This window comes from Melozone crissalis, unplaced genomic scaffold (assembly GCF_028551555.1).
Source record: "Melozone crissalis strain CALT ecotype California unplaced genomic scaffold, PUWL_Pcris_2 ptg000019l_1, whole genome shotgun sequence".
Classification (NCBI taxonomy): Eukaryota; Metazoa; Chordata; class Aves; order Passeriformes; family Passerellidae; genus Melozone; species Melozone crissalis.
Window position 1 is genome coordinate 5709825 of NW_026535797.1, and position 287766 is coordinate 5997590.

Here is a 287766-nt window from a genome sequence, read left to right on the forward strand (position 1 = left end):
TCCACATCTTGGACACCGTTCCTCCTCAAGGAAGTATGAAATTACCGGGGTTTTCTTTAAAGCAGATCTTTTATCCTGGAGCCAGGAGGGTACGAGCCGTGTGTTTCATCCTTTCATTCCTTCCCCCCACCCACTTCCTTTCCTACTGCAGAGCAATGAGTGAACTCTTTGTGATCTCTGCTTTCAGGGGGTTCCATTGCCCAGGCTGCTCCCTGCATTATCAGAGACTTCCCAGCTGACAGATGGCTGGAAGTGACAGCAGCGCTGCAAGGAATTAAGGAAATTATTTCCATCTCGGGGCTGGTCTCACTCCCTACCTTCTGCAGCTTTCAAATGTTTTCCATCCACTCAGATGAAAATTTGTGTATCATTTACGGAGCACGAACAAAATCCCTCTGAAGCAGAATTTCCAGCCTCGGGGTGAGTTGTTGTTTTTGGAGTCATCACTGGGCAAAGGCTTGAGGGAAATCCTATCCTCTGTAGCTGGGCCAACAGCACTGCAAACTTAAAGATGATCTGTCTTTTTCTGAGCTCAAGATTAGGCAAGGAACCAGTAGCAGCAGTCACAAAAACTACTGAGTGTGGCAATTTTTCTGGGTAATTGTTTGTGTTTTTTTATTTTGGTTCTTTCTTCTGGTTGGCCAAAAATTCCCTTTCGTGTGCAGGCGTGGAATATTCTTCTGTGAGAGGTGGAGAGCTGCCAAAACCTGAATCAGTCTTTTTTCCTTCTTCTTTCATTTTTGAAAAAGAGAGGCTGCAAGTTAGGGAAACAGAACTGGGAAGTGCTGAGCCTTTTTCCAGGGCTCAGCATTTTCAAAGAGGGATGCCCAAGGATGCAGCTGACCCCCAGAGGGGTGGGAGTGGATGGGGAGGGAAAGCTGCAGGGCTGGGAACTGCCAAAGGTGGATTCTGTTCAAGGTTTCAGTGCTAAGGGCCAGCTGTCCTTGTGTATGTAACTGGTGTCCCAACAGGGCTCTCAAACTGCACAGAAAAAGGAGGGGAAAAATCGGTTTATGTTTTTATATTTATCGGTTTTAAAAGGTCTTCATGGTGTGCTAAATAAAATTGAGAAAGGCATAGTAGTAACTAAAGTGACATAGATAAAGTAAAATCTGCATTCAGCCAAGTTCCACTTTTGGTCCCAGGGGAGCTGTAGCTATAACCTGAAAACCATTATTTACCTCACTGTTGATTCCTAATTTGCCTCTGGGTGCGTTCAGCTGGGAACTAAAACCTCCAGAATCATGATATGGGGATGTCCTGACGACTTTAATTTTATTTATGTGGCAGCAATCTTCTGCTGAGCAGCATTTTCCTTCAAGGCACGTCCTGCCTCACCAGGGTGGGAGATTTATGAGCATCTGGAGCACAGCAGAATGAGCACCCACTTCCCAGAGGATGTGCAGACATCCCTCCCACCCCTCTTTGGTCTCTGTGGCCTCCATCCTGCTCCTTCACCCTTCCATTTAGGAGTAACCTACACCAGGGTTATAACTTTGTCCCCCCTCTTCATATTCTCCTTTAAAGTTTATAAATACAGTGGGCAGGATTGGTTGTACCTCTGTACCACAAACTTTCCTAAATATCTTATAAAAACCATTAATTTTCAACATGGGTAAAAAGACAGTGATAGGAAAGAGAAGTAATTGTTACTGAGCTAAGGAAAATCACAGCTCCCAGTGTGGTGAGCATCACAATTTTCCATGTAACCTGTTCCATGATTTTTCCCCCTGACACTGGGCTGTACTACACAGTTCTGGTTTCAAAACAAATAGAAGGGTTTTGCCTGGGGGTATTTTTTTGGTTTTATTTTTTGCCAGTGAGATCAACAGCTGAGGTTTCAGTTTGCTGTGCTGGTGTGGATGGAGCTGTGGCAGGAGCAACTCTGGCTGTGCCTTGCAGTGAATCCTTCCTGGGAGCCTGCAGGTGCCTCAGCTTGGCTCTGCCCTGGCTCCCTTGGCTTGGGAGGATTTGCAAACACGTGTTCCACCAGGGCTGCAGCCCCATCTTTTATTTCCACACATAACAGCACCAATTTAAACGTGATTTAATCAGGTGGCAGCTTTTGCATCTGCTGCAGGTTCATTGCATTAACACCATTTAATAGATTTGCTTTTTGGGGACCTGTCTCACATGCCTGGCTGGACTGACAGAAGCCAGAGATTCAACCACCACCACGACATCAATGCTGGGATTTTCAGGGGCTCAAACAGCACCTGAAACTGCAGCTGGGGCCAGAGGGGACATTTTGCTAAATGTTCTCCTTGCTGCAGGGTGGGGCCCTGGTGGCCTCAGCACAGGGAGGACAGAGGGGGCTTGAGGATGGTCAGGGCTGGCAGCGAGGAAAGGATGGGAGGGTTGGGGTGTCAGACCAGAAGAGGAGACTCCAGAGGGATCTCAGAGCCTCTTTCAGCCCCTAAAGGGGCTCCAGGAGAGCTGGAGAGGGATTTTGGGCAAGGCATGGAGGGACAGGACACAGGGAATGGCTCCCACTGCCAGAGGGCAGGGATGGATGGGATGTTGGGGAGGATTCTTCCCTGTGAGGGGGGCAAAGCTCCATTCCCAGTGAGCTCTCTGTGAGGGGGACACGGCAGAGCTGGCACCCCAAAATCTCCATGGCAGCTCCAGGACCCCAAATCCCCATTGTGGCAGCAGGGCCCTCAAACCCCATTGTGGCCCCAGGACCCCCAAATCCCCATTGGGGTCTCTGGACTCTCAAACCCACATTTATGGCCATGAGAACCCAAAAGCCCATTGTGGCCCTAGGACCCCAAAACTCCCATGGCAGGCCTGGACCCCAAATCCCCACGGCAGCCCCAGGACCCCCAAATCCCCATCGTGGCACAGGACCCTCAAACCCACATTGTGGTCCTGGACCCTCAAGCACTCATTGTGGCCGTGAGACCCCAAAACCCTCATGGCAACCCTTGGACCCTCAAATTCCCATGGCAGCCTCGAAATCCCAAGCCCCCATGGCAGCCCCGGGACCCCCAAATCCCCATGGTGGCCCCGGGACCCCTAAATCTTCACGGCAGCCCTGGGACCCCAAATCCCACTGAAGCTGTAGAACCCAAAACCCCATTGCAGCTGTGGGACCCCCAAACCCCTATGGCAGCCCCGGGACCCCCAAATCTCCATCACGGCCCCGGGACCCCCAAATCCTCACGGCAGCCCCGGGACCCCCGGCCCGTGCAGGGCCCCGAACCACCGGCAGAGGGCGCGCTGGGGCGGATTTTGGGGTGGTTTTGCGGATTTTGGGGTCCCTGTGTGTTATTTGGGGATTAAGGGATCTCTGTGTTTTATCTGGGGTTTGGGGGTCCCTGAGTGTTATTTGGGGCTTAGGGGATTTCAGTGTTTTATTTGGGGTTTAGGGGTTTCTGTGTGTAATTTGGGGATTTTGGGGATATTTAATTTGACTTTTGCTGTATTTTCCTGCACCCTGGGTGCTGGGCTGTGCATTTGCTTATGGCTCCCTGTGCTTTGACAGCTGCCATGGGATGAAGGTGGGTGGGGGAGGCATTTTGGAATAACCACACTGGCTCAATGTGTCCAAAACACGTGGCAGTGCCAGCACTGTGGTTGTGTGTAGCCATGGTATTTTCTGAAAAATCCTTTCCTTGGGATTTTTCCTCCTCAGAAGCTGAGAGGCCTCAGGAACAAAATGTAAACAATGATTATCTGCTGCTGTGGAATGCAACAGGTGCATCTGTGATTGGTCTCTTGTGGTTGTTTCTAATAAATGACCAATCACAGTCAGCTGGCTCAGGCTCTCTGTCCGAGCCACAAGCTTTTGTTATCATTCTTTCTTTTTCTATTCTTAGCTGGCCTTCTGATGACATCCTTTCTTCTATTCTTTTAGAATAGTTTTAATATAATATATATCATAAATAATAAATCAGCCTTCTGAAACATGGAGTCAGATCCTCATGTCTTCCCTCATCCTCAGACCTCTGTGAACACCGTCACAATTGTGTTCCCCTTTAGTTTCCAGAATTAAGAGGGAGGAGAATGTTTAGTGCCTTACAGAGCACTTTCCTCGGAGAATTGCAATGTTGTCAAAGTGCCACAAAGCTGCCCCAGGGCTGAGCAGGTCCAGGTGGGCTCATTCCTGACCCAGAGCAGCTGTGAGCAGACACAAGGAACCCCCACTGCCCTCCCAGAGGGAACAGCACATTCCCTGAGCTTCCAGCCACCCTCCAGGAAGCTCAGGGACCTGGGCTCAAAAACAGGAAAAGAAACAAAGAAACAGAAGCCCCGAGAGCCATGCTCTGAGGGATGCAACAGGGAACTTCTCAGCTTCCCAGCTGCTTTGCTCTGTGCCAAGGAGGGTCACACCTGCCTGCTCCACTGCTCACCTGGGGCAGTTTGCATGGAAGGAGAGCCAAGTGTGAATCAGAGTGTAAATCAGAATATTCACCACAAACACCCGTGGCATTGCTCCCAAATCAGCTTCACATGTACTGAGAAATGTGGGTCCTGTCCTGCAGCTCTGCCCTTTCCCTCCCACGAGTGCAGCAGTGACATTTTTTTATTCTTTTTCCATCTCTCCTTTGGCACCCACTTCCAATATTCTTCCTCCTGCACTCCAGGCATTCAATCCCTCTGCTGTACTCCAACCTCCAAATGAGTTTTAAAATAATCAGAAGCAGTGAGTGATGCAATTGTGGCCAGACCTGGTCATGGAGTGCTTGTTTCACGTTTCATGCTGGTGATTATGACTGAAATCTCACAGCCTGGGCCACGAGCCCCTGCTGAAATCCAATAGTGAACGTGCCACGTGAGGCAAGCGTTTGACATCTGCAAATGGGTGCCATCTGTCACTCCCTGTAAGAGCATTAAGTGTCTAAAAAAGGAAAAGAGATGCATGAAACTTGGTCTGAGGTCAAAAGAGTGCGAGTGAGATCAGGGGTTTCTGACTGCAAAGTAAAATGGGGCATAGATTCACCCCCCTGTTATAGAAGCCTCCTCGAGCCTGGTCTCATAACATCTTAAAAGTTCATAACACACCCAAGATAACTCAGCTACCTTTGGAGGCATCAAATCAGCAAGATAGCTTCTGTTGCAGTGTTGGAAACAAAAAGGTTTGACAAAAAGGCAAAATAACAAACAGAGAAAAACCAATGCAAGTGCAAGAAGTTCTTGCTCCTATTAAAACACCTCCCAAAAGCCATTAGTTTCTTTGTTCACTTCTTTGCCTAGTGAATTGTCCAAGCAGGACTTTTTGGCTTCTGTCCAATTAGCTATCCTTAAGTTTAAGGTGAAGTCCCTTGGGCCTATGAGATGGCTTTTTCACTTAATCAAGGAGAAAAACTTCTGTGCTTCTTTCCTTTTTGAGGGAACAAAGTTTTGTCACTCTGTCAACAAAAAGCACATTGCTATAGCCCCCAGCTCTTCTTGGGAACTGAGGGGAGATAATTGCAGGTGACACAAAGTCACACCTGCAGATTTGGGGGAACTTGGGATGCGCAGGCAAATAGCCTGCCTAAAGAAGCAGGCCCTATCTGGCCCTAAAAAGAAGCCCTGCCTTCTTTTTAGGGCCAGACCAAGGCCTTTTCTAAATGAGAAACTGAGTAACATCAGAACAGAAAATTTTGACTCAGCTTTCTGCAATTCTCCTTCTGCTCCCAATCTCTGTAGCAGGGACCAGGGCCCTGCTCTGTGCCAGAAACAGCTCCTTGCTTCTCTTTTCAGGACACACGTTGCTCCCGTGGGCAGCAGCAATGGGGTTGGTGTGTCCATGCTCATTTTTCCCACTTTTGGGCTGTTTGAGAGCCCTGGGCTGCCAGAGGAACCTCAGCTCTGCCCGGCTCTGCCTTGTCAGGGATTTGGGACTGGCTTCTCTGCCTCTGTCCTTAGGCGTCACAAGCCAGCACTTAGCCCAGTTTCACAAGAACTCCTCACAGTTTAAAGGCTTTACATCACACACAAAGGCTTTACATCACACATAAGGTTTAAAGGCTTCGCACCACACAGGATTTGCTGGCCGGAGGGGAGCCTGCTCTGTGGGCACTGAGGCAGCTCAGAGAGGATTTGTGAGCTCTGGGTGCTGCAGCAGGACTGCTGCTGTGTCCTGGCACACTCTGGGCTGTTTCTAGCACAGGACAGTGTGCTGGGGCAGCGGCACCCCTTGAGCAGCACAGAGGAAGGGATTTGCTGTGCAATTCACTCTGTTCTTGCTGTGAGTGTTTGTTCCTGTCTGCTCATGCACTCAGTCTTGCAGGAGAGCATCCTTCTGGGTTTGATGCAGGCTGTGCACATCCTGAGCACCTCATCTGACATCAGGGGTCTGACTGTCCCCCAAACCATCCAGAAATTCTTTTAAAAAGAATCTAAAGGTTGGTAGATAAGGGGGGTAACGAGTGAAGCCTTCACATTACTGAAAATCATGTTTCCTCTCCCTGGAGGATCTCAGGATAATGCAAAGTTGTGTATTAAACAGGATGGAGGGTTTTGCTGAAGCGAGAACTCCTTGGCCCCACTGCAGGCAGTAATGACATGGTGTTGGGACCCAGGACATCCTCTCTGGCAAGGGGATCAGAGACTTTGACAAGGAGTTAAAGACACCTGGGCCTTTGATTTTAGCCCCTGGAAACAATTCCCAGCTTTGTGTGAGGAGTTACAAGCCACAGGAGTTTGAGTAGAATGATAGTTAATTTGTCATAGGGTGAAAAAGTAGAATTTTGGGGATTTAGAATGGGGGTTCAAGAGGCAAGATGGAGGAATCTGGGCATGTCCTGTCCTTCTTCGTGTTCTTGTCCTCCATCTTCTGCTGTGATGGTGGCACTTCTGGATTGGTTTAGAGGAGAGACAGACTGTCTAACATAGGTGATGGGTATTGGAAAATTATTGTAAATAAAGTACACATAGTTCTTAGTATAAAAAGCTAACACCACCCCAAGGGCAGGCAGTGTGCCTCAAACCAACCTGCCAGACAGATCTCAGCAGGTCAGAGAAAGAATGTAATAGATAAGAGAAAATAAACAACCCTTGTGAAACACGTCAATCACTTGTTTTTAAAATTTTCAAAGTTTAATAGTAATAAAATTGTTATAAAAATAGTAATACAATTAGGGTAATAAAAATTTGGACAAATTGAATTAGGACAATATGAGACAATAAGAACAAAAGAGTTACGGATGTCCAGGTATCTTTCTGGACAGCACAAGCCCGAAAAAGGACCCATGTTAACAGAGGATTAACCCTTAAAAACAACAGCCTGTTGTACATTCATACACCTCATACATGATGCATAAATTCCATTCAAACACAGGATTCTGTCTGGTCATTGTCAGCTTCTTCCTCTGAATCCTGACGGCATCATCCTGACTGTGAGAGGTAGGAAGAAGTTTGTTTCTCCTGATAATGGAGCAATAAATTCCCTTTCTCTGAAAGATTTGGGTGTCCTGTGGCTGCTATCTCACTGCGAGTCCTTTCTTTAGGAAAAAAAGTATCCTACAGAGCATAGTTTATACTTTAACATTTTGTTATAACCTAAAAGTATATTTACCACACTGGTTAGGAGAATTAATACAGCATTGCTTCCTAACACAACATATACAATAGTCATTTTAATATTTGTGACATACAATATTCATTTTAATATTTGCTAAAAGTCAATCATAAAATACACGTTTTTCACACCTTGAAAACCAGAGCTGAGGAATCTCGACTTCTTCCTTGGTCACAGGGCTGGGAAAAAAGACGTTTAATACCTCGGGAGCCATTCCAACAACACAAAACCCGAGACCATGGCATAGGAAGGAGCGTGGAAAAGAGCAAGACTCCAGTTCCAGGCTGCGGGAGTAGAACCAGACCCTCCCATTAAAGCAGGAATGTGGGGCTGGTTTTTCCCGGCTCCAGGAATTACCCACCCTGTGTAGCGCTCGCACATCCAATGGAGCACAATCCGCAATTACAGGCGAAAAGCAGCGGGTGTCTCACTTGAACCGGGAAACGCTTTGGGGGCCGGCAGGGTTTGACAGCGAGAGGTTTTACACGGCAGCTTTGAATGGGAAGAGGGAAATCTTTACCTGTGGTTTCACACAGCTCTCATTCGGGCCAGGACAAGGTGTGTGTGGGCAGCATCGCGGGTTCCTGACCTGTGGAACAGGGGAACCCTCAGTGAAACCAGCTGGGCTCCTGCTGCTGTTTTGTGTGCCCCTGGGCAGGGCAAGGCAGCTCTGCAGCGCACACTGCTCTGTCTCTGCCCTTCTTGCTCCTGTCCTCCATCTTCTGCTGTAATGCTGGCACTTCTGGCTTGGGTTAGAGGAGAGACAGACTGCCAGAAATAGGTGATAGGTATTGGAAAATTATTGTAAATAAAGCACATGTAGTTCTTAGTATAAAAAGATAACACCACCCCAAGGGTGGTCAGTGTGCCACGAACTGACCTCAGTGGGTCAGAGAAAGAATGCAATAGATAAAATAAACAACCTTTGTGGAAAACACCAATCACTTGTTTTTAAAATTTTCAAAGTTTAATAGTAATAAAATGGTTATTATTAAAATAGTATTAAAATTAGAGTAATAATAATTTGGACAATTTGAATTAGGACAATACGACACAATAGAAACAAAGAGTTATGGACGTCCGGGTACCTTTTCTGGGCAGCACATTTGTGCCTGGAGGCAGTGACCTGCTCTGAACACTCACAGACCAAACCCAGCCCCTGCTCGTCTGCAGGGACTTACTGATCCTGGTTTGCCTGGAACACATCCCCAAAACTGTCACCAGGATATTCTCTGAAAAATCCTCTTTGCCCAGGATTTTCTCCTGGGAAGCTGAGAACCCTCAGAGAGGAATGAAAACAATAATTATCTGATTGCTGTTCCTGTGTTTTGCTGCTTTGGGATGTGGCTTGGACATTGTCTACCAACAGGTGAATGTTTGATTGGCTGCATGTGAATTGTTTTGAATTAATGACCAATCACCATCAGCTGTATCAGACTCTGAGTCAGTCCCGAGCTTTTATTATAATTTCTTGCTAAGCCTTCTGATGTATCCTTTCTTTCTTTAGTATAGTTTTAGTATAGCATTCTAGAACAGAACAGAATAGAATAGAATAGAATAGAATAGAATAGAATAGAAGCCTTCAGAGAACATGTAGTCAAATTCTCATCTCTTACCTCCTCCTGGGGACCTCACAAACACTACACAAAACAACTGTGGCCCAGGGTGTATCTGAAAAATGTTGGAAGGATGACTAGTAAAAAAATTAATTTTTTTCCCCTGCCAAATGGGACAAGGAAAGCCTTTTTGGGGAAAATCCCTTTCCAGGAAATCTTTTTGATTAAAAAAAAAATATTTTTGCTTTTAAATTTTTTTCTCAGGTACTCCTAGCAAGGCCACATTGTATTTCTATCTGGAGGTGCCATTATGTACACAACAGCTCTGCAAACCATCAGGGCTGCAGCAGCAGGGATGACTCACAGCTCCATTCCTTTGTGAGCATTGTGGCATCTCTGCATGCAGATTGTTACTGCCAGCCTCACATTTGAAGCTGTGTGTGGCTCATACAGAGCTGTGGGCACGGACCCTGACCTGCAATGGCCACTCACACAGAGAGATTTGTTCTCTGCCTGAGAATTGTTTTTGTCACAAATGAAAAAATGACAGAGCAGGTAAGAAAAGGAGTGTTGCAGCTTTGCAGCTGGACAGTGAAGGGCTGGGTGGAAATGTTTCCATGGGTCCTGTCCCAGTCCTGATGTGCTGCTCCAGCAGCCAGGGGGGTGCTGAGGGTCCTGCCCTGCTGCCAGAGAGCCCAAGGCACTAACCTGCATCCAGCTGATGGCCTCATGGATCACATCCAAAGCTCTTCAGCTCACAGTCAGGGCTCTGAAAACGTGCATGCAAGTGTTGGTGGATGCCCTGGATTGATAAGGAGCTCTAGCTCATCCAGGGCACCTGCAAATATTTGCATGAATGTATTCAGAGTGGGCAAACATTTATGAATACCTTGAATAAATGAGAAGCCTTGGAGGGTGAGGGGATTGCAAATCCCCTCTGTATTCCTTCCACAAGCAGCAGTGAGCACAGTAATTACCCCACAGTGTGTGATGGAGAAGAGGCAATTCCTCCCCAGTGCCAAAGCTCTGCATGCAGTGGGGCAGTGACTGGAGGTGTCCCCTGTCACTGGGGACAAAAAGGGGGAGCCCTGTGCTGCCAGAGCTCGTGCTGTGCCAACTGTGGCAGCTACATACATTCCAGCAGATGATTGCACCAAGATATCTCCAGACCCAAGCTGTGGATCTGCTCCCTGGCTGTCCCTCCCCTGCCATGTGTGGGCTGTGAGCTGCTCAGGGCAGCCACGGCTTCTGGCTGGGAACATTTGCTCAGCTCTGGCTGAAAGGAATCCTGCTGTTTCCACGATCCCTTGCCAGACCTGCCCTGGTGCTGGGCTGTCTGGAGGCAGAGCATCCCTCTGCTGACACACACAGTGAGGCAGCTCGGGTCTCTTTGGATCTGCAGGGCTGGAGCCCATCTCCAACCACACTGGGGAAGCCAAAAGGCACAGGATTTCTTGGGAGGAATTTTTTACTGCAGCTTCCTACACTGTTTGTTCTTGTGTTAACTTAACTCACCTTTCACCTCGCTGGGCTAAAGCCCTGAGGGTTTTGGTGTCAGGGATCCCTGTCAGTCGCAAGGGCAGTGATCTGCCTGCTCCAAATCCACTGAGTGACGCCTCCTGCTGCGGCTGCTGATCCTCCCTAATTGCTGCCACCACGTCAGAGCCACATCAGGCTGGCTGAGATGACATGGGACACTAATCCCTGCAAATTCCCTCTCACCCGAGCCCTCTGCGGTCTTCCTTCTGATTTGCCAACCTTCTGTGGGGAGATTTCAGGGGATAAAAGCAGCATTAATGGTTTGAGGGTCCCAGACCTCAGCACAGGCATCTCCTGCTGGGATCTGTTTGTGCTGCTGGCACTCAGCACCACAGGCTGTACCCGGGAACAGGGAATGCAGTAAAGGAGAGCTGGGAGAGAGAGTTATTCTGGAATACACACAGCTTCCAAACTCCTGAGAGAGAGTTACTCTGGAATACACACAGCTTCCAAACTCCTGAGAGAATTACTCTGGAATACACACAGCTTCCAAACTCCTGGGAGAGATATTCTGGAATACACACTGCTCCCAAACTCCTCTGCATCCTGCTGAGATGGAGGGCCCTGCCTCGACGCTGTGCCTGAGAACTTGCTACATAAAACACTGCAGAGTGCTTGGCATTGCTGAAAATCCACCTGAGCTGGGGCAAAGCCCCCTCTCCAGGAGCTGCAGGTGCTCTCGTAGGATTGTGAAACAGCAGTGGTCAAACAGAGCCAGCAAGTGTGCCCTGCCCATCATCCCAGAATACCCAGGCTTCCAGGATGTCAAGGTTTGCATGCCAAAACTCTCTTTGCAATATGTGGTGACTGCTACCTATTCTTCTGCTGGATGAATAGCTCCCTTATGTTCTGGGAAGCTGATGTTTGATATGATAATAAAGTCTGAGCTGTGGTTGGGTGTAGAAAAACTTAACTTGAAAGGCTTTTATTCTGCTACATTTTAAAAGCTGATTATTATTTTTAGGTTGATTTTGTTTTTTAAACCGTTTTTAAAAGTTTGAGTTAGGAAGACTGCTTTGGCCAGGTTGAAGTGTCCAATTACCTAACTTATTCCAAAAGTACAACCACTGCAGGCAGGGACATCAGATTTGCTGGGTCCCCTCCAGAATGAAGTGTGATGGAAGAGTGGGAGATCAAAACCTCGATTGCTTTTCAGTTTACATGGCATGTCCAACCCAGTATTTCTCATTTGAGCTCAATGTTGCTCATTCATTAGGAGCAGGCAGCGCGCCAGGGGCTGATGATGGAGAGCCCCACTGAGACATTGCTGGGCTCCCCAACCAGATTTGTGGCTGGACCCTTAGTGAGGATCTAGACTTAATTAGAGATTGTCAGAAACTGCATGAGTGATGGCTTTTTTTTTTTTTTTTAATACCAAAGGCATTGTCAGACATAATAAATGATTGCAAAATGTTCCACGACCCCGCTGTGGCTGTCATCTACATACAGTATAGTCTTTCTTTTTATTGATTAGAAACAGTAATATAATATAAAACAGTTCTTCTCTCAAGCCAAACTGCTGAGGTTTTCAGAGAAAAAGGCCAAGGTTTGTACAGAAACCAGCTGCTGCTCCTGGTAGCTTGAGACAGGCCAGGGTGTCTTGGAGTACCTGAGAGAAAGGTGGGAATGGCAGAGCAGGGACTTTGGAAACCCAGAGGACATTAAACTGTGGGGAGGCAACCTTTTACATGGTGAATTTCTGCCAAAAATTTATCTCCCAGTCAATAAAAGGATTTATCACATGGATGTTCCCCTGAAATCAACCTAGAGATGCCCAAGTGTATCAATGGGGGCAGGGCCAGGTTTTTCTTTACTATTTAAATAATTAATTTGAGTATTTATTTGGCTGGTTGGAAAGGAGAGAAGCATTCTGCAAAGGGAAAAGAGGAGAAAAAATATGCATATTGATGATGATGATGACGATGATGATGATGAAAATAATAATAATAATAATAAACTTCATAGTTTCAAGATGTAGAAATGAATGTATATTGAATAGTTCACACTTGTAGGATGTAGAAATGGATGTATATTGAATGTGAAAATTGCAATTTTTGTAAAAATACACTGAGTTCAGCAGTTACCTGGGATTAAAGAAGGGATGGGGAGGGGGAAATGAATCTCTTAGAAGTAGGATCAAGTTTTGCCTTGGGAAACAGCAGCTACAAGCTAATGGGATTTGGAAAAGATAAACCTAAAGTTCTGTTAATACAGACAAGTGAGAAATTAAAAAAGTTAGAATTTCACAGAGACAACACAAATTTTGTCACAGTCAGCTGGAGGTAAAAATGCTCAGCATTAACCTCAGCCCCCTGGACTTCTGTTTCAGAGAGGGATTGGTACCAAACTGCTTGGTCTTCAGGAAATTTGCATTAAGAATCTCAAACATCTCAACAGCTGTTTATTGTATGGAACCTTATACCTGAGATCTATTTCTACTTAAGCCAACATATCTTAATTCATATTTCCTTCTTCTTTTTGCCCCCAACCCTGCCTTTTCCTCCCCCCCCCCCCCTCTTTAAAACAGCTATCAAAAAGTTCTTTGGCAAATCCTGCCTTCAGCCAAGTGCTCCAGGACCTGGAGAGAGGGAAGAAGCTCAGTGCCCTCCCAAGGAGGGGCTCCTTACCCCATGGCCTGGGGGGCTCCTCTGGAGGCTGCTCGAGAGCCCACCAGCCCCCCAGCCCCGGCTTCCAGGACAAGCCCCTGCAGCAGTATTTCACCGAGAGGCTGCTGGAGCTGGGGAGCTGCGAGGGCCAGAGGAGCAGCAGGAGATGCAGGGGGTTTGCAGAGAGGAACCAGAGCCGGTGCCGGAGCGGCTGCGGCCGGGAGGGAGAGCAGCCCTGCAGCCCAGCACAGCAGCCCAGCAGCACGGGAATGGACACCAGGGCTCAGCAGGAGATCCACAGCATCCTAAAGGTCTACTCTGGCGACTTCTTGGAGCTTTTGACAGTGCCCATCGCCGCTCCTCTGGAAGCGTTGGTGCAGGAGAAGTGATGCTGGAGATGGTCGTGGGTTTTCGTGCAGTCCTGGAGGAGTTGTTCCTGCACTACTCTCATTTATAGCTCAGTCCCCTCTGATGCAGAAAGGGGCTTGTTTTGGGATTGCTCTTGATTAACATTGCATATATTTGTTTTCAGTTATTTCCTGGAAAGAATCAGCATGATTGAGCCATGGGTGCAGTGTCGCAGACATTTTTTCATAGGAATCCTTTCTTTGGGATTTGTTCATCTTCTGGGAAGCTGAGGCCCCAGAAGAAGAGTGTAAACAATTGTTATTGGTTGGTGTGGAATGTAACAGGTGCAGCGGTGATTGGGCTTCTGTGAGTGTTTGGATTTGCTGACCACTCACAGGAGAGTTTGTCCTTGCTTTCTGCTGGACACAGAACTTTGTTATTCATTCTTTTCTATGCTATTCTTAGCTTAGCAGCCTCTGCAACTTCTCTCCTTATTCTTTTTAGTATAGTTATAATGTATTATATATCATATATCAATAAATCCAGCCTTCTGATCATCAAACAAGATTCTCGTCCACTTCTCTCACCCCTGAAGACCTTCATCAGGTCGCTGTAATAGGTGCAGTACATACATGCATGTATTACTAGAATACTTTAGTTGCCTTCGAAAAAGCTGATTAGTGTCAGAGGAGTAGCTTGTTTCCTGCTGTGCACTTTGTGTTAATCTGAGGAAAGGCTGTTGTATTCTGCTTCTTTATTTCGCTGTTTTAAGCCCCTTGCTTTTATGATGTCACTGTGGCCTGACTAATTTATCTTCTTACTGTGACTTATTTCTGACACAGATGCAAATAGTTGATGAGAAATTACTGATTTTCAGTCATTGCCATGTAATCATGAGGGGGATCACTGCAAGAGTCTGATGCATGAAGAAGCAAACACAGACATAAGATCTACATTTAAATATGATCTGCCATTATGGTTTTATTTGCAGACTCAAAACCCCTTGACTCAAAAACCACCGCAGGGGCTGAGAGGAAAAAATGCTGGATTTAAGTTAGAGTGATGGAATTAAGTATGAAAGAAGGCTCCTTCCCTCTTTCCTTCTGTAAATACAAGAACCACATAGGGAATTCCTAATGTAATCTGAACTTCAAATTGTTTATTGTATTTTAATGTTTATCGTGGTCATGTAAGTATAAAATGTCAGCTGCAGCTGAATCCTTTTACTATGGGAAATGTCAATATTTAATTCCACAGTGAATATCAGACCCAAATGAAGCAATGACTTTAAGCTTCCAGAAGGATCTATTACTGCCTGTGGTATCATCAGCAATAAATTCCTCATTATGGTTGTGGTTGGAATGGATGTTTCTCTCTTTGCTTTCAGACTTGTTTTAATGTGATTTAGCAAGTAAACCATGGCCCTGGCTATACCCAGCCCCATCCTGTCTGACTCCTCTCCATCACTTTTCCCTCCTTGTTCCTCTGTTTCTTCAGCCCTGGTGAAACTTGCCCCAAGTTGTCTTGTCCCTTCTGCAGGTCACATTTCCTTTCTTCCCAACACCTGCTTGCAGAAATATTTCTTCTGCATTGCCTCCTCAGCTCTTGGCCTCATGTTTGTGTTTTTCAGACTTTAGAGATACCAGGAAAGGGGAGGGCAGATTAAGGAACTTCTCACACCCCTCTGCCACTTCCCTCAGGAAACAACCAAGAGTTTTCCCCTCTAAAAAAAGGGGAAGGGAAAGATGTAAGACTCATTCCACATCCTTTCCCCCATTTTGGGACCAAGATAATCAAAGAGAAGCCAGATAGGATACTGAGAGCTCTCAGTCCTTTGTGTGTGGGAGAAAACTCTAAATATTTAGGACAAATAAACTTTTCTGAATTCCCAATTGTCTTCCTGCTGCAAATGGAGGGAGCAGCCAATTAGGTGAGATTTTCCCTGCAGGAAAATATTTTTATTTTGAAAGATTTAAATGGAAGTCTGAAACTCATAATGTATTAGCAGATGCCATTGAAGGGATGCATCTGGTTTTCATTGTGAGCTTGCCAGAGGTTAGTTTCTCCTCCAGGAGTGGATGCACAATAATAACATGGTATTATGTGAGGGCATAATAATAACAGTGCATGAGGAACAGTATTAATGGGACACAGGCAACCTTAATTCTTTCATTTCTTAAACATGTGGCTTTGCACACTTGGATGTGTCCTTTTGAAGTTTGGTTTTGCAAGTCATTTCCCACCTACAAGCTTTTCAGAAAAGGGAAGCTGCCTGCCTTTTTTGCTCCTGATGTTTTAACGGCTGTCACAGTGCAATAACTCAGATTAGCAGGTCTGGAGCATCCTGAGCCTCTGTGCAGATTTAAATGAACAGAGGAATGTGGAGACTTGCACTGTTAGGGTGAGACTGACATTTGCTGACAGCAAAGGAAAACAAAGCTCCCTTAAGAAAAAAAATTAGCAGCAAAAAGCTGCAATTAAAAAGAAACCAGAAAGCCAGGAATTTTCTTCTCTGAAAGAGTGGTGAGGCTTTGGAATGGGTTGCCCAGGGAGGGTGGTGGAGTCCCTGGAAGTGTTCCAGAAATGACTTAATGCCATGGTTTAGTGGACATGGTGGTGTTTGGTCAAACGTTTGACCTGATGATCTTGGAAGTATTTTCCAACCTTAGTGATTCTATGGCTCTGTGCATCTGTAAATGGGTTATTCAAGCTGCTCAGCCTCTGGGCAGTTCCTCTTCTCCACTCAAGACCATTCAGAGCATCAGTTTTTAACAGGCCATGTTTAAATTTTAGTTTTTACTTTTACCGAATACCAAACATGAAACAGAATTTCAAAACTCAAAAAAATAGACTGACTTGGCAGAAACTTGTAATGTTTCCTCCCCCAGAAGGACCCCATAGACCTGAAATTTCACAGTCAGGCCCATTTATGGTATTTTTCATCCATAAAGCACCCTGAGGAATTATAAAAAGTTGACGTGCCTTTTAAATTGGATTTCCTTCAAAATAGTGTCATGACTTTCCTCTGAGAAGCTGCACATCCCATGTCAGAGATAGTGGAAAAGTCTAGGAAGACTAAATCTCCCTGGAGGGAATATTTCTAGATGTTTCTGCATAGAAAAGACATGAAGTTACAGAGAAAAAAAAAAAAAAAAAAAAAACAAAAAAACCAAAACACCAAGAGCTGTTAAGAGAAGAAATAAAATTTCATCTCACAGCCTCTCAGATTGTTAAAACCTTGTGAAAAAATGGCTTGGGTTTGTTTGGAAAGTGATAATATGCATGACCTGAATTTGTATAGTCTATTACCTTGGGTTTTACTGAGCTTAGCTGTTGGATGTAGCTGCTTCTTTCATGCAGATAATCTGTTTTCTCAATGTTCTTCCATGCAACTTGATGCAGACACTGCCTGCCATTAGCAGTCTCATAAAAATATTCTTTATGCCTCTTTGAAAAGTCCTTCTTTCTCCTCTTAAAGGAAAAGCAGTGCACCATCACCGTCCTGCTGGTGATTTTGCAGCCACCCTTTATCTCTGTTTCAGGTGTTCCTGTGTGGAACTCTGCACAGCAGCCGTGGCTGGTTGTTGTTTTCCTCCTGTAAATTTATTCTGTCTGTCTGCCTGGAGCTTAGGCAAAGCAGGGCCTCATAAATCAGGCAGTGCTCACTTCACTTAAAGCAGAGTTCAAACGTTCTGCAGCTCGTGTTCCTGCTGGGATTTTGTCCCCTTCTCCCTGAATTTACCCCAAAAGCTGCAAAAGTTGTGTTGGCTGCTGGTGCAGGGGAAGGGGAAGGGGAAGGGAAGGGAAGGGAAGGGAAATCAGGGGAAACACAACCTGGAGAGAACAGAACGTGCCCAAAATGAAATCCAACCTCAGGCTGGGTCCCTCAATCTCTGTGGTGGGACAGAAAACACAAACCACACAAAGCCATCCAGGAAGAGATGAGATACCCCACCCTCATTGCAACCATCTTCAGGATCCAAAGCACCTGAGGAATCTCTGCTTGATTAGGTGCCTCATTAAAGCAAAACATATGGTTTCCATGTATTTAAATTAAGGAATTTATTAAAAAAAAAGCCAAAAACCCCAATCAAAACAGTGGTTTGATCTAAATACAGCAGCACTGTGACATTACTAGGACATTATGTACGAAGAATCCAAGCAGCCATAGAACACAGAAGCCTTTATCTTCAGTAACAATCTCAAAATGAAACTAGCTTCATCAAACAATGTTAAAGATCTCCCTGGAAAGAGAAACAAAACCAAACAGACCCTCCCCACCCCTAACCCCTTGGATATTAGAATGACTTTTTTTTGTACAATATCAACAGCCACTAGCTCTTCTAATTGAGAACACTTGCTTTAATTTATTACAAAAATGATCTGTTGACTCAGTTATGAAAGACAACTTTTAACATTGCTTTAGAAGTGTCTGCTCCTCTTATAGACTACAGTATTAGAAGTGCTTAAAAACATTTACTCCTGGATATGCTCTTGAAATTCAATCAGAAGGATTTTCTGTGTGTGTTTATATACCAAATATGATTTTTAATTTTTAAAGCAGGTGAAAAGACTAACCCTAATATGAAACTGCAATTTTACAATTTAATTATTAGTCAGATATGGGCAACCACATGATAGTTCATGAAATCTTTAGGTCTATCTACATTGCTCAGAAACACAAAATAAAGTTTTTACAGCTTTCAGCTTCAAAAGGCTAAAATGTTCAGTCTTTTAGAAGAGTGTCCAGTGTTTAAAAGAAATGCAATTAAGGGAGACCGCATTCAATACACATGAAACAACTCATTTGAGCTTGCTAATTAACATATCCAACAGCTGCATGTGGGGTGATGAGAAAGGAAAACACATTTGCCATCCAGCCACTACCTGAGATGTTTCTTGTCTGGGAGTGAATCTTCTCTGCAGGACCACTCCAGAAATCCTGGAGCTCCCCTCTGCAGCCCACGGACCCCAGGCACTTTTCCTCTTTTTGCCTCTTTTGCTTCCAGACCCAGATCCACGTTTGGGACTTCACACAGCACCTCTCTCAGTGGGTGGATTCCCAGGGAATCCTTTGCAGGCATGGCCAAAAAAGCTGAACCAATGAATGTTGTTTTGCTCCCCTCCTCATAACTATTTATCTCCATTCTAGGAACAGAGGAAGTGTCTCCATGTGAATGCCACACTCACTGGCCAGCTCTTCAGCAAGAAATGAATGCTTTAAACATTTGCACTGCCACCTCTTTGTCTGCTGGAGATGTCTTACAGAAGTGCAGTTTGTTCTGTTTCAGTATCTCTAAGGAGCTAAGACAAACCAATAATAAAAGAGTCCTAATTTAGGAGAGTGTCTCACTAGTCATGTAAATAAAGAGTAGCTACACTAAGCCTACTTCATTTAAATAATAATACGAAGACTTGATACTGATCTGGTTTATGCACAGACTCCAAAGTGCTTTCCATTGACAGACCGAGAGCATCCTTCCGTGTTTGGGAATGGGAAAACAAAATTGCACCGAGGTTTGCCCAGGGCAGTGAAGAAAAACACAGCCAGAAGAGGAATACAAACCATCACTCCTGGCTCCAGTACATACAGCAAGGAGAATACATATGTGCCAGCAGTAATATTCATGTTAATGAATAGGCAGCAATCTGTTTAAAATTGCTTCTTTCATAAAGCCCATTTGTCGGTACAGCAGCTTAGCTGATCCAACTGCAGCAGATTGTATTTGTATTATCACAGAGACATTTGGGGGAGGTCAGCCCATAATACTGTAGCATATTGTTGGCTTTCACCTTCTTTGATGAAATTTTTTCTTTTCCCCAAAGGAAATAATTTAAAAATCCTCTGAACCAATTCCTTTATCTTTTCAGTTTTTGCATTTAAGGAAAGACAATTATTACCAGCCAGCACTTTAATATTATTTAGTATAAAAGGAAGTGTGTCCTGCCCAGCACACAGGAGGGATGTTTTTAAATGATGCAGACTTTCTCTCAACTCTAACATGAGGGTGTTAGTAATTATTGTCCTTACTCTAAATCTTTAGGATTATTTTAAGTTAAACGTCATATTTGTGAAAGGCTTGAGAAAGACAACTCTGGAACTTCCTGATTTCCATGGAGCCACTGAACATTTGATTCTTCCAGAATTCACTGCCAAAGGAACCTCCCTGCAGCCTGAGACAGACTGGGACCATCCCGGGGCAGGAGAGCCTTGGAGTGAGGACTTGAGCTCCTGCAGGCTTCCACATGATGGAAGATGGTCCACATGCCAAGAGACAGAAAGGATGTTCTTCCAAAGAAAAATCCAGTCTTTCCAAGGTTGTATGGGAGATGCCTGATGAATTAACTCCTCTGCAGTGATTAACTTCAGTGAATATGACAAATATTAACTGAACAAATCAATGATCACAACTAATTGTGGAGCAGGGGTGCAAACACCAACATCTTGCTCACAACGGAGCCCGTTCCTGTCCCGTGGACGTTGGTGAGGAGCAGCAGCTGTGCTCTGGGGCTGTGCATTTATTGCTCTTCCAGGACAGCCTGTGCAGGGAGCTCCAGGCTGAGGCTGGGTGCACAGGCCTGGCTGATGCTGGGGGATTCCTGCTTGCCCCATCCAGCTGTCCCCTCTGACCTCAGAGGGACAACATTGTCCTTGAGCCATGGGCCAGCCCTTGTGTGTGCCACCCCCAGGTCGCTGCAGGAACTCTGGCCAGCACATGGTGGCCCCAAGGAAGAAGGTGCAGCAGTGAGGTGTCACTGCACCCCTGCTGGAGATCTACACCCCGTGGGACTTCACAGCCTGTCCTCCAGAGCTCACGGCTTCCGTGTCCTCCTCACCCTGCCTGTGCTTTTACCACTGATGCAAGTTCATTTCCTGCTGGTTCCTTCAGCTGAGGCATGGCCACTGAATAAGATCAACTGGATTGGAAATGTGAGCAGAGAATTCAAGCTGGATCCTGAGGTTTGGGTGAATGACCGTAAGAATCTGTGTCTTCAAATCTGGTGCTTTACTGGGTCAGCCAAGTTTGATTCCTACTGCTGATGGCACTCCCAGCTGATGGCTGCAAATTGAGGAGGTACCAAGCTGTGTTTATGGAGAGCTGCTTTGTCTCTGAGCTGGCAGGAACCAGCAGGGCCAGGTGAACACTGAGATATTGAATTCTGCAGCTCCCTAACACTCACTTTGATCTGCACTACCTGCTTGGTTTGATTATCTTCACACCTTTCCCAGCTTCACAAGCAGGTTTTTGCTCAGAAACAACATCTGAGTCATGGCCTTTCTTGTGAAAAACCTCTTTTTAGATAATCCAGGTCAAGAGTGCACATCTAAGAGTTTGTTATTTTTTTCCCCTTCATTATTCATTTGTTTAAAAAAAAGCCTCACATCCAACAGTGGGAAAAAATGCTACAAGACTCAAATGAACCTTGAGACACTGTAGGAAATGAATAGCAAACACCTGACTCATGAAAGTCTGTCAACTAATTAGTGTTCATCAGACTCCTCAACAAAGATTTAAAAATAAAAGGCGTGCTTGCATAATTCAGGATCAGATTGCAAATGATTTCTGATTCTTAAAAAGAGCTAAGTTTGCTCATCTGTCTATTTAAAACAAGCAACCAGATCTGAGCATATGCATTTTTTGGAAAGAATTTGGATGCTAACTGAAGAGGACATAAAGAAAATGAATCAGTCTGGAAAGCTATTACAAAACTACTCCTTTCTACTCCTTTGTTACCTGCAGACCCACCTCAAAATTCACCTGGAGTCAAAATACTAAAAATCTTATTGCAAATGCTCTCCGAGGTTGTATGACAAAACTGTAAGTTTTTTTTCAGAGTTCCCAGTGGTTTTTAAATTTGACTCCATGGAGCCAATGGCCAAATGCCTGTGGAAGCCTGGCTGAGCAGGGCACTGCCTGGACAGGGCTTCAGCCCTGAGTTCTGGGCCCAAACTGCACCTGGTCACACTATGGAAGTGCAAGGACTGTGCTCCTACTCCAGCTCTGAGTGCAAGGTAAGCTGAAAAAAAAATAAAAAAAAAGCCCAACAAAATTAAGAAGGAATAAACAAGAAATCCTGCAGGTTTTGTTGTTGTAGGCAAACCACGACAAGGAGATCCCTAGGACTGGTCATTAGCACTTCTGATGGATTTTAAGCCTTCCAGGGCTGGGGGCTGAAAAGTTCTGCTGCCCCAGCATGGTAATACTGTTTGTAGTTTGTAGAGACACTGCAGGGATGAAATCTCTGTCTGCTGGTGGTGTTTTGTGTCTCTCCCCTTCCTCTCTCACTGCTCCAAGGAGGTGGGATTCAGAGGGGCTCCATCCCAGGCTTGGTGCCTCCAGGTGCACAGCAGCATCCTTCTTCCATGCCATGAGAATTCAGGATACCCAGCCCTAGCATCACACCCTGCAGGCACCCAGGGAGAATGAATGCTCTCACCCTTCCAGGACTCTGCCAGAGCCCCAGAGCTGCTCAGTGAGTGCTGGCCTGCCTGAAAGAACAGCAGGACAAGGCACAAATGCTGTCATTCACTGCTGTCCCTAAAATGTCATCCACCACAGGGTAAGGCTGGGAGCATCTAAAAGGTATAACCAACATTTGCAGTTTGTTCACCAGCTTTCAGTAAGGGATTGGCTGGTATTTCTCAATACTGGGAGATGGTGAAGAATGAAGATTTTAGTCTTCACATGCCAAACTAGCAACATCTCTAAAATCCTGCATCTTCTATAAGATCTGCAATGCCACCATCTGACATGGGAGAATGGCTGAAGCCTCATCTCCCTGTCTTGACTCTTCTCTGTCAGCTGCTCTATGGAAGTCCCTGTTTTGTCCCTCTGTCTCACAGCTTCAAGCTGCTTTGCTATGTCATTCCTGTGTGTCTCTCACTCAGGGATTTGCCACCACCAACCTTCATCCTTTTCCCCCTCAGCACTGGCCACACAGAACATGCATGTGGCAGTCTAATGAATTTTGGTCATTAACACTCCCACTGGAATATCACTTCCTTGGACCCTGGGGTAGCTCCACTGCTGGCTAACAGGATTTTAAACACACCAGGGTGGCTTTCAGATGCTCCTGATGACCCAAAGGTTTAAAAAATTCAGTATAGTCTAGCCAACATTGTAAGGAGTATGGGGAACCCACACACCCTACAGAACACTTTGGGCTGCAGTTGTGGGCACAAAGGATTTCCAGCTCCTGTGGAAGGGAAGGTACCCTATTTTTTGGCCTGGTGTTCTTAACAATAAGAGTGAAATACTTGAGAAGAGCCTGATTCTGATGCCTGAGGTACTGCTACTGATCCTGCCTGATCTGCTCATCCTAGTGAGGCAGAATTTTTGTCAATGGTTAAAGGATCCTGGACAAAGAACGATGGAGCTGGGAGTGGGAGTTATTATTTCATGCTGGCATTTCATTCAGTCGAGGGTCTAATTGAGGGGATGTGTCAGGGGGTGTTTGCATGACACATGGCAGTATTTTAAGTGCAGGCACAGCCTGTGGGTTCTGCTACTGCCCAAAAGCAGCTCAGATCCCACCCCGAGCCTCCACAGCTCAGCCCCACAAAGCTGTCACAAATCTCACGGTTGGCACAAGCCAGACTGCTGAACATCCCTCCTGCTGCCTCTTTGATGTGGGCAGCTGTGGAAAGACCTTGGGCTTTTGACTGCAGCATGGAGAACACTTTGAGTTTTGCTCTCCTTTCAGCAGGTGCAGGTTTGAAGTCCTAGAAAAAGAAATGGACGTTTGCTATCCTGGTCACCTCTCCCTCAGCTTTGTTCTGCCTGCTGCTACAAACAGCACAAACACTGGTGAAGGAAAAGAGCTTAAAACAGGGCTCCCTGTCTAACGAAAAAGCCTTTGATGGAGCAACAACATAAGTGCAAATCTCAGCTGGGCTGGTCCCAAGACATCACAAACCATCAGCATAGCAAGTAGCATTTTTGAATGCATCAAAATCCTGTCTTTTAGCATTTAATGCGAGACATTACAAACTAATGAAGAGGAGAAATGTATGCAGTGTTGCTGTAAACCAAATATACAGATGTAAAATAATTAAGAATAAACTGTTCCATAAAAATGCATGTCAATAAACCCCCGTGTGATAAAGTGATTTATGAAGAATTTTCTAGAATTGCTAAAAAGAATGATTTCTCGTTTGAGGCTCTGGAAGTCTTGAGTCACATTTTGTTTCTTTTAAAAAAATGTCTTAAAACACATGGCTTTACAGCTGCTGCTTGGAAAATATACACCTCCAAAGTCTGACTTTCATTTAAATACAAATGTACAAAATGTAAACTGAGACAATAGAGAAATTTACAAAACTTTTCTTTAAAAATAATAAAGACAAAATTCAGTTCTAGTATGATGCTATTTAAATACGTGCAAGTAGTCATGTTCATTGAATTTCTATTGCAATGTTCTAAAGAGACAAATTTGATTCACACAGTCTTGAGTGCCACCTCCAAAAACAGACCTGAGTGGAAATTTCTTCTTAAAATGTGAGGCTCCACTGGAAGGAATGGATAGAAAATCTCCATTTTGGGAGATCCAGATTTTCTTTCTCTTCACTCAACGGTGGAGGCTCTCTCATCCACAGAAGCTCCAGAGATTATAGTGGAAGGATGCAACATGTTGTTTCATGGGACTGAGCTGGAACTAGCTGCTTCCAGTGGAGTTTGAACTTACGTGATTTGAATTTATGTGATGATTTAAACTGGCCTTTGAATTTGGAGAACTCTTTGAATTGTTCTGATGCTGTAGGAAGAGGAAGAAAATGACAATTAGATTTCCATAATACACTATGGTTTTATTTTTGATCGAGTATTTTTCATTTTATGATACTGGCTGGGCTGCAAGATTCTTGTTTGAAGATCTTCAGATGGAAAATATTCTTCATTTTCCTACCTGTAGTCTCTCTAGGTCAGCAGAACCACGGCAGTTCTTGAGCAATGCAGCAAAGACGATTTGCTCCAGCTCCAGGAGCCAAATCAATTCACTGCAAAATGTCAATATCTGCTAAATCTGACTAATACAGAGGGTACCTGCCAATGCTCAGGCATGGCTTTAACCCTACAGAAATAGCCCAGTCTAAGAATGTTATTGACATTTGCAAGTGGTGCCTTGGTGTCTCATGAAAGCTGCACATCATTTTTTATCCAGGCTGCTCTCTTCTTTATTATCTTGCTTTCCTCCCTCAAAATGTGCATTTGCCTTTTTATTTTTTAAACACATAAATCAAGGATTTATGTGTTCCTTTTCACAAGGAACTTCTTGAAACCATAGAACAGTTTCAAAAGGCTATTTCAGCATACCCCTGAAAAACAGGTGGGTGAGAAGTTTTCAACTGCTGGAAACAAAACTCATGGGCAACAATGGAACTGCTGGTGGCAAAAATCACACAGGGTAGATGAAAAACTTGAGATATGGAGGAAAATGTGAGAGCCAGCCCTCTCAAAGATGAACTGCCCTTCTCCTAGCACAAATATCACCAGAACAGGGCTGAAAAAAGGTATCTACAGGAGCTTCCTGGTCTCAGTCATAAAAGATCTCACCTGTCGCTTAAATATTCTCTGTAGCAATCCTTTCTTGGGTGGCTCTGGGGGGTAGCTTTTGTTTAGGTCTGGTGAAATAGTACCATTTGGTCCAAATACATTCAGCTCCTTGAAGCACTCTGTTTCTATCATCTAATGGAATATATATAGAGAGAGAGAAAAAAAGGGAATTATTCATCTGCACTAAATAAATTCCAGTAGTGCTAGGTTCTTCAAAGTCAGCAGTGTGTGAGGAGAGTTAACAGTTGGATTCCTGCTGGTGTATTTGAGAGCATGAAAAGCAGAGGCTGAGTCTGCTCTGTGTGTTTGTACATCAGGCTTGTCAGAAGCTGCCCCACAAGACTTTCTGTTCTTTCCTTCAGCATTGCAGAGAATACCAGGCAGAGACAGGCACACTTACACAATCCCAGTTATTAGCAGCCCTCTGCCCAAGTGGATCTGCTGTTTGATGCAGAGCTGGATTCTGAAATCCACTGCTGGCTGTGTTTTGATGCCAAGCAGAAACAAAGATCCAGGCATGGGAATGCTGGAGGAGCTCAGGTTGCAGGGTGAACTGCTGCAGACAGTGGGTGACAGCAGGGTCACCAGAGGAGGATCCTTAAGGATTTCCAGCTGAGCCACAGAAGGGGCTGAGAGCTGCCCAAACACCTCTGCAGAAACCCAGGAGGAGGAAGTACAGTAGGATCCTTGCCAATTCACACAAACACACAGAGCCAACAGATACAGTCACCTGAACCTGACATCTGTGCTACATTACAGATCTTGAAAGAGGCCATTTGTAACTCATGAAAGCATTAGAGTCTGGCAAGTTGTCCAGTAGCTATATATTACTGGAACATAGAGCTCCTCTTAAATCGTCTGTGTTACGGGCTTTATTGCAGTAATTTTGCTATGATACATCCTTACCTCATTTTGCCATGGAATAGACACCGATCCTGTGGAAAACTTGGAATAGAAATCGTCATCTGTTTGGTCCAGGTTAACTCCTTTCACTGTGGAGAACTGCTCAATGTCTAACACATCCTTGCAGTACACTGCTCTGGGCTATATCAGCAGAAAAAAAAAGGAGAAATGACAAGAGGAAAAATATTTCTGAGTCGGACCATGTGCTTTCATTCACAGATTCAGTCAAGTGAGAATGTCTAACAAGTGTGTGTCTGCATCCTCCTTCTCCAGGCTTGCTCTGCCTGCATGTTTATCATCAAAGGCTGACTTCACTTTAAGCACATTAAGCTTCCTATTCCAAAGTCCTCAAAGCATCAGTCAAAGGGGGTTTTAGTCATCCATGTACCATCTGGTTAAGAGGTGAGGGGAAAAGGACAGAAAGAGCCAGAAAAGAAAAATGGAACCCTTCAGCAGTCTTTTCATTTAGAGAGGGAACAACAGAAAACCAGAATGTTCACCAGTGGCACTCTGAGAGAGCCCTGGAAAGAGGCCTCAGATAGAAAGTGCCCTCCTGCCCAGATAGCTGTGGAGTTTGCAGCTTGGAAGTTTAAAGGAATGCATCCTAATTGCTAAAGAAAACAGAGGAGGTTTGGCACTTTTCCATTGTTTTTATTAATAGCTCAGCTGCTGGAAGCTGCCCAGAATTACCTCTATTAACTCTTTTAACTTGGCTGCATTTCCTCAAAGGAACAGTCAAATGGCTTTGCCTTTTGGAACCACTCAGTTTTCGGGGATGACAGAGACAAAGCTCTCTGCAGTGATGAAACTTTCAGCTCTATATTTCAGCAGTCAGCCCCAGGGAGCAGAAAGATCCATCAGTGGCTGCCTGTCACAGGCAGTGTGTGTGCCCAGGGATCTCCCACCCTTTGGTGTGCAGGGATCACTGAGGGGTGGCTTGTGGGACCAGCCTGGACCCCAGCCCATGTGGAATCCTGCTGTCTGTCCCTGCTACCAGGACTGCACAGCCAGGGTGTGCAGCACTTTATTGATCTGGTTCTCAGCACTGTGACCAAACAAATTGACCTAATTCCTGACAGAAGTCCTGTTTGCTGGAGGCTGTATCCCTCTGCATTCCTGACAGCTGCAATCCAATTTTTGTAGAGGAGGATGGAGAGACATGGTTTGGATAACAACTTCTGCCATTGGCTATATAGCTTTGGGTGATTCAGCTGACTTCAGTAAAGACTGGGAGATCTATGGATGAAGTGCCAAATAAATTAAATTAGGGGCAGCTCTCGAGCTCCCAATAAAGAGCCATAAAAATTTATGTGCCTTTGCTTTTGCAAATATGCCTCTAAGAGGTGCCTTCTAGGCCTTACGTGCCACGGTTTTTATGCACTCTGGCGGATCCCAAATTTGAGCCCAGAATTTTATAATTTTCTACATCAGAAAGAAATAGTAGCTTGTCTCTTATTTCTTCCCACTAAAGCAGGTCGTAACACCATGGGCTAATTGGCAGGAATACCTAGGCTGCATAGTAAAATGTAAAGCAAAACCAGAGCAACTAAAGTAAACTTTTGTAGCGTTCAAACCACTTTGGTTTGGTTGAGCCTGCAGCAAAGGGAATGGGAGCTGCCAAGATGTTACTTTCTTTAATATGTTAAAATGGCAGTGTTTACTTAGAACCATATGGGGACTTTAAGGATAGAAGCTCCAGCCAGAAAGAGAGCCCTGCAGGAGGGAAATAATCAGATAACTCTGCGCTCTGGGCTAGAAACCGATACCACAAAAGGATGGAAAAAGTTTTGTTGTTGCCAGTGCAACAAAGCCTTTCAGTATGTGTGAGCCTGGTGTGTAAATCTGGGCAAGGACTCAGTGTTGGGTTCTGTGCCCCAAAATAAGAGAGAAAGAGAGCTCCAAATGCTCTCTAAGGTCCAAGTCACCTTTCTGCTTGAGGTGACACTTGATGCTGAGCCTGGCTCAGATCTCTGCAGCAAATGACTGTTCTCATGATGATCCAGCTCCACAGAGCCCTGGACTTTGCATTTCTGGTTTCACCTCTATAAACCTGCATGCACACATTTGGCTTTCGCTGCTGATTGTCCCAAGCACCACCTGGTTCTGAGCACACTTATTTTCACAGTAATGCCATGGACAAGGGCTCCCAGGGCCTCCAGTGCCGTACAGGAATGCTGTGGTAAAAGGAGTGGGAATGGATCAAGCCCCAGATTAAATCCCCATGCCCACAGAACCTTCTCTCCTCTTCCTCCCAGCCTCCCCACTCCAGCCCTACCACTCATCACACCTTCCTGGGGTAGCTCCCCGTGCAGAGAGCGATGACAGCCCTGAGAGAGAGAAGCTATTTTAGAAACAAACCTCTTAAAGGAGGCCACTGGGGGTCCTTGCTGTTGTACTTACATCAGGCACGAAGGGAGGATCCAGCATTCCTGCTTCTAACCGCTTGAAATTCATGCTCTTGAAAAAGGGGTGCCTCTTCACCTCTGCTGCCCCTTCCCCCTGACATCCCAGCCGCTGCTTCACGTCTTTGGTGAGGAGCTGAAACGTGCCAACAGGAATGGGGAGGCTGTCAGAAAAGCAAGAGCTCCACAAAGATATTTTTATCACCACTTGTTGTTGAATGTGCCCATAGGGATGTACAGAGGGGAGTTGCAACTGCTGTTGCTTAAAAGCTGGAGTTAAATGGATTAGGACTGCACTGTTCTACATGCTGGTGAAATCCTCAGAAAATCACCTGCTGTAAAGTGTTTACAGTCAAAATAGAGACCATTTCTTTTGCCTGGTTTCAGCAAACACTTTCAAGAGGAGATCTGACATACCCTAGTAACACACAAAGATGCTATATCTTTCTTCTATATTACTTACATATAAAGATGCACATTCATAAGTTCCGCGTGCTTTGTCTCAGTTCTTTTGGTTTTGTTTTTTTACGTTTTTAAGAATAATTTTCCCTCAGAAGAACAGGTGCTTAGGAAAAACCAAAAATACCAAACTGCATTTCCCTCACCCATTCCACTACATACCAGAGCATCACATGGCACACTGAACCACCCCTTTACAGTTATGGGGAGTTCCATCCATGCGGCCAGTGCCCAGTAATTATCCTCAGTTCTGCCTTGTTTGTTTTCAGAGAAGGGCAGTGCACAACCTCTACCTGCTACAGCGAGTCCTGCCTGTTTCCTGGGTACCCATAATGGAGCAATGCCCACCAAAGTGAACTCAGCATCAGATAAGCAAGTCCATGAACAGAAACACTGTGATCAATATACAGGAGAGATTCAACAGGGGAGGCTCAACAGCACCTTCCAGTGCAAGAGAGCTGGAGAGGGACCTTGGATAAGGGCAACTCACAAACAGACAAAGGGGAATGGCTTTAAATGAGGGATGGCAGGTTCAGACAGGATATTAGGAAGAGATTCTTCCCTGAGGGTGATGAGGTCCTAGCACAGGTTCCCAGAGAAGCTGTGGCTGCCCTGGATCCCTGGCAGTGCCCAACTCCAGGACGGACAGGGATTGGAGCACCCTGCTCCAGAGGAAGGCGTCCCTGCCATGGCAGAGGGTTAGACTGGACAGTATCAAGCATCCCTCCGAGACAAACCTTCCTGCGTTCCCCGGGTGATGCTGAGCCGCTCGGGAGGTGCCGCCGGGAGGCAGCAGAGGAAAGGGCACGGCAGGGAGCGCTGCCCGGGGAACGGGACACGGGGCACGGCAGGGAGCGCTGCCCGGGACGGGGCTGCTCCGGGCGATGGCAGCGCTGCCGCCGCTCCTCCGCCGCTGGCCCCGGCGTTATTGGCCCGCAGCCCTGCCCGGGTGGGCTGTGCTCGGTGATGGCACCGAGAGCATCAGCAAAGCATCAGCAAAGCCCAGCGGGGCTCGGCGGCAGGAGGGACAGGGGCAAGGGCTGGGTTGGGCTCTCTGAGCCCGGGCAGGCACCGGGAGCACCCCTGGGAGATCCCCGGGACGGTCCCAGCTGCGGGTGAAGGGATGCCAACACCTTTGGGAAGGCTGGGGAGGATCCCGTGCTCTCGGGTGCATCCCTGCAGGAGCAGGAGAGGGAGCCAGGCGGGTTCTCCAGCCTGGAGATGCTGATCGTGTGCCCAGCTCGGGGTTTGTGTGCCCAGCTCAGGGTTGTGTGCCCATCTCGGGGTTTGTGCGCCCAGATCAGGATTTGTGTGCCCCATCACCTTCTGCCTCAGCCACCGAGGCAGCAGCCCAGCTCAGCTGCCTCATCTCACCAACAGGGAACGTGGAAATTGTTTGTTGCTAATGTCATGTTCTGCTCTTTCCCCTGGTGCCTGGCTGGAGCTGGGGTTTCTTGTCCCTGTCAGGGGTTTGCAGTGTCACGGCTCTTCAGGCTTTGCTGCCACTGGGCATTTTCACCACCTGGGCATTGGTGGTTTTCTGATCTGACTTCCAACAGCCACCCCAGTTCTGTTTCTGTGCTGCTGGGGGCCTCAATTCCAGCCTGAGATGGCAAATGGCTTTGGCAATCCGTGTGCCCCATGGTGCAGAGGCAGCAGCCAGGCCAGAAATGGTGTTGAAGGGACTTGTAAACATAAGTCCCTTCACATTTTCTGCTCAGGTCTTTCTGCCCAGCAGCAGCAGCAATAACAGGAGACTGAATGGCCAGAGGAATGGGTTTAAAGCCACTGGTGCTGGCCACAGCAGCGATGTTCAGCTTCCAAACAGCAACAGCCCTTTCTTCCCCACACTTTGCCTCTGATGCTGCCAAGCTGGTGACATCTGGGCTGACAGATCACAACTGGCTGATCCATAAATGCAAAAAGACTTGAGGAAACATCTGTATGCCCTGTCATTCTCTGAGCAGAGAGATTCACATGATACTGTACCACATCCATCTGACTCACTGCAAAGGATCTGTCTCAGAGCACTTCTCTGGACTTTGCTTTCTCTGCTAGAAGGAAAGAGGGATGCTTTGCTTTCATGAGTTCTCATGATCCTGAGACTAGGATTTTTGCTGTGAGGAGTTTTTTGGGGTTGTTTCTGGGTTGTTTTAGGTTTTTTTGTTTTTTAAAATCTCAACAGTTTTATGCTCTAGCCTATTGAAGATGATTGCTTTGGAATTTCCAATCAGAATCAGGTTTATTCTATTCTGGTTGGGCAAAGAAATCAAAAATTCTTTTAGTCTTTTATTCTTGTGTCAATCGGACTTTCCTGACAGTTGTAAGGAAGAATCTGAAAGCAGAAAGATCATTTTTAAGTACCCATGGCTCTGGAATACTTTTAGAAATGATACCTTGGACATTTGAGGAACAGCTGAGGAGCAAGTGGTGGTAGGAAGGGATAGATTTGGACCTTCCTGGAGATGATACAGGAGAGCTCTGCAGTCTCTGCCCTCAGGTCAGCTCTGAAGGGATGAAAAGGGGTTATTTCCCATCTCTGCAGTCTGGATTCTAGGCTCAGCGGGGAGACCAGGCTGATGTGTGAATTTGCCCTTGTCAGGCTGTAGGATGTTTGGAGTGTGCGGTCAGAGAAAAGGGTAGCTGAGGACAGAAAAAGCTGCCTGGGGATTCCTGGGTTCCTCCATGACAAACAAGGGAGTATTGAGGAACTTCAGATGCAAGAAGGAAGTTTCTGGAGCATGAATGCAGTTGGTTGTGGGTGGCTTGGCCACTGCTGGCTGGAAGACACAAAAGGGAACAGGCCACTGGGAATAGGCTGGGGCTGAAAGAACAGGGAGAGGAGAGGATTCTCCTGCAAAACCCTGCTGCAGGGGAGCTGCAGTCTCCTAAGAGTGCCAGGAGAGTCACCATGGAGAAAAAGGCTAGAAATAAATGGAACTTGAAAAGTTGTAGATGCAGCCAGCTCTAGAGATGGCAACAGGTGAAACCAGACATTCTTCCTGGCTTCTGTTGTGGATATCAAGACACAGTATGGATTAGAATATTTTCCAGAAGGGAGAATCCTTCCTTTCACCAAGGAATTATTAGTCTTTCACCATTTCCTGCAGCCCCAGAAGCTTTCTGCAATAATGAATCCGTGCAAGAGCCTGAAATATGCATCCCATTTGGGAATCTGACACGGAAAAGAAAATGGAGATAACAACAGTATGTTATAAGTCATCTCTACACTTTTGTTTAATTCAGCTTCAAAGGGTTTGTTTAATATGAATAGGGAGCAGAACAAAAGCAACTCCATCAGGCTGATGACAAGCCCTCCTGGGACAGCAGTGCAAGGGACCCCATCAAATGTAATTTAAATGTAATTCTACAGTGGAGCCTGCAGATAATTCACAGTTTCAAACCTGGAGATGGCCTGGGCCAGCCAACCATACATGAAGCTAATGCCAGAGAGCAGAGCTGTGAGCTCTGGTAAAAAAGGCTCCAGCTGACACTGGACATTTAGGGTTTAGTCTGCAGAGTTCATGGGCAGAGCATGACTAGAACAGGACTTTCAAAGAGAGTCTTGAGTAGCAGCAGTAAAGTTCCATCAAGATCTTGGTACAAAGAGCTCTCTGATACTTTCATGTCACTCATTTGATCCCCACTGGGGATTCAAACTCTGCCATGTCTGAGACTTTTTTCCACGACTTTGTTTTGCTTCCTTTACAAAAAGAAACAACTGTTGTGACGATTGCTAAAAAAAGCCAAAAGTCCCCAAAGCGCTGTTTTATCTTCATGTGATCAGTCAGTTCATCTCCAGACCATACTATGTAATAAATAATTCCAAGTTCTAAGATGTTAGTCCTAAAATTATAGGAGCAAGGAAAACAAAAAAATTGCCACTCATGAAAGGAGACAAGGGGAATGCTAAAACCATTTCCATTGACTCAGCTGATCAAGCAGTTTAAGGAATCACCTAGGTAAAGTTCAGCCCTGACACTGAAGTAAACATTTTATTTTAAGCAATTTTTAGAGAACAGAAAAGCAATACTATGGTCAATTACTAAATGAGAGCAGAGAGATGAAAGAGAAGTTATTCTTGGGCACTGCTAAACTTTAAGGTGTCATAATGCTGATTTCCTTGGGATGAAAGCAGAAAGGAGGGATGGCAGCAGGCAGGAGCAGCTGTATGATGATAGAGCTCCTGATGGTAAGTGAGGAACAGGAAAAAATTGCTTTTAAGGAAAACAGAACCTGTTATCTTTTAGTTGGTTGGGGTGACACTTTGAAAAGGGAATGGAGATCAGAAACATGGAAGCCACATCTGGACATGGTCTAGTCCAATCCCTGCAGTCCCTGTCCTAGTTCAAAGCAGAGGTTCCTAGAGCAGGTTGTTCCAGACCATGTTTTGTTGGGCTTTGGATATTTCCAAGTGTGGAGACTTCACAGCCTCTCTGGGCAACCTGTTCCCCTATTTGGCTACCCTCACCATGGAAAATTGTGTCCTAACGTTCAGAGGGAACAGAACAGCTCCTGTGCCCCAGTTTGTTTCCCTTGCTTCCTGTTCTGTTACAGGACACCCAACCAAGAGTTTGGCCCTGTCTCCTTAGCACCATCCCACCAGAGACCCCTTGTGCAGGGTAAAATGGGAGCTGCAGGGATAAAAGGCACCAGGGAAGGCAATTCTGTGGGAAATGCAGACAAGCAGGGCCCTGACAGAGTGACAGAGCAGCGCAGCAATGAGGGCCCATCCAACACTGCTGGCTTGAATGCACTTCAAGTCACATCTCTGGATGCATGACTGCACTTGTCAGGGAAAACAGGCATGTACATCATGGAGTACGAGGCATAACCACAACAAACACGGAGCATTTCCTAGAAAGACTGGATTTTTTCACAGAAAAAACACACCAGGAGCAGCTATGTTATATGGGAACTATGGGTTGGGGAGCTTCCCAGAAAGCCAGCTGCCCCTGTTCCTAATTATTTGTTATTCATCTCTGTTTCAGTCCAAAATGAGGTCTGATTTATGGGAAATTACTTACAAAATGAAACATGGAAATATGGGATGGATGATGATTAATGGGAGCTATGATATGTGCCTGCAAAAATGCAAAAGGGCACAAACATCCAGGAGGGGAAGGCTGACGTGGGGTGACACCAGAGGGTTTTCCTATGAGTAAATGAACAAAGACAATGCATTTCCTGGTGGTGATGCTATTAGCTCATGGAGAAAGCTCTGAAGAGAAGGCTGGGCAACATGGTGGGAAACATTTCCTCACTCCTGCCCTGAAGAGTCCATCATGGGAAAGCCTTTTGTGCTGGATCTTCAAGAAGGCTCAAGTTTCATTTATATATTACAACTTTTTGCTTCATTTTGCATTTATGGTGGGTACTTTATGACTCTTTTGTTTCCTTGTTAAGACGCTGATGGAAAGCAACAAAGTTCTGGCCTTCATTATAAAAAGCAAAAAGAAATGGAGAAAATATGAATTTGAATAATGGATTTAAAAATAAAAAACATCACTTGATAAAATAAATTACTTTTGGGTGGGAAACCACAAAGGCCATCACACTCAGTACCAGGACTCAGACTCTTCCTGCCTCAAGATGCTAATGCTCAGAAAAGGAAAGCTTATCTTTGGATCTATTAATAGTTTGCACAAACCACCTCAATAAACATGCCACATGATTGGACAAGGAAGCTGCAGTGATCAAGTTTTCAGCAATAATTTATATATAGTCCAAGCTTCCCTGAGGCAAGAGGAAGAGCTAGATGATCTCCTGAGGTCCCGACTCCCTGAAACCAGAGTCTCCATGGCAGGAAGATGAAAATGACCACCACAGTGTCATGCCTGTCTGCTGCCCTGGGAGTGTGGGAGGTCATCCACAGCACTATCCCATCAATGCTACATTTAATTCTTCCCAGCTTTAAGTTCTCATGGTTATTTTCAAAGTGTATGTTCATTCTGTTATGCAAGGGAAATAAAGAGTAGCAAGAAGGGTTCTACAGGTATGCCAGCCAGAAGAGGGGGGTTGGACTATGTGATCTTTAAAGGTCCCTTTCCACCCAAACTATCTGATTCTGTGCCTCAAGCAGCAAAGCAAAATTTTGGCCTCACATCTCCATTTCAGATTAACAGCAGGACAGACACACAAATTCCCTGCCACTCCAGCAGACTCTGCTGCTCACCTGGTGAGGAGAGAGGGCAGCCAGCTGGGGCACATGGGATGGTCAGTGAGAGCCCATGGGATGCCCTGTGAGAGCCCATGGGATGGTGTGTGAGAGCCCATGGGATGGTGTGTGAGAGCCCATGGGATGGTGTGTGAGAGCCCATGGGATGGTGTGTGAGAGTCCATGTGATGGTGTGTGAGAGCCCATGGGATGGTCTGTGAGAGGCCATGGGATGGTGTGTGAGAGCCCATGGGATGGTCTGTGAGAGCCCATGGGATGGTGTGTGAGAGCCCATGGGATGGTCTGTGAGAGCCCATGGGATGGTGTGTGAGAGCCCATGGGATGGTCTGTGAGAGCCCATGGGATGCCCTGTGAGAGCCCATGGGATGGTGTGTGAGAGCCCATGGGATGGTGTGTGAGAGCCCATGGGATGGTGTGTGAGAGCCCATGGGATGCCCTGTGAGAGCCCATGGGATGGTGTGTGAGAGCCCATGGGATGGTGTGTGAGAGCCCATGGGATGGTCTGTGAGAGCCCATAGGATGGTGTGTGAGAGCCCATGGGATGGTCTGTGAGAGCCCATGGGATGCCCTGTGAGAGCCCATGGGATGGTGTGTGAGAGCCCATGGGATGCCCTGTGAGAGCCCATGGGATGGTGTGTGAGAGTCCATGGGATGGTGTGTGAGAGCCCATGGGATGGTGTGTGAGAGCCCATGGGATGGTGTGTGAGAGCCCATGGGATGCCCTGTGAGAGCCCATGGGATGGTGTGTGAGAGCCCATGGGATGGTGTGTGAGAGCCCATGGGATGCCCTGTGAGAGCCCATGGGATGGTGTGTGAGAGCCCATGGGATGGTGTGTGAGAGTCCATGCAATGGTCTGTGAGAGCCCATGGGATGGTCTGTGAGAGTCCATGGGATGGTGTGTGAGAGCCCATGGGATGGTGTGTGAGAGTCCATGGGATGGTGTGTGAGAGCCCATGGGATGGTGTGTGAGAGTCCATGGGATGGTGTGTGAGAGCCCATGGGATGGTGTGTGAGAGCCCATGGGATGCCCTGTGAGAGCCCATGGGATGCCCTGTGAGAGCCCATGGGATGGTGTGTGAGAGCCCATGGCTGCCCCAGGTCCTCCATGCCAGCTTCACTGGGGGCTCTGCATCACCATTTAAGGGCAGTGAAGGGCCCAGAGCATCTCTCAAGAGTGATGTCAGTTAAACACCACCCCGAGGATTCAGGAATGACTCGGTGCACTGCGAGTTAATGACTTCCAGGCATGACTCTTGGCAGTGCTACCATTATTATTCTGCAAGGAGACTTCAGTGTCTCTTCATGCAGCCAGCCAGCCAGAGTGTTGTGGATCTGCTCTTTGCCTGCCTGTTGCACAAGGCATTGGTGAAACCCTCCCTACCTATTTGTTGACCTTTCCTCCCCTTCGTTCTCCCTCCACCAGCAAACACAGATAGATCATTGTCTCCAAAGGAGACTTCACTCCTTAGCAAACAACACCCAGAAAAAGGCCACATCCTTTTCCAAATTACAATTCAGCCTTCTAAAGATGGATGTCAACAAGGCATTGATGAATTCAGACGCAGCTTTGAGATTTCTCAGAGGGATTGAGGATTTCCATTGTCAGACATGGCTATTGTGCTACGAAAATGACTCCCAGCTGAAGGAGTGAGAAAACATTTTGAAGAACAGCTCAACAGTATTAAGAAAAGCTGGATACCCTGACACCCCCGGGGAAAAGCTGCTAACAAAGTTAGTGAGATGGGCTGGGACAACATTTGAGTGTCACAATAATTTCATTGCATAATCTTTGTCCTGCTTACCCCCAGCTCTCACCAAAGACAATGGAAGCGTGGGGTTTGCAGTTCCTTGCAGGAGACAATCAGATTCTTGCATCATCGAGTCCTTTTTCTTTTTTTCTACAAGTTTATAAAAGACAGAGATGCATTCTTGACTGCAAACTAACATTCAAAGTCTCATGAGAATAGACATCGCTCCCTCGGCCATAAAACTTTGGAGAGGGCTTGGGATGACCGAGATGAATCTCACAGAGAAACAAGCCCAAATAAACAGAGTTTGAATGAATAGAGAGTGCAGTCATCCCATCCACAGATGAGCTTGGTTAGTCCTTGTTTCTGCAGCCCGTCCATGGCCCCCTGTCACTGCTCAGACCGTGTCAGACACAGCTGGTTAGTGAAGCTGCCCCACTGAGCCTTCCAGCCCCTTACCATTTTACAGATGGACTTGGCCTCCTCAGAGAACTTATGGGAGTACACCTCCTCTGTCTCCAGCACTCTTCTGTCCACTTCTTCCCTCTTCACCTTCTCTTTCCTCCCACGGAACGGCGATTGCCCAGCAATCATTTCATAAATGAGGCAGCCTAACCCCCAGTAGTCAGGGCTGAGTGTGTATCTCTGGTTGTTCAGCACCTCTGGAGCTGTGGAGGAGAGTGAGATGCCTTGTGGAAATGCTTGGTGTTTACACAGGCACAGCATTTAAACGCCTCAAAGTTTCATTTTGGTGACTGAGTACACATGCACAGAGAATGGTGGGTAAAATACAGAAACACCTTCTGAAATGCAGCATGCTGCCTGCCATGGTTCTCTCTACATGCTACATGCCTTGTGCATGCTGTCTTCTGACTTCTCTACCAACTCAGTCCAATTAAAATAAAAAAAAATCATGAAAGAAGTTGGGTCTAAATATTAAGCAGAGACCTAATTTCAAGAGTTCCTCCAGATTTCTCCACTTAGGAAAGAAAGGAAATGCAAACACACATCCTGTAAACAGCCGTGACATTTCTTCAAAAGCAAATTCTGTCTCTTTGGTCAATTCATAGCTTTTATTTTTCCCCTTTAAAGAAACTCCAATCCATTAATTTTGTGTTGCAACCACAGACAATGCTTTTGGGCAGAGAGTCACTGTCTTGCAGGCACCCTCACCTCCATGCAGGGGTACAAACACACATCCCCGCGTGCTCACAAGCACAGAGCCTTGGTGTGCACGCAAACTTACACTGGGATAACAAAATTTAGACATGACAACTGATTTGCTTGCTTTCATTAAAGTCTCCATATGGTGTAACAGTGGCTCACATCAGCTAGTTTCTATTCAGTCAAATAAGCATAAGCAATTTTTACTCCAAGAAAATATGCCCACCCAGAGAATGCATGAAAATAATTACATTGAGTTTAGAAAACAGATCTAGTTAAATAAGGGAGTGTAGTTCTTGAGGTTTTTTTTTTACCAATGTAGAAATCTCTACTTGTCTTTTGTGCAGATCCTCCCCTGCACACAGAGGAAAGCTCAAGCTGACCCTGGTCAAGATGACCATACGTCTGACTTACCCATTTTATCATAACCATGCAAATACATTCTAACTCCTATACAAAGCAACAACTAGAAAGAAACCTTTATTTTGGCACATAACCCTCCTAAGATAAATCTACAATAAAATCACTAGAATCCCAGTTGCTGTCTCCCCTTTCAATTTTCTTTGCTGATTTAAGGTTATAGACCAGCCTCACTGAGAGCTGTAGAGGTCCAGCCTTTCACCCTCTTCTGATTTTCACTATCAGGATTTCTGTAGGAGTTGCTGCATGAAACTGGACCCAGCTGAATGTGAATATTTTTTATTCTTTTTCTTAAGCTTTCTTGGCAGAAATATCTCTAAAACTCAAGTAACCTTGGTAAATTTTTAAAAAGATGAGCTGTGGAAGACTTACCCATATACCCTACTGTTCCTACTCTTCCACGGATTGATTCACCCTCGGGGATTTTGACAGCTAGACCCAAATCAGATATTCTAATATGGCCTGGAAGGAAAAAAGAAACAAAACAACACAAAGCAGATATAATAACCTGACCCAAATTAGTCCAAAACACACAACTGTGGTCATTGCTGAACTACTCCTGCAATTTACTGCTCAGACATTTTAGGAAAAGAGTGTTCTGAATCACTGAATTGGAGCAGTTCCATTGATTGGGAAAAGAGGAATTATTAAGGGCACTACAACACAGTGAAATAAATGCTAACAGTAAGGCTGTGGACTGCAGCGGATTGCATCAGGTATTTTAAAACCAATGAAAAAAGGCAGAGAGAAGCATGCTGTGGGGAAGTATCTTGAACTGATCACAGAGGATGGATGGGTTGACACAATTCTGTAACTCTGTGATGGCTGAGGAGGCCACATCTGGTCTGCAAGTCAGCAGGAGATTCGATTATCGCTGCCTCCAGCAACGAACGTGTACCTGGGTTTGCATAAAACCAGACTTGGCTCAGCAGAGGGGGAAAGTACTTTCAAAAATGGAGAGGGAAGCACAGATTTAGAAATTAGAGCTCCCTTTGTGTTGCACCAGCCTTGCAACAAGGATGGAAAAGCAGCGAGGGAAGGCAGAGAGCCCCAGCAATGCGGAGCTCTCGAGAACAGCCCCTGCTGAGGGCACGGCTGCCTCCCTCCATCTGTGCAGAGCTCCAGCAGCTCAGCCACCCCTAGACAGGAATATCAGTGTATGCTGAGCCTCTTAATCACTTCAGAGCATTATTTGTCTTTGTGCAATGTATATCCTGAAACTAACTTAATCTACTTTACTGTGAAAGCATCTCTGTAAAGCTCCGAGACTTACCATAATCATCCAGCAGGATATTTTCTGGCTTCAGATCTCTGGAAATGAAAGATAGCAGTTATGGGCATGAAGCTGGTTTTGATAACATAACCATACAACTGTGTGGGGGCATTTATTACTTGTAATAAACCAATTGAGTGTCAACTCACACAGCAAGGAACTCCTGAAACCAATACAACCTTTTACAACTCACTTCACAGATAGACTGAAACCATATGTCTTTTCCTAAACTGGAGTTGTAATTTTTCACCAAACCAAGCTTTTAGTTCCTAATCTACCCTATAATGGACTCATCCATCTAGTCCTGTAAGCCCTGTAAACGAACCCCTATAGCCCTGTGTGCTGTAAAATCTCTCTAACATTTTCTGTTATAAAATCTTACGTTAAAAAAATAGGTTTTAAAATCCCTTATTTACATGTGAAAATGGAAATAGCAATCTGCTGGGCTCAAATTTTCTATGTCTGGCATCTGAGTCAGACCAAATATGTGAATGTGTGTCCATGCACTTGCACACATGTGCAATAATTTTGTTGAGTTTGGAAAACACGGGGCAGAGGGGGGAATGCTGTGTCCAAATTAAGATTATTCTTACAAGCATTTGTGAAACTCTAGTGCCTGTGTGGTTTGGGGCAATGCCATGAAAATGGGCAAGGTGGTCAATCTGATGTCAAAGATGTGCCTTTTACTGTTCCTGAGAAAAAGAAAACAACCCCCCCCCCCCCAGATCTGGGCAAGGTATAAACTTCTGAAGTAAATAATCTCAGTTTTCATATATTTAGCAGGGCCTGGGCAGTCTGAAAAGTTTGAGGGGGGAGCCAGGCAGGGTCCTTCCCATCCTGTTCATGCAGAGGGGAATGAAGCCAGCTCAAGAGGTGGGAGCAGAGGTGTCAGAGGGGGACACGGACATGCTGGGCAGGGAGTGTCCCAGCAGTGCCCCAGGACTGGGCTGTGCTGGCCTCAGCCTGAATGAGGCACCAGCAGCTGGGTGAGGCAGGAAAAACAGCATTGCTTCAATTCACCACACCATGCCCTGGCTTTTATCTGGAGACAGTGCTCAGCCTGGTGCAAATCCAAACCCTGCTTGGCCTCTTCTTTTTTGTCAGTGTGTCAGTGTAAGGCTGCCTTGCATCTGTGAGCCAGCTTGGTTCTGGTAACTTCTCAGAAAAGAGTAATTTCTGTGCAAAGAGCAAAGAGAAAGCCTCACACCAGGGCACAGGGCAGAGCACAGAGCCCACCCCACCTCTCCAGTTGCACCACTCCAGTATCATGAATTTTCCTGTGTATGAAGAGAGGGTATTTTATAGTTTGACAATGCCAAAGTTGGAATTTTGAAACTTGCCGTGTTTTTATTTATGATTTCAAGCAAGAACACAGAGCTCTGTGAGTAATCTCCTCTCCTTGCTTGCTTCAGACCTTCCTGACCTTCCAGATAAACCTCACCCAGTGCCCAGTGGTACCAAGCCTGCTTTTCAAACAAATAATGCTGAAATATGTGAAGGGCATATTTATGAATATTGAGGAGAAGCTGTGATTTTGTTTAACATACCACTGGGGGCTTTCCCTGCCACTCAGCAGAAGGTTTCCAATGCTGGAGCAGCACAGTCAAGGTCATTGTCCATTTATTTTTGAAAATAGGTTCTGAATCCTGTAAGAATCATTCCCTTGAAGAACTCAGCCTTCATCAGTTATTTCATCTTCTGCTCAGCAGTTATTAGTCCCACACAAAACTGCAACTGGGGGCAGTGATAAGAATCTTATGTGCAACTTGGGAAATTGTTGTCTTTGAATGAGAAAATGGGAGACTCCAGAAGGACTCTGAGAACATCAGTTCAGTTCTTAGGGTCCTCTGTGATTCAGGGCAATTTGAGGAAGCTTTCCTCCCCTCCCAGGCATCAGCTGTCATTCCTGTTTTCAGGATTCTGGTTCCTCAGGATCAAGGCTGGCTTCCTTTGCATGGCCAGCACTTCCAAGGGTTCATGACTGAAATGTCCAAGAGGAATAAAACTCCCTGGTGGACACACTGACACATAAAGCTGCTTCCCAAAGGCTCAGCTTCCCATTTGTAAATTAGCCTTGCCCAAACACACTGAAACATAAACTGCTGGCACTGTGCCCACGCTCAAAAGGCAATTGTTTGGCTGTGCAGGACGGCCTAAACAACTCAATTAATCACTTTGGACAAGGCTTTACCATGTACTTGTGCAATGCCTGGGACAATGTGAGCTCGGAGCTTCCAGGCATCGCTACAGCATAAATGAAAAAAAATTACATACATAAAAATATTTCTAGAAACAAAAAAAAGTTATATACATATACATATACATATATATAAAAATTATAAAATAAAAATCTAAATACATAATATAAATTATGAACTTTAAATTAATAAAAATGAATTACATATATACATACACAAATAATTTGAGTAGAACCAGCAGCTTTTTACATTTGCTTTCCATGAACAACCAACCCATTGACCTTTACTAACATGCTGCAGTTGAGAGATGTAGCACAAGTGCCATGTTTGACAAGGGAATTCTGAATGAGATGAATCTGACTCTGAGCCTGGTTGTTCTCCCAGGTCACGTCTGCAGCGTGCGTCAGCAGCGGCCCAGGAGATGGGGATGCATTTTCCAAAGCTGTGATTTACTCAGGAGCATTTTGTTTAAAGAAAATGAAATTAAGTCTGAAGAAGAAGTGTTTTGTGATGAATTATTCGCCTTGAGAAGGCAGTGGCATTTAGCTGCTATTTTTTATTGACCTATATAGCACTTCTCACGGGTCCCACAACACGCTGCGCTGTTACAAATGAGGGGTCTCTGCAGATGCTCCTGACATACTGCTAGAAAATGTCACCTACAAGGATGTAGTATCATTCATCACCAAAATGAATGTGCCATCTGAGGTGTAAAGTAGCAGTTCTTTTAAGAGTAGCATGAAAACTCCTGCTTAAGGAAGTAGGTGCCATTTCTCTCAGAGCCACGCACTATTTTATGTGGCCAGATCTGATTTGTTCTGTTAGAAAATGGAATTAGTATGGCATTTTACCAGCCATGTTATGAATGCACCAGTCATTTTTTTTCAATAAAATATGATTGTGAAACACTACACTACCTCCTAAAATGTTTGAAAATGTGGTAGGAGGTTTTCTAAGGGAAAAGGAAGCCAGACGCTTCACTTATGATTTGATTTTTCAATTGACGTTAGACATTTAGTACCATTTTGTTCCCTGGGGAAAGAAGAAACTTCCTTCTTGGGTGAGCACCAACTAAATCAGCATGTTATCTGTCTGCCCTCTGTGTGCCAGCTAGCAAGATGCAAGGCAACCAAGTGTCAGTTTCTTAGAGATTTCCAAGGAACAACAATATTGCATTTTCCATGCATACAAGTGCATGCATCATATGTATTACACCCAGGCATATAAAATGATTTAAAGTGTGGCTTGGCTTTTAAAAATAGCATCTTATTGTCTATTAATCATTGTCCTTGGAAGTTCTTTCATCAATTTACAGGCCCTCTTCTGCTGTGAATGCCAGCAATGATGATTTCACAAGCGGGGATGATGAAGACAAACAAGAACCGTTGTTTACAACTACAGTGGCTGTTGATTAAAAAAAATAAATCCTCATGGAGTCACAAGAACTCCGTCTGCAATCTGCTTGCTTTTCCAGCCTGCCCTGGAAAAGTGCTTGTGTAGAGCTGGGAGCCAAAGTGGAAGCTGAGAACTTGGGATGTGCCCTCCTGGAAGCGGCAGCGCCGGGCAGCGCTGTGCCCGCTGGCTGCTCCCGGGGAGGGTGGGATGCTGCCAGCAGGATGCCTCTGTGGTGTGCCTGGGAATGGGCCCCCTTCCATGGCTGGCATGCCAGGATCACCAGGATCCCATCCAGCTAATCACACTCACACCAGGGGAAATCCATGCCCTCTGTCTCAGACACCCTCTTGCGTGCCCTCTGCAAAAGAAGTTTTCCCACACCTGACGTGCTGCAAAATAATCTAACTAATTAAAATAGAGGCTTGGATGGAATGATCTCCATTTCACCCCAACTAGGAACGCAATTCCTAAATGAAATCCCTTTAAAGGAACTTCCATCATTTTCTTATGTTGCCCAGTGCAGACCGAGGTAGGGTTTGGGGAGCTTTGTGCTAGTTCTGGATGATTTAGACAGGATGTATTTAGGGAAGCAACTGCTTCCTTCCATGATTATTGTATCATGGTGTATTTATACAGGGCTCTGCAAAATTTCAGCCAAAGCACTCGGGCATCTCAGCTGTGCAGCACCACAATAAGAAGGGAGGAAGCAGACAATCCTTTCCTACCCAGAAAAGACATCCTGAGACTCTAGAGAGTGCTTACCTGTACACAGTGTTTTCTCTGTGAAGGTCTTCCAAGCCACAAAGAATCTCTGCTGCATAAAACAAAGCTCTTTCCTCCTCGAAGCCTGGGTTTCCCATGTTGTAGATATGAAACTTCAGGTCACCTCCATTCATTATGGTCAGAACTAAACACAGTGCGTCCTTTGTTTCATAGGCATAGGCTAAATTGACCTAGAAAAACATTTTCAGCACAGTTGTGACAGTTCAGATGGCTGCTAAGAAGGAAGTGCTAGCTCTTCATTAAAGATTTTCATTAAAGTTTTTCTCCATAAAATGAAAAAAAATACATTGATTGAATTTGTTATGGGCTTTCTTACAACAGCAAACAGATTTTAAAAGTATGGAAAAATCAGATTTTAGGATTCTACAGAATAATTTGTGGACCAGAAACCCTCAAGGCTTAGATGGCTTCAGAGGCTGGACAAACATACTAATTCCAGGCATATTTTCCCATGTATGAGAAATCTTAGTAATCAAGGGAATCTACACCTCCTGCTGCATCACTTTGCATCCCAGTGAGTTCCTTGGAAGTCCCAGATACTCCAGTCCTGGGGTGATCAAATGGACCATCACGGAGATGGGAAGGCCAGCATCATCCCTGGGGGCTCTGGTGGGTGCCCAAGGAAAAATCAGACCAGCCAAAATCTACCCATCACTTTTAAATACGTGCCATCCTCTGGCAGAGGCAAATAAACATGTAAGCAAACACCTTGCATCTGCTGTATACACAGTGTTTCCTGAAATAAGTATAAAGAACGTGACAGATGCTGAGATAACACCTTTTTTATTTTTCTAAATCTAAGGGAAGCTTTAAAGGAGGCACAAGAGATGGTGCGACTCAGGAGAGCCCTGCATCAGGCCAAGCAGCTCCATCTCACTGCTCAGATGCTTCTGCAAGCCAGTCTCATCTCTGTTTGGGTTGAATCTCCAAGCACCTCTCTCCCAGAGCCTGGGAATTCAGGTGCTCACAAGCCAAGGCTGTGAAACAGATCCTGCTCCCATGGCAGGCACAGGCCCCTTGGCTGCTGCACTTCTCATGGACCAGAGACTGAAATGCGACTCAGCAAAGGTGCCCAGAGCAGGACTAAGGTGCAAAGCAAAGGGATTCAGCTCCTGGCACCTCTCCAGGAGCAGGAGATGGAGGAGGCACTGGGTTCAACCAGAGCAGGGAACCATGGAGCTCAAACAATACTCACTACAAACTGACTATTGACTTTCTCTAAAATCTGCTTCTCGTTGAGCGCCATGGATTCGCCTTTCCTCTTCTTGATCCTCTTCTTCTCCAGCCTCTTGCAGGCGTACATCTTCCCCGTGGCTCGCACTTGGCAGGCGCAGACCTGCAAACAAACGGAGCACAACGATTGTGGGTGATGCAAAGCAAACCCAGCTGTGCCTGGGCTGCTCTTCCCTCCTCACATCTCCTCTGGATCAGTCCTTTTAAGGCCAGAGATGGAGGCTCAGTGAGCCAGGCCTAGGCGGGGGCAGCTGGGGGATCAACTGCTGTTTCCAAACCTGCTGCGGAATATTGGTTCAATTATTTCACTTTCCTCCGCCTGCTTCCTCTCCCACCTCCTTTTGTCTGTGCAGAGTTTAATCTCTCAAGTCTGCACCTCCCCTGCCTCTGCTGCCACCTCCAGACACCAGGAAAATACAAACAAGGGTGTGACCCCAATTCCGCCGTGAACGCAACAGCTGAACACAAAATAACTCTCCAAAGTGTCCCTTTGAGATTATGGTGTCATGAGGGGTTAAGTAGAACTGTCAGCAATTACTGTAAATCAGCCCCTGTCACATCAGGCTCCTGTACCTGCACTGTCTGAAAAGTAAGAAACAAAAAGTAAGAAACACTCGTAACAGAAAATTTCAGAGTTACTCACCTCCCCAAAGCCGCCTTTCCCCAGCACCCTGTACTGCCTAAACGTGTTTTTTGTTACTGGTTGCCTGGAAGAAAAGGAAATAAATAAATAAACCCCCCCACCACACTATGTTTAATGCACTCTCTGTGATTTATTTATTTCAGAGCATACTTTTGAAAAGCAAAATAGATAAATATTATATAATCCCATTATTTCAAGGTAATAGTATTATATAATATAATATATAATTACATAATTACATTACTTCAATACTATGTATGGCTTGAACTTTTCAATTCCAACATATTAAGCTGTAATAAAATACAACACATTAGTGAGTCATCAGTATAATTTCTGCTAGCATCTTAGGACCAAGGAGGGTTCTGAATCTCCATTATACAGCTTTGGCCTTTGTTAAGCAAAGAGGAAGCCTGAGATCTTCCAGTGAGATATTAATTCCCATGACACATAGGGTGGGCTAACACATTGCTTTGCTTGGCCTGCAAGATGCGAAAAACAGATCCAAAATTCAAACCACCAGAAAATATTTCTGTTGTGTTAAACAAAACATGAAACTCATATGAATGAAAGGCAGAAACAATTCTGGGAGCAGGAGGATTTGTGTGACATTTACAGACTGGGAGAGCAGGAAGACGAGATCCAAGCCAGTCCATTCCCTCTGGGCTACCTGCTTCCTGGGGGAGCATCAAGGGCAAAAAGGGATCAAGAACTAAATTAAGGTTAAATAAATCTGTCTTTGAGGGCAGAGTGCTCCCTTGACATCACTTGATAGGATCCCTACACAATCTACCAGGCTTCCCACAAAATCTGCTCCACCAGAACAGCTCCAACCCTATACCAAACCTTTACTTTGCTACTGTAGAAGTTTTACAACACGACAGAAGAAGAATTCCAGGTTCAGCGAGATCCCGTTTTGTTTCCAGCACCAAGGCTTTACAGGGATCCCAGCAGTGGATATGAACACTCCTGCTCCCCTTGCTCCCCTCTGGCAGGCAGCCAGCCGGCAGAGGGAGCACAGGGACGTGGCTGTTCCCACCACAGGGATGATGAGGTCGATGACAATGAAGAATAAATGCTGAACTGAATCCTTTAATTAATGCCCTTTATTGTTTTCCAAACTAGGGGAAGAATAGTATGCAGACAGTAAAAAACTAGAAGAGGAAAAAATGGGTTTTTTCAGTATTCCATGAGGCTGCTGCAAATGCTTTTGGGGTTGAAAGCATCAATTAGTATTGATAGCTACATGTTCAGCAATGTCCCTGGAATAAATGGACTCTGTGACTGCTCCTTTGGAGCTGTTGATCTCTCCATGCTACTAACACCTCTTTGCTAATCCCAAAAACAATTCTCCCAGCTTCTTAAGCCAGGCATATCCAACAGCTTGTCACACTTGTTGGGGGAATGGAAAAAAAAAATCCTCAAAGCATTGCAGAAAATTCCTTATCCCTAATGTGAAAACAGATAGGAAATAGCCTGGCTAGAGATGAATCACCCGATGTTTTTTTAATTGAAATAGAAGAGTAAATGCTGGGCTCAGTGAAGATGGCATGTGGAGCATGTCTTGGCATGAAATGGCTCTTCCCTGTGCCCACCCCTCCTGAGCAGCAGCTCTGCAGCTTTCCAGGGAGAGGAACTGGCACAGCTCCTTTGATCTGGAGGCGCCCTGCTGCCACACAGCGCTCTCGGATCCGGCCCTGGCTCAGCCGCCGTAATTAATGCCATTTGTGCAAAATGGGGCTTCTCCCTGCCCAAGGTCACGGTCACCCAGCAGCGACCGTCTGTGCAGCACCCCCTGACAGGGGAAAGGCACTCTCCTTGCAAATTAATACCCACCAAGGCTGCCTGGTTATTAAATGTGCTCAGGAATGTCCAGCCAATAAATACAGCGAGAGGACCTATAGGCCGCATTTTCCCTCTCTTTGGAGTGATTTAATAACAGTGACAACTGGTCCAGACAAAAAGTCACCACATTCAGAGGGCAGCTAAACAGAAAGACAGCTGAAGTTGCTGAATGTACATTAATCATACCTAATATGTTTAATGTACCTAAGCCCATTAAATGGTCCAGCACTTGAGCTGTAGAAGCAAACATTATCTCAAGTGTCTGATTTTGAGCATATTCGACAGACTTTGCATGGAAAGTAAAAATAAACATTTTAATTTATTTTTTATTTAAAAAAAAGAAGTCTTGTGACACTTACCTTTCCAACCACTTCCACTGGAGGAACCTGTCGAAGTACATGCTGTTTAGGTACTCTTGGAATGGTTCCCCACTGAGGTGGTCAAGGACAGATCTATCTCAGATGAAAAGGATATATAAGCATTTTATAATCCTGAACTTTGAGCAAAAGAGAAATAAAACAAGAGGAGAAAAGTCCAGAGTTCTTTTACAGTAGGATTATGTTACTTCTACTTTATTTTGTACTTTATTTTGCTCACTGTTTCAACATAGAGACAAAGTGATGTGCTTGATGTATCTCATAACAGGAGGCCTCACACAAGCTGAATACTGGTGATGCTTGCTGAAAATTATCAGGGCAACTCCCACTGGCTTTAAAGGACTTTTACAGAGGTTGTTAGCCACCACAGAGTGAATGTCTTTGCTTCTGTTAGTAAACTGAAACAACATCCTCAGGAACTGAGCTCCTAAAATTTGAGGGATGTTTACATCTGGATAAAAAACTTTTGGCTGAAGCCCATTTCTATCAAAAAGAGACCATCTGAGGCATCATTTTGAGCAAAAAGATCAGTTTCAATTCCTGCTATATGGAAGAATAGTACATGTGACTACGGTCAAAGGGGATTTCCTAACAGCTATGTGCTTTAGTAGAGTAAAACAGAGGAAAGAAAAGTCTGAACAGGGATGTGGATTTGCTTCTGGATCAGGAAAAGAATTTTGGGGCTCATGCAGTAGATGGAGCCTTTTGCATAATGGAAGGAATAAAGGAATGAAAAGGTCAGTCTGCAAATGTGAGAATAAAGTCTCTTGCTTGTGGCAGGCAGCAAAGAGCCAGAGAGCATCAGGCATCCCATCAGAAAGGCCAAGGGCTTGGAACTAAGAAAACATGGGCTGAGCTGGGAGCTGTCTAAAATGAAGGTGATCAGGCTGTTCAACAACTGCTGGTGCTGGTTCTTGCTGTGCTTACTGGGGCTCCTGCAGCCACCTCTGCTGGCAGCACTGGCAGGGACCAAGTTGGGTTTGGGTGAAAAGCGCCCAAAGAAATGAGCATTTCTGTCTGGGTGTACACAGACACATTTGTGTCTGTGTCTGAGGGCATAGAGACACATTTACAGATCTTGCTGGAAGGAGGAAATCTTCTCTGAATGACTGCTCTAGTCGGGGGATGGATAGTCCATGTCTTACCCTGAGGCAGTTCTCAGAGCAAACAAGTCACCATGAGTAATGTGTCTCCTCAGTTCAGTTCCTCCCCGTTCATGAGCTAGTATTTTTGGAATTTCTCAGTTACAATATTATTTTTTTTTGTAATTCTTGCACCATCAATTTGGAGAAGGCAGGTAATTGCACATGTTCAGAATGCACAAGTCAAATTGCTGCTGTCTTCATTAGCTTTGACTGGACACAGATCATAACTGTTTCCCTTAATGGATTAAAGATTACAAAATGAAATTAAAAGTAAGTCTTAATTTGCTTTAACAAATATCCAAATTCAACATCGGATTTCTAGGTGATGTTGGAGGAGGGCAGGAGCAGACAGTCAAAATATTAAAGCTAAAAGCAGAAGCTACATACATGCACTTTTCTTGCAGACTGATTTTTATCTATGAAGAAGTGAATGGAACTCATCCCATCCCTGCTCCTCCAGGACAGCAGGCTTTATATTTGTATGTATGCCTCCCTTTCCTGGTCTGACTGTGAACCCTTCCAAAATTAACATCATTCAGCACCAGTAAATACCAACAGCAATTTTTTAAAACTTCCTTTTGACCTCATTTTAGTCCGTGTGAGATGATCAGCATATTTATTAACAAGGTCCCAAACCTGGCTCATTTCTCAGTTTCAGGATGGGATAAAGGAAGGAGCCTGCATTAAGTGGTGCCCAATGCTCGCCCTTTCCATTCAGTTAATTAAAAGCTGCACGTATATTAAAAGAACAATAGCTGCCTTTCAGCAGTTGTTTGCTTTTTAGTTCCCCTCTTTGGCAACAACAAAGTGCATTTTAGAGGGAACTGTCAGCTTTCAAACCCATTTGGGAGCTGGAAACAGGCACCAGGGGGGTTTGTGTGGAGCACAGCTCTGCCTTTGTCACCGGGGCTGGCACCCACAACTGGTGCGAGGCACAGAGCATCTCTACGGGACACCATGCAGGGAAACTGCCTGTGCTACAAGGGAAGGCCAGAAATAACCCACAGCTCCTACCAGCTCAAAGAATAACTGGAACCAGAAAAGGTCAATGAAATGAGTCAAAACAATGAATGACAGCGGAGCAAATTTTACAAATCCCCATTACATCACCCAGGGAAAACAAACCGCGCTCAGCCAGGAACCGCACGGGCCCGCGTGCCACCAGCCCTCCTTTTCATATTTTTATTGGTTTATGATCTGCTGGTGTGCATGCACTCAGGGCAGGGTTTGCAAAGGCAGATTGCATACCTGGAGCTTTAGCACATAATGGCACAAATGGCTGCAGAAACTGATAAGCCTTTTCCCAGACAAAGGGGGAAATAATGCATGTTGGTTTGAACGCCACGGGCAGACAGAAAGAATTAAAAAAGCCCCGTTCTCCTGGTGAAGATTTTCTGGAAAAGCCATGCAGAGCAAGTTTGCACATTCCTCTGTCTAAATGGACTGTATAGCCACTTAATTTTTATTCACTTTGAAACAGAGATGTTTTCTTTGGATACATTATCATTGTAGCTCTTTTCACACAGCATGAAATCCACGGCTGGCTTACTTGGCTGGAACACTCTGTCAAATACCTGAAACAGTAAGTGCCTGTGTGCATGCTATATAATGGCATGGAAATATTTATTACATTTTGTTCAGATGAAATGACTTCACCGCTTGTCAGCTCTGCCTCAAGGAGTGTGAGCAGAGATGTGAGCCTCAGGTCCAGGCTGGAATGTCACATTCCCTACCTGCCACATTCATTCCCCACGAGCTGCTGGCTGCAGCCCTGGCATCTTCGGGTGTGTGTGATACTTACTTTGTACAGGGAGAGAACAGCTCCTTGCAGGGGCTGTTTTCCAGTTTCTCCTCTGTCTGCTGGATAAGTTCTTGACTGACTTCGGGAACATAGGCTGGAGACTGGGGAGAGAAGAGAGGGGCACATTAAATCCCCGGCGAGGTGCAGGTTCTGCTCTCCCAACGTGTGAGAGGCACATTATTTATGCCCCCGAGCTGCTTCCATTCAATTCCAGCGGTTGTGTAAAAGCAAAGGAGCTTTACGTCAAAGAGCAGTAAAATAGGATACCGTGGCAACTCGCTCCACATTCCACTCTATCCTCACATTGCTTTTCTGCCTTCTCCGGTGCTTTCACCTCCTTGCCCAGCCTCATGAATATGCAGGACCCGCTCCTTGCCAATTCTTTGAACTGCTCCCTTGCATCCCATGAAAAATGTGCTGGCCTGAGCTGTGTACAGCCCATTCTATTAAACAAAAGAGAATTTGCCCAGTATTTTCACTTCATGGGTGATTCATTGTGCTGTCCGAAAAATCCATCTTTTTTTTCCCCTTTTTTTACCAGCAAAGCAAAACAAGAGCAGAGTATTGGTACTTATTGATATAGATTGACATCTATCTATATATTAAAAAGATGTTCACAAAAGTATCTGGACACTTTAGTTCATCCTTAGACAAAAATAATTCAGCAACTTTAAAATAATAATTTCAGAAAGGAACTTTGCCAACCAACCACATACACTCTTTTCATCTTCTCCTCCCTTTGGAGAGAATGTATATTCAACCCTGCAAACCTCACCAAAGTGAGGTCTCTTGCAAAATGCCTTGATGGTTAACCAGTTTAGGACTTTTGGGACTAATTATCGAAAAGGACAGATTTTTAGGCACTCCACATCCTTACACATTGACTGTATACTGTAATTATATTACAAAGTGTATATTGGGGGGGTGTGTGTGTGTATGCACCTACTCATAGGCATTTCTCCCATCTACATGAAAGTCCCTTTATGTAACCAATTGGATTTGGGTATTTTCAATAAACTCAGCCATAGAGGGTGAAATCCTCTTTCCTTGCAGAAGCCTTAATGCTCAGTAAGGTCCCCATCCATGCCCACAGCCACCAGATGTGCTGAGTGGGTGGGGCACAGAGCATCATCCCTCATTCCTGGCCAGATGTTCTCATTAACTCACCCCTAGTCAGAGATATCTCGGCAAGCCCTGAAATGCATTGCAGGCAGAGTTCAAAAACACTGGGAATGAGGACAGAGGAAGGGGCAGAGGTGGAGCCACAGAAAATCTCCAGCATGTTGAGAGCTGAATTAAGTCTTTTATCTTTCCCTTCCCACTACTGAAATGTGAATATGATCCCAGTTGTGACATGAAAAAGTAAGTTTGTTCCACTTGAATGTTTTTAAATGGGAACATGGTTTACAGAACTGTCTGTGCACTCTGTGCAATGCACTCTCACTGCCCAGCCTTGACAGACAATCTGCAGAACGTGCTGGGGACACCTCTGACCTCACTGAAATGTTTCCTCATTCCCTCAATATATTCCTCCATTTCCTCAGCAAAAGATATCTAGGGAACACTCACTTTTAATCACAGACAGAGTAGATTACTAATAATTACGAAGTCTCATGGTTTTTTGAGAGGTAGATCAGCCCCTCATGTCAACATCTAAAAGGTAGAGACTGAGACAAAGCCAGATTTTGTCAGCTTGACTGACCACTAAGGTAACTACATGTGCTCACAACAAAATCTAAGTCTCCCAGTTTTGGTTCAAGAGAGTGAGTAGAGGCAAGAGGGAAGCAATGAAACAAAAAAAACCTCCTGTTTTCCAGTCCTACAGCACTGAAACTACTGGGGGAAGACAGGGAAGCAGATTAAAGCAAAGGCTGTCAAAGCAATATTCAGATATGAACAAAAGCCTAATGACTAGCAGTATTTCAGCTGATTTTGGCCAGAAACCAGATGAATGAATACCTTTAATTTACAATTTATGCACTCAGTGGATACACATTTGCAGATACATCCTCACAGGTAGTCCAAGGTTGGTAGGTGGCTGTGTGAATCCAGTGGTTCAAACCCTGTTTCAAGATGATCATCCCTCTGATTTACAGGGAACAGAAACACCCCTGAACTCCACAGTTTTGGGGCTGCTGTGGACCAGGGGTGTTTTTGATGTGAATGGAGCAGCACTTCAGTAAAATCCATACCGGGGCCTCTAACTGAAGTTACTACTGACTACATCTGGAACTCGTTCTGCCTTTGGAGGTCAAAACAGGAATCCAAAAGCTAAGTACTAAACTGCATAATTAGTCATTTAGACCAAGTGACCTGATTCTTACTCATGCCAGGCAACTTCATCTCCCATTGGGAGTTCATTTCCCAGTGGAAGGTAAACTGCCTTGAGGTTAGTGTTGAAGATCATGCCCATGACACATTACTAGAGTACTAATCCCATCAGACTTTGTCTGAGATCAAAGTACACTTAAAAATAAATTATAAGCATCAGCTAACTCTTATTCATAAAGAGGAAATTAAATTCTTGTAGTGAAAGGGGGGGAAGAATGAGCAAAAGAAATAGTAAGTAAGACAATGTGGGAAGTATTTACAAATGACACAAACTGTGATTCCTCTCTCCAAGTTTGTGGGAGATACAGTCACCACTTGGTTTTTCAAAACCACTCATTGCTGACCTCTGAGTCTTTACTTTCTCTGCACAAACTTGAGCAAGGTAAAAATATCAAGGTGGGCAAAGACATGAACTCACTGAAATCCTGTGCATGGACTAAAGCCTTCGAGTGCAGTGCAAACACCTCCCTAGACCCCTCCATTTTCTGTAACAAGGAATAGAGGTTGTGTTGGTTTGTTTTTTTCTTTTTTTTCCAAAGGCTGATAATTTCCAAAGCTTCTGTAGACCCACCAAAACATTTTGTGCTGTTCTGCAGCCCTCCACAGAGTTCAGGGCACCACATGCCTGGGAAGAACATACCCAACCCTTCCCAACTGTGCCTGCAGCTCCAGGGAGCCCTTGTAGGACCCTTCCTGAGACTCTCCTTGAGACTTGCCAGTCCCCACTGCTCCCATTAAACAGCCATGGCTGCCACTTTCCCTGTGTGAATGCTGTGCATACCCACAGCCTTCAGAAGTTCAAACAAAGCCAGAAACAATTACAGCCCAAAACCCAACCCACCAACCTACTTCTGCTCCCCTGGAGAACCATTAGGTAGCACAGGTTATGAGTGCAAGGAAGCCTTTGGATCCCAAGAGTGAAAGCTTCCAAAGGTAACACTTGGGCCTTTTTACAGATGAAAAAGTTGCTCCTTCCCTGGAGAGGTGCAGAAGATTTCTGCAGCCACAATGAAATGGTTATTAACACCATTCTCCTGCTGCATTATGGGCAAGGGCTATAAAAGCAAATTTGGCTTTTACAAGGGAACAGAGACACCTTTTCCAACATATTAAATGTCCTGTGGCAGCTAGGAGAGCCATACACCGTGATTAAGGCCATTACATCTGAGCTTGTGACAAAGAATATTCTGCTAACTCTTGAGAAACACCTGCAGAAACCAGTTACACCTTCTTGCATTCAAAACAAAACACCGGGGAGTTACAAGCATAGTTAGTTCCACATTTCCCCTAATGGCTATTCTGTTTCCTGAAGGCAAAGAAGGAGACTCTTGATCTCACTTACAATAATGTAATCAGAAATTATGCCAGTCAAACCAACTGATTAACACTAGGGTAAAGCTGATGGAACTGAAACCAGATTCATGGCAGTACAAGATGTGCTGAAGTTGATCCTACAACAAAAATTTCTCTCATCATATTATCCTTATTGATCAGACCTTTTAATAATAGTCCAAAAGTCCACAGTACTTTTACCAGGTTTTAACCAAAATCTCCTACCTCCTGTACCTTCTCTTTAATGGCCAGAAACTGAAAACCGCTCTACAAATACTTTGCTGGCATAGCAATAGCTCTGTTTTATGATACTCTCCCATTTAATTTTTAAGAAAAGAAAAGAATGCAACTAGGAATCGTGTTAGTGGTTATTTGAGAAACAAGAAATGGATATTTCTTTCAGTTACTTCTGAGTGCCATTAGCCCACCCTGAGAAAAGTCTTCTTCTCTAAATTTTTTCTTTTTTTCTGTTTTTATAAAAGAGTTCCTCTCAGATGCTCTTCCCTTTCCATTAATGGCATGACATGTCACATACTTGCTCAGGGTTAGTTGTGTTCATGCCCACAAAGACTCTGGAAGCCAGCAGGGCCCTGTCCAGCAGCAGTATCTGGTGCTGCCCATGGCCTGGCACTCCACTGGAGTACTGAAGAGTAGCAAAGTCTGGTTCAGATCAGATGAAAACTTCCAGGCTCTGTGGCTCCCCATCATCTGTTATTGTGAATGTCATGTTGCGTCGCTACTCTTTAAAATGTGGCCTCTCCTTTTCTGACAGCTCTGTAAGTTTTGCTACAGGCCATTTCACCCAGATCTCCAAGACCCAGTCTTTGCTGAGTTCACTGAACAGCACAGCCGTCAAAAAACCTTCTCCTAAAGTCATCACTATGTGTTTGCCATGCCACTCACAGCACCTCTCAGTGCTTCCCTTGCGACTGTGTGGGGGAGATCCGACCTTGTGTGGATCTATCAGCAAATCAAACTCTTTATCAAACAAGCTGAAGTGCTGGCAGTACCAAGGGAGGCATTCAGAAGACCTTCTCTTTTACTTTTTCATGAAGATGTGTCATTTTTTCTGGCTTTTCTTATGAGATAAGATACATTTCCAAACATTTACTGTGCATGACCTCGGTCAAGACGTGGCGTGCTACAGGCGTCGCCTCCACGCCTGTGGGAGTGAAAGCAGGCAGCAAGCAAAGATTGGCACTTTCAAGGAACAGAAGCATTTTTCTGGCAGCCCAGCAGCTGGGGTTCACACTTGTGAAGCTGGGGTGAGGTGGGAAGCAGGTGTCCCCAGTTATTCCCAGAGCAGATGCACACACAACACAAACCTGCGTGGGCAGAGCTGGCTCATTGTGGGTAACACTGGTGTTCCTGTGGGAAAAGTGCCCAAATGACAAAGTGGACTGAGAGGGATGTGTTGAGGATCCAGCTAAAGACATGTCCAGCTGGGGTCACCACCATTTGAGAAACCTACAGAGAGCTGACAAGAGCACCAAGTGCCTGGAGTGTTGGGAAACAAGCTTAGGAAAAAAAGCCCAGAGGAAAGCATTGAGGAATCTTAGAATCTGTTTAGGCTGGAAAAACAGGGGTGAAACTTGATAAAGGTCTTTTAATATAGAAATGTTTTTAATAAAAAGGGCAGGGATCAATTATTCTGCATATTCTGGTCTGCTCTGGGGGAATGATGTGAAGAAATCCATTTAATTGGATATGAAGGCTTTTTATTCTAATTTTTCACACAGGGAAGCAGAAGAACAGGCCTATGAATATTGTGGAATCTGTTCTCAAAGGTCTGAAAGACCTCCAAGGGCACTCAGACATCTGTTGATCATCTAAGTGTATTTGATCTCTGTTCAATGCAAGAAGCTCTTGAGCCCTTTCCCAGTCCTTTGTACCAATGATTTTGCAAAACACTGGGCTTCATAAAGCACAGGCACATGGCATGGCCATGAGAACAGATGAGGAAGGGAGTTTGTTTGCTGAGTGCTCACCAAAGGAAACCTGTAGCTCTGAGTAAAGGAATAAGAATCTTCTCTGCAAATTAGCAATCCTGCTTCAAAGACTTGTCTCAATCATCACTGTCTCCTAAAAAAATAAATGATGTGGCTTGCAGATCCCTGAAGTTCAGAGCAGAAAAAGGGAAAGCATTGAGTCTGTCCAGACTGACTTGGTAAGAAACAGAGCAGGTCCATAGTTTGGAGGTAATTCTTCATCCTTACACAATGATTTTCATCTAAGAACCTCAGAATATTAAATCTTCAGTGCAGGATTAAGTCTTCATGAGCTAGGTGGCAATCTCACAATATTTTACAGAAGGGTGCACAGGAGGTTGAGAGATGTGTTTTGCAGAGGATTTGATCATCACCTGTGACTGAAATCAAAGAAGTCGCACTGGGATAAATGAAAGCTAGAGATGCTCAGATTCCTCAAATCAGTCCAATTGTCCCTTGCAATTAGTGAATAAAGAATAGAAACCTAGAAGCACAGGCTTTCATTTCACACCAGCTCCTGCCAGTGGATGTGAGTCATCAGGGTGCCTTACAGCACAACTGCTCATCACTACAGAAGCCATATGAACCAGAAAGATTCCACACTCTTTAGATTGAATAGACCTGATGCAAACTTCTGTCACAAACACAACTGCTTTCCTGGCAACTTTCAGGCATGCAGCTGATACTGAAACACGATGAGTTATTTTAAAAGTCACTTGCGTAAAATAAATAACGTGCAGCATATGTTATGTTTCAGGTTATGAAAACATTCCACAACGAACTGGCTTAAAACAATTAAAAACCTTTCAGTCAATGGACAAAAGTTCAGGCTGTAACTTTTCTTGAGCTGCATCTCAAATTGCCTTCCAAGCATTTGTCTTCATGATATGTGTGTTTTCAGATGTTGACAGCAATGTTCCACATATAATCTGTTTGAAAATCTCCACACAGATTTGCTACTAGTAGAGACCTCAAAACTATGACAGAAACAGGCTAAAATGAACTTTTTTTTGTTTGAGATGATGCATGATCAGACAAGAACAGTTCATACACAAAAACCTGGAAATTCTGGCTTTATCCAGCACTCTAAACTCCAGCCAGGGAAGTTTCAGCCACGCAGCCAGAGACTGACTGAGGGAAAGTGTGAAGGGACTGACAGGGGGAATCCAAAATTCTTTTAGGTTGGGAAAGACCTTTAAGATGACTGAGTCCCATCAAGAAATTCAGAGGAGAGCAGCAGATGAGGAGATGGAATGTCTTGGTTGTATTTAGATTTTGGGAAACCAAGGCTGGGCATTCCTGGTGAGGGAAAGGATCCCAGCACTGCCACAGCACACGCAGTCTCCTGATGCCTTTTGGCGTTACACAAAGAAATCTTGGAACATTCTTTTGCCTTTCCCTGTGTCTGATCTTATCTATTCAGTCTGAGCTGTATGTGTGGTAAACAGCCAATTCTACATCAGGAGCAGCTGCAACACTTTAACTAATCAACTTCTGCATTTTCTCTTTACTTTTATTTTTTTCCCTTGCCACAGTCATTTGGGTCTGTATGAGCAGAACCAGTAAAGCAAAAGGCTTCATAATTCCAGGATATTTGCTTTGAGAGGACAGATATAGGAATTTACAGTGGGGTGGATGGGGAGCATGGAAGGCAGCTGTTATTAGCAGCAATTTATCTATTACAAGTGTGTAGACATGACACCTAAGAATGGGGACCCACAGTGCCAGGCATTACAGACATGTCATGGGAGCCAGAGCTTCCAAAGCAAACCAATCCCACCAGCCCTGAGAGTGGGAATAGGGGCCAAAGACATGAAATATCTCATGAGGATTACAGAGAGGGTCAATGGCAGAGAAAATATTGAGCCCAATCCCCATACCCAGGGCAGGATCACTTGCTGTAATCTGAATGAAGCAAATCATCAGTGCCTGTCAGCTGTGGGGTTTGTTTTGTAGCTGCAAGCTGATCTGGAGTCATGACAAATCTGTTTTCCCTCATATGCCGCTAAACTATCAAAACACATGTTGACACACAGAGAAACACAATGAGTGGAGGCAGCAGAGCCCTCAGCCAGCAGCTGAGCATGTCCTGGCCTGGAGGGTTGTACTGATACTGCACAAGGGGCCACCTCAGCTCTGGGGCTAGATCTGGAGTAGCTTCAGGCTCCCCCACTTGCCCTGGACTCCTCAGGTTGCCTCTGGTGCCTCAGCAAGCCCAGCAGCAGAAAAAGGAGAAGTTTCCTCCCTGGGTTCCCAGCATCCTTCCTCTTTGGAGCTGGGATACAAGCTGCAGTCTAGAACTGCGCCTTTCCTTGGGGAAACAGCAGCCTCTGAGGTTTCCCTTCTGACAAGTGCATAGGAAGTATATGAATTATTTTTTGGCCCTCCTGTTAGTCAGCAACAGGGCCTGCTATCTGGTGTACCTTGTTTTTCCTCTTCTCAGCAGACATTTTTTGTAGCTGCTCCTTTCTAGAAACCGCATTTGTGCTCCTGATAGTGGCAAACAAGCAACTGCCTTGCAAGTGGTGTGAGTCAACATGTTTCCTACACACAGCTCTTCTGTCCAAAGTGTGGTTTCCTTGGAATGTTGACTTGTTTGATTCACAGAAATATGGGGGCATAACCACAACAGGAGTTTCGGAGCAACAAAGGAAAAGGCTGCCTAGACTCAAGAAGGAGAAAATTCTTCCTGGCTCCTATTGGTGACCAGAGTTTAAACACCCAAAGCCCCATAGAAAGTAATTTTGAAATAACAAATTGTCCCATGAGACAACATTTAGTTGCTTCATCATCTCCTTTTGCAAGTCCAGTGAATCAGCTGCAGACTTTATACTCTTCAATTAAACAGAAACACTCACCACAATCCCAACCAGTTACAGGGTTTTTGGTACAGCTTATTTTATGGCTCTAAACTGGTCAGCATAGAAGATATGCTTTTGACTTCAATTAGTGAGAAATTGGGCCTCACAAGAAGTGCTTGCAGAATATTTTCCTGATCTTCAAACCCTAGTTCTTCCCTAGCCATACTTTAAAAATTATTCTTTAGAAACATGCTCATAGAGGTTTCTTCAACAAAGAAACACATTTTTTCCTCCTTTTTGTAGACATGCTCACAGAGGTTTCTTCACCAAAGAAACATATTTTTCCTCCTTTCTGTAGACAATAGGTTTATTGGTGGAGGGGTGCTCATAAACCAGCTAGCTGAAATAGTTTTAAATAAATTTGCTTTTAAAGCAGGGGAAGGGAAAGTTTTGTTTTGCTTGTTGTTGCCCTTTTTTTTGCCTTAAAAGCATTTTGCACCCAGATTAAAGGATGGAAACAGATGAAATAACCTGTCAGCAGGATGAGGAGGGCAGCTTAAGGGACAGAGAAGAGCAGGTTTATATCAAGCAGGATTTTCTGTCCACCCCACAGTGAGGCTACTCACAAACCTTTGGAGTGTCACAGAATCACTTTTGCTAACAACCCAACAGAGCCATGGCCACAAGCAGCCAGATATTTGATAAAGCTTTTTGGGAGAACAATGTATTCCCACTATTACTAACAGCAAACATGACAGGACAATTCTGAAAGCTTCTCTCCTCAGGAAGATTTTTTTCTCTTGTCACATGTGTTTAATAGGTTTGGACAACATCCAGTGTCCAGCCTCTTATCAGGACCTTCCTACCTTTTAACATCCTCCTGCACTGATAGATGGCCTAAACATTAGCAAGCAACCTTATGTTGCAATAGTCATAGCTTGGCTTCCTCTGGTAAACCAAATGTCATTTTTTCCATTAAAAAACCAGAAAAAAACCCCAAAAAACAACAACCCCTAAACAGATAAACACTCACTTACAACCTAAACGTTACAGAGTGGCTTTCTTGCAGGAAAACAAACAGATCCCTGCTTGAATTCACTCCTGAGACACAAGGCTGTAAACAGGAGTAACCCTTCCCTTGCAGGCTGAAGCCTGAGCCACACTGAGCTGATGTTTTGCCATGACTTGCAGAGGAAATTCTATAGAATTTGCCCTAATCTTTTTCCATTGGCAGATCAAAATCCTGAGGAAAATTTTGAATGAAAAAAATGAAAATCCAAAAGAGAGTCCGGGAAGGTCTTGAAAAGAATTAGGAAACAAATGAAACAAACATCAGGCAAGAGCCAGTGGCCCACTCACAGACAGATTGGAAACACCCAGGAAGGCAAACAAAATCACAGCTGGAAACAGGGCATTCCCACATCACCTGGATCACACAACCCATTAGCAGTCAGATGGTAACAGCCATCTGCAAGGAGCTGGGAGGGAGGACATTTATTGTAGGGAATGACATGCTGTTTGCAGTGGCATATTCCACTCTTCCTCACTTTTGCTTGTTGGACAAACAACATCAGTGTAAGGATAATAAACTTGCTATGTGCTTGATTTTTGACTCAGGTCAGAGTCTGACTTGGTTAAAAAAAATAAATTAGCATACAAGCTAAAGCTTGGCAAGCAGGTTAAATGACTTTTCAGTGTTGTTGGATTACTGGGGAAAAAAATAAACATTAATAGCTTGAAGTGTCACATATCCACAATTTAAATATGCTGGTTATTTCTAAATCAATTTATAAAAACACTTTTTTAAAAATTTCACTTTTTACACTTATCAAGCAATATTTTAAGGAAATGAAATATATTTTTTGGGTGAAAATTAAAATCCTGTGATTCCTGGTTCCAAGTTAAATTAGCACAGTCTACCAGCTTACTGATTCTTCTAGTTACATCCTCCCAGCCAAAGGTGTCAGCCTCAGGCATCTCACTGGAATCTGCCTGACCTGTTCTTCTGAGGCTACTCAGATGCTGAAGTCTCCAGATGTTTTTCCAGAATCCTAATTTCCTATTACAAGGGAACCAGGTGAGAAATAAGGTTTGATTAAGTTCCATTCTCACCATGAGCTTCTTGATTCTCTGCTTTGTTGGGGTTCTCTGTTACTGCTTCTGAGTTTAGCACATGGAATCCTGAGCTCAGAGAGACATTTGTTGATCCATTACAGTTTTAGTTGCAGAAATCTGAAACTGAACCAGCAAAGCTGCAGCAAGTGGGGGAATGGATGGGGTGGGTAGGTCAGCTCTTCAAAGGACTCCTGAACTACTGAGAAATGGTGCCCAGAAACCTGGGTGGATATGCCATGCCAGGTAATTTAATGTATTCTGCATGACATCTAGCATGGAATTCACCTCATCACACTTTAATCACCTAAAAGCTGAGACACTCAGAGCCTGCCCAGGTTCCCTGCAGCCAGTGGGCAGAAAGAGTCATCCCATCTCTCCCATCCATCTCCCTCCAAGGCTGAGTGCTGGGAATGCAAGGGGCTGGGCTCACCAGAGGTCTATTTTAATGTCATCCTGTGCAAACACACAAAAGCCGTCTCCTGCAGATTCCTGGATGGTTTGCAAGTCAGTGTTCCAGACAGCTGGAAAAGGCTGATTCCTTTTTTCCCATGTGAGCAAGGTTTTCAGGCAGAAAAGGCTGTTTCTGGGAAAGCTGAATGGACCTGAAAGTCTTTCAGAATTAACTTCCCTGGCCACTGGATAATCCATACAAACCAAATAGAAGTCATGAGGGGCATGCAGAGGGGATAGGGAAAAGATGACCCCCAAAACAGGGAGGAGGAAATTATAATTAGCATATTCATTAGCCAAGGGGAGGCAAATAGAGCCTTCCTGCTGTCAGATAACCCTGAGCAGATCTGCTCTTTGTTTGCAGAGTCCCTTTGGATGGGCTGGCTGCTCTGGGAGGAGCTGGAGCAGGCTGGGGCCTGCCCTGCCTCACAGGCAGATGGAAGCCAGGTTCACATGTGTGGTTGACATCCATTAGTGGAATTGAGTTTCCACTGTCCAAAGGGTCAAGTCAGAGCAATTCCAGCAAACACAGGGAAGCCAGAAGGCTTCTTCTCAATGAGCAAAGCATCCCAGTGCTTTTCCTGACCAAGAATGACAAACAGTGAGGAGGCATGAGCACTGGGGAGTGTAACCTCTCCAGAAAACAGGGAAAGAGAAGCAGAGCTTCAATACCTCTGATGAGCACAAAACCAGAGGAGTTGATGACTCCAGCCCAGACCTTCTACCAGTCTGAGCAAAGGCATTGCAAGGACAGAACACAGGGACCACCCAAGGACCTATTCTGGGGCAGCATCATCAGGGCAGGGCAGGCTCCAAGTTGTTTCCACAGGCTCTCCTGCAAGTTTGGCACCACTGCAGGAGACAGAAGCCCTCAGTAAGTGTTTAGTTAACTAACATTTGTATTATAAACAGTGGGTAAAGGATGAGGAAATAGGACTCGAGCAAAGCGTGAGAAAAAAGCCTTTTTGCCTGAGACCACAGCAAAGGGACTCCTAATCAAGGCAACACTGTGATTCTTCAGATTCCCTACCACACTACATTACAGCCTGGCCTCAGTGGCAGACAAACGTTTATTAAAATAAATCCTGACTAGAAAGCATTAATTTGAGTAACACAGTTGCCATTCTGCCACCCAGACATTTTCCCAGAACTGAACCTGGGAAAGATGAGCTTTTCCAGAGAGCCCACAGAGAAGGTACTTTCCTGGGCTCAGACACAGTGATCAGCAGAGATATTGATCGTGCTGTCTCTGCAGCAACAACAGGAATTATCCATTGATTTCTCTGGAGACTGGATTATGTATTGATTATGTGAGCTGCAAAGCCGAGGCCTAAGTAATGCTATCATGTCTGGCTAAAATGGTGCTCGTAGAGTAGTGAAGTCAATAGAAAGAGGAGATGAGAAATCCATCGAGGCAAAGGGCAGAGTCCCAGGGTAATTAATTAAATGGCAAAATTCTCCTGACTCAAGTGATGCCAGGATTTCTACTTAAGCATTTTGCATCCTGAAAAGTCCCCTAATAGGAGCCCAAAGGATGCAGTGAATAAGGCTTTGAGCAAGTAAATAATTCTGGCCCATCCCGAGCCCATGTAACACTCTGTGGACAGACAGGCACCTCATTCATTGCTTACTTCAATTGGGTCATTAATGAAATGCATAGGGTTTAGAAAAATTTGAAAACTAGCTGTGGAGATAACTCCTGGACCAAGCCTGAAGGGGCCATCCACTGCAGACAGTGAAAAGAGATACTGTGCTGGCCTTTTATCTGCAAGATAATGAGCTTACAGGGGGACAGAGATGACTTGCTGGATATAAGTGACATAAGCTGAATTTGCAGGAGAAAGATAACAATGTAGAAAACAGCCCCTGAAGGCTCACCTTTCAAAACACAGAGCCTCTGTCTTGCATTAAACTCTGCAGATTGCTTTACAGAAGCTTAATGTTTCTATCTTCCACTGCTTCCCTTAGAGTGGCATTCAGTTTTGTTCTGGCCATCCCAAAAACTAATTATAATATGTTCCCCAGGAGGCATTTAGTAAAACTAAACAGGTAGAGGAAGAGGTCTCAGGACTTGAATCCAATTCTTGGTATGGTGTGACCTGAGGACTCAGCCAGAATTGTTAAGAAGTGATAGATGGAACTTCACTGATCAGCAAAGATGACTCACCCAGAAGCACAAGTGCTGAACTTTGCATTTATTTTGGAGCTGGAAATGGGAAGGAGGGGAAGAAATCCCAAGGAGAGAGGCAAAGGTCCTTGTTGTCAAGATCAAAGCAATGGCCAAAAGGAAACTATCAGAGGATGGTGCACAGAGATGGGAGAGGTGTCTGTGAGCAGCAGCCTGGCTCAGCCACGTGGCTTGGCCCAGCAGAAAGCCTCATGTGCAATTTTAATTTCATCTCACCCATCTTATGGAGATGTTTTCTTCTCCATAAACAACTAGTTTGAGAGAAAGGCACATTTTTGCCAGTAGACAAGTGGAAGGCTGATCACTGCTGACCAGCCAGAGGCCCTTTCAAGGGACTTTTCCCTCCCTTCCTTATCCTATAATTGTTCATAAAAACAAAGACATAGTTTTGTTTACCAAAATCCCCACTGATAGCCTCAGACTGGTGTAAGGAGGTTATTGCTGTGCCCAGCCAACCTCTTGCAGCAAAGAAAGTGCAAACATGGCCTTTATTCTGTGCATTTCCTGGAGGAAAGGGTACTGGACAGGAATTCAGATAAGAAAATTCATGTTGTTGCTGTTCTTCATATTCTGTGAAGTATTTTAATGGGGATAACAATACACATTAGACATCCTGTTCAGTAACATTTTTAGTACCCAGCTGAGTCCAAATATAAACTATAATGGCATATGGAGACTGTCTTAAGAGCCATTTCAAATCAATTTAGTTTTATATAGCGTCTCTTCAAGTCTCTCAAGGTGATTTACAGTGAAAAAGCAAATAGTGGGATAGTGATTTAGTGGAGTAAGGCATGGCAGCTGTCAGGCAGGAAGGAAAAAATGCTGCGTGGAGACGTAAAACTCTAATTTAAAAGCAGTACAAAGGTAAATATATCTCTTTGCTCTTCCAGTACAAGAAGCAGTCAGGTAATGAAGCCAGGTTGGGTTCAGTTTAATTCAACAGTTCAATGGAGCCATTTACAGATGGAACTGGACCTAAAACTGAACCTTTTCCACTCAACTGCTGAGATTAGGAAAAAAAACAGGGAAGAAATATTTGTGACCAATTCATTTTACCATCATATTTCACAACCTCAGAAATTTCAGACTTCCTGTGGCTTGGACTTCTGCCCTAGGGGCTTATGAAGTCAAGAAGGCAGCTTTAAGTGTCTTTTTCATGGAAATTGTTAAAGCCTTTTTTAAAGAAGCAAGACTCTAGTCAGGAAACCTTGGCCTGGCTGGTGTGACAACCATTGTGCTGCTCCTGTGCACGGAGGAGGAATAATTCTTCAGAAAATGTTTCCCTCAGCTACAGGACACCCTTCCTGTGGGTTTTTTGCCCTCCTGCTGACCCCTCAAGCAAAGCTGCTGCAGAAGCCATGAAAACACTTGTATTTTGGTGTTTCTAGTGTGGAGATCTTACATTTCCCTTCCATCAAAGAGCTCAGAACAGGCTGTTGGATGTGGCTGTTTCAGTGAACTTCAGGCAAGAGAGAGGGAATGCTGCTGACTTCCTAGGGCCTGGGTACACAGGATCCTGGGACAGCTCAGCATGGAAGGGACCTTTGAAGATTTCATGGGAAAGGGAGTCTAGATGAGACGATGCAGTGCCCAACAGCATCCTGAAAACCTCCAGTGATAAGGACTCCACTACACCCTTAGGGAGGTTGTTCTATGTACTTCTTCTTTGAGAGGCCTAAACCACCCACATTTCCTTCCACCTAAACCACCCACATTTCCTTCCACCTAAACCACCCATGTTTCCTTCCACCTAAACCACCCACATTTCCTTCCACCTAAACCACCCATGTTTCCTTCCACCTAAACCAGTCATATTTCCTTCCACCTAAACCAGTCATATTTCCTTCCACCTAAACCACCCATGTTTCCTTCCACCTAAACCAGTCATATTTCCTTCCACCTAAACCACCCATGTTTCCTTCCACCTAAACCAGTCATATTTCCTTCCACCTAAACCACCCATGTTTCCTTCCACCTAAACCAGTCATATTTCCTTCCACCTAAACCACCCACATTTCCTCCACCTAAACCACCCACATTTCCTTCCACCTAGGCACCCATATGTCCTTCCACCTAAACTACCCACATTTCCTTCCACCTAAACCTTCCGCATTTCCTTCCACCTAAACCACCCCTGTTTCCTTCCACCCAAACCACCCATGTTTCCTTCCAGGTGCCAGCATTTGTCAGGCTTTGTCACTGCTGCTGCCTGTAGGTCAGGGACATGGTGGAAGCCTGACCTGTTTGTCCACCAGGACTAAGATTTCAATTTCCCCACAAGCATGTAGGGGCTGTTCAGGATGCCAAAGCTGTGGAGAGCCTGAGCTGTGATCACTTGAGAAAGCACCTCCTTGCTCCAGCATGCTGGCAAGGGCAGGGTTTGCTGGGTGGCCTCAGGGCAGACGTCTCACAGGCTGTGACTCTGTGACTCACACGGGGCTGGGAGTCCTGCTGGGATGTCTGCTCATCTGGGAAAGTGCCTTCTCCTCCTTTCTGCTGTGCAAGAAGTGTATGTTTTATTAAATAAAGTGCATGTTCCCCATGCAAATGAGCGCCCTTTGGAAGGGTGATACACTGACACGTTTTATGTTAAATATGTATGCCCTTTAAAAACCGAAGCAAGAGCTAAAAATCATTTATAAATATTAAAGAGCGAGAAGTCTACTTTTTGTTTTCACTGTGTTTCTGATCCTGCACTCTGGGAAAAACACTCCTCACATTATAAGACTGAATTATCTGTCCAAGAACTAAACCTGTAATTTTATTCTATCAGTCAAGCTGCATGTCACGCTTTTTTTGTATCAAGACAATCAGGTTCTTTGAAGCACAGACACACACCTACTTAAAAGAAGCTTTCAGCTGAAAGCAGAAGACTCCAGAAAGAGCAGCAATTTGTACCTTTCAAGGGACTGATTATTAAATAGAAAATGCTGATTCCAATGAAAAGAAGGTTTCTTTGCTGGCCAGGATGATGTTCCATTAGGACATTTGGGTCCAGATTCATCTGCTTGGACTGAGACACCAGTCCTTTCAATCATTGACTTCTAATGTGTCCTTTGGAGATACTTATTTCTCTTTCTTGACAAGAAAGGACAGTAGGCCATCTGCACTCCTAACCTGACTACCTTAGTTAGGTATCTAAAATGAAATTAAATCAATCCAGGCCTTTCTCTGGTTTTTTAAGTATTCATTGCATGGGACACCTATCAGAAAGTCCAGTATCCAACCCATTGTTACAGCACAGTCACCCTTGCCTCCAGGAAGCATTTTCTGCTATGCAGGGTTTCCACATCCCTCTGGGAACAAGCAGAAGTTTCTCATTAAGGAACAAAAGTGCAGCAAGACCAATGCAGACATTAAAGCACCACCAGCAGGGAGGCAGTTTTAGATTACAAGTGAAGGAGGGTAGCTCTGTGTTTCACAGGATCACAAAATGGGTGATGTTGGAAGGGACCACTGGAGGTCATCCAGTTTCCTTCTGCTCAGAGTTGTTAAGGTAACTTGCAAATACCAGAAAAGTCTCAGGGCAGACTGTAAATATGCTGTGCCAATTTTACATACTGAGAAACCAGGTACACAGGTCAAATAAGAAGTCCAGGGCATGGCAGAGAATGGAAACTCCAGCTCTGGAGTCCCAGTATTTTTCCTTCCTGCAACACCACTGTTCTTTGTTGATGAAGAAGCAGCAGTTTTCAGCTTGGTCTTCACCGCACATTCACTAAATTATTCCATGTGCTTCTGGCTGCACCATGGATGGCAGGAGAGCCACTGGACAGCAGTGAAGGGCTTTTGGAAACCTGCAGCAGGACTGGCTGAAGTGAAGCAATGCTATCCTCCCCTCACTTCACTAGCTCTGCTATCAGCAAAATGCCTTTCTCCCTTTCCAGATGGGAGCTGGAGCAGTGGGAAATGGTTTCCCTCAGAGTTTGTTGCTCTGTTGACAGGAATTTTAAGACAAAAGGTCATTTTGGTGGATTTAAAAAGCAGTGGAACTTCGTGCCCCTAATGAATGGGCAGCAGGAACTCATACTGGCAGTGCTCAATGGCTGCACATGAAACTAGCCAGGCCCAGTAAATGAAACCAGATCCCAAAATGCAGCCTGAGATAACTGAAAATATGCATCAAAGTTTATTGTAGGAAAATGACTGAGTGGAAAAAGAGTGGTCTGCTCTGCCCCTGCACCTCCAAAACATATTGTACCACTTAAGCCCTCTAGAAAGACATCTGCCAAAAATGTGATTAATTCTCCTGAAGGTCAAATGTATTACTTTTGTAAAATAGTTGAAGCAGCAGTTGTACATCTTTGATTACTCTTACGAAAGCAACTTAGGAAAAATCCCAGGATGGCTCTTGTGTTTGAAGCTGCTCTTGTGTTTGAAGCTGGATGTTTACTGCTTACTGGCAGTGACTTGTGCAGCAAAGGTGAAATGTGGTCAGGAAATGATTGTAACCCCCCGAGAAGGGCTGGTCCCAGAGCAGCCTGTCCCAAATTCCAGCAGCACATCATGTGTCCCTGTTTGGAGTGCCACCCTGTGGATGCTGCTCCCAGGAGCTCCTCTCCTTCCCACAGACACAGAGGAACACTCAGGACCCACCCTGGGCACGAGGATGGGTGACAGAGCCTCTGAGCTCCCAACCCCTCTGTCCCCTGCATGTCCCCAGCCTGGGGGAAATGGGGCTGGGGGAGAAATGGGAATTTCTGTACCAAAATACAGTCTCTGCTATGAAAAACCATTTTTGCCTGTGCTTCCTACACAACAGAATATGAAATGCCACCACCACTTCTGAGCTGGATAGGAAATAATTGGGGCATCTGTTGGCAACAGGTCTTTTGTATTACACTCCCAATGCAAAGCTTTGTACACTGAGGAGAGACCAGAGAAGCTCTCTGCTCACCTACAGATGAATTAAGCCCCTGCTAAGTCCAGTTCATCCTTAGAAGTAAATTTCTGGACTGCATTATAATTTTTTTTTCTCTCTGACTGTTTGTGTAAGACTTGCAGGTTTATTCACTGGAGATTGCCACCATAAATTTTAGGAGTCTGGCTTACAAAGCCTGTAACAACCTTGTTTAGTAAAGGTGTGCCGTGCAGAATTCCTTCAGTAATGCCACTTTGGCTGCCCCTTACCTCTGGGGTGAGGTATTTCATCATGATTTCCTTCCCTTTCTCTCCCAGCTTTTCATCTGGAGCAATTTCATATTCTGCCTGGAACAAGACATATAAAAAATAAAAGTCAATATTTGCACTCATATTTCACCATTATAACTTCATTTTGGATGTGGCCTTAACAGAACACTCTGTATGAAAAATCTGAAGGACAAATATCATTTTCTGGTGGAAGTAAAACCTGAACACACAATCTTATTAAAAACCTTCCACTGTATTTTGACCAAACCCTAGCAGTGCATCTTCTGAGGCTTTGTCTCTTAATTAACACCAATACCATTTAATTAATTTATATTTTATAACCTTGCAAAGCCAGCTTTCAGAAAGCATTCACTGACAAGAGACATCAGCTTTATTTGGTTTTGCTCATAAGGAAGGTGGACACAGAAGGTAAAATTATTTCTCTGAGTAGTAGAGAAAGTGAATGATTGTTAACCCTTGCCATAGTGGTGTTTCAGGTGAAAAAACCCCCATATATAATATATATATATATATATAAAAAATATGGCTTTTTCACTTGGCACATGAAACATATATTCTCCATATATTCTCTTCCATATTTTGTCTTTTTTGTTTAATGTGTCTTTTCTATATATTTATGCCTTGACCTTGATCTAACAATATCTGTGCAAAGCAGAGAGACCTGCCCATCACTATTAGTGACCCTTGGCTCAGCCCTTGCTGATTTCTTAGGCAGATTTCTTAGGTCCAAGAGGAAACAAGAGAGACCACTTAGAGGAATAGGCATCATAAGGAAAATTCTCTTTGGCTTCCCTAGTGTATTAAAGAAGGGAGCATCCCATCCTCACACCCTACCTGTATTTTAAAATTCTGACTGCTCTAGGTATTGAAGCATTACTGGCTTTTGATGAGTTTTGTTTACATTAGAAGCAAAAGAAGCACAATGTGTGTACCATGCAGATATTAATCACTTCACCTAAAGTTTTAGATCCATGGCAGGCATTTGAAGGAAACACATGCTGCAGGGGACTCCAGTGGCTAAATGACAACAAGTTCTCTTAGGGACATTCTTGGCACTGCTTGGGATATGAAGCTTTAGCCTTCAGGTCAAAATATTTTCCAGAATTTAATAAAATAAAAATTAAAAAAAAAAAAAGAAGACAACAGCCTAGCAGTTTTCATGACTGTATTAAAAAAAAGGATCCCAGAAAATCCTGCCAAGCCAATTAAATAACCTGGTCCAATACAAGCTGTCTGTGATGATAAATGAGGAGGAAGCTTAACAAAAAAAAAAAAAAAAAGGTAAATCAGACTGGACTGGCAAACACTTGGAAGAAGAAATTTCAGAACTATTGCCCATTGGAAGATGTATGTGCTGCTCCAGGCTGGATGCAATAAATCTGCAGGCTGGCTGTAATGGATACCCCAGCTAAGCAAACCCAGGAATGACATGGAAACCACAATGTAGTAATAATGCTATTCCCCTTCTCTCTGGCCAGGGCTCATTTAGCTATTGCAGCTCAGGTCTGGAGCTGCATATTTACACACAGGCATGGCAGGTTGCTTGAACAATCTGGAATTATGATCTGATTTGATTTGGGAAATGATAATGGCCACAAATAAGAATGATGAAAAAACAACCAAAATCTAAAACCTACAAGTACAGTACTGCTTTTTAAGTGACAGTTTTGGGGATGATTAGGTTCTTATAAAACTTAATTCAAGGGTTTAAAAAAATATTTTATCTAATTTTCTGTCCTTTTAGATGGTATCTGAGTATGGGTCATTTCAGCTCTTAAAGTGCAGGAACTCTGAAATGCTTAGAGCATCTTAGCAACATTTTTCTCCATGATTTCTCTCTCCTTCATTTGCTTTCAAACTCTGATAATATATTGTCTCCCAAGCAAATAAAACCTGATTATAAGTCATCATCTCCTATTTGAAGTGAACCAGAGAGCTGTTGAAAAATTTGTTGTCCTTTTTGCCACACATAACCTATAACAGTTACATCCCATCAGAACTGTACAACAGAAAACAAATCAGGACAGACCAGGGGGCAGAAACTCAGCAAGAACTGACGTCTTGAAATGCAATTCCAACATGGGAAACGGGATCCAACATATGCAGAGCTAAATGCACACCTATACATGCACAGAGGATCTTGTTCTGCCTCAAGACAGACAGCATAGAATAAAAGGAAAGTTAAATTACACTTGCATTTGACATTCCCAGAGAATGTGACACGGTGGCGGCGAAGGTGGGAAGTGACAGACAAGTGAGGATGTGAAAAGGAACCATAAGCTCCAACTGTGCACAGTGTTGATTTCACTGCAGGTCTGCACTAGAAGCCTGTTCCATTTTGTCCCTAATCTCATTATTATTTCTCCCTTCAGTGCCATTTTTGAGCTATTCAGACCCTGGTGCATCTCCAGCCACGACCTGTTATTACAGCAGATAGACAGGGATGTCCCCATGCTCTCTCTGCCACCTGCCTGGGAAGCCACCAAGGTCCTCAACCCCTGGTGTTGTGCTTAAATCACAAGATACCTCCCCTTCTTTCCCAATATTCAAAAGCACAGTTTGCAAATCCCTAATTGCTAGAAATAACATAATTTCTTATAATCCGTGGAACAAACTATTTTCCATTATTCCTTTGATGAATCCGGGCATGTGTTTCAAGGCTCCTGCTCTGAAGTCTAATAGCTTCCCCATGCCCTGGTTGGGTCAGACAGGGCCCTATTCATAGCCCATAAATGAGGGGAGGATTTACGATCACCCTGACTCCGTGGGACAAGCTGCAGGGAAGGCTCTTTCTGTGGGCAGGCACAGATCCTCCAGCCCAAATGGAGAGAGGATGTGGGCTGGCCACTGTCTGCTGCTAGCTTTCCTTCTGGCTGCTCTTTTAGAGGCAGCAGTCATGCTGGTGGCTCCTTCTTCCATGGAAGCAGCCGTGGCTGGGTGGGGGAATGGGAGTGCAAAGTGTCCTTCCCTTTGGAGCAGCTGCCCTCAGGATGGGCTGAGATCAGATGGAAAAATGCTCCTTAGCTGGGAAAGGAGCAGCATCCAGCCTGGTTGTGGGATGGGACAGCCACAGGCTCAGGGACAGCTCAGGTCTGGGGCCTGTGATGGATGGAGAGCTACCAGGGCAGTGACACAAGGACCCCACAGGGGCTCACATTGATTCTGACACATCAATTTATGGAGTATCTGATTTTCACCTCAATATTATTTGGGCTCCTGAAACTGCACAGATAAAAATATGTGAAAATGGAAAAACACATCCAAAGAGATCTCTCTGCAGATCTGGAGGATGCTCTCCCACAGCAGCATGGCATGGCTGAGGGAATCATCACCCTTTGTACCCACCAGGAGATGGAGATGGGAACAGACGCTCCCCCAGAGCAGTTTTGGCTTCTTGGTAAAAGTCAGGAACAGTGGAATCACCTTTTGAGCATCTGCAGGAGGTTGCTGGCATTTCAATCCCAATTTTTCACCTCCACTTTCTCAGCTCCCTCCTCTGTTATCTGAGAACATCTCTCTGCTCAGTCCCTTCTCAGACTCCAGGCTCTGCCCTGCTATTGCTCTGTCCTCAGTGCCTGTCCTTGCACTTGCCTCTGCTGAAGATTTAAAATCTGTGACTGAAAACTGGAAGACAAACCCCAAACAGCTGGGATTCATAATAACTCACATTTCTAAATGAAAAGTGAACTTGAAACCGTATTTTTTATATTTAAAGGCAGGGCAAAGAGGGCCCTTTCAACTGTTTGAAAACACGTTTTGAGTTAATGAGTTTGTTGATACCAACAAACTGGCATTTCTGATGGGAAAAGACTTGAACAGCTTTAAGACACACACACACAGATGGTTTATATACCACAAAAGGGACTTAACCAAATGAAATCTCCCTAACAGCAAGGCAGGGTTTTCACAAATGGCATTAAATGGATGCTCACTCATCCTTTCACCCCAGGTAAGTTCCATGTCCAGTGAAGCATTCAGCTGAAAAGTCCACCCGAGGAGATTGTGCCTCTCACCCTGAGCCCAAATACCACAAGCAGATACAACCTGGAGAGGCAGCAGGGCTATTTTTTCTCCAGAGGATGTATTTTTGTGTGACTCCAGCGCAAAAATGTAACCTTGTTCACATTAGAGAGAAAATAATGACCAAAATTGTCCACATTCTCCACCAGTCAACCTAAATCTGGTCCACATTAAATTGTTAAAAGCCCTCCCTTGGCAAAAAACCATTATGAATGTGAGTAGATGAAGCAGGAAAGGGAGTCCAGAAGTGAAAGCCTTCATTTTAATGACAAATGAAAATCACAGGAGAGGAGAAGGAAGTGTCAGGGAAAGTGCTGATGAGAAGGGGACAGGAGCAGGAGGTCCCTGCTGAACTGGACAAGAAGGTCCCCACCTTCCTGTGCTGGAGGCACTGGCTGTGGAGAAGCAAACACATCTTGCTAGCCCCTTGCCTGCTCACTGATCTGCCTTTTAGCACAGGAAACATTTCCCCTCACACTTTATTTCCATGGCTCTCTTTCAACAGCTCCAATGTTGCTAGAATATTTGTAAGCAGAGCACAGTGCGCTTCAGGGCTGTGCGTGACTCCTTGGCTGAGGGCTTCTAGAGGAGCCCATGTAATCACAAACCATCTCCACCTAATGACAACAGCTTGTGCTCACACAGTTCCTCCATGTGAATGGCTCCATCGGGCTTTGCTGAGCCTTTCAAGGAGATCTCTGTGGTTCCAAGCACCCAGACCAGCACGTGAGGCCTCCAGAGCCCCACGGGAGCTCGGTGCATATTTCATCTCAGCAATCAGGACCTCTGCCATGAGCTTGTTTGCCCAATATCTGCAGCAAGAGATGGCTGTCTGTCCTTACAGCCCTCCTGCCAGCTGGGAGAAGGGGCTGCTGTTGCTCCATCTCCCAGACAGACAGACAGACAGACACACTGACAGGTCCCACAGCAGCAGTGGGAACCAAACACCCACAGCTCCAGCAGTGCTGTGCTGCAGAGCTCTGCATCTCTTTGTTCTTATCACTGTTATCATCTAGAGTTGGGGCCTGCTGCTTACAAACCACATGTCGTGTTAGTCTGGGCTACAATCGATTGTGACTAATTACCCAAACACTGCTCTCACAAAACATGGGGAGACTTTATGCCTCTGAGCACTTTCCTCTCAATTACTGGTTGAAATTGGCCAAGGTATTCACAGGTCTCAGAGGGAGCTGACAGCTACACGCCTACATGCATGCAGAATTCAGTGATATAAATCCTTTCTCTTCAGAAGGCAGCTTAACAACTGTTTAACAGGAAAAAAAACCCCAAATCCTGCCATAATTACATTTGCAGGAGACTACTTCAAACCAGGTTAGGTATTTCACACAACAGCTGACAGAAATGTCCAGTCAAGAGAGGATTTTTTTTGTCTCTTTACATATTCTGGTCTGCAAGGTCTGGATGATTCCACCAGCCTTTGGAAGCAGAGGTGTGAGAGAGCTCAGTCTCTCACAAGGATGGTGAGAGGTTGTTAAATGTCTGACTCAGCTTCTGGTTTTCTCCCAGAAGCCTCAGTCACTTCTTTCCTTGCAGACAGTCTAGTGCATGAGCACAAAAACTGTATAAAATATTGGGAGGCATCAAGTACTGGCTCCTGCCAGTGTCTTACTGTGCCACCTGGTAAAGTCACTTAGATGGGCACTGAAAAAGAGAGGTGGACCTCCCTTTCAATGTGCAAAAAGCTCCATGAGTCCCTCAAGAACAGCTAAATATTATCCCCTTTTATCTTTTCCCTTTATTTGACATTACACAAAAGGTAATTTTTGCATCTTGTGTTAGAAAAATAACTGAGACAAAAGAAAAGGAAGGCTCTTGGCTTTTCCTGCTTGTTACAGCAGGTGGTCTAGAAAAGGTTTTCCATTCCTGGTGGTCTCAGATTAGGCTGTAAAGTCAGACTCCTGGTCTCATTATAGGGCCTTTTTTGCCTAACATAGGGCTTGGCTTGAATCCCACCACTCACTAAACACAGTGTGACCCCGCTGGGCAAATTTCAGTAGCAATCATCCAATGTAATGGCCAAGGGCTGTGTTGCTTGACCTTAATATTGCCTAATGCAGGGATTTTCATGGGCTAGGAGCAAGCTTATACAGAATAATTAAATTTGAATTCAATAATATTTGAAAATTTAAAAATTAACAGCAGTCTCCTTTGTTTATTGATTTCAAATATTTAAAAACTGATTCAGACTTTATTGAACACTTTTTGTGATGCTGCAGATTTGCTGTTGTAATGCAGGAGTAATGTAAACCTTAAGATACCATATGTCCTCTCCAGACTATTATTTTTACAGCTTCAGGGCAATCCTCACATTTCCCTATACTTCAGAGTAGCTTCACCATGGTGCAAACAAAACAATTTTATTCCTGTTGGTGTGCATTGTTTTGCTTCTGAGTTCAGTGTTAGCCAGGGAGCGAGACTCTGTGGGCACTCACAAGTGCCAAGTTCCTCTTGTTCTTTGGTACCATTTCACCTTTTGGCTGATCAACACCTTCCCCTTACACAGCAAAGGAAGTGACTGAGAGCCTTTTCCACTGTGAACAGCTGGCAGGACACATGGCCAAGTGCTGCCAGACTGGGAAAGAGCCTCAGGTCCCCCGGGGCTTGGGAGTGATGCTCAGTGCCTGGGTTAACTGATGGCTCACTGGGGTGGAAAATGGAGCAGATTTGTTTCTCAGTGACCTCAGTCAAGTTATTTCTGTACTTTGTGCCTCTGTTCTCCTATTTGAAAAAAAACAGGGTGATTATCAGGGTGTCCTTTGTGAACCATCCTGAACTCTGTGGATGAAAAGCCTTGGTAAGGGGTATTAGGATTATTACATTCCCCATCCTCTCTTGTCAGCCCATTCTCAACTTGCCTTTCCTCCCAGTGCCTCCCAGCAGGGCAGGCTTCACCCCCATCAGCAGACAGTGCTCACAGCAGCTCAGCTGCTCAGGTGTTCACATGAAAGGAGGCCACAGCAGCACTGTGGGGGTGACTGTCCTTACCCTCTCTGGTGGCTCATGTCCCTGAGTGTCCCAGTGCCACCAGTGGTGCCGGGCTGATGCTGGGGCCAGCCCTGTCCCGCTCCAGCACTTCAGACACAAAATCCCACAAAACAGCGATTTCTTGAGGTCAGAGAAGTCTCCTCTGTCAGGGGAACATTGCAAAGCACCCCAGAATACCACAAGAAGTGACTTACCACCGAGTCAAGGAACCTGATGCAGCACTCGAGCTCGGGCCGGGTCTCACAGAACTGCCGGAAGAGGAGCCTTCCAATGGGCTGCTTCTCACATATGCTGCAGTAATCTCTCTCTGCAGGCAAGAAAGAGAAGAACAGAAGCACAAAAATGAGAACAGCTCTGCCTTTTGGGTTGTTCATGAGCTTAAAGCATTGCAAGTGAGTGCAGGACTACAACCCCAAAATCACCACAACCTCCTTCTCACTGCCACCATGTTTCAGGTATCCAAATACAAATACAATTAATGGCTTTAGGACTCAATTAAGAGAGGATGAATTTTGTTGGTAAAGGTCAAGCAAAAGCCATTCAGCTATTATGAAGAAATCATTTCATATTTTTCTGTGGTGGAAATGTATGCAAAGGTACAGCACAGACTGGTGGTGCTGGTGGGAATGTGGGGAGCAAATTACAAGTCCTTGAAATATGAGTCATACATTAAAGGGCAGAAAAAGCTGGAATTTGTGGAGATCTTCCTGGATGCTTCCTAGATATGCACTAAAGTGCTCCACATCTCTGGAAATGCTTAGCCTACTTTCAATTAAACAATTATAGTAAACACTGCATTTTCAAAGGTTTCAAAATTTCTGCTATTTAATTGCTGAGCATTAAGGAATGGATAGAGCATATGGCATCTGGCTCATTTCAGTTTAACACAGCACTCCTCACAGAACTGCATTTCCCCTCAAAAGCCATGTTTAAATGCCATTCCTCTGTGCTGGTGCATCCACAGCCATCACTCACAGTACAGCAAAAGGTCCTTTGCCCATCACAAGGACTATCAGCAGGAGAATATCAGCATCATTAACTGGCATGGCACCAGCACAAATGCCAAGGGCTCTGGATATTTTTCTGGTGAGAGCAGAAAATCCCCCAGCCTGCTTGGAGCAGCAATACTTGCTTGAGACACGTTATTCCTCTACAAGTACACACATGTCAAACAACATACTGTGTTTCCTTAGGCATTCTTCTCACCACCCTCCTCGCTGCCATATGGCACTTGCTGTTATTATGGAAACAACCAGCTTCTAAACACATAACACAGCACTGCAAACAGACATACCAAACCCACACAAGTTGTCAGTGCCTTGGCTATTTCTCTCTTGGGCCTGCAGTCACTCCTGCCATGTCTTTGATTCCCCCTCTGCTTTGGCCCCCATGCCCTTCAGCTCCTCCCATTCCATGGATGAAGGCATCCAAAGCTGCCCTTTGCCATTGAGGCACCCAGCTGAAAGACCTGCTCAACTCAGCTTGTGCCCTGGGGACCATGTTCTGCAAAACCAGAATTGTCATAGAATCATGGAATGGTTTGGGTTGGAAATGTTGGAAATGGGTTGTCCCAGAATAACAAAATGGTTTGTGTTGGAAGGGATCCTAAAGATCACCTAATTACACATCCCCTGCCATGGGCAGAGCCACCTTCCACTATCCCAGGCTGCTCCAACCAACCTGGCCTTGGACACTTCCAGTGATGAGGCACCCACATCTTCCTTCTCTGGGCAGTCCATGCCAGGGCCTCCCCGCGCTCTGGGGACATTTATCCTGAACAGAAAATGCTGTTTGAGGTGTTGGACCTCTGCCCTGTAGCTGGGTGACAGCGGGCAGGAGCAGCCAAGGCTGCCTCTCCTAATGGGCAGGAGGGAGCCTGTCCAGTGCTGCACCTGGCTGTGCTTCAGGAACTGATTTCTGAAGCACTTGGTCAGGAACTTGGTCCAGTGGTCACTAGAGACATGGACTGGGGATAGCTGAAATGGGCTTTAATTCAGTCTGGTCCTGCTCTGGTCTGGTCTTCTGAAGCAGTTGGGAACAACATGCCAGCAGCATTTTTTCGCTGGCACTGCCATTCCATTTTGGATCAGGATATCACTCAATCTACTGAGAAAACTGCAATGTTTTGATGCCCTCTCACAAGCAAAACTGGATCAAAACCACTGTGTAAATCCTAACTTGACCTTCAGTCAATTATCAGCAGCCACCCCCTGGCACTGGTTTGTTTGCCTGAGCTGGAGCCTTCAGCATGGAACACCATGGCACTGATAGGTGTGGTGGGAAAAGCAGCGGGATCCCTGGGACATGGAGCAGCCTTGGGGTGTCCTTGTGGGTGCTACCAGCTTGTGCTGCTTGACCAAGTGGCATTTTTAGTGAGTAACTGCTGGAGAGACGTGCAGACATGTACAGCACTAAGGGAAGTGAAGGAGTGAGGAGAGTGGATCAGGACAACAGCCCTCACAACATCCCAGAGGCCAGCACAAAGCCAGAGGCTCAGCAGCCCAGGTGAGCTCTCCTGGGAGGTTTGGAGGTTTAACTACATCTGCCTGATGCTGGTTCCTGCTGCCTTGACTAACCAGCTCTTGTGAGGGTATGAATACAACATACACTCTGAATACCAATAGCACACGGCCTGCCTGGTGACAGGACTCAATCCCTCCAGAAGCCCAGACCCACAGCAAGTTCCCCCATGCCAAAAAAGAATGAGACCGTCTGGATTCATAACAGAGTAAACCAGAAAGGGACAAACACAATAATCAGCTGGTTTGCCCCATATTTTTTCTTGTACAACATCATTTGATGGACAGTGATAACTGTTGTACAAAATGCAGTTAGTTTATCAAAGTTGTGACACCCAATGTAACAGAGGATGATCTTCTACCAAAAGGGCCAGTGAGACCAGGTAAATTAGTGTGCTAATTGCACATCCATAACTTCATAGAACAGCAGGGAAAGAAAACAACCAGCTAAACACTACGACGTACAAATAAACAGATAGATATACACAGATAAACACAACATAAATATGTCATGAGCACAGACTTCCTCCTACTCTACAGAACTTGGCCAGCACGTGAGAAGGGTGACCCACTGGTAATGAGGAAAAAGGAAATACCAGAAATAATCTCTGAAAATGCAACAGCCAGAGCAGCTCCCTGGAGCCATCCACGCCTCCATCATGGATGTACCAACACAGACAATAAACACATGACAAAAATGCTTTCATTCCTTGTAGGTGACACAAATTATTTTCTTAGGCCCTGATCTTGCTGTTGGCCTCACCAAGTCAGCTAAAGGAATCTGCACTCAACTAATTCTTGGGATGCATGGGCCCGGAGCGGACTAAGAAAGAAAAACACGTCTGAGCTCAAGCTGGAAAAGGAGTGGAAGGTTTTATTAGAGCAAGAAGTGTTTCAGCAGCGTGCTGCACCCCAGAGATGGGGCTGGGGCACCCCGAGCCGTGCTCAGGAGCTGCTGCAGGATGGGGAGGGACGGGGAAGCGGGCGGGCACCGCAGCCAGGGCTCTCCTGGGCCGGGGCTGGGCCTTGTGTCGCTCTCGTTCCGCCTGCCAGTAAAAACATCCATCCCGTTTCAAAAGTTTAAAAAATAGAAGGAATGATTTCCTGAGGAAATGGAAATGTTAAACACTTGGAAGTGAAACCATATGCTTGTGATGATGAAGTGTAACTAAAACAGCTCTGAGAGTGATATCTTTGGTAGTCAGACCCTCCTGCCTCAGCGCCATCCTGTTTAACACCTGCAAAGTCACCCAAAATGGGGGTGAAAGGCTGGGTGGATCAAACTCTTAGGAAAGCAGACACTTCTCAGTGACGCCAAACTCTTTATTTAGAAAATATCGCTGACAAACAACGCACACATGCAAGTGAATTCTCCATCTTCCTAACAGAGCAACAACACAGATTAATATAGAAAAGGTATTATATAAAATGCCATAATTAACATTCATAAGATAAATAAAGATAAATAATGTTTATTCATAATTCTACTGACTCATTTTTCCCTTTACTTCATAGCTTATGTATTGAAATACTAATTTCAGGAGCAGCCAGCACAAAGAACACACTGAAATAGTTGCACCTGCACACGTCATGCTGTCACCATTCAAAGCCTATGGCCAAATTTGTTCCCAAACAGATATTTTGGTAAGGTTCTGAAAAATATCTGAGCCCACGCCTAAGAAAAATAGTCCTATTAACAAAATTTCATACCTGTCAAAACCTACCATTGACGAAGTGAAAAGCTCAACACAAGGTAATAGAGTTGCTGATATCAAAATCCCCAACTTTCAATTAAAAGAGGAGAAAATCTAATATTTTAATTATATAAAAACCTTCCTGTGCACGGTGAAGATTTTTTTGTCCTAATTTCTCACATGAATACCTTTCTTTTTTTTTGGCTGTCTCAAAATATCATCTTTTGGAGAGAAACTGGTCTGCCGAGAGACCACATCCCCCCTTCTCTTTCATATTTGCAATCTACCTGTGGGTTTTGATGGGCTAGTGATGAACTAAAAAACTGTGTGATAACTCTTGGCTGAAAATCAGTTTTTATGATATTCAGTGTAAACTGCAGGTGTCTAAGACTGCTATTAAGGCTGCACTTCTGCAACTCATTCTGAAGAGCTGCAAAGCCAAGCCCTGCAATCAGCTGGTGAGGCTTCCTCCTGTAGATGTCTGTGGGGAGGGATGAGTTCAGTTTAAACATAACTTTTAAAGTCTACAAAAGCCAGAAACATCTTTTCAGCTCTTTGGTCATTTATTGGTGTGACCAAGGATTGTATTTATGTACTATCTGTTAAGTAACATTTTATTTTCCAACATACTGGAATCCCAAGAGCAGATTTTCCAAAGGAATGCGTGGAGAATTGCCAAGAAGAGAAGCACCATGCTGCTGCATGGGAACATTTGGGCTTGACCTCTGGATCCCTGCTATCCTTGGCATTAAATCAGATGAAAAATGAGTAAGATCCAAATGCAAAGTAATTACGCCACCTAAAAAAGCCCCCACAAAAAAAAACAACCAACAAGCAAACACCTGGAACCCCCAAAGAGGGTGTAGGAAGACTTAATTGTTGATTTCCTGCTCTTGCTCAGTGATCCAAGATCAGAATTCATCTTCCCATCCTGATTTTTCTTCTTTAAGGTGAACCAAAACCACTCAGATGCTGTTGCAAGTCTGTAATTTGTCTGCTGCTCTCTTCCTCTCACCTGCTTTGTCCCAGAATAACAAAAATCACCCCAAATTAATGGCAGAAAGCATTTGAATGCCTCAGTCCCTACACTCAAGCTGAACAATGGGAGCAGCATCTCCTGAGGGAGCAGCAGTCAGGTCCTAAGATGCTGGCACATCAAAAGTAAAACTTTCTTTTCCAAGGGGCTGGGGCCTGCCAAAGTGATCCCCAAAATCTGTGAGATGGATGGAAATTTCTGCTAAAATTGTCCCAAAATCACATGTCTCCCTCCTCAATCAAACTCAGGGAGATGTTGCTAAAAGAGATCCTACCCTGCCCAGCCCAAATATAAAACTACTTCTGGTTTTTTTCACCCATCTTTGCTTTCTTTATGTAAGTTTCCTTACATGGACACACAATGAAAAGGAGGACAAAGGCAGGAACTAAGAGCAAGATTAAAGAATATGCAGCACAATTGAACCAAACAGACTTTCACAGCCCATCATACACTGTGCACTTGTAGCAATTTCCTTCTTTTTGTCAAAAAAAGGACTAAATCCTTTAAGGTTCACAGAATTATTTTGTGTCCATTCAGAGTACTAATAGAAAACAAATTGCATCTTTAAGCACTGAATAACCCCATTTAGAGCTATATTAATATAAATACATTTTTCATTTTAAACCAGCAAGTCTAACACTGGTGCTTATAAAGATGTCTTATAATTTACTGCTGCTCTTCTCCAGCCAAAAGTGGAATTACCACTGTCTATGTATAAACTTAATAAACAGCACACACTAAACTGCCCAGTCTTTCAGGCTGATGAAAGTTGCTTCTTATCAAAGGATCCTTTGTGGATGTTTTAAAAGGATTTAAATTGCTTTGATTGCATTATTAACAGTGTCTGTATTGCTCTTGTATTTCAGAATGATCTGGAAAGCTGGAACATTAGCTCTTGCATTCTACAAAAGGCGCTTTTCCATCTCTAATAAAAATGCTTCAATACAAAAGATAATCCTTGTGTTCAAGAGCAAAACCCCAAGTTGGGCCATGTTAGCACATCTGAAGACCCTATTACTACCTTTTTACTCTTACTCTTAATTTTCTATGGTCTTCAGTCCTAAAGATGTCACGGCCAATAAGGCTTCATAAACTTTGCTGGGAACCAAGGTACTTGGAGTGGAAAACGTATCAGATTTTTCTTTTTGAGAAACGGAAAATAGGGGACCATTTCTGATTAAGAAACTGGGATATTGCTGTTTAAACGACAGAGCCTGATCAAAAACCTGTACAGTAACATAGAGAGGGATCTCTTTTTCATGCTGCCTGTTTGGGAATATTGCAGGAATGGGAGGAAGCAACAGGAGGGAAGTTCCTTGTTATTTGTTCCCTAACAAATATTTTGGTAAGGTTCTGAAAAATATCTGAGCCCATGCCTAAGAAAAATAGTCCTATTAACAAAATTTCATACCTGTCAAAACCTGCCATTGATGAAGTGAAAAGCTCAACACAAGGCAATAGAGTTGCTGATGTCAAAATCCCAAACTTTCAATTAAAAGGGAAGAAAATCTAATATTTTGATTTGTTGTCTTTGTTGTCTGTTATTTTCTGGGATATTTTGGGTTTGGGTTTTTTTTTGTTGTTGTTGTTTGGGGAGTGAGGGGGGCTGTTTTACAATGCAAACCTGTGGTTAAGATGCTGAGGACTCTCCATTCACCCTGTCCCCAGCAATGCATTTAAAAAGTGAGGCAAGCCAGATGGTTAGAGAGCACAACACAGGAATAAAAGCGCCACATTTCAGTTCATTCAAAAATTCCTGTAAACTGTGGCAGCAAGTCATGTTATAAAAGCCTAACACAAGCATGCAGGCTCCCGTGGGAATTCTGTTACCAGCACAGCCAATATTCTGTGCCCTGCAGACCTCAGTGGCATGCTGTATTTATAAAATGGGGCCAATGGCACTGCCTGCCTCAGTGGCATGCTGTATTTATAAAATGGGGCCAATGGCAGTGCCTGCCCTCAAGCAGCATGGCCAGAAAAGGTCCATGGAGGTGTGGGAGCCCCGAGTGCTGCTGCTGGCCCTGTGGCTCCTGGCTATCCACCTGCAGCACAAACTCCAGCAGAGGAAATTCAGTCCAGGAGAGCACAGCAGAGCCTTTTTATACATGAACCACTCTGCTGCTCCAGAGCTTCACCTGGCACTTCAGAGAGATTAAAAAGGACGAGGCAGCCTCTGTCTCAGGGAGTGTTTGTCTTGGCAGCTCCGGAGCCCTGCAGGTGCCGGATAGCAGCTCTGGAGCCAAGGGCTGTGATGAAGTTCTCCTGCTCGTGGCAAAAGCACACTCTCTCTAACCATAAATATTTCATCTGCTTTCTTTCTTTATTTTTTTTTTAAATAAAACTTGGAAATTGTTACAACCTATGACAAGATAATGGCTTGATAGATTCCTTATTCTAAACAGCAGCTTGTCCTGCTCTGCAGTTCAAACCAGCCCTTCATTGCTGAGGAAAGCTCTAGACCTAATGTATGAAGTACTGGGGGAGAACATTTTTTTGGCCTTCCTTTATTTTTTCAGCCTTCCTTTATTTTTTTCCATTTGAATTTAGGATTTTCTACAAGAGACTTGGAGACCCTCATCTACGCTGTTACAGCAAGAGTTGTTCTGGCACTGACTATCTAAGTTTAATTAATTAAAAATAAGAATGCAATCAAGCTTACTTGAGACAATGGAATTACCCCAAACTGGTTTTAAGTCCTGCCAACTTAATTTTCTCTGTTTGTCAGCTGTCTTTTTTAAAACAAACAAAATTTAATCTCCTGATCATCGAACATCTAATGTAATTATTCAGATGCAGACAGTGTTTGCTTTGCATAACTTCCCTTATTTCCACTCTTTTGATGGCATTACGCTACAAGGATAAACTCCACACATCACAGCAGCATTACACTGGAGATGGAAACAGTCCAGTTGGACCGATATGGAAAATATGCTTGGAGAATATTGGAACAAACTCACAGTTAAATACACTTCAGTGATACATATGGATCTTCTCATTTGTTTTCTGAAAGCAGCTGCATTGAAGCTTTGCTCATGGAATTCTATTTGAAAGTCAAATCCTACAAGCAGTCACATAAATATGCTTGCACGAGTACTTGAACCAGAACTCGTTTGTGGCTTTGTGGATTTTGGACAAAGATTTTGACAGGAGGGATAACAACCCACCCACCCTTTTTGTAGCAGCAGCAGGAGGAGGATCAAACAAGATCCTGTGAGCTCAATATAATCACTGCACAGGAAAACAGGAGTGGGGTCCAGAGCCTGGGGAGGGACCCTCGGCTCTCACAGGGGAGACATTTGGTCATCCAGCCTCGTGCCAGGAGCAGAGTCAGATGGCAAAGTGAAAATGCCCTGCCCTGAGACCAGGCTGTTTGCCAGTGGAACACAAATTCTCATCCTAACAAAATCTGAGCTACTCTGCTGAGTTATTCCAGCCCTTCACCAACACTCCTGGTATCTTGTAAAAGTTACTTGCTCAGGCAACTGCACCCCTTCCAGATGGGTCACTGAGCAAGCCCCGTGCTCAAAAGGAGGAACTGCAGGGTCAAGGCTCAGCTGAGGAAGATGAAGATGGAGTTTGCCATAAATGCTTGAGCTCTCAATCTGAGAAGCAAAAATATCTGTATGAATGATGGGTTGCAGGGAAAGACAACAAATAATTGCTGCCAATAATGAAGACATTTGTTAAACTTGCTGAAACCATGGAATATTCTGAGTTGGAAGGGACCCAGCCATCGAGTCCAGCTTTCAAGTGAGCAGCTCATATGGGAATGAAACCCCCAGCCTTGGTGTTATCAGCACCATGCTCTGACCAACTGGGATGGAAAGAATGACTCCCACCCATTCCAGTAGCTCTTTGATCCAAGCCCACCTTAGTTTTCCCACCTCTCCTCTGTCAAGCACAATTTACATGAATAAACCACTCACTCTGTCTCTCAGCTCCACAGTCAACACCAGCAGGACAGTGGAAATGCATGCACCAGGATTAATCACCAGGAAATCTGGACTGTGAATGCGCAATGGGAATATTTTAAAGTCTTTTTTTTTTTTTAACTTAAATTATTAGGTAACATGTTCTTAAACATATCCTTTCTTTTACATTTGGCTGCCAGTTAAAATAACAGTGCACAGAAAGGGAACAAAAAGCAAAAAAGAGCAGGGAGACAGAATGACTGGCTGACAGACAGATGGGCAGGTGTGTTACACTTCTAGTCAAAAAATTCCCATTACTAATAGTAAGCTGCTTTCCATTCCCATAAATTACACTTGAAAAGCACATGGCCCTGGATCAGTGCCTCTGGTGAGGTTTCCCAAGCACAGTGTTTGAACAGTTGCCTCTGTGGGCCATTCACAATGGTATTCAGGGCAGGGTGGGCTTCCAAACTGCTTCACCCTGATCACAAAAGATGCCCCACCAACATTTCCCAGCACTTTCATGTGGTACTGGTGCAGCCCCAGGGGAAGGGCTGCCCACACCAAAACCCTGACCACCACCCTGGCTAGAAAAAGGGTTTGCCTTTATCTTCTCAAATGGCTTTCAACAATGTCTCTGCCGCAAGGCCAGAGGACTGGAAAAAAAAAATCCCTCAGAGAAATATGAAAGCTCACCTCAGAAACACCCTGTGAAATTCGGGGAACAAACACTTAGTTGTTCTCATTCTGTTCTGCCTTGGATGGGAATGACAGAACTGGATGATTTGTTCTCAAAGACCGTAGCTACTGAGAGTTTTTTTCTTTTTATTTGGGACTTTTATGCCCAGTCTGAAAGTTTTTAACTGAAATACCAAACTTACTTTCTGTCTAGTGCTGTTATTTAGACTCCTGCCTGGTGACATTCTGGGTAATGCATGCCAAAAGAAAATTTCAGTAGAAGTTGCAATTTGAATGTTTAATGTTATGAAATCTACAGAACTGTTGCTGTTGTACATAGCACAAAATAAACATCTCGGTTCCAGGAAACCAATGCAGACATCTTGTGAATCACTTTCTTAAGACGAAAAGACTTCTGCAGAACTACTCTTTGACTTCTAAAGCAGCCCAGGTAGAAAGCAAAGCAGCTTTCCCTTCTCAAGATGAAACTTTTACCAGGTCAGAAAGTGGCAGAGAGCACAGAGCCACCAGCACAGTCACTCTGTGAGTGCATATTTAAGCAGCACACGTTACTGACAGGCACATAATAAAACTATTCACAGGCTTTACTTACTCTGCATGCTGCTCAATAGTCACTGCAAGTCCTAAGCATCCCAGCCCTTTTATTAGTGAATCCTGTTACAGAATAGTAGATGCTGCTAGTTGTTACTTCACTGCTAAATTTTCTTGGGTATTTTTCTTTCCATTTTTTCTCCTGATGTTTTGAAACCCCAAGCTTCGAGTGCAACACAAACCCACACTGGTAAAACTCTACTTATTTTATAAGTGTTTGTCAATCCCAACCTTTAAAAAAATTGCACAATAAGCTCAACCACCAACCTAAGTAATCAGAGGCAATAATATACTGAAAAACATAATCAATCCTCAACGATTTTTAAGGGGTACCACTGACCTGTGACAACACTGCTAAATTACCACTTAACTGGATCTTTTGCTCAACTACAAGTGGCTCATTTGTATTAATACAGACACTGACTTTGCCTTGGTTTTTATTGACAGGCTGATTTGACTGCCTGCTGAGAGACAGCCCCCTCTGAGTGGGTGTGAAGGAGCTGAGCTGCTGAGTAAAATTGATAGGAGGAGTGGAAAGGAGGTTTTAAAGTCATTTAGAAACTCCAAATGTACTGAAAGTAGCTTGAGCAAGAAAGGGATTGCCAGTGGTAAGCGTTTTTTCCTCCTTTTTGACAGAAGTCTGCAGTACCAGGGATCCCTTCATACCAAATTACTGGGATGGATGCAGAGGGTGTGGCAGCCTGTGTCCAGACACAAAAACCATGAGCAGTCTTACTTAGGTCTACTAAAAAAGAAAAACCAATTTTAGAGAGAACTTCAATCTTATGAAAACTGCATTGTCATGGGGAAAATATGTGAAAACTTTTGCAGCTTTAAAAGTTATTCTAGTGTTTGAATTTTTTCAGTTTATATCTTTTTTTTCCTGGTCATTTCTTGGTCTATTTTTCCAGTCATATGAAAAACATCTTGCCCTTATGAAGTGTTTTCCCCCATTTTTTTTTCCTAAATTTCAACATACAAATATCCAGCAACACAAAATAATGGTGTTTTTTCAGATGAAGTTTCAGATCTGCAAAACAAGAAGCCCAGACTATCACCTCCAAAGTTAGTGTAAAGATTTCAGCAAACAGAAGGCAATAATGATACAAACTTTAAGTAGGGTTGCCTACCTCATAAGCAGTGATAGGATATTTAGATGCTGAAAATGTATTTAGACATTTTACTTCTCACTTGGAAGAGGATACTTCAACATGTTGGATCTGAAGAAATAAATGAAAAACTGAGATCCTAATGCTTGCCATCTTCAGCATCCTTCCAGCCAGGTGCTGACCCACCAAGAAATTGCTTTGCTCAAATATATCAACTGGTGACACTGAAATCTAATCTGGTTATCTCATAAACTTTTATACGGGAGTGACACATGGCAAGGAGTAACTCTGGTGTGGTAAAGCAGCCTCACAACTACATGAGAAATTCATTCCCAAGTTATTCTGGTCAAGAGCATACGAGGAAGTGAGGTGGATGAAGTCAGACATAAGAACTGTGCAAGTGCTCATGCTGTCTTTTCTCAGCTGGGTGACACCACCTTCCCTCTGTGTGAAGCATCACCTCTGAGTCTGTAAATGTGAAGGGATGCCCAGACATGGGGAAAAGAATCACTTTTATGGGGCAGCCACTTAGATTTGGGTTGTCCCTTCAATTCTACCAAGCAGAGTAGCCTCTTGTGCTTGTACTTTCCTGCTGACCTCCAGAATGGGTAGGGTAGATGCTGTATATGGCTTTTGGGTGCACAGATGTTTGGAGCAAGCTGTGGCTTCACCAGAAATATTCTGTGTCCCATGTGCATGGACAGACTGCTACTGCCACCTCATCAGTCAGTGCAACAGCTGCTGGGAGTTCTCTAAAAATGGAATTCAGTGTGCAATTATCACTTTGGAGATGGGTAGGCTCTCCTGTGAGGGCGGGATTTGGGAACACTCAGCACAGTGCACGAGGCTGGGAGAGAACCATCAGCTAAGGCTAAACATCTCCATTCCCAGGACTGAGGCGCACTGTCTTCTGGGTCCTCAGCCCAGGAACTCCACAGAAGACAGGGATTTCCTCTTCAGCAGACACATAAAATGTACTTCTCTGAAAGGAAAAGGGGGAAAGGGATGGAAAAGAAGAGCCACATGGCTGATCTGAAGGGAAAGCATGCTTGCATTGACACTGAAACATTAGAGACATTGTTGGAGTGCAGTTCATCCTTGCAAAAATATTATCCTCGTCTCGATGCCAAGGTTGGTGAAAGTATGGGCTACTTGCCATGGAAGTGCTGGGTAGTTAGGCTAGGCCTGTCATGGGCCTTATTTACTCTCTGCGCCCAACGTTTCAGACACACTCAAGTGTAGTGTTCATGTCTTGGCAGGAGCTTCTCATTCAGGCACCTTCTCCTGGTCCCCTTTGAGGAGTCTTCCTCCTCCGACATTGCAGTGGTTAAAATTTCATTGCTTGCTGAGAAAACCAACACTGATTAATTTCATCCTACTTGCATGGAAGAGGTAAAGTATGCAGGTCTCCAGCCAGGGACAAGGAAATCCCTGCTGCTTACACGCCACATTGAATAAGCAGCCCATGGTTGAGGCCATTGGACTTCAACAGTCTTCATTCCACCCACAGGAAAGAGGCAATTATCCATAGCAGCATGGGGAGCAAACAGGAAGTCATGCAAGACATTCACTTTTGATTACAGAATATCTTTTATTATAGGCCATAATATGCCACAAGGAAGAATTCAGCTGCAGCGTTACATCGATGCACCCGGAATTATTAAAGGAACGTGATTGAGGTTGCAAAGCTCAGCCTCAAGACCCAGGAAAAACCTAAATTAAAGTTGCTGGTGCAGCCTGAATGCCACTGCTCACTGTTCTGGTACAGTCTGTAATTACATCACTGCAAACTGCTTTTCCCACAGGGCCTTCCCCTCATTCAGCGCACAGGACAGACAGTGCCTAATAATGAGCAGCTATTCAGTGTTTGGTGCTCTCCTCTGGTTCAGTGTGTGGCCCTGGACTGTATTCACTGCACACCAGTCAGGCCTGCTCTGGAGACACAGTGATTCATCTCCCCATGGACCCTTCTGTGACATTCTCCAACACAGCCCTTAAATATCTCAGGTGTGTTCATGGATCTATTTGCACCCCACCTTTGGGAGACAGAGACTCCAGTTTTGCAGATGGGGAGCCGAAACATGTGAAGATTAAGGCAAAAAGTGTCCACTGATTGGTGCTACTTGATTTTCTGTGTATTTAACTTTAAATGCTGTTGTCTCTGTCCAAAGCCAACCTTCCATTTGCTTCAGTTGGACACGTTTGTAACCAAGACCCAAAAATCTCAAGGCAGCTACTCAGAAAATGGAAAAAGCACAATTAGAGGCCAACTGTGAAAAACTAATTTTAAGTGACTTGCCTGTCATCACATAAGATCTATCCCTGTCCAGTTCCTTAGTATGCTATTCAATTGCTTTGGCTATGAGACCATTTCCTTTAATGCTGCAAATCCCCATTTAAATTTATCACACACCTTTTACCTCATGCAGTAAATGAGTCAGCCATTCTATGCTCCTTTATTAGACAACCCAGTTCCAGCCCCAGACCAACTCGGGCTTTTGAACTGACAGCATTAGGGCTCCTGGGGAAGAAAATTAATTACTTGATATATATACTGAAAGATTAATTTAAGCTGCATAGGCAGACTTAATTCAGAATTTATTTTAGGTGCTCATTGTTTTAAAACATATTTTTTGCATGCTTAATTTCCTAGGCTTTTAAGGAACTGAAGAAAAACTGAAGAAAAAAACCTGCTGTGGACCAGTGAAGAAAATCTTGCTCATTTGGAAGAGTTTACACAAAAGGCTGGGAACTTTCGACTTGGCAACTTGAAGAATGTTCTTTTAACACAGCTTTTCTTGAGCTCTTTGCTAAGTTTTCTTTGAAACAGAAACTCCATCATGCTGACACTCATAGTGATACCCATAGCAGCAGAGCTGACACAGGGGTGTCAGTGTATCTGTTTGTGCTGCTTGTGCTGGGAAAGAAGCTGTAAATTGTGTTGGCTGATCATCCTGGGCTCTCTGGACTCTGTGGACCATGACTCCCCTATTTTTTCTTTCACCTTCCCTTCCTAATTTTGCAGCAGTACTGCTCCTCCATTCTGCTTCCTCTAAGATTATTTCCTCCATTTCTACACTCATTCTCAATCTCTTTAGACAGTGGGTCCCAATTTCTGCCCCATCTGATCCCAGCACTTGTCCTACGCTGACAGTGAGCAGCAGTATAGGTGGGATATGGATTCACTGCACACCAGCAACTCTGCAGCATCTCTCCAAGTGCCACCCTTTGGGAGACATCTGCAAGACTTTGAGGCTCAGTCTGAAGTGGCTGCTTTCTTTCACTGGAGGGAAAAGCATGGAGAGACCCTCAAGATGGGATCATTCCCTGAAATCCCTAAATGGCCTCTCCCATTTTTGACTGAGACGATGAACAGCATCACTGAGTTGCAGCAAAATACTGTTAAATTTGTGAGCTCCCTCAGCAATGTGCAATGCAAATAACATTCTCTGAAACTGCACTAGATCTCATACTTAGCCTGGATATTTAAGGAATAGCTATAATGGTGTTAATTCACCAGAGCTCATTCCCTCACCAGACTGATGACCCTTCTTTGTCTTTCTGGTGAATCTTAGTTTCCACCTTCAGACTGTTATTTTTAATAAAACAAAATTAAAAATAAGGAAAAAAAAGAAAAAAGAAAAAATTAGCACAGAAAATATCCATAATGGAAAATTTCAGTCTACATAACTCTGGCAAGATCTTAATCTTATAATGTCCAATATTAGACAAATTCAATAATGGACGGTGCTACCCAGCCCACCAGTAACAGCAATCCTTATTCAGAAGATTTGGCTTTGGGAGAAGAGTTGTTGTTATTTATCATCTGTTACAGGGCCAGTTTGGGAACCTTGACTTGGGAGCCTCACTGGATGCTGACTGCAAAACTCTCAGAGGATGCTATCTTTGAGGGTCATATGGGAACCAAAACACAAACAGCTTCTTTTCCCAGAGTTTTAGCCTAAATAGATAAACATAAAACAGCAGAAGATGAGAAAAAATAAGAGTGACTGCACAAGATTCATGCAATGTTTTGTATAATTTTATGATTTGTAATAATTAAGCATTTCTGTCAGTTTATTGGGGATTAATATCACCTTGCTTTCCTTGAATTCCATTCAGTTCTTACATTATACATATTCCACATGAGCACTCTCTTCTCCCAATACCTCTGGCACAAATCTGAGCCTCTCTGGTAAGGACTCATAAGGTTATGAATGTCTGGACAGCCTGAGTAATGAAAGGCCATTTGGGGCCGAACCATTGACCACAGCTTTAACTTGCCAGGAAGCATAAAACATAAAATGTAAATTAGGTACTAATAACCCATTTTTCTTCTAAATCCCTGGTACAGATGCGCATCATGAAGCACAGATTATGTTTTGAGAGAGATTTTGGAATAATTTGCAGTTAAAAATATTGCATGGGACCTTGTGTTGTGGCCTCAGAAGAGACTGAATTGTGAGTTGTTACTGCTGCCCTTGAACCCACTTCAGTCGATGGAAAGTTTCATTGGCACCTGGATTTGTTGCTTTGGGTAGCTGCCTAGCTACCAGCAAAACCCAGCACATAATACTGTCATCAGGGAAAGGGGAATGTGCAGTCCAGCAAGCAAGACATGCATGGAAAAGTACATTTCTCCCAGCATGTTTTGCAATCTCCATGCTATTCCCTCCCCATCTTCCTTTCCACTGATCTCATCTGTGGAGATGAAGTCAAGAAGAAAATTTAGGAAGTAGCACTTGCAGGGCAAGATCATTTTACTGCCTGTGCATGACCAGCATCATCCTTAACACAGCTTTGAACCTCTGGATGGGGCCAACCCCATCGTGTGAAACAACAGAAAATCAGAAAAAACAGCTCCTCAGTGTGTTCCTCAGTCAAGGGATCTGAAGGCAGCTTGAGGTTGGCTGGGCACGTTTAGTTCCCATGTGAATTTGCCATTGTTGTGGTCTTGGATTCTGCCGACAACAGTGTGCATGAAACTGCTGGGAAATGGAGCTACACGTTATGCAAGTCACAGCACAACATTTCTGTCGTGCTGCTTTCAGAACACATTCAAAGACATGTCCTTCATGTGTGAATTCCAACCTCCAGCTGCTTTATGGAAGAGGGCTGGAGCTATCAGTCCCCCCTCAGAAACCATTTCTCTTTTTCTGCTCGCTGTAGCCCAGCTATGAGGAAATGACCAGCTTTTATCATTTTCACCTCAGCCCAGGAGTATCTAAAAATATAACCTGTGGAACTCGCTTCTTGAATTAATTATGCTTCAGGTAGAAATAAAATAAATGTACTTGGCCTTAATGAGATCTGCAACTGCTTCTCCACCTCATGGCACACATCATTTTTAAGCAAAACCTGGATCCTTGTTATGTTTTAATAGGTCAGTGCACCTGATATGGCTGAGTCAAACCATTGCTCTACAGCTCAACAATTTCCACCATTCTTTGCACCTAGAAAATGAGAGAATTCAATCAATACTTTAAAAAATTAAATAAATACCTGCATTTTGGCATGCAAAGAGGGGAAACCTGTGGCTATATCTCTGATGCAAGACTTAAAGAGAAGACAGGAGTAGATCTCTACTGCACCTCTGCAGAATTGCCTTGCTGGAATAGATACCTTCCCCCAAAAAAGCAATGCAGGGGAAAGCAAACTCATATGTCCTCATTCACTCTTACTGATCATAATCTGTAGCATTATTACTAATAAAGATAATTTTACTGTGGTAATGGCTAATCACGGCACAGGAGCAAGAATATATGGAGGGGAGCATGGTGCTAGGCACTGAATAAACACAGTAAAACAGGGCAGTCCTACCCTGATGAGTGGAAAGGTTTAGATAATACAAACAAATATTCATTGCTTTTGGATGCCTGTCAGAGACACCTTCCAAGTCTTCTCAGGTTCAACCACTACTGCTGATGTCGAGAAAGAGAATCATGACTTAAACAGGGAAAGGAGGAGACTCCTAAAAACACAAAACAGAAACAGACTAAACAAGCCTCTTGAAGAAATATGCATTTGAGAAACTACCCTGATTGAAAAGATCTGGCTTTTTATCCTTCCCCCGCTGCCTGGACCTGTGGCACAGCAGCACGCTGGAGATACATCATGTGGTAACTCAGGGACACCAACACGGTAGGAAAAGCAACAATGCTGCAAGAGCAAGAAAATAAACCTTGAGATTACAAAGAAAAAAAACAAGGAAAAGAACCCACAAGGTCTGGTCCAGCGCACACTATCATAATTGATGTGAATCATGACTTTGTGATCCTCAGAGGAGGGCTGATGTGCCTCTCCATAAATCAGGTCTTAAGGGTATATACATTACTAGCAAAGGACAAGCTTTCACATAATGATCCAGCAATGGCATTTAATTGAGCAGAATATAAACACCCAGGCTGGAATTTAGCCAGGACACTACATTTAACATCCTACTCTAAATAAGAAATTCCATATAGGCTGCAGTGTCCAAGCAGAGCAGAGACAAGCTAAAGTAAAAGATCTCCTCTGATAATCCCTCTCACAACAAACTACACAGACCAGAATTTATAGCCCTGGGCAGCATCAGGAGTTGAGTCGACCCTGGCTGCAGCTGCCAAATGTGGTGGAGCACTTGGAGAACATTTGCTGCGGATGACAGCAAGCTTCTTTTGTCTTGGAGTGTCCTAGCTAAGTCCCCTGGGGGGAAAAAACCAAACAACCATCTGCAAGAGGTCTCTCTTACACCCTGTCCTGCTGGCCTGCTTCCCTTGACTGATCACTGTGCTCTCAAATGAACTCACTCATAAATGTGACGACAGCCTCCCCGATTTTTGGATGTCAGACTCTAAGCGAAAGGAAATCAGGGTGTTTGGAAAGTTGTCACCTTATCCTCTGCCAGGGACCAGGAGAATTTTCTTTCTTCATTTTTTAGGAGTGGCCAAACCACTTTTGAATCACACAGTCAACATGGTGAGCATGGCTGCCTTGCCTTGCTTTCCCCAGAACCAGTCTGCACTGTTCAATGACAACGGTTTGTGCAAATACTGGCAGGAAGTCAGAAAAAATATGACAGAAGGAAGATGTAAAATTTCCAGCACAATTAAGCAAACTGGTTTTGGTTACTCTCATCAGTTGAGACTAATTAGATCAGTAAGAGTGGCCAGACCTGGCTCTAGTGTGGAATAATCTGCTTGCATCTCTCACAAATGATATTTCCACCAAACCGGCCCAAGACAACGCTCCCTTTGCCTTAGGTGTCTGTGTTGACCAATCTGATTTCATCCATCCTGTCACCTGGTGCTGCCCTTGGCACAGCCTCACTGAAAGTACTGTAGCACATTATTCAGATAATTCCCCTCTTCATCCATCATTGTGAAAAGTCTTAAAAATGTTGCAAGATAGTCCAGGAATTCATATAAAGTCCCTTGATTTCAATGGGAACTGTTTTACTGTGGAGATCTCCAAAGCAGATAATTTATATAATTGAAATGGCCTGCTTCTCTTTTTTTCCCAATTCAGCATTCTTGTGAGACAACATTTTAATTTGTTATCTTCCTAAGTTTTTTATCAGATCTTCCTGTATTCTTCACTCCAGCCTTCACATAATTTTCTGATTAAATAACTGAAAACACCTGGTACAGACCAGGTCTTTCAGCAGGTACTCAGAGGAGCCCAATGACTGTGAAAAGCTCAACTAGCAAAGTCAGAGCTTTAAAATTTCCATGTGGGTATTTGCATTTCAGTTAGAATATATTTGGGTTCGACAAAAAAAGTAAATAGGGAATGTAAGAAATCAATAATTAATAAGCTCTGTTACTGCCCACAGTTAAGGCAGACACTGCCCTTTGCTTGTGTCTGGGATCACATCACATCTCACAGCTCTACATCAGTCCAACTATATGGCACTGACTTCATTTCTGGATCCCACAAGCCTCACTGTCCATGAGCAGTTGGTTGTTGAGATCTGGGTAAGAGCAGAAATTTCAAAGAACTACAGTAGGTCATTAATAATAAGAATAAATGCCTGAGAGAATGCCTTAAAACAACCTTTCTCTAAAATTAATAGGAGCATAAATTTCACTTGCTGCAAATTAGAGACCAGGAGGTCCAAGCACGATCCATTTTCTAAGCATTCTATTTTAAAGTAGCATAGATCAACACCATGAAATGGCAGTGCATGTACACTTTGAAATAACAATGCCTGCTAGTCTGTGCCAGCTGCAAAGGGCAACAGCATGAAACACCCTGGCACATTCCTCTTCAGGCTGGGGGAAGCCTCTCACAAACATTAGATGCTCCTGCTACCTCTTCACAAGGTTGTGCTGCCACTGTTTTCCCATGCCCACTGCATTAACCACGTGCAATCACACCTGTAATCCATGGGCTGCTTGGCAAGGGCCCTGGGCAAACAGCTCCTGTGAACTCAGCCAAAAGATCACAAGGACTTCCACCAGCCCAAAAGCAGAATGCCTGTTGTGGTGCTGGTTTTGCTCTTCTCCATTTGATCTTGCCTTTTCATGATGCCTTTTTTATGGTGTCGTTACCTATAATTTAGAACCTCATTTCTTCTCAGACCTACCACCACATCTTCTAAGGAGAAATCATAACATTTCATAGCGACATAGGGATTCTAAGTCACGCCCACCAAATTAAAATATGCCAATCCAACAGAACTCTGTGTGGATATGAAGTTGGTTTTCCTCCCTGGCAGCTATCAGCAAGCAAGGTTGTTTCTGAAAAATGGAGCTTTTAGTTCTTGAAAGCTCTGAAATGGAAAACTAGGAAAGCAACAGCATCACCTTTGCTACTGCTGCTGCAGACGTGGAAAACTAAAACTTTTCATGGCTTTTTTATGGTGGCAATAATGTTTTCCTACTCATCTCATGCTGCCTGAGACCTTAGCTTTTGTATTCACTTTCGTACTTTGTATTCACTTTTGTATTCATTAACTTTTGTATTCATTTTTGTATTTTGTATTCACTTTTGTATTCATTAGCTTTTGTATTCACTTTTCCTTGAACTAGAGCACAATCTTTTACCATGGCCAGAGCTCTGTTGCTCAGATGTTTAACCCTGATCTGTTTGATTCCAGGGCTGAATACGACCCAGAGTCCACATTCCTTGTGCTGACTGATAACCTCCTCCAGGCCACAGAGAGCTATTTGCCACAGCAGTGCTCCCACATAGGTCAGCTGTATTTATTACTGACCACATGGCCTGCCCCTTCTCCAGCAACAGAAGCTGCAGAGCAATGCCAAGCTCTGATTCTCTGACACCAAGGATTCCATGGGAGATCCACACCAGCCCCAGTTTTATTTCACATGCAGAGCTCTGACAGAACATCACATCTGGATATCCCTGGGTGCCCTCTTGGCCAATCCAATAGGATGCAGAGACATTAACTGGAGCTTTCAAGCCTGAGGTGAGGAATAAAACTGATTTACTAAAACACAATGGAAAAGTCAGCACTTATGAGAAGCCAGACTGAAGGAGGCTGTTCTGTCACTCAGGTTCAGGGCTGGGCTGGATTTGCCAAGTGCTTTTCTCCTTATGGCTGATGAGGAAACTGTGGGCTTGACATTTGACTGTGGACCTCTCTGCAGTGACTCTGCCTCTGCTGGCTCCCCACATGCCCTCTCCCCTTTCAGATGGCTGAGGGCAGCAGGATGCTTTGCAATGGATTTTTCCTGCTCAGCCCCGCACTGCACAGGGTTCCCATGGCTGTCATTAGCTGGGAGCTGAGTTCCAGCTCCAGTGGAAAACCCCACACCATAACAGCCTAAATAGCAGACATCTGCTGTCCCCTGCCCCAGGCCATGTCACTGCAGTGCTCCGGATTGGCTCAGCAGTGTGGGCTGCAGCTCTGCAAACACTCCTGGTGCAAGGGTTGTCTCCTCTGGAATGTGCTTCCCCGTTTCAGCTCTAGCAGCCTGCATTTCATGACCCCTCCCCAGGTCATCCTGCAGGGTCCATCTGCTTTCCCAGGCTCTGGAGGGGAGGAGAAGTGTGGGGAATTGTAAGGCTGCTGTAGAAAAGGCTTAGCTGTAACACAGCAGGGAGAGTTTGTGCCCAGAGACATTGGCTTGATGGGTAGAAATTGCAGTGGTATTGAGTAAATCCGCCCAGAAAGCAGAATGGGAAACTGCACTGAGCTGAAGAAGCAGACACTTATTGACTTTCTGGGACAGGAAATAAAGGGTTTTTACAACCTGATAAGTAAAACTGTCCTGATTAAGGCTTAAAGTCTATAAATAAAAAAAGAGGACTAGGAGGAAACACAGGACTTATGGTCCTAAGAAGACAGAGGGATAGGGAAGTCCATTACAGGATTGTTCCAAGAGCCTACTTAAAATATTCAATGCTGATCCCTCTGCCTTCTAGCTCCTCAAAAGAAATCACCTCTTACATCATGCCATTCAAAATGAATTATGCTTTCAATTTTCCTTGTTTCCTGCTATATTCATATTAAACTATTACATTGTATGCAGGAAAGAATCCAGGAAAAGCAGCTCGGTGCATGCTAGGAATGGTTTTCTTCAGATGGCTTTAATGCTGAAGACAAAGGTCAGCAATTTCCCCCAAACAAAGCACTGGAATTTAATCTGTCCTCTGCTTGGGAGCAGCATGATTCCACAGCCTTCACTGCGTTCTTCAAATACATTCCTACTGGAGAGCAGGCCTTTAAAAAACCTTTTATAAAGCTGGGGTTTTTTTGCTCCCTGAGAGACTTGAAGCCATGAATACAGTATTAGGGAGCTGCCAATTTATCTGCAGAGGACCTCCACCACTTTACCTCTTCCAGAGATTCTTGTTTAATTAACGCATTCCACAAGCTGTAGGGCTCCTCACAGCTGAGGATTCCTTCTGGAGGATGAGGGCACGGACAGTTCACACCAAATCCTGCAGCCCCCTGAGCAGCTTTTGGCATGCCAACTGCACAGCCTGGAAATGCATCCCAGAGCAAGGCATGAAACCAGCAAACTGCACTCTGGAATTGGGAAGGAAGGGGAAGACAGCTGGAAATGTGCATTATTTAAAATGCTGTAGGATGAGAAACAGATGCTGGCATGGCATTTGTGGAGTTGAAAGTCACCCAACTCACGCTGCCAGTTGGCAAGCTAGGCTGGTATCAAACCCACAGCTATGCAAAACCCACCACCACAGCTGGCACCCAGGCTGGCAGAGCTGGCCAAGGGCCACTGGAATGTTCCCTGTCCTGCCACTGCACCTCCACCCTGCACCAGAGCACACACAGGGAACTCAGACTGCACCTGCCTGGGACATGCACACAATATCTCCCTTTCAAGGGCTGTCTGTGCATCACCAGGACCTAAATTTGCTTAAATGAAGGGTAAAAAAGGCAGGAAGAAAAGCAAAGGGGTGTGTTTGCTCTCTGATTTGTCTTGATGACCCACATCTCAGAGGCAGAGCCTCCAGCTGAACTCCCAGTGCCTCCTCTCTCTGAGGCAGTCAAAGGAAAGGCTTTCTGATCCCTTCCCAATGCCTGCTGCAAGTGGGTGAGCTGGCAGCAAGATGAGATTCCCTTCCTCATTGCTGCCTACCAAAAAGGGAAGCCCTGGAAAACTGCCAGATCTGAGGACTTGTTAGGGAAATACGAGTTTGTTGATGGGAGGTAAAAAAACAGATGAGGCAGAATTCCACATAATTCTGCCAGCTAAAGCATTGTTTTGACTTGCATCAGTAGAAGGAAGCTATCAGCTAATTTACACAAAGAATAAAGGCTTTTGGGGAGATGTGATTTAGTATCATCAGCCTCCAGCAAAGAGTGAGACAGAAGGCTAAAACCATAGAATCATGGAATAGTTTGGGTTGGAAGGGATCTTTGAAGGTCATCTAGTCCAATCCCCTGCAATGAACACGGGGGTTTAGGAAAAAATTATAATCTGTCCTTGGGGATGGAGAAGGACAAGTTTTCTCATTTGATATGAACAAGGAGAAAATAAAGGAATCTCCTACCTATGCTAAGAGTTACAGTGAGCACTAATGGAGCACTATGCAGATTTCAGTCTATAGGTGCTTTACTAGGAACTGGTTGTGGGTGATGGTTACTTTCCACTTAGCTCAATGGTGCTGTTGGGAACAAAATCCCATCCCTTTTTTTGAACGGGGATGGCAGGTCTCCATCAGAGCTCCTTCAGGATTTGGAGCAGAGGCCAGAGAGTGCCAGAAAACTTGCGAAAACCACACGGCTGCAGGGTGGATCCTTGTCTTCCCTGTCTCTGTGCTGGCCCTGCTGTAATCCCAGCCTGTGCTGGTGCACAGAGCCCTTTGCAGAGCACACTGGGAGTAACCACAACCTTGGGTGACCTTTGCTTTGGCAGCTCCTCTGAAGTTTGAAACTTCGCGTTGCCTCCTCTCGCTCCTTGAGATCTCACCTAAAGAAGATGATTTTTAACTCATAAGAAAGGTCCCTGCACCCTGAGGAGACTTTGATGTAGATTCTAAAAAGGACATTAGTGCCAGTCATAGGACTTGGGGCTGTCCATGGCAAAGAACAGGGAGAAAAGGCTGTAATTCTCCCTTGCAGCTCTGACCACTGATTCATAGTCACACTGGCATAGACAATACTGACACAGACAATATTTTTAGAAGTTGGTTAGGGTTTTTTTCCATAGAAGATAATGAGGTTATAGTGCCCCATGGACACCCACAGTCTCCTGGGCAGGGATGAAAGCAGTCTTAGAAGGGAAGAGTTTCTACCTTGGAGGAAGAAAGCCTCCATGGAGCTAAGGACAGTCATGAGGCCTACTCCCAGCACTGGGGATGCTTAACAGCAGCTCTTTTCATGCTGGCTCTTCTCCCACAGGCAGAACGAGCCTTGGGAATACTCCCACTGATGATACAAAGGGGATGTAGCTTTATTTACCTACATGGTTGTAACTTTATTTCCCACTCTCCATTCTCCATCTTCCTCAGGCATAGACCTGGGCACACAGAAGCCCCAGGAGCCAGCAGTGCTGTTGTTGCCTTCCCAAGGCCAGGTTTGTTCCCTCCCATGTAGGGCCCACTCTGTCACCAGCACAGAGCTCTTTTCCAAAGATTTCCCACCTATGTACTCATGGTCAGGCTTATCAGGTTCAGCTGAAGAGATCTGAAAAGGAAATCTGAAAAGGATCTTGCTTGAAGTGGCAGGGCTGCCAGTTGGCTTTGGCTTGCTGGAGAGCTGATCAGCATAAACACGTCAAATTTTTCTACATTAAATCAAATATTCCCTGTTATGCAGTAAGTTCCCAACCATGTGTTTCTCTCTTTGGCATTATAGAGTCAGTATTGTACCTTTTTAGACCTCTCTTGAAGCTCAGTGTGCTGAAGCCACTGCTCATGAAACAAACTATACCCACACCAAAAGGTCAAATGTGAGGAACCTGGTGCTCAAGTGCTGAATGTTGTTTGTTTGGACTGATCAGAATAGCTCTGAAGTGACTTACACCAAATTCTTCCTGTGCTCAAAACCCATGTTTCTCCATAAGTCATGTTTACAAATGCTAAAAATATTTTGAAGCAGGAGTTATGAAAGCCTGAAAGCACTTACTTATAGAGAGCTGTTTCAACATTGCACATACTTGTATGTAGTTGAGCCAGGTCCTGCTGCTCATGAGAACAGCCTTCACCAGTCTGTCAACACTGACCTAACTTGTCCAAGAGAGAGCTCAGAAAATCAATGTGACGTGGAGAGACCTTCAAAGTGCCACTGTACAAACACAAAGCTGGTGCAGGGCTGGAGGATGGTGAAATCTGGCAGGTACAAGGAAGTTTGTAACCATCTCCAAAGATTACATTTTTGTGGGTCATTTAATAATACAAAGACTCTCCATCTTTTGAAATCCATAATAGTTCTGGAAAGGTAAAACACTTCATGTTTTTCTTAATATACTAAATTGAATTGTAATTTAAATGTCTTGGTCCATAACATATTTTTAAGGATTATAAGAGTTCAGAATATTTTTTACCATTTTTCACTGGCTTTACCAATGCCAGGACAACAGGGGGTTCTTCAACAAAATCAAGTATCAGTCTACCATCCTATCCAAACTTGGGAGTTTTTTTCATAGTGTGCATTATAGAATCCTGCTCTATAATTTCATTTCCTTTCCCTAAATTGGACTTTCACTCATCCTTTCCATTAGTTCAGCTAAGGGACACAGTTGAGGGCAAGAGAGTATTTTATTTTACTTGTCTTAGAATTCCCTGGAATCAGTTTAGCATGGTAAAAAAGTGATTAATAAGTAAATAACAGTACTGGCACAACCAGAGGCTGTGCTCAGAAATGGCCTCATAGCTCCTGCTTTGATCCTGCAGAGTGGAGGTTCTATTTTAACAGCAATATGTAGCAGAATTCATGGCCATGCCCTGATTTCTGACCTACACAGCACAGAGAAATATTTCAAATTATCACCTCCAAGTGTTTTCAAAGCAGCACAGAGTGATTACCTGAAAAATAAATGGAATCTCTCAACAACTTCAGGGACTGAGCCAAACCACTGAAAAATCAAGCTTGGAGCATTCCACATGCAAATTCCCTCATGCTGTCTTGAAATCAGAATGAAAAGATAGGTGTGGGACTATCTTGAAAACACTCCACCTCTCTTTTCCTTGACAGCTGGAAGCTGTGAGTGCGTGGACAGCAATGGGCCATATTTCCACTAAGAGACTTCCCCTGGTGCATGACTGTTCCCAGAAAACCCAGAAACAAAGCCCAGCCACAGTCCTAGAGGCCTCTGTAGTAACCAGCAGAAGCCAAGTCAAAGTAACACCTCCTCTACCACTACTGCAAATGAGTTCTTTTCCTCAAGAAGCATTAATTTGGCTAATCCCATCCCAATCCCTGAAAGCCTGAGTGTGTCCCCAAAGGTAAGGATGCCAGGCTGCTCACTTCACAGCATCCCAAAAAGCAGGTCTGGTAGATCTTTTCTCTCCCTTTTCCCTCTCTGCAGTTCCCTCCTTCCATTATAAGAGGGTTCCTGCACAGTTTAATTTAAGGGAAACTTTCTCTCTGACTCCAGCAGAGCCAGCCAAGCTTTGTCCTGCCACCACCTTCCCACCACCACCAGGAGCAAAGCCACAAGAGAGTCCTGCAGGGATAAGAGCAAGGTTTTACCATAAATGCAGCCCTACCTCTCATTCCCCATACCCAGCAAATGCTGAATTGGTTTTAAAATAAATTTCCTTAACAACCAAGTACTACTATTTAACAGGACCTGTGAGCACTTCTATAGCATTTTACAAATCACTGCATAAGTATTAACTAGACTTAATGACTCATATTACCTAATGAGATAATGAAAAACCCTGCAGCTCACAATATCTACTTCTATTTTCAGCAAGAGATGAAATAGATCTTGTAAAAGGATATTCTCTTCTAATTCCCTTCCTGCATATCCCTGTAATAACGTTGGAAAGTAATTCAAAGTGTGCAACTCGTGGCATTTTTTTCCTTCTCAGCTTGCAAAAGTTAATACAGTCTTTGCCACAAAACACAAATGCAGAAGTTCAGTGATAATATTTGTTCCTTAGGAGGCTTTCTGTTGAAGGATGACTGGTGGGGGCTCACTTTTTGCTAAGGAGATGTGGATTTGCTGCCCGTTCTTTATGGGGAATAGCAAAGTCTTTCTTGCTTGCTTTCTTTCTGGGTTGCCCCTGCCAAGGTAATACTCAATGGATTAAGTCTTGTGAAATAAATTCTGTAAATAGAACGTGGGCTGAGATCATTTCAACTCATTTCCCCTGCGTCCCCTTCCCGTCCTGGAAGCTGTCAAGCACCAGCAGCCTGTTCTCCCAGTGTTAGTCTAGAGTCTCACTAGATGCATAAAACAGTTTGTTTTTCACATATTTTCTGTGATGGCATTAAAAAAAAATTACAAGGAGGGGGGGAAAAAAAAACCCCAACCCTTCTCAATTCCACCCATAGCTATAAACTGGATACAACTAATCTTGCAAGGGCACCAAACATTGCTCTGTTTGTCCACATTTGAGCACTAGAAACCTATGTTTATGATGGAATTACACTTGAATCTGAAGGATTTTAAAGAAAGGAACTGAACCAACTGTGGGTTTGTAAACAAACACTATGGTTTTGACGTCAGCCATATCATTTCATGAGCTGGAACTGTTTCTATCATGTGGCCAGTTCCTGCCCCTGAAGAGTATCTAATTTAATTTAGATGTATTCACGATATGGGACAGCACACCAAGTCCAAGAAACTACAGGGCAACTCTGCAGGAAGGTCTGTGCGGGAAAGATTGCATAAGCTGTGCTTTGAAGGAGCAACAGAGACCTTTTGGCTCAAGGGAGAGAGGGGAAAGCGATGGCTGCTGCAGAAAAAGAAAGTGTGTGAAGTGGGCACTGGGAAGGGGAAGGACTTTCTTTCTCCTTTAGAAATGAAGTAGTTTGATGTAAAATACTCTGCATAACTTTTTCCAGAGCAATAAATCCTATCCAGAGCTTTCAGGAGTCCTTCCAACTTTGTTTTCAGTCCTTCTTGGGTTCTTCTCTCTGGTCTTTCTGTGCTGGCCCTGCAGACAACCACCACAGAGGAAAACTCATCCAGGAGATCTTCTGCCAGGCACCACTCCAGCATCCATGGGATCACCCACAAGAAGCCCTAAGGTCCTGGTGACCCCAGGGGTGAAGCAGAGCCCCACTCCCTCCCCTGGGCTGAGAAGAAACACCCAGGTGAGGGGCTGGCACCTGGGTGATGGGAGAACAACACCAAGATACCCCTTTGCTGCTGCTGATAGTGACTGAAATATGTCTTATGTTGCAGGTATCTAAGGGCACCAGTGTGGGAAAACTGCTTTTCATACAGAGCATGATTCTGATTGCTAAAAACCCCCCAACCTGGCATCAACTGAATTTAAAGGGATGCCCTGAGTGATTAAAAAATTCTTTTTGAGCCTACATGTTTACCAGCTTGGGCCTTAAATGATATGAATTTCTCCAGAAATATATTTCAATTAAGAGTATAACAACAACAACACAGTATGCTGTCTTATTTATTCATTTAAATCTTTTTACTAGACAGCATTTTCTACTCCAGTAGTTCTAATTCCCCAGGTTTCCAGAAAAGCCAGCTCCTCCCAGAAGTGGTGCAGAGCTCTGTGCTGGGTCCTCAGCTCTGGCTGTGCACACACACTCCCAACAGAGCCACCCTGATTCCTACACTTTTGGAAAGAAAGGAGGAGATGGTTCCCCCTGCGGTTATTTCATGCCATGGAATCCTGACTGCTTGCTGAAAAACTATTTCCAATTAAAATGTGAGGGTTTTTTTCCAAGGAAAGCTAATGCTTTCTACCAAAAAAATATTTCTCAAAAACTTAAAACTCTAGTTGTGTCCAAAAACACGAGAGCAGCCTTAGGTGCAGGACTCAGACCAATACTACAAGACAATCACAGAAGTTATAACCAGCTGAGCTTGGTTATTTACAGTGGGAGGCAAGCTGCAATTCCTTCCTTTGATCTGTTTGTTGGCTTCAGGATTACATTTCCCAACCATGCTTTTTAATCACTGTAAACATCAGAGGTGAAGAATTTGGTGGAGAGAAATCTGGCTGCTTCTTTGTGTTTTTGATCAGACCGGGGCTTTGATGCCTTCTCCTTCCCCATTCCAGTGCCTGAGCTTTATATGTGACACCACCACGGGGCCTCAGGCTCTGAGATCTGCACATGGAGAGCATTTCCCTGCCTACATCTCCATCCCCTGAGGGATGCAGCCCCAGGGGTGATGCCCTGCCCAGTGAAGAGGTGCCACAGCTACCCCACAAAGAACAAGACAGCCCACGCTGTCACTCAGTCTCTCAGGGACTCCCCAGCAAGCCTGGAAATTCACACTTTGCTTTTGCCACGCTCCTCACCCATGAGTTTCTCTCTGCAGTGCTGGAAAACCTGTGGAGTGAAGAATCCTGGTGTAAATTCATGAAAGGAGAGAGGGAGGTCCAAGCCACCTCTGAATGAGACACCAGGGGTACAGCAGGAGGCTTTCTGCCACAGGATGGAGCTCAGTGCAGGCTGCAAAGCATTTCTAGGAAGCTCCACAAATACTCAAAGCATCTCAGTCTCATTGCACTGCCAGTTGTGCCTCCAGGCAGATAAACTGCAAAGTGACTGGGAAATAAAAAATGGTGTAGGTGAAGGTCTTGATCATGTCTGAAAAAAGTACAATACCCAAGAGAGTGATGGGGGGAGAGAAGAGGCAGCTCCTGTAAAAAGGGAGCATGTGAACTCTGTGGCTTCAATTTTGTCCCACTTACTCTGTTCACCAGCTCTACAAAGTGTTTCTCACACAGAAGTGTATTTTTAACAACACAGAAAAGAATGTGGCAAAATTGGAAGCTCGAGCTACTTTTAGCCCAAGTAAAAGGCAAATGCCATGTAAGAAGTTGAATGGCAAAGGAAAGATTTTTTAAATTTTTTTTAAACCAAGAATGGCCAAATTATTATTAATGGGGCTGATCTTTCTGACTGTGAAATCTTACTGAAAAAAAAAATTTAACAAGCGAAATTCTCAACAATCTCTTCTACCTGAGCATCCTGCACAACCAGAAACTGCTTTGCCAAAGGAGTTAAAAGTTTTCTGCAATAATGCAGCAAATCACTGTGTGCAACAAGCACAGACACATTCTGTGGCAGTTTCCCCACAAGGTTCAATCTATGGGGTAAAAAAGTCTTGATTTATTATATAGCACTTGGACAGTTGTGAATGAAAATTTGCCAAAGATCAGAATAATCAACTCTTTCACCCAGGCAGGTTTTTTATGCAAGAAAAAAAGCACAGAATGGGTCTGAGCAAAATAAATAAAAATTCCACACTTTTAACCAACAGAACCTTTTGCGTCATTCAGAAATATTTACAGACATCCAGAATCTTTTATCATCAAAAAGACACTCTGGCCTTTCAAATTGCAACTTTTTCTTATATTTTTATTTACTGATGGCCTTTAAACTGGTGGATATCTCTAACTTTTGGCATCTCTTCATGTCATGTCAAATGCAGGAACTTTTAAAGCTGTTCCTTGGTATTTCTTTTCTCTTCCCTTGAAACATCTCTCTTTTGCTAAGCTGTCATCTGTGAGTTTTAAAGATAGCAGAACCCCATCTACAGCAGCACCCATCACATGAGTCATGGTAGCTATGCCTCAAAAATCAGTTTTTATTGACTGACTGGGCCTCTGGTGCCAATATGGAAATCTTCCAACCTGGAAAGGGCCGGCTGTTTTAATACAATTAAATACAGCCAGGAAGAGGTCTGCAAATGGAAACATGCATTAGCCATTCATAGTATACAAGCCTCTCTCAGAGCCCAGCAAAGTGCAGCATCCCTGCTTCCCCTGCTTATTTAATTAGCACACAATGAAGGCCACTGAATTTCCCTGCAAAAGGTGTTGCGTACTTTGGACAAAAAAGAAAGGAGAAAAGAAGTTGCTTTTAAGTCCAGTCCAAAAAAATAGCTCCTTGGCTAAATGGCACTTTTAATAAAGACGTTTCCAGTGTTTGTTTATTTATCAAAAAGCAGTGTTTCTCTCGGGTGTTTTGATTTTTATTTCTGTGCACAAGAAGGAGGGGAAAAAAAGGGCTTTACTAAGCAACTCTTTCAGTGAGACACCAGATGATGGATAGTCAAACACAGAGTCTCCTGTAAACACAGAGGTAACCAAAAGGTATGAACTGACTCATAATTGTGTCAACACAGGTCGCAGACCCTTGGTTTATTTCAGCCTTCCTGTTTTTCACAGATTTCTTCTCACACTACAGTATTTTTTTTAAGACACAGACTCTTTTCAGTACATCTTAGCGGGGTGCAAAAGCACACACGTTTTTACACCAAAATGTGGGCACCTACACACACACGTAGGCTGTACTGCCCCAAGTTCAACAGCAGCATTTTCCACCTATTGCTTATGGCTACATTAAACTAAGCTGTGCAGTCCATGACTGCTCTAAATCAAAAAGTCCATCCCATTCCTGCCTCCTGCCTTTCCCTGGAGGCTCTTGGGAAGCATCCAGAAGAGAGGAATACAACAAAACCTCAACAGCCTAGTGCTCCAGCTCATCCAACCCTCCAAGACTTGCTGTGATTATTTTTTTTAACCTAAGTGGCAAGACTCTGTCTGATGGAAAATGCTGGGAGGAGGACAGGCAGCAAAGAGGTCTGTGACGAGCAGATGTCCTGATCTCTAAACAAATTGAATTAGGCTGCAGCCTTTCCCTTGTATAAAGTTTAGAACCATGGTTTGGAAGATTGGAAAGATCATCTAGTTCCAATCCCCCTAAAAGACCTTCCAATAAAAACCTCATTCAACCTGGCCTTGGAGGAAAAAGCATTTCTGGGCTCTCTATTTCTGAACTAGAAAGGTAAGGATTTTTTATGGTATGGGCTGAAGTGCAGACACCCTAAGACATTGAATCCCCTGCAAGTTCCAGAGCAGTTGAAGGGCCAGGAAAGATGTTCCAGTACATTCCCTGTACCTGTGCAGACATTAGTCTGAAATCCTGAGATCCTTTTAAAGGACTTGCAGAAAATAACAAAATAAGAATGGGTTAAAGCCAGGGGAATTGTTCTTCCTCAGCAGAGGCAGGAAAAGAAGCCCTTTAAGGCCAGACTGCAGTGAGCAGTGCTTGTTCCTGGGTGTCCAGGGAGCACAGAGCCCAGTAAAGGGATCTGCAATGGATCCAGCCAGAGCACACACATGAAAAGGACTTAATGCTACAGACCCACCCACCCAAGATGTGTCAGACACCCTGCATGAGCCAGGAGAGGTTCAGACAACTGTTTATCTGGGGTGTTTCAGCTTCAGAGATTCACTGAAAATGGCAGAGCCAGCAAGGACAGATAGCATTATTCAGGCTGAGCAGTGCCTTATTCCTTGTGTAATCACATCCAGCTCAACTCAGCAAAAATCAGAGTTACAGAACCAGGATTTGGACCTTATTTCCCACTGTAGAAAAGGCAGTTGCTAGAATTCCCAGCTAACAGGTAATCACTGCAGTGACTGAAACCAAATCTGCCCAGAGATCCCACAACAGCTCTGGCCTGGTTACATCACCAAATCATTCACTGAAAAAATGCAAAACAAATTACATTAGGGTGAAGCTGACACACACAAAAATGCCAGAAATAGCATTTCAGAAACAGAAATAATTGTCAGACCTAATTTTTTAAAGACTATTTAGTAATCTAGATAGTAGACCTTTGTAAAGAGAGAACATTTTATGTGGAGCCATTTTCCCCTTTGGAAACCAAGGCTGACAGAACAATGGGGAGAATTGCCTTTGCAAATTACAACATATTAAGTCAGGTTTGCTTCCAGCAGGTTCTGTACCTTCAGAAATTGGTCAGGCTTTGCATGTTTGTCAGCTGGGGAAACTCTACACTCTATTCTCCTGCCTCTCCTCTTTTCTTTACCTCCCTTTAGCTACAAGAGAAGGCAAAGGAAGAAAATTTTACTGAAGGTGACCATGAAAAGAGTCTTCCAAACATTCCACATATTTCCTCTGCATAAACATGCTGTGGATTTCTAATGTAAATAGTGCCAGGGCACTGTCACTCAGACCCCAGGAGCTCACCCAAGTTAGACAAATTATGCTGCCCGTTATCTCAGTTGTTACAGATTCTTGCCTTTCATTCATTTCTTGCCAGTGGCTGGATTTTATGTGCAGGGGAGAAAAGAAGCCTCAAATGCTGAAGTTAACCTCTTGTGGTGAGGCCAGTAATCCTGGGCTTTCCAGGGGAGAATGCAGAAGGAGATAGCTACTGGCCTTGTCTGCCAAGGCAGCAGTCAAAGGAATGCTGAAATTTGGCATGTGTGAGCAGGAGAAATGCAGGGCTGTGAAAATGGACACTGCAAGCTCCCTGCCAAATCTGCAGCATTTGGCCCACGTGAAAAAAACAAATTAAGTTGAAATAAGTTTTTTGCTCCATTAAGTTGAAGAGGGGATGGTGCTGCTGAGCAAACCTGCCTGGCAGAAGCCTGGCTGCTGCTTCAAGCATCATATCCACACTATAATTAACACTAACTTACAGTCAGCAAGGCTCATTTCCTCCCAGATAAGGAGATACTTACTAGAAGGGAGTGCAGGATGTGATGAGGGGATTCCTTTCTGAATATGTTTTTACAGCCACACTAGAAGGGACAGAGTGAAAGCCTCTGCCCCACATGCCAGGTGTTGTCCAGCTGTGAAACCCCTTTGGGTCCTGGAACCTGTGTATGGAACACAAAGGGCCTGGATGCTGCCAGCCCCATGCCCTGCCCTGCCAGTGCAGCATTCCAGCCTCTCTGCCTGGTCTACAACCCCTTTAGGAACAGAAAATCAGCATTTTTGGCATGGCAGCACCACAGGAGGAACGTGCATTGCATGCCCACCTGTAAACTGACTCCCTGTAACGATGAGCAGCTTTAATGCCATTCTAATGAGCCAGTTCTGATAGAATTTATGCTGTGCTTCCAAAGAGGGGAAAAGCTCTTACCTATTGTTCTTCGGAGATCTTCACACTGGCTAATGTGAGGGAATTTCAGGATTTCCTTCCACTTTTTGCTTTTGCCTTTGCGTTTCCCTCCACCCCCTGCAGAGAGAGAAATACCAGGATTAGATGGCTCTGGGAATACAGTTCCACCCAGAGTTTACCTGCCCAGTCACAGTTCTTATGGATACCATTGATAATTAAAGCTGAGACACTGTGGGTTGATGTACAACAGATCCCTGGAAGTGTTCAAGGTAAGGCAGAATGGGGCTCTGAGCAATCTGGTCTAGCAAAAGAGATCCCGGCTCATGGCAGAGGGTTTGCAACTAGATGGCCTTTAAGGTCCCTTCTAAGCCAAACCATTCTATGATTCTATGATACAGATCAAATTTCAACTTGTTTGAACTAAAAACAGACCAAGGAGGTGGCATCTGGCAGATCAGCTCACTAAAAGTCAGTGGACTTGTTGCCCACCAGGTCCAGCTGAGATGACAGTGCTACCTCCTGACAGCATCACCTCTTCCCCAACCAAGAGCCACTTCACACAAGTCAAACAATCTTGTAAAATTACAGTTCACACGTTTTCAACACAGATATATCCCCCTTCTGGTTTTGGGACAAACCCTGATTCTATCCCAAAAAAGTGCTGAAAACTGAAAAAATCAAGTTCAATTCCTACCATCCCCTCCCACCCTCACATTACATATCCTGCTGTGGCACTGCTGCTGCTCTTACACACTCTGGTCACTGCTGCTTCCACAGGACAACTCTCTGACAAAATTAATAGCTTCATGAGGAAAAAAATCACTTATTGGTTCTTCTTTCTGTTCTGCTTGGAGAGGCTGTGCAGCTAATGGAGGAGGAGAATCCCTGTGGACATGAGAGCCCAGATGCAGACTGGGATTCTCTGAGCCCCTGTATTTACTGCAATTCAGTCCCTGCACACAAATTCTGATCCACTTGAGTCTATTTTGCATGCACTGGCATGCTGAATGACTAATTCAGAGCTGAGTTAATTCTGTAGAGGGGTTGGTAGAGTCACAATTGCAGATTGAAAGTGTCTTGGGTCCTGCATGACATTACAGGCTAAATTAGGAGAGCACTGACTCAAGAAGCAGCAGACCACCAGAGAGAAAACAGGAGCCTTGGAAAAAAATCACAAGTATTGCTCTCTGTGGGGCATTTCTGATCACACAATGCCATCTTTGGCACAGGAGAGCTCCTTTTGAATCTCACCTTTTGTTCCTTTGCTTCTGATGTCCAAAGGTTTTGCCATCATAGAGTCTGCCTTGAATTATTTTAAACTCCTTATTGACAGGAGCTGATTGTATTTCTGCAGCATGCAATGTAGAGCTGAGATATCTGCACTGGCCCTGCAGGAACCAGCTGGTTTGGACTTTGAGGAGCACAGCCCTGCTGTCCTTTCCAGGAATCAAACTGCAGGAAAGCACAGAGAGCTGTGACTGCCTCCCCACCCCACAGCATTCTGCAACACAGACATTCCCCTTGGGTCTGTCATGAATTCTGCTTCAACCCTCCCATCAGTGCATCCCAGCCACTGCTGCTGAAGTCATTTCCTCCCCATCCCTCTGCCCACAGCATCAGAGAGCTTGTCTTGCTCTCTTGGTCCTGCATGCTGAGGGCCTTAGGTGAACTGCGAAGTGCTGTTGAGCGCTTTGTGGGCTGGGGTGAGCTCCGTGATCATCTGTTCACCAACTTCTGGAGCACATCTGCTCCCAGATGGCTCTGGCCTGGCTGCCAGTGGCCACAAGGGGTTGGATTCAGCAACCCTAAGAGTCTTCACTGGTGTTCATGTCCCCAAAAGCCCACTCCTGTCATCCTGCACAGTGGCTCCTGCATGCCAGGCTGCCACCTCCACTTGTTCCTCCTTTCCTTCTCTTCCAGGGGCATTTTCCTTTGTGCTCCTGCCCTTATGCCTCATCACACTATACTTACACTTCTGTCCCTGCACCCTCCCTTCACATACTCCTCTGGGAAAATGATCCTTCCACCAGGAGTTCCTGCTTCCTTTTCTCTTCCAGTCGTTTTCTGTGGCTGCATTTTCTTCTCTGAACCATTCTTCCCTGAACTTTTCTTCTCTTTGTGTTTTCCTCACACTCATTTATCTTAGAATCACAGAATCCTACAATACCCTGAGTTGGAAAGGACCCATCAAGATAACTGAGTCCAGCTCCTGGCCCTGCACAGGACACCTCAAGAAACACACCTGTGCCTGAGCGTGCTGTCCAAATGTTTTTGAACTCAGACAGGTTTGGTGCTGTGAGCCCTTCCCTGGGGGAAGTCTGTTCCAGTGCTCAGTCACTCTCTGTGTGAAAAACCTTCTCCTGATACCAAACCTAAACCTCATTTCTGTGCTCCTCATTTCTGGCTGCTGCCACTGCAGCACCTCTGCTCTTGCCAAGGGTCAGACAGAGATGCTGCTTGGGGCAAGGAGGAGCTCTCTGCTCAAGGGATGCATTTTCAAACACTTTTGGACACAGGAGGCAGTGGGGGTCAGCCAGGTGAAACCATCCTTTAGGCTAATCTGCTCAACACTGGTGCATCTTCACCCACTGAAGGTCTCCCCTGTAAGCACTAGAAATTCCAGAGCACACTTGCTTTCCCAGCCACCTTTACAGAAGTCCTCCCCAAAAGGCTCCATCTTTAGCGACATCAAGCAACACAGAATACTGCAGAATAGCCCTTTGCTCTAAATGACAGCTCTGAGATTTGTGCAGAGGTGATATGATCCTGCTAAGCTGGGCCAGAACATCTTTAAAATCCATTCAGTGTAAAATATGTATTGATGTATTTACATGGGATGATGTATTCCTGACATTAAATTCCCATCAAAACCAGGGAAGGGCTCTGTGGCCCCCCGTTACAACCGTGATCAATACAGCCAGCATGTTCCCTTCTCTTTTGTGGCTATCCTCCAAAAATAAGCAGCCTTGCCTGATGAATCATTTGCTCTTAGCTGAGCGTGAAGCAGCGTTCCTGCTTTGCTTGTGACGTCTTTATGTTAAAGATTCTGATCAAGTGCTTTAATCGACCTGACCTTTCCGCTCCCAGCTCTTCTCGTGGAGCCAGCAGTGTTTGCTGCCTCCAAACGTTAACTCTGGGGGGGTTTGAAGGACATAATGCACTGAGACAGCTGAGACACACAGTAAATTGTCTGGTAGAGCTAAAAGGGGAGGTTTCTCTGAGCAGGTCATGGTGCAGGTTGCAGAGGGAAGCTTTTCACACGTTGCCTCGACTGCTGCCTTTGCACCCTCTATTCCATACAGGAGGATTTGCACTCTTCAAGGCAGCTCTCAGGGCAGGACTTGACAGACAGGCCATGTTTAAAATCTAAGTTCCATCATGCGGTGTTGGAGGGTTTGACTGCTTTAAAATTTTGCTGTGCTGCTGCTGACAACCAAAGGTGAGCTGCCAGCAGCAGCACAAGAGCTCAGCCCCGCTGCCTTGCCTGCACTCAACAACTCAGCATTTGCAAACTGAGGGCTGAAGCTAATTCTCTAACATGTCAACCAGTCCTGCAGGAAACAAAAGCATTTGCTCTACATCCTATCTACTGAAAAATACATGGCACTTTTCACATCATCTTGTGATGCTGCATGGCAAATCTAGCTCTGATCTCTGCTTGTGAGGAGAGAGACATAACCAGAGGCACACATGTAAAACATCTGCCAGCAGGAGTTACCTTTAGTCTAAAGTGCCTACCTTTATTCCCCTCCGTTATTCAGGATATACTTATTCTCCTAACACCAAAGGGAGACAGGAAAACACCTGCATATTATTAAGCCAGTGAGATATTAAGTGGTTTGTCCAAAATTAAATGAGAAATCAGAGACAGAGGACAGAGCTGATGATGAAGCTGAAGAAGCCAAGGCTTTGAGCCTGTTAATTCTGCTAAAGACAGCACCAAGCCATGCTCATGCTCAGATGATTGAAGATTATTTACAACACAGAGTAAAACATATTGTTGGATGAATTTATTCTAGCATCACACCCGTAGCATATTCCATTTGTGCCTCATGCCACCATGCAAGGTGGATTTTAAGGAAGGACAATCTGGCTTCCTACTGCTGCTCTGTTCTTGGCCAAGTTGATAAGGCAGCAGCACATCCCATGCTGCCAGGCCTGGCTAATCCAAGACAGCCAAGTATTTCATCCAAGTGTATTAACTGCAATCTAGCTGATCCACAGATCACTGGAGGATGACTACAGTTTCCATCTTCCACTTCACAACAGCACCTGGGCTGTCACCCAGGGCCTCCCCAACAGCAGCAGAGAGTTCTGTAGCCTCAGAATGCAAGGCCTTGATTACACAGTGAAAAAAACCCACCAAAAATATTAAAAGTCAGAAAAATCATGGTTAGTGTCCTGTTTCCACTCACAAGATGTTTACATTTCTTCTCTTCTTCCTCTTGCCACCCTGTCTCTGCTCTGTCCCAGGGAGATGTTTGAAGCTATGTGTTCTATATGGAATTGCCATATTAGAGTAAGGTCTGCCAGTACAGGATGGACTGCAGGCAGCTTCAGAGGAAGATCCTAAAAAGCTGTTTCGGAAGTACTTGAAAAACATTAAATTTGTTCCATATTCTGTTAATTAGATGTGGCTAACAAAACATGAAGGTGTATGGCTTCCAATCAATTTCTTCTCCTTTTTTAGCATTTGTGCTACTTAGAATCAGGCTGTTCTTATGATCCTGGTAAACGCCCTGCACTGCTGAATGCCCTCATGTCTCATGTGGGTGTGAACACCAAAGATTAACTGTGTATTTGTGAAGGAAAAGAATACTAATTTTAATCTTGTTTTCCTAGAGCGCCTTGTCCTAATGAGACAGCATGAATAAAACTTACCAGCCCATCATTTTCCCCTAGGAATTTTTCATGTCTAATACATTCAGCCTCTGAGGCAAACAGTTTCACCCTTATTAGACCTGTTTCATGTGGAAGTTCTCCCAGGTTCACTATTCTTCTTTCCTATTAGTTCCACCTACGCTCAGCTGTACTAGCAAATAAAACCAGCTTGTTTTTAAAGAATAAAAGACTGCTTGCTCTCTGCCCTTCATCCTGCCTCTCTCCTCTGGGGATAAAACCCCAGGAACCCTGGTTTATTCTGAAAAGATCTTAGATGATGCTCCTGATTTAACCTGTGCTTACAGCACTTACAAAGCTGTCAACAACCTCTTTATGAATCCCCTCCTGTCAGCCCAAGGAAAATGCCATGAGTACGAGGGCTGGATTTCCAAGAGCAGGTGGGTGTCCACCATGGGGTGCAGAGCCTCTGCAAACCAGTCTCTTTTATCAGATACAATAAAAAGTCCGATGCAGGCCCTCAGAAGAGAATCCTGTTACACAGCCCCTCTTATCGACGCTAATCTGGTTTTATCTCCCGCAGCCTTTTTCATGAGCGCGGCTCTGGAGAGTCACAGACCATGATAAGGGTTTTGTGCCCATCTCCCCTGCTGCCACAGCACATTTGCTCAAAATGCTGCTACAAATACCTAAGCATGACAACCACTGTGTCAAACACCTCACTGCTTCTTGGGAATGAAGAGCAGATGTGTTTCTGTGCAAGCCTCCAGAACCACATTGCTGGGAATTTCACAAGCAAAAGCACAAGCAAAAATATAATGCCAGCTCCAGAGGGAGAGCATGCAAGAGTCAGGCTGGCTTTGCAACCTGAGGGCAAAATATTTTGTATACAACTGGCATCTAAAGCACCATTAACCTTGGCTTACAGAAGTCAGTGTTGATAAACACTTACTGCAGGAGTATCTGCCTATGATTTAAAGAAGAGGTCAGGTAATACTGCAAATACTGATAAGAGGCTGAAACATGACTTTAACAACACATTTTTTAATGTTAATTATAATAATAATAATAATAATAATAATAATAATATGCTTTAGTAACATCTACTGCCCTGAAGGGACAGAGAAAGCTAAGGGATTAGTCTTTGAAGACTGATCCTCAGGGCTTTACAATCATATGTCAAGGCCATTTTGTTACTCCCCTAGGAATATAAAGGAGTCTTTGCACAAGCTACCTGCATGCCTGGTCAGAGCACATTGAAAGGACTTAACTAAACTGAAAAATCAAGCCTTTAATTTCTGCTCTAAGTCTTAAGTAGGCATCCCAGTTTGTGGCATTCTCCACACAACTCTGCCTACATCCTCCACTGGATATTTTTAATGCATCTTTTGAGATTATTTGAACAAGTTTTCTTTGGGTTTTGTGGGTCAGTTCACATATACTGAGTTTACATTTCACTGCTATGCTAACAGAGAGTTGCCTGGTCACAAATTTCCCTGGATGCAGTTTAATTTCCCCCAACATAAACACCTATAGTTTGTCTATTATAGTGTCTCTCTCTTATACCTTGTATTTAACTGCATTGTGTTTATCTGCAGCTGATAAATGAGCAAAAAGAGATTGTTGGCTTTTATATCACGAACAAAAATAATCCAAAATATACAAAATCTATGGAAGATTTACAATCTATTAAAAAACAACAAACAAACAAACAGTAAATTGAACAAAAATGAAGCCAGCTATAATCTAAAACAGTAAAATTGATAAGAGCCCAAAATTTCAATTTCCTATTCTTGACCTCAAAGTAAACAAGGCTACTGGCACAAACCCAGGCATTTTTATTGGGTTTAGAATGCACTACCATGTACTGGCTGATTCAACACATCTGGGGGACTGTCTGGAGACTATTGAGAGGTTTTCTTCATCAATAGAGTTGATACCATAAAAAGAAATTGTAACACTTCCATATGAATGATTACTATGGGAGACTAAGCTTTTGAACAGAGTTGTTGAGAATCAAGGTTATCACCCTGCTGAAAATATTAAATCCCTCAGTGGACCTTTCCTCCCAACTGCAGCTGAGACTGTATTTCAAAGTTCTACAAAATTCTGATGTAAAGACATGAAACCATTTCACTGTGATAACATTTGAGTCATCTCAGTTCTCTAACGTCAAAACATTATCATAGAACATATCAAATAGAGTGCTAAGATATCACTGGAGCAAAATGGGGATGGTAAATTGACATTCTTTACTTTGTTAAGATGATGTTCCTATATTGTCAATAAGAAGGTAGAAAAAGCAAATCATCTTTTCTCTTAAGCAGACACTTTCCTGCAAACCCTTTAATTTTTGACAAAACTTCATTCTCTGAAAGGAAGATTCTTTTGTCAGAAATGTTCTCAACTGTCACATGCTCTGAAGTACACAAGAATTAAACAAGGAACGTGGTCTCCCCATAGCTGAATGCTTGAGTGACTCTAAATTCCCACATTTCTTACCAATTCCCTCGAGTTAATTTGCACAGCTGTGAGTTGCACTGACTGTAAGAGACCTCCTTCCCATTCTTCCAAAGGAAGAATGCAAAGCCCTGCTCCAGAAATCCTGCTTGAATAGGGCTTGATAACATCTTTCCAGGAAGGAACTCCTCTTTAAGCAATGCCTTTTAAACTTATGACCTGTTCTATATATTTATTACCCTGTTTAGCAACATGCATGCAAGCTACCAATCAATCCTCCAAACCCAAACCTGCAAATGCAGCGTGGGGTGGTCCTGTGCATGGTCAGGATGATGATCTTTGTGGGTGCACAACCCAAATGCTCTCAGGTCTGCCTCCTAAACCCAAAATACCTTACAGGGATTCCTGGATCTTAGTTAGATACAGAGGTAAGCGAGGAGAAACCTAAAAAGCTCTGCTGATTTGCTGATCCATAATGTGCAGTTCTGATGTTTAGCAACAAAACAGCACAATGTGCAACATGAGATAGGCAGGAGGATTGCAAGGAAACCTGACCCTGGTAGAGGTAAATACATGGGCTCAGCTCTCCTGAAAAATAGGATGCCAGTTCCAGAGGGAGAACATGCAAAAACCCAGCCCTGAGCAGGAAACCATGTGGGTTCTGTCTGTCCCTGTCAAAGAGCTGTGTGGGCTTTTTCTCCTGCAAATAGTTCTGCAGTATCTAAAAAAATAACTTAGCCTCTGTGTTCCTGACATTTGAGTCTCATAAGGAGTATTTCTGAGCTGTGGGGAGGAGATCCAGCTGGAGGGGAGGTGAGAATTCAAGTGTTCCTATCAGCAGTCTATAGCCAGGCTCCGAGAATTATGTTCTATTCTGGTTTTTTACCCTCATCTAAATAAACTTACCAACAAGACTAAAGAAAAGAATTTTTGTAGACATCATGAAAAATTAACAGCTTGAGACTAAAACAATAGCTTGTTTTATTAGGCCTGGCTGATTATTCAGTTCCACCAACTTGGTAGAATTGGTAAAGCTTTGAGATGTTCTGACAAGAACCCAGAAATCCACATGTTAAAAAATTGTGAAAATTAGGCTGGGAACCTCCTTAGTACATGTGTATGGGCTGTACTGCCAGAACTTTTTTAGGGGAATTTCCCTTCTGTGACACCTTTTGCTTCCAGAGTCAGCCAGGAAGGAAAGTGCAGCATCACATCATGCCTAACACTAGGTCATGTCCTATTTGGGATCAGGACCAGACATGTTTTTCTTCACCACAAAAGCAGATAACTACCATCCTCCTTGCTCCCCGTGGTCAAGCAACACACTAATTTCTCAGACATATTCATAAAACATAAATTAAATGCTAGATATACGACGAGCCTTCAAACACACCATAGGGGCAATGTGGAGAGGGGGAATGCGTGGTTACAACAAGCATTTGCCAGCTGCAGTGACTGACTGGCAGAGGGGAAAATGTGGGCACAAGCATTGATTTGGAGGAAGAGGATTCTATGTGGATACCAGGGAAAGCTGTAGGAGGGTGCACAGCACTGATGCAGAAGGACATGGCCAGCTTCAGGGGAGACTTCCCCCTCCCTTAGCTACAAATCCTGGCTTTGCCCCATCATCTTGTCCAGCAAGAAGGTACCAACAGCTGCTTTCTGAGGGAGGTGCTGCTAGATCCCCCCTGAAAGCACAGCAAACATCCTCTTCAAAAACCACTGACAGCCCAAGCCGTGATGGCAGCAGTATTGTCTGCGTCAGCTTTGGGGATCATTATTGTAAAAGGTTACAGAAGGGATTTGGGTTAATGGAGGTAATCTGTGATTATCTGATGCAACAGATTGCTCTGCCAGTGACTCATTCCTTCTGCCACAATATACTGTGGGCTGCAGCTGCAAATAGAGAGCAGGATGGAGCTGGCTCCCGAGCTAAGACTGTCCCTGTTGTCTGGAGAAAACCCTACAGGAGGAGGGGGTGCCAAGGCATTGCAGGTGTGTGACAGCCTGGCACAGCCTTCCTGAGGGGAGTGGGCTGCAGAAGTGTACTACAGTCACTCACTCAGGGGTGTTACTATAGCTACCAGTTGAAGGACTCAACACAAAAAGCAGAACTAGAAAAAAAAAAAAAAAAGAAAAGAAAAAAATAGGAGGTAGAAGACAAAAAACAAGGGAAATTGCAGAGCAAAGGCAGAGGGTTCCTCTGATTAGCTAATGAAGTGCTTCAAAAGCAGTGAGTGAAAAATGAGGCTTGAAGGTTGCATGGTCTAAGTGTCAGATGATGCAAGCAGCTGGCCCAGCTCGGCTGCCTCTCCCACCCACCCACCCACCCGGCTGTCTTCACAAACACAAACCAGAGCTCCATGCCAGGCATGCATTAACTATTTCCTCATGGCTCACACAGCCCTGCACTTCCACTGGCTCTCACTGCAGCCCTGGGGCCAGAACTACAGCAAGGTATTGATTTGGGCCGTCAGTCCCCCTGAGAGCAGCAAAGATCCTACCACCAGAGACTCTAGGAGAGAGCAAAAGCCAAGTCCTGCCATAGCCTGGAAGATGCAGCAAGAAGAATAAACAGCACCATGCAGCAACCCCACACCTCCCAGTGGAAAGCCCCTGCCTCTGGTTTGGATGCCCAAGGCAGCCCAAAGCACCAAAAGCAGCTGCAGCCAGGGATGGGCACTTCTAATATGTACATAAATCTAAATAAATGTATGATTCCCACTCACATGCTTTCCTGACAGCCAGCTGCTCCCTTTGCTTGCTGTTATCATCACTCGGAGATTTATGTCACTGCCTGGGACAGCTTATTAGCAATTTTTATTACAAAGCATACACATTTGGCTGGTGGTGGGCAAGAGCTAAGCCTCAGAGTAAATAAAATACCAGGACAGCTCTGAGGGAGTGACAGAGAACAGATATCTGTGGGGTCCTTACCCTGGCTCTGAAAGGCAATAATGGCAGGAGGTCAGAGATCAGCGGCTTAATTGTCCAGTGAATTAATGGTGACGAACGTCTGTTTCCCCTCTTGTTAAAAGTGACACCAGATATTTCAGAGAAAGCAGAAGAACACTTGGCTACAAAGGAATGTTTTGAAGGCTGAGGCTGAGATTGTTGCCAGCCCCAGCCTGTCAGAGCAGCGCAGGTCAAACGAAGTCACTGTAGGAACTGCTGCTGACTCCAGCACAAACCAGAACCTTCTGGGCCCAGACACAGATTACCCTGCTCACTCTGGAAAGAAACATTGTTTGCTTGTGTTTAATAAAAAAGTCAGATCTAGAGCTTTGAATATGCAAGCATAAAAAATAACAAAAAAAAAAAATTTAAAATTATTGGAGTATGAATTGCACCATAAAAATCAGCCTGCGCTTGTTTCCTCTCATTTTGAAGAAAAATAGAGAGCAACAAGAAAAAAACCAAACAGAATATATTAAAAAATGCAAAAAAAATCTGTACTTCTTCCCTCTCCAGAAAATGTCCCTCTTTCATTGTCCTGCACAGCCCTGGTTCAACAATGCATCTCTTAGTGGAAATTGTCATCGTGGGAGGAGTAAGGAAACTGGGAAATGCATGGGGACCACTTTCACCAGTCAGTGACATTTTCTGAAGCTGCCTAATACTTTTCTATTGAAACAACTTCCACAGGGAAGAATGAGGTCTACTTATTTATTTTCTTCCAGTTGCTCAATCTCATTGCAATTCAGATTTTCATGTGTAGCTGTAAGAAGAAGGATGAAAGCTTCCCTTTGTTTTAAGGTGGCTATGTTAGCTTTGAGCTGTTATGAAAGAGACTGTAGAGCACATCTCTCCCCTTCATCTGAATACACGTGGACCCCTCTGGTGTTTAATTTAATCTTCACAAACAAGGAACAAGCACTTTCTGAATATTAAAAAACACAGTGTCGACCTACCAGTCAGTTTTTGAGAAGTATAATGTGACTTCTTACGTGGCAAGTAATCCCCCTCATTAGGGGACATGCTGATACCTTTAATTAACAGTGGTAACACATAACACTGTTAACAAGGATGCCTAACCCTGAATTAGGTGACTAAAGTCTAAGTATTCTTTCAGCAGTGTTTTCTACAAGGGGTCATGAGGACTGCAGACAGCCACACTGTTTTTTAAGTCAATCTATGTGCTCAGTCTCTGGCTGAGCTAATTATAATGGTGCCTTTAGCATCACTGCCTTTAAGTGTCTGCCAGCACGTCCCTAACAAACCACCAGGTCCATGTTTTTCTAGCCCAGACAGAAGAGTCTGATTATCAGCTCAGAGTTCATTCATCTCCAAGGCCAGGCTTCCATCCCACATGAACCCAGCTTGCTGAACTTCAATTACCAATGGAGAAGTTCATGACAAGACATCGTTGATCAGGGCATTTGCTTGCTTCCTGCTGCTGCCCCTAATCAGTACCTGGGGGAGGAAGGCTGCTGGATCCTCAAAGGCTAAAAAGACTTAACATGGTCCTCAAGGGCTAAGGGAGGCATCTGGCACAGCATTTCCAGTGTGAGGATGGTCTGACCTTCACATGGGCACCAGACAGACAGTGGTCCCTGCATGCCCCATGGCCCCTGTCCTTCCAGCTGAGCAAAACTAAGAGAGGAGCTTTTGACAAGACAAAACTAAGAGAGGGGCTTTTGACAAGACAAAACTAAGAGAGGGGCTTCTGACAAGACAAGAGAGGGGCTTTTGACAAGACAAAACTAAGAGAGGGGCTGTTGAAAAGACTTCTGAAAGGCCAGTCAGCTGCAGTTTTGGGAGGGGCAGTGGTCAGGGAGCAGCCACACAACCTGTGACAGTGCTGGTGGCACAGAGCACAGCACTGCAGTGCCAGGGTATAAAGCCAATTGCATGGAGTGTGATTCTGATAAATGAGGTCTGTATACTGCTTGTGTGGCACTTGGAGTCACTCTAGAGCTGAACAGATCTACAAGGAAGTCACAATCTCTGCAGCAAGATGCACTTTCTGTCCAGGTGTTTTATGAAACTCATTTTTTAGGGCTTGCTATCATCATTCCTTGTCAGATGTCAGGGCAGAGAGAAGAAATACAGCTATTGCTTTAGATAAAATTCTGATTTTCAAACTCATGAGAGAAAAACCCCAAGCAGCTGGGCAGAAAATCCCAGCCTCCTTATCTCACCCAGCTGCCCCAGTGACGCCACACGCTCTGCACTGTGCTGAGCAGCACAGCAGCAAACACTGATCTTTGTGTCTAAGCATCTAAGCCCAAGTGGCCCATGTGCTATTTTAGCACCTCCTGGGACCATTCTGGGAGATAATGTAATTAATATTATCTTGGTGACGGCTATTTACCACATCCCACTGGGAAACTGCAATCTGTGCTCGTGGAACTTGAACCCAATTAATCCCCACTTCCTACTAGTTTCAGGTGTCTCCTAATTTAAAGATACCCTTACAGACAAAACAGGTCAGTAACTCTTCCCAGAGAGCCAAACAGCATCTTAATCACTTGTGTTTAATAGGAAACAAAGGACTGAGCACTGATAAAGTTCACCATTATGCTTTTGAGGAAAAGAAAAGTGACTACAGAACAATCTGATAACAGGAGAATTTGCTTCCTGCGTAATTCGATATTTATAAACCCTCTCAGCAAGGGGGCAAAAAGGAAATCATTTCAGCTGGCTGGAGTTAACATTCCAAAACACGTTTTGAAATGACAACACACAGAGGACCCCAGCTGAAAACAGTGCTTCTGGGGAAAACATGCAGAAACAAGGGGAGGCAGGCAGGCCAGGGCTCCTGGCACACGTTCTCCAGGTGACACTGCTGGACCTGGCACAGCCCAGAGCCACCCTCAGCCTCCCCAGCAGCAGCAGGGCACAGGTGTCAGGGCAGCAGGTGGAAGCAGGATTGTCCTGGCTGTGCTTTCCACCTCTGATGGAATGACTGGATTTAACAACCTCCCTCTGTCTCCAGCAAATATACAAGTGCTTCCACAGGTATGAAGATATGGGATTTTTTTTTATTGGTAAAGGCTAGATTTTCAGTCTTACTAGGATTTCAGTTATTTTCTATGCTTTTCTATAGTTAATCATCTTGAAATGCAGGCTGTGATTGCCCTAAAACCTGTCTGAAGAGCAGAACTACTTCTCAAACCCAACAGCCTCAAGTCCAGCACCTACAACTCCAGCTGATTTATGGGGAACCACAAATTCCAGCAAGCCCTTCAACAAGCCCCCTGTGAGAGGGAGAGATAAGGACCTGAACTGAGGAGTGCTCTCTGCACAAAATTATAAGTGCAGAGTATTTCTGGTGCAAGTGCTGTTTTCCAAGGCTTCCTGGTATGGAAGTTTTTCATGGGAGTATAACATGGGAGATGTGGAAGAATGCTTACAGTGAGAGTAAAAATAAAAATAAATTATTTGTATTTTATGGCTGGAAAGGCAATGTTCTAAATTATTAAAATTATCTCCCAGAGGCAGAAAAACAATTTTGGGGGAGGAAAAAACCCAGTAGAAGGTACACCTATTTTGTTTCCCCTTTTCCACATTAGTAGATGACAAAGTCATCTGCACTTTGCTGCCTTGGCTTCAGGTTATCAAGTAAAAGATTTCTGAGTTGCTTTTAAAATACATAAATAAAAATAATAAAACCAACACAAACCTTGGCTTTTCAGCAGTGCCCTCTACTTAAAAGACATAAAAGCATTTTGCAAACAAAAACAGGGAAAGCTTTTCCAGCTAAAAGATTCATTTTGCCCTCACATAAATTAGCATGACTTTTACAGTCGTGTTGAGACACTCCACATGTGCAACTGGGAAAAGAAATTATCACAGGCAGTTTAAATGCTCAGCTTTAATTAGGAAAAAGAAAACCAAAATAAAACCAGACCCATTCTTCTTGAAAAGTTTTTCCAGTTGATATTGTCAGAAGACATAAGAAAACTAGGGCTGCTAGATGCTAGCAGGAAAAGCATTCTTAAATTTGCTTTAAGCTGGAAAGGGAACACACACAGGTGTGGATCCCCTCCATCAAAGGGCTGGTCACTTGTCCAGGGGTTGCACATCACCCTCCTGCAGCTGAGAGAACAAGCAGCAAAAAGATCTGCTGAGAGCAGCCTGACACTCGCCCTTTACCAGACACGGAGCATCCAATGGCACGGATGTTTCATCACTTCCACTGCTCACAGGACAACTTAGCATTTGCTTTTCTGCACTGCCTGGGGGCCAACAAATTCAGGACCTCTTTGTACGAGGCAACACATGAACACAGATCCCATCTCCAAGAGTTTGCAGCTGGGTAGAGCAGCCAAAAGCACTCCCCGTGACACGCTGGACCCGCTGCTGTCGCTGGGGATGCTCCTCTGCCTTCAGCAAGGGTTAGGATTTCATCCCCTGTGGCTGCAGAGGGTCACAGCTTTCCCACTCATCAACACAATTGCTTTCTGAGGAAGGCCCATTTTTCAAAATGGGGTGGTATTACTGAAAAAACATTAAAAGTTGCCAGGAACAATCAAGGGCTGTAAATGCGCTGTTGTCGAGAGCTGACTGCATTTCAAACAGTTTCAATAAAAACATGATGATGGAAAGAACATTGAAAAATTAAGAGCAAGTCAGACCAGGTGTTTCCCCTCACTTTCACCCTGACATTTCTTGTCTTTCTGTCTTCTGCCCATCTCTAACATTTCTAGCATTAATGACTTATTTTATTTTCCAATTTTGTCCTCTTTTCACCTCTTGTTGACTATCAGCCTCTATCTCAGTTTCAAACAGGACTGCTATCCCTCCACATCCTTCCTACTCTTTAAAGCAACCCTAGGAATAGGGGCTGGGAGCCTCTTGCTCTGCTCTCCCCTCATTTCAGGGAAATGCCTCTAGGAATGGACTGCAACAGGCATGCATCAGTCTCTGAAGGATAAAACACAAGGGATTTTCCATCTGAAATCACTTGCCACAGGCCTGTTCAACCTCCTCAACTGAATAGAAGGAATTTATGGCAGTTTGCTCACAAACACAAAGGGAAAAAAAAAGCCAAGAATAGCACTTTGGTCTTGTCCTGAAATCCAAGAGAGATACAACAGCAGATGTCTTTCATCTATATGACCTTTTCCACTAAGACAAAGAGAGACAGGATATTAAATCACAGTTTAAGATTTTTATGACTCTTGGCAAGCATTTATTTATTATGGGTTTGTTTGTTTTGGGACTTTGTTTTTAGGCAAAGTGTTATTTTTTGTACTTTTCATGGAACTCCAACTGAAATACCATAAAAACATCTGAGACAAATTTCTTTTGGGTGATTTGCACATTTTCAAAGTCACAGGCTGACTCCCCTTCCAACTCACACTGCTCAGACCAGTGTGTTTAAACCAGAACAACCATATGACACGAGAACAGCAATTATTTTTTCACAAAGTCATGGGAAACCTTGCTGGTATGTGCCATCATCATGTGAGGAGGACAGCAGGAAATCCTTTAACCAGCAGATCTAGATCAGAAAACATGCTCAAAAGCTGTACCATGAAAATTCCTCAGTGGCTACAGTGGGGAACACACGGTGACAGCAGGACACAGCACGAGGAATGTGAGAGAAAACACAGATTAATTGCATTTCTCTTCTTAATTTGCTTACACTCTTGAGGGGAGCTTTCCCTTCCATGCTCAGCTTACCTTACAGATGACCAAGCAGACAGGAGGATGGGGATGGCACCAGGAAAGACAATCCAGGGGAAAGGACATTGACCTCAGACCCTGGGAGGATTAGTTTTAAGTCCTTCTTCTAGCACAGATTTCTCATGTTATTTCAGGCAAAGAGCTGGGCTGTGCAAACACCTTGTGAAAGTGTGATCACAGGAGGTGGCTGAAGCAGACACAGGTCTGTTCACCCAGCCAGGGGCTGTTACCCCTGGAGAACAGCAGGTTTAATGGGCTGTGCCCCTGATTCACAGCTGCTGAAACTCCCCTTACCCAAAGGGCTCTGATCCCTGCCTGCAGGCTCATCCCACCTAAAGCTCCACAGCATCTCCACTCTGAGCCCTTCATCTTGCCCCCAGTCAGCTCCCAGCACATCACACAAACCCAGAGCATTTCCTAAGCCTCCCTTTGATATTGATGGGTGTAAATACATTAAAGACTAAAACATTAAAGACTAATACATTAAAGACTAAAGAGAAACCCTAAAGCCTGATAGAAATTTTCAGTGAAACATTTTTCCCTCAGAAAACACCCATCAGCCAAAAGTAAATGTTTCACAGATGCGTCACTTCTGATAAGATTTTATTTTTAAATGTAGGAAATTCAAAAGGTCCTCAGTAAGATTAAAACAGTGTTTCAACTTCTGATTCCGAGCTATTTTACCCCCTTTAAAATACGACATTATATTTTATTCCTTTATTCACAAGGAAGAATAGAATAGAATAGAATAGAATAGAATAGGATAGGATAGGATAGAATAGAATAGAATAGAATAGAATAGAATAAAGATGTTGTTGCCATTTATTCCCAAATAAAAACACATAGGCTGAGCTCAAACATTTTTCCTCCTCGGATTTATTTCACAGCACATCAGAAATGTTTGTATTCCCTTTGTCTCAGAATAGAAATGTTTTCTTGAAATTTGGGAAGGAAAACAAACAAACAAGCAAAACCCCAAAACAGGACAACAGCAGAACCTTTGGCCCTCAAAACCTCCCCAAGGCCCTGAGCTCTTGCAGTCGTGAGGGCAGGTGAGGACAGGCTGGAGCTCTGCGTGTTCTTTCTGAGTGACTAAAACACGACATGGGCCAAATGCAACCACATGATACTTCCAAAACGAGAACACATATGGCTGAGCATTTCTGAAAAGTCAAAATCTGCTCGCTCCGAAATCAATGGGCGTTTTACTCCTGACTTCTTGGAAGCAGGGTTAAGTCAACACCGGGTAAGACGGGAAAATCCCAATCAGAGATCAAGCACAGCGTTCCCCCTCAAGATTATTCATAAAGAGTGTGCAGACGTCATGAGAAAACAGAAGGTGCTACAGTGCTGTTATTTTTAAGCTGAGGGTGAGAAAATAGGCAGTGAAGCGTAGAGCAGAACTTCGTACGTTGCTTTGTCACCAGTCTTGTTAAGGAGCTCGGGGAATTTATTTTAGGGAGAAAAAATTTGTACTTATTTCTGCTTCTTCCATTCAGAACAGACTTACTTTTACATGAACTTTTACAGGGTTTTTTTGAATACTTCTGTATTTTCTGAAGGTATTTCTTTGTGAATGCTGTTTTTCTGTGACCCGGCCCATTTTCAGAACCACTGAAAATGTCCAAGAATGCTTCTTTAAACTACCTAGAAGGCATCAGAAGTTATAGTCAGAATTTAAATCAGGTCCTAGCTGCCTGCAAAGCTCTTGCAGAATTATGTCTTCCTTCTCTTGCAAAGAGCAATCAATTTGGAGAAGCTGAGGCAGTCACTGGAGTGGATCACAGGGAGCCTCTGTGCACAAAAAAGGGAGACCAATTCTAATCATCAGCATTGCAGGACTGTAATCCTTGAACTCAGACATGAGCAATTATCAGTGTGAGAGTATAATTTATTCCTTGTTGTCAGCCACAAGATGGATATCCCATTGGGCACCAGTTAGATTGTTATACTCATTTTAGAAAGCTTAGCAATACCACTTATCATGTATGAAACAGCACTAATGGCAGGCAGCCTGAGCCATCAGATGAGTTTAATAAAGGGATTCACTAAGTTAGCCCTGCTCTCATCATGCAGGGGGGGCAGAAATCCTGGCATGTAAAAGGAAGTACAGCAGCTTCTTGGACTTCCATACTGAAATCTTCCTTTGCTTGAAATCTCTCAACTGACATACACACCCTCATCCATGCAAACTTTTAGAGTATGCTACTCAATTCACCACAAGAAAGGAAATATAAGAAAAGTATAGGATTTCAACACCTTAGATCCACAGCTAATCTAACTGATAGCACGCAGGAATAATCCTGTCTGCATTATGATTAATAAACCTCACACCCCACCTGTCTGACAATCAACAAGGGAAAAACCCAGAGACTCCTCTCTGTATCTCCCAGCCATGATTACAGCCCCCATGCCAATAAATGCACTGGCAGCTCAGCTTGTGAGCAGCAGAGCCTGATCCAGCAGCTGGGACCATCCCGGGATGACGTTCCCCAGGAGCCATCCCTTCCTTCCCTCTAGCTGCTTTTCCCATCCCAGAGCTGACCAGCTTGTTCATGAAGCTGGACAAAAGCAGCCACTCAGTGTGGCTTGGCCAAGGTGTAAAATATCTCAGACAGGAATTTGGGTTTGCTCAGCCCAGAGCTCCCAGGCGCAACTGCGACACCCGCAATTAGGGCTTGCGGAGAACACACATCGTTACAGCTGCACCCTTGGGCATTCACCAAAAGAGAGATTTGCTTTTCTAATTGGCTCAATATTTTGAGAAGGTAAATGGTGAATAATAACAGCCTCGGCAGGAACATGAGACGGGATGAAAGCAACACAAACTCCCCGTTTACGCTGCCGGCTTCGTGGCGTGAGCCACATGTTGATTGACTCGCGGCCCTGGGAGGAAAGTGTCCTGCAGAAGACATCCCTCCTCCCTGCCAGGACACCTCTGCTGGCTTCGGTCACCTCAGCTGCCTTTTGGCCTTGGTGAACCATGCTGTATTTCTGTGCAGCTACAAACCTCATCTGCAGAGCGATAAGCTCCCCGCAGAGTTAGGAACTCGCTTCCGTTATTGCAGAGAAGAAATAAACAGTTCTTTGAGGGGAATGGCAGTGTTTAATTTGCATGGGCTGGATACTATTCCAAAGTTTAAGCTAGGTAAAATGTTAATTTCTGCAAAGCACTTCTACAGCAAAAGCAGCTTTATAAATGGAATTTGATAAAAACAATAAATCTAATTTTTTTTTTTTTTTTTTGCAGAGATTCTTAAACCCCATTGCTCAGTCCTCACAAATACAAGGAAAAAAAAATCAAAACAGCAACATCCATCATGAGGTTAACTACAACTGGTCACACTTAACCTCTGATAATTTAGCCATAAGGAGTACCTTTTGCTCATAAAAGCTGCAGCAAATGTAATGCAATCTATAAATATCACTGAGGCCACTGGTGGCTGAGCTGTGGAGTTTAACCTCTGGCTTGCTGATTCAAATGTGCTGGGCTATGAGCACAGCGTGCTGCAGCCTGACTGCTGCCTGGGTTCAGGGCTGACAGATGTCCCTTCCCAGAGCTGGAGAGGGGGATGAATGAATGAAAATCCTGCACACCATTCATGGCTGCCAAAGAGCTCATTTTTAAATGCAACCAAGAGTGGCATCCTTCCACCGCCTGCTGATACAGCTCCAAACGCTTCTCCTGCACTTGCTCTACCTTTTCATTTTTCTATGCATGCCATTGTTTCAAGTCTTGTTTCAAGTCTTTTTTTTGCTTTTGTGCAAAAGCCTAGAGCTTTCTCGCCTCAATGCCAGGGACATAATTCTGCTGTTTGCAGGGAGGAGCGTGACCTCAGTCTTCTGCTCTCCCCGAAAGAGCGAATCTTCCATTGACGTCAAGGGCTCTGCACACAGAGGGAGGGAGATAAGCACACTGGAGGCAGGATCTGCTTCGTGAATGAGAATTCTGCTGTAGGAATTTACAAGCCTCTCGCAGTCTCCTCTCTTGATTAAAGCCGGCGGGATTATTTCACAAATTCAGCTGCCGAGCCCTGGCTATTGGGAATCTGCCTCACACAAGGCTGGCTGCTGTTAGCCCAGCCCGGCTGCTTAGGCAAGCCAAAAACCACCATTATCTGTAAAAAAGCATGTCAGACATAGAGAGGGTCGTGTCAGAGGGGAGCTGCTGATGCCTCTCTGTATGGCATCTCACACCTGTGAGCTCTGAGGGGCTCTTACAAAACCTGCATCCTGCTTCTGCTGCAGATTTTAAGCAATATGGACCTGTGTGTTAAATTAGGGGGGGTTATACCCAGCCTGATGCATTCCCTCCCTGAAGGAGAAGATGGGGCTCAGCACAGATGAGCTCCCTGTGAGTCAGTGGCCAGGGCAGGCTGGGCAGCACAGGCAGGGCAGGCACACTGGGAACAGGGCTATACCAGCTGAGAGCCCCTGCTCACCAGCCTGGGCACAAGGCCACCCCAGTGACACTGCTGTTCACATGCCTGCAGCAAACCTGGGCTGTGGGGTCAGGGACCTTTGGGTCATGCTCTGCCCCATGTGCAGTCCAGCCTGGGGTCAGCAAAGGGCTGACAGCCTCCCCTGCCACCAGCTCCTCCTCTGCAGTGGAGCTCCCCAGCCTCACTTGGCTCCTGGGTCCTCTCGGACACCAGCAATGGGAAGCAACCTTGAGCTGCCCTGTTTACACACAGCACAGCACCCTGAGAAACACCCCCAGAGAGGAGAGAGGACAGCACTCAGCACGAACACCAGGCTTTTGAGCAAAGCTGCTTACTGCAAATACCATTACAACAACACAAACCAACAGCACAATCTGATTACACCGTGGTGTACATTTAACCAGGATTATCTGATCCTACATTTGTGTGCAAGCTTTCCCCTGCTCTCACGCACAGGGCTGTTTCACATTTATTTTTGTGCTATTTTGCAGTGCAAATGCTTCGTTATGATTTACCATCCTTTACCATGTTGCCACCTCTGCAGGTGTTGCAGCTGTAAAGTGATAATGGCTGCACATCAACAGCAAGTTTTGATCACAAGCGAGAGAAAACAGAGGTTTGAATGGATGCATGAATAATAACAAGATGCTAAATTTCTGCAGCAAAATCTGAAAGGGAAAGGAATGCTGTCAGTATGTCAGCAATGCAGCCAGTGATCTTCATGGCTGGACTGTTATACCTGGTAGAACACTGTGGTAGGAACTTCTGTACATGAGGTCTAGCTAGGACACCTGGAGAAAGGGATGCCCCTCTGTGCAGATGGTGTATCACTTTACAGAATTTAAGAAATATTATTGATTGTACATTTAAAGCCTGAGTGAATCCTCTCTGTGATCTCTGCTGTTACACCCCAGCACAGCTCACCCTGCCCAAAGGCTGGAAGGACTGGGAAGAGGGGCTGGTGTCTGGGCTTATGGGTGAATCATGTTCCACTAAGCAAAAAACAAAACAACAACCAACAAAACCTCCTTGCTTAAACAAAAGGTAAACAGTGTGAATGAAATGTGAATGGACAGAAAATGATGAATTTCCTTACCAGCTCAGCCTACTGCAGGGTCAAAGCTCATTCACAAATGTTTTGGTATCACAAAGGAAGAACAAGATACCCACTTACAGCCAAGACCCTCCTCCTTTCCTGTTTTCCTGCAGCCCCAACACAGCAGGGCAGGTATGTTAGAACAATATAGGAAATGATCATTTGATATACGTAAGACAATGCTGATGTGGTTTGCAGATAACTCACACAGGCAGCTGCAAGTTACTGGTTAAGGTTCCCCAGCCTTGATCACAACACTGGGTCATTGTTTCTGCTTGATACTTCACACAGCAACCTTTGAAAATGCCTACTGAAGTGTTTAATACGGAGCTGGGGAAGAGACAAAGGATAGATCATATCCTGACGTTCAAGATCTCATTTTCTTTTTCTTACTCTTCCTACGCAAAACCCCAAACTTTATAATCATGATAGTAACCAGGGTTTTTCAAAGTCTTCCCACAAGAAATGGGATTCTCTGCCAAAAGGCTGCAGCAGTGAGTTCCCCAGGTTGACTGCTCCTATGTCCATTTTTTCTTTTTTTCAGCCATTAGGTATTGCTTTATACCTTCCCAGCATATTCGGATTATAATTAGAAGTCAAAAAAAAAAAAACAAACGAGGAAAAAATATGCTAAAGTTTCAGTATGATTTTCCACAGTATTTTTTCTATTCTCTAGTTATCTTTTTTTAAAAAAATAGAGCACATGTGAACTTCCAAAATATTCCGATCAATTAAATTAAGGCATTTCCTCCAGTTCTCCTTCTTTTTCCTCTCCCCTTAGGATTTCAAATAAATTGCTGGTTGTCTGAATGCCAGGGGAAATCAAGAATTAAAATACAGAGCCATTCAAAACATCCTCAAGACCGTAGTCTGACACTGTGGTTTCTGCCAGCGACCACACTTTCATCTTATTGGGATGCCCTTGAAAAAATCTCCTGCTGTTGGAAGCAAAACCTGTGCCCAATTCATGGAATACATGAATGCAGCATCAACCCTCACAGGCCAACAAATTCCAGAGACACCACACGGATTAGCTGTGATAACATCTTTTCCCATAATATTGAGCAGCGACAGAAATAAAAGACCAATGTTTTTAACATTTCAAAACCTGGGGCCAGCCCCTGAAGCAGGGCAGTGTGCGCACCACTGCAGGGGAAGAAGCTGCCCAAAAAGCTGGCTTGTCTCAGAGTGTGCCTCATGTGTGGGGATCTCAGGAGGGCACAGAGCCTTCACAGCAGCACAGCATTGTCGCTTTGACACTTGCTCTTCTTGCATCCCAGTCATCAGACCTCTGCTTCAGGCACACCTGGGAACAGCAGCCCTTGGAATGCTCAGTTCCTCAGGAAGGGATCAGCACAATGCAGATCCAGGGAGGGGAAGCTTTGAATCCATGTTGTAACCACCTCCACATTTTCTTTCTGCCTTAAAACCCCCTCAATCATAGGTGAGATCCTGTTTATGCAGATGGTGACAGCTGGAGGGACAGGGTGTCAAATGGGCTCCTTGTTGATTTAAAGAAATCCCATATGTAGCTTGATTGGTTACACTTTTTGTATTCCAACCACAGCTCTTGGCAGCTTCTCTCCCCACACATTGGCCAGTGCCATGAGATGTGCCCACTGAGGAGTGAAGGCCACGTTTGAACAGCCACCACAGAGAATAAAAAGCTTCAAAGGGCCCTGAAGGTATTGATCATGAAAATCCTCTCTGTGAATCACAGGAGTTTCTTAGGCCTCCAAAAACCAGATGTTGAAAGTCAGACTCATTCTCTCCTGTTGCCATAAACCAAAGCCCTGTGCAACCAAGAAATAAATGCCTCTGGAAAAAGGAATTACAGCACTTCAGGATGGACTTGTGCACAAAATCATGCTTATATTGGGTACTTCCAAGGATTCTCTCAATTTTATTAGGACACCCTGAGAAGGATGACCCTTCAAATGCCACCAAGAAGCTGAGACACAGTCATTGGGATGGCCTGCAAAGCACCAGCATGGCTGGGAGTGTGATGGTCAAAGGACAAAATAATATATTTAAGGTGATGACTTTTCTGGCAAGCACAACTCCAAGCAGCAGATGCTCAATTCCTTGCCCTTTGCCCAAGGGCTTGTGCTCCAGGTGGCAGTGCCCCTTCCACGTCCCTCCTGGCTTGTCCAAGGGCCATGCCTGAGGGACCAGTGCAGAGCTGTACATCCAAAAACCCTCAGCTGAGATACCTGACACACCAGCACCCTTCTTTATGTGAAATCCAGCAGGCCAACATAACTACACTCCTGTTACCTTCCTGTCCATCCTTGATTAGCCATCATCCGGTGTCCTATAGAGAGCTCTTGGCATCCTGCAGGCAAGATGTTGAGGTGAAGAAGCTTCCAGGCTGCCATAGTCTGTCCCTAGCTGCCATTCTCCTGGACACCCTGACACAAATCCAAGGAGAGCTATTTTGAGAACTTTTGTGGTCTTATTTGTTATTGAGTGTGGAGATGACACTGTGCATCATCATATCCATCTCTGGTGCTGCTCCTCCCTCAGCCAGCCATGGTCAGAGAGGATCCATCCCCAGCCTGTCCTCTGTGGGCACCACACACAGACAGGAGAGAAGCTGGGAGCTCTGTGGGGCTCCAGGCACACATTATGTGAAGCAGTGGTGCACCATCCCCTCCCAGAAACTCTCAGAGGTTTTCCACACTCTGTTGATCTCCACACCACACTCACTGCAGCCAGATACAAGGGAGACTTCCCACAGCAAGCTCAAAGAGCCCAGTGAAGAATTTAAGGCAGTTTTGCCCTGCAGCCCAGATAAAACAGGAGGGAGGAGAAGCGACTGGCACAGGCCCTGCTGGACAGCAGCGAGGCCAGACAGACATGTGATGGGCCCTGGCCACAAAAGACTGGGAAGAAGAGCTGTGTTCCTAGCCCCAGGTGTGAGCTCCTTCCCCAGAAAACAGATTTCACACACCTCAGTGGTTTTTTGGCAGCTCTGCTGTCAGGAGCAGCGAGGTGCCTGGGCAGGAGCTGGCTCCAGGCCTCTCCCTGGCCAGGCCTGCCAAGACTGCTCCTCTCAGACAGATCCTCACCCACAGCACAGCACACTCGTGGCTCTTCCTCCACACACATGCAACAAACACGTGTCAATCCATGGAGTGATGTGTCTCCAGACCTCCCAGGTAGTTTTCAAATATGGAACCTAAAAACATAACTCTCAACAGCCATCTTGGGCAAGAGACATCACTTCTGCAAGTTTGGTGGGCCTGAGGAACAAAGCAGTGCTCCCACAGGAGATGTTCGAGTGTGACAAGCTGCTCCTGGTGCCCCAGCTCTGTTTCCATCCCTGGGACTGAGGGGAAAATGGAAGTTTTGTGCTGTGTTGAGACAGCTCAGCCTCTGCTGATGGATCCAGCACTCCAAGGAGATCATTTGGCTCCTCATTTTACTGCATGGCAGCAGGAACAGGGCCCAGACCAAGGCTGGGTGCCTCCAACAGCTGCTGAGATTTCAGCATGGTGTTCCTGCATAAAAGGCACAGAAAAAGGTTTTAGGAGAACCCTCACACCACAAGAAACATGAAGGGAAAGGCAAGGAGCACTCCACACACCTCACATGTGGAATGGTCACTGTTTGTGGTGGTTCTGGCATTCTGACTCAAACCTTGATGACAAGGAGGGCGTGTGGGATCCCTGGCTATTGAGGTGCTTTGAAAATGCTGCCCAAAGCCTCAAAGTTTATTCTCTGTGGATGAGTCAGGGCCATCCATGCTGACACACAACATCTTCACCAGTATAAAGCTAGCTGAGACTGGTAAACCACTGTTTTATCTCTGAGCTGCCTCAGTCTAACTTAGAAAACCCTGGTGCCAGCTTCAGCCTTCATAGCAGTCTCTTTTGATGGCCAAAGAGGTTATTTTGAAATAAAGAGAAGATATCCATAAGATTCTTCATAAAAAGCACCACAAGCAGGTTTTAAGAATAGGATCACCAATTGAAAGGGGTTAGATGGTACTTGTGGTACTCCTGCTTTGTCACTCTTGGCCCTGCCCTGGTCCCACCATGAAGCAGAATGGTGCAGGTGAGGTTTTACCATTAAGCACCTAGTGAAGACTTACAAAGAATGCCTGAAACAAAGAGAAAATTCCCACTCACCAACTGATTGAGCACTAAAAAGCAATAAACTGTGAGGTGGCAGGGGTGGGAACTAAAGGTGGAAGAAAAAGGTGAAGAAAACTAAAAAAACTAAAAGTGAAGAAAAAACATCTAAAAGGCAGGGAAACAGTGCTAGGGGAAGGGGACAGATCCTCTACAAAGACAGTGGCAGGCAAATTAGAGAAAGAACACAGAGGCGGATATTAGAAAAATATAATGTTCCTGTGGGTGTATCACTTATCAGCCATTCTTGCACATAAAACACTTTTTTTTCAACATTTAGAAAAGAAAAAGAATGACTGATCTGTAATTAGCAGACATAAAGGCCTGGCCCAGATCCTAGGGTAGAATAACATTCCTGCAAAAGTGAATTTTGCTGAAATATTGGTATTAGACAGGGCAGGGCTGTTGCAGGAAAAGGGTAAATCCACAATAATTGGAACAGTCTGCCCACTAAGAGCCACCCAGCTGGGGACCCCATTTAATAAGCTATTTAAATCCTATTTAACAATCCATTTAACAACAATATGACCCCACTGAAGGGAAATCCTGGGGGAACAATTTTGCATATTTGATACAGGCACCTTTTGCACATCCTGCTGCCAAAGTTTCCCTCTACCTCCTCCTTGCTGGGGCTCACTAAGGAAAGAAATCCCCTGGCACACCTGCATGGTTTGGAGTTTAGATGCAAACTGCCTTGACAATCTCTCCTGTCCTCCTCTCTCACTGGCACAAACCCACACTCCTTAGGCAGAAGATGTTTGATTTTAGTTCCTCTGCCCCTCTCAGCAGCCTGCAGAGTCACAGCCCTACTTTTTGATGGTCATCAGCTCATGTCAAGTATCTTTCCTACCACCAATCCTGCCCAAATCCACCCTAACACTCACAGCTCTGGACCACACCATCACTGGAGCAGCACCCTGTCCACAGCATGTCTTTAATCACTGTTCCAGCTTCACCTCTGCTACATGGTGTGCAACCTCCTCCTCCCGTCTCAGTCTCCTGTTTTCCTCCCCAACCTGCGCCAGCTGATGGAAAGCCAGGAGTGAGGGCAAAGCCACCACCCCCTTGAGTGGGTTGATTCTTCAAAGCAGCTAGAACAACAAAGGGCAGCAATTTATCAGGAAAATATCAGCTGTCAAGAAAAGCAAATGCAAATAATTTCTCTGCTGACTGTTCTTTTCACAACTGCCACACAACTGTCTTGTTGATTCCCACAGCTGGATGCTGTAGCTTTCTCCTTGGCATATGTAATTGAAAGTGATGCTAGAACAACTTGAGTAAATTGAAATTGATTTCATCAACTGTGTATGTGTGTGTCAGTGACATGTGTCTTTTTTTCCTCCCCTCCCATTGTCCACTAGCATGTTCTCCAGCCCAGCAGCTGTTGACATTTTGTTTAATGGCACATTTTCCCACTGGGAAATGATGCTTCCATTAAACTCAAGTGTTCCATGAGAAGATACACAATTTGTCAACATTTTCACTAAAAATGGTAATTCAGACTTGACTGGTCTGGAATACTATGATGTGATAAGGTCAAAATGCTTCATCTTAGCTTCATGATTTAGATTTCTACATTATTATAGAATCACACAGCTTGACACCAGCTGATAGAAGTGGAAAGCTAAATATTTCAGTCTCAGTGAAATATTTCACTGGAATACTAATATGTGAGAGAGGAGAAACCTTTTCTAAAAGGAAATTGCACATGGGAAATTTTGCAGCACTTGTCCTAATTGGGATCTCATTTGCTTCCATGCTACCCATGGATTAAGATTTCCAAGTTCCAGCCAGATGACAGCAGCCTGGAGTCCTGAGTGTGGGATTACCAGCCAGGGACATTTGCAGAATGGATTGATGAAGAAACTTTCTCTCTTGTTGCCTTCACAAACAAACATAAATCTTCATTTCCTCAAGGCTAAAGAAGAATTGACAGACTTATCAGTGGCTCTGGGCTTTGCTGCAGCCAACTTTCCTGGTGCATGCTCTCATCCTTCTTTTGCCTCCTAATGTGTCTTCTGCTCCATCCTTCCCTTGCCTGTCCTAGAAGCATCTCTGTACCTGTGGGGTTCTCAAATGGCAGTGGCCAGAGTCTCAATTACCTGGGAGGTCCTCCCAGAAATTTGTCAGGTATGGAAATTTTCCTTGCAACTGATGTTTTACAGGTAATAGCTGTTTTTAAAACAGCAAGTAAACAAAACACCAATTGCTTTGGTGCATATGAGAAAACAATTGAAGTGTAACCTAGATCACAATTTTTTAATTACAGTGTTAAAAAAAAGGCATTATCAACTAAATACAGCAACTGGAGAAATTACTCATGAATATGCAAATTACCTGACAAAACCTTTCTGTAAATGCTTCAGTAATTTTTAGAGATAAACCTTGAACCAGCTGCCTCTTTCATTTGCCATTTTATTTGTTGATAAATATCCAATGCTCTCTACTTTATTTTGAGCAAATATTTTTAATGCAGTCATCCTCTAAAAGCACTTCTTGTAGATGAAATGCATTAAATGTACCTGAGGTTCTCTTCCTGCATTAAAGAGCATTTTAAAGCCTGGAGTACAAGAATTTTTATTTCCTTTTATCATTCAACATAGTAAGTGAACAACAGTCACTGTGAACCTCAACGTCTGGCAGTAGCAAAAGTCCAAAAATCAAACATCAAAATTTTATGGCCATCTAGGACAAGACTTGAGCCAAATGAAGACCTTGGGGAATTTTAAGAAGCTGCACTGATGTTGCTCCATGGACTACAGCAGGTGTTTCACTCTTCTGTTCAGCTGGAAGCGTGAGAGAAGGGGAAGAGAGGGAATATCCTCTGTTAAAAGTTTGCTTGAGTGCTTTGCTAAGGCACTTCAGGCTGCCTCAGTGAGGAGGCCTGCTCAGAAGTGTGGGTATTGAAGCCAAGGAGAACTCTCCACTTGCTTTGGAAGGAGCCTGGTTCCAAGTTGAGCTGTGCTCCCAGGGAAGCCCAGCACTGTGGACAGTGCCAGCTGTCCTATCCTGCTGCCTAAGGGATGCAGACAGTCTCCCCAAGCTCAGGTGTGTGAGATGCCACCTCCACCTCTCACCCATGACTGTCATCATCTCTACAGCCAACATAAGATTCCTTAGAGAAGGAATTATGAAGAGTGACCAGCTCATTTGTGTTCCAAAGTTAGCTGCTCTGAAGTCACACTGTGCTTGAAGGAGGCCCTGAGCAGGTCCCCAGCTGTCAGCAGCATGGAAACCCAGCCCTGCTGGAGGAGAAGCACTTCTGGCCCCTCAGCCTGTGCCGCTTTCTGTTCAGCTGTGGGACACTTTGGGGGAGAGTGAGAACAGCCAGAGTCTCACACACAGCAGCAGCCACAGCCACAAGTGTGGATGGATCCCCATTCCCAACAGGATTTCCATGGCGCTGCCTCTTCCCACAGCACTGGCCAAGCTCCCTCTGCTCCTGAGCTGTCTGCCCCTGTGCAAAGCAGCCCTTAGGGTGGGGAATATGTAACCCATCTAGTATGAAAGCACAAGCAGATTGCCCAGCTCACACCCACAGCAGAACACAATGGGGTTTGCTCTGATCACTCTAAACACAAACACATCACCTGGATCTCACCCTTAGGAGAGCTGCTCTGCCTTAGCACAGACACCCCTAGCATGGTCCCAGGGCCTCCTTGGAAGCCACTCAAGGCTGTTTTGTTTCCACACATCCCCTCTGCCCCCGAGCAGCCGTCACACACTTCATTATCCCAGCCTGAGACCCAACATGTGCAGCCACAGCCAGGGGTCCAGAGGGCAGCCAAGGCCAGCCTCAAGGGCATGTGAATAATTTAGGTGGGATGTGTGTGACACTAAGCTGTGGACCTTTATCATCTCTAGGCTGTAATCCTACAGCCCAAACCTTCATTTGAAAGGTGATGTCACCATGATTAATTATTCTGTTATCAGTAAAGAGGAAGCACACCAGATATATATACATGTATCTGCATATACTCATATGTATACAAAAGACCAAGTATTAATTGCTAGAATAACTGAATACATAATTAGAATATTTCTAGATAATTAGATATTATATTTTTTAATAAATAAATATTTCTAAATAATTCGAATATATTCTAGAATAACTAGAATAAATAATTAATGCTAGAATAACTTAATACCCTAATCAGTATTAGTCAAGATTTATTTTTTCAATTTTTTTTAATTACAGAAAAAAAACATATTAGCATAGTGAGAACTGATATACACAGACTTAGTTTCTACCCTCTTTCCTGCTGCTGTCCTCTCCCTTTCCCAGTCTCTCTGGGTCCCAAGGCCACAGGTTTCATTCTGACATTTGGGAGTGTTTCAGTGAACCCCCATCACCCACATCCCTCTCCCAGCAGGAATATACTGTTCTTGTTGATGTTTTTTTTCTTCCTCACACTCAGATCCCCTTGGGGTAATTTTTATAAGTTTAGTGACATGTTTTTACACCTTTGCTCTTTCTTCACTGGCCTGCAGCTCCATCTGCATTCGCTATATATTATGGCTTTTATGTGTGCTAGATACCATTTCATTGTTTCCCATAAAACAGTTCTGAACATCCCCAGCTCTGCCTTTCTCTAACTTCCCACAGGGGACTTGTTTTCATGGGGTTAGGCTGCTGTGGACTTGAGCTACACAGGAAAGGATCCCAGGTAAATCACCCTGAATTTTGGAAACCTGTGTCTTCCTTAGGTGTGTTTTTATAGACAACTATTGTGCACATCAGAAACTTCAAACATGTTTGTTCAAGCTGTTATTTTACAGCTTGATCACAGCCTCAGTCTTTACAAGAGGAAGTGAAGCTTTAGGAGGTGGCAATTAGCTCTGCAGCCCCCAGACACACGTGGGTTTGTAAATTCTGTGGGAGCAATCCAGGATCTGGAAGTGCCTGTAGCCTGGACTGGGGGGATGCAATTCAATGCCCTGTTTGGTGGGTAGGGAGTAAGGAACTGGTCTGAAACAAGAATGGTAATAAAATGCTTGAAGAGAGAACAGTGTCACACCTTGCTCTGCCATGGTTCCAAGCCATTGGATGATGAGAACATTACAAAATAAATATCAATCAGCAAAAAACTCTATTTCCAATGCCTCTGTGCAAACAAAACATGTCCATATGCACATAAAGCACACACATAGGGATGATTGAGCAGAACCTGTCCCTCTCCTCTATCTGTTTTTTTTTTAATTGTCTCAGACTTCAAACTATTTGGTCATGAACAGTTTATTCCTGTGTTGCCACAGCAGCAGCATGGCAAGGCTCCAGTTTTGTTTAGGTCCTGGAGTGATAGCTATGATGAACACAGCACAGACACACACAAAAAAAAAAAAAAAAAAAAAAGCTCCATAATTTACTACCACAGCACTTATGTAAACATGCACGAGAGATCTGGAGGAGACTCAGGCAGAGGCTGTGAAGCTCCTGTCACTGGGAACCAGGAATACCCTGGCTATGGGCTGTTTCTGCAGAAAATAATATGTGTGATTGTCATGCTGCCCTGTAGAATTATTTGATCCTTTCTATCTCTGCAGTAGGATATGCATTTCCCACCTCACAGAGATGGAAAAAAAAGCTCAGTGACTTTCTTTTCCTGCTCTGACTGCCAGGCGAGTGTCAAATCAAGGGATTAAGATACATTTTCCTCAAAATCCAGCCAATCTCATCTGGCTTCGCAGACAGTTACTTGTAATTACTTTTCTTTTCCCTTAAAGCCAATATAATTGTCCTCTGGACTTAAGAGCCAGTTGTACGTTTTAATGTAGAAAGTAAATGCTTTTTAACATGCAGTTCAGTCTGCTCTTAAAAGTAATTAATTTTTAGCACTGAAGAGAAAAGACTGCTTCATATCAGAACAGTATCATAACAAAAAGGACTACCTTGAGGAAAAGATCCTGAGCAACAAATAAAACAGGAGTTGATTTTTCTTCATTCAGTTTTCATATTTAGCTTCTTGAGGCAGGACTTTATACACATTTTAAGAGGTGTGTTAAACTGAATGGGACTTAAACACCTGGCTGTAAGCAGAATATCCTGAGCACTCCCTGTCTCCCAGGGAAGAGAAATTACTTTTTAGCCATCTTTCCCGTAAAGCCATCCCAGCCTGGCCCACACACGTGACTTTCTATCAGGGCAGTGAGTATGTGACAGCTGAAATGCAGAGATATTGATGGGTAATTTCGTGAGTGCTTCTGCCAACAGATGCCTCTGTGATGTACTTGAGGGAGTGCTGAGCAATGCTGACCGTCTGTGACACCCCTCCATTTACTGGGATGAAAAAGCACTCAGGACCTCTCAGGATGTCTGCTTGCTGACAGAGAGTGAAATGTCCTTTTCAGTGTGCTGGGAAGGAGAACAACAAAAGGCCAAAGCCACACCTGGAACAGGCTGAGGTTCAGAGAAGGCTGCAAGACTGTGCAGTTTAAAGTCATCTTTAGCAGACAAGTCCTTGGCATCCACAAGCTCTGACTCCCTCTGATTGGAGACAGTGTTGTCACTTACTCGTGACTCATTTCCTAATAGGGAAAAGTAAATAACATTGGAATCCCCAAACACCTATTTTCAGCCCTCTGATTAAACTGAGCATGTGGAAGAAGAAATATCTCCTCTCTTGAAATAAAGCAACAAAGGAATGAAATGCTAAAATATCTCATAAAGATAAGTTCTTCAAAAAAAAGAAAAAGGGGAAAGCTGAACATTAAAGAGGTCCAGTTGGCCCTGTCCCAAGCATGAGGAATATATCTAGACTAGCATGAAGATCTATATCTGCAAGCAGAGGATTATTCTTTTTACAGCTTTCCCATAAAAACCAAGAGCACTCCTGGATGGAAAGGAGACTGTAAGTGCTACTATTATTACTGTGTTTATGGGGATGGAGGGGAAAAATACCAACAGAGAGCCTTGGGGGAGCTGGGGGTCTGAGCACACCAGTTTGTAGAAGGGGTGACTGCACTGTGGTTCCTCCACAAAGGAACAGAGAACACAGCACTTCCCACACCATCTAATGTTGATGTTGGAAATGGCAGATCTCTCCCTATACAAACACCCCAGTTTTGGGGGACAAGGAGGAGAGGTGCTGGGAAGAGTTGGAGTAAGTTTCTTTATAGACTTGGCAAGCTGAGATTATCCAAGCACCATTTGGATTTGGATTCTGAGCACAGCATTTCAGCACTGATATCAATGGAAGTCACCCAAGCCCTTAAATTCAACTGCTGCTGGATACAACACTGCCTCCAGGTCTTTTAAGAAAGGTACTGCCACAAAGCAGGGAAATGGAAAACACTAAAAAAAAAAAAAAAGTAATAATAAAAAGTCTGCAGATGTTCTAAATTACTAGTTACCAACACCCACAACCCTCCCCACTCAATCTGTGGGCAGCACAATTTTCATCCTCCTTCTCCCCTCGGGTTATGTAACGTTTTGCGTATTTACTTTCGCCGAAGTCTGGTGGCAATAGAATTAACCCTGGCCCAGATGACCTTTACATAACGTGGGGCTGCTGGTGGCCAAGCCACTCACACCCAGCAGCTAAACCACAGCAGAGCCACCACAGTAGGGCCACCACAGCAGGGCCACCACAGCAGGGCCTGCCCTTCGAGCCGCCACTGCGCAGAGGCGGTGCCGCTGAACAATGCTGTGCTCTCCTCCACCCTCACATTCTCATTTTCCAGTGCTAACGCACAAGAAAGCACAAATAAGCATTTAGAACTGTCACTGCGGCCTCGCTGCAGAACTTGAGTGTTTTACTCCCACTCTTTTTTTTTTCTTTTTTTTTTTTTTTTTCCAAGTAATACAGACATGTCCCTACCAGCCACAGCTGGAAGGGCGAGTCCATGAAGCGCTACCAAACCCAGTGCAGCAACAGAAACCAGACAAGTGGCTCAAAAAACAGGAGCTGGGAATTTTGCTTCCAGTCTGGAGAAAGAATATGAGCCTGAACTGCCAGGCAGCTTTGTGTGAGGGAGCTCTGGCCACTGGGACCTGGGCACAGCTGTAGGGACATGGAAAAACAGTGATGAACCTCAGTTCTTAAAATGTACAAATGCATAAAGCACTTCTTTCTGTAGGTACAGCCTGGATCCCACTGGCAATGCTGGCCACAGAATAAACATGACAACTAGGACGTGACATCGCACACAAGCAGACATTTCTACTGTCATAAAGCAGTATCAGAGAGCAGCGTGCCAGGCTCAACCAGCACATACCACAAAGTACACACACACACCGTGCACCCTCTGGGTACAGCACAGCCTGCACCTCTAACAGGCACCATTCAGCTGAAAGGAGGATTTCGAGGGGCTGCAGGTAGGGAGAGAGGAGTTTGAGGGGACAGATGCTAATTTGGGCCCCTGGATAGCTGTAAGGGACAAGATACCCCCCTTGGGTGTTAGTGGGGATCAGCTGGAGAACACAGGGATGGGAAAACAGCCCCATGTGAAGGATTAGGAAGGGCATGTGGAAAAGCACGTCAGGACCACTGATGGAGAGAGTGGAGCAGCAGAGGAGCTGGTGGCTGGGAAGGTGAGCTGGCTGGGACTCCTGCAAGCAAGGTGAATCAACAGCTTTAAAATGCCAAGCTCTCCATTACAGGAGTGGTGAGGGGGGAGGATTTATTGTAGCTGGCATTTTCCAGAGGAAAATAATTTACCTTAGCCTTTTAATGTATGATAAATGCATACAGATCTTGCTAGGGAAAAAAAAACAAACCCAAAATGGCGTGAAATATCATGGTATTATCTTTAGGAGAAGATTATTTGAGTAAGCCTTGGCTGTTTTGCTCAGGCTGCAAGGTCTGGATGATGCATTAGGAAGCACACTTTTACAATAATTTTCTCCTCAGGCATGACATATAAATGTATGTCTAGAATGTATGCCTATGGATGTCTACCACGCTCACATTATCAACACAATGTACCAAACTCCAGGTTCAGCTTATTTTTCCTTTTTTTTTCTTTTTTATTTCAGCACTGGTAATGTCAAGAAGTTGGAGCACCTGGATTCAGCATCACAAGAAGCACCAACCACACTCCTTTTGACCTGAAGTTAATACAAATCCAAACCTCACAAACACTGCAATAAAGAACATAGAGAGGCTCCTAAGCCCCAGATTGAGCTGTGGAACCCCTCCAGGCTCAGGAACGGTTTGTGTTCCTTCCAGTTATCCAGGCCAGGTCTTCAGCTGCTGCAAATGAGCAGCAGTGGGGCTGCTGTGCCCATTGCCCATCCTCTCCAAGGAACAGCTCAGAGCCAGGCCATGCTGCAGATCAGCTCCAACCCACAGGCCAGAAGCTGCAGCCCCAGGGTCTCTGCCAGCCACACAGCAGCCACGAGCAGAGTCAACAGGAGAAAGGAGAACCAGCTCCCCATTCATTTCCTTGCTGTGCCAGCCTCGCACATCCCTGAGGTGTGCGAGCACACATCACCTCCCCATCGGGCTGATCCAGTCTCTGAGCTCCTTAAAGGATTTAAACATCAACTTCCCAGGGAGGTCTCCTTAATCTTTGTTTATAAAGGGAGTAAACAGAAAGGTTAAGAGAAATGCCTGCCATCTGACTTTTCGGGAAGGCAGAAGCGAGTTGCTGAGAGGAGCACTGAAAATGCTTGTGTTCTTCCCAAAAATAAACAGTCAGGAAAATCAGGCTGTCATCTGTCAAGTAAGAAAGCAGTGTCAAAACAAAAAAAGTTCAGCCCAGGGTCCTCGAGTCCTTCTCTAGAGATCTGGTAGCATTCAAAGCTTTCCCTAAGCATTACACGTAATCCAAGGATTTCTCTCTAACATTCAGAGTTTGGCACTCAGTGGACTTTGGCTATCAAAGATTCAATAGCACACAAGTCTCCAAAGGGAAAGCATTAGATGGACACAGGGAAATCATTAGATGGACAATTAAGATGTTTGGCTTCAGATGTCAGACCAATTTCAAATTAAAACCATATCACCAGTACATTTTCCAAGTATGGCATATAAAAGTGTACATTTATCTGCACAGCATCAAAAAAAAAGCCTGAAGCCTAAAAACATCAAGGCCACAACTGTTAATTCTTCCTCTCTCTACAGGGATGAAAACATAGGGAAAATCAAGGGGAAAATAATATTAGAAGTCTATGAAAATAATCCACAAATATGAAAGGATTTGGGGGTGAAAAAAAAACTGTAGAGAAACCTGACTTGCCTTTGCAAAGTCTTAAGAAACACTTCAAACAACAGAGATCAAACTCTTTCAAAATAAAGTAAGGCTTCTGACTCTAAAGGAGTTCTAATCCTAGGGATGTTTGGTTTCATTTCATTCAGAGTTTGTGCCAAGCCACAAAATTTGGGTCTGACCATTTCCCGAAGTTTAGAGCGTTTAGAATCCAAAGATTTTGGTTTGGACCCACCACTAATGCCGTTATTGTATGGGTCAAATATCTTATTATAATGATAGTAAACAGCAAGGGAGAGCTGTGAGGCCAGCCAGGGCTCCCTCTGCCAGCTAATCACCGAAAATGTTCACACACTGGAATGAGGGATGGTGCTGTGGATACCAGAGCTGGCCACAAACACTGCAGCTCTTACACAGCAGATCAGGCAAGCAGTCTCTGCACCGTAGGTTATGCAAATCCAAAGCTGGAGCAAAAATGCCTATTAACTACTGTTTCTGAGGTGTCACAAAGAACCTTCAAGCCATGGCTGTGTTCAAACCTGCTCCTGACCCTGTCACTTTTGGCCACCTGCTTTCAGAAGTTTCCATTCATAATCTATGAAGATGAAAACATCCTCCATTCATCTCCCACTGCCTTACCAGTACTGAGGGGAAGGGAGCAGAGATCATGCACAGTTGAACTAAATTTGAATTAAACTGCATATAAAGGTGGAGGGAATGACTTTCAAATGTGGAATGGCCCTGTCTCCTGCAAGGACATAAACAGGAGAAACAGCTACCAGCAGGGATTGCTAGAAAAAGCACAAGAGAGGTAGACAAAGCTGCAGAATGTATCACAGCAACAACCACACGCAGAAATAAGTACATTTTATTCCTCTGTAGAACAAAGCTTGCCTATGAAGATCTTAAAGCACTTCTTAAATGCTTGATGATGCATTCACCCTGGTGAGAAACTGGGTTCATTGTCATTTATCAATAGAAACAGAGGCCCAGGGGACAAGAGGCTTTGCTACAGGCTCAGCAGGAAACTGATGGAGTTTGGGAACAAAACAGAATCAGATCTCTCCCCAGCCCCTTCCCCACACACCAATATTACTGCCCTGGATGAGACCTCACCACAACAAATCACAAAACTGCCGCTTGCCTGAAAACTTCTCATCAATAAGCACAAACTGTGACTTGTGCAGCTCAACCACTTGGTATTACATTCCATTTTGGTGCATTAGCAGTTTTAAACCTTGCTTTCACTCGGGAAGCTCCCACTGCAATAAGCTGATTCAGTGGACGGTCTCTGCCCTCGTGCAAGAAAAGAGCTTGACCTGGCAAGTACAAATGAGTACCAGGCTTTGTGAGCAGGAACAACTTGTTATGGCCCATTTTAAAACCCTGAAGGAGGCACAGGATGTCTAAGGAAAACATACTGTAGGACTGAATGAATGGGACAACAATTTCCTTGACAGAGATGTCCTGCCTGGCTGCTTTGCTCTCCTTGTATTTTTGATACACAGTTTGGTGCCTTCATTCTGTAATAGTGGGACCTCTGCCAGGTGTTGCTACAGGCATTCATAGTGAATGGCTTCAACTGTGAAATCAACCCAGTTTTCTCTCTTTACAGAGTAGGGAACTCTCTTTGTGATCCAAATAAACCTTGAAGAAGGCTTCAAGCCAACTTCGTCACTGTTTGCTCTTACGTAACTGGACTAGGAACACTCAGTACCCAGAGGTAACAACAATTCTCCTATATACCTAAAAACTACATTTACTTTGAACTTATCAGCAGCAAAAGCCTGTCATCTTTGGACATCATCCACTAGAACTGCCTAAGACAACTTATCTGTTATTTTTGGGTGCCAACAACAATGGACTTGATATCGTCTGCATTTATCAGAACGGATTTGTTACCCAAGATGCAGATAATAAAAAAACAATTCCTTGCCTCATGGGCAATATTTTTTTTCTGCTGAACTGAAGTGACTTTTTATGTTATATTCACACACAAAATTCATGGCTTTAGGAATTCAAAGAAATTTATTCTTCAGGGCACAGATGAGCACAGCTGAAACCTGTCCACAGGGATCAGCCTCCACCTCTGCTTGTGGTTAGAGCAAACCATGCAGAAGCCACAGTCCCTCTTGTCTCCACAGTGATGTTCTCTCAGAGGGCACCAAATAGCTGTGTCACCCTTGGAATCCCAACCAGTTTGCAGCAGGAACACCTGAAGATTTCCAGCTTGAGCACTGAGGTGCTGCAGGAACAGATCCTGCAGGGTCAGCCCCAGCCCAGACAGTGCTAAGGGACTCCCCAGAGCCAAATCCTCTCCAGTGCCCACCAAAGTCATCCTGACCACTACAGCCTCAGCCTAAACCCTGCCTGGCATTCAAAAATATAGGAGAAAAAGGATTGCCAGCCATGCCATGGAGCTTTCACTCTTCACCCCAGAGAAGCAGAGGAGGCTCTGGCACCCAGACAGAGGGAGGCGGGCTCAGGCACCTCAGGGGAGGCTTCCTGATTTGAGCACCTGACCTTGGGGTGGTTGGAAGCACATGAAGCAAACAACATTTCCCATCAGGGATGTCTGGAGCAGGACCCAGCAGTGTGGGGTGGGTGCCTGGGGCAGACTGAGTGCCCTCATTTCAGACTCAGAGAGCAGCTGTTTGCCAGCTACCGTGATTCCTCTGGAACTGCTGGGTTGTTTTGGATCCTTTGGTGGCTTCCAAGGATCTGATGGGCATCTGTAAGCACACCAAAGGCCAGCCAGGCTGTGCTGCTGGAGCTGTGAACACATCTGTAAGTGCTGCAGAGCAGGCACAGAGGGAGGACTGTAACACCTACTCACTGCTGGGTTACACACACGCAGCCCAAACTGCTGGGTGACACTCAAGCACAAGTCCCAGAATGTTTAACCTGCATAAAGGGCTTTAAGTTTAAAATGAAATGAAATAAAAACAGCATTTAGCTGTGCATACAGCTTGCTGCCACCTCTGGTGGCCAAGCCAAAAGTATTAGGTAGAGTTAACTTTGGCTGACACCGCAGCATTTACTGTTTAATTTCCTGATACTTAAAAAATAATTTTTTAAAAATATCTGTATTTTGAATATATCTGTGTTGGTGGGAACAGCTTCTCATTTTCTTTAACAACAGCTGTGTTTTTGAGTTCACATTTCACAGATTTTTCTCCTCCTAAACTCAACTCCATTCAGCAGCACCCACAGCATCTTGGCACAGGCCTCCCTCCCTTGGACAAATATGTCACCAGAAATTTCTGGCAGGCTGTCCTCTTACAGATAACCAGCGTGCCGAGCTAAGAATAGGATTAGCTGCTTCTCTAGCTGCTTTGTCCAGGTGCCTTCAGAAGATCACTTGGTGTGGCTGTTCAGCTTCTCAGTACTGGGCTGGGACTCCAGCAAGTTATTAGGAAGCCTGCGTGGGTGCTTGGATCAAAACACATCAAAAATCCGTGCTAAGCATCAGATTTCAGCTGTCCAGTGATCCCTGGCTAGCAACAAAAAAAGCCTTTCCCAAATATTTTATTATGGGACAGTCAAAGCATTACACTTCCTCAGTCATCTGGCTCTAGTTACTGTCACAGAAAAAAATTCAGATTACAGAGGCCAGTAGTACAGTCCAAGATGTGACTCTGGTTTAGGCAGAATTACCTACAATTCTTAAGTGCCTAATATAATATACAAACAGTCCAAATTATGTATGTAATTAAAAATTAAAATAACTCAGGAAAACAAGTTTAGCCTTTACTGGAGAGCCAGATGTAGTGCAGGTGTGCTCAAAGGACTGCTGAGCAGTATTCATCATAAAACAGTTACAAGAGGTCCTAAAGCTTTCTGACCTTTTGTAGCTATAGCATTCTGCAAGAAATCACTTTTTTTCTTTTAAATTTGTGAATGTATTAAGTGGTAGAAGATTAAAAAATACACCCTGAAGAGACTACTGCGGAAAAATAAGGAAAGAGGGATATTTTATGGGAATTAAGAGCTACAAATGACATAAAACAAGGATGATGGTCATGTACATGTCAGTCTGTATGATGAGGCAAACGTGGGGTGATGGCACTGGAAGGAGAGCTTGTGGACCTTGAGATAAAAATGTAAGAACCAGAGTTTATCATAGCAAAGCCAGCTGAGAGCCCCAAGAAAGGCTGCAGCAAAGGGAGAGCAATCACAGCCAGGAAGAAAGCGCTGGCATCTCCTGCACAAATTCTGAGTGGTTTCAGCCATTAGTGCAAAAGGATTAATTCTCTGCAACTGTCACTCACTGACTGCACACTCCTGTGCCTGCATGTAAGAAGAGCATGTGTCATACAAAGACAGGATGGAAATGCAGCTATTCAGTGATTGCCCATTTTGATCTTTTTCTGTAACTTCACTTCCTCTGACTGCTTTGAGAGAGATCTGAAGCCTCTTTGCCAACGCGCAGTGGCGAAACTGGGGAAAATAACTGCAGTTAAAATATCCCCTCTGTCAAGTGGAGGCTTCCTCCCTCTGTGTGCGTGCGAGGACGTAGTTCCCCTCCCATTGTGTTCCTGGGGACACCGATTGTCCCCCTGAACAGGGCCTGGCCAGGCTCTGATTAGGCTCAGCCACCTTATCAGCCTGCCAAGCACGCACAATTCAGATCTCATCACCAGCCTACGTCCTCTCCTTATCCCTGCTCCAGCATTTCCCTGATGTTTTTTCTTACGTGACTGCCCTCTGCACTCGAGGGCCACACTTTTGGTGGGGACAGGAGCCTGTGAGGAGAGAAAACAAAGGCAGAGCTCGGTGCAGCCTGGCCCAGGTCCTGCCAGATAAGGCTCCGTGAGCCGTGCAGGGACCGACTCACCCACGACCTGCCACAATCTGCCGTGGCCAGCGAGGCTGCCCTGGCTGCTGCTCACCAGGGCTGCTCATGGCTCCTCGATAAAGATGTGGCAACAGCTGTTTCCACACACACACAGGAGCCAAGGGCCGTGATAAGAGGCTGAAACTCTTTGCACCAACAGGGAGGCGCAGGCAGAAAAGCTTGAGGGGGCACCACTTCACATGGCCTAACACACACAGTTAAATAACTCTTTTCAGCAGGTAGGAGGAAGGGATAGAAAAGTGACCTTTCCCATTAAGAATGACATATTTGTTTTGTTTCCCTACAAGCAGATTTTTCTGGCATCGTGACATGTAAAACATTTTGAACTTTCTAAGGAAACTGTTATTAAAGCTCTGAACATTACTGCGAGGGTGCGTTCGAAAAACAGAACAATTAGGCATTTCAAAGTTTATCTAACTTAGTCACTGGTACCTTTCAAATTTGTCACCATGAAGCACAAACAGTTGTGGGGGGGAGTTCAATTATTCCTGTGTACAATACTTCTGCCTATAGGAAGAACAAACCCCTTGAAAATTTATCTTTGTCTATAAGCCACCCTCCACCTTCCTGCTGCAGTCTCCTAGTGCACATATTGGAAAAGGAAGATTTTCTGAGACAGAGGTGAGGGGTTTTTAAGACTCAAGAGCCCTTAGGGAAACACTGAGAGCAGCTCTATGGGGGTAAGGGTCCAGAAGCTCCAGGTTTAAACACAGAGCCACAAGGTTGGCAAGGTGAGAGCAGAACCTGAGTCTCCTGGGGAATTATGTGATATTATCTTCTTTACTCCTGTTATAATTCACCATTCCAGCTCAGCTTCTACCAAGCTCCCCAGAAAAATTTTGCAGAGCCACTGCCAGTGTTTAAGGCTCTCCAAAAATTCAGGCAGACAGAAGAGGAAATTCCACACAACGTGCAGAAAGTCTGAATGAGGGGATTCTGCGAGATAACAGGAAAGGTGGGGCTGAGCTTGGGCTAGCACCTCCCTAACCAATTGCATGAACTTCTCAAAGAGGAGGTTTAAGGTGTTCAAAGGAGGTTTTTTAGTGATGTCAAGGGACTGCTGAACAGAAAAGTAATTGTAAAAAAAGGACAGAATTTGAAAGGAAATGTGTTTCACCAAAGGAGAAAACTCTCTACTTCTGAGCTGCTCTCAGAGAACAGCAATGGGGAATTCATTAGCTTGTTCCTGCTGGGAGGGTTTTGAAGGGTAGGATCCTGCCACGTTTCATGAAGTCTATGTAAGTGAATCCAACCTGCCTTATTTGAAGTCAGATTACGTTTCCCCCTTTTAAAATAAAATTTAGGTCTCTTTGAATTTTATTCAAATCCTGAAGAGCACAGAGTACCATGGTGCAGACCCTACTGTTCCTGGAACGTGAGGCATCTCTGACCAGATCCCAGAAATGTTAGGGAGGCCTAGAAGTAAATGCCATGACTTCATTCCATTGCTGCTGAGCTTCTCAAAACAATAATCTCGAGAGGAGCTGCAGGTGAAGAAAGGACAGAGGACATGATGGCATTTTGCTCAGAGAAGCAGGAGAGGACAGAACAGGCAGTGGCTGAGACCTGGCGCTCAGCCAGGTCTGGAAGTGGGGCTATTTTAGCTTGGGACAGAGAGAGGTGCAGGGGCAACAGCCTGGTGTGAACAGCACTGCTCAGGGCTGCCAAGCCTCCTGCACAGCACTGCTTTTAGCAACTGAGGCAAGAAGTTAAAATAGGGGCTGATAACAGTAAAAGAAGCTGGGACCTGGCTGTTGTTTTTGGGGTGAAAGTCATTGAACACAACTGGAGGCTCCATGGCTGTTGCAAAGAAGAGGAGCTTTGATTCTGCAAGAGGGGCTCATTGCTGGAAGCAGCAAATAATGTGGTTACAGAAATCCAGAAAAAGGATTCCATCTCCCAACAGGTTTAAACAAATACATAAAGCAAAAAAAAGAAACCCCAAGAAACCCAGGAAGACTTCATACCATGTGTGGAACCACAGAGGGCTTTAGAGCCTAACACCCAAACTGGGAACCCAAATAACTGGAATTTCCAAAGAATCCCATTGCTTTCCTTCCCTTTCAATGCTAGAAGTCTTTTTCCATACAGGAAAAGGATCTATTTATGTTTCATTAGTGCCAGTTTTGTGTATACCAATAAACTGTGTGTGTATAGGAGAGAGGGGAGTGTGCTATGCAGCTGTGAGCTTTCTTGGCTAATTACTTGTTTTCTCTTTCCCAGCAAAATAAATACAACAACAAAATTCAACAGGGCATACCAGCACATCTATTAAGGCTGTGCATTTTCCACCAGATTCCACTGCTATTTGTCTTAGGCTGAGGAGCCCAGTCTATGGTATCCTTCATAAACAGGAGCTGCACAAACACATTTCCTAAACCAAATAAAATAATACCCCGACTTGACACAGAGCAATGTAAGGCAGTGATGCCAAAATGCCAGTTACACTGATGTTAAATTTAAGAAAGAATTCCCTCTGCAGCATCAACAGCCTCAAAACATTTTGTCCTAAGCCTGGGAGCCTGCTCCTTACATATACACTCCATCCCCCAAGTTGAAAGGTTTTATAGGACACCACAGACTGAGCTGAGTTACTCACTTATTTTTTTAAAAAAGTTTATTTCAGCATCAGTTTTGGTAATGAGAAATGTTCTGTGTTCTGAGAATGCTTTTAGAGTTTGAAACTCCTGAAATGCTTTAAAACTGTGATTTTAAACCAGAAATATTGCAACACTTAATATCCTCAAGCTTAACAACAACCCGGGCAGCAGCTGAATTATAAAATTTTACAAGAGGAAACAAAAGAAAGTTTTCATAAATTATTTGCAAACACCAGCCTTCTAAATCACAGTCTGCAGCATGGTGTACTTCCACTAAGTAATAACAGATATTTCAGGTCCCAGGCTGCCAACTGGCAAAACCTACTGGTGTTCATATACTTTGGAAACAGGTCCCAGACTAGACCTTAAAGCAGACTGACTTGGAGATGACTGCCTAATGATACAAAGATTTAAGAAGAATTTTTGAAATTCTTACAGGTTTTCTTCTGAGTCACCTGCCAGAGGTGGACTCTGAAGCCAGATGTGTTCTGCTTTGAAGCAAGATGAACTACTCACACATATACATTTCCCCACACATAAAGGTTTGGGGAATAAAGTCATATTCAAAGGTGAAAATCAAATATCTTTAATAACCTGTCCATACACCAGTGATTTTCCTTTGCAGGAAAGAACATTGTCCCAAAGTGTTTAAAGTAAGTTATAAATCAGAAAACAGAAATGGAAATATTTTCCATATGCTTAATTTTACACTGTAATTATTCATTAACAAAGTCTACAGCTACACGTTGTTACACTTATGGGAGTTCAAACACTATTCTTACTATTTAGAATATGTTATTCAGTTTGCTGCTAACTGCAGGCATTTATTAGCTCCATATTTCACCGGCAACAATTATTGCTGGGAGCCATTCACTCACAACCTCTGCAGATCACAGGGAGGCACCTGCGTGGATGCAAAGCTCAGCCAAGCCCTAAACTGCCTGAAAACCTCCACTCCCTTTAAAAGAGCAGGCTGCAAATAAAACCTGCTATCAGCACTGGTTTTTGGATGCGTGCTGGTATTTGAGGCAGCCCCAGGGAAGGCAGGGTGGCAGTGGCACACACCAAGCTGCAGCTGATTTAGCCAGAGGGAGCCGTGCTCACTGCCCTGAGCGCTGGCACCACGCACACAACACCCAACACGGGTGAGCCTCCCTGCAGGGAACATGTGCAGCCTGGCTTTTATCCTCTGGGAGCAAAGGCCCCAGGATTTTCTCCTCCTTCTTTCCATTCCTTGCCCTGAGAAGCTCTGGGTTCCCACACAGCAGTTATTCCCTCAATGTTTTCCAGAACGATTCTTTTGTTTTTATTGTGAATGAGTTTGTAGATGCAAACCAAGATTTGAATCCCACTGCTGTCAGATGGGGTGGGCAGCATGTGCTGTCTCAATTCCCCTGTGACTTCAGCAGGGAGCCACAGTATAGCAGGAGCTCTTGTTTTCCACTGTGTTTTATTGCACTTGTACTTTGGAAAATCTCAGATCTTAATCTGCTTGGGTAAATTGTTTGGAGGAAACCAGCAGCCCTACAACCAACACACACTTTCCCCTCGTGGCAACCATGGCAAAATGCTCTCCCAGCTGCAGAATTACTTGCAGTTTCAAATTCTTATTCTTGCACTTCTTCAAATTCAAATTCTTGCAAGAATTTGAAGCTGCATGAGAGGACGACTTTCTCAACTGGTTATAACCAAGAGATGAGGTGAAATAAGGTGAATTAACCTCATGGGCTGCAAACGGGAATTGAAATAAGTGAAATAAGGTGAATTAACCTCATGGGCAGTGGGGAGCTGAGGTTTGTGAGTGCAGTGATCAAAAGCCTCCAGGGCCATTCTGCTGCCTTCTCCTGCTCAGAAGCTCTGTGGGACCACAAGCAAGGGGCTGCTCCTCACTCTGCCCTCTGCCCACCATGGATAAAAGTAAAAGTAAAGTAAAGCTTTATGCTGCTCAGGGAACAGGCTGCATCCTCTTCCCTTGTGCTTGCCAGTACTGAGCAGCAGTAAAGGATTCTGCATCTGGAGTGCTACTATCATCAGAGGTAAACACTGAATATTTTTGAAGTTCATAAGGAGGGCAGGAAACACTAATGGTCACTTCTGCAAAATTACTGAGCTGTCGACATAGCCTGTAGCAGCCAGCTTTGTGAGGAAAGGTTAAGTGCCTGCATAAGGCTTTCCATACCTTTATGCTTTTAACTGTTGCTGAATTCAATATATGTGAGCTTACTGTAAGCTTATAAACTTTGCAGGAGTAATGCTATCACCCTTAAGGTATGTGCATATTCCCTTTCACATGTCAGCACAGAGCTGCCCAAAACTGAGAAAGCAAACCAGGATTTTCAAAAGCTTTCAAAAATCTCCCAAGAATTTCATTAAGCCATTCCTATAAAGAAAAATTACAAATTTTGGTGGTCAAATACAGATACTTAAGAAAATGTGAGGTATGCTTGGTTTCAGTGTCTCAGGAAGAACATGATATGCAGTTATCTCAAAAAAATGTCATGAAGAAGCAGAAAGAATTTGCCTGGTTTAACTTGAGAAGAAGGACCAACCTGGACATAGTCCTGAGGTTTTCAATCAGCCAAAGTCTACAGTGACTTCAAAGGGGAAGTTCCCAGGGTGTCAGCTACAGGAATGTTCCTTGATCTGCTCAGACATCAGAGTGGCATTACTCATGACTCCTCTATAAGATAATTAATGATGACATGCATTTTTTAAAATTTGCTTACATGGCACAGCTAATGGAAGAGCCAGGTTGAAAAATTAGCCCTAATAATTAAACAGGGGATCATTCCTGAATAAGTAGTGTAAATTCCTGTAGAATACACTGATCCATGCATTACAAATTACTACAAAACAAATAAAATATGCTGATTTATGCACAGAAAATAAAAACCACATGCTGCTCCACAGCAGAAGGGAACATCATTGCATACTCTGTTTTCCATGGAATAGATACACCTGAATTAATATTCCTTTATTAGAGCCTTAAGTTCAGCTGCTTTACAGAACCCAGGTCGGTTGCAGAAGAGATTTTGACCATGAAGGATTAAACAGTTGACTCAGATGCACGAAGTTAACTGGTGGTAGAAACCATTCTCCTGTTCTCCAGCCTCATCCACCACAACTTAAAAGGCAGGAAAAAAAAATCTTCAATGCCAGTGCTGGGATACACAACTGTGAGTGGTGCTTGGTGGCCTGCTCCTCTCCAGTTTCAGTCTCCCGAGTCCTTTCCTCTTTCCAGGTGCAGGATTTACTCACACTTAGAAAAATTGCTCACTTTCTAACTGATCCCAGACCCCTCTTAAACAGCTGTGAGTCCCTGATATGTCTCCCAGGACTGGAATTTCTTGCTCCCAGGGGCTGGATGAAGGGGCCACAGCCTGAGCCCTTCCCATGCAGACAGGGGAGGGGGCTGAGCCCCAGGGCACTGCACAGCTGGGATGCAGCAGAGGGAAAGGAATTCCCACCACTCAAAGGGCCAGCTACAGCATCCTCTAAGGGATCTGCACCTTACCCAAAAAGTACTGTTGTTTCTTCATGAAAAGCATGTGCAGTGAGAGGACAGGCAGAGGTAGATGGCCACAGACAGGAACATTTACAAATGAGTGTGTTCACCACCACAGATCACATCCCATCACTTCCCACCACGTTGTAGTGGTTGGTTTGTGGGTTACCCTGGCCGGGAAAGGAGCTGCTTGTCAAATAACACTCCTCCACTGCTAAAAACAAGGTGGAGTCAGGGCACAAATTACACTGAGGTCTGTGCCAGTAGTTATAGATTGACATGAAAGCCTAAGCATTTGATTTAAAATATCCAAATACCAGTCTGATCAACTGGATTGATTCGTCCCATAGGCAGGTTACTGTTTTTTCATGGAGATGAATTACTGGATTCTTGCTTTTAGTCTAAAAAACAGAAGTTCAGGACCTTGCAAGAATGGTAAAAACAGTAAATCGCAATGGTGAGGAGAAATTTTTAAAACCCTACAGAATTCACAGAGTTCAGTAAATTTTATTTGTGATCTCTGTGCTTACCCCATTGATATAAAGTGATTGTTAATATTCCTGCATAAGCAGTAAGCTGAGCCTTTGGCTTATTTCTCAAAAGTTAAAAGAATTGGCACCAAATATGCTTCCTTATGCTTTTTAGCTTAGAAGAAAAAAAAAAAAAAAAAAAAGACACTCATGGCCAGTGGGTTCAATGGAAAATTATGGTGACTTTGCCATGTTCCATTAAAAAAGAAATAATATAATTGAGCTTGAATTGAGCCTTTGCCTCCTGCCCAAATTTTGAGGCTTCCTTCTTTTGAAAGAAAAGAAAACAAATATACACCTCATGTAGAAGATCAAGACAGGAGCTGTTGGAAAGATCAACACAAAGGTGTGTCAAGCTAAAGAAAGCTTCTCTCTCATACTGAAAAGAATGAATGAAAATTACAAGACCTGAGGAAGAGAAGGGGGAAGAGATTCCCCTTCCCTCAAATCAAACATGAACTATGGCATCAAACTAAGCATAAAGCATAATCAGAAATGGGGGGGACTTAGAGCCTCACGCCAAGGAGTACTTTATAGACTGCTAAATCCTGAAATAAGTAGGTAGAAAAGTAGGGAAATGCCAGTTGTGGCTCCTTTTGTATTGTCATTCCTGGCTGCAGCAAGTGTATCAAGCAGGATTTGTGGTGTGGGTGATGGCTTAAGAGGGAAGAGATTAATATTTTATACAGCAGAAGTACCATGAAGCTGTTCCAAAGCATGGACAGAGCATGCAAACAAAAATGCAACTGTGGCCACTGTCAGAATCTGTTTTAAAATCTATTTAAGAGCTGAATTTGCACCCACTGAACAGTGTCAGGGAACGCAGTGGCATTATTCTCAGACTAAGACAAAGAGTGTAAGATTCTAGTTGTAAAATTAATAGCTGTGTTTACAAGGTCTTTAAGATGCTGCCTATTTTTACTCAGTGAATCACTGCCCTTCTTTACAAAGTATATTTCATTAATCTTAGCAATGCTCTCAAATCTCAGTGGAGTTGCTCTGCTTACATACCAAATCTGATGTTCTAAGTCTAAACTATTTGTCACAGTATTCAACTTTAATAAAATCTGTATTTATTGGAAGATACCATTTCCTCACATTATCTAAAATCAAAACAACTGATTCCTGTCAAGCTATTTCTCTCCCTCTGCCCCCTCCCTGATGGAAAACAGTAAGATTTATAAAAAGCAAAATTCATTCCTGTGCAAAACTTTGCAATCCTAAAACTTAGCTTCATCCTCCAGCTGAACATCATCTACTAAGGTCAAAAGAAACTCCATCTGCAATGAGATATTAGAGGAGTTAATACATCACTTGTTTGTGTTTTTCCAAATGCAGTCACTGTGATTTGCAATCAGTCCAGATGAAAAGATAACAGTAATAGTGCATATCTATGTTAGCAAAGCACCTGCAAACCTCATCCCCTTTTTAATGAAACAAGCAAAACCTCCTTAAAAACCAGTCTTCCCACAATTATCTGGTGGAATTAGGCATCAGGCCCTCCAAGAACTTATACAAAATGTGGGTTTTTTCATACAAGGCAAGAGCCAGGAATGTAAAGAATTTCACTGATGAGCAACTGCTCAAATTGCCTCTGTCAACAAATTGTTCACCTTATGGGACTATTCACATCTGAAGCTTATTACCTTCTTCAGTGTTTATAAAATGGCATCTTCAGCTGGCACCTGCACTGGCAGGTTCTCACAGGCAGCATTTCTGCATTCCCCCTTTCAGATGGGATGTGGCATCCCAGGATCTGAGCGATAACAGCGAGCACAGAGATGAACAAAGGGCAGAGGTCAAAACTTTGCTGCCTGCCCTCTTTGGTATCTGGCCCTAGAAACATGCCAGACCTCTCACATTTACCTCTTCCCTGCACAGAATGCACATTTTAACAGAGTTTAATATCCAGTAGTTGATTCCCTATTTTAATTTCTTCTCAGCTCATTGTATCTAAAAGCTGAATTTTTTTTTTTAATCCCTAAGTATTTCTTAAAATTTAGGCCAGGGACTCTGAACAAAAGCATGCTCTGTCCTCACCTTGAAAAATATTTCTGGGCTTCTAAACAAGTTTCATGCCTTTACACAGCTGGTAAACGTTTGCTTTAAAATATATTCCAACCATCCCTTTGAAAAAGATTTGTAACATAAAGACTTGAGCTTCATCTTGGAAGCATCATTTCCACAACACGCCCATAAGTTTTTAAAAGCTGCCTCCTACTTATTTCACTCTTTGCAATTACCAGTTTGCTTCTATCAACCAGCACACAGAGGTCTTGGAGAGGTCACTCAATAAATAATAAATTTCCCTATCTGCTTTCCCAAGTACGCTGACGAGCCAGAGTTTACTTCCTTCACTTGCCTCCACCAGCAATCCCAGTGTCGTGGTATTATTCAAGCCATAAGCTGCTAATAAGCAAGGATAAATTATTAGCAACCTGAAATTCTGGCAAGGTTAAACATTAACTTGTTGTGCACTCAGATTACAGCATTACTTTTAGGCAAGCTCCGTGCAGTGCAGGCTCCTACCTGTGCCACCTCCGCAGCCCTTCGTGGCCTCTGGTATTTATGATACACAGAAAAGAGAGCTGTGTTCCCCAGGAGAGCTGGAGGCAAACAGCATCCCAAAAAAGGAAGAGAAAACAATATGCTGAATCCATCAAAGATTGTTACTTCATAGACTTTTCACAGCCAAATAAACATTCTGCAGCTGGAGGTCTGCATGAGCCAGAATAACAAATGTCCTGAGACCTGCCAGAGGTTTTGGATTAGGCTGTCTGATGGAAGAGGTTGATCCTGTGCACGCATGCATGGACAGAGACAAGTATTTAGTGTACAGATCCTAAAAATTAATTACCTGAAAACACCTTTCATTTTCTTTTTTTTTTCTGTTCCCATGATTGGAAGAGTTTGGGGGTTCATTTTTCAGTGTGTTGTGGCCAGTGGCCCACTGGCAGGTATCACACTCCTCTGGGGCATCAGGGGTGACCACTGGCCTCACACCAGGCTCTGAGATGTGATGGGTGCATTTCACAGTGCCCATTTCAAGTGCTCACCTGGGACCTTGTCCCTCAGCCCTTGGTGCAACCCTCATTTCTTTGCCAATCTTCAGTTGTCTCAGGAATGGCTCCTTCAAACACTGCCATCAGCTGGCAAATTCCTACATTTCTCATTCCCTTTTCCTCCCCACCTCTGGAAGAAGTTGGCTGTACTCACAGCTGCCTGGGCAGGTGGATTTTGACACTTTTGAGCAGTGATTTTCTTGGCAGTGACCTTCCCCAACAATTCCTAAGAAACTAAACAGTTTCTGGAGAGGGGGCCCTGCTGTGAGCCAGTAGCAGTTGACAAGATGGAAAATCAGGGATAAGAATTTGACAGTGGAGCAGGGCTGCTCACAGGGTGCCACACAGACTATTCAGTGTATTTATAAATGGTCTGGAAAAGAGATAAATAACAAGATGGCACCTGCTGCCAAGATGAATTTCTTCAGGACAGTTGTAACAAAAACAGCCTGCAAAGAATTGCAGGAGCATTTTGCAGTACTAAATCACTTAAAAATTAGGAGGAAAAAAAAAAAGCTATATTCTGTGTCAGCACAGTACTGCTCATGGAAGAAAATAACCTTGCTATATCCACCAAACAATGAGCTCCAAATTAAACATTGCAGCTCAGGAGACAGATTTCTGAGGTCACCATCAATAGGCCTAGCAATGAATACTTGTGGCAGTGGGGAAAAAACATAAACAAACATCAACTAAAAATGGTGACAAGAAGAAAGTGCAAAGTGGTCAGTATCACTGTGCCACTGCCCACAGTGCACACCAGTGCCAGGTAGTTTTGGTCACCCAATTCAAAAAAAGGACACAGAATTAGAAGATGCAGAGGGTCACAGATGACAGACTTGGACCTTTCAGCATGGAGATACATTATTTATAAGAGGACATGATAAAAGGTTATAAAATCATGGATGGCCAAATATAAATCACAGAAGCAATGAAATCAACATGTTAAAAAAAAAAAAAAGTTAAAACCAAACCAACACAGCAAAAACCCAGAAATATTTGACTGATTTGTGGATAATTCCCTTTCTTCCCCCTCCAAGACACTTCCACGTGTTCACAATGGCTGCTTTCTGAGGCTGCCAAAACATAAGTCATGCATTGACCAAGTCCCTCATGAAGGACACATGTGGGGAAGCTTGCATGCTTTTCTTACATGATGGAACTCATCACCACAGAAAGCTGCTCAGGCCAAAAGCAGAAATGTGATCCAAAAATGGATTAAATAAATTCCCAAAGGATAGTTAAGTCCCACAGGGTCCCTTTTGCTCAGTAAATCCCTTGGATGAGAGGCTGAAGAAATCAGCCTGAGGAGGGATTGTGATATCCCAGCCTTTCCAGCCACCTGCTGCTGTTCAGTGTCCATCAGTGACATGTGACAAGAAGGAGATTTACTTCAAATGCTTTTCTGCTCTATCACCAGCTCTCCAAACCAGAGTGCTAAAGTTTTGAGGGTTTTTTTTCATTCCTGAACCATTTCTGTCTGTCACCCAGCAAAGAGTGAAAGGAGATGCACACTAAACACACAAAGCTACCAGGACAGGTGTAAGGTAACCCTGAGAGAACCTCACATCACATGTAAATCATCTGCATAGCTCTTCCCAAAACTCTGCTGCTGCTGAAATAAACAAAGCACAAACTTTCCCAGATGTGTGCTTCGCGAGGAATTCTCACTCAATGTATGATTTGTAATTTGGCATCCTCAGAAAACACAAAACCATGATGCAAAGATGGAATGTAGATGTGGAATAAGGAGGGAAATAGAAAGGGGTTATTCATAGATTAATCCAAACTTCTGTACTTGTAAGCTTTTTCACAGCTTCCAAATGTTGCACTGGGCAACCATCCTTCCTCTCATAGTAAGATTAAGGATGAGTGTCTAGATTCCCTTTAATTTTCCATAAGTGATAGCCAAGTAAAATCTCCTCTGCAAAGCTTGCATGGTGAGCAGTTGCATTTTTGTGCAACAAAAGAAAAGTAGGTTGTTCCACTGATTGCTGCAGGAGAAAGGTCTGCTGTGCAAGTAGCAAGATCACCCCCACAAAAGGCAACCCTATTGATTTCCAGAGTTCTTTCCAATAAAACCTCTCCTCCTTCATAGAGAGGTTTTAGTGTGTCCCCTGAACACTGGGAAAATAAAGAAACTGCATCTCTAACAACCAAAACTGAAGAAGATGGAAGAGAGAACATTGGCTGAAAGAGATTACCAACATAACCTTCATCCCCAGGAAGAAACAAGACCTAAGCTAAGGGGGAAGAGGAAGATGAAATCAGCAGAAAGCTAAGGACAAGCATGAAACAACACCAGTATGAATGAATATGTATCTACACATATCTACATCTTCCACAGAGATTCTGGCAACCTTGGCTAAATGATGATTTAGCCTGGCATCCATTCTTTCCAACTCATCAGCTTGTTGAAGGTGTCAGTTCCCCTGCACTGCCTACAGGAATATTTTGACGGAAGTGTCACGGAGGACTCACTGGTGCTGTTGTCACTTGGCATCACTGACATCTTCCCTTTGTTTCTGAATCTCCTCTTCTTCCAGCTGCATTTCTCTCCTTTTTTAACCATTTTTTTTTTATCACACAAGAGATCTTCCATCAGTGCCTTCTGCAAGTGCTGCTAAGTGAACACCACTGTAATGTTACAGAATTTCTCCTGGCAGGTAGGGCCTTTCCTGGGACACACAAGATAAAATTGAGGGACAACTTTGAGGCAGGCAGTTTTTAAAGCTTTCATTGTAAATAAAGACTTCCTATAGAGCCAAGAAGGTCTCTCCTAACACATGCATGGAGAGGAAAAAAAGAAGAGTTTCAGTAATTTTAGACAGGAGCCTTGTCACACAGACTAAACACTGACCAAAGAGCAACCAAGGATAATAGGAGTGTGTAAATACATAAAGCCTTACATGTGGCCAGGAAACTGACATTTAATCCAAACTAATTAAATGTGTTTTAAACAGTACATCAAAGACTTCTCAAATTCAAAGGTGGTGTCAGAAGACAGGGAAAATAAACTAGACAGAGAAGTGGGAAGAACAAAATATGGGAATTTTGGTCTAGAAAAATTTGGACTATTCCAACAGGGAGAGAAAATAAAATCATCCCAATTTATTCAGTGGGAGAATGATGCTAGGAAAAAGGGATGGCTTCAGGAGCACTGGGAACCAGCAAACAGCATCCAAAAAGTCATCATCCTCCACACGCACACAAGGTAAAGATTGTCTCTTTGAGTAGTGAAGCAAAAGAGGTTTTGTATGAAAAATACGGTAACTTCTAGAACTTGCAACATAACCTCAGCCTACCAGGAAAAGCCAGGCTCATAGTGAAATCATGCATTCAATGGGACCCAAGAGAATACTCCAGCAAGGCAAAAAATAGCTGCTCCAGCTTATTCACCGCCCCTCCGGCATCTTGGGGACAACAGGGAGCTCCACCAGCAACCTCAGCGGCAGAAACTGCTCAGAAATACCCTGATGAAACACCCTGGGGGCCCTGCCCTTTCCCCAGGGCCTGTCCCCACCACAGGAGCTGTCCTGGCTGGTTTTGAGGAGGGGCAGGGTGAGGAGCAGGTTCAGCCTCCCTGCATGGCCAAGGAAGCCACCACCAGCAGGGAACTCCAGGGCTGAATGCACAAAATCCGGGCTGGGCCATCCAAGCTGACAGGCTGGGAGAAGGAAAGAACAAATCCTGCTCAACTTGGCAAAGACTGTAACTGGGGAGGAACAGAAAGTACCTGGAAAAAGGAAAACTGTACAAAAGGGATTGCATGAGTGAAGGAGATGGGAGTAAGAAAAAAAATATAACCAAGATTTCTTGGGCTCATTAAAAAAAAAAATCTAGATAGACAGACCCATAAATGGAGTCATTTTTACACCAAAATGTTTCATACCTTAACAAGTACATGGCAGACCAGGGACAGGATGACGTAGCAGCCCTTTCCCAGTGGCTTCCAGCAGTTTCCCCTTAGCTCCATCCATGTGGTTTTACTGCCTGGAACAGCTCTGCTGCAGTGAGAGCTGGCTGATCCCTGAGCACAAACAAGCTGCATTTCCAAGCAGCCAGCAGAGCCCATGAAGTCCATGGGACTACTCATGCATAGCAAACACATCCCTAGGTGCTGGAAATGATGGATAGAGACATTTTTCAGCCTTGGCTGTACCACCAGAAACTTCTCTGTGAATAACTATTCTCATGCTGGAACACAGACAGCCTTCACTATTGGTATTATTTGCTCCCAGGTCTGAATTGAGGCTCGAGTACCTGTGTGTAATTCTGCTCCTTTCGGCCTGCCCTTCTTACCTAAATAATTGCTTTTGACAGTTTTTACTATGTCTGAAAGGACATTATATGAGCTAGAAGCAGCTGAGCCAGTGGAACAGCCTCATCCATCTTCCTCCACACCTGTGTTTTGTTCCATCCTTTCATTTTTAACAGGCAACTTGGTGCATTTTTTTAATTAAGTAAAATACCCATCATCTTTGCAATATTTTCTTTAGATTGTTTACTTTAATTTTGGTTTCCCGACTTAATCTTTTTCACAAAGCCGTACGCATTTTTAAATCTTCCAAGGAAAATAATTACAAAGATAATCCAGCTGAGTGTAATCAAACTGCAGGGTTCTTTATTTTCCTGGCCTTTTAATTTAATTTCACATCCTGTGGTCTTAAAGAAATATTAGGATTATATCATCTTGTTATTGTTTAGATTACATGCCAGTAAAAATAGGGGGTAACCAATTATTTTCTTCCCCTCTGCCACACAAAAAAGTCATACAGCACACAGAATATTTTCAAAATAAAGATGCAGGGGAAGATCTCAGATGAGCATGAGTTAAATCCCTAACTCCCAGTTTTCTGTCCTGTGTTTATTTGGTTGGATTTTTACATAAGCACAGTAACTGCTTTGATAAAGCAATCTGCTTTTAAAGTTTTTCAGTGTAACAATATGGATCCTGATGTGATATTGTAGCTTTCCCTGGGTCCATACAAACCAGAAGTCATCCACAGAGTAACAGTGGCAGAAAACCAGCGCGGGAGAAGAATCAGTCAGCTGAACAACAAAACCACAACTGATGTCTCTACCCATGCAGGAGGACCCTGCCCCATCCCAGCAGCCAGTTTTGAGGTTTGTGGGGATCAGAACACATCTGCAGCAAGTCTGACTACACAGCTGGGGCTTCAGACCCCTCCCTGCAAGCACCCAAGTCCTCAGCACACAGGTCTCCATCCTCTGAGCTGGGAAGAGATCACTGGCAGCTCTCAGCTGGCACAGCAGTACCTGGAAAGGGAGCTCATTTCCAAGCCAGGATGCAATTGTGGGGTCTTTGTTGTGTGTTTTTTTCCAGGAGTAACACATTGTGCTGCCCACAGGTATAAAGGGAAAAGGAAGCAATATCAGCCACCAAGCAGGTGTAACATACCCACAGGGCCTAAAGCAGCAAAGTCAGAGCTGCTGGATTTCTCTTTAAACATTTTCTCCCTCAAAATGGGGCAGCTCATGCCACCCCAACTCACTGGGGACAAAGGCTTGGACAGGTAGGGCTCATCTTGGGGCATCACTGTGTTTAAAACTTTCATTCTGCAGCTGTTTATCACAAAAACACATGGGTTGGTTTGGTCCTCATGCTGCTCCTCTGGCAACACTCAGCAGAGCATCACTAAAACCACCTCTTTTGGGTGTTTTTGACTAAGTTCTCAGAGTATTCTTAACTAAGACAAAAAAAGTGTCATAAAGTTATGTCAATGTCTTGTATAAGTACTGAAAATTCTTTTCTGAGTGGATAATTTCAGCAACACTAAGTTAAAACCTTCTCAGAAAAAGAACACACTGATAACAGAGACAGGCAATCTCTTCTTAGATTTATTATTTTGCACTTGAGGAAAGCAATCCCATGAGATTAATGGAGCAGATGTAAGTAGTTCTACTCAAACCTCCACAGTTAACATTTGTACTAAAAGTTTTACTACATAATAGGTTCTCTGTGTTAATAACCTGGCTCACCACTAAATATTTTTAAATGCCTACAAACCTAACAAGACAGATAGCAATCAGACCATAACAGTTCCACCAACAACACAGGAAGGAGCGGTGAAAAAGTTTGGATGGAAGAGCTCTTGATTTCTCCAGCATTGCACATCCCCAGCCCTGCTGCCCATGTCTGCAGACTGGAGAACCCCAGAATGTCCACCAAGGACACAGATACAGCTCCACCTTGCTCTGCATCAGCCCTGCTATGGAAAAATGTTAAAAAAAACAACCTAGGAAATATATTTCAAGCCAGTTCTACACACTCACATTTGTCCTAAGCCAGGTGTGGCTACAGAACTAATTACCTTCTCTAAAAAGAACCTTTGACGTGATTCAGACTTGCACATTCTTTTCAGAAAGGCCTGAAAAATCCTCTTTTCTGAATTTCCTTGATTAAAATATAATGAGATAGTCTTGACTCTTCCAGGTACCTTTTTTTCCCCAGGAAGAAATGGTTCCAAGACACTAATTTTTTTAAACTACTGCTTGAAAGCACCCTGTTGCATCTGAAGCAATGGCTGACTCCATTCTTGAAATAGTTTTTTTTTGAAAGTTATTACAGTGGTGAGCTTCTCTTGAACTCCAAAAAGAAAACTAAACTGAGACACCACATGGAAGCTTCCTTTGCTCACAATGCTTGTCATACAAGGAATGTTGGGTTTACTTCAAGGGATGGAGGACAGGACCTTAGACTCTGCATTCAGTGCACTGGTTAATGAAGTTGCAATAATCATATTCTCCATAGAGTTTTGGCTGCCACTACAGCCACCTTCTTTCCTTCAAAATATGCTTTTCATTGCTCTCCTGCCCTTTTTCCAACTGCTCCTCAGCCAAGTTCTTGGAAAGCAACCACGCTTCATGTTTAGGATTTATTGCTAGTCTTCTGCCAGTACGGACACACACAAATCTCTCCTGTGATCATCCTGCAAAAGCAAGCTAAAAATACAGCAATTTCTGAACATTTTGCATGTTATATGGCATCAGTGTGCACACATCAAAAAATTCTGAGTGCATGAAAGGTCTCCCCTTTTGTCTAGGCCAATAGGAGGCTCTGCTTGGGTGCCACAAATAAGCTCATTTTAGAATTCCAGCCTACCTAAAAAGGGAAAAAAACATTTGCATTGCGTTTCAGTGGTTGAAGATTTTTTTTTTCCTTTTACATGGTAAATTTTGCGCTTTAGAAACTCTAGGTTTGACAAAAAAACACAGTTCATCTTCCAAAGTGGCTGCTTTAAAACTAATGACTAAATTAGTCAGAGTTATCATGAGAACTTGAAAGTGGTGAGAATTGTCTGCACAAATTTTTTAAGGATTTTGCAATTTTCGAGTCAAGTTGTATTTCTGTTTTGAAATGTGTTTTGGGTTATCTGAGGTAGCTCATGCCCACAAAAGCAGCAGGAAACATCAGGGAGGGCTGATTTTATGGCTGGGAAGAACAGTTCATGAGGAAGAATATTCAGGTAATCACCATGCCTTGGTCATGTTTTCAGACCCTGTTGTTTCTTTTTATTACAAAGACTGTAGCTGAATTATCAGCCTCTTTGAAAGACTTGTCTTTTGACAGGCAAGAGTAGATTCAAGACTGTGGATACAACTGAAATTCTGGATTAGGATTATATCAATTCCTCTGAGGCCAGGGAGACTCAGTTCTTGGTCTCTCCTGGCTCCTTGTTTCTGATGATGGCCTCTGTCACATCACAGATTTGGAAGGTGCCCTGGGGCTCCCTGCCCAGCCTGGATGGCAGCTGGGGGATCTCCAGGGCTCACTCATGGCTGGGTGGTTCTGAGCCTCAGCCACCACTGCTGAGACTCAGGAACACGAAGGCTGATGGAAAGAGATGGCAGTGAAATGGCTTAGGCTGCCAGAGGGCAGGGCTGGATGGGATATTGGGAATTAGGACTTGTTCCCTGGGAGGGTGGTGAGGCCCTGGCACAGGGTGCTCAGAGCAGCTGTGGATCCCAATCCCTGGCAGTGCCCAAGGCCAGCTGGGACAGGGCTTGGAGCAGCCTGGGACAGTGGAAGGTGTCCCTGACCATGGCACTGGATGGGATTTAAGGTCCCTTCCCACCCAACCATTCTATGATGCCATGAAGATCCAGATAAATGTTTTATCACCTCATAATCTGGGGTTCTTACTCAACCCAAAATGACTGCAATTGTTATTGTTTTGATTTTCTTTTTATGACTCTCATCTTTCTTGCCTTCCCTTCTTAGCTTATTCTTCTCCCCAGGCAATGCTAGATAGTTCCCAAATACCTATTTGGTTCCTATAATTAAACCAGATGTATTTTCTGTTCAGCCTGAAAAGGGATTAGTGATTTGTGAAATGGGACTTTGCATTCAAGAAATGAGAAATTACAGCTGAAGAAAAAGCATAAATTTACTCCTAATAAATAATGAATGGACTTTCAAGTGCAGTAAATCTCCATTCTTGCGTGTTCAAACTGACAGACTTCTGAGTATAACAAGTAACTTATGTGTAATTTTGTGTCAAAAACCTTCATATTCTGCAAAAATATTAAAATTTCCTGAAATTTATTCTCTGCTCAAAATTATTCACTGAAATGCATTTTTGTATGTGAACCACATTTACTCTTTTTGTTGCTCTAATAAGATTACTCATGTATCACATGGCATCAGTTAATTCTGGGTGTGCTTCTCATTGTGATCATCAGGATTTAAGTGCAAGTATTTGTGTAGCAGTTATAAAACTTGCCCCCTGGTATTTCAGCTAAAAAGCTCACTTTACATCTGGGGTGAAGGAACTTAGACAAGGGCCTACAGGGAAAAAAAAAAAAGCTACCAAGGCCAGAGCAAAAGAGTTGCAAAATTTAAACCAATATTTGCTATGAAACATTTGTGGTGGCCACTCAGCCCTACTTCTGACTCCCTGAAATGTCCTCGCTGCTGCATTTCACACTGCAGCTCTACCTAAACCCCTCCTTGACATTCCCTTTGCTACTGAGAGTAGGTTTGTGCTCCCCTTGCAATTCTGACAAAACTTCTGCCTTTACTGACATTTGCAGAGTGGTTGCATCATTTTTCTCCTCCTAACATTAAGGACCACACTGCAGACACCAACCAGCATGTGACTGAGCTAACACAGCTTTTGATTTTGACTTCACCAGTGGAAACACACAGGCACATACTTGGCTTAGGCTACACATTTCACCCAGCTAAATCTGTTGATGGAGTCTGCAGAACCTGGAACAAAATTATTTTTAGATACCATAATCTTCAATATATTAACTTGCTTTTACTCTTGGTCTTGCATATGTTGTCTGCCTTCATCTGCAATAAAGGCCACCTTCATTACTCACTGCAAATTTTAAACAACTTTACCCACAGCAGCCTGCAACAATAACTAAAGTGTGGCAACCTATCTCATACAGCAATAATACTTGTGGTTCTGATGTCAGGTACATCATTTGCCCTTGTTCTTCCTTTGAAAAAATGTCATATCCCCTCCAAAAAAAAAAAAAAGCTCTAAAATAAATTAGCACCAGGCTTCCAAAAATGTTGTTAGAGATTCATACGTGGTTTAAAGAACACTTGCAATGTAGTTTGGAGGAAATCTTGATAAATTTCTGCCATTGGGATTATAGCTAACAGCTTCTTTATTGCAATTCTAACACAATAAAGCAACATGACTGTAACTATCTTCCTGAAAATGGTAGAAAAGGACCATAAAACTGAGCGGCACTTTAAAAATTACTTGCAAAATATCAGCTCTCTGTAAACAACACACAATAACTGTAATTAATACCAGTCCTTTAAAGTATTCCTAAAGTCTGCTGAAATCTAAACCAGTATTGTATGACTGGTAGCAACAACTGCATCCTAAACAACATATAAAATGACAACAGAAAATAAAATCTCTCCATCAGAAGTCAAAAAGTTATAATTCACTGATCTGCTGAACACCTTTGCCCTTATTATTATTTGTAGAGCTTTTTTGGGAGGATCTCAGGACTTTACTCTTTAGCTAAGCCTCAAAAGTTCAACAGCCTGTGAGTTATATAAACACTATTCTACAATTTGAGTTATTTTCCCAGCAAAAGGGTCGCTCCAGGGGCGGACTATTTGAATGATCTCTCTTAGGAAATGAACGCAGCTTTACTTGCAGCTCGCAGCGGCCGGAGCTGAAGCCCACCCAAGCGGGCAGGCAGCTCCAGCGCTCCGGCGGGCGGTGGAGCGCAGGCTGCAGGTTGCACCGCACCTAAAAACGCTCCGGCAAGTGCTCTCAGGGAAGAAACTCTGACCAAGGGCTTGGAAAAATGCCTTATTTTAAGCAGCAAGCAAGTAAATAAACATAAACATAAAAACGGGCTGGAGCAGACAGAAGGCGATCGCGTCTTGGCAGCGATGCCGCAGCCGTAGGACGTGTTGCTTGTGCGCGGCGCTCCCGCTCCAGCCGGAGGGATGCTCCGGGCGGACGGGGCTCCGCGGGGACCCCGAGCCCGGCGCCGCCGTGCGCAGCGCCCCGCGGCCGCGGGAGGATTTCCGCCGGCGCGGGGAGAGGAAACCGCGTCCGCTCCGCACGGAGCGAAAGAAAGCGCCGGGAGCCCGATCCACCGGTGGCTGTCGGGGTTCGCTCCTGCGAGCCCTCGGGGTCGGGACGGGGATGCTGGGGGAGCCCCCGGGCAACCGAGGGCGCCCCGCGCCGAGCAGCGGCGGCTCCGCGGCGGCGGCTCCGGCATCGCCCGGAGCATCCCCGGGGCTGCCCGAGCGCGGCGGCGGCCGCGGGGGACAAACCCCGCTCGGAGACCCCCGCGCCAGCCGCGGACAGGGCACAGCCCCCAGCCCCTCCGGCCGGCTCCGGCCGGGGACAAACACGCTCGCAACAATGGGCATGTTTGCAGCAACATGATCTCACCTAATAACGCCGAATAAGGCAATGACTGTACGGGGAAGCGATACGATCCTGCCGGTCTCACCACACGGCGCGGAAAGCTATTTGCAGATTTGCTAAGCCCTTTTGAATGAATGCATCTGCAGCTGACCTTTAACAATAGACGCTGAAATAGCACAATCTGTGGGACCAGATTTGAGGGGGGGAGGCGGGAAGGGGGAAGGAAGAGATGGGTGAATATTGTAATCTCTGCAATCTCATTCACTTCCTTTCCCAAACCCCCGCGCACAGGGAAAAACAGCGGTATTTTCCTTTTCGCCGGGGCTCCGTCTCAAACAAGCCGTTTCCAACGCCGGCACAGCCACATGGCACCCCGACAGCCGCCGCCGGCGGGACCGGCGCGCATCCCCACCAGCGTCCGCCCGCATCCCGCGGGCATCGCTCCGCGGAGGGGCGACTGCGACAAGGATGCTCCAGCCCCCTCTCCCCTCCCGCCGCTCTCTCACCTTCCCTGGCTTTCAGCAAAACGGTGTTGGCAACGATGTTTTCCAGCTCCATTGACGAGCTCGGGCAGCGCAGGCAGCGGCACTGCAGCAGGACGTCACTCCGAGGTGCGGAGTCTCCGGGCGACCACCCGCCTCCTGCCCCTAGCGCGCTGTCCCCCCGCGCATCATCCCCGCCCGCCTGCCCGCCCGCTCCCCCGCGCTGCCGGGCGGAGGCGGCGCTCCCCGCACTGCCGGCTCCGCCGCGCCCCGCTACTCCATCCTCCGCCCCGCCGGCTCCCCCGGTGGTTTGAGGGCTCGGGCGCTCCTGCCTCCCTCCCCCGGGGGTGTGGCACCGCGGAGCGGCCCCGCAGCCCCGCGCAGGCGCCGGCCCCGCCGGGCCGGGCACGCCGGGACGTGTAGTCCTGGGGCGGCCCCGCCGCACCTGGCGCCGGTTCCGCAGCCGCGCAGGGTCCGCAGGGAGGAACGGCCACTGTGCGCCTCGGGGAGGGGGAGAGCGCGGGCAGGGGCACGGACAGGGGCCGGGCAGAGCGTCCCGGGCCGTGGGGATGGGTGTTCGCCGCCGGGGATGCTCGGGGCTCCCGCGGTCCCGGCCCCGGCGCAGCCCTGGTGCCGCGCTCCATCCCGCGGTACGGGGCTCCGCTTGTCCTGCCCGCGGTCCCCAGGGCTCCCCAGCCCGGCTCTTCGTGCGTGTCACCCCCCGCAGGTGCCCACGCTCGTGGGAAGGGGTCGCCGACACCCGGCAGACGTCTCCCGCCGCCCGCCCTTCTCCTCGGGATCTCAAAAGCCCCCACAGAAGAACCCGAGGGAACCCCATCTCTCCCCCACACCATTGTTTTCACCCTTGTAAGGAACTGTGAAAAACATCAGCCACTTGTGGAAAGTTTGTGAATTTTAAGCGCTAGATTACAACATGAGCTCTCCCCTGTCTACATAGGACAGATGCTCATGTCAGCATGATTCTGATTTTCCTAGCAACGGGGTAGATCGATTCATCAGGTCAAGCAATGAAAGAGAAATAAAAACGACCCATTACTCCCACTGACACTCTTCTTCCATCTATATTTGCATTGATTAAATCCACATGAAGCAAATCAAATTAACATGCGCCTTCTCGCAAGTGGAGCATAGACACTACTCTTTTCTTCTTTTATTTTTATTGTACCAATTTATTTCTTTCCACAGCCACACAGAAATGGCCTGCAATAGCAGAGCTTGCAGACTGCCTAGAACACATTTTCTGAACATAGGAAATAGATGAGAAATGCATTTAATGAATAATACCTTGCGGGTAAAATTGCTACAATAAATGCCTTTTGTACCTGATTAAGTGTCAAAGGTTTGACCTTTGAAAGTTATTTTGCATAGCAGGTGGCACTGCTATGAACAATATTCCACAGCCTTTCTCCTGTAGCTTCAAAAAATCATTCAGCTTTCAGAGCCATTCCATGCTGTGGTTCCTTTCTTTGTAATACAAGTTCTATACAGCAGCAGTTGTGTCAGTAAGTACCGGAAGATTTTTCTCTGATTAAATAATTCTTGAGGGAGAAATTGCTTCCTGGAAACCAGAGCCTTAGCACAGAGATGAGGCTCCTAAGGAGCATGTGCCCTGCTTGTTGTTTGAACTCTTCTGTGCAAGCACTGATGTAAACAGACCAGATTATGCTCAGTTCTAAGGGCACTTCACATCCCTGCCCAGCCTCCCACTAATGATCATCATAAGGACAATGCAAACATCGCAACAAGGCTGATGGTCGGTGGAAGACAGAACTTTTACTATACAGAATGTTTTTAATGCCACAAGCAACTCCTCTCTCCAGAGGACAAATGAAGGTACGTGTATAAGTGCCCACTTTGTGAAGCACCACTCACTGCAGCAGCACTGGGATATTGCTGTGTCTGCTGTGCCTCAGGATGAGACTGGTCAGTGGGATTTACCTTCATGGGAGACTCCACAGGGAGCACTGACTGTGTTTGGTTAGTTATTTTTATAGAGGTGCCTGAATGGAGAGGGCAGGTCTTGAAGAGCTCAAGTATGAGTTGCACTGGAAATCAGCACGTGCATCCAACAGCTGTACTGCTCCTCTTATCTCATATCTGTATGTACCTCGAGATATGTGGAGTCACCCACAGTGTTGCCCTGTGGCACAAAAGCATGACTCCAATGTGCTGATGTTGCCCTGTATAGTTTCAAATATTTAATGCCTGAAAGGGCAAACCTATTTATCAAACGAGTTACGACAGATCTGTCAGGAGTTTGGAAATGCCACGGAGCTACCTAGTGTTCGTGAGCGGCGCAGCTCCCTCTGGCTCCTCGATCCTGGCAACGGGAGGCACGCTCAGCCAGCTCCTGAGGGAGCAGGGACACGGGTTATTCCTGCAGGAGCAGGGACATGGGTTATTCCAGCTCCTGCGGGAGCAGGGACACGGGTTATTCCTCCAGGAACAGGGACATGGGTTATTCCTGCAGGAGCAGGGACATGGGTTATTCCTCCAGGAGCAGGGACAGCCAGCCAGCAGCAAGTGTGCTGGGACACAGGGGTTATTCCAGCTCCTGTGGGAGCAGGGACAGCAGTGAGTGTGCTGGGACACAGGGTGTTATTCCAGCTCAGCTCTGCTACAGGGCTGCTGAGGGTCTGCAATGAATGTGTGTCTGACTGACACATCTACATGGAGGGCAGCGATTCTGACTCCATGCCTATCGGGAAGAGCAATGGAGGGGTGTTTTTTTCAATATTATGTTAACTAACAACCCCCTCTTGTTTCTAATAAATCTGACTCACTGTGGTGCACTGGGACATGGAAGGAGGTGTGCTCACTAGCACTCACTAGCACTACTTTGAAAAGCAAAATCAAGGTGATTAGTGTGTAGTTCCACATTAGTCCTCACTGCATCTCTCTTTTCTACTGCATTGTTAAAGCCTGATTAAACCCCTGGTATATGACACAGGCCTGAGATGGATGGCCCCTTTCATGGATGTGGCCCCCATGTGTTTCCACTGCACACAAAGTCCATCAGTTGGCTTTTGCAGAACCCACTGCAGCATTTGGACTCTTACCTCATGACTGCTTCACAGCTGTCAGTAGCTTCATTCTCATGTCACCTGGAACAACTGGTTCACAAAACCAACAAAGAAAATTAGGAAGAGGTAGATTTATTTATATCCATTTTCTCTTGTGGTGACACAGTCCTTTAATTTCAGGCTATGTCTGCACCTGATTTAATGGAACAGTCTGTGAGTGAGGGAGAAGGAAACAGGAGACCTGTAAATCTGTTCCACTGCTTATCTGACTCTATTCACTCTTGTAAAATGGTGCTGAAATACCTGGACTCAAAGACAGGGTGGCAGGGAAGGAATGCAGGGAAGGAATACAGGTCTGTTTTGCTGGCCTGAATATCCTGATTCAACACTTGAAGAAGAAAAAGGAAAATTTAGTCTGAATCATATGCAGAAGCAACCAGTATTGGAAGGAAAAAAATAAAAAAGGAGAGGCTACCCAAAAATATTTCATATTCTGAAAAATGTGCTTTCTAAGGTGCTTTAAAAACATGCTTTAAAATTTCCATCTGAAGCCATTCAGGAGAGGCTCCTAAAAACCTAAAAGTGCTGAACATCAGGGTAAAGCAGGGCTGGCAGCCATCTTTCCTTTATGGCAAAAGCGAGGTTTGTAAATGAAACGCCAACACCGAGCGAGCCCCAAATGCATCAGTGTAATAGGAACAGGGAAGCAGCGAGGCTCAGTGTGATATTCTGAGCCACTCAAGGATGACTCATCGGCAGGGTGGGCTCGCACAGCTCCAGCCAAACACAGCGGCAACACACCCAGTTTGATCCTGGCTCCAGAGAAAGCGCTCGGCCTCAGCACGGCCGCCTGCACAGCCAAGGGTAGGACCCCATGGTGGAGCAGATGTCAGAAAGGCTTTTACCTATACTTATCAGCTGGAAACATACCCTAACAGCAGCTATCTCCTCAATCCACGTTCTGACACTTAATTCATGCAGTAAAGCCCGTTCATGATTAGCCCTAAGCTGGATTGTGCTTGGGATTGCTTCTGAAACTTATTGCTACGAACGGGTAAATTCCTTCTCCTCCTGCTGAGCTTGGGTATCAGCAGGTGGGAGCACACAGGCCTGTGAGAGCATTTGCAGGCAGCTGGAAGATTTTCCAGCGCCCCTGTGTGCAAGGACAGAGGCTGCCATCTACCAACAGTCACGGGGTGATGCATCGTGGTGCCGAAGCCAAAGTTTTTGCTTTGGTTTAGATAAAAATGTTTATGCCTCTATTCTTTTTTTTTTTTTTTCCATTTCCCAGCCTCTTTTTCAGTTATCTATTTCCTCAAGGTAGAGGACAAATGATTGTTACAGCATTTCAGCACATGGAGTAACATAACCTTCTAGAAATTGAGCAGATTTTATTTTTAAACAAGCAGACATATGTATCCCATACTCTGCACAGAATTTGCCACTCATTGATCCACAGCAGCAGTTCTGGTTTGGTATTTGCTTATCCTTTTCATCAAGTTTAAAGAGAAACAGCTACTTTTCCCCTAAAATTTTGTTGTGTGAATGATATCTTTCAAAGCGCTCTTTAAAATCTAACACTTACAAAACAATAATGGAAACAACACACAAGCATTATCTGTATTTTTTATCAACTGATCTTGTAGTTTTTCACCAGAAAGACATAGTTAACTATTTCCAGATAGGAAAAGAGAGGCACAAAATGGGAGCAGGCACATAAATATCCTCACCAAAAAGAACATTCACATCTCCCATTTTCTATTCAAGTGCCTTATGGACTACTCTGCACCTTGTATAGCAACTTCTCCTTAAAGCCTGCTGAAATCCCTGGAGAGTCTTTCAGCAACTTCACATGTCAATCTGAATCACACTTAAAGACAGCGAAGGAGACAACCAACAAGATCTGGAAAAAGATGTGCAAATGGTATCACTCGGTAGATTGATTTTGAGCTTTGGATGTCAATAAGAACCAGGTTTAGCAGCTGCTTGAGACTGTGCCAGAGCCTGAGCTGAGGAAAAAGGAACAACTTTTATCAGGTGCACTTTGGCAGTGACAAGGTCCATCTTCAGATTGCAGGGATGCTCATTTTGCAAAAGCAAAATGGAAAATACTCCCCATTAAATGGCAGTAGTTCAAGCTTTTGCACAGAAGTCTGAGAAGCTGAATTACGCTGCCTCCACAACAAAGCATGAGCAATATTTCCCCACCTGCAAGCCAAGAGTTTAAACAAAGAGTTTTAAACAAATATAACTTTCCGGGGCTGGGGGGAAGGGCATTGGTTTAGAATACATCAACTTAGAAGTTTGGTGAATAATCATCTGTGGATGAGACAGCCATCCTCAGGAAATCCGAGCAACAGCCCTTTTCTGGCTGCCACAGTGCAGCTCCCACACCTGAGGGAAAGGAACCCAGCCACCCCTGGGCACACAATTTGCTGCCCAACCCCAGGGCACTCGTCTGGGCAAACACATTTCTGTGTCTGAGGGCATGTGCCAGGTTTCAGACACGAATGCAGCCATGCCATCCTGCACTGCTCTGAAAAGCATCAGCCCAGCTAATGGCTGTGGGTTTGCTGCTCTCCACCTACAGCTCCACAGGTATCCCAGGCTCAGCTGCCCTGCTCACTGCTCTGCCTGCAGCCCTCAGCAGCAGCACAAAGCCCTCCCACACCTCTGTCCTGGCCACAATCTCCACAATTGCTCCTTCCCTCTCCTAATCCAAGGCTGCAGGCTGGGGCACAGTTCACCCACACTCTACCTGACACACTTTCTAATGTGCAAACTGGTTACTCACTTCCACTTTCATGTTTTGGGTAGATAACATTATTCTGGCTGCTCTGCTGGGAATTACTTTCTTTTTGAGAAGACTTTCAGAGCCATGTTTCCAGCTGTCATTGGCTACATCTGGATTAATAAATTCAAGGTGCCAGAGACTGAAATTTGCCATGATGTTAAATGCCCAGAAAGGTCTCAGCACACTTTTGGACAACACCAACTAATACTGTCCCAAACAATTCCTAGGCATAGCAGGGAGTTAATACCAGCTGGTTATCAGCCCTAACAGGCAGGTTGAACATAATCCTCCCTCTTTTGAAGGCTCAGAGGTTCCCTGTTACAGAGGTGACTGGGCCATGCAGATGGATCAGTACTTGGAATAAGTTCAAAAGTGTAGATTTAGCATTCATTGACTTCATCCCAGGGGTAGCTGACATTTCTCTGGCTGCCTTTGGCTTTGCGCCCCTGATGCTGATGGCTGAGCTTATCCAGCTAGCAGACCCAGACTCTTCTCCAGTCCACAAGGTCCGCCCTTTTCTAAAATGTTGTGGATATTAATAAATATATGAAACTAGAAGTTACTAAAACCCAGAAGGGAAACTGGGTTCAGCTTGGTTAAAGTGTTTAGATGAAGGAACACAAAGAAAGAAGCTAGGAGCTGCAAAGATGGTGAAAGGCCTTGAGAAGATGCTGAATGAGGAGCAGCTGAGGGCACCTGGTCTGTTCAGCCTGGAGGAGACTGAGGGACAGCACACTGCAGTCTACAATTTCTGTGTGAGAGGAAGAGGAGGGGAAGACACTGATCTGTGCTCTGTGGTGATCAGTGACAGGACCCGAGGGAATGGCTGAAGTTGAGTCAGGAGAGGTTTCAGTTGTGTATTAGAAAAAACACCAGGATTTACTAAAAACAGAGGGTGACTGGGTGCTGGAACGAGCTCCCCAGGGAAGTGGGCACAGCACCAAGCCTGACAGAGATCATGTTTAGACAACACTCTCAGGCACAAGGTGTGACTCTGGGGGTGTCCTGGGCAGGACCTGGAGATGGACTTTCATGACCCTTGTGTATTCTTTCCAACTGAGAATATTCTGTGATTCTGTAAGTGTAATCCAAGTGAGTTCAACAAAGTCAGAGCCAGTTGTAAGGGTGTATGAGGAAGGTTTCTGAGCACAAGCCGGGCTGTGTCGGTGGGCACAGCGCTGGGGCCATGGCACTGGTGAGGCTGCACCTCGAGTGCTGTGCCCAGTTCTGGAAGGACATTGAGGGGCTGGTGCAGGTCCAGAGAAGGGAAGGGAGCTGGGGAAGGGTCTGAAGCACAAGTCCTGTGAGGAGCAGGGGAGGGAGCTGGGGGTTTAGCCCGGAGGCTCAGGGCCAACCAGTGATAACTCTCCACAACTCCCTGACAGGGGTCGGGCTCTGCTCCCAAGCAATAAATGTCAAGACAAGAGGACATGGCCTCAAGCTGTGCATGGGGAGGTTTAGGTTGGACATTAGGAAGAACTGCTTCGCAGAAAGGGTGATTAGACATTGGAATGGGCTGCCCAGGGAGGTGGTGGAGTCACGGTCACTGCAGGCCTTCAAGGACAGACTGGACGTGGCCCTCCGTGCCATGGCCTGGCCGCCCGCTGGTGTCCGACCATAGATCGGACTCCATGGTCCGAGAAGCCTTTCCCAACCGGATCGATTCCGTGATTCCGGCGCGTCCCTCACCGCCCCTCCGGGGTTCCCGCCCCCGGCGCTCCGCCCCGCTCCGCCCGCTCCGCCCGCCGCTCGACATGGCCGCCGCGCTGGGGAGGCTGCTCCGCGCCGCGGTGAGTGAGGGCCCGCCCGCCGGCCGGCCTGCCCGCCCGGCCCCGCCGCCGCCTGACCCTCCCTGTCCCCGCAGGTGCCCCTGGCTGCCGCCGCCGGGAGGAGAGGCACGGCATGGCCCCCGGCCTGCGCCCGCCGCCCCTTCAGCCTCGGTAAGTGCGGGAGGGCGGCCGGGGAAGGCGCCCCGGGAGCGCCCCCGGGCCCGGCCCGCAGCTCTGCGTTCTCCCCTCCGCAGGCTCCTCGCGGTTCGCCGTGGCGGTGACCCAGCACGCCCCGGCCTTCAAGGGAACGGCTGTCGTGAACGGAGAGTTCAAGGAGCTGAGCCTAGATGATTACAAGGGGAAATACCTGGTTCTCTTTTTCTACCCCCTGGACTTGTGAGTGCGGCTTTCTCCCTTTCCCGATGGGCCTGCTGAAGGTCCTGCTGAAGGTCATCACAGGCGCTGCAGGTCGTTCTGGGTTTGTTCGATTTGGGCCAGTCTTGCAGGGCAGATGTGCCTGTTTCTAGGGCGTGAGTGATAAGACTGGGGGCACACGGCCGTTGTGTGTTAAAGCAGTGGATAGAGGGGCTGGAGAGCATCTTCTGGCTGCAGGGCCTGCGTCAGGAGCTGGCTGTGGTTCCTGTTACACTCAGATCCCAGGGGTGAGGACATTGCCTTGTAGTTTGGAGACTCTGTCCTTGAAGAAGCAAGGCCAGCAGAACTGCAGCTAACAGCTTTAGAGCAAAACATGATAGGATGGGGGTCAGTCTGCTCGGAAGACTTGAGTTGCCAAGAGTATCTTGGTGCAGGTGGGCACATGGAGAAGGGTTTAACCTGCAGATCTTTCTGCTGTAGTTTCCAAAAACTCTCTGTCCAGAGAGTCTCTAGCAGAGGCAGTTTCTCCATCTTTGTGAGGAATCTGTCTAGAACTCAGAGATGGTAACTGGTGTGCCAGCTGTGCGGCTGTGGCTGTTGGTTTGAGACTGAAACTAATTTTGAGCAGGAAACATGGCTAAAATTATCAGTCTAATGAAAATGCCTAGAAACAGACATGAGTCTTCTCTAGAGAAGATGGCAGAATTATTACAGCCTGATCTCTCTTCCCACAGCACCTTTGTCTGCCCCACGGAAATTGTGGCCTTCAGCAACAAAGCAAAAGAATTTCGTGATGTCAACTGTGAAGTGGTGGCAGTTTCAGTGGACTCTCATTTTACTCATCTGGCATGGATAAACACACCACGAAGGGTAGGAATTGAGTATCTCTTTGAGGCTTTCTGTTTTGGTTTGGTTTCTTTCCACAAGAGCTCCAGAGAAGTGGAGTTGAATAAATAATTGTGCCAACACTGATTTTTAATAGATTTCCTAAAGTCATATGCAATCAACTTCTAGATTTGATGACATAATTCTGACCTCTGTCTTTTGTTTTCTTTTTCATAATTGTCTTGCTTGGGTTTTTAACTTGTTTTGCTGTGATGATAGCCTTGTTGATAACATATCTCAAAAGACAAATGCTCAGTTTACATGTCAGTATCCCAAAGTGCCTGTGACAGCTGTTAATGCACAGAAATTATCACAGAAAAGGAGCAGCAGCTGTTCATTCGTTACTGTTAACAATTACCCAAAAGTGGTGGCTTTAGGTTGGAAGCAGAGGAACCACCAGTTTATTGAAGCACTTGTATCATTGATTCTCACTGGATGAAAGGGTTCCACTCTTGAAGTACAAATGGAGGTTTTTGGCTTTCTTTAGGGAAATCAGATGATAAAGACTTTTACTGGAGAGGAGCCTCTTTCAGATATATGTAAAAACACCTGCTTTTGATGACATAAAGCATCCCCCTGGTTTAGGCAGTTGTAGAGGACCACAGGTGTCCCAGGAAGGTGCAGAAGCATCTGTGCCATCAGTCCCAGCCTGTGTGGGCAGCAGTGTGCAGTTGTGCTGCAGGCTGGGTGCCTCCTGGCACCACTGGGACATGCAGGGGAGGGAGGAGAGTTTGCTGCATTTAATACACCTTGGCTAAGCCTATCAAGAGTATTTATTTTCTGCAAGCTTTGTTCAAAGCTCAGCAGTGTGACTGTGGCCTGAGTTCCCAGCTTTATCCCAAAGGTTTGCAGGGTATGTCAGTTGTGCTCAGGGTTTTACAGATGCACAGACTGTTCTCAGTTGGAAGGGACCCACAAAGATCATCAGGCCCAGCTCAAAACACCCTGCACAGGGCGGAAAGAATTCCATGGTGGCATAGGCAGGAAACTGACACCCAGAGAAGCTGAAGCCTTGGTTTCTCTGACATCTGTGCTCAAAGCTCTGTGTAGGGAACTCTGTTACAGACGAGTGTTTGCAGGATCTGGGTCTGTGGCTGAGATTACACAGTGATTCACTGATGAGGCCAAGAATAGCAAAGCTAACAAACTCCAGCCTTGTTTCAAGGTTAGAGAGCTTATCTCTCTTGCAGTCTCAGTCTGTGACAAAAAGGAAAGAAATCTTGTTTGACTCTTCAAATGGTATTGAAATTGATTTGTGAGAGGCAAAACAAAAATAACCATGTGCACGGAATAGAGCAGCAGAACTCTGACATTCTTAGTGTGTTGGTAAGAGCATTGTGTTTGGAATAAGAATTGTTAAGGTTGCAAAAGACCTCTAGGATCATGAAGTCTCATGATGATGAAGAGATGATGATCTCACTGCCACCACCATCACCATGTTCACCACTAATCATGACCTCAAGTGCCACATCCATGTTTTTTTTCCCCTTGTCTTGGGAAGTCTGTTCCAGTGCCTGACAATCCTTTCTGTGAAGAAGTTTTTGATAATATTCAATATAAACCTCCCCTGGTGCAATTTGACGTAATTTCATTTTGTCCTGTCCCTTGTTACCTGCAGAAGAGGCTTACCCCCACCTGGCTACACCCACTTTTAATGAGTTTGTAGAGGTCACTTCTGACTCTCCTTTTCTCCAGGCTAAATATGCTCAGCTGTTCCTCATCAGATGTGTGCTCCAAAGTTTGTTTGTTCACAGGTTTGTTTCCCTTTCCTCCCCACCATGTTCATCTTGTTTAATTCTGAACACTTAAATATGCAGTAGAAACTTTTCTATTCAAAGCTCCTGAATAATATACAAAGGAAGTTTTTCTGGAAATTTATGACTGTTGCCATTGGTGGCCTCTTACCACCAAAATCAGCAATTCTAAAATGCACAGTGCAAAAGAAATTTTCACTTTCTAAAGAAACAATCCGTTCTTGACTACTTTAGAACAAACAACCAAAACAAACCAAAGCAACACCACACACACTTGGTTCCTTTCATGGAGCAGATGCCGTGGTTGTGTTTTGTTGTTACTGTGCCCTCAAGAACATGGAATCCAGCACTCAGGAAGGATGATCCTATGGAGCTTTTTGTAACCAAGTGGAATCTTTCTCTGTTCTCTAGAGCGGCGGTTTGGGCAAAATGAATATTCCAGTTCTGTCAGACCTCACAAAGGAGATCTCCCGTTCGTATGGGGTGCTGCTGGAAGGACCTGGCATAGCACTGAGGTAAGGCTGGGCTGCTGTGCTGGGACACAACCCAGACTAACCAACACAGGGCACACTGTGCCCTCCTGCAGGGAAATGGCATCAGGTGAAGATTGGGAGATGTGTTCTGCTGCGAGATGGCTGGATCCCACCCTAGGAATAGGGCACCTGCTCATTTTGGCCATGAAGCTGAGAATGGCTCCAGGCCTCTCTGAAAATGTGTGAGGGAAAAGCCTGAGAACTCCATGTCCCTAACTCCATGTCCATAGAAGGGCAATTTCTGATAATTTCTTTCCATAGAAGTCCCTGAGAAACAGTGGATTGGGTAGAAATCTTCTGGAGACCTTCAGTTCCTGATCTCTTTGGCTCAGGAACTTTTGGCATTTGCTTACTGAGAGATTAAGTTAATTAGTGTGGTAAGATTGGAACTTTGGTTTTCACAAATACTTGTATGCAACGGGATTTAATTTAGTAGCATAATGCACAAGCAGCTCCTCACTCAGCACCTACAGATTTGACCAAAAAGACAAGGGCAGGATGTCAGCTTTCAGTTTTGAAGCACAGGTGGAACACTGAGTTCTCCCTTTGCTACCTCTGCCTGGATTGAATAGTCTCCATACATACTTTCTAATTTCACAGTGCCACAGCAATAGTGGATCACTTTGCTAACAAACAAGATACCCAATACTGCAGGTCCCCTCCTAACTGATGCATGCCACTGCTGAAATTGTGCACCCAATTCCTTGTGTTTGGCCCGGGAAATTGATTTGCCTTGCCTGAATGCTGCGTTGCAGAGGTCTGTTCATCATTGACCCAAACGGGATCATCAAGCACCTGAGTGTCAACGACCTGCCCGTGGGGCGCAGCGTGGACGAGACCCTGCGCCTGGTCAAGGCCTTCCAGTTCGTGGAGACACACGGCGAGGTGTGCCCTGCTGACTGGATTCCAAACTCCCCCACGGTGAGTGAGCTCAGGGGTGAATGTGTCCTCCTCAGGACAGCCGCTGGTGCTTGTCTGCAGGGCTGGGATCCTCTCAGGTGTGAGGTGTTTCACTGCGTCCGTGCCTGCTGTCAAAGCTGTTATCGGTTGGGCCACTTTAGTCTGTTTGTCTGAAAGTAATTGTGGGATGTTTGTGAAGAAATTTTCCTTTTAGGAGATGCAAATTGTGTTCAAAACTCCAAACTTGACTTGGACTCTCCATTAACGGAGCTCAGATTTTTTACTTACTTAGTGCAGTGTAATTTAACAGAAAAACGTTGTTTATATATAAGCTGAGTTCAGATTTTTTACTTACTTAATGCATTGTAATTTAACAGGGAAAATGTGGTTTATACGTTATCTGAGTTCAGATTTTTTATTTATTTAATTCATTGTAATTGAAGAGAAAAATGTGGTTTATCTATTAGCTGAGTTCAGATTTTTTTACTTACTTAATGCATGGTAATTTAACAGGGAAAATGTGGTTTATATGTTATCTGAGTTCACATTTTTTATTTATTTAATACATTGTAATTGAACAGAAAAACATGGTTTATAGGTTAGCCAAGTTCAGATATGTCACTTACTTAATGCATTGTAATTTAACAGGAAAAATGTGGTTTATACGTTACCTGAGTTCAGATTTTTTATTTATTTAATTCATTGTAATTTAACAGGAAAAACGTGGTTTATAGGTTAGCCAAGTTCAGATTTTTTATTTACTTAATAACTTACATTTTAAGGTTTTTTTATTTACTTAATTACTTTTTTTTACTTTAAGAGGAAAAATGTGGTTTATACGGAAAATTTTCAAGTATGACTTGTACATAATCTAGGCTTTTGTCTTTCAACTAACTTTCAACCAATCAATAAATAGATCACTGATTTTATAAAGTATGCATGTATTTTCATGGATAAAGTATCAAATCTGTGTTTTTTATATCATACCTGTTCCAAGTAATAACTTAACTTTCTTTTCTTGACAGATCAAACCAAGCCCAGAAGGTTCCAAAGAATATTTTGAAAAAGTGCATTACTAAACACTCAAATATGTGGACACAATTCTTTAGTTTTGTCTATGAAGACATTAGGAAAACAGCTGTGATTGTAAAAATTAATAATAAAAATAAAAGCTGTCATTTTCTCATGTTTAAGAAGAAATTAAATGCTAAAATATTTACTGACTCCCTTGTCTTGCTTTAAAAAGGGTAAAACTAAGGCTTTCCCCCTGCCTTCTGCAACTTCAGTTTCATGGATTTCTGTGACCATTATTCATCTTCTGAATGTGATGAGTACACAAGTTACAGTAGCCTTCCACTGGCTTTTCCTTTTATCTAGTTTTGGACCAGAAAATTTCCTGCATTTCATTTTCTCACACAATATAAAAGTCAGTTAAAAAAAAAAAAGGAAAAATACAAGGATGGAATTCTGATACATGGTTTGTTTTTAATGATTTTTGCAGAGGAAGATGAATGTAACAAGTAAAAGTAATTTTAAAATCATTGGTTTTGTGTGTAAATGCACTAAAACATGGAAAGAATGTAAATGTGTGCCATTAAAAACAGAAGTGCAGCTACTCAGGAGCACTAACAAGCATGAACTTTAATTTTGTTTGGGAACCCCCACAGTGCACTTATTGGAGCTTAATGGCAAAGTTTCTTTCGCTTGAATTTGCTTGACTCTTGTACTGCTTGAAACTGATGTAGCATCTCTCTAGCCATAATAAAATAATCTTAACGTGGCCTAGCAGCAGGTGTGGTGCTTTGCTTTTCTTTCTCTGTTTCTCTGGAAAGAACTGGGTGTGTTCATTGCCTCAGCAGCTCCAACAGCAGCTCACAGGAGCCACGGGGAGCAGCCCATGCACACAAAGTTCTGTGGGGCTGCACAGATCAATACAACGTTCTGTGTGTTTCTGTTTTCCATCTTTTGACCCTCTGAGCAAAGAAGCACAAGGCGGCTGAGCCCTGAGCGAGCTTTATAACTGGGAAGCTGCTGGAAGGGAAAAGCCCGTGGGGCCAGGCCTTGACTGCCCAGTGAGAAAAATGCCAATCACTTGTTTATAAAATTTTCAAAGTTTAATAGTAATAAAATGGTTATAAAAATGGTAATATAATTAGAGTAATAATAATTAGGACGATTTGAATTATGACAATATGAGACAGTAGAGACAAAGAGTTATGGACATCTGGGTACCTTTTTCTGGGCAGCATAAGCCTGAAAAAGGACACATTAACAAAGGATTAACCCTTAAAAACAACAGCCTGTTGCATATTCATACACCTCATACATGATGCATAAATTCCATTCAAACACAGGATTCTGTCTGGTCATCGTCAACTTCTTCCTCTGAATCCTGACAGCACCTTCAAGGCAGGAAGAAGTTCATTTCTTCTGATAAGAGGGCAATAAATTCTCTTTCTCTGAAAGATTCAGGTGTCCTGTGGCTGCTATCTTGCTGCAAGTCCTTTCTTTTTTAAAAAAAGCATCCTACATAGCATAGTTTGTATTTTAACATTTTTATAACCTCAAACTCTATATTTAATACACTGCTTAAGAGAATAAATACAGCATTACTTTCTAACACAACACATGGAATGTTCATTTGAATATTTGCGAAAAGCCAATCATAAAATACACGCATTTTTCATAGTTAGGATTCAGAAGTTGACACTGATCAGACAGAATCCTATGTTTGAATGGAATTTATGCATCATGTATGAGCTGTATGAATATGCAACAAGTTATTGTTTTTAAGGGTTAATCCTCTGTTAACGTGTCTCCTTTTTCGGGCTTATGCTGCCCAGGAAAGGTACCTGGACATCCGTAACTCTTTGTTTTTATTGTCTCATATTGTCCTAATTCAAATCGTCCAAATTATTATTACTCTAACTGTATTACCATTTTTATAACCATTTTATTACTATTAAACATTGAAAATTTTAAAAACAAGTGACTGGCGCTTTTCACACCGGGGGAGCCGCTGGAAGGGAAAGCCCGTGGGGCCTCTCCCGAGCGATGCGCCGCCGGCAGCGGGGCCCCGGCGCGGCGGCTCCGTGGCCGGGCGGAGCGTGCGGCACCGGACCGGGCCCGGCGGCGCTTCCGGTGCCGCGGCTCCATGGATGCCAACCTGCGCTTCTGGAGGGCGGAGGGGCAGGTGGGCACCGCGGCTGGGAGGGGGCACGGGTCGTGTTAGGGAAGGTCCGCGATAACGCCTCCAACGTGTCTCCCTCAGTCTTTCTTGCAGAGGTTTCTCCTCTGGGCGGACGCCTTGGATCCGCTGCTGCTGCTCAAGTCCTCCGTGAGTAGCGCGGGAAGGTCGAGATGAGCGGGCGGCCTGAGGGGCTGTGCCTGGGTCGAGGGTGGAATGGCCTTGTGAAATCACCGCAGGGCTGCTGAGGAGAAGGGAAATCGCGAGGAATGTAGGTGGATGTCATGTTCCGCTGCCTAAAGGGGCGGCGAAGAGCTGGGGAGGGGCTTTGGACAAGGGCACGGAGTGCTGGGACAAGGGAATGGCTTTAAAGTAACAGAGGAGGTTTAGGTTGTGTAGCTGAAAGGAATTCCTGCCTGTGAGGGTGGGCAGGCCCTGGCACAGGTGCCCAGAGCAGCTGTGGCTGCCCCTGGATCCCTGCAGTGTCCAAGGCCAGGTTGGACATTGGGGTTGGAGCAGCCTGGGACAGTGGGAGGTGTCCCTGCCATGGCTGGGGTGGCACTGGGTGGGATTTAAAGTCCCTTCCAACCCGAACCATTCCAGAGTCCTGCAATAAACAAACACACGTGGATGCACCTGTGATTACATAAACCAAGGGACATTCTAGGCACAGCCGTCTCAGCAGCCCTGCTCACACTGTGCCAGCAGTTGCATTATCCCAGTAGTTTAAAAGTTTCTGTGATTATGAATTCATTGTGTCTAGGAGTGTTCTTGCTTTCATTGTAAGTCACAGATACATCATTAGCTTCTAGGTTTGTTTTATAGCTCATAAATTGCACTGAAAATACTGAAACTGAGATGGTTTTGTTTGTTTTGTTTTGTTTATTTTTTTCTCTCAAATACAGAATGAAATACAAAGAACCAGGTTATCAATACTAATCAATGAGAAGACCCTAAGTGAGCCCATACAGAATAATCAGGTATTTTGCACTGCAGTTAAAGTCTTAACATAAGTGTTTATCCATATCAAATTGTTGTTTTATGGTTTAAAATTCTTACTAGTTTTAACTTTTTTAAATAAACCTTCTCTTCTGCCCTAGTGTGTGCTTGGGTGCTGTTACACAACTCATGGGATGTGAATGCTTTATATTCCACAGGGAGTATATGCAGAGAAATTTTAGGGGAAGAATATAATTAAACGGATATATAAAAGGGATGTATAAAAGGAAGTGATTAGAAAAAGACATAGAATAAGTTTAGAAAGAAGATTTTACCCAGCCTCTTCTGAAATTTAATTATTAACCTAATTTTCCAACTGTTGTAGATTAAAAAAGACTTCTTGCTAAGCCTGGTAAGTTTACAAAATATTTAGATTTTTTTTTCTGTTATTCAAGTATGGCAAAGATGTTCTAATTTGCTTTTTTTTCCTTTTTAAGTCCAGTGTACATCCTGATACAGACAAGATAATTCCTGTTTTGTTTAGACCTCCAGGTGGGTTCCCTTAAGTGAAATTTTATATGTGTGACTGAGGCATCAGGGAGGAAGAGCTCATGGTGAACAGCTGCTGTGATACCACAGTGACACTCACATAGAAAAGCAAGCAGACTCTTCTCTTAGTTGTATTGTTCAATGTGTTGAAGATTGTTTGATTTATTCCTATGGTCCTGCTGGGGAATTTCTCCCTGGGATAATCTGCTCATCTAGATGGAAACACCCTGATCAGTCTGTGCTTCTTGTTGTGCAGAATGAGTTCCCAAATCCCTCCACATTTAACTGTCTGCTGTAATTTAAGTTTTTCCCTTGATGGCTGCTGGATGAATTTACATTCTGGTGACAGATCAGGTGTGCTTGCACAGGTTGTTAATCACAGATAACCACACTGAGGCTCTGCACTCATTATCTCCTGTGCCACTCACACTGTGGCAGCTTTTGTTACACCTCTCTTTGAACAGAGGGCTGAACTTTCTTCAGTTATTTCATTTCCAAGCAGCCCTGGGGAAAAGCAGGCCCCAGCTCATGAGGGCTCCTTTTGGCTGTGAAATCTGGGAAGGGAATTTGGCTTCTTGAGGCAGGAGTGAGAGATAAAGCTTAGGGCTGGAGTTAATGGTGATGCTGGGGTTTGTGGGCGGTGTTTTACTTGGAGGTGGAAATGGGCAGCGGAGCGGGGGAGTTTTCTGCTCTAGACCATCCATTTATACTCACAGATTTTTTTTTTTTACTGAAATAAAGTTTTCTTTCTCTTTAGCTTTCATGCCCATAACTCTTCCCTTGGTGAGTAATTGTGACAGATGCCAGTGTGCATCCAGCAAGGCTTCCATTTTCCATAGCCAGGGGTTGGAGGGAGGGAATGGGAGTTTTGGGGCTTTGTTGTAGCTTCAGCACAAGCTGTTTGAAAGACATCTGTTTTATGGGAAGTAACCTGGAAATTGAGCCCTTAAAGAATCTCCCTGGAAGTCCAAAGCTGTTGGTTACCCTTCTCCAGCAGCATTCCAAGAGACTGTTCATGTGTGAAGGACAGCTTTCTGATGCAAGGTGAGATCACTCAGCAATGACAGCAAGGCAAGGTTTGGACTGTTCAGCCTCAAAAATCTGGAACTGCACTGGGAAGGGCTTGGAGCCTTGTGTTCTGTGGCTCAGACCCAGAATATGATTTTTTTCTAATGTTGATGTGCATTTGCAAGTAGGAAATGGTGTTGCCAGTAAACTACCAAAGATATAAAAATAAACTCTTGTTACTGTGCTCAAAAATGGCACCATTTTGTTTCATCAAATTTGTAGCTGTAATCATGTGCTTATTTATGAATTTAGATTATTTGGGTTTGGGCTTGGCCCATGAGTGTACATCCTGAGATATGTCATTCCATACAGACATTACAGCATGAACTTACATGGCACTGCTAGAAAGTACAGTGAAAGTCTTGATGGCTGTTAAACTCATTAATAACAGTGTTAAATTAATAGAAATACTTATTTTTGATATTTACAGCTTAATGTGCTCTCATAGATGTGGTTAGAGTCAGTGCTGGCATTAATAATACAGATGGATGATCTACTAATATTAAAATAATTACTGATATTTCTCTGAGGCTTTGGAGATTCTCAGCCTTCCTCTTACTCAATATTTTCTATTCTTATCTTGATTGACTCTGTTTTTTGAAAGTGTTCCACACCTTGAGCTTGAAACCTCAAGAAAGGTTGTGGTTTATTGAAGCTGAGGTGTGTATTCACTGTCTGAATTTCAGAAGAAGCTGGGAATTAACTCTTAAAACCTTTGATCTTAGATCAGTTAGATCTAAGTTAGTGTTCATACCTCCAGCATTGATCCTTTCTCAATCATTTCTTTAATTAGACTTTTGTTACCTCAGTAATTTTATTTGCATCTATTTAAGCTTCACAGGCACAAATGCATTTTTCTTTTGGGTAAGAAAGCACCTTGCTGCAATATTCTTACACAATGTTTACCACTATTTGCCTGTGATTTATACATGTCTGTGTGCTTTCTGTTGAACAGAAAAATGAACATGTCACTACTGTAAGAAGAGAATGCTACAGCCAGGAACCAGGGCTGATGGCCTTGGGCACTGCTGCCAGTGGTACCTCAGCAGTTCTCCTGGTGCTCCTGCACCAAAATCCTCCACACTCTTCAAACCTCACTTTCTTGTGCATTTTCCTCTTAGGTGATCATTTCATCTGTTCAGCGCCATGCAAGGCATTCTTTTTTTTGGCAGGTAATTGCCTCTTCCTTTCTACTTTTACAGCTCTTCTAGTCTCAATCGTGAATTAATTTTTTCTTACAATCTCTTGTTTCTGCAGTTTGTGTTTCACACATACACCACAGCATTCACTCTGGTAAATGGAAATGGCACCCCAAAGGCTCAAGTGAGTGTTGATTTTTATTTTTGTAATCCTCTTCATTGTGCAGATGCCATTTTGAACTTGATTTGCAAGTGTTTTACAATGTATTTATGCAGTGTGGTTTTTCTCTCCTTAGGAATACTCACTTCAGCAAAAGCAGCTCCTGCTTGGCTTGGGAGCCATTTCCTATTCAGCCTGTGTTGGTGTAAGTATTTGCTCAATGACTGCTTTCCTGACAAGCTCTCCTGAGAAGGTGTAGGCACTGAGTGCCACATATCCTTCAGGATACCCACAGTGCCACATTTCCCTCAGGATACCCACAGTGCCACATTTCCCTCAGGATACCCACAGTGCCACATATCCTTCAGGATACCCACAGTGCCACATATCCCTCAGGATACCCACAGTGCCACATATCCTTCAGGATACCCACAGTGCCACATTTCCCTCAGGATATTCACAGTGCCACATTTCCCTCAGGGTATCCACAGTGCCACATTTCCCTCAGGATACCCACAGTGCCACATTTCCCTCAGGACTGTGCTCTGGTGTTCTGCTCTGATATCTTCCCACAGAACTGTTCAGGATAAGAATGTTTTCTGATCATCTGTCAGCCATTATTTTGCTTGGCTTCCCCTGATGCTTCCTCTTGTGTCAATTTCTTGTTGTTTTGCAAGTTTAGCACACAGGTAGTGAGAGGAACTGGCCAGTGTTTACAAGCACAGGGTGAGCCACTGTTGTAGCTGATTTTTGATGTGGTGCTGTGGAAGAGATCTAACTCCAAACAAGTGGTGAGGTCTGCAAGCATCAGTACTGGATAGTGTTTGTTCAAATCCCAGGAACATAGCCATGAAAATACTGCACTGGATGCAGGGAAATTAGTCTTCCAAAAGGGAGCTGACCCTGTGCTCTCTGCTGGAATAGGAGGTTTTGGTTTCAGGAGTTTGTTACATCAGAATGAGCTCAGGAATTATCATGACACTCATCACAAGTGTAGATGTCTCTGTAATGCCTCTCCTCAGCCCCCACACAAAGCAGTGATTTTCACAAGCTTTTGGCAGAAAAAGGTGATGGTTCTTGCTTCTGTTAGAGGGAGTTTCACCTCTGCCCACTGCAGGGCAGAACAGCTGGCCAGGATTGCTCAGGCCTTACAGAAACCTGGGGAGGCAGCCCTGCCTGTGGGTCATCATGGGAGTGCTTCCCTTTGTCCTTCAGGGGAGTCTCTGAGGGCCAGCTGGTGTCCTGGCCCTTTATTCCTACATGAAACTTCCTGCAAGTGTATTATGGGAATATAGAATTGGGCTGAAACTGCAGAGAAGCAGGAAAAATACAGAAGTAAACCAGATTTCCTGTTTGGGGGAGAGAGGAATATGTGACACAATGCAGTTGGATGAATGTCCAAGGAATATTAGTCAGAGGTAATTATTTTCTTTTTTCTGTCTTTGTATTCACACTGCTGCTGTGCTCTACATAATAATGTTGAATGCTTTTTTTATCACAATGTTTTGCATTCTTATCTAAAAGAGTGATTACAAGCACCTTCATTAACTAGAGAAGTTGTATATTTTGCTGGAATGTTAAACCAAGGCATTTGTTTATTTTCATAAATGGTAACCAAGTCACAGATTGATTTTCCTAACCTGTCACACTGAAATGCTGCACATTTTTTCAGTGGCCTGTTTCCTCTCCATGCCTTAGGCTCTCCCTCTTGCCTTCATGAATCGTTACATGTTGAAGAACTCATTAATGCACCTTGTGGTCAGAAAACTGCTGCCTGCTCCTCTGCTTGGTGAGTGGGAACAAACTGTGCCCCATGCAGCTGCCTGAGGGCCATCTGCCTGTCTGACTGTAGAGTTTTCTTACCTTTGCACAAGTGTGCTCTCTGTTTCTTCTCTGGCTGCCTTTGTTAGTCCCCTCCTTTCTGTGGGAGACAGCTCTCACTGGGAGTGTCCCTGACCTCACTGGATTCTTGCTGGTTTTAGTTGCAGAGCTGCAGAGCACTCTTGGGAGCTTTGTACACACACCTGAAAGCAGCTGGACAGATCAGGAGGGCAGTAGCAGTGGCACTGATGTGACCTGGTGTGGCACATGTGTGACACCAGAGTGCGACGTCGCTCTGGGAGTGCAGAAAAGGAGATTGTTCCAGCAGGGTGTTATTAATCCTGCAAGGAAAGTGGGACTCACTTCATTACTGCAAAAGCTCTACTGCCAGGGTGAAGTTGCATCAGGAGAAGTTCAACTATTTAATGTCATTAATTATGCTTCTGTTGCCATTATAGAAATTTTTGGCCTTTCTCAGGAAAAAAATGATAAAATTAAAATGCATCATCTCCTCTGTTTCGAGTTACGTGAGATGCCTACTCAGATCTTTCTGAAGTACATTAGAGGTTTCTGGCTTGTTTCCTTGAAGCAGGTGTTAAATGTGCTTTCCTTTTCTTAAATATAGAGAAAAGCCTGAGGGTAATTGATTAGTGTTAGTCCAGCCATTTGCAAAGTGTCCTCTGGTACACTAACGTCTTTATGGAATAGCTCTACCAAGAACTAATAAAAGGAGGCAACCTCTTCTTTCAGGCAAGGTCAGATTGACAGTCTGTGCCCTTCCTTTCAATGCAGGATGCAACTTTTCTGAAACCCTGTTTGTTCCTTTCAGGATTTTGTCTTCTGTTCCTCTCAGGATTTTATGCTGAGCAGAACAAAACCTAACCACAACAGAAATCCCTCCACTTTCCCTTAAGACAAAGTACTTGTGGTTTGAGCTGGATGGAAATGATTTTAAAGCTCTGAATCCATAATGACAAAGCACATTTTAGGCCTGAAGCCTTGCAGTCTCTCTCAAGATTCTGAAACAAAGATTCAGATCCCGAGTAGATTTTCATGGGGCAGTGTTTTTTTAAGCTGTCATGTTATTCAGATGTGAACTGCTGAACTGGAAATGTAAAATGCACATCATTATGGATGTTACTGTTGAGGTAATCCTTTGGGATCTATTAAAGCAAAGTCCCCTTTACCCCTGCAGGTCTGACGAGTGCATTTACCGTGGCGATGGTGAGAAGCCCAGAATTTGATAATGGGATAGAAGTGATGGACAGGAATGGCAAGGTTATAGGAGTGTCTAAGAAGGCTGGTGAGAAGGTAGGTGAGGGAGTGGAGAACTTCTTTGACTTGCCTTTCATTCCCTGCTAAGAGCAGAATGTGATGCTGACAGTAGCTAGGGTTGGATATATTGAATAAGGAATCCCACACCAGGTGCTGAATCTTTGGGCAGGCTTGGATTCCACATCTTCAGTGTCATCAAGGGTTGGCTGCCTCTCCACACCAATATACTGAGGACCAGAGACACTGGCACAGACATTTCTGTTTGCTCTGGTCACCTCCAGAAGGAGATAAGACTCTTGGATCTTCTGAGGAACACCTCAGAGAAATGCCCTGTGTTGTGGAAACAACTGCATGAGCATAAGGATTTGGGGACAGCTGGAGAGAGAACTTCAGATTTAACACAGGCTAGTTAGGATGTCCACAAGGTATAACTAATTGTATGAAGTTCAGCACAACTTTAAAAAGCAAGTCTTAGCAAAATTATTATCATGGCAGGAAATCTCATCAGTAGTTTCACCTTCCTTTTAAGAAGTTTCTCAGTCATAAGCAGAGTATTTGCCTCTTAGTTTCCATTTAAGAAAGAATTCCTCTAATAGGTGTTGTTATCCCTCATTAACCTGTTGCTTTAAAGTCCAGAGTGTAAGACAAAAAAGCACTCAGGGCAGCAGGCAGTGCTTGAAGCTGCCCAGAACATTCTTTTGACACCACTTGTTTTGCTCTCTCCCTGAAGGCTGTTATGGAAACAGCATTGTCCAGAGCAGTCTTGTTTGGGACAACGTTCTTCCTGCCAGAAGTGCTGATGCACTGTGTGCAGAGGTGAGAGGCTCTGCAGGGGCTGGGCTGCCTGGGCAGTGGGACTCTGCTTCTCAGTCTGGCTCTCACCATTTGCCAGGTTTTCCCTTGGGTTTGCAGTATTGCTTGCCTTGGTGGAAGTGGTGATGTGGGAAGTTGCTGTTCAGCTGCTGTGATTCTTTGAGATCATTAAGTGAATGTGGTTATGTCTAACCCATGCTCCAGGGTTTGTAGGAATGAGGTTTTCCTCTCTGCTCCCATGCAGGAAACATGTTTGTGCTCTCCTGACAGGCTGTTTTCCAGCACCTACCCACCTCCAGTTCCCTCATTTAACATTTGAGTTTCAGTGTTTGTATCAAGGTTGTTCACAGCACTTAGCTTAGGTTTGTGTATTTGAAGAGGTAATGTGGCACTTGAATTTGCAATTAAAGCTGGATCCCAACTTCCTAATAGTTTTCCACCTGTTGTAAAACATGTTCTTGCTTTTCAACATTTTAAATCCCTGTATCCTAAGAAGAATACATTGTATGCTTTATGAGAGGGTTCTTAGCCTGCCCTGAGCTTTTGGTCACAATATTTTGTCATGTAAATAGTACAGGTAGGGATAATCTCTGTCAGGTAATTTGGTATTGCCTAAATTGATTCCCTATCAGCTTAAGGGACTCCTGTTACCAGAAGATAAATGCAGATGTAAAATAAAACTTTATATCTATATGTCAATCAATAAATTTTTGCACAAGGTAAAATAGGGCTGCCCACAGGAACTGGATGTGTAAGGAAAGAGGGTAAGGCAAGAAAAATCTTAATGAAGGAACTGAGACACTTTAAAGCACTAATGTACTTTCTCTCCTTTTGTCACTTTGATCTTGCTGCTTTTTTCCTTAATCTTGACAGTCTGAGCTTGGGAAATGCTGCAGGAAAGCACAAAACAAAGGAAGTTAAGAGTAAGAACATAGGAAGTGAAGTGGGGAAACATCTTTTGGAACCATAAGCCTAGATTATTACTAATTTCAGTAAAACAGTAGCTAATGCTCTTTGTGTCACCGTCAGGTTATTTTTCAATATACTGACACACTTTTTTCAATGTCTTGGACAGAGCAAGAATTGTTAAAAATCCTCGTGCTTTGGGTCCTGTGAGGATGTTTGTGATTATGTCTGTCCTAGCAGGGATGCTGCCAGTCTCCTTCAGTATGTTCCCACAGTGTGGGGAGGTAAGTCCTTGCACAGGAATTGATTGAAGATTGTTGTGACATTAAATCAGCTTTTCAGAACTATGGTCAGCACTCTGAAGGCCACATATTAAAAAAATTAAGATGTGGTACATCTTAAATGGGGCAGCAAAGAGGCTGCTTGTGAAGGCCCATGTACCAGGGAGAGGCTCACAGGACTTTTGAGGTCTGAGTTGCATTGTTTGGTATTTATATTTACACTTTTCAATGTAGGTTTATCAGACTCACAACAATCTGAAGCAAGCAAAGTCAGGAGAACTAACTCTTGCAATTTTCAGTGGTTTCTTTTATTTGTCCAAACTTTCTGGCGTTTTAGTTTTTTGTGTTTTTTAAAATTTCTTAATCTCCTATGACAACAAAGCAAACTGTACATAAATGAGGGGACTTTTGAGGAATTATGTACTGAGATTAGGGCTGGTTGATGCCCTTTGGGCTTCCCAATGGCCCAGTCCACAGCAGAAGTTCTCCTGTGTGTCACCCAAATATATTTACAGCTGGATTGGGTGATCCTAAAGGTCTCTTCACACCGAAATGATTCTGTGATTCTGTAGTGAACAGGGATAATGTCACTATTTAAAAAAAATAAGTAATTTTTCCAATATGTGTGCACATGCAGAAAATGCTGGAGGGGAAAAAAAAAAGGCCCAAAACATCAAAAAACAGCAACAAAAAAAATCCCTCAAATCCCCAAATAAACAAAGAGCAAGTCCCAAATCCTGAATGCAGTACTTGAATTTGTGCAAAGTGCAATGGAGTTACAAGGATTTAACATCCACTTTCCAGGCCATGGTGGTGCTGATTTCCTTTTCTCCTACATTGCAGATAAAGCGAGCAGACCTTGAACCAGAAATTCTGTCATCTACAGAAGAAACAGTGTTCTTCTACAACAGGGGCATTTAGAGCCTGGCTTTTATACAGAAATGTGTGCTCTGATCCAAGTGAATCCTGAATGCACCACTGGCATTTGGGACTGAATTGTGATTGTGTGTGGCAAAGGTGCCAGATCTGGTGTACGATGGTGAATTTGGGAACGTGGCTTTGCCAGCCCAGCCTGGAGGCACACAAACACACCTCAGCTGATGCTGAGAAGTGCTAGAAAAGCACTGTAACACAGCCTTTGTCACAGCCTGTGTTCTGTGCTTCCTCTGATGATTGATTCCTTAATTAAATGACTGCTGAGTACCTAAGTTTGTTCTGCTGCTGCAACTTTTGGTGTGCTTCTTTCCAGGAACCCAGCTGGTGAAGGCTTTGACACCAGCACTCCTGTGGGTAAAGCCCAGCTGGTTCTTCTCAGAACACTTTGATGTTCTCAGTGATCTAACAATGCTCCTTTTGAGGATGAGATGTGAGCGAGGCAGCCCTTGAAGTGATATTAGACAAAGCAACCCTGATGGCAATAGAATATTGGTTTAATTTAGTTGTTTAAAAAGTGCTCAGGAAATGGGTGACAAACTTGACTACCAGTTAATTCCTGTTTTTCTAAACATCCTTGAAGGAGTTGTGAAGCTTGATAGCCCTTGAGCTTTAGAACTTGGTTTTTCATGAAGCCATGAGGAGATCCCATGTCTTTCTGACCTTGTGGTGGACAGTGAGGAATTCCGCTTTTGCAGGTTCCTGTGTTTATCCAAAGAAGGAAAGCTCTTTTGATATGTGCCATCATTTTTGTATGTGGATCAGCAAGGTGATACATTTTGCTGATCCAGTGAAATTATCCTCAGCTGTCTGTGAAGAGCTGCAGAAAGAGCTTAGAGGAGACTCTGTGATTGTGACAACATCTTCAGTGATTTTGGAGCCACCTCTGCTACAACCCCTGCCTATAGTTATGTGATGTGCTGCTAAGGCTGTGTGACAAGGATGGAAATGCACTAAATAATACAAAATTATTTATGTGAAGGTGATTAGCACAAGTGCAGCCTCCAAGTGTGCCACAATTTAACTTAGGCACAATACACAGGTCACTGCTCTGCTGTTGCTGCAGGATTGGATTTCTTTTCAGTGTGAGGAAAACACTGGTTGCCCAATCCAATCCATCCTACAGGAAGAGAGCAGCATAGAGCAAAGCAAGGAAAAATAGGAGGCCTGGGATTCTGCAAGAAGAGATTCCTGCAGTGCTTTTGGCACTGAACAAAAGCAGGAAGTTGGGGGTTGAGTTTAATTTCTTGTTTGAGTTCTGCCTTTTTTGAGCCTTCCTCTGACAAGTTACTAGGGAAGAAGGTCAGACAAGGGGAGAGAGGAGCAGCAGCACATCCTAAGGACCTGGAACTGGAGGGGAACATGCTCTAAAAAAGACCATATGGATACTGTCTGTAACTGGCAGAGTTTGCACTGCTCCACTGGAGAACTGTGGTGAATTTTTAAAGGTAAAGGATTGTTTACAGCTACTGAGCTCTGCAGGCTCACTCAGCCTCTGGGGGTGATGTCCTTCAGTACATGGTTAAACCTCATCAGGGTCAGGAAGATAATCGTGTTGTGTCAGACCAAAGGGCCTGCTGAGCCAAATGCCACCTGCTCATGGCAGGAGGTTAGAACTAGATGATCTTTAGGGTCACTTCCAACCCAAACCATTCCATGATTCTAGCACAAGGTCAGGTGGAACAGGCTTGAGCCTCAGCCTGCCTCTCTGGGTGAAGTGTTTGTCTCCTTCCACAGCTTTAATAGCAGAGGCACAGATAACACCCTGCAGTTAAATTATCTAAACCATGTTTCTCTCTTCCTATCTGTCACATACCAAAGGCAAATGCAGGAGGGGTCTGATTCCACTCTCAGTAAACAGTAACTGGCACTACAGTGAAGACCTGCACCTCTCCCCACTCCTTTTTTAAACATCATTTAAGAATGGCTAAAGTAAATGCTAATTACATAAACCACAGTGGCAACAAGCACAAAACCCCAAAACCTAAGAGTAGAGCAAAGCCAACAAATAGAAGAGAATATATTGGTGAACTTGGGATTGTCATGGTAACTAGACAAGCTATAAATTCACTGGCAGCACACTTGGATGTTTTAAGCAAATTGATGTCATTACAACTCCATGAGTAAGGCTTCTGGAATAGGTCTGGTAATAGAGTCTGTTATTACAGCTGCCCCTTCTCAAACTCCACCAGCTCCTTACTGAATACCTGAGCTGAAATTTGCCATATTAAACCCAGCCCCCTCAGGGTTATTAAATACCCCTTTCCCCCATTCTCATAAATGTTCCTATTGCCCTAACCAGAATTTTCCAGAGGAGGGCAGGCACTGCCATTTAAATTGCCTGGCTGACTCAGCTGCTTCCCAAATCAGGGCAGGGAAATGACATTGCCAAAAAGGCCCTGGCATCCTCAGCCTTGAGCCAGTCCCTGAGAACTGCCAGGAGCAGACACCTGGTAATCCAGAGATACAAGTCAGGGAACAAGACTGGGACAAGCAGCAAAGCAGCATGTTTGAGGGACCTGGGAAGAGGAAACCTTCCCCTTTGTAATGTGGACTAAATTAACAACTCACCAGCCCAAGGCAGGTCTGAGTCCTGCCTTAGCTGGCCCTGGTGTTAAGTGACAGTGCATTAGTGGTGGAACCAGTTTAAGCTGTGGTGAATAACAGATGGAAGCTTTCAGCTTCAAGGAAAACAGAAGTCTTAGTACAGCACAAGATGCTGTGCCTCACCCATTCAGCTTGTCATCTTGAAATGTAGGAAAATCCAGTGAGGCTTTCAGGCCCCTTTAATGTAGCTTAAAAAAAAAAAAATCATACACTCCCATGTTAAGAAATACTGAGATCAAAGCTTTTCTCAGCTGGAGCTGTGTCCCTGCTTCACCCCCAGGCCTGTAACCCAGCCATGCTGCTTTTCCCTTTTCCCCACATGCTGGGGTGGAGGAAGGAAGGAAGGAAGGAAGGAAGGATGAACACAGGAGGGAGTCCTGCACTGCAGCTCCTTCCCTGTCACAGCAAACACCCCGTGCTGCTCAGTGGCACTCAAGGAGCTGCTGCCCAGCCTTGGAGTCTCCTCCTAGCCCACATCACTCAGCAGCTCCAAGGAATGATTTCACCTGACCAGAGAGGCTCTGACTCAGACTGCAGCCAGCTGCCAGGGAAGGGTGTAAGGCACTGTGAGGCAGCTGGGAACTCCCTGCACTGAGCTTTATGGCTTGTTTTGAATCAAGAAATGGAGCTGCTTCAACTGACATCTCACACCACACAGTGAACAAACCTTCTGTAGCCATTTCAGGAGCAGCCAGGATGTTTAAGATGGATTCTGTAACATGTCCCAAGTCAAGTTTTTCCAGGTGAACAATAATACACTGCTCTCCATTGAACATTCCCTCTTCACACATTTGCCTGCAGGGGAACAGGGCAGGGCAGCTCCTAGCAGGAACTAAACCCCAGGGATGAAAGCAGTAAAGCAAGTAACCCAATTTACTCAGCAAAATCTCAACTGCAGGCACTGAGTGTTTACCCTGCTCCCCTTTCCAGGCCTCTGCCCTGCTCACTCTTTACCTTCCAATTTCTGCAAATGTAGTAGAGATGTTATGGCGCAGGAACCATTCACCATTTTGTATTTCTCCAAGAACAGAAAGGTAATAAGATGAAAAGGTATGAATAAAAATTCCATTTGAAATGGCCTTTGCCTCTAGGAGGAAGAAAGGATGGCATCTGACTGCAAAAGAGCAACTGCACCCCAGCCTGCTTGTGAGCATCCTGGGGAAAGGGAAGCGAGAAATAAGTAGAAATATTTTCCTGTCCTGACCTGGCAAATTTTTCTATTTTATTTTAAACATTTTTGAAAAGAAACAGTGTCAAAAGTCAATAAGAAAATGCAAGAACATTAAGACAATCCTTTGAACTCACTGAAGCTGAGAGAGGCCAATAAATGTTGTACAGTGCTGATGATAAAATCAGCAAGGACAGAAGTGTTAGGACATTTTCAACCTAAAGCCCAAATCACAGCTCAATCCCAGTATTGCAAAATTAAGAGCTAAGGTCTGTGGCTCCATGGTCACAACTACTCAAAAATAAATTTATATAAATGAAGGGGCAGACTCTTCAGTAATTTTTTAATAGGCATAAGCATGCTGTGAGTCCAGTTCCTTAAGTGCAAAATCGAATTTCATCTGTGTTGCACAAACAGCAGAAGGTCTCATACAACACTGAGATTTTCAACTGAAACATTTCCAGAACAGAAATCAAAACAGGCATTCAAGGTTTAGTTTGCAACTGAGCTGCTCTGCTTTGTGTGGTTGTCTCTAGATATGCCTTAAGGCAGTTTGTTAATAAGAAAAAAAGGGAATTTCTTCTCAGTTACACTATGGTGTTAAGACAGCTGGCTGGAGCAGGTTCAGATTTTCCTTGGTGAAAGAATTCCATTTCAGTGGACTTTAAAGTAGGTCCTGAATAGAATTTTCAGCATAGTTTTGCAGTTCTTCTCATCTGACTGTTTCATAGGCCCCAAAACAGCAATATTAAAGAAGCAGCAATATTAAACAACCATTAACAAAAACCATGAATGGGCAAATGGGGGAAAAAGCTGTAAAGCACTTACAGGTAAACAAAGGCAGTTGCAGTATTTTTCTCAGAAGTTAAAATTACATGCTACTGTGTTCAGAATTTAAACTTCAGACTAAGTGTTTAAAGCAGAATTTTACACCCCTGAAAATAGGGGACTGTTCTGAAACACTTTCATTTCCTGACTGTAACAACCACTCATTGTATACACAGAAGCCACATTCCTTAATCACATTCTAAAGTAGATTTCCTTAAGGTATCAGACACAGCAGAAGAACAATTCTTTCTCACATAGTTATTGATGAGCTCTACCAGTTTCAGAATAGCAAACTTCCAATTATTTAACAATATAAATACTGGTTACTAAAGTTTGAATCATAAGTATAAAATCTCTATGTAAAACCACATGCTACAGCCTATCTGTACAAAGGCCAGGAAAAAGGTTCTTTTTTCTTGTAACAAAGTGCTACTGCAGAATTGACTGATTTGTTGTGGACATTTCTGAACAAATACAGATTGTTTGGCTCAGAGCATTTCCTTACAGGCTCTAAATTCTTTCAGAAGATTGTAAAGCAGTTAGTTCAGGCTGCTCAGTTAAAAAAAACCAAAACAACCCAAAAAACAAACAAACAAAAAAAAACCCAAAAACAAACAATCAAAAAAACCCCATTCTTGAATTATGGCTGTGCAACCAAACAAGTAGGCAAATTTTAATTTTCTCTGAACTCTTTCCCAGTTTTCTGTATTACTTGAGAGGTTTCCATCTAGATTTCATTTACACAGAGCACCATCAGCCAGTACCTGTGTTCCAGCTCCAGTCATCCAAGAAGCTGCTGCTCCTCCTGTGGCACCTGGCCTTTTGAGCATTCCTGATGCATAAGGCTTTGACTCATCTGATTTTCTGTCACATGATCAGGAATGAATGGCCAGGTCTCTTCTCAGCTGAGAGCCCCAAGAGCTTCTCCAATGCCTCCAGCTGTAAGGCAGCACTTGTCCATCACCCTCACCCACTCCAAGCACAGTAATCCTGCATCTTATCCCTCCACCAGAGGCATGGGATGGAGTGAAAGGGGGAAAACCTCTAAGGCAAGAGTCCCAAAGAGGTGGCTCAACTCACACCTGAGCTTCAAAACATCCCTTCCTTTTCATACTAAGGCTGCCCATCAGATTTTCCCAGACATCCTTTATTCACACCTAGACACTTTCAAGTAGAAAGAGAGAACTTGTCCATTTATTTGGGATTTCCAGGTACCAGGCAGTCCAGAGCAGGAGCAGCATCTGACACCAGGCTGGCATCCCTGGAAGCCCAGGAGGAGCACTCAGAGCATGTTCAGGTGTCCTGTGCAGAGATCAGCACATCCCAGCTGTGCTGCAGCCTTGTTCCAGACCCCAGGCAGACAAGTCAGAGCTGGCCAGCCTCTGCAGTGTGCAGGACAAACAGCCACTGCACTGATGGACACACAGCCTGGACACACTGGCCTGTGCTACTTGTACATCCACTCGCTCTGTGGGGTGAAATACAGGAGCCACAGGTACACAGTGAGAGTTGGGGGAGATAATGACACCAGGAATGTTCCCAAATATGTCTCCACATGTTCCCAGTCAAGCTCCAATATTCTGCATTACATCAGTAACTAGGACATTGACTCATACCTTTAGTTTTCATATAAAATACCAGGTATACCTATCTGAATGGCAGAGACAGCTTTTTCAGAATTGGTCCATAACACTGCAGTGCATCAAAATCAGATTTTGAGCATTTGTTCAGCAGCTGCTAAATGAAAAAGGAAATTTTCTGTGGCTGGTGGAAATCGCTTTTGTTTCAGGGCCTCAGCACTAAGGGTTGGTTTTTCATTGCCATCAGAAACTTCAGTGAGTGAGGCTAAAGTAGCCAAGATTTCTTTTGTCTTCAGAGAAATGTCCTTAAGGAAGAGAAAAACAAGCAACCATGTATAGTATTAGGTATTAAAAGGTTTTCACATACACTTACAATAAAAAACAATCAATACAGAACAAAAAAAGGAAGCAATGGTAAACAAATAGCTCATTTAAATAAAGACCCCACTTGTAACAGTTCTTCAGCCTGCTCTTGTGCCATATTGGATAAAGGAAGCACAACCACTCCTCTCCTGACCTTACTGAGCTCTGTGACTGAGTCACTCAGTTGTGAAGTGTCTAATACTACATGGGGGAGGGAGTGATAAAATGCCATCATCATAAAAATCAGGTTTTATGGCTAAGAAGCCATATTTAGCAGGACCTTTTCGAGGTACTGCCAATACTATTGACAAAGCACTGAGCAAAATCCATGCCTTGTGGAATAAACCTGGGAAACCAGTCTTACAATCAACAGAATTTCTGAACTTTCTTCAGCAATGTAGTTACCCAAGAGATAATATAAACTAAGTTATCCTTAAAAGCCTGCATGATAAATAAAAATGCTCATTTGTAAAAAGGCAGAAGGTAGAAGAAACTGACTGATTCTCAGTGCCACTTTTCCTCCTACTCCCTCCTTCTGCCAAGATTCAGCAATAGAAGTTAATTAGATTTAAAAATAAAATATTAACCTTAATGACTTGGCTGTCTGATTTGTCTGGATCTTCTGCAGACTGAACAATTAGTTGTCCAATTTCTTTGTGAAGTTTTCCCATTGTCATTGCCTCTGTGTAAGAAAAAACCAAAACACCACACATAAAATGACCTTTTTTGTGATACCTAGAAATGTATATGAGTAACACACCAAACTGAGGAATCTTTTCATGACTGCCATTTGAAATCTGTTGATAAAGGCAATAACCTTGTATCAACAGCCAGTACCTCTGAAGTGGCCCAAAGCACTGATAAGGAGCAGCAAGATGATAAGCAACATAAAAGGTTTTCTTTCAAATAATCCCCAGACTTCAGGTATTTAGTGCCATGTTTTTCTAAAAACTCATGTAATATATCTCCATTCAGCTGAAAGTCTCTTCCATGTCTAACATGGATGTTATGAAATCTCAATTGTGCATTTTTTGGAAAACAAAGCACATCTTTATACAAATTCCAACTTTAACCAGTTTTCCAGGGTGGCAATAAAATGAAGACAGAAACTAACAAATTGACTTTTCAAAACCTGGATGGAAGAAGGATCGAGATTGTTTGATCCACAGCAAGGTTGAGCAGTTACTGTCAACTCTGGAATAAGCTGCCTCTAAATCCAAAATATAAAGAGCAACCAACCTTTTACTACAGGTGAAACTGTAATCTCACTGTCTGCCAAATTCACATACACATCATAGAGGTCTGATCTACTGCTCACTTCAGAGTCTGTAAATCCAGCAATGTAACCTAGAGCACAGAATTGAGCAAGATTAGGATCTTCAGAAATAAAATCAAAAATCACAGTCCTAAAGCCTCTTCTAAGAGTATCTGACACAAAACCCACTGGACCCAAGAGGCTGCTCTCTTGATATTATCAGTCATTCCACAAGTGCTCAGCAGATGCTTCATTTCCAAGGAGCTTAAAAATGAACTCCTAAAACTGCCTTGAGCATGGATTAACTGCTAACACTACAGCAATATCACCAAGTTACCAATGTGACATTTTAAACTCTCTTCCTCTCTTCCTACTAAAATTACTCATTTGTAACTCACTACGTTCCCAAAATCTCCACTCTGGAGCTTCCTGTCACAAAGTCAGTATTAGACTGGAACAGAGGAATAAACCCAGCAGATTTGCTTATTTATAGCATGTCAGATGAGCAAACCTGGAGCAGTTTTTCTCCATGGAAGGTGCTTAGTGAGCTGTAGAAATGCTGAAGATGAGCAGTCTCCTTGCTCATATGCTGTATAAAGAAGCCTCTTAATGGCCACATGATGTGTCACAGGAACCTCTGCACAAAGCTTGGGCCTGTTCCTGGATTGTGCATGAAGCACTGTGCACGCACAGCACTGTGTCACACAGACCAGCTCCTACAGGTAAACTTTACCTGGGATGAGGAGCCTCAGACTTCACTGACATCAAAACAGAAGTCTGGGACTTCAGGGTTAGGAATTAAAAGAAAAAACAAACATTCCATTACTAGTAATGTGTAGAAGCTGGGAGAAATGTTGCTTATCTAAGTGAGCTGGTTCTGTACAACAGGAAGACTTTTAATCCCTCCAATCAAAGCATCAAAGAAGTCTCAAGGCTGCTTTGCATCTGCGATTAGAGATAGACCGATGTGGATCCACCCAAAGCCACCAGATTAACTAATTATCTTCCCACATACTTGTTTAGCTGATTTGCCTTTTCCAAAGAAAATTATGTTTAACTTTGATCAATAGCATTAATAGCAAAATAACCTTTTTTTCCCTCCAAAGTTCCCTAGTGCAAAACTTTGCAGCAACAAGCTGAAATAGAATTTTCCTGGTATTTTTGATTAAGAAATCATCTCTACCTGTGCAGGCTTTTAAGGCTTCCAGTTCATCCTCATTTAGATGCACATATGAATGAAGAATTGACCAGTCTTGTCGATGCCACACTAAAGCAGGCAAAGTCCTAGGGAGATCAGGGTGCAGCTTGAGACACAGTACATTTTTACTTACACTAAATAAAGCTTCACACTAAAAACTGCATGCCATGAAAAAAAACAATTATAACTAGGTCCTGCTAAGGAGTGTGTATATTTATTTATTTATGAATTGTAGAAATTTCACCTATCAGTACAAGCAGAGTTTATCACTCATTCTGCCATTCAATTTCTCTGACTAGAGCAACATGCAGTTAAACCTTAAGAGGGATTTAGCAGAATTTCTATAAACAGGTTTAAGATGGATTTTTTTTCCTTAAAATACAGGGGAAAAAAATGAACCTCAATGAAGGTTCAAAATTTGTTGGACCTCTGAGGGTGGGTGGGTGGGTGGGAATGAAGGAATTGATAAAGTACCTGGTAAATTCCTGGATAGCTTCTATTCTAGGATGGTACACTACAATTCTCTTCTTTAACATCAGTGCAGTATATAAAATAACTGTTTCCATTCCAAACTGAGACACTATGTCTAGAAAAGAAAGGGAATTATTTTATAGAAGGTATTTATGCTGATATTTTTTGAAGAAGCTTAATAATAACAGCACAGGTAACAGTGTCAGCACAGTTTACTTGAAGCATGTATGAAAACAAGATTGTATTTTAGGCTGTAAGAAAGAAATCAGAGCGGAGACTGTGGCAGAGATTAACCTTTGATGGAGCCAGCAAGGTAAGCCTTCCGAGCATCAAAGTCCTTGCTGAGGAAGGATCCATTTTCTTCACTTTGGCAGATGCCCTTTGTGAGGACTGCAATGTAACTCTCCATCATTTTAACTGGGCTTCCATGCTTCAGGTAGATTCTGTGGGAAAAGGAGAGAGTCTGCTATTTTAACTGCAATCACTGCACCTATATTTATATAAATTAAAAGTCAGTATCACAAATAGCAATATTGTTGGCAATAATTCCAATTCTGGACACCTGGCTGAGGTTTTAAATACTAAACTAGAAGTCTTCCAACATGCACACAAACACAGCTGTCTTTTAGAATTTAAAATAACCCTGTATTTTTATTTCAGCTTTCTATTTTATGAATGAACCAGCATGGACTAAGATAGAAACACACCCCAAAGGTGCAGGTAGGTGTCCAGACAGAGGATTCTTTGTAGACTTGGAAGGTGTCTGCTTAATGAAAAAGCAACTACCACAGTAACTCCACTAACATGCAGATTACAACTACAGCTTTTAATTTTTTATCCAAGTATCTTTTCTTCTGTACTCTTTACTAAATGATGAAAGAAAAATATAAACATGTCCTTGATACTCAAAAAAAACCCAAAATGACACAGAGGAAGCACACCCTGAGAGAGCCATGCACTGTCAGCTGTCTTCCAGGAAGCACAGAGACACTGTAACCTCTTTTACAGGTTAGGATATTTCAGGAACAGCACTGAAGCTGTCAACTACACATTTTCCACAGCAGCTATAGCACAAAGCAACATCACACTTGAAACTCAATGATTATCATGCTTAGAAGAATCCATTCTAGATTTGAAAGGAAGTATTAGCTGGTAAGTCAGCAGAAATGTGATCCACAGTGAATCTAAGTTTGTCATGTATCACCAAATAAGAACACATCTCAGTTTTTCAGTACCCTGCAGAATTGGTAAGTCTGAAAGCATTTCCAAGCCTGCATTATATATAGTGAGTCCCAAGAGCACAATAACCTCACAACTGCACCCAATGAGCTGCAAAATCCCAGGGAATACTCTTGGTATCAAGAACTGGGACTGAACTAATTTGGAAACTGAAGGAAAAGTAAAATAAGAAGCAGACAGAAATGAGAATGGGGACATGAAGGGAAGTGAGTAAACAGGACAAGGAAATGAGAAGAGCTTTTTTGGTTGGAACAGGGCTCTTACTTCCCTATAGAAAAAGCAAAACCATCCCTGGGTGCTGTGCTTGGCTCACAGGAGCTGCAAGCAGCACTTACAAAGATGTTGTGAAGGGATCCAAATCATTCACCATACACAGGGTGATCTTTAAGTCCAGCACTGACATCTTCCCAAACATTTACACCTTTTAAAATATACTCTCAGAGAAAATGAGTGTGAGGGTGGTGGTGGTGTGTGTATGGAGAAGACACAGATTAAAACCCAATGAACATCTGACATTCACTCAACACTTCCTGTATATGACAGCTCAAATCAAGGGTTTTTATAAACCGATTTCCTTTGTAGGACTGAGTTTCCAGCAATTTGTTTGAACAAATGCAGCACAATGAATTGAACCTTTTGCTTTGGCAAGATCTAAGCATGCAGAACCTCAGGCCAGCTTTTGTACAGACCTGCAGAGGATCCTGGTGAAGGCTGCATATTTCTCTGGGTTGAAGTCTTTGGCTGTCAGGACAATGGAGAAGTGGGTCACCTGCACATGACACAGGCACAGAAACACACAGAGCTCAAGTAATGACCCCACAGGAACAGCCTTGGTCACTTCACTGTCCAAGCTCCTAACTGCAGGAATGGCCTGGACAGAGAACTTCTGATGTGACTCAGCTCTAGTACAGACTATCTTCTGCTTAACCTACACACAAGAGTTGCTTTCCTCTAACCTCATGAGGTTATTAAAAAACAGAAAGACATTTTCCTTCCCCATAGCAGGGAGGAAACTTCCAGAATTTGTTGCCATCAACATATTTAGAAAGAGACTGGAAAAAGCACAGACAGTAGGCCCACAAACAGAACTGCTCTAACTTCCTCAATCAAATGATTGTGGGCTGGGGCAGTACCAGACTGAAAGTCTGCAGACAATGATCAGGCTCACGTGTCCTCCTGAAATAGCATCTCCCACTGCACTATTGAAGACAGCACTGTGACATTTAATTTTATTTTACTTCATGGAAAATAAAAACTTGGAGTGAGGAAAGGTAAGCAACATTCTGCTGGGGGCATACCATCTTTCTACTTAAGAAGACAGCATGAAACATGAAAATTGAACAGACTCAACCAACAGTTGAATCATTTTTATAACAGGGAAAAGACAGAATATACAACTATATTTGCTGTCTCCCAGTAATAAATGCAGTGGCAAAGAAAGTACCTACAAAACTCAATCCTTTAGGGAAAAATAGCAGCAGGTTCTATAGGAACAAGACTCTGGACACTATGAAACAAACTCCATAGAAAGAAATAAAATGCTGAACTTAAAATGCAAATTACCTAGAAACAGCAGCATGAAATAGCATTTGTATGTTAACACAAAGAATTGGGTAATGAATATCTCAATCATTCTGTGATGCCATGTCCTGGTGACAAATGAAACAGACTAGCTGGACACCTGGACAGAGCTGCATCTGTGAGCACACAACACCTTGAATCCCTTCTCATTTCTCTCCATGAGAAAACACTGCTTAGCCCACAGAGAACTCTGCAGAAGCCCTCCCTGCATTCTGCTGAAAAACCCCACCAAGCCATACCTTCTTCAAGGCTGGAGAATCTTGAACTTCTACCGTTGTGATGTAGAACCAAGACCTTTTATACTGGCCGAACACAAACGTGTGGAGCAGTTTGTTTTCATCTGTAAGGCAGCACTTTCGCAGCAGCAGAGTCCTCAGTTCCGCTGTTACCGACGGATAACACCAAACCCACAAAACATCTCCGTTGGTGTCTTTTTCTATGGTGGAAAGATGTTCACTGTGAGAATGCCAAACAGCAGCAAGGAAGTAAATTGATGGGTTAATCAGGTTTGTTTCCTGGAATCAGATTAAAATTCCTCCTTACCCTGACCCTAGACATCCAGTTCTGCCACTACGGTTCAAGCCTTAAGGCAGGAATTCTGACACGGGTTTTATTTTTTTAAATGTTATTCTTGACCTGCTTCACGAAGTCCAAGAAGCACCAAGTTTGAATGCACGTTCAACATGAGCACGGCATTGAGGAACAAGCACCCGGACCAGCTCATTGATGATTTTCCCTATTTCTGATTTCGCAACACCAACCTCGGAAGCCGCGAATTTCAGACACTTCGGCCGAGTTGTGCACGGCTGAGCCCCGCAACAGGCAGAGCCGGCACCCCCGGCACGGCACCGCCCGGGCCCGCGGCCTCAGCGCGGCGGGCCCCGGTCTCCCGGCGGGCCCCGGTACCGCCCCAGCCCGGTTCCCTCGGCCCGGCTGCCCCGGCCCTCACCGATCAGCCCCACGGCCCGCAGCAGCTGCGCCTCCGGCTCTGCCATCTTCGCTCCGCCGCCTTCCGCCCGCCCGGCCCCGCTCCACCCTCACGGCCCCGCTCCGCCCCCCCGCCATTTACTGAGCGCTGCCTGCGGCTTCCTCCTCGGGGACCCGCCCGCCCGTTCTCCGGCGGGAACCGGGGAAAAAAGAATGGGTCTGGGAAAAAATGGGCCCTTTTTTTGTCTGCGTCACAGAATCCCTGGGATAGTCAGGTTGGAAGGGACCATGGAGCTCAGCCGGTGCCATCGCCGTGCTGAAGCAGGTCCCCAAGCACGGCACTCGGGAGCGTGTCCAGACGGCTTCTGGACGCCTCCAGGGAGAGAAACTAAACATTCCGTGGGCGGTGTCCCAGTGTATGATCACTGCACAATACAGGAGGAATTCCGTGTGTTCCTGCCTGCTGCCCCTTGTCCTATTGCTGGGCACCACCTGGTCCATCTGACACGTCCCTTCAGATAGTGACAGACATGGATGAGATCCTTGTCTCTTCTCCAGGCTGAACAGGCCCAGCTCCCTCAGCCTTTCCCCAAAAGGGAAGAGCTCCAGTGCCATCACCATCTCCACAGCCCTCTGTAAGTCACAGTTCATGTGAAATGTTACACAAAAGGAGGGTGGCCCTGCTGGCAACCACCTCCTGAAATCGTGGCCAGGATCTGTCCCCTGAGTAACCCAAACCAGACATCCCTGTGTTTCCACACAGCACGGATAAAGGCTGGCTCCTGCCCAGGTGGGGACTGAGTGGTGTGAGGAACAGTCATGGAAGCAGAACAACTATTCCTGAGTAACTCCACACACCAGCAAGTTTTTTGAGAATGTAAATCTCATTTGCAAGAATGTAATCTTATTTGCAAGTTTGGATGAGCAGTGGCACCTGAACATTGGACTCCATGACCTTAAGGGTCTTTTCCAACCTAAATGATTCCAGGAATACCATTATACTGATTAGGAGACGAAACTTCTGAAATAACTGATATAACTAGAGGAGCAACAGAAGCTGATAAAAAATGTGTGAAGTTGTGGGAAAGGCCAGGCCTGTCCCAGCCTGGCTAGGGAACACACTAAAGGGCAGCTTGCCATGTGATTTTCATGAAGTCATCAAGCACCCACGTTAGTAGGAAGAGACAAGACAGACGATACAAAATTGTCGTGAGGGCTTTTATAGATCCAAAAACATGGAGTGGGCTGCTCAATAGCAAACCCAGCCATAAATACCAGGCAGCACACCTGCAGTCCCCATGAGAGCACAGCTGCCCCCATGACAAGGCTGCAGGGACAGCCACTGGCTCTGTTGACATGGGCACAGCTGCCATCCTGACCTCAGATACTCACCCGACAGACTTTTAAATTAATTTTATGAACATAAGAAAAGCACTTGTTCAGCGCTATAAATACTTTAGAGATGACTCTATTTAATGCAGACTACTAAAACACACGTCTGTCATGGCTTAGGAATAGAATTCCCCAATTTAGTGTTCCCACTGAAACACCCCAGACCATGCACCACTCGGTCGCGTCCCCCTCACCTCCCCTTGTGATAGGATGGAGAACAAAGAGGGAAAGATCGCGGGTTGGGCTAAGAACAACTTACTAGAAGCAGATAAAGGATAGGAAAACGAACAGTAACAACAATGCTAATAACAAAGTGTGCGAGAGAGGCGAACGACTCACATGGGGCACAGCGCCACCCGACCGCCCCCCCGCTAAACCCCCTGATTTAAGGCTCGTTCGGACAAAGGGCTTTGTGGAGCTCGCCCCTCGCTCCCCTCACAGGCCCGATCTCTCCATGAACCCATCTCACAATCCCTTCAGGGTCCTGGTCCCAATCCCCCCCCGCTTTTTCCGCGATTTCCCCACGATCCCCTCCCGGTCCCGATCCCATTGCCCCGCGGCTCCGGTGCCGGTCCGGCCGGGCGGCCCGCGCGCGCGCCGGGCGGGGTTTCCGCTTCCGCCGCCGCGGCCGTGGCGGCGCGCGCGGGCCCCTTTCCCTCCCCTTCCCCTGGCGCTCCCTCCCTTTCCGGCCGCGCGTGCCGCCTGGCTGGAGCTCGGAGCCGCCGCCGCCCCGTGAGGAGCCGCCGCCGCCGCCATCATGCCGGTGTACTTCCAGCGGCCCGAGAACGCCCTGAAGCGGGCGAACGGTCAGTGCGGGCCGCGCCCACGCACACACACACAGCGCCGGGTCGCCTCCCGCTCCGCTCCCCGGCTCCCGGCCGCGCCCGCCTCGGGACCCCGCGGCCGGGCCCCCCCGGGAGAGCCCACCCGGCATCCCCCGGTGCTGAGCGGGGGCCGCCCGGGAGCGCCTGCCCGGGTGGGAGCGGGCGGTGCGGCGGCAGCGCGGGGAAAGGGCCGGGCAGGGCCGGCGCGGCCGCGCCGCATGGCGGAGGGGAGGCAGGCCCGGCGGGCGCGGGGAGCGGGCCCGGCCCCGCCTCCCGCTCCCCTGGGCCCCACGGCCGCCTCCGGGCGCAGGGGGAGCCGGGGCTGGCACGGCCTCGGCCCGCCGGCCTGGCCATGAGCGGGCCGGAGCGCGCTGCCCTGCCCTGCCCTGCCGGGGTGAGCGCACACGCGGGCTCATTCCAGGCCCTTGTGGGCACCGTGTGCTGTGTCCCGTCCTTCGGGTGACTCCGGCGAGAACGCAAATGGTAAAACTCCCTCGCTGCCGCACAGGCTGGTAACACTGGCTTGCCCCTGGAAGACCGACCGAGGGAGACAATTCAGCGCTGTAGCCGTTGCTTGCTGGCTGCCACATAAAAGCTGGACTGGTTATATTTATCAGCTGGCTCATTTCGGGCCAAACATATGGCTTTGACGCTTCTGTTTTTTATAGTATCCTATTTTAAGCCCTTAGCGAGGCCATTTAGACTGATCATTGTCACAGGGCTGATCGAAAGATGACACTTAAAGACATCCACAACTTAGGGATGATTTATGGGCCTTTAAATGACAGCAGGAGAGGCTGTGTGGTCTGGGGACTCTGCATTATCAAAGTACCTAGTATAACAAGAAAATGTGAAAGTACTGCGCATCCTCAAGATTTTTAATCAAAAATTCATTGTAAAAATCTTTCCCACAAAGATAAAAAGATGAAAGATAAAATCAGCTTCAGTCAGCGTTCAGGGATGAAGATGTGTTGTATCAGTCCTTTCACTGGATAAGATACACATACCATAAATTTATATTTGGAAATGCTTAGGTAGAGGAAGTGGTATTTGGTGTGCAAGTCACATTTCTGGAATATTGACTTTAAGCTGCTCATTATTATTATTATTATTGATGCTTTCCTGGTATTTAAGTTCACATTTCTTAGAGTGCTGCAAGTCTGCTGTGTTGTGTTGAAGTGAAGGAGTGGAACTGCAGGGGGTGTTCTCCAGACAGATGCTGGCAATCCTGAATTTCAGTGGGCTGAATGGAAAACATGGCAAGCAGTGTCACATCTTACAAACTGCAGGGGCTCAATCTAACCACAGCCAAGCATATTAAAGGGTGGAAAGTCGTACCTAAGGCAGATTGTGTGTTGCAGGAAGCAGTTTAATGTTAAACTGGCATTTTTAATGGGGACATTCAGTGCAGTTTCCAGAGTCTCAGTGTGTGTTTTATAAGGCTCAAGTGAGCATTAGAAGCACTTCATGTTCTCAATGACTTCAGCATACAGAGGTGATGTTTGGAAATATGAAGAGCATGAAGAATTTTAAGTATATACAGATTTGTAAGAAAAGTGTTTTTATAATTGAGTAATGTAGGTCAAGGCAAACCCTCAGCTATTGTTAGTATTTGGCATTGCTTTGTAGTCAGGCATGTAATGCAACTTTAGGGAGTGTTTTATTGTTGCAGATAACAGCCTGCTTACTGTTAGAGATACTGTAAAGCACTTGACATCTTTGTCACCTCGTGTAGTGACATGTTTTCTCAGATTGAAAACTGAGCCTAATTCAGGATTTAGGGTTAGCAGCAGTGAGTTGATGTGTATCAGCTGGTTCTTGACCACTCAGCTTCAGTTGCTACTCTGGATACCTGTTAGCATTTTAAGGAGTATAAAAGTACAAAAAGAAGGTAACTCTTACAGCTACTTATGGACTCAGCTTTACAGTTTATATGTTACAGATCTGAGTTTCCATAACTTACAGTTCCTACTGCAAAGCTTGGCATTGTGTGCTGTATTTGATTCTTCAGGTTCATTTTGTGCTTTTACTGAAGTGTCTCTTAAATTAGCCTTAATTATTTGACTTACTTGTAAGAACCTGCTTGGCCAGACTTAATTAAAAGTTTCAAAACAACATAAATTAATTTTGTGCTTTGTCCAGTTGGTTATCGACCACTGAGCCCTGTGCTTGGAGTGCCCTGGCATTGTTGCAGGATCAAACTTGCCTTTCAAGTTTATTTTCATAAATGAAGTGTAAAGCTCAACAGTAATTGTCTCAAAAGCAGCTCTGAGATAGAAGAGCAGTGTAAATTATGGGATGGAGGGTAGCTTTATTAAATTTCCTCTGGTGAGTAAAGTACTGCTGGGCACTGCCTCACCGTAACTTTGATTATCTTCAGTTGTATCAGGTGCTTTCTCTAGACAGGAGCTTGCTCATCTTCTGCCAGCTCAGTATTTACATAAACTGATCCATGAATATGAGCTGTTGTGGTCCTTAAATTAAAACCACTCTGCTGCTTTCAGTCTAAACCTTTTGCCATGTTTAACTTCAAATTTGAGATTCCAAAACTTGGAAGCTGTCTGACGCCCGAGTCCCTGGAGCAGGCTCCTACTTTAACAATTTCTGCCATTATTTCTTTAGGAATGAGGGCTTTCCAAGGTACTTCATGGCAGTACTGACTCCACCCTCAGCCTTTAAGAACAGGCATATTTCCCACTGGCTGTACTTGACCTCCCTTATCTTTTAAACCGATTTGCTTCCCATTCTGTGTGTTCATTTCTCCTGCTGCTCTGCAGTGCAGGTTTCATTCAGAGCAGGGTCTGTGTTTGTGGGTCGCTGCCTCAGTGTTTCCAGTGGGTGCTTTGCTGTGTTTTGTGCAAGGCAGAATGTGTGGGGTGTCAGAGGTGGGAGTTGCTGTGATGCTGAGAGCTCCTGTTAATAACAGCAGCTGCTTAGGGATGAGTAAATGGTGCACTGGTTTCAGCAGCAGGGCTGATCTAAAAAGTGTCTGACCTTTCAACTGAACTGCAGCAGCTTTTGATGCAACTTCTGTAAACTGAAGTGCTAAACCACTCAGGAGTTAAAAACAACAAATGAACAACTTTGCTATGCTTTTTTTCCTTCCTCCCTCCCTCACCTTTTCCTTCCACCTCCCTCATACCATTTGTGGTATGTTTTGTACCTTGTTAAATGCCCATGGTAGGTGCTGTACCCACAAGCCTCCTGGTGGGTATTCCTTGTCCTTGATGAAACCAGGATGGTTAAAACTGGATGTGTGCATTCATACACATCCGTGTGTATGAAGTGCTCAGTCATGCCTGGATGGATGGAGTGACATCTCTGCTATCCTGAAATTCCCATGTTAATTTCCTGGTCAACATTTGTTTGCCAGTTATGTCATTGAATGACTGGCATTGAGTTGCCAATGTTTTTGATCCGACCAACTAAATCAAGCCATCAATGTACTCTAGATAGAATTAATGAAATACTGAGTGTTTCCTGTGTTAAGCGTAAAAAATGCATCTTCTGGTGTGCAAGTTTTTGCTAACTGGGATTTTACTTTCAGAATTTCTTGAGGTTGGCAAAAAGCAGCCTGCCCTCGATGTTCTCTATGATGTTATGAAAAGTAAGAAACACCGAACATGGCAGAAAATCCACGAGCCGATTATGCTGAAGTACCTGGAGCTCTGCGTGGATCTGCGCAAGAGTCACCTGGCAAAGGAGGGATTGTACCAGTACAAGAATATTTGCCAGCAGGTATGGCTTTTGAATTTTTATTGGATGTATTTATAGCAAGCGTGGTATCTGTCAGCTGATATAATCTAAAAGTAACTGATTTGTCCTGAATTAGGATTAATCTGCTTTTTAGATGTTCTTGGGTTTGTAGCAGTTACATTTTAAAAGATATGTTGCCTATTGTGGGTGGAAACATCTTCCCATTTTTTTGTCTTTGGTGTAGGTTAACATCAAATCCTTGGAGGATGTTGTTCGAGCCTATTTAAAATTAGCTGAAGAAAAAACAGAAGCAGCTAAGGAAGAATCCCAGCAGATGGTACTGGACATAGAAGACTTGGATAACATTCAGACTCCAGAAAGGTGAGCAACCTGTTCACAGAAGGTATCCCTAATTTCATTCACAGAGCTGAGATAAAAATGTGGTAGACTTGAAATGGAATACTAGTGGGTTTCTAGAGGTTTTAAAGGTAGGGATAAAGGCAGGAATTTTACATTGAATAAAATCCCGAGTAAAGAAAGCAAGCAGTAAGGAGTAGAAAATCTAGGTGCAGTGGGAGTGGTTCTGGGAGTTGGGTCACCACTTTCCAGTGTCTGCTCAGATCTGCATCTCTAGCGGTTTTGGAGAGTTTATTATGGTAAACTGATCATTGCTAGTTGATGTAGAAATGCTGTTAATTATATCAGATCAATGTAATTCTTATGTGTGATAGCCTCCGTTTCTTCTGACCACATTGTGCACATACAAACAAAAGGAAATGTTACTTTATATTTGCTTGGTTAAGTGATGAGATAATAGAAGAAAGAACATGATATGTACAGTCAAGAGAGAATTAATAGGATAGGTAATGAGAACATAGAATGGTGATAGAAATGATAAAAAATTGGAAGAAATTACTGAATATTTGTCTTGTGTAGGAATAGAGTTGTAGTAGTCAAATAATACTCATAAAAACCTGCTCTGTATTTACATGTTAAGAGCAAAACTCTCTAGTAGAAGTTGGTTGCAAAAAAGAGGAGGTGGCAGACGTGTCCTCAATAGGGGGCAGTGCCATTCATGTTATTTCAGTGCCTGAAATTGTTACAGAGGATTCCACTAATAGTTAAACAGTGAAGATTGACTGACCTCTCTTTTCCTTGTTCTCTTTTCTGTAACAGAGGACTAGAGAATGGATCTTTTCAATCACACTTCTCCTCTAAACAAGCACAGTTTCCTTACTGTTTTTTAGGTCCTGTTTTCTAGACTTCTCATGCTTTTTTGCTGGATTCACCTCTTGATCTTTTAGAGAAAGCACTGGTGATGTGTCATGTTTAATAGTGTATGTAGTACCCAAGGATGCCAATTAAAACTGCAAATGGTGTAGTAGAAAAGATACAAGAGTTAAGACTTTATATTAAAAACAGTTCAAAAAGAATTTTCAAAATGAAGGCTTAGGGAAGATGGTTTTTTGTGAATTTAATATGTTGAGTGGATTGTTTAGCAGAAAGGGATCATGTGGGACATAGCACTGAATTGGTCTCAGTGTCTTTGGAATGCTTTCCCCTGTCTTATATTCCTGTGAGGAGGGAATGAAGTTCTAAATGCAAGATTATTGTGTCTTACTTCTGATGTATTTAATCATCTTGTTCATGTCAGAATTTGTAAAGGATTTGAAGTGCTAGTGTGAGTATTCTGGTTTCTGATGTGTGCAGATGATACCACAGCATTTGTGTCACATGTCAACATGAAGTGAACTCTGGCAGCAGTGCTGGTGACTAAAAGGGAAGTGTCAGCAAGTACTAAAGTGTCTGCATTGGCACTGATACTTGACTCTAACAGAGGTACAGGACACAGCTCCCTGCTAGGAAAGGGAAGGTGAAAATCCTGGACTTAGTTTCCTTTGAAGGATACAAGTTTCTGATGTCTTACCTCTGGAGCTTGAACATGTCAGTCATATAGGCAGTGGCCAAAGTTTGAAACTTAAAACTTTGAAATATTTATCTGCATCCTTTAAAGGAAAAAGGAGCCATCTGAGGGACCAGTTTGAAAATAAGCAATAGACCATTCAGCAGCAATCAGCTGTTCAGATTTGTCCAGACTTATCTTAGAACCTGGTAAGAAAAATTGATGCGAAAGAATTATAGAGAATAACCCACTTCTCTTTTTTCTCTTTCCTTACTCCACTGCCCTGACTGAAGTGTTCTTTTGAGTGCTGTAAGTGGAGAAGACACTCAGGATCGTACTGACCGCCTGCTTTTGACACCCTGGGTTAAATTTCTGTGGGAATCCTATAGACAGTGTTTGGATCTTCTCCGAAATAATTCTCGAGTAGAACGCCTGTACCATGACATTGCACAGCAAGGTAGGTGCAAAAGTTGGAAGCTTGAACTGTAATGATGTGGTGTGTCCCCCTTAAGGGGAGGGGAACATCAAGATTTGTAGATGCATGTGGTCAAAAGGAACAACAAGAATCAGAGGGTCCTCGAAAGCTTACAGAGTTTAGTAGTGAATGACATGCTTGGCATGAAAATTGGTGTGTTAGTCCCAGTATAACCCACATAAATGGGTTCTGGGTAAAGGGATAGGGTGGAACAAGAGAGGGTTAAATTAAAGAAGAGGGTTAGAGAGAAAGAATGGGAGGGTAAAAGAGAGAAGTCACCAGTCCTCAGTGTTGATCCAGCTGATGGGGGTGTCCTGGGGTGTACACACACCTGGACTTGACCTTTTTATAGATGAGTTTCTCACTTGTTATGCAGATCCGTTCTCATGCTCCATCTGTTCTTCTGGACCTTTCTGGAAATGGGTTGGAGGGCTTCCAGGGTTTTGGGTGGTCTTGATCCCCCTCTACAGTCCATCCTCTCTTCTTGGCCTCTTTCCTACACTTGTGTTGTGCTTATCTCTGGAAACCAGAACAAGGACTGGTGTTTGAGAACTGTGGGGTTAATGACAGGGTTTTAGTCTGTGTAATATCCAGTCATTTGAAAGCTTCGTTTGACTTTACCATCTTTAGATGACTTGAGAATTTTTGCCCCACATTTTACAAAGCCAAAACCTGAATTCATGCCATTCACAGGATTTTGTGTGCTCTTAGTTCAGACTAAAAGCTGGAATCACTACATAAATTAGAACATTTTTAAAGAGACTTAAAGTATTCCCTTTGCTCTTTAATCTTAATTATGTGGAAACATCTTCATCTTTTGAGGTCAAGATGAAAATGCGCTGCATTGTCACTTACTCATTATGTGTGACAGATTGTATCATGTTTGAGATGTCTTTTGACTGCAAATGAAGATTTTTTAAGTGTACTGATTTACATACTTGAATCCCATTTAGAAGTACTGTGAAGTCACCATTAGTGAACATTTTCCATTTCCATCGTTCCTTTTTGCAGCTTTCAAGTTCTGCCTGCAGTACACGCGGAAAGCGGAGTTCCGCAAGCTCTGCGATAACCTGCGCATGCACCTGGGGCAGATCCAGCGGCACCACAACCAAAGCACAGCCATCAACCTCAACAACCCTGACAGCCAGTCCATGCACCTGGAGACCAGGCTGGTGCAGCTGGACAGTGCTATCAGCATGGAGCTGTGGCAGGTATGCACCAGGGCTCCCCATCATGCTTGGTCTGCAGCCTTTCCAGAATTTTCTCCAAGCTGTTCTTGTCTCATGGTACATGCAGCAAGGTGAAGAGAGGATAAGAGCTAAAGAATAAAGTTTTAATATCTAGAATATTGAATGCATAGACTGGTGTTCTTGCACAGGATTTCAAACCAAGCTTTGATGGTAGAACTTTGAGAGATTTTTTGTTTGGCTCCCCACTCACCTTGGTTTGTAGCTTGACAATCGGAATGAAACGAGTTTTCAAAAATACCAACTTCTAAGCAGATTGTTAAAGTGAATGTATCCAAATAATTTATTAAGAAAGATGTAATTTCATGTGGCTGACAAAACTTTCAGATTTAAAAGTTGTGATTGAAGATCACAGCTTTCAGTAGTATTAAATATTTTATAGTCTTATAACCTTTAATAGATTTGTATTTTTCCATTTTTGTGATGTTGCAAAAAACTTCCTAACAATGGTGTATTTGGTTGTTTTGGGTTTTTTTAGGAAGCTTTCAAAGCAGTGGAAGATATTCATGGACTGTTTGCATTGTCAAAGAAGCCACCCAAACCACAGCTGATGGCAAATTACTACCACAAAGTCTCAACTGTCTTCTGGAAATCAGGAAATGCTCTTTTTCACGCATCCACCCTTCACCGCCTTTATCACTTATCGAGGGAAATGCGAAAGAATCTCACACAAGAGGAGATGCAGAGGTGGGGAAAGATGCTTGCTGTGATCTTAGAATCTGCTTTTAACCCCCTAGGTTCAAAAATAAACTAAATTGTACCCCAAAAGAAGCAGATGACATGTATGGCTATGAGCAGCTCTGCCTAAATTGGCCAGTACTAATTGCCTCAAAAGAAACCTAGAGCAAGGAGGATGTTTTACAAAGCTGCAGTGTAAGTATTGTGAACATTAGCATCACCTTAGTTAAGCTTCCTTCTCTTTACTGAGGAGAAATGCAAGTCAATAAATATCTGGTGGTTTGTTTTCTTTTTCTCTTTTGAGTGGTGGTATTTTCCTCACAAGATTTCACTGTTTCTTCTCATGCTATAGTTGGTGTCTCCTCTGTTATTTCTGGTGTTTTTACACATTTTTGCATCATGGATGCTCCCCATTCCTCTCTTGAGCTGGTACATCCATGAACAGGAATTAGTAAGCATTCTTTTTGCACTTCTGCTTTGTCACCAGGATGTCCACTCGAGTCCTTTTGGCCACTCTGTCCATTCCCATAACCCCAGAGAGAACTGACATCGCTCGTCTCCTGGACATGGACGGGATCATCGTGGAGAAGCAGCGGCGCCTGGCCACGCTGCTGGGGCTGCAGGCGCCCCCTACCCGGGCCAGCCTCATCAATGACATGGTGGGTGCTGGGGGTCAGCTCAGCAGCTCCTCAGTGCTGAGTCCTGCTCCTTCTAGAGTGCTCTGCTTAGCTGTGGGATGGAAACTTTATAGCTAAAACAGCTGTGTGGGTAATTGGAACTTCATTGCAGATTCACAAGGAGTGTTTGGAAATGGCAGTGATAATGAACACTTACAGTCTTTTATGTCACCCAAACTACAAATACTGATTTGAAACACTGGGGGGTCTGAGACATGTTAGAATCTAGAACTTTGGAGTTTTTTTCCAACTCTGAAGTGTGTAATTAACTGAACCAAGTGCTTATTTTTCTGTTTTAAATGTGTTTTGGATAAGCACAGGCCAGATGTCAAATGTTGGACCATATGGATCTAAGTGATTATGAAAACTTCCTTGTGTTTAATTTGAAAGGATGTTAGATTTATCTATCCTCAGACCTCCCCTAATGTTCATGAACAAATTAGACATTAAGTAATGGGTATTTTCAGAGAATGTTTGAATTTCTTGCAGTCATTTGCACTCATATCTAAAATTTAGGTTCAAAGCTCATTTTACAATTTGAATTAATTCTTCTTGCAGCACCTTTCCAGTCTGCCTCAAACCCACAATTTAAGGCTTCAGAAATTTAATAATGAACAGGGATGTGTGATTTTAGTTTGGATGTGGGCCTATGTTTGTGTAGTAGGCTTGTGTCTTAGAAATGGCTGAGGATGGTACTCTAGTCTGTTTAGATTGTTTGTTTTTTGTCCACTTTTTCGTTTTTAACTACATTTAAGTGATGTAGTGTAGAACTACTGTCACCACAGTTAAGAATGTAATGAAAAGTACCTAGTTTCCTGTATTAAAAACCACATCTGTTTCCTGTTTAACTTGTTGAATATGAAATTCTTAAAGCATTAACTATTGGTTAATACTGTATTTATATTGACATCTTTGGAATTTTTTTGTTGACTGTAGGTCAGGTTCAATGTAGTGCAATATGTTGTCCCAGAAGTGAAAGAACTTTACAATTGGCTTGAAGTAGACTTTCACCCCCTCAAGTTGAGTGCCCGTGTCAGCAAGGTAAGGTTTTTGTAGCTCTGTGTGTGTAGTAATTGGTCTTGACTAATAGTCTGTTATTTCAATATTGATTTGTGGTAAATATCAACCAGCTTTTTCTGTTGCCTGATTTTTCAGTAGTAGCCTTATTTGGTGAAGTTCCATCACCATGACATGTGCGCAGGTTACTGAAATAGAATGAAAATTCACTCAGGTCTTTTGGGTGCTATTCAGAGGGCTCCATAAAAGTGCAGAGTTTTGATAATACATCAGAAGGTTTTGTTGGTGGAGATGATACTGAGTTAATTTTGTTTAAAGGTGCAAAGTAAGAATACTGTGTGTACACGTGGGCACATGCTGGCAAGTGGGTTGTATGCTAAGTGGAAAGATCAACCAATGCCTGGTTTTACTATTAAAAGGTAGAGTGTTGGGAGGTAGAATAATGTGAGAGTTGATTAGATTAGTGTAAATTCTGCAGCTGATGAAGCACATCATGTTCTTTTTCTTTGATAGTGGGAACAAAGATATTTGAGGTGCTAAAAAGAACTTGAAGGTAAATTAGCAGTGTGGTAAATGTTGCCAGTACTGTCAGTCGCCTTCATACAAAAACTGTCAGCTCTCCTTTGTAACTGTAAGTGTTGTGATCAAAGGATGCACTTCAGTAAAACAGTATCTGGACAGAAGTGCTCTTGTTTTAAGAGTTTAAACCAGAAATGTTACTTTAATGGTGAAGTTTGTACAGGTCAATGCAGATAGAGTAACTTTTCAGACTTTTGATAGGTTCTGAACTGGGTGAAGGACCAAGCTGAGAAGGAACCTGAGCTGCAGCTGTACATTCCTCACCTGCAAAACAACACCATCCTTCGCCTTCTGCAGCAGGTATGAGTAAAGAGAGTGTATGTTCCTCAGTATACATAAGTTAGAATGTGCTTTGGAGGAAGATTAGGTTGGGAATAATTTTTCTTTCTATCAAATAGAGGACTGTTTGATTTTCAAATACATTTTTCTTATATATAACCCATATCTTCGGTTTGTGCATCATTTAACTACAGCTGTAGTAGCTATACTTGATAGTGGGGTGCAGTGGTGTAGTTTCTTCTCTAGATTTTCATCATTACTTCTCTTTGGAGTAATATCAGGGAGGGACATCTTTCACATTGGTTTTAGTTTCTTTTTTTTTTTAATGTTTATATCTAAGTTTTTTGTAAAATGCACATTTCATTGACCTGCTTTCGTTACCAGTGATGAGCAGTGTTATTTCTGGTGTGCTAAAGAAATAGTTGAAGGCTAATTAGCAGCATAGCTGGATGTAGTTACTGCTGCCAGTCTCCTTCATACAAAGCAGCCATTCAGGAATGGGTTTTAATCTGAATACAGTACAGAAATAGAATCCTCAAACAGTATTTGCAACTACATTCATGTGTATACATTCATTTGTTGACAATTTAGCGAGTTAACTTTAAGGCCTGTGCAACAACTTTTACTTCTGATTTCTTTTTATTGAGGAAAAATACTGATGTTTCTGTTCACATTCAGGTGGCCCAGATTTATCAAAGCATTGAGTTTGCTCGGCTGTGCACCCTGGTTCCCTTTGTGGATGCCTTCCAGCTGGAGCGCTGTATCGTGGATGCAGCCAGGCATTGTGACCTACAGGTGAGGGCTGTAAAAGACTTTGTGTATTGCATGTGATAAAGAGGAACTGGTTAGCAATGTGCAGGAAGAGACTAGAGTGATTTAGCTTTCAGTGCTAATTTCATTGAATCATTGAAAGTTCAGCCTCTTCCAGTGATTTTGGTTTTGTTGTTGTTTGGGGATTTTTTTCCTAAACCATAGAAATAAACCTTCATTGCCAGTGCTGTTTTTCTCCTACTAATTTGAGTGATATAGCAACATTTTTTTTAAGTTATTTCTGCTTAGAGCTTCTGTTGACTCATGGAGATCATAAGCAGAACAACAGAGAAATTGTTCAATAAAAAATACAATCCTTTTTCTTCCCTTTTTTCTGTTTTTGCAAAGGTTCGCCTTGATCACACAACCCGGACACTGAGTTTTGGTTCAGATTTGAATTACTGTACTAGAGAGGATGCTCCCCTGGGCCCTCAGCTGCAGAGCATGCCTTCTGAGCAGATCAGAAACCAGCTGACTGCCATGTCCTCAGCTCTGGCTAAGGCTCTTGCAGTCATTAAGCCTCCTCACTTAATGGTAAGTCGTTTAAAGTCTTAGGAGAGTGTTGACAAAGCTTATATTTTAATGAATGTGTTTTCTCAGATTAGACATTTTACTTTCCTTTTTTTCAGCTTAGTGCTAATCAGTTTCTTGTGCTTTTAAAGAAGTCATTCTTAAAAGCACTCAGCTAGTTAGTTTCTGGTCATAACTAAAATATGACAAAATGTACACAAGAGGCCTGAGTTTAAAATTTCCAGTCTTGCAAATACCTGCTTTAGGGTATAACAAATAATAACTGATAATATGTGAATTATATTACAATAATAACTGAATAATATGTGAATAATACAGAACTAGGATTTGTTTAAAGTTTTGCTACATTTTTGGAAATCCAAGAGCCTGCTTCATTTATTCTTCCTGGAGAAACTGTTGTTGTGAAAAACCTGGAATGCAGCTTTATAGAGCCAAACATCCCACAGCTCAAGAAATGACCTGTCTTTGTCACTTCTTTTCCTCCTCCCTGGGGCTCTTGGCTTCGAGGTCAGACTCACATTTCAGGTTTTCCAGAGCTCTGTAGCAGCAAGGTGTAAATCAGTCTCAGATTTCCAGCATGCTTTGGTCGTGGCAAATTAAACCTTCACTTCTTTTACTAGAGTAGTATTAATTTTTTCATTTGTTTCAGGTTTATGAAAGATTTCATAGCTGATAAATTAGATATTTGTTCCACAGGGGAAAAAAGGCTTATAGCAACATGTCTAAGTTAGATTCTGTACAGATTGAAATACTAAGGGATATTCTTAAAATCTAAATGCAGAACATAGAACTCTATCATGGCACCCAATGCTCACTTTATTATGTTAGCTTGAACATACATTAATGATTTTATAGTGTTTAAGATAAAAAATATTTTTATATAGGTTTTCCCTTAAAAATATTTGATTTGTGATGGGTATTAGATTTTCATTTTGAAAGAAAAAACATGCTTTAACTATACATCCATGGATAGAAATGGCAATTAGTCTTGGACTTGACATGTAAGTACAGTTAGTAGCTGAATTAAACATAAATGCTCCTCATTTAACTCATTAGTGGTCATTACACTTGTAAAATTGGAGAACAGTATCAAGGTTAATATCAATCTGTGTGGTTAGAGAAGCTACAGAACAAGTTGATATCCTTTTTTCCTTCACTATGCAGGTCAAAACCTTCCATTTTTGTCAGTTGCTTAAAAGCTTTTAATTTGTCATGTTTCTAATAATTCACAAAACCATTAAATTTCTCTAAAGTTTTTTACTTTGGTGTTTCTGGCCCCTCCATTTAGCTTTAAATGTGTGCAGATCTGCAGCAAAGTATGGATGTTTCAGTGTTTTTGCTGATTGCCCTAGAAGTGACAGGCTACTAAAAATATCCTGTGGGTGCTCACATTTCAGGAGTAGCATGGCTGGGGGAGTGTGGGAGCTGATTTGGGCTGAATGCTTGGCTGGACCCATGGAAATGGGCAGTCACTGAGCTGGCATAGTGGCACCTCCTTGTGTGTACAGCGTGAATGTCCACAAAGAACTGTGGGGTGCTCTGGGCAGTGCTGGGGGTGGGAAGGCTGATTATAGAGCAGTCTGTGTTCTAGTGTCTAGTAGCCTAGTGGTTTTTATAAAATAATGAAAATCTTTTAAATATAATGTTTAAGTCGTTGACTTGTTTTTTAATCATCTCACAAATAGTGTTTTTTATTAATTGGGATACATTTTTCTTCTGTTGGTGTGTTTGGAAAATAACAAAATTGAAAAGAACAGCTTTGGTGAAATACAGGACGTGTGGTGATATGTTTGTAAACACATACAGAGACAAACAAGATTGGCCCACACACCCATTCCAGTCAGAGATTTCAATATCAATAACATCTGGGTGTACAATATTTTTGGACAGAAAATGCCAAATTGTGATACCCAAACCATGTTGCAGAATATTGTGTTTTACAGACAACTTTCTCCATGTGCACATGGTTCTGGGCAGTTGGCACTGCCTGGGATGCCACTTGGATGAGTGATTGCTTAGATTTGCCACCACAGCTGTACTTCCATTCAGTTGGCAAGTTGGGAGAATAGAATTAACTTTGCGTTTTTCCTTGAGAAGCACTTGCTTTGCTTACTGCCTTTTTAAAGGATTTTTCACATGAGTCTTATTCTCAATTTCAATGCAGCAAGAGAAGGAAGAGCAGCATCAGCTGGCAGTCACTGCCTTCCTGAAGAATTCCAGGAAGGAGCACCAGCGTATCCTCGCCCGCCGTCAGACCATAGAGGAGAGAAAGGAGCGCCTGGAAAGTTTGAACATCCAGAGAGAAAAGGAGGAGCTGGAACAAAGGGAAGCAGAACTGCAGAAAGTGAGGAAAGCTGAGGAGGAGAGGCTGCGCCAGGAGGCCAAGGAGAGGGAGAAGGAGAGGATCCTGCAGGAGCATGAGCAGATCAAAAAGAAAACTGTTCGGGAGCGCTTGGAGCAGATCAAGAAGACTGAACTGGGAGCCAAAGCATTTAAAGATATTGATATTGAGGTACAGGATTTATTGTTGCAATGGGGAGTTATTTTGTTATTTCAGTGTTACATTGCTGGGCTACCTGAGTTTCATAGGTTTGTACTGCACTAGTCTTACAGTCTCTCCTAAACGTGAGACAATTAAGTAAACTTTAGTTCTGGGTTTGGTTAGGACCATTTTTACTTGAGGGAATAAAGACCACCTTTTGTGGGAGTTTTGTCTCCTTTTTGTATTGATAACTTTACTTGGTTGTAGGATCTTGAAGAATTGGATCCTGACTTTATTATGGCTAAACAAGTGGAACAACTGGAAAAAGAAAAGAAGGAACTTCAGGAACGACTGAAGAACCAGGAGAAAAAGGTACAAAGTAGGAAGGGTAAAAATGTCCATACAGTTTTTTAGTGACTGTGATCTGTGTTGATACATATATGTGCATACACACGTGTATATAATACTGGTGTTGGAAATGTTTGAAACTAAAGAAAGGTAAATGTTATATACCAGTTGGGTCTCTGATTTCGGTGCAAAATTTGATGTTCTCATTAATGTGGTTGATTTGAAAAGGGACCCTTAAGCTGGATGTGAACTGAGTCTTAGTTGGGAAGACTTGCAATTAAAAAATGTTCAGAACAGGTTAAATGTTCAGAGAAGGAGAGCCCATGACGGAGAAGTGAAATTAATGAATGGTGTTAGTCCTCACTGAAAGAGAGGAAACTCCACTGCTAGAGCCCTCCTAGATGGCAGAAAAGGATCTGTCTGAAATGTGGGTATCTATAAAAGTGTGAGAAATGTGTAGTAATAAATAGAAACACACCACCTGGGCAAGGTGAAACTCAGCCAGGGCTTCCTGCTCCATTAGGAATGAAACAGGGGTTCTGTGGTACAGTTGGTGACTTGGGCCACTTAAAACTGATTTGAAGAAAAATGGCAAGTAGGAGGTGGCAGGTTAGTTAGAAAGGTTCCAGTGAGGATCTTGGACACTGCAGGCCTGTAAAGCTGTTGCTTACACTGGACAGAGGAGCAGAATAATACATTACCAGTAGAATTAGTAGTCACCTGAGTGAATGTGATCTACCTGGGAAAGTCAGCACAGCTTCTGTAAAAGGAATGTTAGCAAGGGCTTCCTCTTAGAGTTCTCTGAAGCTGTCAAAGCAAACATGACTAAGGCTGATCTGATGGGTGCAACTAAGTTGGATTTCAAAAAAAGCTTTTCCCAAAGCTCTTCACAAAAAAACCCAACTTAGTAGTGTGACAGAAGGAAGTCTTTGAATTATGTTCTGGTTAGATAGATTTAAAAACTTTATATAGGGAAAGCTGGGGAAAAATCCCTCAGTCTTTGGCTTTGCATATTAAATGATGGGCTTCAAACTTAACATTCTTTGCCAGCAGTGAGAACTTGGTTCCTCTGTATTTTGATCACTGTCTGCAGTTCTGGTCTCTTTATGTCTAAAAGGATGTGGCTGAACTGGAAGTTTGTCAGGAGGCCAACAAGAATTATCAATGATGAAGATTGGCTTCTGTGGGGATATTGTCTGTGTAAAATAGTACCCCTCTGTCAGATTTCTAGAGAGAGGATGTGGTGCCAGTCTGTAAGAGTGTACCTGTTGTAAGAGCTGCTGGTGGGAGCAATTGTTCTTGCACTGCCTGCAATGGATAGTGGAGTGAGAAGCATCAAATGAAGCCAGCAGGAGCCGTGTTCAGAGCTGTTTGTAGGTAGAAGTTTGATCTTCATGCTGTGAGCCACAGACATGCAGGAGTTCTTTCCAAAGTACATTGTTGTATATGAAAAGCTTTGAGCTCAGGACAAGAGAGGAAACCCACTGTTTAAAATATAGAAGTACTTTCAACACAGGAAATGCTGGGAGATGAAAATGGATGATGCTGAGAGAGAATTTGATGTGCCTGTCTCCATTCCTGCATCCTTGCCTGGGAGTACACTTAGTTGCAGTGGTAGAGGCAGGTTCTTGGTTAGGCTGACCTTAGATGGTCCAGTGTGGTTGTTGCTATTTTGCCATAACATATCAGCTATATTGGAGAAGTCTCCAGAAATCAGGGGTTTATGTGTGCATTATCTCACACTAAAGATGTGTTACCTTTACTCAGATTGACTACTTTGAGAGAGCGAAGCGCTTGGAAGAAATTCCTTTAATAAAGACTGCTTATGAGGAACAAAGAGTGCATGATATGGAGCTGTGGGAGCAACAGGAAGAAGAAAGGGTAAGAATTTTTTGTTCAGTTGATAAAGTGCATTAGCAATGCATGAAAAATAGTGGGGTTTGCACTGTTTTCTTTTTCCAAAAAAGAAAGATTGAAGTCTTTACATAAATTCACAAATTGTTAGCTTTGTGATTTCACTGTTTTAGTGGACAGCAATTTCTTCTGTCTTTGCTTTGAATGAGGAAGAGAAAATTTCACCTTCTAGTGTCTGGGGTAGATTGAATCCAAATGTATAGTGAAGTTATACTTTGTATATTTTCTGTTGTCAGATCACCACCCTGCAGCTGGAGCGTGAGAAAGCCCTTGAGCACAAGAGCAGGCTCTCCAGGATGTTGGAGGATAGAGATTTATTTGAAGCCAGGCTCAAGGCATCACGACGAACAGTTTATGAGGTACGTGAGATGTGGCATTCCTAACAAAGTACACCCCTAAAGTGACGAACTAAACCTGATTCTTCATCAAACTAGAAACAAATTAGTATTTAAAATGGTTCAGAACTGTGGAATTGCTGATTTTCTGCTTTGACTTTTAAATTAAATCTCTTGCACCTGTTTCTAGGTAGTATCACTTAAAATTTTTGACAGTTTCTGCAATAGCTTATATGGAAAATAAAAGAGGGGTAAATATTTATTTCAGTACAGCTATTAGTAAGGGATCACTGGGTGTCATATAGGCAGGCAGCTGTGTTTGCCTGTTTATACCTTTGAGTATTTGGCTATGTGACAGTAAAAACTGGCTTTACCAAAAAAAAAGCAGAAGAGGTGTTATGTTAATATAAATTAGTAACTGCATATGATTCTTTGCAATAATAGGGAAAAATTTGGGTAATGTGTTTTGGGTACAGATAAATTATTATTTAGGCAATTCCTTTCTGAAAAAGCAGATAAAGGACTAATACTGTACATGATGATTTGTTTGTGTCTTTCTTCTATGCTAGAGTATATTCTTTTATACAAAATCAACTACAGAAGAGTTTGGCATGCCAAACAGCTCATTTTTCAATAGAACAAAATTACTGTTGCAGTTGTTTTGAGTTTCTGTGTAGCTTTATTTACCAATTGTGTAACTGCCTAGCTCTCAGACATTACAGTGTGGTGTTCTGAGGTGTTTTGTTGGCATTTCAGGATAAACTGAAGCAGTTCCAGGAGCGGTTGGCGGAGGAGCGGCGGAACCGTCTGGAGGAACGCAAGAAGCAGCGCAAAGAGGAGAGACGCATCACTTACTACAGGGAGAAGGAGGAGGAGGAGCAAAGGCTACGGGAGGAGCAGCTGCTTAAAGGTGGGATTGAGAATCCTTCATCCTTTGCATCCTTGAGCCTTCCCATTTTGTAACACGGCTAGTGTCTGGTTTTCCTGTTTCATGAGTTTGGAGAAAGTCTTTCCAACTTCCAGTTGGCGCACCTTCCCTGCTTACCTGTGCAGCAAAGACAGGAAGGTAAAGCTTTGTAGCTCCTAGACATGAGTGAAGGAGGAGATAAAGTAAGGGAGGCTAATGAAAAAATGAGTCTTTGATTTTAGCCTATAGTTGGAGTTCTGGCCACTTGTTTGTGCACATCTTAAAGAGAAAAGAACGTTGGTGTCAGATCAAAAACTCCAAAATTGTAAATGACTCACAGACCTTTCCTTGTGAATTGTTGTGTCTGATAGCCCTAACAGCCTGTTTCAGGGCTTTAGAGGAGAAGAGGTGGTTGGCAAACTGCAGGATGAATTTCTGCCCTATTTGTCAGTTGGAGGTTGAAGATTTTATGCTTCTGAGTTCCTCACAACGCAGTATTTAAAAAACAAACAAAACCAGAAGCAGTCATGAATATCAAATTTCTGACACTGTTAGCTGATTTTTTTTGGTTTGACTTTTTCTAAAGGAGGGATTCTCTGCTATGTTTGAGGTAGTTGCTGATATCTTGGTTGCTGCAGTTAGGGTATGTACATTGAATTAACATACAGGTATTGGAACTTCTTTCTTGCTGGTTGTTCAAGATATTAATGGATGTATCTTTTCCTATTGCTTTTGAGTTAGGTGACTTGCAGAAAACAGGTTCTGTGGTTAGCTAAACACATCACACAAAATGCTTGTATTTTTAAGTGTTTATTTTTTATAGAGTCCAAGGAGAGAGATTGTGTTGTGGAGCCCCTCTGTGGATGCAGCAAAGCAATGGAATTTGTGTGGGTAACAAGTTCTCTGTGTGTCTCCAACTGTGCAGAGCGCGAGGAGAAGGAGCGCATCGAGCGCGAGAAGCGTGAGCAGGAGCAGCGGGAGTACCAGGAGAGGGTCAAGAAACTGGAGGAGCTGGAGAAGAAAAAACGGCAGAGAGAAATGGAGATCGAGGAGAGAGAGCGCCGCCGAGAGGAGGAGAGGAGAGGGCTGGATGACCCATTCTCAAGGAAGGTGGGTAACTCCTGCAGGTTTGTTCCTTTCTGACTGCTCCTTCTTCAGTAGTTTATTTGAAATAAGGTGTTAGCATTGCAAAGTCATAGGTTAGTTTATTTATTCATTTCTTAAGTTATAATGTGAGTGGCTGATTTAATAGTTAAATTACTGTCACTTAGTTTCAGCTCACCATCAGGATCTGGAAACTCTAGTTTAGCAATAAAATAAAATAAAGAAATTACCTGGACACTAAGATAGCCAAGCTGTTTAAAAACTAAATTAATAAAGACTAAAATGAATATTGGACAAAATTTTCTTTAATATAAAAGAAGGAAAACTATTGGAAGCAAGTGTAGTAACTCATGCAAAAGTCAGAAATCCATGTGGATATTGAAGGAAAACCATCCCCAGATTAAACATAAAAGCATAGTTTTGTATTTTTTAAGAAATATGCAATAGCATCAAACCAAGATGTGTGTGCAACTTTCTCTTTACAAATATAACTTGGGTTGGGAGAATTTGTTACCCAACCCAACAGGAAATAAAACAACAAAATTATTTGGAAATGTTTAATGTTTTAAAAGAATGCAACTAAGTACCATAAGCCTTCTACACTCCCACTTTTTCAGAACTTACCTTTCAAGAGAACTAGTTTTAAATTTCATCCCCCACAGCCTTTCTCTTTGTTTAATACATATTTCATTGAGGAACACTATGAAGATAAGTTATCAGCTTGTATAAATTGTTTTGACAGTCTGTCAAGTAAATAATCATGATGGGTATTTTTCACATAAGAGGTCTTGGGCACTTGATTACATGGAAAAGCTGGCTCAGGTTCTGAGAGAGATCCCTGTACCACTCCAGAAATTCCATTTGCAGTTTTGGGATTCTTTGCTCACTGTTGGCTTTTGGAGTAATTTCAAAAGAATTTAAGGAGACAAAGTAGTGGATATATAAGATCTTGGTTAAGCTGTGTTGACAAATAAAAGCGCTTTTCAAAGAGGGGTTTAAAACTGGAATACCCTTCTTATAAAGAGGTTGTGTGATTATGTGAAATCAGGTATTTTGGATGGTTTGGCTAACTAGTTCTGGAATTAAGGCATAAAAATCCATTTAAATTATTTGTCAGGCAATGGAGAGAGACACTTTATTTTTAAAAAATACAGATTGATTATTGCTCTGCCTTGCAACCTGTAGGAATCACTAATACCTCACCTCTTCTGTGCACTGAGTAGTGGGAACAAAATTGTTCTTGCCACAGAGAGCTTTCAGTGTATTCAGTTACATTTCCTGATGAGATCAGAAAGCATAAAAGTAAATAATTACTTAAGTTCATTTCTGTTTTATAAAAGCCCAGGAAAAGTGAAACTGTTAAAACATCTCTTTTGTGTCAACAGGTAGTGGCTGTGGCTGACTGTAGCTGTTGTTCAATTGTTCATACACTTCTCATAAACTTTTTAGTGTATTTGCATATATCCTACCCTACCTATAAAGTGTGTGGCACAAGGGGAACCATGTTTTTGTTTGAACTGCAGCAGAAACAATAAAGTCAGTTCAAACCATACTTTAGTTACTCAAACTCCTGACAGTTCTGTGTTCTGCAGTGTGACAAGTGAGTTTTTATGACATAACATGCTCAAGGGTGAATTATATGTTGAAAATCTTAGTTTTAAACATTCAAAGAGAATGTTCCTAATTTCTCTTGGCATGCAGGAATCTCGTTGGGGTGACAGGGAGTCAGAAAGCTCCTGGAGAAGAGGAGGGGAGCCGGAATCTGAATGGCGTCGAGCACCAGTGGAGAGGTAATCAGGGCTCACCAAGCCCCAGTTACATTGGATCAATGGAAGTTCCCATTTTGGTGCTGAAGCTGCATTAACTGAGTCATATCTCATGCCTCTACATCTCTGAAAGTTACCTTCTATTAAAACGTTGCTTTGTAAGGCTCTCAGAATGAGAGAGAGGTTTTATCTTGGAACCATGCTCAGATAACATTCCTGTTTTATTTGGCTTAGATATGTGAAGGCAAGCAGACACCTTCTGTGTGTGATAAACAACTTGCTTCCTTGGATTCCTTTCTAAATTAACAACTTCTCTCCCACTCAAACATTGGTGTCAGTTGTGTAAATACAGAATGGAGAAGAATGACAAGCAAGTACAGTGTTCCTGGATGATGAAATTCTGAGATTTTCCATTTAGAAAATTGATAGTAACTGTGCAACTCCTAGAGCAGAAAACACATGCCATAAATTGAACTTAAGTTCTGAAGAGCTGTATTGAACAGGGAGGGATAGATTTCTGAAGGAAGAATATTATGAATGTACTTTGAACTTTAAAAATATAAAAAAATCCACATTTGTTAACATTTATTTTGGATATGTTCACTAATAATGAAAACTGTTTATACAGTTGTAGAAAACAAGATTTTTAACATTTGTCTGTTTTTCTGCTTCACATCAGGATGAGCTGTAGCTAAAAGTATTTCTGATGGTGCACATCTAGTTGTTCTTGAAAGCCTGTGCTGATGGAGATAACACTGCTGATTCCAATTGGCAGTGTGTTTTATTGCTTAATTAGCCTTGCAGGTAGATAGATTTTTGTAAATGTCTAACCCTAATTTCCAGTACAGCAGTTTAAATCTATTACTGCTTGCTCTGACTCCATTGGAAGCAAGTTTATTGACGCTTTCTCTCTCCAGTAATTTCTTATAATGTTTTAGAAGGACATGATCTCTATAAACAAAATAGAATTCCATCTTTCCTTAAAAGCTGTGTTGCCATTCTTGGGGGTGATCCACTTTGTCATGAACTGCAGAATCTAACAATTGGATGAAGCCTTTGACTACAAATATATTGCATAAGCTGTGGTGCCCCATCCCTGGAAATGTTCCAGGCCAGGTTGGACAGGGCTTGGAGCAACCTGGGATAGTGGAAGGTGTCCCTGCCCATGGCAGGGGGTGAAATGAGATGATCTTCAAGGTCTCTTCCAACCCAAACCATTCTGTGATTTTGTGAAGTGTTTAATTTTATTTGTATGCTTCAATGGATTTGGTTTTTTCCACACAGAGTGATGCAGCTTGTCTTAGTCATTTCTCATTCAACTTTCCAAGAGATGGATTAGAGCAGAGGTAGTTTAAAAGTAATGGTTTAAAATTAGATTTTAAAATCCTAAGACACTGAGACAGTATCTGAATGAATTAAATACTTGTTCATCTGATAAACATTATAACCATTCTTCCACATGTCTTTTATGGTAAAATAATCAGATTTTTCAAAGGGGAAGATTATCCAATTTGAGTCTAAATGGAAATTAACAATCTCCATGTCTTGGTTTTTACCTCACAGATCAATGATAATTGCATTCTCCCTTATTCTTCCAAACCCAGGAAAGGCACTGCTTGCTATTCCTCAAAATTCTCAAGACTCTTGAGTTGTCACAAACTGTTGTCTCTTTGTTCTCACCTCTTCAAGTCCTACATCTGCTGTTTCGTAGCAAGTCATTGCTAGTTTTTTGTTTACATTTTAGTAGCATAGTGGATTTCTAAACCTTGGGGTGTTCTTTCTGTTGTGTTTTGGTTTGGGTTTTATTTTTTTTAAATCCCTGAGATTCAACCCCAGTGCAGCTTCTCTTCTCCTGCCAAGAAGCAGGTACCAGTACATTTCTGTGATGTTCTACTTCTTGGTTTTTTGGTTTTTTTTTCTTTTATTTCTGAGGAAGGTTAATTTCCTGAAATAAATTAATTTGGTGACAAAAACAGGGTTTATGGTCTAAATATATGTTTAAAATCTTGTAGACAGCAGATGTAATGGTGTGTAGGTTGGCATGTGCTTGGAGAGAGGGATACTTAATTGATGGTTGTGGGGTTATTTGGTATTGATTCTTTCAGACTTAGGTCAAGTTTGCCAAATTAGGCTTAGTGTAGAAGCAAGCCCTCTCCTCTGTGGTGTTGCAGCAGATAACCAACAGGGGACTGTCCAAACTGTAGTTTGAAAGGAGATGATGAACTGCTGAGACTTTACTGGAGCTGTAGGGACAGTGACCTGCCGCTTTCCCGTGACAATGAAGGGCGTTAAAAGGTGCATTTGAAACTGCACTCTTTGTGTTTGGAGCGACTCATCAAGTGGGTGCAGTCAGAAATGGCTTTGAGGGGTTTGCTGCTGTTGATGTAAAGCTTTCCTGGATGCCACCCTCCACTTCTCACGTGTTCCCTGTGGTTTTGCAGAGACTGGCGTCGAGGAGATCCGCGAGACGATGACCGACCGTTCCGCCGCGGGGACGATCTGCCCCGGCGAGGGGACGATATGCCCAGGCGTGGTCCTGCAGATGACAAGGAGCGTCCTCCAGAGTCAGCAGAGGACAGGCCACCTAGACGGGAAGGGGACGAGGACAGGCCCCCGAGGCGAGAAGGGGATGAGGACAGGCCCCTCAGACGTGGCTTGGACGAGGACAGGCCGCCCCGCCGTGGTTTGGATGATGACAGAGGAAGCTGGCGAGCTGCAGATGACGACAGAGGTCCCAGACGTGCCCTGGATGATGACAGGCCCCCCAGACGTGCCCTGGATGATGACAGGCCCCCCAGACGTGCCCTGGATGATGACAGGCCCCCCAGACGTGTCCTGGATGATGACAGACCACCCAGACGTGCCCTGGATGACGACAGGCCCCCCCGGCGCGGCTTGGACGATGACAGAGGCAGCTGGCGCGCGGCGGATGACGACAGAGGGCCGCGGCGCGGGCTGGATGATGACCGGCCGCCCCGGCGGGCCCTGGATGAGGACAGGCCCCCCAGGCGTGCCCTGGATGATGACAGGGGCAGCTGGAGGGCTGCAGATGACGACAGGGGGCCCCGGCGCGGGCTGGATGACGACAGGATGGCCCGGCGGGATGAGGACAGGGGACCCTGGCGCAACGCGGACGATGACAGGCTCTCCAGGAGAGACGATGACAGGGGCCCGTGGCGTGGCGGTGAGGACTCCAGGCCAGGCCCTTGGAGACCGTTTGGTAAACCAGGTAAAACTTAGAAACAATAATCCTCCCTCCAGAGTATCCTCACAGATAGTGAGTGTAACATACTTGGTACCAGAGGTGGGAGAATCAGCTCTGAAAACATCTGGATTAATTTGGCTTATGTGGACACTCCTGTGACGGTGTTCACAGGGGTCTTAGGATGAGGGAAGAGATGAGGATCTGACTCCATGTTTCAGAAGGCTGATTTATTATTTTATGATACATATTATATTAAAACTATACTAAAAGAATAGAAGAAAGGATTCATCAGAAGGCTGGCTAAGAATAGGAAAAGAAAGAAAAACAAAGGCTTGTGTCTCAGACAGAGAGTCCAAGCCAGCTGACTGTGATTGGCCATTAATTAGAAACAACCACATGAGACCAATCACAGATGCACCTGTCGCATTCCACAGCAGCAGATAATCAATGTTTACATTTTGTTCCTGAGGCCTCTCAGCTTCTCAGGAGGAAAAATCCTAAGCAAAGGTTTTTTCAGAAAATACCATGGCTACACACTCCTCCACTTAGCATAATTAAACCTTTTCATTTGGTTGAAGTTTAAAAAAATTGCTTGTGTGGAAGATATGTGAGGCTCACACTTAACACTGGTCACTTCCCTGTGTGCAAAAGCAAATTATACAAGTTGAGTGCTCTGCTGGGAGCATTCTCACAAGATTAACATACCTTGGACTCTTTCCCTGCCACTTCCATGTGTCTGAAGTTAATCTTCTAAAGGAAGATTTTGATACTTCATTCAAGTGGGTGTGGTTTTGATAAGCCCTTCCTGTGTGTACAGAGATAAAGTTTTTAACATTCCCTTTTTGTTTTTAACTCTTACTGAGAGTCCTGTTAAGAGCAGAGCTTGAATTAGATGACCTTCTGAGGTCCCTTAAAATCTAAATTATCCTTCTTGTATTGTTTATTTCTATTCTTAAGTGTCATTGGTGGTTTCTAGAGCTGTTTCTGATTCTTCTCAGAACTGTTGATGACATTTGAATGTTGGTATTATTTTGATTTACTGGTTCTTTTCACTTATGTATTGGCAGGCACCATGTCAGCTTCCATAAACACTAATCATATAATCCAAACCTTTAGAAAACTTACTATAAATATCAAAACTTGCACTCCAGTTTTTCCTATTTAAAGCCTAAGCAAGCTACATAATAAAGAACTCCCATTCATGAATAACTGAGCAATACTGCATGGTGCACTGTGTTAAGTGGACGGTAACAAAAGTCATATTTTAAAAAGCAGTAAATTCTTTAAAAATCTGCTTCCTTAAAGTCTCCTCACTTGTGGATTTTCACAAAGGAATCTGCTGTCTGGGCTACACCCTCTGCTACTTCTTGCACTTGTTTTGCACCAGACCCTTGTGGTTTCTGGCTGAAAGCTGCAGGGTGCAGCCAGCTCTGCTGAATTGCAGCCCTGTGCATTGCTGGCTTTACATTTAGCAGCTTGCACAGTGTTTTCTCTGTGCCTCCCATGTGCAAGCTTCCTACAAACATCTTGAGTTGCATCTTCAGGAGGCAGAACTTGAAGAACCGGTTTCTGTGACGGTTTCTGTGATGGAAGTAAAGGGTTCTTTGTCTACAAGAGAGATCAGAGGTCACTCACAAACTCCTTTGACTCTGTTTCTTTCTTCCAGGGGGGTGGAGAGAACGAGAGAAGGCTCGTGAGGACAGCTGGGGCCCTCCCCGAGACTCCAGACCTTCGGGAGACCGTGAATGGGATCGAGACAAAGATCGGGATGAAAGCGAGAAGGAGCGGGAATTTGACAGGGAGAGAGATTTTGATCGAGACGATCGTTTCAGGCGTCCCAGGTCTGACTGCTCTGTTCAAGTACTTCTAGAATGTTTCTGCCAAAAGAAAAAAGGGCTCTGCTGATACAGAAATAACGTGGAATTGCTGAGTGAAAGGAACAAGGTTTAGTTTGTGTGAAACTAAGCACTTTAGGGCAGCAAATGGATATAGGGGCATTTTGGGGCCTTTTTGGTTTGTTATTTTTAGGATGATATCTGTTTACAGGAGGAATTCCACAATGCTTAAAATACTTTTAATTTTTTCTTTTTAACCTGTTATCAAGAGAATTCCATGTTAGGCTCCAGGAAAACAAAACCAATTTTGGAAGTATGTTAAATATACACCCTGTAAATATCTGTGTTGTGATTTATTACTGCTCCTTTCCATAGCAAAGATAAAAATCCTAACGTTTTGTTTTATGTTCTGTGTGGCCAAAGGGATGAAGGCGGATGGAGGAGAGGGCCAGCTGAGGAAACTTCCAGCTGGAGAGATTCGAGTCGCCGTGAGGAGTGGGACAGAGGTGGCCGTGACATGAGGGACCGGCGTGGTGACGACAGGGAGCCGCCCCTCAGGAGAGGGATCCCCCTGCGATCCGAGCGGGAAGAGCGTACGTTCCCTTTAGTGTCCCCAAAGTCCTGCACGCTGCACAGAGCCTCCCTCTTCCTGACACTGCCAGGGGAATAGATTTCAGCTTGTCTTTAAACTGCCTTTCCATAAACAAAATAATAAACAGCACCTTTGGCATAATAGGGAGTTCTTCAGGGAATCTTAACTATTTCTAATTGTGGTGTTTTCCATCTTCGTAGCATTTCACTTCTACAGTAGGAGGATAGCATTTCAAGTATGCACTTCTCATAGGATTGTGTTCTGGGTGTATGTAGTCCTTATGTTCAGATTATCAAGACAGACATCTCAGAAAGTAATTTCTTAAAATCATTAAAATGTGACAGAAATATTTGTGAATGAGGGTTTTACACTATTAATGGTATTAATTTTGATGACAGACCTGTATTAATTTCATATATTTATTAATCCTTTGCTGTGTTCTAAAAATAGAGTAACAGCAAATCCATTTAGCCTGGAGGGACCACCACATCTTCCAATTCTGGCATTCTTACCTTCAGAATATTATTTTGTCTGCCCCAAATGTGGGTGTTTCTGCACTTGGGAGCAGGCTGGAACAGAACGTGGCAGCAAACATAAGAGTGCGGCTGAACGTTCCCTTTAGTGTCCCCAAAGTCTGCACAGAGCCTCCCTCTTCCTGACACTGCCAGGGGAATAGATTTCAGCCTGTCTTTAAACTGCCTTTCCATAAACAAAATAATAAACGGCACCTTTGGCATAATAGGGAGTTCTTCAGGGAATCTTAACGATTTGTAGTTGTGTTGTTTTCCATCTTAGTAGCATTTCACTTCTACAGTAGGAGGATAGCATTTCAAGTATGCACTTCTCATAGGATTGTGTTCTGGGTGTATGTAGTCCTTGTGTTCAGATTATCAAGACAGACATCCCAGAAAGTAATTTCTTAAAACCCTTTTCTTAAAACCCTTTCCTTAAAACCATTAAAATGTGACAGAAATATTTGTGAATGAGGGTTTTACACTATTAATAGTATTAATTTTGATGACAGACCTTTATTAATTTCATATAATTATTAATCTTTTGCTGTGTTCTAAAAATACGCTAACAGCAAATCCATTTAGCCTGGAGGGACCACCACATCTTCCAATTCTGACATTCTTACCTTCAGAATCTCATTTTGTCTCTGCCCCAAATGTGGGTGCTCCTTGGGAGCAAGCTGGAACAGAGCATGGCAACACAGAGATGCTGCTGACAGAAAGGCAGAATGTGCTCAGTGTGGAGATGATTTTTTTTAATGTATCAAGAAGTTTTGGGATTTGACTTCTTGGCATCTGCCACAGCTTTGTTCACACACAGCTGGGGGGGCACTCTTAGCATCCTTTTGGTGGAAAGGAACAGTTTTTCTTACAGTAAAGGGTGGTGGATGCTATTACTAGTGGAGTCATGTAATTCAGTACCATTTTACCTCTGATTCCAGTAGGCTGAAGAGCAATTTCCTCTCTTTTAGTAACAGCGAAATTTTCCACAGATGTTTTTAGGTCAGGATTTTTCTGTTTTCAGAATTCAGTCATTTCTAAGGAGACACTTTTGTGATTTTAATTCTGCTAATATAAGAATATGTTTTTACACCATAAAACCACATACAGCAGTAGATCATTCTTACTGCAGTTGCTGTGTTTTAAGATGACACTGGGCTTGCTCACCACAATCCCAGACCTGAAAAGAGGTTTGAGTAGTTCTGCTGTACTTTCCTATAAAATCACAACGTCTATTTGGCCATTGTGATGGTATTCCCTGTTGTCAGGGCTGAGGATCAGTAAACCCCACTGCCAGGGTGGGGGCTGTTTGTTGGAGCTCTTGCAGGCTGCTGCTGGAGCGTGACCGAGTTGTTTTTCTTTCTCCCCGCACCGCAGCGAGCTCGTGGCGGCGCGCCGACGACAGGAGGGAAGAGCGCGGCGAGGAGCGGGAGCCGCCGCGGCGCTCGGGCCCTGCTCCTGCTGCTCCTCCAACCTCTGCTCCCCCAGCAGCTTCCAAAGAGAGAGAAAGGGATGGGGAGAAGGAGAAAGGATCCTGGAAGGCAGAGAAGGAGCGTGAGCCCGCACGCCGCACTAAAAACGAGACAGACGAAGAAGGGTGGACCACTGTACGACGTTAAGTGGGAATCACAGAGTTTAACCGATGTTTTAGCTTTGATTTGATGGAATCCACAGATTATATTTGTGCTTATAAACATTCTGAATTTGGAATTCTTTAACCAATGTTTTGAGGTAACATGAAAGCATGAATTACTTACTCATATAGATTGATCATGCACAAAACTCACAGCAGAAGGTTGGAAATTGAATGCCAGGTTTTGAGATTTCAAATGATGCTTATTTCATGGGTCATTTGTTGCTAAAATAAAAAGAAGCAAGCCCAACAGCTGTCTTCAGTACAGCTTCTCTTCTGCACCAAAAACAGGCTGCCCTTTTTATTTTTAGTCTCTCTTAGTTTGGAATGGGGTATTATTGTCACAGGACACGCATTTGAAAACGCCTCTGTTCACACAGTGGAATTATTGAAAAAGCAGAGCTAAAAGAATTTGCATAATTAGCCAAAAAGTAGAAAAGCCCTCTTTAAATAGGTATTTTTGAGGGCAGGCTGTTTCTGAGATATTCTATCACTATCTAAATTCAGTAAGTTGTTTAAATTTGAATTGAATACAATAAACATTGTGAATTAGCTACACTGGGATATTTTCTGTAGATTTACTTGAATACATAATACCTCTGAGGCCACTTTGCAGTCATTGTTCCAGTAATGTACACACTGCTGCAGTGTACAAATCAAACTTGCAGCTTTTACAATTTGTGTTTTGGTAAGCATATGGCTATGTACTTTCTGTTGCCAATATCACAACTGCTTTTTCCATTACTGGATAATTCATGCCTTTCAAGGATTTATAAATATTGTCATATTTAAAATGTGTGGTTTTGGAGAAATTGTTCAATTTTCCCCCCAATTCTTTGTCTTCAGGGTCAATTCTTTCCCTTTCCAAAAAAGTGATTTGTAGTAATGGCTGTGTTGACTTTAAAGCTGGGGTGCAGTAACAACAAGGAACAATCTGGTCACACTGAAGCCAACACAGAACTTGCTGCTGTGTGTTTCTTCAATGATAAATAAACAAGTTAAGGAATTAGCTGCTGCAGTGTCTTGACTTTTTGGTGAGTCCTGCACCATGTGTTCATGCAGAACAGCTATTGAACAACCATTTTCTGTTCTCAGACCTGTTCTGTACCTGCTGAAGGAGAAGGTGAGAACACCTGGGCTAGTTTCTCCCTGAGAAACCTGGTGCATGAACAGAACTTGTAATACTCCTCTTGTCCTTTTCCTGCCCTCTTCTGGGTTATCCAGGGCCAGTAGTTTTCTTGGGAAAACCTCGCTCTCAGAGCCATCTTCTCAGGGCTTGATTTTTGTGTCTTTGGATCCTGTCATTGCTGGTTGAATCACAGGACTCCTTCAGAAGTAGTGTTTTCTAAGCATAAAAAAAAAAAAGTATTTTTTGTTCTTTATACAGTCCCAAAAAGGATGGAACTAGAGACCAGCAGCCATCCAGTAATGGTGCTTACTGGATCTGGAGTAGAGGTGCTGCTGTTCTTCAGCCACCTCCTGCTGTCCTTGCATTCTGTGTCACTGAATGCTGTTAAAGGGGACACTGCTGGCTGTGGAATTCCTGTGGTCCTTAGAACTGTGCTTGTCCAGCGTGGTTTTGAAGACCTCTGAGGCTGAGGACTGTACAACTGTTCTGGGAAGCCTCTTCCAATGCTCGCCTGTTCCAGAGTGAAAAATCAGTGTCCCAGAATGGTTTGGGGTGGAAGGGGACCTCAAAGGACATCCAGTCCAACCCTCAGCTGCAATGAGTAGGGACATATTCAATAGGTCATGTTGCTCAGGGCTTGAATGTTTCCAGGGATGGGCATCCACTCTTAGGGCAATTTGTGCTACTGTTTTCCACCCTCATTGTTAAAAAAACCTCTTATATCTAATCTGAATCAACCATCCTTCAGTTTATAACCATTACCCCTTTTCCTATCACAACAAAATCTGCCAAAAAATCTGTGCCCATCCTTCTTACAGGCAGGCCCCCTTCAAAGGCCACAGTTAGGGTTCTGTGGAGCCTGCTCTCCAGGCTGATATACCCCAGCTCTCAGCCTTTCCTCACTGGGGAGGTGCTCCAGCTCTCTGGTCATTTTTGTGGCTCTCAAAAGGTTTAAACCTCTCTCTTTTGGCTTCTACCCTGTATCTCTCTGCTCACTGTGCACTACTGTGGAAAGCTGGAATTTTCCAGAAGACTTCCTAGTAGGAAATGGGAGACTGCTGTGAGGTGTTCCTTTTTCCAGGCTGAACAAGCCCTGTGCCCTCAACCTTTCCTCCCAGGTGTGTGCTCCAGCCCTGGACACTGTGTTGGTCCTCTGCTGAACTCACATTTGGCTGAGTCCTTGTGTGGGGGCAGTGGAAGCCCAAAGAGCACACAGGAGAGCTGGGGTGAACTGAGGGGGACACTTCCCTTCTGCAGGCTGGGATCCAGGCCCACACAGTTCAGTGCCCAGCTCAGACAGCCTGGGCTCTGCTGGTTCGTGCTCACCTTTTCCCTGTTTGTGCCCCCAGCCTGGCACTGCAGGGCTGCTTCCTTGGCTGCCCTGCTCCCTCCTGAGGTCAGCAGGCTCCTGTCCATCCCTCTGGCCAGCAGCCCTGTCCCAGCTGTGTCCCCAGGGCTGGGTCCCACCTCAGTGCCGTCCTGTGGCTGCTCCAGGCCTGGAGGATGTTCCAACCCAGCCCTGCCCACGGTGCTGAGCCCAGCCAGGTTTGCTGCCCCCTTTGTTAGGTGGGCTCCATCCTGAGCTGGGTGCAAGGACAGTGTGTGAGGCAGTGCTGAAAGCCTTGCTAAAGCTGACATGAAGAACATCCAGTGCTCCTTCCCTCATCCACAGAGATTTTTTATTGTAGAAGGCAGGTGAGCCAGGCATGGCTTACCCTCAGTAATTCCATTCTGGCTGTTCCCAGTTGTCTTCTGCACATCCCCAAAAAGATGTTCTGAAAGGATTTCCTCTGATTCTCCCAGGAACTGAAGTGACACCACCTGGCCTGTGCTTCCTCAGATGGTCCTTTCAGCCTTTTATCACAACATTTGCCTTCCTGCAGCCTTGGAATGTGTAAATAGTGATTTTACCTTCGGTTGCACAGTTTTAATTGTATCCACACAAAGACACTTCCACACAGGGATGGGAGTTAGTCATCCCTGCACCAGCTAAAGCTGCTTCCCAATCTGTGTTGTTAATTTGCATTATTTGAGATTGTGGCAATGTTGTCAGTGAGTATTACATTCTCAGGGCTGGGCAGTTTGGGAACAGGCTGGGGAGATGTGAGCTTTGCAGGCATGCCAGGGTGTTTATTTTATTGCTCGATCTGTTTAGACACAATACTGACAGTGATCAAAAACCTCTGCTGACCAAACCCAACAGCTCAAACCTCCATCTCCCGCCATCATTAAACAGGAACACAAAATTTGGTTACCTGAAAATGTTGCCAAATGAGTTCTGTGTCAATCTTTGCCTTGTTTGAGTCATGTTCCCTTAAACAGCTACATTTTTCAGTGAACCTTAGAAGAACACAAACTGTGACAGGCTGTGTTTAGAAGGCAGAACTTAAGGCTGCTGCTGTTTGAATGGGTGCAAATGTTGCTGGATTAAAATAAATCTCCAGCAGGGCAGTGTCAGGTATGACAAGTGCTGTTTCCTACCTACTCCAGGAGCAGTCCAGACACTGACCCAGGCCATGGGCAGGGCCAGCAGGGTCCTCAGCAGAAGAGGGGCATAATTGGCATTATATTTAAGCTTTACCTAGAGTGCTTTACCTATAAAAACTAATATTTTCTTACGAAATCCACATTTATGAGAACTGGCAGGGTGCAGTGGTGTTGCTCCTGACTGGGCACAGCCACAACTGCAGCCCAGGACATGTCATGACTTTGGTGACCTCAGTGAGGCCATGAGGATGGTGGGCAGCCAGGAGCCATCTCAGACAGCAAGAGTACAGGAAGGCTTGTCTTGCTGTAAATGAAAGATATCTCTGTCATTTCCCTGTCCTTGGGCTGCTGTCCTTGGCAGGAGCTGCTGCATGTAAGCAAGTTTTCCTCCTGTGGCTAAAGGGTTCTGCTGAGTGGTGCCAGCCTACAAAGGGAAGGCATTGGGTCAGTGAAATGCAAGATCCAAAATGTGCCTCTCATCCAGGCACCAGTGCCCATCCTGTGGTTTACTGCAGCATTGCAGGAAGTAGGCACTCAAGTGGTGAAAAAACCCCACCCAATTCTTCCTTTTCTTGCCATTTTCAGCTGTAGCTGAAATGTTCTACACTTTGTCTGGTCCTCCTCTTAAATAAATGTAATGCATTTAATTACAGTAGGATAGAGATTTGACAAACTATTCCACTGCATTTTCCTAATTAAAGCCTCCCTTGCTGCACTTTAAGTTTCTCTCTTGGGCAGGAAGCTTTGCTAAACCTTGTTCCATTTTTAGTGAATCACTTGTTTTGTCCAGAAAACAGTCATTTTAGAATCATCTTCCTCCCCATGCAACTCTTAGCAACTCATCTCCAGTAAAAATTAATCTATATATCTGGTGGGTCAAACTGGCACTGTAAAAAAAAGAAAAAAAAAAAGAAAAAAAAGACATTTTATAGCTGTTGTGGTTTGGTCCTATGGCATCTACCTGAGGCACTGGTCAGCAGACTGACAGCAACCTGCCCAAACAGAACTTCCACTGAAGATGGGCACAAACTTACCTGACTTCAGCTGAATCAAGTTACCTCTGCACCTGAAAGTAGTTTCTAATTAGAAGTGGCTTGCTTTTTGCCAAGACTAACACCAGCTGAGGATGATTATCCAATATTGTGTTTACTCCTCTTGCCAGACTATCACTAAAGAAAAGATTCCATGACTTACATGCACAAGTTTAATCGGGTGACCATAATATTTTGATTTGCAAATGCTTGCAGAAGAGTGAAAATAGAATCTCACTTTTCATAGATTTCAGATTAAGCTCTTTGCTGTTCCTAGAATTTAAACTACTAATGCAAACAGTTCCCTGTATTTAAGGAGTCAAAGTAGCAAAACAAACACTGTCTATTGTAATAACCTTTCAGACTGACCAAGAACAAGCATCTTTCTGCTCACTCAGTGCCACAAGGAGTATGCCAGAAATCACAGGAGCTCACTTCAAAAAACCAATCAAAAATCCTTTAAGGTTTAGTCTTTGTTAGACTCACGCTTGTAAATCTTTAAAGGGCAAGCTGTCCTTTTGAATGATTACATAAAGTAACTGAAGAGCCTTGCTGTCAGGCTGGCTTTTGCTGAATCCTGTCATCTTTCTGCAATAAACTGAGGTTTGTTTTTATTTTTTTTTAACCTCCTCCACCCCCAACTGGTCTTGAAGCTGTTACCCTTGCACTTTACCTGTGATGGGATGCCCAGTGCTGGGTAGCAGTGGGGCCAGGCAGCTCTGGCCTCTCCAGAGCACGGCTGCAGCTCCCTGCAGAACAGAACCAGGAGCTGCAGGCTGTGGACACAAGCTTTCCTCTCACACAGGCTCTGCAGAAGGCCAGTGCCATGCAGGACACAGATCTGCTGTTATCCTGAGGGATTTCAGGCTGGTGCTGCACAGCAGCTGAATGGAAAGAGCAGAGAGGGAGGGCAGGGTCATGGCAAACCCCTCCAATCCAGCCCAGTGAACCCTCAGAAAACACCCGAGACACATTTTCTCTTTGATCTTTCTTGCTTTTGTGTCCAGTAACAGTCAGCTGCATCAAAATGTATATAAGGATCTTCAAACTTCCCACGAGGAGGTAACAAAATTACAGAAGAAAATTCTTCTCACAGCATCACACTGGAGCTCGATTCTAATGTGGACACAGATTAAACCTATGTGGACCAGGAATCACAAAACCAAACACATCTAACAGCTTCGAAGAGCCTGTGGTGCACTCCCCATAGAGCAAGAGACAAAATGTAGTGTATTCAGCACAAGGATAGCTGCAGTCACTGAGTGTTATTTAATGCAAACCCCACTGCATTTGATAATTAGACCTGACACCATCTTTGGAGCCATCTGATGGAGATTTAAGGGAACACTTCCACACAAAATCAGATTCTCCCTCCTAATTGCTGCGGCTGGGAGTCAACAGTGAGTAATGAACCCTGGGTCCCCATGTCCAGCCCATCCCACGTGTCTTGACTCCATCCTTGACTGTCCTGCTCTCCTGACCGCACCTGCCACCCTGCTGAGCAGCTTTTCAAAAAAAACCCCCACTCAAGTGTGGATTACTCTTCACTTTCCTAGTTCCCTTTTTCTGTCCCATCTCCTTTCTCACCTTCCTGGTGATGTCCCACCTCTCTTCACCTCCCTGCTGAGCACACAGCAGTGTGACTCTGCCTGAAAACTCCAGCACCCATCTCTGCTCCAGAGTACTCTTAAACTCCAAACTGCTGCTGCTCCTTGTCCTGCCTCTGGGTAACAAAAAAACCCCAAACAAAAAACAAACAAAACCCCAAAAAACTCAAAACAAACAAAACCCAAAAAAACTCAAAACAAACAAACAAAAAAACCCAACAAAAACCCCAAATAAAAACAAACAAAAAGCTCCAAAACAAAACACCAACAACGAACAGACAAACCAACCAAAAAAAAAAAAAAAAGCCTTTTTTCACTTGGGGATTAGAAGTGATATAGCCCTGGCTGATATTCAGTACCAAGGAACTGCCATCACCCAAGGTGGTCCAGGACTTCAGCCCAATTCTTATGCTTTGTACAGTCTGTGTAGAGTTAAGGATATTTGTTATCCACACGGGTAGATCTCTTTTACTTGCAAGGAGTTAAAGCCACATTCTCTGAACTCTTGAAAATAAACAACCTCCCTTTCTTCCGTTCTCCTACGGTCACAGCTTTCTGCTTTGTGCAGGTCTCTTCCCATCGGGTTTCCCCCATTCTCCACCACAAACACAGCTGCATCAAAGCTTGTTCCACTGCCCTTCTTTCTGCCTTTCTGTCAGCAGCACGGGCTCGGTTTGCACTCTAGCCCAGAGCCAGCACGTTTTCAAACACGCACTTGGATGTTTTCTCCCCTCAGACCTCCCCTAAAGCCGCGTATTCCACACGGGGACCAGCGGGACCAGCGCCATCGGTGCCCACGGGAGGCAGGCTGACCGCCGGGATGCTGAAATTCCGGGAAGCAGCTGCGAACCACCGAGTGCAGCTCCGATGGCGATTTGCACAGCGGCATTAACACCGGCGAAGGAACCGCTGGGATGTTTGCTTTAAGCGCTGAAAGGCGGAGTGTTGTACCCTAATTAAACACCTTGCTATTAGCAATGAAAAGCGGCTCTCCCGCCGCACGGAGCACTTGGGCCGGGCGGGCGGGCGGCAGAAGGCGGCGCTGCCCCGCCGCGGGACCCCCGACACGGGCACCGGGACCCCGGGACCCCGCCACCGCACCGGCCGCGGGTTCAACCCCGGACCCCCCCCCACCGCACACCGCACCCAGTCAGACCTCGCCGTCTCCATAAAAATCACATATAGATATATTTTTTCTTACAATAAACAAACACAGCGCATCTCCGCCTCGCAGTGCCCGTGCCCGGCGCCGGGCTCCGCGCGTTCCAGCGCGCAGCGGCCGCCCCGGAGCGGGGCCGGGTCCGGGGCGGTGTCAGCGCTGGGGGGCGCGGGGCGAGCCCCGGGGGTCCCGGCCGCTAGCGGCCCTTCCTGCCCAGCGCGGTCCGGGCGTGCCGGAGCTGCCGCGCCGCCGGCACTTTGGACAGGGGGCAGTACTTGATGGTGTGGGCATTGTCGCCGCTGGCGCCGCACAGGGGGCAGGTGTAGCGCCGCAGCACCGGGCACAGGACGCGGCCGTCGGGTCCCTTGAGGATGTGCGTGGTGTAGAGGGCCACCGCCTCCTTGTTGTTCCGGCAGAAGACGCAGACCTGCAGCTCGGGCTTGAGCAGGCGGGAGGCGGCCCGCGGGTGCGCCGGCAGCCGCCCCGCCACCACCACGCCGCCCCAGGCGTGGGCAGAGCCCTCCCGGCCCGGGTGCTCCCCCGAGCAGTCGAACACCACGGCGGCGGGGCCGCCGCGCCCGGGAAAGGGGCTGAACTCGGCGAAGCGCTCCTCCAGCAGCCCCTCGCCGTGGTGGTGATGGTGGTGATGCCCGCACAGCTCCAGGTCGTGCAAGTCCAGCGCGCCCTCGAAGTACGGCCCCGCCGCCTCTTCTTCCTCCTCCTCCTCTTCCTCCTCCTCCTCGGCCGGCGGCACGGCGGCCGCTACCACCACCGAGGGGGGCTCGGGGCCGAAGCCCTTGCCGGGCCGCACGGCCTTGGTGATGAGCGTGGCCAGCCCCAGGTAGTCGTTCCAAGAGTTGAAGACGTTCCCGCAGGCGCTGTGGCTCCGGCCGCCGTAGCGGGCGCCCGGCAGGCACTCCACGGGCGGTAGGTGCCGGTGCTGCTCTAGTTTGGTGCCCGGGAATGCCTCCATGGGAGCGGCCCCGCCTCGGGCGCGGTGCGGGGCAGCGCCGGGCGCTCCGTGCGCTCCCAGCCGCTCCCGCTCCCGCCGCCGCCTCTGCGAGCGCGCGGCCGCGCGGAGCGCCTCAAGTAGGGGGCGGGGGCGCGGCCGCCGGGCTCCCATTGGCTGATGGCCAGAGCTCCTTCGCGCTCATTGGCTGAGCGGCGGAGGGGGCGTGGCTCGGCTGCGGCCGGGGCGCGCTCCGGTCCCGCAGGTGCCGCCGGACCGGGACCGGGACCGGGACCGGGACCGGGACCGGGGCTGGGACTGGGACAGCGGGATAGGGAGACCGAGACCGAGACCGGGACTGGGACACCGGGGGACGGGGACCGTGGGATCGGGATACCGGGGGACGGAGACGGGGACCGGGATGGGGTTGGAGATCGGGATCGGGACCGGGACCGGGATGGGGATGGAGATCGGGACCGGGACCGCGATGGGGATGGAGATCGGGACCGGGACCGGGGATGGGAATGGAGATCGGGACTGGCACCGGAATCAGGAGCGGGATCGGGACCGGGAAGGGGACCGGGACGGGGAGCGGGAGCGGAGCCGCGGGATGATCCGGGAGCAGCCCGTGTAGCCGGACGCGACAGGGCACAGGCCCGGGCGGTGCCGCTCCGAGAGCCCGGCACTGGCAGGGGAGAATCGCCCCCCGCCGCAGAGCGCTGCGGGCACAGAACAAGTTTCTACGGGGGGAAAGAGGCTCGAACGAGCCCTGTAAACTCATGGAGATAGGGCAGCAGGTGCCTTGCCATTGCTGCCAATAAGTTCTTTGGGGCAGAGGAGATTTCCTCTTTACACCCCTTTTAGAAGTGGATTTTAATTAATTGAATTAGAGAAGGTGTGGCTGGGGTCTCAGGTGAGGTACAGCCCTCACTGGAGTGCTGCTCAGGTGTGGGGAAGCAGTCTGGAATATTGAACCCTAGGGAGGGATGGGCCTGGCTATGCTGTGCCTGTGAGCGCTCTGGGTGCAGTGGGAGGATGGACAGACACCCTGGCAGCAGGACAGGCAGCAGGGTCCCTCAGCACCCACTGCTGGGCCTGCTGAGCCCAGGTTTTGGGGGCCCAGCCCTCTGGGCAGTCCTGCAGGGCAGGTGCTGTGCTGCAGGACAAGGCACCGTGGTGGGGAGATGCAAACCCCCTTTGCTGCCCCTGATGGTTCCCATCCAGTCAGGCCACCCAGAAACCAGATCCTCCTTTGGGAAGCATCAGGTGTGCTTTTCCATTTGGGCAAGAGGAGCTGACAATGCAAAGATCCTATTAATTTCCTATTAATTTCCCCTGGTGAGAGCTGCTGGGCTGAGCAGGGTGGGTGGGTTTTGTCAGGAGTAAATATCTCTCCCCTGTGCAGGGCCCTGATTTGTCAGTCTAACAGATGCTCCTCTGGCAGGTAAAGCAGCTTTCCAGTGTGTTTTGTTTGCATCTGGAATGGGCAGGTTTCATAAGCTCAGGTATCAGGAATCCCTCCCTGGGGGCTGGATCCGCCTCCCCAGCCACATGGAATGCGTGGGAAGTGGGTGTGCCAAGGACCAGGGAACAACAGGGATGGCTGCAGGGAGCAGAGCTGGCTGGAAGCAGAGTTTCAGAGCATGAATTCCCTGTCTGGAACTCTCTGGGACTCCTTTCAGCACTGAAAACATTCTCAGAGGAAGTTCTGTTCCAGACCACATTGTGTGGGACACGGTTCTGCAGTGGGTGACCACAGGGACATTTCACTGTCATGAGGTGTCAGGCTGAGCCCAGAGCTCATCTCTGAGATGCAGTTATGTGACAAACCCTTGCCCTCTTCAATGGAGTGTTCCAGGGCCTGATTTGCACTGGAATGGCAGAGGTGACAGATGGGTGACAGGGCACAGGGGGATCAGTCAGAGTGGTCGAGCATCACTTCCTGGAGCAATTGTTGTGTCTCATCTTCTGTAGGCATTTCAAGAGGCAGAGTGAATAATTTCACACCACTGCTGTAGCAGGGTGTGTAGCTACAGGCAGAGAGGAAATTGACCCTGTGTTGTGATGAAGAACCTGGAGCAGCATAAAAAAACATCCTCATTGGGAAAATATTGTGAAGGACGGACACCTGTCACCAGCTCTGCAGTAACAGCATCCTCTGTCTGACCAACAGCTCAGCAGAGCTCACATGCCTTGGCAATCCAAGTGTTTGGGATGTGTTTCAGGAGTTATTTCATTACCTTCTTTGTCCAGACTTTTGCCCATGGACCTGCATGTTCCTTGTGTTGAGCGAAGACTCAGCAGCTCCACTCAGGTCCCTGCAGGGCCGCCAGGCATTGTCAGGCTTGCACCAAGCTCATGCCAGCTCATTGGGGTCACCCAGGCACAGTGCTGGTGCCAGAGCAGGGAATCCCACTGTTGACATTGGAATGAATCAATGTCTTGGTGAAACTCTTCACCAGTTTCAAGCAGTAAACAAAATATGTGGTCAAGAAGAGCTAATGGACAATGGTGTTTTGGTGTGCTTTGAAATGTTCTACATTTGTAGCATTGAGAAAATACTGCTTTGTCCTCAGCTGGAAGTTGGGATTGTTTCTGACTGTGCCAAAGTCCCCTTTAGGGACCCCCTGTCAGGGCTTGGGCAGCATAGGAGCACAGCTGCCTTGGGGTGTCTCATGTGAGTTCTTGTGGCACAGCAACCCTGGCAAACTCTCATCTGGAGCAGAAGTGACAAATAAACAGCTGTTGGCACTGTGAATTCAGCTCTGCCCAGCCAGGGGGAAAGTTTTCTGCTCCCTCAGAGCAGAGAAAAACTGAGTCAGAAATTCGAGCTGATCTGAACACAGATCTGCTGGGTTCTGAGAAATCTGCTGGGGGAACTCCCAGTGGCCACAGGAATTTTTAGGGTCCAAGATTGCTCCTGGGAATACACAGACACACATATAGATGTATGAAATCTGGGGCTGTGCCAGCTGCAGGTGAGTGAGGCCTTTGTTTGGGGCTGGAGGAAAGATTTCTTTCTTCGTATCAAACCAAAAGTGATCTAACAAGTGACTTAACAAGAACGATAGAAGGATTTAAGCACAGAGGGGTTTGAGTGCACGCAGGACAGCTGTCAAGTTTAGAGAGGGGATTAGCAGTTCATTTGAGAGATACATTAGGAAAGGGCTTACTCTGGGGGGCTGAGAGCTCCCCCGAGGCTGGGGAGGATTTACTGCCTGCAAGTGTTGATGTATTGTGCACGTTGTGAAGCTTGCCATCCCAGCAGCTTTGATACGTTCCAGCTTTTCTTCAAAACCCCTGTGGATTTTAAAGTGGCTTTCATTTAATGTGGAAGATGTTGACAAGCTCCCCCAGGAGGCTGGCAAGTTCTCAGAAGGGTCTTTTAAAAATATTAGCTTCACCACCACTTCCAGAAGAATTTTCCCCCCCTCTCTGGAATATCAGGGAGTGATTTGTTTCTGACAGCACTGAAAATACACGAGGTGTGTGCTGACACAGGGGAGATATGCCCTGTGCTGCTTGGACTCCCAGCCTGGTGTTCAGCAATCCTATCTAAAGCTTTTGCTTAACAGATGATGCTTGTGTTTGGAAAGCTGAGGTTTATAGCACAGAGCAATCCTGTGCACACGATTGGAAGCAGCTGGTGGGACTGACATGGGTGAGTTGGGTTTCAGAGGAAGATACAAACACAAGTGAGGTTTCAGAGGAGGATACAAACACAAGTGAGGGTAGCAGAGCTTCAGCCTGGGGCCTGCTCAGAGGCCTCAGTGCCCATATTCGATGTAATGCCTCAGGTTCAGCTTTTATACTTTTTCAGATCTGTGCTGCTTTAGTGTGTGGGTCTGGGTTTCATAATAGGGGATGGTGAGCTCTCTTCACAGAATAAGTAGACAAAACAATTCCTTCTCTGGCTGGGGACCCAAAGACAGCCAATCCAGATCTCAGGCCCAAGAGCACAAACATTGTGGGCTGAAGAGAGAAAACAAGAAAGATGGGACTGCATGGGCTAAACCTGGAATTAGACAATTAGCTCCAGTATGTTAATAGGAAAAAACATAAAAGTGTGAGACCCCATGATGGCTTGTCCATTTTGTGGCCATTTTAAGCTGTCCTGCCCAAGGTAGATCCATTGAGACCTCCTAATAAATCCCTGCTTTATTCTGTATCTCTGTCCAGTCTCTGTTCTAGGTCAGCCTCCACAAGGCATCAGGTGTTCCTGTGGGAGAAGGGCTTCTCTGGTGTTTCCCTCCTCAGAAGGGAGGGCTGCACAGGGAGGAGGCCTCTGCTCCCTGTCAGGGCTGTGAGGGGATCCCAGGCTCGGTGTCTCCCAAACTCCAGGGAAAGGAGGGCCTGAGCTGGCATGACAGTGTTGGTAAGAGGGATAAAGAAATCATCCCAGCCCCTTTTTACTGGCAAAAAACTCTGTGATGCAGGATTAGGGATGTAAAAGCCAGCCAGAAAACATGGCTGTGGTTTTGGGAGCCTTTCTTTGGAGCTGTGCTTTTGCTTTTGTTGTGTGGAAGCAGCTGATCCTTCAAGGGGGTGGAAATGTGGCTGCAAAGGAGGCAGTGGTGGTTTCACCTTCTCTGGTCTGTGCTGAGCCCAGGGGCTGTTTCAGCATAACCAAACACATCAGGTGTTTATTTACAAGGCACCAAACTCCCTCGGGGTGTAGAGCACAACCCTCACTGCACTGGGGGCAGCAGTGACTGCCCAGATCACTCATTTTAGAGCTACATGACACTCCTCAGGTAACTGCAGCAAATGTTTGCCCAGGCCAACACAGCTACTGGGGAATATGATGCATTTTTAGCTGTGTCTCAGTTTGATTCAACCACTGAAATTGCAGAGCAGCACACAGCATTAGCCAGCTCTGTAAGAACTGCTGCTCCACCTGGAAAGAGCTGAGAGCAGAAAACAAAAGGTGCTTCCAAGAATACATCATTGCCATCAAGTAAGCAATGTGCTCATCACAGCAGAAAGTTATATGGGCAATCTAAATATGGCTGTGCTTAAATTTCCAGCAAAATGCTGTCATTTCCCCTGGTTTGTTTTCTCTCTAGCAATGGCACCTTTAGCCAAGATCAAAGGAAGCTGAGCATTCAGCAGAGCCCAGAGTGCCCAGCTCAGCATCATCTGCAGCAGAAGGGGAGCTCAGGGGTGTGTGGGGACAGCTGAGCCTCCCCAGGGCTGACAGCAAAGAGGATGAGAGGAGATTTCATGCAGAGAGACAGTGCAGAGAGAAGAGAAATGTATTTCCTCTCCCCCAGAAAAGTTTGTCAGCTGAAGGAGACAAAGTGCTTCCTGGTCTTTTAAAATCAGAGCACTGCTGAAAGTGTTGGAAATAGAAGCTGTAAAAAAATAAGGAAAAAAAAAATCCATCTCAAGACTATTTTTACAATCAAAAATTTATCTAATCTAATTATAGTGGCTGATAAACAGGAGATCCTATCAGCTCTTCCATCATCTCTTGCAAATGCATGGAATTTAAAGGAGAATGCAAAGGTCATAGACAACCAGCCAGGGTTTTGAGTTGCCCATCCAAACTAGAGCAGAACACATATAAAGCCAAGAGCCAAATGATTATCAGCAGCACCATATTTGTCCTGAAGATATACTGACTTTTGGAGAGGGTGTCAGAGTGGCATGGAAATTCATATATACTGTTCATGAGAAAATTAAATGTTTTTTATGAAAAGCAAAAGGTAGGTTTGGTTTATTTTGTTGAAGAACAGTTTGTGTCTATGCATTTTATTAATATATCAGGGAAATGTAATAAATGTTATAAGCACTTCAGTTCCTAAATGTCAAATGTGATTTCCCTTTACAGCAAATCCATGTTGAGATGGAGAACCAGGTACTTCTGCAAAGAGCCTGAAATGGAGGAGGTGTGTTAACACAGGAGGTGTGTTAAATTTACAATTTTGTATGAATTAAATCAAGTCTATATTACTGAACTTTATTATTGCTGACTGTCTCTGGATATCCCTGGATATATCCAAGGTCAGGCTGCATGAGGCTCTGAGCAACCTGGTCTAGTGCAGGGTGTCCCTGCCTGTGACAGAGGGGCTGGAACAAGGTGTGAAATCCCTTCCAACCCAAACTATTCTGTGATGCTGTGACCTCAAACTCAGGTTTTTGGGGAGCAGGAGCTCTGGTCTGATCTGATCTGAGCTGCTGACCCACCCTGTGACCTGGCTGTGCATTTGGGGGTGCTGGGGTTAAACCCCAGCCTGCTGCACCACTCTGCAGCCAGCAGTTCATCTTTGGAGCTCACTGTCCTGCCACGTTGTTATCTGTGCCTCTGTCAGAGTCTGCCCCAGCAGCTGTGTCGGGTTTGTGCCTCTTGGGGGTATTTTGGAGGTTTCACACATCGAATTTTGGAGTGTCAGTGGGCTTCACCTGCAGGTAATGTTGTTTCACACTTTCCTTTAACTTCAGAGTAATAATAAAGGAAACCCCAGCCCAGCAAACATGAAGAATGTGCTTATTGTGGCAGGCCTTGCCACAGTACCTGCAGTTTTTCTCAAAGCTGGAAGTTTTATAAGATTTCAGGAGACCACAGAGCTCTTAAAGCACAGAAAGGTGTCCTGGTGACTCACAGTGCAGATTAAACTCCTGTTTAATATCAGAGATGAAAATCCTCCTTACTTAAAGGGGCTGCCCAAGAGTTTGCGTTCTGGTTTCACCTCCTGCTGCCCCTCCTTTCTTGTCTCTTGGAAGTGGAAAGTCAAGTCAATGCATTTGGGAAAAATCAGAGGTTTTCTGTTTTGGACAAGTCTCTGCATTCATTGAAAAAAGTATTTCAAATAAAATTTTGGCTAGACACTCTACATTCCTTTATGTATTCCTCCTTTCCAAAAAAAAATCACTGCTCCAGGATATCCTTGAGAGAGCTCAGTGCTTGCATGAAGATTTATTGCTTTTAGTTTCTGAATCAGTTCTGAACTGAATTAGCAAATGCTAGCGCATATTTCTAATAGCAACAAGAATTCCAGCAGAATTTCTGAGGTCTGGCTGGCTGATTAAATCCAGCAAAGTCTCCTGCTAAGCTCCTTGGCAGAGCCAGCCAAATTCAAGGACTTTTAGACAATCACAAATTCAGTTCTGAAGATTTTTTATTGTGTGAAATTTTACCAAGCAGAAGAGATATATATGTATTAGTTGCAATGATCCATATAAATGTCATGCACACATGCAAGACAGTAGATAAGTTCCTGATATATTAATTTCACATGGTGAGGATAATAGCATTTCTTCTGACAACTCAATTAGTAAAAAATTCCTTGTGAAAAACAGTAATTGCATTTTCTGTCAAGCTGATAAGCACAATTTAGCTGAAAGAGAAAAGCAATCCTAAAAATCAGGCTTGCACTTGGAAATTGCTTGTGCAAATTTACACTCATTTTCTGATTTATTATTTGGTAAAGGAGTAAGCAGAGGGTTCTCCATTGTCCTGCCTGCTTGGTGGTTTCTTGATGTGAAATTGAAGGTGTCTGTATTGGGAAGAACAGTGATGTCCAAGAAAATAAACAACTGAAGAATACAGAAGTCATTAAAACACTGAGAAATAATTTTGAATCAGTCTAAATGTTTTACATTTCTGATACATTCTGGGCTTTGTTGTCTTTTCAGAAGTCACAGCCTGGGTACCCGTGGACACCACTGAGTTTGGATGTTCCCAGTGTGTGCCAGTGGATTGCAGCTTTGGCATTTCACATCCTTGAGGAGCCTCTGTCAAGTTTCTAAATTCTTGCACTCCTGTTTTCTCACAAATCCCATTCAGAGTCTGACCTGAGAGCATGACTTCATTTGTGCTATCAGCAACAACTATTTTGCTCAAACCTTTGGGTGCTTTAGAATTTTTTTTTTTTTTTTCCTGAAGGGATAACCCACTAATTATACATGAAAATTGTACCTCAAAAGATCCATCTTAATAATATAATTGTAGCAGCAAAGCAACTGGTGTGATTATGTGCATCATTGCACTTTTCAGCCATTAACCAGCTTTTCTTGGTTAATGAAGTTAGTAAAACCTAGAATGTGCTTTGCTGGAATACACCCAGTGCAATCTCATTATCACCTACAAGCCTCTATAATTGGGGTGATAATGTGCAAAACATTATATGGCTGATAGAGGCAATGGGATTAAAAGAGGGCCAAGCTCTGCTCTCAGGCACACGGGACAGGGCTTGGGGGTTTGGTTTGGGTTTGTGGAAGTTCTGTAGCCCCACGTGGAGTTTTGGGGGTGATGTTTTGGGCAGGAGGAGACAACTTGGAAGGAATCCAGCAGCAAAAACTAAAGAGAGCTGTGGCCTCTCAGGAAAGGGAGGAGGAATGGATGCTGTCAAGTCAGGAGGAGAGAACAGTGAGGCATGAAAATGGTCTTAAATGCCTTCAAAAGAGGGAATAATCTGTTCTCTGTGATCCTGCTGGATAGGACACAGAGGAGTGTGTTACAGCACAGGGGATGTTGGATATCAGGGAAATGCAGGATGAATAACTGAGAAGTGGGAAATGCAGGATAGATAACTGAGGGCTGGTTGGATTTAGTGAAATTCAGGATGGATAACTGAGAACTGGTTGGTGGGATTCAGGGAAAGGCAGGATGGATAACTGAGAACTGGTTGGATTTAGGGAAATGTAGAATGGGTAACTGAGGGCTGGTTGGTTGGATATTAGGGAAATTCAGGATGCATAACTGAGGGCTGGCTGGATTTAGGGAAATGCAGGATGGATAATTGAGAACTGGTTGGCTGGATATTAGGGAAATTCAGGATAGATAACTGAGAATGGGTTGGATTTAGGGAAATGCAGGATGGATAACAGAACTCTTTGGATATTAAGGAAATGCAGGATGGATAACTGAGTACTGGTTGGACATTAGAAAAATTCAGGATGGATAACTGAGAACTGTTTGATTGGATATTAGGGAAATGCAGGATGGATAACTGAGAATTGGTTGGATTTAGGGAAATGCAGGATGGATAACAGAACTGTTTAATTGGATATTAGAGAAATGCAGGGTGGATAACTGAGGGCTGGTTGTTTGGATATTAGGGAAATGCAGGATGGATAACTGAGAGCTGTTTGATTGGATATTAGGGAAATGCAGGATGGATAACTGAGGGCTGGTTGGAATTGCTTGCACCAGGATGTGTCAGAGGATTCTCTGCTGCTGCTGGGCACTAGGAGGGGAGTGAGGAGGTGAATTTTGTGCTGGCCTCTGGCCTCAGGCAGTGAGGAGGGAGCACCGGTGTCCCTACAATGGTATTTATGGACTTTATATTTTATCTCTGGCAGAGAGCTGAGATCTCCCCTTGGTGCTTGCACAAACACAGAGCAGCTCTGCCAGGAGGATCTGTGATCAGAATTATGCTCCAAGCTGTTACACACCCAGAGTTGCTGTCAGGCTGTGGAAGGGAGAGAAGGCCCTGAATGTGAAAAAAGGGAAGCATTGCTGTTTGCTCCCTTGGATAATACAGGTCACAAGGCTGGTTCTGTTTGTGCTTGTTTGAATTTCAACATGTCTTTTCAGGAAAAAAACATCCAAATGTTATTAAAAACCCCTGTAATGAAGAGTCATCCTGTCTGCTTCAACTCTGGCTTTGGTAATAAATTCACTATTTACACTGGTAAACATGTGCCTCATGTTTCCAGTCAGGACTTGCCTGCTTTCAGTGTCAAGGTTTCCTGTGCTAATTGAGGACCCTGATCTCAACATTTAATTCTCCTTGTGAGCACTTATATTCTTTAACCAAATCATCCCTTAAACTCCTCTCTTCACAAGCTAAATGGATGAAGCTCCTGCAGCTGTAAATGCTGTTTTTCCATCCTTCATATTCCTTTCTGGACTCTCTGCAACTTGTCAGCTTCCTTTATGAATTGTGGGCTCTAATTTTAACATGGCCCTCCGGTGGGAATTGCACCAGTAATGCAGGAGCACAGGAAGATTTGCATCCTTTGCCCCAGTACAACCCTCAGACACTGTGTACAGCTGAAGAGGAGCACAAAAACAGGCTCAGACCAAGGTTCCTCCAGCTCAACATTTTGTTTGTAGCAGTGGGTGGATTCTGAAGGGTGGCATTTCCCTGCACAGCCTCCCTTTATCTTTTAAAAATAAAGATACAATCTGGAATTCCATGCAAAGCCTTTGGAATTCTTTGGTGTCCAAATGGCCTGGTACTCCTGCAGCTTCCCGGCATTGGTGCCATGGGCTGCTCCAGGAGCTAAACTGCAAACCAGAAGATTTGTGTCTTTGCTAGGAGTCTGGGAAAGGATATTTTTATATCCCAGCAGGGCCCTGGGGAGGCAGGGCAGACGGAAGGACAGCGTGGGGATGGTGCTCAGCAGCAGACAGGCTCACCCTGATGGCTGTGCCAGCCCTGGCACCCCAAAAAGGAGAGGCAGCAAACCCTGGGCTCTGCCAGAGCTCTGAGATCCAGCAGATCCAGGGCAGGAGCTCTGGGGAGCCCTGCCTTGTCACCATAGGACATGAAGTAACACAACATGGATACACTGCTCTCGCAAGGTAAAAAGAGAATTTCTGACTCCAGCATTTATAGACTTCTAAAAGTGGCAGTGGATTGGAGGGTGACAGTGCCACCTCTCCAATGACACTGGACAAGCCAACAGTCCGTCAAATTTCTCCTCTTCTATAAAAGAATGCAAACCAATCAGTTATTTACATAAAATGTGTAAGAAAGTGTGACAGTGTTCACAGGGGTCTTAGGATGAGGGAAGAGACAAGGATCTGACTCCATGTTTCAGAAGGCTGATTTATTATTTTATGATATATATTACATTAAAACTATACTAAAAGAATTAAAGAAAAGATTTCATCAGAAGGCTAGCTAAGAAGAGAATAGCAAGAATGAGAACAAAGGCTTGTGTCTTGGGCTCTCTGTCTGAGTCAGCTGACTGTGATTGGCCATTAATTAGAAACAACCACATGAGACAATCACAGATGCCCCTGTTGCATTCCACAGCAGCAGATAATCATTGTTTATATTTTGTTCCTGAGGCCTCCCAGCTTCTCAGGAGAAAAAATCCTAAGGAAAGGATTTTCCATGACAGATGTCTGCAACAAGGAAGTTCGTTACAAGAATACGAACATCAGAAGGCTTAGAAAAACTTAAAAAATCAAAACAACACTGCCTCCCTGTCTGTAAGCTCAGCTGAGGAAACACCAGGACCCCAAACCTGTCTGAGCATCTCTGAACACAGCCCTGCCTCCTCTGTGCTCCCCATGGAGCTGGGGATTCCATCCTGCCCCCTGAGTGCCTGGGGCTCCCCTGCCCCTGCCCAGCCAGGTCCTTGGCATCCAGCAATCCTGTCCCTGAGTTATCCCCCTGTTCTGCTGGTTCAGCTGCTGCTGTATTAGGAGAGGATTCCATGTTTTCTTCCAGGACAGACGGCTGCTGTTGGGCAGGATGGCAGGAGGAGGGAAGCACTGCAGCCACGTTTGCTGCAGGTGCTGCTCAGAGATCCAAAGAAACCACTGTGATCCAGCTGTTCCACGCAGGCTTTCAAAGCCAACGCTGCAGGGCTTGCTCCAGTTTTAGTCTTTACATTTTACAAGCATTGCTGTGACATTCATCCCTCTAATTCCTGAACCTGCTGCATCCTCCTGTGAGAAAGGGCATTTTTACCTTGTTATTGTGGTGGGGCACTCCTGAGGTAGAACATGGCTATAGAATTTGTTCATAATCACCTGCTAGGGCTGTGAAAGAGCCAAGAATAGGCTTGTTTCCCCATAGTGGGCCTTAATCACAAAAAAAAAAAAAAAAAATCCTTCCACTCCAGTGAAGCAGGTCACATCAGGGAGCTGTGTGCATTAGTCCTGCAGCTCATAGACCTCCCTCATTAAAGAGTCACATGCTGCAGCCTGAGTGCCAGGCCAGCCTTTCAGCCGTGTGTTTTCAGGTTGGAAAGGCAAATCCTGGCATGGAAAAAACTCAGCTTTCATCAGGCACTGTCTGAAATCAGCTAATCTTGTTGGAGAGCACACAGGGACTGCAAACAGGGGCTTGGTGCTGGGGGACACAGCTGAGACTGTCCTGGCTCTGCTGGATCCAGCTGCAGCCCCCACTGGCTGGGAAAGGATTTTAGCAAAGCCAAGAGAGAGCTGAAACTGCTGAGCACAGATCCTGACAGCAAGCAAATAAATATCAGTGCCCTTTGGGGACAGCAAATGAATCAAATACCTGTGACCTTTGGTGTGCTCAGGGAGCTCTGTGGTCCCCAGGTTGCTTTTGTCAGGTGTCTCTGCCAAGGCTGAGGGGGGCTCTGATAAGCGATGAGCTGCTCTGGAAATATTTCTTCTCACATTACTAAACCACTTTCATTAGCAAGAGGACAATTTGTGCTCTCCCTCTCTGGTGACATTTGCTGGCACATCTTCCTGTGTATCTCACTTTCTTCTGACTCCGTTTCTTTTGACTTTCTTCTGACTCTCTTTTCCTGGCAGCTCTGGGCACCTGCCTTTCCACTGCTTTGGGGATTGTGCCACATTTGTGTCTGGTTTTGTGTGTGCATTTGCTCAGGTGTTTCCTCTGGGTTTGCCAGAGCAGTGGGCACTCACAGCAGGTTGCTCTCCCTGCCCTGGAGCCAGCAGTGATGTCCCTTGTGCCTCTGCCCTGGGGCTCACCTGGGGGTACAGGATATGTTGTGGAGGGCCAGAATCATCTCAGGTTTCATGTCTTCCATCCACTACCTGGCAGCAATAGCTGTGGTGGTGCCAGTCCTACAGGGGCTCCTCCACAGCCTGAGTGAGGAGTGTTTTCCAAACATTTCTGGTGATCATTCATTGTGGAGGGTTAGAATGTAAGAAAATAAAGGTAGTGCAGAAGGTAGTCTCACACCTGAGGAGTTGCAGCTGTACCAATCACCAAAGATTAGGAACAGGCCTGCCCTTAACAGGCCACAGCTGTGTCCAATGAGGATGAGTGCTATAAAAGAGCGGGTGAGCTGGGTGAGGAGAGAGTTGGAGTTTGCTGTCTATGCTGTGAAGAAGGAGTCTGTGCTGTGAGGAGAAGTCCATGAGAAATCATCGAGACGGTATGGGACTTTTGTAATAAGATGACAACAATTCATTGCTTCCCAGCAAGTGTGAGCTGCTGTTAGTCACTGTCTGATTGCTTTTTAGCACAACATCAGGACATCAGGGGATGCAGCTGGAGGGTCCTGCCTGGGTTGTGTACATGGTGTTGTAGCACTGGCAAATCTCTGGGTCTGATTATGTTGGGGTGTAGAGGAAAATAACACCTTTCAAAGTGTTATTTTCCTCTACACCCCTAACAAAGTTTCCTTTCAAATGTGAAAGGAGCTTGTGTTAAAATGAGAATTTTCCTAGATGGATTTGTTCCTCTGATTCACTGAGGCTTTCAGCCTCCCCAGAGCAGCTCCTGGTTGACTCATTTTTGTTCTATTAATAAATACAGATAAGCACTTAAATGGAGTAATGTACCTTAGAAAGGGAAAAAAAAAACCAAACCAAGCAACACAACTTGCAGTCCCCATGAGAGTAAAAAAATAAAAACCTACACAGGAAAAAGCAGTGCCATTCCAGTAGATTTTCTCTGTTTACTGAAATGTATTTGATTCACAGGCTTAGCTCCTGAGGCTCTGTGGGGCCAGGGCAGTTTATACATTCCTCTTGTTTAAGGTACACAACATCATTTCCCCCAGATCTTTCCTTTCCTCTCTCTCTTCATATGTTGTTGTGTTCTAGATCTGAATCAAACTGAGTGCTATTTTCTGAGGTTTTTGTTTGAGCTGAGGGTTAAATCAGTATTTAACAGGGGAGCTGGCTTAGGGCTGGAGTGTCACAACACTCTCTGTGAGCATAAATACAATGTTGGAGCAGGATGTTGTCTGGAGTGAAGGAACAGGCTGTGTGACATTATGGAAAACCTTATTTCTGAAAACTTTGTTCTTTTAGCTGAGGTTCCCTCTCCTTAAATGGCTCTAATGTAGATGTGTTTGGGGTCAGCTCCCTTTTTCTCTCCTCTCTTTGCACATTTCAGTTTAGCTGGGATTTTTCTTGCACACTGGGAGAAATCTCACACCAGCTCTGAAATTCCCTTTCCCTGGGGATCCCTGTCAGGAGATTCTCACCTGGGCAGACAACAGGCACCAACCTCCTCTGAGCTCCTGTGCAGAGGTTATATTTTACACTAATATTGAATTATGGTAATGGTGACACTTTCTAGGCCTTTTCCTGTCAGGCTGCGCTTTGTTTCCAGGGCAGGGTGTGTGTTTGTGTGTGTAGGACAGAAGGACAGCCCAGCTCCCTCCAGGAGTGGCACTCAAGTCCTTGCTGCCTTGCCAGAGCCTCTGGATGGTGGAGAGCACCTGAGGTTTATCTTCCCCTCTTGGACACACATATATACATATATGGACATCTTTTATATATATATATATATATATACACATACATACACACATCTTATATATATTGGACATCTTATATATATCTTCTTCCCCCTCTTTGGATATATATTTATTAGTTGCAATGATCCATATTAGTGTCATGCACACATGCAAGACAGTAGATAAGTTCCTGATATATTAATTTCACATGGTGAGGAAAACAGCGTTTCTCCTGACAACTCCATTAAATTAGTAAAAAGTTCCTAGTGAAAAACAGTCATTGCATTTTCTGTCAAGCTGATAAGCACAATTTAGCTGAAAGAGGAAAGCAATCCTAAAAATCAGGCTTGCACTTGGAAATTGCTTGTGCAAATTTACGCTTGTTTTCTGTTTTGTTATTTGGTAAAAGGAGTAAGCAGAGGGTTCTCCATTGTCCTCCCTGCTTGGTGGTGCTGGTTTCTTGATGTGAAATTGAAGGTGTCTGTATTGGGAAGAACAGTGATGTCCAAGAAAATAAACAACTGAAGAATACAGAAGTCATTAAAACACTGAGAAATAATTTTTTTATCAGCCTAAATGTTTTATATTTCTGATACATTCTGCGCTCGTGCACAGTCCAAGCTGTGCTTCACCCTCATTGCTGGGGTTCCAGCAAAGGGCACATCCCTCCTCTTCCTGCCCTGCCCATCCTGCTGCCCTCCCAGGTGTGGTGCAGGAGGTTTTGTCTGTCAGGGTAAGAAAGGCACCTCTGGCCCTGCTGGGAGGAGCAGCAGAGGATCCTGGCAGCCCCCAGGCTCCCTTTGCAAGGGGGAAAGCAAAGGATGTGGAAATGAGTGCAGGGTATTAATAAGCCAGGCTGCCCCACATAGCAGGAGCGAAAGTGGGACAGGCAGCACACTGCTAATTTTACACAGGCCCAAGGGGATTTTTTTTTTTCCAGGGAGTGTGTGATCATTATTTTGTGTCCTAAAGGACCTAAAATTAGGGCTTGTAAGAAGCAAGCCATGGTTGGAGTCTTTGTCCTAGGCCTGGGGAGAGCTGGGTCTCCTCATGCACCTGCCCATTCCAGGTACTCCTTAGCTTGGAAAAAAAGAAAAGAGGAGGCAGCAGAGGTGCAGAGGGCTCTGGCTGCAAGTCCTGTGGCCCTGGAAGGTGCCAGTCCCAGTGTGGCAGCGAGGGATGTCCCCAGGGACATCCTTGCAGGGCTGGGCTGTTCCCCTGCTGCACACTGGGAGTTGTGGCCAGTGTTTAATCAGGGATGAGCTTTTGGGCATGAAGGCTTTCAGTCAGTGAATCACAGAGAACATTTGCAGCTTCTCTTTCAGTCCCAGCACTGCCTCTGTGCACCCCCTTGCACAGACAGGCCTGGATGTCCCCCAGGATGGCAGTGGGGGACACGGGTGGATCCTGAGCCCTGCCAGGGCTCCTGCCTGTCCCACCAGGGGAGCCCTGGGGTGCCCAGCACCCCAAGCACCTGGCCTTGGACATGTTTGGGTCATATTTCCCTCAGTTTTGTCCCCCTCACACCTGGGCTGAGGGGCCCATCCTGCCATCCAAGCCAAGCAATGCGGTGTTCAGTCAATGGTTTGTTCACATGCTCAAGTTAAACACTTTAAGTGCTTTTGCTTAATTAGGCCAGACCATGCTGCTCCTCGTGGGACTGAGTGCAAAGTGAGGCACTCCAGATTAGAACCAATATTTTCAAGTGTAAAGCTGAAAATGAAACACTTAGCCCCCAGTTCTGCAAATAATTAAGCACATGGGTAATTACTGATTTCAATCCATTCATCAGTTGTGTTGATTTCAGTGGGGCCATGAGATGCTGGTGGTTATTCAAGTGTGTGCAGGTTTGGGCCCCCAGGTTAGAAGATCCCAGGGACTGGGGAAATGGATGTTTGCAGAGTGTCTGGGCTCTGGGATGCCTGCACACCTCCCTGGGTGATGCCAGAAGAATAATAATGCCACATTTAAATACTAATGGTTTTTAAAGATGCTAAGCACTGGCCTTACCCATGGAAATGTGGCTTGGGCTTTCTGGGGCAAGAAAGCCTCATCATTAATGGGGAAATGAAACAGCGTTTGATATCTGGACAAGGAAATCTGTAGCCTTGTGTCCACCTGGGCTGTCATTTTGCCCAGGGAGGCTGTGGATCCCCCATCCCTGGAGGGATTGAAGATCAGGCTCTCAGTAATCTGATGGGTTCCCTGCCCATGGCAGTGGGGTTGAAGCTACATGATCATTAAGATATCTCCCAGCCCATACTATTGTGTGGTTCTCTGATTATTTTCCAAAATATGGTTGTTAAAATAACTGTTTTCATTGCTTACCCAAAAGGAAAAAGGTGAAATGAAGGCTGAAGTAGAGTTTGACTCAAGAAGTCAGCAAGAAGGACTTCAGCTGATATTCTTTTGTTTGGTTTTCCCCTGGCACAATGTGTTTTAATTCCTTTTAAAACCAGACACAGCTCTTATCTGTGAGGAAACACTGAATTCTTGGTATCATTTTGTCCCCCTGCAGATGATTTGGCAGCGATGTTTACAGAACTCACAATTTAGGGAAAAAAACAAACCTGTGAAGGGAGGGCAGAAAGGAGGGAAGTGAACCGAGCTGACCCAGGAGAGGCTCCTGGTACTGCAGGAGCAGCTGGTAGTGATGCCTTTGATAAGGTGCCATGCTGAGGGGACCCTACACGGTTTCTCCTCTCATCCAGACGGCTGAAGCTTTAAGCTGATTGTGTGTGCCCTCGGGGGGGTGACAGTGCTGTGCTCTCAGACAGAGCCAGCACCAGCACCTCGTGTCACACACCAGGCTCATTAGCATAGCTCAGCAATTAAAGCCCCGCTCAGTCTGCTGTCCTGAGATAAAGAACTCCCAGTTTCTGGCCAGGCTGACTTGTGCTGGAGATGAATTGGCTGACAGCTTGCAGTGGTGACGTGCTGTCTCCTGAGTGCAGCTGCTCGCAGGGGTGATCTCTCAGAATGTGACTTTTGCAGAGCCAGCCAAGGGTATTAGCACCAACTAATTACAGGGGGAAGCCAGGGGCGATGCTTTTCCAGGAGTGGGAGCACCACAGGCCCCTAACAGCTGGGTAGTGCCAGTGCTGGTCTCTCCTGGAAAACAACAGCCCTGCTGGAGGAGAGCTCCCCATCTGGCAATCCCTTCTAATTCCTATAATGCATGCAAATGATATTTATCTTATTTATTTTTTACTAGGCTTTAATGAAGTTTAGAGAGGGCTGGGCACATGTGGCAAGGCAAGGGGCTTCTCTTAGAGCGAGCCTGTTGTAATGTTTGATCGGTGACGTTGTGTTACAGGAGCTGTCTCCAGATTAGTTTGTTTTCAATTCTATGAACATCAGTTTCAGGAAAGAAGTTTTCTTCTGCTTATATCTCAGTGCAGTGATCTTTTGCTATTTGATTTTGCTTCTCATGGGCTGAGCTTATGTAAAATAACAGCATAACAGGAGGTCACCACATACAGAGTGCACAGAGACAGTCACAAGGGTGTGATGTGGGCAGGAGAGGGGGCAAGAAGATGCCTCTGACCTCTGCTACTCTGGAGAATGAACTCTTTGTGCAGTGAGTGTCCGTGTAAACCTTCTATTTCTCTTATTAAAAATACTTTTCAGTGAGTAGATGGGTCCCCACAGAGCTAATTTAAGGCCATTAACAACAGACTCACTTTTCTTAATTACTCTTTGTAGAATTATCTCAGGATTCCCCGGGGTTCCTGGTCTGCAGGTTGGAAAGTGTCTATATACATTGAAGGATGAAGTGTCTGATGGTGGTGGCTGGGAACACAGAAAATACAATTTCTGAATTAAGGATGACCTGCTGGTGTTTGCTTTGTCATGATCCCTCTTATTTACCCCAGCTTGTAACTGTACATTATATAGTTATATAGGGAATACTGCTGTGAGTGAGAGCCAGTGGAGCACCACAGCCCAGGTGGCCACAAGCTCTGTGTTTGCTGCAGACAATGTTGGTTTTGGGTCTGGGCCAAGCAGGGAGCCAGCCCAGGCGCTGAGTGGTGAAGGATGAGAACAGAAGGCTCTGATCTCTGTTTGTGGCCACATAAATGGCAGCAGGAGCCTGGTGTGTCTGGGGCTCCAAGATCAGCTTGTGTTGACTCTTTTGGAGCCAGCAAAAGTGCTGGTTAATCTGAGTGTGGCTACTTTGAAATGTCACTGCTGTTTTGGCAGTGTGACTCAAGGATTTCTTTGGAGGGAATAAGCTGTGTACACTGATGGTTAACTACATGGTGTGTTTTGTGATGGTGTTCACAGGGGTCTTAGGTTGAGGGAAGAGATGAGAATCTGACTCCATGTTCCAGAAGGCTTGATTTATTATTTTATGCTCTATATTACATTAAAGCTATACCAAAAGAATAGAAGAAAGGATTTCATCAGAAGGCTGGCTAAGAATAGAATAGGAAAAGAGCAAATGATAACAAAGGCAGCTGTCTTGGACTCTGTCTGATCCAGCTGACTGTGACTGGCCATTAATTAAAAACAACTGACATGGGCCAATCCCAGATGCACTGTTGCATTCCACAGCAGCAGATAATCAATGTTTACATTTTGTTCCTGAGGCTTCTCAGGAGGAAAAATCCTAAGGAAAGGATTTTCCATAAAAGATCTCTGTGACAGTATTTCTTCCCATTTTGGCTCTTTTCACAGCTTGTGTCTCCCTGGCACAGATGCTGCTAAGTGTCTGAGGAGCCCTGAGCTCCATGCACATGGTCAGGGGTATCCACAGGGAGCAGAGATGTGGCCAGTGGGAACTCCAAGGACCAGAACTGCCAGGTTCACTGCAGCACATCCCTCTGCGGCTGTGTGGAAACAGACCTGGGATTCTGGGATTGCAGGAGTGCTGCTTGCTGCTGCAGAGTGGGTACTGCCTGGCAGAAGTGCTTCAGGAATTCATAAAAGGCAGAATTGAGACCAGCAGGGCAGGCAGTCTCAGCAAACTGTCGAATGTACATTTTTCTTCATTATTTTCTCACTGAGCCATGATGGTGTCTGATGGAGTATTATGGATGGGGAGAAGGAAGGAAGTGTTAGCAAAGCTTTAAAACTAGCCACTGCTCTGGCTAATGAGGCAAAAAGGAAATTCTGGCTGTAGCAGCAGCAAAGTCCAACAAGAGAGAATTGGTTTGAAGTTGGAGTGAGGGAGTGGAGAGTGCATGAAGACCCTGACAGGGTCAAACAAAAACCCTTTCACTTTATGGCTTCTCTTGTCCTCTTATCTAGAAAATGAACATCCACGTGGCCACATAAAACTCACATGCACTCACTGGTGGCTTGCACATTCAGCTGTGGTGATGGTGGCTGCTGTAATTTGTTGTGGTTTTGATCCAAGGATGTTTCTGGTCTTTGGAAGATGAGGAAGACTAGGAGCTGTGCTCTTACTGCACATCTGGAAAGACTTGGAGACAGGTGAGTGATCCCTGACACCAGATAGAAATACACAACTTTTCACTCAAACCAGTTTGGTGAAGGCATGTTTTTGACCTTTTTAGTGTTTTGACTTTTTTGTGAAACCATGAAATGGTAAATGAAGGCTATGATGTGCTGCTCCTGTGGCAGTAGTTTCTCAATTATATTTTGGACAGATATGGTCACATTTTCTTATGAGTGTCCCAGACCTCACTGTTGGAGAGGATTGCATTTAGTGCTCAGCTGCAGCATAGCAGGGATGCTATGGTGTGAACTCCAAAGCAGCCCAGGCTGGTGCACTCAGCATCAGCTGCAGAAGTGCCTGGGGCTGTGGACAACTTGAAAATTCTCCAAGTTCTTCTCCAGTGTCTTAGCAATCACATGGGTTCCCAGGGTGTTTAAAGCCAAGGGTTGGAGGTGTACCTGTGCTTGGTGGGCAGTGAGGTGGCAGTGCCTGGTTGGGAGCTGGTCACAGGGGCAGTAAAATGGAATATATTGTGCTCTGTCATGGTTTCTGTTACCAGAAAACAGAGAGAGGGACTCCTGTGTGACTGTTATCACACACTGATGAACTGAGCATTTAATGCTGCTGAAAATGAGCACTCACACCAGCATTGATCATATTGGGTGAAACACAAGGGTGAATAAAGAGTTTGGATCTTGCACCACTGGGTTGCCAGGGCTCCATGCAGGGAGAGAGCTGAGCTGCCAGCCTGGAATCCTTCCAGGCAGCCAAATCCACCTGCTGAACAGGACAGAGGGGCTTGCACAGACCTGGGCATAAACTGGACACAGTCCTGCAGGAGCTGGGTGTGTGCAGGTGCCCCAAGGGCCCTGGTGGCAGCTCCAGGCTCCCTGGCTTTGGAATGCCACACCAGAATGTGGCTGCAGAGGCAAACACCAGCTGGCTGTCATGTGGAAGGGAGGCAGATTAGTGGGACTCGACAGCTCCTGGATACAACCAGCAGCCCTGAATCTCCTATTCCTTTGGAATGGGTAGATCAAAGAGCTGTGATTTGGAAGCAGCCAGGCAGCCTGTCACGGTGCATTAGGAGGGAACAACACCCCCCTGAGCCCAGGTGAAAATGGCTTTTGTGTGGTTTGGTTTGTGGCTTTAGGGATGGGAATCCCAAAATATCCCTGGATTAGGCACACAATACACGAGTCCTTTGTGAGTTTGGCTAAGTGCTCTGCTGCCTGCTGGAATTTGCCACCCTGGGCCACATCCTCCAAAAGAGAGGATGAAGGGAGAGGCCCTGTCTCATGGAGGGCAGATGGGGAGGGCTAAGGGGGTGCTGAGCTGGAGTTGGCACCTCTGTCTCATGGGCAGGTGCTCAGCTTGGGGTCACCTGTGCCTTGAAGTGACAGCTGTGAGCTGGGGGGACAGCCTGGCCTGACACCAGGGCTGGGAAGAGCAGGGAAGGGCACACAGCACCAGTGAACACATCAGGTGTGCCTCCCCCTGTGCATGGAATGGGCTTGGGGAAGGATGAACACACAGCTCTTGCACACACCTGTGCAAGGAGTTCTTTCCTAAAGTACCTCCACATTGTATTTGTGTTGCCCCCAGATGAAGGGAGGAATGATGAATCTGACTCCGTGTTCTCAGAAGGCTAATTTAATATTTTATGATACTGTATTATATTAAAGAATGCTATACTAAAGAATAGAGAAAGGATACTTAAAGAAGGCTAAAAAGATAATAATGAAAAGATAATAATGAGAACTCGTGACTCCTTCCAGAGTCCTGACACAGCTTGGCACTGATTGGCCAAAGAGTCAAAACAACTCACAGCAGAAATCAATGAAAAAATCTCCAAACACATTCCAAAGCAGCAAAACACAGGAGAAGCAAATGAGATAATAGTTGTTTTCCTTTTTCTGAGGCTTCTCAGCTTCCCAGGAGAAAAATCCTGGGCGAAGGGATTTTTCCAGAGAATGTGGCACCTCCAGGCTCCTTTTTCATGTATTTGTGCAAGGTCTTTTGAACCCATGTACACCCTTGATGTTCACATCCATAGGATTATAAGTGGTGGCAGTGTGGTTAAAATCTTTCAGAGGGACCAGCCCTGAATGCCACACTTTCTGGGGGATTTCTGTGCTTAAGTTACCTCTGACAGGATGCTCAAAGTGCTTAGTATAAAGCCTGAGTTTTTCTTTTTTAGAGCTGCAGGTGCTGATATGGCCATTTAACAGGAGCAAAAATAACTTAACCAAAAGATGCCCTTTTATCAAGCCATCACTGTGTGTTAGGTAAAGTGTTCTTATTCTATAAATAGATGTCACTTTGCCCTAGGAACAGCCTGGTATTTTATTAACACTGTCTCTTCACTAGAACATACCACCTATTCTGTAGTGCTAAAATGGGAAAAGCTCTTAACTTTTATAGCCTATCTCAGTTCTTTGCTTCCAAATGCCTGTAAGACCATTGCATTTGGTTTAAGGTCCAGTTATGACTTTCTTTTTTTTTTTAATGGACACTTTTTGGTTTTGTTGTGACTTCTTCCCTGCTATTGATTTGCAGTGCTACAGAAAATAACAGCTGAATTACATTTGGCTTCTCCTGCTTCCTTTCTCTTTGAGATGAGGTTACAACGACCTCATCTACCTAAATCAATAATGTGCACCCAAATCTAATAAAGATTTAGCAGGGCCTGTAAAATAGCATGTAGCCCAGATGGAAAGGGAGGCCCCAATGTCCAAGGCAGTCATTAGCTATTTATCAACCATTAATGATAGGAATAGGAGTGGTGTGTGGGGAGAAGGACACAGAAGCAGGACAGAGCCTTCCTGGGTATGAGGAGGGGACAAAGACTGTACAACACGTGTGCAGGCTGCAGCCTGATGCTGGCTGGGGACAGGGAAGTCCCTAAAAAGTGGTATTTCAGTGGGAGTTTACAGGCAGAGTCACAGATTTTTATACAAAAAAAACCCCTGAAGTTACTGTTTAAGAGGCTATAACTAAGAGCTGAAATACATCTGGCTTCCCGTCAGCTGACCCTGCATCTCTTTGCAGATGTGAAAGCACAAAAAGCTGAATTTCCTGGAACTGAATATTATAACTTTGATTTTTATTTCCAGTAAAAGAGAAATCATCCATGTGATAGTGGGCCTATCTCTTAATCAGTGGTAGTGTTAGCAAAAATCCACAATTTCTCTGTCTTCTGCTTTAATTTCAAGAGTTTTCTTTCAGCTGAAGGAAATCATCATGTTTTGAAATAAAATGAATTCATGAAATGAATGGCCACCAAAGTTTTTTTTCCACCAAATTGTCTGAGTGCAGAATAAGGCAGGCAGTGAGTGCAAATAGAGAAATATAATTTTTCATCACTGTTTTTTTGTTTCTGTGGTTAAACTTTTTTTATGGGTTTAATGTTTTCATGCTTTTCTTGAGGCAGAGCTGTTGATATTTGCTGGAGATGGGAAATGTTTTTTCAAGAGCAGGAGCAGCAGCATGAAAAGGAATTTGGCATCTCTGGAGTTTGTGGTATGCACAAATACAATCATGTTCCATGAAACAATATTTCAGATTCCAGCAATGCAGAACATAGTAGCAATTTCAAAGAAAACAGGAAATAGAAATAATTAGTCAGGCAGAGGGAAGAATCCCAAACATGACTGGGGTACCAAATGCTTTACAAAGCAGTAGCCAAAACTGTATCTTTTAATCTTTGAGTATCTGTGATGGTGTTCACAGGGGTCTCAGGATGAGGGAAGAGATGAGGATCTGACTCCATGTTTCAGAAGGCTGATTTATTATTTTATTATATATATTACATTAAAACTATACTAAAAGAATAGAAGAAAGGTTTTCATCAGAAGGCTAGCTAAAAAGAGAATAGCAAAGAATGATAACAAAGGTTTGTGGCTCAGGGTCTCTGTCCGAGCCAGCTGACTGTGATTGGCCATTAATTACAAACAACCAACATGGGCTAATCAAAGATCCACCTGTTGCATTCCACAGCAGCAAATAATCAATGTTTACATTTTGTTCCTGAGGCCTCTCAGCTCCTCAGGAGGAAAAATCCTAAGGAAAGGATTTTCCATAAAAGATGTCTGTGACAAATATTCCTTCAATCTTGCTCTGAAGGTGTAAAGCCAAAATCAATTACACTAAATTTGAATTCTTTTTGATGAAGGCTGACTTCACATTTATCTGTTAAACAGCTGCAATGCATCTTTTCTGTAGTAGTAACAGTTCCTGGCTGCTCATCTCTCACCTGGCCATGGTGCAGATCCAGGAGCTCTTTCCCAAGGTGGCTCTGGGAGCTGCAGTCCCTTCCCTTTCCAGCATCTCCCATGGCTCCTGCTCTGCTGAGTGCAGGGGAAGGATCCTAGCATTGCTCCTTGCAGGCCTGGCCCTTGCTGGGAACGGAGGCAGCTGTGCAGAATTCATCAGCATGAACTGAAGAATCCACTGCATCCTTTGCCAGCTTGCTGTTAAAAATCTGTGCTGTGTTTTCTGTTTGAAGCTGTCTGGCTTTAGCTCCCAGCCATGGGTTCTTGCAAAGCCTTTCCCTGCTAGATTAAAGAGCCCTTTATGGCTGGTATTGTCTCTCCATGGAGGTACTTAATACCCTGTAATCAAGTCACCCTTGGTCTTCTCTTTGATAAGCTCAATAAATCCTGCCCATCAAATTTCTCACTGGAAGCAGTTCCCCCTCCCCAGCCTTTAAAAGGTTTTGGTGGCAGTTTTCTTCATCCTCTAGGTTTTGCAGTTTTTTTAGACGACAGAGATCCAAGGGCTGTCTGTGGTCCTTGTGCCTGAATCCACCAGGATCAATGGAGAAGCACAAGTGCAGAGCTGAGTGACTGCAGCTGCAGAGGTGCTGCCACGGGGCATTCACATGTTCTGAAAAAATCCCTTTGCCCAGGATTTTTCTCCTGGGAAGCTGAGAAGCCTCAGAGAAAAAGGAAAACAATAATTATCTCATTTGCTTCTCCTGTGGTGTTGTCCTTTGGAATGTGTTTGGAGATTGTTTACCCACGGGTGATTGTTTCATTGGATTCTACTGTGAGTTGTTTTCATTCTTTGGCCAATCAGGGCCAAGCTGTGCCAGGACTCTGGAAAGAGTCACGAGTTTTTATTATTATCTTTTTAGCCTTCTTTAAGTATCCTTTCTGTAGTCTTTAGTATAGTGTAGCATTCTTTAATACAGTATCATAAAATAATCAATTAGCCTTCCTAGAACATGGAGTAAGATTCATCATTCCTGCCTTTGTCTGGGCACCCTGCTAATGCAATACTTCCAGAGGCACCTTGTTCCCATGTAGACTAGTATGGAGTAAACCACTATAACTAGTAAAAAATTAATTATCCTACAAAAATCCCTATCAGCTGTATTTATCACTCAAATACATAAAGGGGGAAGTATGGAGAGGCTTGACAGCTGGTCCACAAGTAAAACTGAGTTAGTAGAATAAATAACAATTGATGATTTTTGAGTGTATCCATAGCAAAGAAGAAGACAAAGCTGTCAACACAGGAACAAATTAGAAGAGATACATGAAAATGTTTGTAAGCTAGACTTCACGTGTATGTGTGTCTTATTAAATTTCTATAAAAATTTTACCAATTATATTGACACATTACTTTACACCAATAAATATAATAAGTTATTATGATGTTAACAACTTAAAATTGCACTTTGTTAAGAGTATATAACCCAGAGAACACACAAAATAAAAACTTTTTCTTCTTAAACCCTAATCATGTGTATATATCACATCCAGCCTAACAGTAAGAGATTTGCAGGGCTGTTGGCATCACCTGCATTCCTTGTCCCTTGCTCTATAACTGGAATAAATAAATTTTTATGGATAAGCCCAGCTTACCAGATAAGTCATTAGACTGCATGATTTCCTCCAGGGAAAGCGATGGATTGTCCATGACACTGTGGGAAATGAATTTATAGAGAATTTTAGAAGATTGATAGAAGGTTTATACAGTATGTATTTGCATGTAAATTTTGTGATAAGAAATGTTAATTTAACAGACCAATTTTGCAGAGCTGTGGGAATAGCAGCTTTTGAGGAGAGATTTAGGAAAGGAGAGTTCTCTGTGACCGTGGCTGGCTCTGGTTTGGCAGAGGAAGGTTTTGCACATGGAAGGATGTCTTGGCAGGCATCCCATGGCACATCAACCTTCCCTCTGTGCTGGTTAAGCTGTCCTGAGGTTTTACAGCCAGAGGCTCTCCAGGAGATGCTGGATGAGGGAGATCCCCATGGGACGTTCTGCAGGTTCTCTTGTTTTATCATGGTGAAACTTGTCCTGTTTTTTTAACTCAGTGCAACTACTGGTTCCGCTGGTGGCTGCTTTGCTGCTCTAAGGGTTTGCATGGCTCACAAACAGGTTTTGGATGGAGTGTATTCATTTCCTTCTGAAATATGCTCATGAATGCATGGCAAGATTTCTTTGTCTGCCTTTCTCCATCAGGACTGCAAAGGTTTGGGTTTGTTGGTTTGTTTCCCCGCCCGGAGCAGTAGATCAACAGGCTGTAATTAAAGATGTTAAGAAGCTTCTTCATTTTCCAGTCCGAAGTTTAATTTACTGAAGCATCTCTAACTATCTGGCAGCTGAATCACACATTTTCTATTTCCCCTCTCCTTTGTGGAGCAGGAGAGAAGAGCAGAGACACCACTCTCAGTGCTGCTGAGTGACTCTATCAGCCCAGGACACCCTTGGCTGTTCCCCTTCCTTCTTCCAGAGCAAAACCTTTTTCACAGCACTGCTCCAACCTGGATTTTTCCATTCCCTGGTTGCTACTGTTGTTCTCCTTTTGTTTCCAAAAAAAAAAAAAAAAAACAACAGATGTCTTTAGTGCTGTTTACCCCAGGAAACATTTTGAGCATTCAGTAATAAAACTGGGAGGAAGTCCTTCACTTCCTTTATGCCTCCTAGCAAGTAACCACATCAATATGAAGTGAGGATGTTTTTGGGTATTAACCCAATGTCACCGATCAAAACACAGCCATAAATACTTTCAAGATGCAGCCTTGAATCAGGATGGTGCATGAGGAAAAGCCACTTCTGTTTTGGAAAGGAATTCTTTCCTTCTGCAACCACTTTCTAAATTGCTCTGACATTTAGCAATTAACATACAAAAGCTTTTGTATCCGCAGGATCATTTTTCATGTCAATAAACACATTCCTTCTCTTTTCGGTGCAATGTTTAATAATACTCATTTCCTATAGGGGAAGAGAGCCCTTGTACTTTATTTGTATTACACAAATTACATGGAAGAAACAAAGCCATATCTGATGATAATTATTAAATTAAGAACATTTGCATAAATCCTTTCCCCCCCCCTCCCCTAATCTAGTTTGCTGTTGGTAAACAGTGTGTTATCTAGGTTTAGCAAAGCATTTGGTTCCTAGCCAGATTTTTGCTTTCCCCTTGTCCTTTTTTGAAGTTCTCTTGGCAGCCAGGATCTGCTTCTCCTAAGCTATCTGTCATCACACCAAGTGGATTCCAGCTTCAGACAACAAACGAGTTGCTATTCTGGATTCATGGCTGAACTGCCATTAAGTCACTGCCTCTCTGCTCTGGGCTTTTAGGAATTGTCTCTGCTCCAGCCCCAGGCTCTGCTCTGGGGGCTCCTCACGGATGGTAAAGTGGGAAGCCCTGTGCTGCTCCCTGTCTGGTGTGTCCCCACCATGGGCTGGGGGTTGAGGAGACAACTTGGTGTGTGGGGCTGATAAAATGGGAAAAGGACTGCCTGGTCTCCATGGGAGCCCCTCAGATTTCCATCAGGGCAGTTAGGATCCAAGAGACAAGAATAAACAAAGAATAAATTCATTTCCCCCCAAGCCCCTGCCTGGAAGCGAGGGTGTGTGTGCTGACAGAAATGATCTAACACTTCCTACAGAACAGGAGGGGTTGGAAACACCTGAAATACCCATGAAATGTTTGTGCCTGGCAAAGAGGAGCCCTGGGCTTGCTCTTGTGCTCTGTCTTGGTAACCAGGAGCAGCCTGTGGTGGCACAGTGCAAATCAAGGCAATGTTGGTGTCTGCAGAGGCACAGAGAGCATGGATGGGAACATCCAGGGACCTCTGTTTGCTGTCAGGTGGCTTTCTTGGGTGCTGGAGGGGTGTGGATTTGGGTGGAGGAATATAAAAGCTGGAGGGCCATGTCAGGCTGCTGTTAGGTAGAAGTTTCTGGGTTGTTGCTTGTAAGAGCTTTGGTGTTTTTTTGGGAGAAGCTATGGACTCCATTGCCATTCCCAGTGCCAGCTACTTTGGGACAACCTGATTTCATTCCCTGCAAACACCTTCTGCTGCTGCTCTCACTTTTTGGGGAGTCCCTCTTCCCCTCCCCAGCTCTGCTGTTGGTTATTCATTTTCAGTAATGCTTCTTTCTTTACAAGGGAGAGAATTTACAGTAACTCCAATCCTCAGCAACAGATGTTTCTGCAAGGAATGGAAAGGACACTTGGTGTTTTTTAAGGCAGCATTTTCACCATCTCATAAATAAATAATAGCAGTTTTCTCTACTGCTCCAGGACATCCTGTCAGATCCAAGCCTGGAAATCTTTTCCTTTAAAAGCAGATGCAGCAGGGTCTGAAAATGATGGTGGCAGCCACAGGAGCAGTACCACCACCCTGCTGAGATGTGCACATGAGATGTGCCCTGGAGCTGGCTCCCAGGTTTGTGTGCCCACAGAGGCTCTGCCTGCTTTGCAGACTGGTTGGGATGTTGGTCTGGGCTCTGTCACTCATCCTTTCCTTTCCCCATGATCTGAAACTTTGCCTTGGTGCATGGGGGAGAAGAAGGAGGTCAGACTGACCTTCTCACTTTATTGTCTCTTGGCTAGAACCTACCACCTATTCTGTAGTGCTAAAATGGGAAAAGCTCTTAACTTTTAAAACCTATCTCAATTCTTTGCTTCCAAGTGTCTGTAAGACCATTGCATTTGGTTTAAGGTCTAGTTTCACTCACACACATGAGTTTGAGTGAAACTAGACCTCCACCAGCAGGTACCACTGTAGGTGTCAGGCTGTGTCTCCATAGTGTCTAAATTTGGGGCTGGAGCAGCTGGGCACCACCAGCAAAGCCAGAATCAATTTTGGTAAACTTTGGTGCATGTCCCTGAACTTGATGGCATGCCATGCCTTTTGATGGCTTTGACTTTGGGGAAGACTTTTTTTCTTTCTTTCTTTTTTTTTTTTAAGTATCCATGCCATGTCCTTCATATCTTCCCCTCCATGTTGTGTCTTCCTCTGATTTTTCCCCCTGCTTTTGCAGCATCTGTGAGCTTAGTTTTGGCCTGTTTTGGTCCTTTGCACTGCACCTGATATAATCCCGCTCCATTTTCTTGTAGTCGCTAAATTTCCCAATTTTCTTTTTCTTCTCCTCCTGCTTTCCCCAGGGTGCAGCTGGCTCAGAGAGCAGCCCTGGGGCTGCCACAGCACGTCCTGGGTGTCTGGTGACTCTGTGACACATGGCTGGCACCGTGCAGTGCCTGACAAACCCTGCAAAGGAAGGATTTAGGGAGTGTGAGGGAAAGGAGGGGCCCCGCATTTGTGAAGCCTGGTCCCAACTACCTGTACAGACAGGAGGCTCACACTGATTTAAATGGAATCTGGGTTGACCCCTAGCAAATGAGATCATTTGCAAAATTGAAGCCTTTGTTTACTTGCTGGATTGGAGCCTGACTGTTGGTGGGATCCCAGGGACAGAGAGCCAGGCACTTAACTTGGAAATGACTTTAGTGCAATAATGCCATTACCTTTCATTGACCAAGCGTTTCCACAAGTGGTGAGAGGGGATTATTGGGAGGCTGGGATGAATGTGCATTATGTCACTTTTGAATCATATCCTGTTTGCAGGGAAGATGTGAGCCCTGATCGAGTGAGCCACCAGGCAGAGGGGTTTGTGTGCAGGACTGTGTGCATAGGAGCTGGGGGCTGCCTGCAGGAAAGGCTCTGGTGGAAAACTACAGAGCCATATCAGAGGAAATGCTTTCAACATATCTAAATCAAGATGTATGGGCTTTTATTTTTGCATGTGTTACATATCCCTGAGCTCCTTTTGGTCAACTGATAGTCATTGGACAAAGCTGCATTGCTTTGCAATTTACTCATTGTGGGGCTGTGACTTAACTGCTAACAGAGTAATATTTTTTCTCATATGTAACTTATCATTTGTTGGATGTGCATCCAGCTCCTGGCATGGATTAAAGTTCCAGAGAGGTGTGCCACTGTTCTCCAGGCACTGACAGCCCTCAAACAGCTGCTGAGCACAGCCAGATGTGAAGTCTTAGCACAGTTGCCTGCAAAGGCCTTTTCCCTTGCACCCACACTCAGCTGGGAAATGAAATACAAGATCACCACGGCATCAATAAAACATTCTGTCAGCAGGACATGTAAGTTACCTGGAACCTGAATTCCATTTACAGGAATGGCAGCAGATTACACTGCCTGCATTTCCCCCCCCTAAGAATCAGTTTCTCTGATTGATTGCATTTGTGTTTCATTGTGTGTTTCTATCACAGTTCTGTGATTCTCTGTTAGGGAATCTTGTTTCCATTTGTGGTATTTTTATAAGGCTTAGGAAAGTAAGTGATACTAAACCAGGAGGTTTAGGAGAATGGTTTTCAAGCAGAAACAATAAGACTGGAAGAGATTTCCTGTGTTTATTAATATTCAGCTAGGCTTCAGTCTTTAGATCCTAATATTCTGCATTGGAGGCTATTCTAAAATTCATTGCTCATAAGGGAACCTTTTGGTATATGTGCCTAAATATACTAGAATATTTCTCCTAAATTACTTTTCCCACATTTTTGTGAGTTTGACTGTGCTGAACATGCTCAACTTCAGTGATTCTTACACACAGGAGTTCTTGGTAGGATCATTATGAGATATATGCCCTGATCCTCCAGGACTAGTGACATGAGCAGTGTGAGGATCTGAGGGTGAGCTCAGGGCCAGCCCAGAGAGCTGTAGAGGAATAACCTTCCAGTAAGGAATGCTGGGCTTTTCATTTCAACAAAATCTCTCCTTCAGTGCCAGGAGTGATTCTCTTGGATGTTGCTTTCTCATCTAAATTTATATCTTGCAAATCAGAGGAACACAACACACTAATTCTTTTGGGGAGAAGAATATGACCGAAAATCAAGTTTCTTTTATTCAGATATTCAGAATATAGATTAAATGCCATGCTTTAAATAATACAAATAGAGCTTAGGGTTAGTAAGATAACTGGGTTTTTTTCCCCCTGTTTGTGATTAGTAAATGGCATTGTGTTCCTGTTCTGCATTGAATCTCACCTGAGGCTGTGGTGATCCTGTCCCCATGGCCAGGGGATCTGTCCCCAGGCAGAGGGGCAGTGCAGGGCTCTGTGTCCCCAGGCATTGGAGGGCTCTGTCCCTGCTCAGCCCATGTTCCTGCCTGGCTCTTGCCCATTTCTTATCCCTTGTGGCTGCTGGCTTTGGGCACAGGCACTGTTTGTGTTCGGGTCACAGGGGCACCCATGGCTAAACAGATTGTGCAGCCTAATCCATGGCTGTGGCATGAAGTCACACATCTCCCCAAGTGATATTTTATCTAATCCATTTCTGGCTTTAAGCAGATTATAAATTTCTTTCACTGAGCTTCTGTTTTCACAGAAATAAAGGAAGAGTTGTAGATGAGTTTGCTGCTAAGATTTGTGTGTGTGCGTGTGTGTACTGAGGATTTATTTATTAGATTTCTAACCATAAACAGTTTAATGTTTTTGAATTACTGCTCAGTCTCATTTAGTTTGGTGGTGACCTTGAGCCATACATTTCCAGGGATCTTGCTAATGGACCTTTTAAATGATGACAATGACATACACCAGGCTCTTTGATAGGGGAACCACTGCTACACTGCATATTATTTTAATGTTATTCTACAAAATAACCATTATAGTATCGTTATTATTTTTTAACTCTGGTTTTATTTTGTCACACCAACATTACAACAATCTACACCTGAAATATTTCCTCATTTGTGCAAAGCACATTTCTCTGCCAGGGGTAATGAAATGACCAAGCAGTGACCCTCATTTTTATGTTTCTCCTACTGTGAAGAGGAATTGAAGATGAAATGTAGAAGCTAATAGCTGTGCAGCCCCAGTGAATCTAGCAAATCTAAAGAGCCCAGCCATGGGATACATTTAAATATTAAAGCAGTTTTTATGTGCTCTAAACAATATTTGATGCAGCTCTCAGTATGCTTTAATCTGGCTAAATGGTTATTGTGTTATGTGTCCTAGCTGTAAAACTGTTGAGCTCTTTTGTGGTCAGGATACTTCTCCCCACTGCAATTTAGATTTGACTTCAATAAACATAAAGGACCATTCTCCAAAATGTACCCTGAGCAAGTTAATCCTGCATGAAGCAGGGTGCTTAGAAACCATCCACATTTATTTAATGCTTCCTTCCTGATGTGCACTGTAACGCTTGCTTGTGGGGTAGGGAAAGTGCTGGTTTTTCAAGGGGAAAATAAAAGGAACTGGACACAGTTCAGTCCTACAGGGAGAGGGGCACTGGCACGGTTCAGGTCTGAGGCAGGAAAACCTTGACCAGTGGCTTTCTCTTGTATAGAAACAATGACAAACCTCTTAATTTCTTCTGTCTTAATTGCCTCTGTCCATTCCTGCTGGCCTGTTTCTCTGGTAAGGAAAATGCTTGCTGGAAATTGGCTGCTCTGGCTGATGGAGCAGCTCCAGGTAGAGATGTTGGACTAGAAGAAGTTTTTTTGCATGTGTCAAGGCTGTGACTGAATTTCCTGCAGTTCTGTGTCTCTTGTCAGGTTTATTCAAGGCTTACAAAGGCACCAAGGGAATTTTTCCTGGTTTTTGAGTCTTCCTAACTGAGTTCAGGTTGTAGTATTCTCCCCAGGGGCAGTAAAAACTTCTTGCCTCCTTTTTACCTGATTCATGTCCATGAAATGTGTACAAGTCCTTTTCCCATTTTTTTGCCTCCCAAATGGGATTGAAATAAGGTAGTGACCTCAAAAGTGAAAAGGATCCTTTTATTTATTATTTTAATTTATTTTTTATTCAATATTTATTTATTATTCCATATTTCTTTAGAAAACCAAGCTAAATATGGAGAATATACACATTCTGTTTTTTTCCTTCTAGTTATAAGAAAAACCACCTCCATTTCACCTCCTCTTCCTTCCTTCTTCACCCCTGAAGAAACAAATTCCAACCCCCAGTGCAGCTTGGCTGTAGTAGTAATAAGAAGAGCATTTAGTAACCTCTGGGAACAGAGTTTCTGAATTATCCTGAAATCTCAAAATTACTTTAGCAATCTCCTTTAAATCCCAAGTGGGCAGTGATCCATATTGTAAACCCTTCACATGTAATTGGAAACAATTAGCAAATTCTACATTTGAGACCATCTTGTGACTTGTGCTGGAGGTGTTTTCTGCAGAGGAGCTCTGGGATGTTTGGGTCTGGGTGGAGGTGGGTGAATCAGCCCTGGCAGAAAGCTGATACTGCCCAGCCTACCCTGGGCCAGCATGGTGCTGATTAAAGTCTGGCTTATCCACTGTCAAAGAAAATGTTTCCCTGTTCATGCTCCAGAAATAAAGCAGAGCATTGCACAGAATCCCAGTGCAGGTCTTTTCTGGACTCTGAGCTGCTTCTGGTCAAACCTGTTTCCCTTAAATAAAGTGATTTTCCGATTCCTGTAACTGACCTTCCTATCTCCAAGTGGAATGATCTCTGTCAGTCTGACTCTTTTATGATCTTGCTAATGAACTTTCCATTTTATGCTTCTTGTGTGATTAGCAATGCCAGAGGTTTAACCAAGCAGAGATAATTCATCAGCCTCAGCCACAGCTCTGAGGGCACGGTGTCAGACCCTCCCTTCCCACTCCCTGCACTGTTATTTTCTCTCTGCTCTGAGATCTTCTCCATTTGTTTCTGAGGGAAAAGGCAGAAACCTGCTCCTGCTGCTTATTCCTTAAGTATTGGTCATTCTTGACTCATCGACAGTGAAATTCACAGCATTGTTTTGGAAACTCTCAAGCTGCCATTTGTTTTTAAAATCCATGCTAAGGTTCATGCAGATCAGTGAAAACAGAAAAACACCCATGCATAGATTCTGACTTGCAGTGTATAAAAATAAGTAATTACTTGCATTTTGTGGGAGCAGCAACATTTATTTATGCTACAATCCCCTTTTTTTCTGATGTTGTTTTAATTCACTGCCCTTGAAATTCAGAAATGAAATATTTAATCTGTTTCTGAGTGGTGAAGTCAGTGCACTGTAAAGGAGGACAGAGATTTCTCTGGGAATGACTATGTATGACTCAAGTGTGTTGGTTTGATGTTGAGATTTTTCTCTGCTGATTGCAGGGGGTCGTTTCCATTCTCAAGCTGTTTTCTGGGATTGGGGAATAGATCCTCAGTGGATCAATCCCTGTGCATGCTGCTGCCACACCTGCTCTGGGTTAGTGAACTGTCCTGACCATCTCTTGGCCCCTCTCTTTAGCAGACTGTGTCACTTCCATGCCAGAAATCTGCTCCTGCCAGATGGGGTCTGTGGTGAGTAGGGAGCACCTGGGATGGTGGGGATTCACCTGGCAGGAGGATAAATCTCCCTCCCTTCAGTGGCAGAGGGGATTCTTAGGGATGATACCTTGTGAAGGGTGACCTAGAACAGAGACGAGATGGAGTTAAAGAATAAAGTAGGGATTTATTAGGAGGCCTCAATGGATCTACCTTGGGCAGCACAACTCAAAATGGCCACAAAATACACGACTGGTCACGAGGTCTCTCACTTTTATAAATTCTGGTCCATTTGCATCTTGGAGTTAATTGTCTCATTCCAGCTTTAGCCCAGGCAGTCCCACCCTGCTTGTTTTTCTCTCTCCAGCCCACGGTGTTTGTGCTCCTGGGCTGAGATTTGGATCATTTGTCCTTGGTGCCCAGCTGGTGCAGGAATTGTTTTGTCTCCCTGCTCTGTGCAGAGCTCACCATCCCCTCATATAAAGCTCAGACCCACACACTAAAGCAGCACAGAATGTGAAAAATATAAAAGCCAAAACCTGAGGCATCAGGGAAACTTCAGAAAATCTTGTTTATTCCTGGAACCAGAAGCAGACTTGGCCCAACTCTACCATAAAGGCTGGAGTCAGAGCCAGTGAAACCTGCAGGGAGTAAGGATAGATATGGGCATGGCAGTCCTCCATGTCAGAACCTGCAACAACAGCCAGGTGAGAATTTTTGGCTGAAAAGTCTCTAAGATAGTTTGGCTGCTCTAGCACCTTTCTTTGGACCTTTTTTATTAACTTTTGCCCATTTTCATAATCACTGCAAATCTGGTAGATTCACCAGATTCGCTCAAGCTGTACCAGATTGTGCCAGTGATGTTTTTGAAGTTATCTCCTTGTAAGCAATGGGTACAAACCTGTATTCCTTGTGTACCCACAACTACCAGAAAAACCCCAGCAATCATTAATCTGTCAGTGACACAGTCATTGCTGTGAAAAAAAAAGAGACCTGGGATGTCGTGCACAGGATGCCCTTTATTTATCAGCTCCATGAAAATCAGGTGTTTTGCAGTGTGGACACCACAGCCCTTGTCTCTTGCTGCTGGGTTTAGTTCCTGTGTACAACAACTTGCAGGTCATGCCAGACAGAGCACGTGGGGATCTCTTTGTGATCATCTCCCCACTGCCTAACATGTGCCCTTCTCACTTCTGCTGCTGCCACAGAGGGCAGGCAGGCTCTAATTAAAGAGCAGCAGGGATGGATCTGCACATGTTGTCTGTGTTTGGGGACTGTCTGGCTCGGAGGAGCAATAATTGGCTACAGGGCCTTTCACCTCCATGGCATGGCTTTGAATGTAGATCAGCTTGGTGACTTTTAATGCCATCACCATGTGACAGCTGTTTTATGTGTGAAATTAGCTGCTTGTTTGAGTGCTCTTCCTACAGGAAGCCAAGATCAATAATTACCACATCAGATAGTGCTATTAGGATTCCTTAAAAATATGTATAATTTTAAGTTTTGTGAACTTGCTTTAAGTGCACATAATGGTGTGTGTTGTAACAACACTGAAATAATTATAAATCCACTTAACTTCATATTTAATCTATGTATAGGAGAAATTAATGCTGTAGGTAAAATATTGGAGGGCTCCAAGATCTCCCTGCATTTGTGGTCCCACTATAATATAGGGCATATAAACCTATGATTAATTTAAAATTAGTCTGTGTAACTATCTCCTAAATGTGTAAAAATCACTGTGAAAAAGCAGCATCAAGCAGAAAAGGTCAAGGTAGCTCAGGGAAAATTCCTTCTTGATAAATGACTCCCATTTCCACGGGGGGAGCTGTGAGGAGAGATATGTCATTTTAGGCCAGTTGATACAGCTGAATAAAACAGATTAGCTTTTGGACACTTGGCCTCCTGTTTTTAACGTGCCAGCCCTAGGCTGAGGCAGCAGCTCAGCCCTTGTTAAAAACTTTTGCACTATTTTGTCAGCTGCAGCTGGTTTGCCTGGAGAGGAATGCTCTGTGTCCTCCTGGCTGGCTCCAGCCCTGCTGGTGGCTGAGCTGAAGATGTTTGCAGGAGGAAGTTTTGCCACTTGTGCTGTGAAGAAAAAGTGGGAGAGGCCAGGGAGATGTTCTGAGGCTGCAGGCTGACCTCGCATTCTCTGTCCTCTGCTGCTTTTTGGAGCTCTGTTTTCCATGGCAACAGTAATACAGCTGTGAACCCTTGCCTCATTCCCCCTCCTTCCCACCTGAGTGGGAAGCTAATGATGCAGCTGGGAATGTTGACTAAATGTATTTGTGCTGGAGAGCAATGGCTCATGAAAGTCAAAAACCTTCTGTGGAAAAGGTTTGGGTTTTTTTTTAATTTTAAAAAGAGCTTTTTATTGCATATTCATCCTGGACCACAGAGGAAAAACAGCTCCAAAGAAGAACCCAAGGTTTTGCAGGTTTCTGGTGGGGTGGAAATCCTGAGCCTGGGTTACTGCTGTCCTTTGCTTGATATGACACCAGATTTGTGCAAAGAACAACAGATCCAACAGAAAAGGCTTGCTGAGACAGACACAGCCTCACCCTGCTCTGAGGGATGAAAAGGAATATCTGACACCTTGACGTTTTTCATAACGTGGAATTCTTTTCTCCGAGCAGGTCCTTTTCAAGGTGATGAAGGGAAATTTCTCAGCATGACTGTTCCTTGCTTGTGATCTCTAGATTTTCTGCTTGGTTGGTTCAGTAGGTTTGCATGCAATCCCTTCCTCCCCAGGATCATGTAATAGCTATATTCCCCTACATTATTGTGGTAACTTGTTCCCCTCAGTGTGAAAATTATTAAATTCCCCATAATTCTGCAATCCCCCGTAATACATTTAGCCCCTCCTACGAGGTAATGAAGCCGTTATTCACTAATAAATTAAACATGCAAGTCTGTGAAGGTCTTTTGTAAACAGATAAGGTGTTATCAGCTAGAGAAGAGAGCCTCCAGGCTATCACAAAACAGGATAATTTACATGATGTGAAGGATGTTCCTGAGATCCTGCAGAGACACAGTAACAGAGGATATCTTGATTTACAATGGCACAAAGGGTGGCTTCTCAGGCCCAGTTTCTGGGGATCTTCAGAGAGTTTTCAGAATAGGTTGGAGACACATCTGCCACAAGTCCCTTTCTGGATGAGCTCCTAAAGCACTCTCCAGACTGCTCTTCTGTGATGGATTCATGCCCAGGCAAGCACAAGAACAGATTTCTACCACAGGAAGAGGAAATGTTGCCTAACAGAGGATTACACAACAATACAACACAAAAATACACAAAAATAGGATTACACAAAAATACAACAGGTTTTTGTTGAGACAACAGGCTCTTGGTGAGCCCTTTGTTCTTCCTGCTGCTCCATCCCCATCCTTGGGGGCACCTGAGCTTTTTATCCTTTGGAAAACCAATTGGCAGAGCCCCAAAGGAAAGGTGTGCAGGATGAGAAATGCTGAGCTGTAGTATTGACCTGGGCTTCAAAAGGTCCAATTTTACAGGTGAAATACTTGATGGGAGGAGTCATAAATAGAAGGTGTTGGTCATTTAGCAGCAAGGAGCGGGAGCAGTGCTTGGTGCATGGGGAAATGAAGTGACAGGAATGGGAAGAAGAAACCCAGGCATACTGAGCACAGCCACACCGTGTCCCAGGGGGGTGGAGATCTCTTTCATTAGTGCATCACACAAACAGCAGCCTGTCCTGCTCCAGATGTGCTCTGTACCTCCATCACAGACCTCTTCTGTGTGAAAAGCAATTCCCCCACAAATGGCCCTTCATTAGCTGTGGGGTCATGTCAGGAACAATCATCAGTGCATTGCTGATGTGGCCAACACATCTTGTGAACTCCCTGACCCAGCAGTCAG

General features: G+C 44.4%; 6 protein-coding genes and 1 non-coding gene across 8 annotated transcripts; 4 read left to right on the forward strand and 3 right to left on the reverse strand.

Moving 5' to 3' along the window:
• Window positions 1–20909: 20909 nt before the first annotated feature.
• GRK5 (G protein-coupled receptor kinase 5) lies at window positions 20910–172303 on the reverse strand. 2 transcript variants are annotated; one of them, XM_054276544.1, is made up of 16 exons: window positions 172166–172303; window positions 110487–110582; window positions 76653–76765; window positions 69412–69489; window positions 51077–51177; window positions 48113–48205; window positions 45912–45975; window positions 45231–45371; window positions 44015–44205; window positions 39660–39697; window positions 38759–38848; window positions 37262–37470; window positions 28415–28552; window positions 26018–26155; window positions 25112–25243; window positions 20910–24314 (listed from the first exon to the last, which is right to left on the reverse strand). In XM_054276544.1, exons 1-16 carry the CDS (start codon window positions 172215–172217, stop codon window positions 24216–24218), a joined length of 1773 nt encoding a protein of 590 aa, XP_054132519.1. In that variant the 5' UTR covers window positions 172218–172303; the 3' UTR covers window positions 20910–24215. The 2 variants fall into 2 exon arrangements, with proteins under 2 accessions (XP_054132519.1, XP_054132520.1); XM_054276545.1 differs by lacking the exons at window positions 76653–76765; window positions 110487–110582; window positions 172166–172303 and having other exon boundaries at window positions 48113–48209.
• Window positions 172304–179721: 7418 nt separating this feature from the next.
• On the forward strand, window positions 179722–185414 carry PRDX3 (peroxiredoxin 3). The gene is made up of 7 exons (XM_054277340.1): window positions 179722–179769; window positions 179844–179919; window positions 180003–180144; window positions 180858–180993; window positions 183174–183277; window positions 184051–184216; window positions 185221–185414. The coding sequence occupies exons 1-7, from the start codon at window positions 179734–179736 to the stop codon at window positions 185272–185274; spliced, it is 714 nt and encodes a 237-aa protein (XP_054133315.1). The 5' UTR covers window positions 179722–179733; the 3' UTR covers window positions 185275–185414.
• A 1917-nt stretch (window positions 185415–187331) lies between these two features.
• SFXN4 (sideroflexin 4) lies at window positions 187332–197982 on the forward strand. The gene is made up of 14 exons (XM_054277232.1): window positions 187332–187388; window positions 187467–187532; window positions 188288–188362; window positions 188707–188733; window positions 188819–188873; window positions 189628–189653; window positions 191060–191110; window positions 191196–191261; window positions 191374–191442; window positions 192936–193026; window positions 194254–194369; window positions 195064–195149; window positions 196222–196336; window positions 197177–197982. The coding sequence occupies exons 1-14, from the start codon at window positions 187350–187352 to the stop codon at window positions 197252–197254; spliced, it is 960 nt and encodes a 319-aa protein (XP_054133207.1). The 5' UTR covers window positions 187332–187349; the 3' UTR covers window positions 197255–197982.
• A 4513-nt stretch (window positions 197983–202495) lies between these two features.
• Window positions 202496–210573, reverse strand: DENND10 (DENN domain containing 10). The gene is made up of 9 exons (XM_054276946.1): window positions 210506–210573; window positions 209796–209992; window positions 208665–208744; window positions 207031–207179; window positions 206740–206851; window positions 206251–206351; window positions 205052–205159; window positions 204400–204494; window positions 202496–203754 (listed from the first exon to the last, which is right to left on the reverse strand). The coding sequence occupies exons 1-9, from the start codon at window positions 210549–210551 to the stop codon at window positions 203578–203580; spliced, it is 1065 nt and encodes a 354-aa protein (XP_054132921.1). The 5' UTR covers window positions 210552–210573; the 3' UTR covers window positions 202496–203577.
• A 1985-nt stretch (window positions 210574–212558) lies between these two features.
• Window positions 212559–242233, forward strand: EIF3A (eukaryotic translation initiation factor 3 subunit A). Its single transcript, XM_054277129.1, has 22 exons — window positions 212559–212681; window positions 216247–216437; window positions 216640–216776; window positions 218592–218755; window positions 219785–219984; window positions 220499–220707; window positions 221186–221357; window positions 222312–222416; window positions 223173–223271; window positions 223929–224045; window positions 224409–224594; window positions 226756–227103; window positions 227341–227445; window positions 229189–229302; window positions 229572–229694; window positions 230427–230580; window positions 231503–231687; window positions 233383–233471; window positions 235889–236676; window positions 238319–238493; window positions 238911–239080; window positions 240969–242233. The coding sequence occupies exons 1-22, from the start codon at window positions 212633–212635 to the stop codon at window positions 241208–241210; spliced, it is 4122 nt and encodes a 1373-aa protein (XP_054133104.1). The 5' UTR covers window positions 212559–212632; the 3' UTR covers window positions 241211–242233.
• LOC128937648 (small nucleolar RNA SNORA19) lies at window positions 223602–223734 on the forward strand. The gene has a single exon (XR_008483058.1). It is a non-coding gene; the product is annotated as a small nucleolar RNA SNORA19 (small nucleolar RNA).
• A 6591-nt stretch (window positions 242234–248824) lies between the features above and the next one.
• NANOS1 (nanos C2HC-type zinc finger 1) lies at window positions 248825–249618 on the reverse strand. Its single transcript, XM_054277307.1, has one exon. The coding sequence runs from the start codon at window positions 249608–249610 to the stop codon at window positions 248834–248836; it is 777 nt and encodes a 258-aa protein (XP_054133282.1). The 5' UTR covers window positions 249611–249618; the 3' UTR covers window positions 248825–248833.
• Between the last annotated feature and the right edge of the window lie 38148 nt (window positions 249619–287766).

Excerpts from the sequence above, each read along its gene's own strand:
- PRDX3 (XM_054277340.1), top strand. The coding sequence starts at position 179,734 with ATGGCCGCCGCGCTGGGGAGGCTGCTCCGCGCCGCG. Across the intron at positions 179,920-180,002 it reads CCGCCGCCCCTTCAGCCTCG|GCTCCTCGCGGTTCGCCGTG; the intron begins GTAAGTGCGGGA and ends TCCCCTCCGCAG. Across the intron at positions 184,217-185,220 it reads GGATTCCAAACTCCCCCACG|ATCAAACCAAGCCCAGAAGG; the intron begins GTGAGTGAGCTC and ends TTTTCTTGACAG.
- GRK5 (XM_054276544.1), bottom strand. The coding sequence starts at position 172,217 with ATGGAGCTGGAAAACATCGTTGCCAACACCGTTTTGCTGAAAGCCAGG. Across the intron at positions 38,849-39,659 it reads TATCCTGCTGGATGATTATG|GCCATATTAGAATATCTGAT; the intron begins GTAAGTCTCGGA and ends TTTTCCTTCCAG. Across the intron at positions 26,156-28,414 it reads ATCCTCCCTTCGTGCCTGAT|CCCAGAGCAGTGTACTGCAA; the intron begins GTAAGTACAACA and ends CTGCTGATATAG.
- EIF3A (XM_054277129.1), top strand. The coding sequence starts at position 212,633 with ATGCCGGTGTACTTCCAGCGGCCCGAGAACGCCCTGAAGCGGGCGAAC. Across the intron at positions 227,446-229,188 it reads TGAAGAACCAGGAGAAAAAG|ATTGACTACTTTGAGAGAGC; the intron begins GTACAAAGTAGG and ends ACCTTTACTCAG. Across the intron at positions 231,688-233,382 it reads ATGACCCATTCTCAAGGAAG|GAATCTCGTTGGGGTGACAG; the intron begins GTGGGTAACTCC and ends CTTGGCATGCAG.
- DENND10 (XM_054276946.1), bottom strand. The coding sequence starts at position 210,551 with ATGGCAGAGCCGGAGGCGCAGCTGCTGCGGGCCGTGGGGCTGATCG. Across the intron at positions 209,993-210,505 it reads GCGGGCCGTGGGGCTGATCG|AAAAAGACACCAACGGAGAT; the intron begins GTGAGGGCCGGG and ends TTTCCACCATAG. Across the intron at positions 203,755-204,399 it reads CAGACAGCCAAGTCATTAAG|GACATTTCTCTGAAGACAAA; the intron begins GTTAATATTTTA and ends CTCTTCCTTAAG.
- SFXN4 (XM_054277232.1), top strand. The coding sequence starts at position 187,350 with ATGGATGCCAACCTGCGCTTCTGGAGGGCGGAGGGGCAG. Across the intron at positions 188,734-188,818 it reads AAGACTTCTTGCTAAGCCTG|TCCAGTGTACATCCTGATAC; the intron begins GTAAGTTTACAA and ends TTCCTTTTTAAG. Across the intron at positions 195,150-196,221 it reads CTGATGCACTGTGTGCAGAG|AGCAAGAATTGTTAAAAATC; the intron begins GTGAGAGGCTCT and ends TGTCTTGGACAG.
- NANOS1 (XM_054277307.1), bottom strand. The coding sequence starts at position 249,610 with ATGGAGGCATTCCCGGGCACCAAACTAGAGCAGCACCGGCACCTACCG.